At 37.9% G+C, this 288,358-nt stretch overlaps 5 protein-coding genes across 8 annotated transcripts; 3 read left to right on the forward strand and 2 right to left on the reverse strand.

Moving 5' to 3' along the window:
- The first annotated feature begins 91,188 nt into the window (after nt 1-91,188).
- On the forward strand, nt 91,189-180,304 carry VSNL1 (visinin like 1). 2 transcript variants are annotated; one of them, XM_084285289.1, is made up of 4 exons: nt 91,189-91,347; nt 129,768-129,934; nt 178,201-178,416; nt 179,362-180,304. In XM_084285289.1, the coding sequence occupies exons 2-4, from the start codon at nt 129,773-129,775 to the stop codon at nt 179,557-179,559; spliced, it is 576 nt and encodes a 191-aa protein (XP_084141415.1). In that variant the 5' UTR covers nt 91,189-91,347; nt 129,768-129,772; the 3' UTR covers nt 179,560-180,304. The 2 variants fall into 2 exon arrangements, with proteins under 2 accessions (XP_084141415.1, XP_084141416.1); XM_084285290.1 differs by lacking the exon at nt 91,189-91,347 and adding an exon at nt 91,940-92,002.
- Nucleotides 180,305-183,832: 3,528 nt separating this feature from the next.
- SMC6 (structural maintenance of chromosomes 6) lies at nt 183,833-216,347 on the reverse strand. Of its 3 annotated transcripts, none has more exons than XM_084284098.1 (28): nt 216,229-216,347; nt 213,837-213,987; nt 211,364-211,512; nt 210,101-210,218; nt 207,308-207,413; nt 206,037-206,173; nt 205,498-205,559; nt 204,558-204,638; nt 203,981-204,082; nt 203,682-203,801; nt 203,491-203,589; nt 202,295-202,441; nt 201,832-201,920; nt 201,117-201,281; nt 199,646-199,824; nt 197,789-197,990; nt 197,506-197,620; nt 196,912-197,072; nt 196,555-196,690; nt 195,513-195,593; nt 193,557-193,727; nt 192,511-192,648; nt 191,597-191,742; nt 190,796-190,921; nt 188,701-188,806; nt 187,350-187,502; nt 185,498-185,595; nt 183,833-184,266 (listed from the first exon to the last, which is right to left on the reverse strand). In XM_084284098.1, exons 3-28 carry the CDS (start codon nt 211,505-211,507, stop codon nt 184,158-184,160), a joined length of 3,291 nt encoding a protein of 1,096 aa, XP_084140224.1. In that variant the 5' UTR covers nt 211,508-211,512; nt 213,837-213,987; nt 216,229-216,347; the 3' UTR covers nt 183,833-184,157. The 3 variants fall into 3 exon arrangements, with proteins under 3 accessions (XP_084140224.1, XP_084140225.1, XP_084140223.1); XM_084284099.1 differs by having other exon boundaries at nt 216,224-216,244; XM_084284097.1 differs by lacking the exon at nt 216,229-216,347 and adding an exon at nt 215,635-215,741.
- Nucleotides 216,348-219,016: 2,669 nt separating this feature from the next.
- GEN1 (GEN1 Holliday junction 5' flap endonuclease) lies at nt 219,017-233,517 on the forward strand (the record flags this gene model as incomplete). Its single annotated transcript, XM_084284260.1, has 13 exons — nt 219,017-219,177; nt 220,900-221,086; nt 221,939-222,115; nt 223,650-223,760; nt 225,929-226,002; nt 226,503-226,588; nt 227,389-227,539; nt 227,656-227,692; nt 227,793-227,873; nt 229,663-229,793; nt 231,140-231,201; nt 231,803-231,946; nt 232,079-233,517. 13 exons carry the CDS (start codon nt 219,017-219,019, stop codon nt 233,515-233,517), a joined length of 2,841 nt encoding a protein of 946 aa, XP_084140386.1.
- Nucleotides 233,518-250,029: 16,512 nt separating this feature from the next.
- MSGN1 (mesogenin 1) lies at nt 250,030-250,539 on the forward strand (the record flags this gene model as incomplete). Its single annotated transcript, XM_084283663.1, has 1 exon — nt 250,030-250,539. One exon carries the CDS (start codon nt 250,030-250,032, stop codon nt 250,537-250,539), a length of 510 nt encoding a protein of 169 aa, XP_084139789.1.
- A 2,504-nt stretch (nt 250,540-253,043) lies between these two features.
- LOC311208054 (uncharacterized protein) lies at nt 253,044-286,622 on the reverse strand (the record flags this gene model as incomplete). The annotated part of the gene is made up of 21 exons (XM_084284472.1): nt 253,044-253,090; nt 258,208-258,304; nt 258,566-258,707; nt 259,136-259,325; nt 260,088-260,215; nt 260,288-260,361; nt 261,165-261,334; nt 262,916-263,030; nt 263,443-263,648; nt 263,816-263,933; nt 264,020-264,228; nt 264,304-264,457; nt 265,342-265,565; nt 265,660-265,756; nt 265,825-265,992; nt 266,588-266,671; nt 267,298-267,441; nt 267,927-268,054; nt 269,351-269,443; nt 269,907-269,959; nt 286,510-286,622. 21 exons carry the CDS (start codon nt 286,620-286,622, stop codon nt 253,044-253,046), a joined length of 2,754 nt encoding a protein of 917 aa, XP_084140598.1.
- Nucleotides 286,623-288,358: the final 1,736 nt, after the last annotated feature.

Genomic DNA, 288,358 nt, shown 5'->3' on the forward strand with positions numbered 1-288,358 from the left:
AGCAATAAGGTCGCCCCTGAGCCTCCTTTTCTCCAGGTTGAACTCCAGCTCCATCAGCCACTCCTCGTAGGACTTGTTCTCCAGGCCCCTCACCAGCTTTGTCGCCCTTCTCTGGACCCACTCAAGCACCTCCATGTCCTTCTTGTAGCGAGGGGCTCAAAACTGAACACAATACTCGAGGTGCGGCCTCACCAGAGCTGAGTACAGGGGGACAATCACCTCCCTAGCCCTGCTGGTCACACTGTTTCTGATACAAGCCAGGATGCCGTTGGCCTTCTTGGCCACCTGAGCACACTGCTGGCTCATATTCAGCAGACTATGTTGGCAGGGCAGTGTGAGAAACTTGAAAGTCCTTGACATAGCGTAATCACTGCTGTACAGCAACTAAAACTTCAGTGTGTTATTAGCATTATCCTCATCCTAAATCCAAAATACAGCATCATATCTACTGCTAGGAAGAAAATTAACTCTATGCCAGATGAAACCAGGACAATATCTACCCCTTATTCCATACCATCTACAACATGCTCAGGTTCCATGCTTTCCAATACATTCCAATTAATCACCTCCACCTTTCCTGTCCTTTGATATATACACACACATATGATTCTCTTAGTCTATAGGCTATCCCTCTAAAATGTCTGTTTAGTTCATTTAGTCCCCGACTTTAGGTTCCATTTGTAATAATAGTCCTTTGGGGCAGAAGAGATGGTGAATGGTGTTGAATTCTTGTATGTTAAAGCCAGTTCTGGTTCCATCACTGCTGTGCTTGTTTACTCAGTGTACTGAGATACTGGTCTGTACAGGTGGGACCTCATATATCCTCTGAATTGCTGGAACTCCTGGAACAGTTTCTCCACAGCCAAGACTTAGGCCTGTAAAGAGGAAGAAAGACTTTATTTGCATTGCCAGAGTTGGCCAGCCAATTCGTCCACCGTTTGTCCCTCTCTATCTTTCCAGACCATCACAAATCACACCTGGCATAATTAATACCTGCAGGTACTGGGTACCTCTCTCCATGGTGGTCATTATATAATTCATCTGCAATCTTCACTCATTGCATTTGTAGTGAAGATATATTTTGAAGATGTTTTGCCATTCTACTGAAATATTTTTGCCTTACTAAATGAGTATATCTTTGCACTAAATAAATTGTTTTCCTGTACTTTGTTACTTTTGATCTTGTTTGTTAATTGGTTATTTAAATCAGCCTTAATTTCTTCTGAGTTTTGGGTTCCCGAAGTTTTAGTTCTCTTTGATCATTTGTCCCCAAGCATTTCAGCTTCCATCTAGATTACATTAGTAAATCCTATTATATTCCCAAAGTTATTTCTCTCTGCTATTTCCTCCAAATTGCCTATGAAGAGAGATAACTTTTCAATTCGTCGTCTGCATGTCCTCTCTGCCCTTTAGAGCAGAAGACCAAATTCAAAAGGACAGGTGGAGAACATTCATAGTTCAGTTCAGCCTAGAAGCCTGTAGCTTCTTCACCTATGAGCTTATATAGGCCATTTTTATTTTATTTTTTTATTTATTTTTTTTTTACGTAAGATGTGATTTGACTCCTTTGAAGCTAAGGTTTAAAACCCAGCTTCCACACTTCTTGGGCTAGTGCTTTAGGCCCTGTGAAGTGCAGGAGAGAGAAGGGCTGTCAGAAACATTAATCCCTTTTTCATTCACTCTTTGCAGGCTTAAATATCTTCCTGATCTACAGTTGTGTATTCCCACCCAAGGCACCTAGCTCACTCTATTTTCCACACATGGACTTTAGGTATTTAACCTGAGTATCTGAATTCACAGTCTGGTATAGGGAAGTGCCTGGTTACTCTGAGTTTTGTCACACTTAATCCTACATCCACACAAGTTTCTTAAAAAAATATCCTGTAGCCCACATGGGGCATCTCCCAGAAGAATAAGATCAGTGTAGCACCTTAACCATGGCTACTTTTACCTCATTTTCATTCTTTTCTCTACAGACATGCTCAAATTGGAGAGCAAGGGGCCATAAGCCATGTCCCCATCTGTCATTGCAAAGGGCTGGAAATAAAAATGAAATAGGAAAAGTTGTCACAAATCTTCAGATCTAAGGCTTAGTAAGTAAAGAACATTCACTTCCCCTTCCATTTTGATCTCTGTGTGGTGGTTTTACCATGCTAGGCAGCTAAACACTACAACCACTCTCTCACTCCCCCTCCTTAGATGAGGAGGGGAAGAAGTAAAGTAAAGGACAACTCACAGGTTGAGATAAGGATAATTTAATTAAAGGAAAATAAAATAATAATTATTAAGGAAGGATTATTATTAACTAAACAATTAAACTAAAGGGAAAAAAAAAAAAAAGGAAAGGGGAAAAGGGACAGGGAAAGGGAAAAATTAATAATAAAATAAAGGCTATTTGGAAGTGCAGAGGAAAGAAATTACTCTCTACTTCCCACAAATGAGTGATGATTGACCACGTCCTTGAAGCAGGGCCTCAACACATGTAGCCGGTGTTCTGGAGGAGGACCAACGTTTTCACAATGAGAGCCCACCCCTCCCCTTTTCTTCCTGTTTCCACCTTTTATTACTGAGTGTGACATTATACGGTATGGAATATCCCTTTGATTGGTTTAAGTTAGCTGCCCTGGTAATGTTTCTTTTCTCACTTTTTTTTGCCCACCCCCTAGGAGGGTTAGAGAGAGTACTGATTCTGTGCCAGCACTGCACAGCAGCAGACACAACACTGGTGTGATACCACTGCTGTTCTAGCTACAAGTGCAGAGCACAGCACTGTATGGGCTGCTGCAGGGAAAGTTAACATCCCAGCCAGACCCAGTACAAAAACACAATGTGGCAGTCTGCCTAGAGAGAAGGTTGGGATTTGTTTGTTAAGATCACTTTTAGACTGCTAAGATTGCGACAGCCTTAGAGATTAGTTGACTATAAGATGGGTTACTAACCATCCTTCCAGTTACTAACCATCCTTCCATCCACTTGTGTTTGGAAGATCTGATCTGGTTTATTCGTAACAGCATTGACCGCAGTCACAGTTCTCCTCAGCTGGCTATGATCTTGTCTTTTTTTCTGGCTATTTCTATGGATTTTTCCCCAGGTAGTTTCCAATGCACATCTCTGGTACGTTACACTTTCCTGTAAATCAAAAGCCAATTAGACTGTTTTAAACAGCTGGTTGGTCCTTCTCTTTTCCATTCTTCCCACTTCTCTCCAGCACCATCATTCCCTGCACTGCTGCCCACAACAGCTTGAGCTGCAGGTTACCAGAGCCCATTTATTTATACTGCACCTTGTGCTCAATGCTGGTCAAAGCACAATTTCTCCCTAAAGTGTTGATACTTATATCACATATAAACATTCATCCCTCTGTGATCTGTAAGAATTTTCATGTTTAATGTTTCAAGCCTTTATTATATATATATATATTTTTACACCATCTGCCACTGTCCATAGCTCTCTGGAGGAGAGCATAAGAAAAAATATATATATCAGATGCTAGCCAAGTCCTTTAAAGCAGTACTAGGAAATGCTTAGATACTATGGGGCTAGAACACAACATAAGAACTTATACAGGATAAGCAAAGCATGGACATATATTCATTATCAGCAGCAGTGTGCATTGCATCCTCCATGCACAAGGCAAAGGAGCTGGTTTACTGTCATACCATTCATACAGCGCTCATTAGAGGTGGTAATGAGGTGATACATGAGGGTTTGTCATAAAAGACTTGTCTGGTACTGTAATTAGCTTGAAAATTATGGAGGTTAATTCTCTGGGGTAAATAGTACATATTAAAAACACTAATTGCATAATATACATTTTAAATACATTGTAATTTAAAAAATAGCTTAGTTATTAACATATCTAAATTTTGCACTTTTATAAACACTAAGTAGGTAATATGAATTTTAATTAGGGACTTTTTTTCCTATAATAAAAGTGAAAAGACTTCTAAAAGGACATAGCTTCTAACTAATTTGTTTCCTTCATTTTTATTTTTCAGCTAAATAATGAACAAAATTAGAAAAAAAAAAAAAAAAAACACTTTATATTTGCCCAAGAGACGTGAATAGTTCAATAGGAACTGCATGTTCTTTCAAAGAATAGACGAGTCAAGTTAATTAAATTCCAGGCTCAGCTAGCTCATCCAGGTCAATTCTAGCTAAATTTCTTCTTAGAAAAGAAAGTTCATTAAATCTCATCAATAGTTTCCCATAAATATTATTACTTACATAATAACATTATGCAGTTGCTTAAAAGTGCTGTGACGAATATGAGTGCTGAGAGTCCACTGACCATATCGCAAGAGCTAATGCATCAGAAAATTTAACAGTGATTATGAACAGGGTCCTTCTTCTATGAACAGGGTCCTTCTTACAGGTCCCATTGCTTGACCTCCTCCAACTCAACTCCAAGACAATTCTGAAAAGAAAAATAAAATAAAATTTAAAATAAAATAAAATAAAATAAAATAAAATAAAATAAAATAAAATAAAATAAAATAAAATAAAATAAAATAAAATAAAATAAAATAAAATAAACAACAAAAAATTGACAGTCCAATATCTCATAAGTTGTCTTCAGGTTGCAAGTGGATGGAAAGCACAGAAAATCCTCTGTTTTTCTGACAGGAAATAGGCAATGACCCAAGCTCTGATCTCACTCTGGGTGAGAGCAATAACAGCATTTAGCATGGGTGCTTCCTTTTGATTCTCTCCATAATGATTATTGGAACTGCTAACAGTCTGCTGCCAAATAATAACCTTTCAGAAGTAAGTTAAATAAGCACATGACTGCTCAAAGACTTGTGTGCCAGAATGCCAATAGCTTCGAAATGGCTATGTCTAAACTCAAGTATTTCCATTCACTCTTGTGTTAAGTCCTGTCCACCAATTCCTCTGATTCTTGTGTTTAGGTAAGTCCTGTCCATCAATTCCTGTAATTCTTCTTTCTTCCTTCCACATTGGGAAGTTGGAAAACAGTTGTTTTTCCAGTAAGGATCCAATTGGACAAGGGGATGAGCTAGACTCAAATTAATAACATAGCACAATCCCACAGCTCAAAGTAACAAATTGTTTTTATGCCAATATATAAAGCTTTTTTAGAACAAGGCTCCTTAAATTTGTTCAGAAGTATTGCTAAGGGGCAAAATCAGATAAATTTACTATTTTTTAGACAGGATGGAAGGGCAAGAAGTACAGCACTCTGAACAGGAAAACAGTAAAAAACTGTGTAGGAAAAACAAATATTTTTAGACCATATCATTGTCTTCTGATGTGTGAATCAAAAACATCATGCTTATAATCTGATAATATTTGTCTCTGCATGAAGTCTCCCTAAGTTAAGTTTTATAGATTCCATGTTCTTATTACTGTTGTATAATGTTGGTTCGATTCTTTTTTCTTTTCTCTTACCAAAAAAAAATAAAAATTAAAAAAAAATGGCCAACTCTTGCAGCCCGATAAATGTAACTTCATACATTACAGTCACATGTCATTAGGAGAACAGCATCTAAATATTCCAAGGACATATCTGTAGAGATTCCTTTAATGTTCAATATAAATTAAGTAAACCTTTTTTCTAATTGATGTGTTGTTTATTTTGTTTTGTTTTTATTTTTTTGTTTTGGTTGGTTCATTGTGTTTTGTTGGTGGTGGTTGGGTTTTTTTGAATTAATTATTGAATAATATACAAGCAGATAGGAGAAAAATTATACATATAATTATAATTATTATTATTATTATTATTATTAGCAAACGGAGTTCTGCCCTGAAACATCTAATAATATACACTGTTCTTAGAGGGTAATCAGTTATTGATATTCAAGGCCAGTAATTTGACAAAACAGTCAGAAGAAAGTGCATGGCCAATTAGAACATTTTTTTCCTTAGATACGCAGTCAAATCTCAGATGTAATCTGCTAGAAACTTTCAATGGTGGTACTGATTTCAATTTAATAAATAACTAGATTCATTCTTAGATAAACTTGCTATTGACATTCTCATTCACCTGTGCTGGTATACTTTCGTTTAATACATCTTCATCCTGAGCACAGTTTTATTGCTGGCTTGATCCAAGGTCTCATGGATTTCTGGCTGAGGTTCTCAAAGCAGTTCCACTGAATTCAGGAGGAATGATTGCAGAACCAGAATATCAGCAGTGGGAACTAACAGCCACAGAAAGAACAGAGTGAAATTAGCAGAACTGTGGGTAAAAGTAAATCTTTGGAAAGTTAAATTTTAGAGTTATGGTCTCAGTCTGTCATGAAAACTATTTCAACATCTTGATAGTGTGATGTTATGCTGTAGTCTGTGTGTTTACCATGTTTGTCAAAAAGCATTATTTTTATAAGATGAGGGCTCATGTACAAGGACCACCCTGAGCAGCAAGCAGTAGCTGGCAGCAGGTGAGGCTCATGCTTAGAAGAGCAATCTGTTCCCATAACCTGCATCAGCACTCACCAAGCAGCACCCTTCTGACTCTGCAGACAACAGCATGTGAGATCCAGTCCTTTCCCAGCACATCTCTCCATGAAGATGCTGTGTAAGCCCTACCACCCACTTGCATAATGATATCAGGTTGCTCTTTCAAATTCACTAGTAGTTCTTTTAGTTCTCTGAGAAATGAGGATAGACTAAAGTTGGTTTAGTTTAGGAAGAAAAACCTCATGTTAATAAAATATTAATGCAATTTCAGTGAAGTAAATCTACAGATGTTGATATGAATTTTTGACTCGGGAAGTTACTTTCATTGAGGATCCATTTCAAATAGAGCTGCATGATACAAATGAGGTTATAAGGAAGTATAAAGAACATTGGAGTCTCCTCTGATATCAGAACAATATAAAGAATCATACCTAGGTGCCTGGCCATACCTGAAAATATGTGAGTTGCTGACCTGATTTCATCTATTATTCACTAGGAACAATCATATATCTGATGATCATGAATATCTTCATTGAAACTAAATACTTAAACTCAGATATCTTAGAAAAATCCCTGTTCACCAATTATCAAGATAATTCAAAATGAAAGGAGTCCTGTATGTGACAATATTTTAAGAAAGTATTTTTAATTAAATTTGATTAGTGGGCTAATTAGCAAACAATTGCATGCTTACCCAATCTCTGAAAATCCATTAGAAAGAATTAAGAGCAGTAATTTGGAGGATGTTGTTGCATTCTATATGGACAGCAAGGATGTCAAATCCTGCTCTATAAAAAAATCAGATCAGCCTATGCTGCTATGCTGCTATGGAAAAGCAGTCAAATTCACCATCATAATATGTATGTGACAGAGATTGCATAACATTTGATCAGCTAAATAAATGTGTATAAAAATCCAATAACATTACAATCACTGGAACACAGAAAAGTTATCTATTCATATTGTCTGATCATTTTCCAGCCCTGGAGAGCTGGTGTTGTCGTTATCCGTTTTTTTTCTTTGCTTTTTTTTTTTTTTTTTTTTTCCTACAAAAAGCACAAGAAATCCACAATTATATAATATTCCTGTATCTGTGCTGTATTGCAAATGTCAAGCAGGAAATCTGAAGTTTATCAAGGACACTAGTCAAAGCCAAGGTGTAAAAAATGGATTGGGTCATTGAGGCATGAACCACAGAAAACTGTGTCAAGTAGCTTTAGGGAGAGTAGCATCTACAGCCTGGGGAAGAGATCTTAGAGTCATCAGTGACAGTTTTCAGAAATCACTGGATTTGAGGGCAGCAACAGCTGAAGTAAGATAACAGAACAGTGAGCATCATAAGGAAGGATATTGAAAGAAAACAAAAGGATACTGCATAAAATTTTGGCCCCCTATAGCTTGATTATAGTGTTTAGTTCTGTGTTTCACAGCTCAAGAAAGATGGTATGGAGTTAAAGTAATTATAGAGAAAGACACCTAAGATTATAAAGAGGATGAAGCAGCTGCTTTATGAACAGAGACTAGAAATGCTGAAAGTTCAGTTTGGCAAGGGGAGGTATGGAGAGTAATCTGGTCATGGTCATAAAATCATGAATTGCAGAATAATTTAGACTGGAAGATCAACTATATAGAAGATGACTGCAGAAGGTCATCCCTCCCACTCAAAGCAGGGCAACTTCAGAGTTAGGATTTTGTACATTATGTGAGTGTGACACTTCACAGAGAGGAAAGGAATTTCTGTTGAAACAGGTTAGGAAGGCTGATAATTTTACCATTTTCAGAAAGCTGTTAGATCCATTATTCATGGCAAATACATGGACAATGGGTGCATAAATTCCAAAAGAAATATGCAAAATATGCAAGGACAGAGACTGTAACATCCCTAATCTAATGCTGTGAGACAGCAAGAGTGATGGTTTGCAACGTGGGGATGTTCAGGATCTCCTCCCAAACAGCATCAACAAATCTTGGAAATGGGATACATGGAGTGCTGAAGTCACATTATAGGTCATTCCTTGTATTCATATGCTTTCAAAAGGCTGAACAGCTCTGCTGAAGAGCTGATGTGCAAAACAGAGTCAGAACATTTTTTTGTTGTTGTTTTTGTTTTTGTTTTTTTTTCACCCCCCATGTCCTATATATGTCTGAACCGCTATTTATCCCAGATCTTCAGAGACAGAACAGAACAGACTGTCATAGGTTTGTGTGCTTTCTTTGCATTGTTCAGGGCACCAGAAACCATGAGGCTGAGATGATGTAATACCGTTTTCTCAGTTGCAGGATGTGCAATGTCTCCCTGTCTTATATAAGATGTAAAAGGACAGTGGATTCATCCTAGCCTTGCTATTTCTGTACCACACTTAAATACCTGGAAGATTCTAATCCTAAATGAAAAGCAAATGACTCTCCTGCAAAGGCTGCCATTTCCTGTTATTTCCAAAATAATATCTTGAAAAAGAGTTTTCCAGAGGATTCAGTGAATATTTCTTAATAGTGCAAGATCTGGTCATTTCAATTTACGTATATAAAATATATCTGCTCCTCCTGGACACAGCTTAGCCCAAGCTTTAACTGCCTTGTGGATATACATTGCCCTGCATCTTGAGCGATAAGATTAAAGAGCCTGCTTCTTGCTTTCTTGCAGCAAAATATTTAAGAAGTGATGAGTGTTCTGTGTCTTAAACTAAAAATGATACCTCTCCTGCATGTGGATAAACAATTTCCTGAGCAATCACAAAAAATATTGCATACAGAGATATCACTAAAGGCTTTTAATTTCTTTAAAACTTTAATGATTTATTTCTTTTAAACAGTGAAAATGTAGTTCAACTGCATATGGGGAAAATAATTAAAGGGCAAATCTTGTAAAAATTCTTAATGCAGTGATGGAATCTTTTATCTAGTTCTTCCCTCAAATTGTGTTAGATGAGTTAAAGTCCATGGTACTTGTGGGTGGCAGGGAGTACTGTTTAATATGTTATGCATATCGTCATTACAGTTAGAATACTTATCTCACTGTTAATAAGTCTTTTTATGTTGAGAAGCTAAGTTGTTTTACTGGCTAATAAAACAGGGTTTGTATGTTTCACTAGAGGAACTTACATGTATTTATCAATCTCGATGTATATCTTCAAAGGCTTTGCTGGACAAAGAATCTTCAGAACACAATATATACTTGCCATTCCCTAATCATTAGGATCTCTCTTCTCTCTTTCCTCTCCTTTACGTTCTCTGTCTCACTGGAAGATAGAAGCCCACTCCTGTTTCTTATATTATTTTGCATTTTGGTTGTCACTGACCTACTTTCAACAGATGGAGAGAGAACAGCCCATCTTTCTCCTGGTGGTTAGTGCACACTTCTCTGAAATAATAAGCACTTTTCATTTAAATCTTGTGAGATCCTTATCTCTGGTGGGCTGATGGGCCTAAAATGGAGGTCTCACATTTTGGTAAGTGCTTTAAATAGCAGGTGGCACAACCCCCAGGTGTCTGTCACTACTTTACAGGTATCTGTGGAAGCTCAAACTGTGAATCCCGCTTTCACAGGAGTACCTGCTGCCAGGTTGTAGGTCCCCGCCCCAGCCCAACAGACAGCTGGACACCTGGCCACAGCCCATCATACCTGTTGATTTTAGTCTCAGTACCTATCTCAGCAGCATGCATTCTGCTCCCAGAACTCTTAATTCTCAAGTCTGAAGACTTCACTGCAATAATGTTCACAGCTCTTAGTGAATATAGTACATGGATTCCATTGGCTTAAGGTGCTCTGTAGAAAATCAAAGTAAGGTTAGGTTCCTATCATTTTTGTTAGCTTCTTTAAAGCTAGTGAGAAATTCAGCCATTCTGGTCCATTCTTGCACGGTGATGCACATCTTCAGGATGGCTAGAGTCTCCATCCATTCCTTTCCTGTGCAAAAGAGTGAGCCCATCAAAACAAATCCTCAGTCCAGCTAAGCAGTGAGGTATAATCAGACACTTCAGTGAAAGAACCTACTTTCTATAGGAAGGCTTGTCACAGATTAAACAAGAGAGTATGCTTTACTGGGCATTAAGCCAGCCTGCTCCAGCACATTTTTAGCAAGCCCTGAGCTGCTGAAGGTGCCCTCTGGAATTCTTTCATGATTTAAATCCTATTTCACATGCTGCTCAGTGATAGCCTTTGAGGGTAGCATAATGCTGTGGGCTTTTTTTTTTTTTTTTTCCCTATGATATCTGCGTTTTGAGTCCTCTTTTCACTCATTTGGCTCATTCCTACAAAGCTATAATGTGCACTTTTATAGCTATGCAGATGCTACTTGATCTAATCTCCTCTTCTGTCTCCTACACTGCAGTTTCTACTTTGACCAACTGTTCTTGTTCAGCAATGTGCATCCTGCAGCTCTGTGAAGCTGAGCAAAACCAAAGTATCTAGAAGTGCAGCTGTTCAGCGAGTGATGCTTCTAGGGTGGTCTTCTGACCCTCTCTACCATCTACCTAGGACTTGGGTGAGATTTTATCAATCTGTTGCTCATAACTTGTTAAAGCTGTCATCTGAGACTTAGTTTACTTCTAGTTGTTGTTATTAATGTTCTAGTTGGGGGGGGGGGGGAACAGTGGCCAATTCTGGCTGTGATTCCCTTTGATTTTTGTTCTCTTTGATCTCTGTCCCAACACAAAAGGTCAGTCACTAAATATCAGAAATCATAACTTCTGAAGCTTTTTCTTCTCTCAAGATAAGCAGAAATATATGCGCTCCAGACCACAAATGACTTTTCATCTAGAACTGCTGTTTGGGCTTCTGATACTTCAGGAGTCAGTAAAAACTTACTCTGCAAACATTTCTGTGAATTATGGTGGAAGCAAATCTGAAGTTTAGTACCTAATGCCAAGATGAGAGCGCTGTTTTTAAGGACAGCTTTTAGGGAATGTTATGAGATAGTTGCTATTTCCTGGGCTACCTGGAAGCAGCCAAGGAAGCTGTGTAACATGATTATTACCTTTAGGTTTTTAGCCAGTTCATGTAACTGATAAAATAGTAATTATAATAGTAACAACAACAACAACAATAATAATAAATAAGAAAGCAACTTCTTCTCCTCTTGCCTGTGTGCCATTTTTACTTTTCTGCAAGGAAATCCAGCTGAAGTGTCAGACCTCTGTGAAGACTTGCAGCCTTCTATGCTCAGCAGAAATGTGAGCTTCAAGACTCCTGCAAAAACTTGTAATACCTGCCTCCTCCTTTCACTGCAGAGGGAGAGAAGATGACTACAGAATAAGCCCCTAAGGACTTTCATATAAGTGAAGGGAATGCATGTCTTAAAGATCAGAAAGATATTTTCAAAGAGCTCTTGTACTCAGTCGTAATTTGCAGTTCAGGGGCTACATTGATTTGCAAGTGTGTGACTGAAAAATTCCTCAGAAAAGAATTTTACTTGAACAAACTATGCTTCATAGCAAACCTAAGGAAAATATATATATATTATTTTCAAAAGAAGTTTATGAAAACATCAAAAGTTTATTGACATGTAGAAAATTGATGAAAATCAATGGCATATTTCTTACATTAGCCAGAAAAAAAATAAAAAAATAAAAAAAAATAAAATCACAAACTCTCAAAAGTTAACCAAAGAAGAAAGAATAGATAACTGTAGGAAACAAGGAAACAGAGAAAAGAGAAAGGATAGGGAAAGGATAAGGAAAGGAAAGGATAGGGAAGTCAAGGCAAGGTGTTAAACTAGACTGGTTGTTGCTTCTATATTGCTCCTTTAAGGCCAATCCATGCAAATATGATCCTGCAGAATTTTAAACTGAATAATTGTTTCTGCACCAGGGCAGGCTATGAATTCTACTTATGGAAACTTCAGCTGATTTTAAAGCCTTACTGAGTTAACGCTAGATTCTCTCTCATGATCACAGCCATATGTGGGAGTAAAGGTGTACAAAATGGCTATTCCCATTCACCATCACACTGAGCTCCTGCTGATTTGAGCTGGTGGATTTCCTCCAAGGACTTTGTTGCCCATTAGAATGGCCAACATAGCTAACATCTGCCTGAAGGCTGTGATGAGTTACTGTAAGGCTCGAAGGTAATCTAGAACCACTTAGACCTAGAAAGACACATCTATGCAGTGGAGATAGATGTGAAAGGTCCCATGCCTCTGCTAAAAATTGAAAGTCTGGTGGTAGGTTGAAGGAAAGGATGGTGTTTCCACAAGCTGGCCCTTAACTTTGCTATAAAAACAAATAAATAAATAAATAAATGACAGAAGAGAATTCAACGCTGAAAAACAACTAAATAACAAGGATCTTTGTTCAGTGGAGTGAAATTTAGGAGACAAATAAGAAAGATGACAACCGTCTTACTTGGGAGCTAAAAATTCTTTAACTAGGAAAAAGTACTCCACAACTCTCCCGCATGGGAAGCCAGGACATTCAAATCATCCAGAGCTTTGAAGGGATTTGCTGTTCTCTTCAAGTGAACACAGCAGAAATACCAGGAGAGCTTTGAATTGCTAGGTCATGATTTATGGCTTTCTACAGAAAGAAAACCAAAGTGGGACAGACTAAAAAAAAAAAATAAATAAATAAATAAATCTCTTTCTTGTCCTTGAAATTGTCCATGTTTCTACATTTCTCTAGTTATGAGTCCAGCAATATTTGGAAGCTTCTTGATCTGCAACAAATTTGACAATGTCCCTCCTACAGCCTTTGGAAAATCCCTGAGGTTTAGCTATGATCACTCCCAGCTCTTCTTACAAGTTCTCTGGTCTCTGTTAGTCCTTCCTGTCCCATGCTGTACATCAGAATTTATTCGTTCACCCTGAAAAGCACAGATCCTTTTTCAGCAAGGACAACACTGACACTGCAAAAATGGGAAATCTGTTCCTCTTTTCTCTCAGGATCTGTCTTCTCATCTCTTTTCCAGACAAATGTTCAGGTTCATTCTACCTAATCAAAATGCACAGGCAACAAAGAGAGATTTCCAGACATCAGCTCTTACTTGGTGTGAAATATCATCTTAAATTTCCTTCCCACTGTCTAAGGAGGGAGACACAGATAACTATGATACTAACCCAAGTAGTGCCCTGCTGTGCCTAACATCAGATGAGATTAATTTGGGCCATATTACTAGAATATTTCATAAAGACATCACCACATGATCATTAGTTATATGCTGTGCCACACTTACTACCTATCTTTTAATGAGCCATTTTAGTAGTTGGGGAGATCCTTCTTCTAGATGCATAAATTCTCTCAAAGGTTTAAGTACGGGCATGGCGTGATGTATCTGTTCTTTTCTGCAGCATATGGCGGTGATTTGCAAATCTTCTTTCACATATCTTTGTGAAATCCTATCAAGCTTGAATACTGAGGTGTGAGGAATGTGGTAATTCAAGGCTGCACATACCATAATAGCAAACTGTGGCAGCACCTGTCACTTCTCCTTTTGACCCATGCTATGAGAGTGAGTTTTCAAACTATGCAGAAATACCATTGAATTAAGGATGAGTACACAGATTACATTATAACATCATCAGAAATATCAATACTGACTTTGGTCTGATTGGTACCGCTAGTGTTAGAAATTACATCTAGCTAGTTTATATATACCTCACCAAGTAAATTCATTGCCCTCAGGAACAAAGTGTATTTTAAACTAGAGTCTGATGTTATCAAAATATTTTCCAGTAGGGCCAGCTTTGTAGAACAACCAGTATTAATCCCAAAAGTTTGAGAAGTACCTATGTCTACACTACAGAATCACAGAATCACAGAATTTCTAGGTTGGAAGAGACCTCAAGATCATCGAGTCCAACCTCCGACCTAACGCTAACAGTCCCCACTAAACCATTTCCCTAAGCTCTACATCTAAACGTCTTTTGAAGACTTCCAGGGATGGTGACTCCACCACTTCCCTGGGCAGCCAGTTCCAGTGCCTCACAACCCTTTCAGTGAGGAAGTTCTTCCTAACATCTAACCTAAAACTCCCCTGGCTCAACTTAAGCCCATTCCCCCTCGTCCTGTCACCAGGCACGTGGGAGAACAGGCCAACCCCCACCTCGCTACAGCCTCCCTTGAGGTACCTAAAAAGAGCGATAAGGTCGCCCCTGAGCCTCCTCTTCTCCAGGCTGAACAAGCCCAGCTCCCTCAGCCGCTCCTCGTAGGACTTGTTCTCCAGGCCCCTCACCAGCTTCGTCACCCTTCTCTGCACCCGCTCAAGCACCTCCATGTCCTTCTTGTAGCGAGGGGCCCAAAACTGAACACAGTACTCGAGGTGCGGCCTCACCAGAGCTGAGTACAGGGGGACGATCACCTCCCTAGCCCTGCTGGTCACACTGTTCCTGATACAAGCCAGGATGCTGTTGGCCTTCTTGGCCACCTGAGCACACTGCTGGCTCATATTCAGCCGACTATCCACCATCACTCCCAGGTCCTTCTCTGCCTGGCAGATCTCCAACCATTCCTCTCCCAGCCTGTAGCTCTGCTTGGGGTTATTGCGCCCCAGGTGCAGGACCCGGCACTTGGCCTTGTTGAACTTCATGCAGTTGACCTCAGCCCAGCGGTGCAGCCTATCCAGATCCTCCTGCAGAGCTTTCCTACCCTCAAGCAGATCGACACACGCACCTAACTTGGTGTCATCTGCGAACTTACTGAGGGTGCACTCGATGCCCTCGTCCAGATCATCGATGAAGATATTAAAGAGGACCGGCCCCAGCACCAAGCCCTGGGGGACGCCACTAGTGACTGGCCTCCAACTGGACTTGGCTCCATTCACCACGACTCTTTGGGCCCGGCTATCCAGCCAGTTTCTAACCCAACGAAGCGTGCGCCAGTCGAAGCCAAGAGCAGCCAGTTTCTTGAGGAGAATGCTGTGGGAGACGGTGTCAAAAGCCTTGCTGAAGTCAAGGTAGACCACATCCACAGCCTTTCCCTCGTCCACCCAGCGCGTCACTTTGTCATAGAAGGAGATCAGGTTCGTCAGGCATGACCTGCCTTTCATAAAGCCATGCTGACTGGGCCTGATCGCCTGCTTGCCCTGCAAGTGCTGCATGATGACTCTCAGGAGGATCTGCTCCATGAGCTTTCCTGGCACTGAGGTCAAACTGACAGGCCTGTAGTTTCCCGGGTCTGCCCTCCGGCCCTTCTTGTAGATGGGCGTCACATTTGCTAGCCGCCAGTCAATTGGGACCTCCCCCGATAGCCAGGACTGCTGATAAATGATGGATAGTGGCTTGGCCAGCTCCTCTGCCAGTTCCCTCAGTACCCTTGGGTGGATCCCATCCGGCCCCATCGACTTGTGCACATCTAAGTGCCGTAGCAGGTCACCAACCAGTTCTTCATGGATAATGAGGGCCACATCCTGCTCCCCATCCCCTTCCACCAGCTCAGGGTACTGAGTATCCAGAGAACATCCGGTATTGCCGCTAAAGACTGAGGCAAAGAAGGCATTGAGCACCTCCGCCTTTTCCTCGTCTCTTGTAACTAAGTTTCCCCCCGCATCCAGTAAAGGATGGAGATTCTCCTTAGTCCTCCTTTTTGTGTTGATGTATTTATAGAAACGTTTTTTGTTATCTTTAACGGCAGTAGCCAGATTGAGCTCCAGATGAGCTTTGGCCTTCCTAATTTTGTCCCTGCACAGCCTCGCTACTTCTTTAAAGTCCTCCTTAGTGGCCTGCCCACTTTTCCAAAGCTTATAAACCCTCTTTTTCCTCCTAAGATCAAGCCACAATTCTCTGTTGAGCCAGGCCGGTCTTCTTCCCTGCCAGCTCGTCTTTGGGCACGTGGGGACAGACCGTTCCTGCGCCATTAAGACTTCCCTCTTGAAGAGCGCCCAGCCTTCCTGGACTCCTCTGCCCTTCAGAACCGCCTCCCAAGGGACTCCACCAACCAGTGTCCTGAGCAGCTCAAAGTCAGCCCTCCGAAAGTCCAATACAGCGGTTTTACTGGTCCCCTTCCTGGCCTCGCCAAGAATAGTGAACTCCACCATTGCGTGGTCACTCTGCCCAAGACAGCTCCCGACAATCACGTCCTCCACCAGTCCTTCTCTGTTTGTGAAGAGAAGGTCTAGCGGGGCACCACCCCTGGTAGGTTCACTAACCAGCTGCTCAAAAAAAACTCAAAAGTTTGAGAAGTACCTATGTCTACACTACAGATATAAAAATCATGAATCCTTATTCTAGATTCTCCCTTCCGTATTTTCCTGTGAAGCCAGGTTTTAACTACTCTTTGGATTAATTTTTTTGCAAAAGATTTTGATGATTGACCTTCCAGGACCACATCTGTGTCCATCCAGTTGCCTGGCAGGCAGGATTTTCTCCCCTGCTGGTTTCAAAGGAGAGACTTAGCCATGCATGCCAGGACAGGTTTCTAATTCTCCAAATTGTTTTTCTGAGAAAATCACCCTGAATCTTTAATTTTGACTTTCACTTCATTCCTTTAATTACTGACAGAGAGAAAGATTAACTTTCCAGGATCTTGGCCTGGAAGCATTATGAGGATGGAGGCAAAGAATTATATTCAAATCCCTGTTCCAAGGATTAAGTAATTACTCAAGGCAGATCAATCTCCATAGAGTTATTGAGAGTGGTGCATCCCTGAACACCTGCACTTTCATCTCTTCTTTACATATATGAGGGAGACTGGTTCACACTCTTTTCTGCTACTCAGAAAGTCTGGTCAAATCATGCAGAAGTCTCTTAACTCCCCCACAAACTCTCTAACCACAAGACATACAGAGATTCTGTTTAGAAGCAGGGGGGATGGTTGGTTTGTCTGTTTCTATTTTTTTCAGCTTTGGATATTAAACTCTAGAAGAATTGTAGAAGAAGCACTAAACAGTTCTGGAAATTTTTCACATATTTTGCTGCTTTTCTTTTGCTTATGCATTCCTCTGTAGATAGCAGATATTGGGTGCTATACATCCAGGTTTTCACAGAGCAGCAGAACATCCAAGAGTTAAATATTTCAGCATTGAGCTTTGTAGCACTGAAGTTCCTTTGTAGATTTATCTTCAGGTGTACTGTGAACTTGAGCCCCTTATAGCCTTTTATAAAAAGCAGTTTGTGAGATTCTGATAAAGAAGGAAAGCTGTGTACTAAAACCTGAGCCATGCTGAAATGTGAGCCTCTGGAAATAACATTAAAAATAAATCTAAGGGAAAAAATAGATATAAAAATAAAATAAAAACAAAAATAAATAAAAGCAGTTCTATAATATTTAGACATGCATTCTCTTAACACAAATAAAACTTATTTTTCAAAATTCTGAAAGCATTATTCTTTTGGTCATGGTCTGCTCTAAGTAGCATCCAAGAAAGCAGTACAAAGTGGTGGTCTCTAATGAGCTAGAAATGTATGGATATTGGTGATTCATTCTAGACAGTGGTACCTTTAAATATACCTTCTTTAACAATTCTTTAGCAATAACAGCAAACAAAGCTAATTTCCAGCAATCTTTGTGAGGAGATATAACAGATGGGACTGCCTAACGATTTTAGCTGATGCTACACAAAAGCACCACTCCCTGCCTCTTCAGAGCATGGAGCCCATGCTGCCGTGCAGCTTTTCTGATTTGGCTTCCAGGTGGAAGTGAGGAAATGTTCCTTCCTGGGAAGAAGTCCCAGCCACTTGCATTTCAAAACAAAACTGTCATTAGTAAGCAGGCTCTAGAAACCTCTCTGCACTGATTTATGGCAACTTTCTGACAGACATTCCCAAAACTTTAAGCATTTTGTTTGTTTGTTTGCCTACTCTGAAGAAAGCAGCAATATATTTTTCTTTCAGACGGCTCTGGGCAGACAAATGATCTACAAGCCAACGTACAAGACAAGATGGCTTTTCAAAGTGTCTGTGTTGCTACCGCTTGATGCAGATGTCCTTCTGACCCCACTCAATTGTTACGGGCACGGCAGCTGACGGCGAACAAGCTGTTTTCAGATACAGCTGGAAAGAAGAAAGAAGGGTCAGGATCTGGAGACTCACCCCTACCCTGTCTGTGGACTCATTCATCCCCATACCGAACTCTATTCTGTCAATAAGTTTTCCTATTAAAGAGATGACTCAAACTAAAATCTTTCCAGCTTGTATCCCTCCCTTCAGCTTCTCAGATCCCAGATTTTTGCTTCTTTTGGAATCAGGAATGATCTTTCATTTGAGCTATACCTCAGTTTTTAACACATTAAGTATCCTAAGATGTTCTTTAGGACTTGGAAGGAAATATTTTGAATTAAAATGGAGGCTTCAAAGTGGTGATTCAAGTGCTTGGTGCTTGCTTCTCCTCCCATATCCTTTGATGTGATCCAGGAATATCTCAATAGGAATGGAGTTACACTGTATGAAAGTTATCATTAAAAAGTCTAAGTCAGAAAGTCTAAAACAAATATATTTGTGCTTAATGTAGCTAGCAAAAAAATGTTCAGTGGATTCAGGTTATTATAGCAAAAAGGCTTATAATGGCTCTAGATTGTTTGTAATAGAGAAGCTATCAGAAGTTTGTGTCGTATGCTTTTAAAGTGTCAGTCTTTTTGTAAACTCTATTTCTGTGCCAGCTGCTTCTCTGGTCACCCAAGTGTCCTTCTGATCACAGCACACTTTGTAGTTAAATAGACACAATTATGCACTACAAACTCTGGGGCCAAACTCTCTGCTGCAGGTGGAAAGTGCTGGTAATACTATCTGATGTGAGAAAACACAGCACAGCACAGCCTCAACACCAAAGGAACGCAGCAGGCTCCAGACTCTTTGGAACAAAACAAATTGTATTATTCCCATGAGCCTAATGTATATACAACAACTCTTAATGTAAGAATTACTTTTCTGTATCTCCAGTCTGTAAATTGTCAGCGTACTTTAAGAAAGGTCTGTTTCTTCAGATTTACTCTGTTATACTTGCATAAGATCAAAGGCAGAGGCTGACCTTTAGATATTGACTAAGGTGACAGTGCAGAAATGTGCTGTGAAGAGACATTTATGAGGATCTCCATTATATCTTCTGCTATACTGTATAGGGAGGGCATGCAGGAATCATTCTGCAAAATGTTTATTACTGATGACATGGAGCAAGCTCATATATATTTTCAAGGTAACTCTCATATCCCAGATGAATCTTTTATTAACAGTTGCTATAAAAACCTGGGGGGGGGGAGAGAGAGGGGGAGAGAGGGAAGTAGTTTGCTGTTTGTTTGTTTGTTTGTTTTGCTTTCCTTTGCTGGTTAACTATGCTTAGGAGGGTCTAAACATGAACTCTGTAGTCCCAGTTACCTAAGACTGCATTCTTAGTTACAAGGAGGTCTTTTCACATTGCCATTAAAAGCTGCGGTATCATGCTTGCCCTAAGGTCCCTTTATACAGTCAGAGGCACTAAAAGCACAACAAACTGAACATGAATCCATCCTTCACTTTTAATCAGTGTATTCCTTCCTGCATAACAGACATATTTAAGATAATTGACATACTTTGCTATGCCTGCCTCTTCAAGTGCTCTCTTTCTCCCATTCACCTGTAAGTTGTCTAAAGGCACTATAAATATCTGCTGTCTGAAGCTTTTTCTTTCTATTTTCATCCCAGTATCTCCCTCATTCATCCTATTTCTGTAACATTCAAATCATATCACTGTTGTCAATAGAAGTTGCCTAAATATCTGTTTCTGAGGGAAGAAATGAAGTAGGTGTATAAATTTCCATTATAGACAATGGAAATTGAATTAGTACAGTCAGTGGAGCCTAGAGACAAATCCAGCTGATAAGAACCTTAATTTAACTGCCTAAAATGTAGGTACCGAGTGCTGTTTTAGATGTTCTAACATATCTGAGACACTTTACCATTAGGCTATCAGATATGACAAAGACTCTACAATACACTTCACTTACCCTTGAGCAGAAGATGGAGATACTATAGTCTCAGATAACCCTAGATGGCAACATTGAGGCAGCCATATCCTACTTTGACCATCTATTTTACAATGAAATAGGATCTTAAGCCGTATTTATAATCATGTTGATGATGCCCAGTTATTCACTGTGTTTTAAGACAACTGTCAAAATATCTACTCCAGTTCTGCTGAACTTAAAAATTGATAATTATGTAAAATTAGCTTATTAATAAATTAGAAGTCACAACACAGAAAACCATAACACGACAAGTGGCACAAAGTCTAGAGAAGGACACCATCTTGTAAGCCTTCTACTAGTACACTGACATCCATTAGGACAGGCTTGAAAGGAAAATAGTACAGCTAGCCAAAGTGAAAGAGATTTTTATTAATAAGACATCATCCCTAAAGTTGATGATGTATCTTAATAGAATCATAGAATCATTAAGGTTGGAAAAGACCTCCAAGATCATCTGTTTCAACCATCACCCTACTACCAATGTCACCATTAAGCCATGTCCCTAAGCACCATATCCAACCTTTTCTTAAACACCCCCAAGGATGGTGACTCCACCTCCTCCCTGGACAACCCATTCCACTGCCTAACCACTCTATCTGAGAATAAATTTCTCCCAATTTCCAACTTGAAATAAAACAATGTAAATTATTAAAAACTCCAGCAGATTAAATATAAAAACACCATCGGGCAGGTTGAAAAAGAGTTTGAGGGGCAACTCAGTCAAGAAATCTAAGCTTAGACTAAATCTTTGTTCTGGCATACTAAGAGCAAAAATGTTGCCAGTGAGTCTGCAGAACCAACTAACTTCCAACGCATAAAAGGAACACACAAAGATGACAAAATCACAGTAAAGAACCTTTTTTTTTTTCTATCAGTTTTTACTGTAGAAGACATTGGGTGTATTCTAGTACCTGAACCCTTGCAGATAAATGGACTGAGCAGTGAATTTCTCTGAAATTGAAGGAACAGATGGAGTGTCTTACAAATACAGCAAATGAACTCCAGTAAATCACCAAAACCAGACAGAATTCATCAAAGTATTACAAAGGATCTGAAGAATGGAACAGCTGAACAAGTAACAGCAGCATGTAACCTCTCACCTAAAACTTCCTTTATACGTGAACAATGGAGGCAAGCAGCTGCAATGCTAAAAATTTAAAAGAAATCTCTTGAAAGTCAGGGAGAACTACATGCATATAAGAAGCTGTAATAGAATACAGGTGTAAAAAAATCTTAAAAAAAATGGAAAAGCAAGTGAGCTATGTCAAGACAAATATGCCTGTGTAAAAAGTGACTCTCCAGAAAATGTATTTACTATAGATAAATAAGTAAAATATTAATATTAGGAGTAATTAATAAAAAGAAATAAAAAATAAAAAATAAGAGAACAAATACTCTTACGCCACTATACAAATCTGTCATTTATTCATGCTAGGAACACTGTGGGCATCTGTGGTTTGTTTGTCTAAGGAAGGGCATATTCAAGCTAGAAAAAGATTTAGAAAAATGAAGAAAAGGATGATCAGTGGTGTGGAAGAGTTTCTATATGTGGTATGGTTTCAGTTTCAAGACTGAAAAAGAGATGGCTTGGAAAGTAAGAAAGAGATGTACAAACCATAGAGACAATGGATATGAATTGGCTGTTCACTGTATTTTTCAGTAAAATGGCTTAAGAAGATACCTTAAGTAGCTTGAATTTTGACAGAAAATCTAGGATGCTGACTCCTGCTCCCTGGACGAGGAAATTTGAAGTCCCTTAATTTTTTTCTTTACATTCCCTTTCCAGTTTTATAGCAGAGTACAGGCATTTCTGTTATCACTCTTTTTCAGATTCTATTACTAGTCTTTGGTTTCTCTTCTGTATGTTTTTAATCCCCAAAGGAACTCAGTCTTTGAGGCTGCAAGATTATAAGGTTTAGATCAGACTAAGGAGCTAATCAGTGTAAAAAAGTACTGCCTAACATTTTTGATTTATATTGTCTTTTTAGTTCTTGATTTTGCAGTGCATAGAAGATGTCCATTTTATTGCTGAGGAGAGCTAAAATGGATATATATTTCTTTGCATATTTCTTCTATATAAAGGCTGATATTTGGGCAATAGAAATCATAAAATGTGCTACATTAAGCTGATACTATGCAACATCCTTTTGCATAATGGAGCCACACTGAATTATGCAGAAAACCGGAGTGATGAAGCATTATTACTTATAGATTATTATATCATTCTTCAATTTTCCATATTCGTGAAAAAATTCTAAAAGCAGAAATAAACTATGAAGTAATGCTATATGAGAGAGGAAAATACTGAAAAAAAATAAACATGAGAATTATTAAGAGGAAATAATTTTTTGCGTGCACACGTTTTTGTGAATAGCTATAGTTACTTTACAGATGTTCTACTGCTCTATCTGTGATGCTCTGGGGTAAAAACAAATCTCATAGACAGAGCTTATAGTTTATATTAGACCAACAGATGCACTCATGAAATTAAAACAAACAAACAAACATAAAAGCTTAAAGCTTTCGCATATGAAAGAAGTAGACAGAAGTCTGCTTCCAATGCTCTTATAAGGCACCAACTTCCTACTGACTCTGACTGCTAAAACCTAGGCTCAAGCCAGAGTTGGTGGAGCTCAGCAGATGTACACAAAATTTCTAGGGGACAGATGATCACTGTGGCAACCTCCAAAACAAGTAGAAATTATGGAGGTAAACGAAGGATGGTTTAAGGGAATGGAAGGAGAATCAGATAAAAAAGGCTTTCTGAAGTCTTACCATCCTAAAATCATCCTTCCTGTGCTCATTCTTCTAGCAGAAGGCAAGTTGCACTTTCTCATTAACCTCTCAGCTGTTGTCCTGAAGAGTAAGGACACTCATGCTCTGTTCTTTCAGAAATGACTGCTGGAGAGGACACAAGAAACATGAACAGTTTCTTGTTCTGGTTCTAGGGAGAGGAAAGAGGGACATGACACAATAAAGCAGACAGGGAAAGAAGGCAAAATAAATAAAATTTGTGCTCAATAGGAGTTATACAGCAGCTGGGGATTTCTTAGAAAACAGTTGTGGTTAAGGAATTGTGACTCACAAGCAAATATGTGTGAAATCTTTTTCAGAAAGAACCATCTCTTGGTCATTTTTATGTGCATATAACTTAATTCTGCCACAGAATTAGCTTTTTAATACCCAGAATAGTGACAATATTCACATTTATAAAGCTAGTCTTTTGATTTGGCATCAAACTTATGAATACAAATTGCATGCAAACATTGAAACCTATGTGAAAAATGTTCCAGTCAAATCCATATGAAACAAACAAGGTCATCATTTTAATACAGATTTTCAGCACAATTCTTTTTCACAGGATTTCCAGGCGGGATGGTGGAAAAGCACCTGAGGAACACGCTGTAGGCACCGTGTTTTTTACTGCAGATAAGTAGTTACACTTTTCAGATTTATATGAATTTCAGATGTTTAAATTAACCTTTGAGGTCTTTTTCCACATAATCGTCTATAAGTTGTTTAAGTTGCTACAGCTCAGTGCAACAATGAAATACAGAATTGTACACAACAAATTTACCATCAACATTTCCATTCCATCTAAATCTCCAAGTTTTTGCTACCTTACACCCACATGAGTGACAAGAGCTTCATCCTTTCATCATTTTGTGTAGTAAAAAACATGCAATAAATATATGTATATATATAATATATGTATATGTATATATATATATATATACATATAGATACATATACATATACATATATATATGTATACATATAGATATATATATATACATATACATATATATATATGTATATGTATATATATATGTATATATAATATATGTATAAATATATGTATATATATAGCTGTATTTCTTGCTTTTGATTATTTTTTTGCTTTATTTGGAAGTGTAAAATTTTTTCATAATTCCAGATCAAGAAATTCTGGTACCAAAAAAAATAAATAAATAAACAACAACAACAACAACAAAAACCCCACTGAGCAATCTCATCACTCTTTATATTTTGTGTGTGTTTTTCTTGACTCTTATAGATGGAGATGGAACTTTTCCATAAGAGTAGGCCTCCCTCTCCCTATACTTCCCTCTTAAATGATGTCCCCCCCTTAAAAAAAAGATTTGTCTCAGAAAATGGGCATATGGGCAAATTCACTTCCCCCATCTCCCAAGTTGGACTGGATCTCTACTATGACAGTTTAGTGGAAGACATTCCTGTGTCTCCAGCTACATTTCCCATACAAGATGAAATTTCCTAGCTTTAGAAATTTCTTCATTAAAAATATATGGGACTTTTTCTTATATTTCCCTTATGTTTTCAATACAGGACACACAATATAAGGCTAAAATACAGAAAATGCCCTTGCTACTCATTCACTTCCCAGCTGTACTCCTCACAAGCCCATATAGTACAAAAATGTCTCTCAGGCATTGACAGTGCTGGGCAAGACAAACAGATGCTCCACCAGCTTTCCCTTCTCCAAGATGAGCCATCACTTGTTTCTGGTTTCACTACTTTTAGTAGACACAACCACAGGCCAGAGGCTGGTCAAAGTCTGTCATGGTCTGTTAATTGGCTTTACAGTTTCCTTTTGCTCAGGTGGAATGCTGCAGGGATTCTGGAGGCATTTATGCTAGATGCTACCCTAACACAGAGTTCAATAGGACACTAATACTGTAAAGGAAGACAGACTTCAAATGGGTTAGTTGCCATGGAAAAGTAAACATGCACACACCATTTTTTATTAAAATCAACCTCAACAGCTTCCTCCTACTTAAAGTAACTTGACTGAGGTCAGAATGAGCTGAATTGTAAAATAAGGATAGTGAAATGTCAGCGCAAATTAGGGGTTGTCATTAAAATAATAGCACTGCAGATAAAAATTCATATTCAAAGAGTTCAGTGATAAATGTTAACTAGGGGAAACAAATTTGGCTACTATCATGTTTTGATGATGCTATTTAGAGATGAGTCATAACTAAGCTCACATTTCTGTGTTTCACACATTATGTTCTCTTATGATAGAGTTAATTTTTTTCTTGCTTTCCAGGACATTCATAAGCCTTGAAGAACCGTTGCTTTCAGAATAATTTTCTTGACAGTTAAGTTCCTTTTATATAAGTATCACTAATGCTGCAGCAAAAGATAACAGAGAAGATAAAGGCACTTCATGCTATGATGAATTCACAGGCTGAAATCCATTTCTAAGACTCCCTTTTTCAATCCTGAAAAAAAAAAATGCATAAATATAGTTAGTGAGTGGAGGCACTGTGTTAGAGTTGTTAAAAATAATTTTATTTTCCCTTGTGTTTCAGAGCACTCTAAACAATTAAATTAACAAAATGATATCAAAAAACTCATGTGGCATTTTGTGTTTTCTATAAATGCATGCTTTTATATTTTATTTTATGTTAGGGTTATTTGAGAGAAGGGTCATTGCTACAATAATTAAATTACATGCTCTTGAATTCTATGTCAGATTCTTTTTTCTGGTTTTATAATTGCAGATTTGTATATATAGCTCAGGAATAATTTTGTGAAAAATGGAACCTAATATATCTGTTTTGGTGCCCTGGAATAGCTACTAACAAACTGCTTCCTCAAGTGTCACATCTTTCTCAAAGCTTCTTCTGCACTGACAGATTCTTTCATTCATTTGTTCATTCACAAGATCAATGTTAATCTTCTTTCTAAAGGAGATGAGTAAAGAGGTGAACATGGCTTTTGACAGCCTTTTAGGTGCTGCCACTCTTGCTTATTTCTACACAAATACAGGTAAAACCTTCTTCACTAACATCAACAGAACATACACATCAGCCCATAAGCTTCCATCATTAAGATATTTTTCTTTGTTTGTATTAACAGATAAGAGAGGTGGCATCTAGAAAGAGTTTTTGCTGATGAATTACATTGATCTGTGGTGTTGGATCCAAGTCAGATTAGAGCTACATTAAGAATCAGACTGAAATTTCATGAGAGATTCACATGAGTTTTCAACCTGATATGAAAAACATTCATCCATCTGGTATTCAGAAATGTTCATGTTACAGACTCTCTCTTTTCCCTTTAAATTAAATTAAAATAAAAGCATTGAAAGAAAACATAGATGTTTTGTTGATTGATTTTATTTCTTTATTTCTCTCAGTTTGAAAAGAGTAAATATGTTCTTAGCTTTAGCCATCTTTTTTTTTTTTTTTTTCCTTTTATGTTTACTTATTGAGGGACATTTATGCTTATCAGTGAAAAGGAATGTGTTCATGTTTCATATTGATCCAAAAATTGTCCCTGCATCAATGGCAATTGCCTCCTCTAAGAAGCCTAATCTTAGTTAGATTTTAAAATAAGCAGTATTGAAGGGGGAAGAAAGAGCAAGAGAATAAGAACTGATATGACCAGAAATGTCTGGAGGGATGTTGTATCTCTTGTGTAAATCTCAGGCCCAGGTAGACACACTTTTCCAATTAGCTATAACAGTAACAATAATAATAATAACAATAATAATTATAATAATAAAGTTATAATCCAGGTATCCTTAGCCTCACACTTTGAAATACAGATTAAAACTGTGAGTGTAATTGGGTGTGAAAAGGCGGTCACATCTAACTGCACCGTGGGTCACATCAGGATGTCATGCTCTAGCACAGAGCTGCAGCATTGGATTAGTGAACACTGACAGTTGTTACTTAACAACTGTTTTATAATCTAGAAAATATACCATGTGTTGGTGTTAGATTATGTAAAGGGAAGTCTTTAACCTCTAGTATCCACAATATCCTCCTATTTCGTTTTACGCCATATCTTTAGCTTTTGCTAGAATACAGAAGTGATTCAGTCCATCTTAATGAAATGATGAATGTCCCACTGTGCTACACTCATGTGTTTCACCATGTTCAGTCTCATCAGACAACACTGCCCTGACAATATACGAAGTTAGTTTGCCTTGTTGCATAGCACAGGCTCTTACAGAACCACAGGCCAATCTCCACCAATAAATGAGAAAGGTCAGGGTCATTGGCATGGCAATCATCTGTACTGTTAAATTGTTAGGCTGCTCCTTGACCTTTTTGGCCCAGGTTGCTTATTCCTCCTGAACAGTTCCCGGGCACTGCTCAGAAGATAATAGTGGCCAGGTAGCATTTCCAGGCACCCTTATTCCAGGCACACATATGAGATATTCCGTGAAGCAGAGTGGCCCCACACTTAATTTCCCAGTACAGATGTAGCCACACAACACCTGCCTCTGTCTTCCTCCTCCACCACTAACTAGCTAGTTATTTCTCTTTCTTTTATAAACTTTCCTTTTAAAGCCTCTTCTTAAAGTCGTCAGAATGTACCTTACCTGTTTAAAACATCCTTGAGAGCTGGACTTATGACACTGCAGTGACATTTTTTTTAAAACAAGATAACGAATTTGAACCCGAATATAAAGAAATTTGAGTTCAACTTCTATCTTCACTACTGATATTACTTGAAACATTGAGAAAATTATTTAGATTCTGGGTAAACCTTGTGTTGAAAAAAGTAAATCTGAAAGTAGATTATATTATTCATACATATCTATTTAATAAAATAAATCATATTGTCATGCATTGTCAGCATTAATAATATAGATGGGCTTCTGTATTCTGGTATTAAGCATTCCCTATTTTTATTTTTATTTTTATTTTTATTTTTATTTTTATTTTTATTTTTATTTTTTTTATGATTTTGTGTGTGTGTGTGTGAGTAATTGTTTACTGGGCATTAGGAAATATAGCATATGGTTTAAAACAAACAAACAAACAAACAAACAAAAAAAAAAAACACTTTCTTCCACTTTTGTAACAGTTTAAATTAGAGTATGAGAATCTCATAAAACAAATAGGGTAAAGATTACCACATAAGAGAAGCAACAGGATCTAAGCTTTATTAGGCTTTTAAATCCTTCAAAAAAATATATATATAAATATATTGGCAGTGAGAGAAGATCTAAGACATAGCAAATGGTCCTAGTTGTGATTTACAGATAACCTCTACTCCTCTATTAAAAAAATGCATATATTATTCCAAGTCTGAATTTCTCCAACTTAAACTTCAGTGATGAAGGAGGGTATTTTTGTTTGGTTGTTTGTTTTTTTTTTTTCTTGTTTGCTTGGTTGTTTTTTTTTTAATCCTAATTTTTTGTATATTCCACACAATACATTTACAATATTTAAGTAACTAAATCAAAACATAGTTGTACAGTTTCTGAGATGTATATTCAGACTAAATAGATATCCAGCTGTGTGGATTTTGATACTAACAAGGCCATTGACACAAACAAGACCTACACCTTCAACCCAGAGTTGAGATAAAGTTTTGTGACAAAATAAAACAATTTGTTTTTATTTTTAAAACACTGCTTACACCCTTAGGGGCAGACTATATACTATATAGACTATATATATCACTCAGTTGTCCATTTTATTTCTGATTTCTCATACAAGAGTTTTGTTCACACATACAAACAGAAGTACAAGACAAGCAGGTTTTGTGTTATCCTTGTATTTTCAGAGTGATGCAAAACTGTAGAATGGTGGTTAATCCACTCCAAAATGTATTATTTTGTCAATGTGCTGCAAAGATACCCTGCAATATTGACTCAGACTACCTTCACATTAATCAAGCAAGTTTGAGCCAGACTAGTAATATAATAATAATAAATACAATAAAAAGGCATATTTGGACTCAGCTCAGGCACATAGCAGGAACATGACAGTAATTACTCACCAGCACTTTCACCTGCAACTATATGCACAAGAATTTGTGTTTTTATTAGGTGGAGCAGGCCTTCCAGGAAAGAGGTGAAGTACTTTGACAGCCAGTGCACTGGGGGTCAGAGATGTCCTGGGCAAGCACTGCACATCCAATGGATGAACCAAAGACTTCATTTTCTGCTGTCTGTCAATCTCAAGACTTCCACAAACACAGACGTTGCTTTTAAGGAGAAAACACTGAATTATTTAAATGGGAGAAAATGTCTGCCACCTATGGACATTAGTTGCATATCAATAACAGTTTAATTTTAATATGTTTACAGTGGATGACTGGCAGTTACCTTACCATCAGTTCTACTGTCTATTAATTCTCTGTGAGGCTTCTTCTGCAATTACAGATTTGCTGGGTGAACTGATCAGAAACTGAAAGCTCAACAGTTATGGTGAGATTCATGAGGAATTCTCATGTGTTAATAATATCAGGAAATAATCCAGAAGAACAAGTTCTTACAGTAAATGTGACTTTGTGTGTGTGTGTGCATGTACTAATTTACTAGAAATAAAAATTTGAGTGTATTAATGTTGGAAGTTGATTAGGACCTAGGTAGAGATAAAAATCTCAGTATTGGTTGAATCTCTGAAAAGCAAAATGATAGACAGAAAATAAATTTTGGTAACCAGATAGAAGTTTTCTGCAGTTTCTTTCTCTGAAATTTGAAAATCTTTGAAATACTAAGTAAAGAGCTTCTTATTATGATCTACTGCAATAACGTTTTGCAAAAATTCATGGATAAATAATGACTGTTTCAAATATATATATATATATATAAGGAATGCACTATTATCTCTTGCATTTCTAATTCTAATAAGTGAAATAAAATAAAATAAAATAAAATAAAATAAAATAAAATAAAATAAAACAAAACAAAACAAAACAAAACAAAACAAAACAAAACAAAACAAAACAAAATAAAAGCCAGAACGAGCTGAGAACTTTATATTCTGCTAGTATAGAGAGGCCAAACCATTTTCCAAGAAATAATCAGAACTATAGATAATGCTGGCGGGTCACCCTGATACAGCCTTTTCAATGTATTATAGTACAGTGAAAATGAGAAGGGAGGGTAAGAGTAGAGGAAAGGAAATAGAAAACGGGGTCTGCAAAAAAGCAGATAAAAGGAATTTGTAGATGTGGAGTACCTGGATTTCAGAAAATCTGGGATGCAAACTAAATACTGCAGCTGTTATAGGCTTCCCAAACACTAATAAAGGAAATTAAAAATAAAATAAAATAAAATAAAATAAAATAAAATAAAATAAAATAAAATAAAATAAAATAAAATAAAATAAAATAAAATAAAATAAAATAAAATAAAATAAAATAAAATAGACAATGTTTTTATCTTCTTATCATAGACTCCAGAACGTTTTAAGATTGGAAGGCTCTTTAAAGGTCATCTAGTTCCACTCCTCCTGCCATGGGCACGGACACCCCTTTCAGTTTAAAGCCACTGGCCCCTTGCCCTATCACTACACCTACTGAAAAAGTCCCTCCCCAGCTTTCTTATTTTCTTATTTTTTTCCTATTGGCACTGGAAAGCCACTGGAAGGTCTTGTAGAGCTTTTTCTTCCCCAAGGTGACAACAGCAACTTCCTCAACCTTTCTTCATAGGAGAGGTGCTCCAGCACCCTGCTCACCTTTGTGGCCCACCTCTAGACTCACTTCAACAGATCCATGTCCTCTTCTTTTACAGGCCTCAGAGCTGAACCCGGGGCTTCAGGTGAGATCTCATAAGAGCAGAGGGGGAGAATCACCTCCCTCGACCTGCTGGCCATACTTGATGCAGCCCAGGACATCATTGGCTTTTTGGGCTGCAAGCATACATTGCTGGCTTATGTTGTGCTTCTTATCAACCAACACCCCCAGGTCCTTCTCCTTAAAGCTGCTCTCAATCCATGCTCTTCCCAGTCTGTATTTGTGCTTGGGATTATCCTCACCCACGTGCAGGACCCTGCACTCAGCCTCATTGAACTTCATGAGGATTGCACAGGCCCATTCTGCATGGGTCCACCTTTGTCAAGCTTCCCCTATATAGCATTGACCACACCACTCATCTTGGTGTCATCAGCAAACTCGCTGAGGGTGCGCTCAGTCATACTGTCCATGAGGAAAATGATGTTAAATAGAACCGGTCCCAACACCAACCCCTGAGGAACACCACTCCTCACTGATCTCCACTCGGACATAGAGCCATTGACCACAATACTCTCAGTGTGACCATCCAGACAGCACCACTGAGTGGTCCATCCATTCACATCTCCCCAGTTTAGAGGCAAAGATGTTGTGCAGAGCAGTGCCAAATGCTTTGTACAAGTCCAAGTGTCCTTCAGTAAATAAAGAAAATTCATCAGTTGATGACTTTTAACATTCTTAGTGCTTTCCCTGCCTTTAAACTGAAGGACTTCTTGCAAATGTGTATTTGATGAGGCACAAACAGCATGTCCTTTTTTGGCTTTACATCGTAGTTGAGGAATAATTTTTTTTAATTCTAAATTTATTTTTTAATGTTAAATGATCAATACATCATCTCTGGGTGAAGTTTAATGTAAATGCATAAATGTAAATGTACAGCGAATGAGGACTGAGGTACTAGGGCATGAAACCACTGCTTACTGCAAAACTCTGAGCTTCCTCTATTGGAGTGAAGTACTCCAAAAGTGTCACTGTGGAGTAACGCCACAGAAGTTAACAATGCATATAAAACAACATTTTTAAAGTCTGACTGATTTGACATCTTTTCATGTTAATTTAGGAGGAGAGAGTTCAAGAATTGTAAGCAGTAGTGGAACTTAAGATAGAAATCCCTCATGAAGAAAACATTACTTGTAATTAAAATACATCTTTTCAAATTTTATCTCAATTTACTTTTTCTCTGATTAAAAAATAATAGGAAAAAAAAAGGGGGGGGGGACTTTTAAGAATTAGTAAATACTTTAAATACTTTATATTTTAACAAAACCAAGTTCTTAGTGTTGGTTCCCTGTACATAGCTTGTCTGAATGCATCAGCACCATTTATTTATCTAAATCAATCTTTCTCCACTCACTCTTACCAGACAGCAAACTCCCAAGAACAGGGATCATGGTTTCAGATCCTCAGTCGCTTTTGCAAAAACAGAATAATAATGTCTGCCCATGTAGTTCTATTACTGTTTCCTCTTTGTAGAGGTTCACCAAGGTTTTCTTTCCCACTGTCACTGCTCATACACTAGCAATAGTTTCTTGATGTCTAGAAGGTGATTTCTGGGTTTAAGTGGAGTAACAGAAAAGTCAGACTCATTAAATCCTATAAACTTTAAGTGAGTCATTTCTTACACACCAAGACAGTTCCTTCCAGTGTTATAAGATAAATTCTAAATGCCATGTGTAACAGTTTATTTTTGTGTGAACTATTATATTTCAGGAGATGGAAAGGATCAAATTAAAGTCTGCTCTAATTTAAATGATTTCACCAAAAGCTCAGCAAAGTTCATTTGGCTTTTGATCTTCAAACACTGAAGGAGATTGGTGTGATTACATGGACCCACATCATGGAAAAAATGCATCTCAAAGTGCATAAGTAAAATATGTGGTTATTCTTGCATTTTAAATTTAAAACTGAATTGCAAAGCAATTTTTAAAAGCTTTCTTTTTTTTATTTTTTTTTCAGAAAATAGTGCTTTATTGAAACTGAAGCTTTCTAGTAGTGTGTAGTCTTTTTTCCAATCCTCTCATTAGGACAATTTTCACAAAGAAAAATTGTAATTACAGCTCACAACATAAAAATTGATCCATCATTGATATTTTTATGTTTAGAATACTTTTTGGAGATGTAAGAAAATTCACCTGAAGTTCTACTGATATTACAACTATAAAAAATAAAAATAAATATTTTTTTTTAAAAAAAAAGCTTTTTCTCTCTCTCTCTTTTTCAGAGTTGGAACCATGATGGAATCACAGTTCAGAACGGGACTTAGGACTTTTATTTTTATTTTTCAAATTCCAAGTTTACAAGACTATTTTCCACTGAGAACAAAAAAATATGATAATGTTTATGGCACTTTGAAAACACGCATATCAATATGGCAAATATATATATTACAGGAAGATAAATTTCACGTTTCTTTCATCCATGCAGTAAGTGTTTATATAGACGATAGTAAGCTAACTGGGAACATATTACTCTTGTTGACTCCACAGGTACTTTCCCTTTGTAATGAAGGCTTAAAATGTACGATGGTGACAAAACTTTTAGTCTTGGAGCTCATATTCTACTTATATTCAGAGTAAAAAGGAGAACGTTGTTTATTTTCTGCATTAGACAGACACATGCTGAAAAGATATTTTCTTTAGCTTTGTGGAAGAGATTTCTAAAAGTCCAACAAGGATATTGGACTAGGACTGTAGTTTCAGAATTTCAGTAACTATCAGATTGTTATAAATGCTTGCAAAATCTCTTCACACGACTATTATTATTTTATTTTTATGTTTTGGAAAATAAATTGATTATCTAGATAAACAACTGAATAACTATTTGACCAACTTTTTATGCAATTGTGCTGTTGCACAATACAAGACATGTATAGATATCAGCTGACATGATTTTATTTTGGCTTAAGTTTTCATCCTAACAACATAAGTATATATGTTTTCTGTGAATTTTATTTTGGCCACCGAGGTATCGCAATGGACGTACATTTGTCTTGTATGTATTACTAGACCATACAAAAAATAGATTCCCCAGTACTAATGCCTCCATCCAGAGCATTGTTAGATTTTGTTTTTATAGATGTTACTTCTGGGTCCAAATTGTTCTTAAGATCTCTGTTGCTGGTGAAAATAAAATCTCAGTGTATGACTGATACATGCCCATTTGTTCTCTGTGACAGTTACTATCAGTTGTCTTTGCAGCATTTCTCCTACAAAACACTGGTCTTGGAGCAGAAACCAGGAGAGAAAACAGACAAATAACTTCTGATACCTAAACGCATATTAACCTTCTTGCCACTTTTGCCTGACTTTCTGACATGAGACATGTCTTTTTTTTATATTCTAGAATAGAAGGATCCTTTCTGAGAAGGATCAAAAAATTCTTGGAAACAGATGTTTAACAGAAGTACTGTGTTTTGTTTTTTTTTGTGTGTGTGTGTCTGTCCTTTAAGGAGCTCATTAAATGCCCCCCTCATCATATTACACTGCATGTTAGTGTGTTGTGTCCTTTCTTTCAGATAAATTGATATTTTTACCATTTATACTTAATTACATAGAAACAAGTTGTTCTTGCTTCTCAGAGAAGAGATGGGCATAAACTAGAACACAGGATACTTCATCTAAACATCAGGAAGCACTTTTCAGCTGTACCACTGGCACAGATTGCTCAGAGAGGCTGTGAATTCTCCCTCTTTGGAGATCTTCAAAAGCCACATGGATGTGGTTCTGGGTAACTTGCTCTAGGTAACTTGAACAGTGGGTTTGGACCAGATGACCTCCAGAAGTCCCTTCCAATCTCAACCATTCTGTGATTCTGTGATTCAAAATTTAAAATAAAAAGTAAAATAAATAAATCTACCTACCTAGATTATTTACTGCTTTGCACCATCTTCACAAATTATCTGATCAAAAGAACAGGATATGATAGATGTGTCTTTCACCTTTTTGACAAAGTAATATTCATTTATTCCTTTGCAATTTTCCTCCTGTCCCAAGAGTACAGTACAAAAAAAATGAAGGATAGAAACATGAATCACAGATAACGTAATCTGAAAAAGACAGCCGTGCATACTTAGGAATTTTCCTTTTGTTTCAAGCCTTTGAACTTTATTCACAAGTACAAGAAGATGGAATTACCTCTTCCCTTCATTTCCAAGGACAAAGGCAAGGACTTCCTTTAGAAAGAGGTTTATAGTGATAATCCCCACCTAGTATGTATGCTTTTTAATGAAATTAAATTTTGAATCCTGTCCAGCCAGAAAATTCTGTGCTGTGCATTCCCTAACTGGACATTTTTTCTTTTTTTTTTTTTCCCCTCCTCCGTTTTTGTTTTTGTTTTTTTCCTGCTGAGGTACCAGAGCTTGTCTAGGAAGACAGGACTGCCATATCACCATTTCTTTGGTGATTATTTGGATGTTTTTCCATCTCAGTTTTAATTTACTATTCCAGAACATTACTTTAGAAACAAAAGCAAGCTTTTGTGCTTGAAACCACAGCATTCAAAAGTAAAAAGGTGTTCAGTTCTCAAAGGGAAAAATAATTAATTATCTAGACAAGAGTGATCTTTTGAAGTAATTCATTTAATATCCATGATATCTTGTTTAGTACCAATTTCAAGATACGTATAGATTTTAAATGTATCATACAAAATCAGAGGGCTCAATTTTTTATAACTTATTGAAGGATCATAAGGTGAAGAGACAAATTTTACAATTAGAAAGTGACTCACTTTCCATTTCAGCATTCAGACATTTACCACCCTTAAAAATAATCCTTTGACCTATTTGCTATAATCCTCCTCTCTAACATCTTCAACTTCATTTAGCATCCTATTGCATCCCCTGCCTTTCTGTACAGAACTTCTCTTGATCTTTTCTCTCTGACTCTCCAGCTAATGCCAGTAGCCCTGCAGCTTTTATTTTCTTCTTACCTCTTTTGCCCCTGACTTCTTCCATGCTCTGCTCTGTTCCTGGAATAATGTTCAGTAGCAGCAACACAAGCTCTCCAGCCATTATAACAAGGTTTCTTCTATGACAAATCTTGCCAAAGCCTAGTTTGTAAACATCACCTTATTGCTCACAAAGTTTACAATAAAACCCTGCAAATCTCCTCCCTTAGAGCTCGTCTAGTATCTGATATAGGCCATGAATCTATGTGTGTCCCATTGTGTTATATAGTGCCCTGCCATTGACTAAGAAATTCAGCTAACTATAACACGTATCAGTATTCATTTCAGTTGGCTGTAGGTACTTGAAGTGTTTCAGTTAGGAGTTAGAGTCCTCAAGTCAACAGGAATGGTGGACATCTCTGGAAGCAACCAATCCAACTACTGTTTAAATTATTTTCTAGAAATACACTTCTGATTTAATGTCTAAGTAGAATGGATCTGGATTTATGAGACTGCTTGATATCCTAACTGGCAAGTTTTTGCTGAAATAATTCAAAGATTAGAGTTCATATATTTTGGTTCTAGAACTGCCTTACTGTTTCTGAATGGGATGAGTAAGCCCTCTGAGTCAGTTCTAGTGTCCCAATAGAAACTGACTAGCCAAGTAGCACAATTATGAAAAAATAAATAAATAAATAAGTAAAAATTAACAGCTAATTGTTATAACAAATAACCTGTAAGAACATAACAATCATTGAATTTTTATATAAACAATAGAGCTATATGATTTCTCTGTTTTCCTTAATGGCATTACAAGGCAAACTTGAAGGACTGCTAGTTCCAGAGACAGAAGTAGTTTTTATGCCTACATTAATCAATGGTGGAATAATATACATGTATCTCTATTTTGCATTTAAAAATATACATACTTGTTTAAAATACCGTATCAAACTTCATCAGCTGCAGCCTATCCCAAACACAGAAAATAACAATAAAAACATACAAAACATCTCCCTTTTTATTACTTATAGTTCCTCTTCTGCAGATATCCTCTGTAACAGTACTCTAAGTACTGTTTATCATTATGATGTTGCTTAGAGCATATCTTACACATACAACACTTACAGTCTCATAAAATATGTGTTTGGTTAGCTAAGAAAACAAAATCCAGAGAAAAACTTAGTTTGTCTTTTCTATAATATCATTGCACCCGGAGCACACAGGCAAGGTATAGGAGGTTTAGGCTCAGTTGCCATATCATTTTGAAGGAATTCAAAGTCCTACCTCCTGGAAATATAACATTCTCATACAGCTCAGGCTGTACTCATTTCTAAACTCAAGAATATGAGACCACAAAGCTCAGACCAAAAAGAGCTTGCATAAGCAGCAAGATCTCAGCACTCATAAAACAAAGTAGGGTTTGGTTCTGAGCCCAAATTAGGATACATTTCTCAAGTGAGCTCCTATTTTCCCAGCTGAAGCTAGGTTGTGTGGGTTTTTGTTGTTGTTGTTTTTGTTTGTTTGTTTGTTTTGTTTTTCCTGCTCTGTTAAAGTGCAATTAGTTTAATTTAAAACCACAGTGGTTTCAGCAGAGAAGCCACAACAATAGTTGCCCTTCCCACCAGAGTTATTGCTGCAAATATGACTTTGTTCTAGTGGCGGAAAGACAAACAGGCTTCAGCTGCAGAAAAGAGAAAATGAGAAGCACAGCTACAGGGAGGTCTCTCCCAAGAGGCAAGAGGACTCATCTCTGTTGCCACTGCCCAGATGATACAGGTATCTGGCAGCATGCTTTTCCTCCTCTGCTCAAGCTCAAGTTAAAAAAAATAAAAATAAAATATATATTAAAAAATAGTATAAACCAGCTATTTGGCACCATAATAAAAACAGAAACACAGCACTGATTCCAACTGGAACTCATTATGATTTCAACACCCTACCTATAAAGGGACACCATTTAACAAGCTTAGGATGCTATCTGACAAGTCATGTCACAGCGCTTGAACCCAGGGAAATGTACAGCATGATTGTCCCTTGGGACCACAGGTAGCAGCAAGAAGGTTATGTTGTATGCTCAGAAAGCATATATATAGTTTATACACATGTCAATAGAAAGATAAATTGTCCCGAGGCAACAAAACTCTGTGTTGGTTCTGTCCCAGGTGTTATCTATTGTAAAGACACTTACAAATTCCAGCAGAGGATGATGACAAGATTGAATTCAGACCAGAGAGTTTAATGGATAAAATTGCAGTTTGAAATCACAGCTTCCCTAATGTGGAAGAACTGAGCACACTTGAGAGCAATTAATCCTTCAAAGCCTACTTTAATTTAATGTCACAATGAATGCATACCTTGATATTTACAATGCCAAGATTTAAACAGATCCCAGGTGGCAAGATAGCATTTCTAGTCATCATAAAATGAAGTTTAATGATTCTAAATACTTTCAAGAAGTTGGCTAGGTCAGCTAACAAATTGAATCTACCTGTGATACATATCACTGTAAGATCTTACTGTATTTTTATGAGCCTTCTATAAAGAAGACAATTAAAAAAAAAAAAAAAAAAAAAAAAAGTTTTCCCCTTGCTATTAAGGAGGAGAGTTACTGACAGCTTTTTCTCCTTTTTCACAAGTCCATTAATCTTCTGATGTAACTTCCTGTATGAAAAAAAAATCTATGTTTTTGTTTGTTTGTTTTGCTTGGGTGGGTGGGGGGAAACTACTACCTTAATCATGTGCTTGTGTATATAAAGTATTATGGTCCAGCTCACAGAGCAGAGCCAACTGAAATAACACTGATGATATAAGTTAAAGACACCCTGTAGAGTGAAAATACTGAAGAAAATCAATACTCATGTACAGCAGATTCCCTGACTTACTGTTTTCCCTGTGTCTTAGAGAAACTGCCTCAAAACTAGCACCCATTGAAATATTTTTTGAAACTTGACCTTTGCATAGGGACAAAGTCCCTAGGTGTTGCGGTGGCTTTGGGTCCATTTGCTATATATTTGGGAAGGCAGAGTCTCTTTTTTCTTCTGTCCAATTTATGCCTCTACTAAATTCCTGCCTCTAACTACTAAAATCTTTCTCTGGTGACTTCCACCTGGTTGGAATTTGACATGTGCTAACAGCTTCCTTTTTAACCAGACAATGAGATGTGCAGCTTTCTGGAGAACTGAACAAAAACATCCTGTACATGCAGCCTGGCAAGAGAGATGCTCTAACTCCTTTCTGGATCAAGCAGCCTGCCTACAGAGAGGTGCACCTATCCCACCCTGAGCATTTCTTTCAGATTCACCTAGAGAAATACTTCAAACAAAAGCAAAGGAGCTGCAGCCACTGTTTATACAAAAGCTCAGTGGATTTAGTAGTGATCCTAGTTAACCTAAAGGTGACCTGCAAGATAGGTATAGAGGGACGCTTTGTTAGGGAGTGTACTAGACAAGAGGTAATGGTGTTAAACTAAAGGGTAAATTTAGTTTAGATATAAGGAATAAATTCTCCGCTGTGAGAGTGGAGCAACCTGTCACTGGAACAGGTTGCTCAGAGAAGCTGAGGCTGCCCCATCCCTGGAAATGTTTAAGGCCAGGTTGGATTGGGCTTTGAGCAACCTGGTCTGGTGGGAGGTGTCCTCATCCATGGCAGGGGGGTTGGAGCTGGTCCTTAAGGGACCCTTCCAACTCAAGTCATTCTATGATTCTATGATTTACAATGGGCTTACAATATATTTTTTAAAGGGCCTTATGGATCACTGATTAAACATAGACAAACTGGAGATTATTGCCTGTGGTATTTGCAGTAGTCTTGAAATCTAATGCCAAGCATCTCCAGTCTAACAGTTAAATAACAATATGTGTACCTCTAAATTTATAGAGGATGCCAAATCACTTGTGATCTTCAGCATTAGCACAGTATTATTTGCTACTAATAAAGTAGCACTTTCCATACATGGAGCTGAAAGCAACATCTCCAAAATGCCCACCTCAGTCAGATTATTAATTACAAAATCAATCTGAAGTTTTACAGGTTAGGTATACAGGATCTATGAATTTGCAGAAACAACCACTTATCAAAATGGGAGTAGTTACCTTTTCAATGTTCAATTTTCAGTTCACATGTGGGCAGAAAAATTTTTGTATGCTTGTCATCAGATAGAGGCAATCAGAATTGCCTTACATTTCCATAAAGGTATTTGCATTTGTTCTTGGCTTAGATTTGAAGTCAGAATCAAACTTCATATAAATGTCCTAGCTCCTGGAAAGACTGGAAATATTCAGTTAAACAGTCTGCACTAAACTTAATTTTGCTACTGCACGTTTGTCTCTCTCATTACTTTGGGACATAATGAAAATCTGTAAGAATGGAAATCATTTTAGGGGAGGAAAGCAGTCTAACTCACGTGTGATCTTACAACTTAAAGTATGAGAGATCCTAGGAAATCTGCAGTGAAATAACAAGTAACAAGGAGGCTTAGATGTTTTGATAGATATGAAGATATTATTTGTCTGGCCTGAAGAGTGAACTTTCTGACTAATTTAGAGGTAACTAACAAAATTTAAATTCCTTAATCTTCAGAATTAAGATTACATATCTGAAGAATCATTCTGAATGTTGGTAGTTCCTAGCTTCATCTAGAGCCTTCCAGCTTACTAATAATCACTGAAAGCCTCAAAAACATGTAAGGGTACAAAGATTTTGCTTGGAAGAGAGTAAGAGTTATCACTTGTAGCTCACATGTCAGGAATGGTAGATCAAGGCATTGCTCTGAATTTTAATTTATTCTCCTTTCAGATTTGTTTTTTATCCAAATTATGTTGTATAAGATCATTTTTTCTGATTTCTATCACATATAGGCAACCCAGACACTCCAATGCAACCTACATCTAATTTTCTTTGCCATAGTATTACCTGGAACCTTCTTGGACGCTGGTTCCGTCTCTGTATGTCAGTTTCTGGGAATTTAATACCTGTGCTAAACACAACACACTTAATAGTGGCACTGTTAGGTGCTAGGTCTATATCAGAAGTGCATTAATTCAGCCTCTTTTTTGATGCCAGGAATAATGTAATTATAAGTCTGCAAATCCCATAAAAAAATAAAACTCTTACATTTCATACATCATAAATTTAATTAATGTTTTCCAAATGCATTTAGGATGATTTAAATACTAACCACTTTACCATCTCAAAGTATGTAAAGGTTGCTCTTGGAGCTCTCAGATCAATTAAAATTAACTATGTTTGGTGCTGCTTTGGCCCAGAAGCTTTGAGACATTATGTTCATTAAAAAAAGGAAGTCTTTGTTTTACTGAAATTGTTGTATCTTACTAATTTAATTTGCCTATCGGCTTTTCACCAAGCTTTTAACTTTCCAGAGCAAACAAATACATCAGTGAGATTAACTCTGTTTTGGCAACTTAAAATGGACAGGTTAAAAACCAGGCTCATATGGAAATAATTTGAAACGCTAATTCTAGAGAATGTATCACTACAGTGTCCTCTAGGCAAAAGATTTTGTGTTATGTCAGTATGGACGTCACTAAATCTTTGGATTTCAGTTCACAGAAGGTACTCCTTCTCACTGCAGTTATAAGCCCTGAGACAATTGTGAGTTTACTATATGTTTCATTTTTAAATTTCCCCAGCAGCAACAATGTGGCATGGATAAAATATTTTTATTGATTTTTTTTATTTTTTTTTATTCCTGCCTCATATTCATGTAAAATTGACCTCAAGGACATCACTTGGGCCTCTGTAAACACTCATCTGATGGACTCCTCAGAGCTGAGATAAATAGCTTTGAAGAATTTTGTTAGGATTGTCTTCTTTAAGATTTAGGAGAAATAAAAAAATCCTCTGTCTTAGAGCAGAAGCTCATTCTTCTGGTACCTTTGCATAAAATAATTCTTGAACTTTCCAGAAATCTGTGAGAAAGAGAACCAAATTGCTGCAAATTCTCCATAAGATAATGCACGGAAACAAAAAACTGTTGGATATGCTGCATATTTCTGTGCTCTGGAGAAAAATGTTCCCCATTAATGAGTCTTTCAGTGTGATTGGTAGAGTGGGATCTTCGTTTTGAATGACCATTTGTGGCAAGGGTTTGGTAGCAGGGGGGTACTCTGTGAGCAGAGCCCAGCATCTGCCCTGTGTCACATCAGAGCCTGCTCCAGCTGGCTCCAACAAGACCGGCTGCTGGCCAGAGCCGCCAGGAAGCAACACTGGTTGGACCTTTGGGACAGCAGATTGAAGAAAATGGAAAAACAACAACAACAAAATTGCCATGTAACTGCAGCTGAGAGAGAGGAGTGAGAAAATGTGAGAGAAGCAGCCCTGCAGACCTCCAGATCGGTGAAGCAGGAGGTGTCCCAGGCATGCAGCAGCAGTTCCCCTGGTGGAGCAGGCTGTCCCCCTGCAGCCCATGAGTCCCACATGGAGCAGATCTCCATGCTGCAGCCCGTGGAGGAGACTCGGTGGAGCAGGTGGATGTGGCCTGGAGGAGGCTGCAGCCCATGGAGAGGCCCCGCAGGAGCAGGCCCTGGGCCAGAGCTGCAGCCCATGGAGAGGAGCCCATGCAGGAGCAGGGAGTCTAGGGGGAGCTGCTGCCTGTGGGGGACCTGTGCTGGAGCAGTTTGCTCCTGGGGGGTGGACCCTGTGGTATGGAGCCATGTGGGAGCAGTTCTTGAAGAGCTGCTGCCTGTGGGCAGCCCTCACAGGATCAGTTCAGTATGGACAGCATCCCATGGGAGCGACCCCACATGGAGCAGGGGCAGAGAGTGACTCTGAAGGAGTGGTGGAAATGAAGTGTTAGGGACTGACTGAAGACCCCATTCCCTGTTCCCCTATGCTGCTAGGGGGGTGGGTGGGCATAAAGTGTTTTTAGTTTGCTTTTAGTTTTCACTGCTCTAGACTGTTAGCAATAGGCAATAGTTTACATCAACCTCCCTTATGCTGAGTCTGTTTCACCCATGACAGTAATTGGTGAATGATCTCCCTGTCTGTATCACAGCCCTTGAGCCCTTTTCCATTGTATTTTCTCTCCCATTTCTTTTCAGGAGGGGGAGTAAGAGAGCAATTGTGGTAGAGTTTAGCTGTCCATCAAGGTGTAACCACCACACCCCTTAATGCATTAACTGCAAAAGAAACAAGATAACTTGATGACTTCATGCAGAAGTACTTGTTACTGTCCAGAGGGTGTCTAATAGCAGCTTATTCTTCTGTCACTGTTGTTCCCATAAGGACACTCGGGTCACTGATATCTGCTGCAAGTTAAAAAAGCATTTTAGGACAGCTTTAGTCTGTGTGAGATTTTGTGTTTTGTTTGCTTTTGATATTTTGTTTTTGTTTTTAAATCTGCATTTAGGCATCTGTATATAATGTTCTTTACAGGCAGATTGTTCACATTCCTCTGTTTTTCTGACTGTCTTTAAATGCCTATCCCTGTATCCTCTGCATTGCAGACAGTTGCTGTGGATTGTATTGATTTTAACTGATGCTGGTGGATTTGCTGTCCTTTTCTTCCAGTATAAATTACAGAAATGTCATCCATGCTCTGTCAAATATTTGGCATAACATTTCTACATATATAGATACAGGAAGAACAGGTTTTGTAAGAGCAGTAGTATCAGAAAATGTATTTTTATTCTTCTTCATTGTATTTATTATAGTTGCCTCAATTTTCAGCTTCCTTCTCTAGTTTAAAGTGAAACAGATTCTTAATATGATAAGCCATATCTACTGATGATAGAGTCTGCATTTTAATAGGTTTGTTGTTTAAAACTGTAACACCTTCAGCCTTCTGGAACAATTGGCCTAGTTCTAGTAATTTTCTTGGTGTATTCTGAATCTGGTCGTATTTTCTATAATGGAAACTATTAGTAGCAGTAATAGCAAAGTATCTTTTAAAAAGAACAGTGAAATTCCTTTTTAAGGTAAAGGTATTATATATGACTTTACTGGACACTTGTTTTACCTTGAATTAATGTTGAAAAGAACAGTTTCATTTATTCACAATGCTCATTTTAGATACTGTTTATCCTTGAAGAAATGAGTAACATGGGAAAGGTGATATGTCTCAATATGTGAGACCAAATCAGACCTATCAGCCTAATTTTATAATTCTTTCCTTGAGAGCAGACACATACATTTTAATTTTCTGTTCCAGTAGACCATGATGAATGCATTATTTTTCTTCAGATACATGTAACTCTTTAGACTGCAAAATCTCTGCCACATTCAATGTGAGTCATACCTGGCTCATGTCAGACATGTGGGGCAGAATGTAGGTTTCAAAATCTACTTTAAGCAGCTAGCTAAACTTAATCGCCCTATCTGTTTGTTTTTTTTTTTTTTCTTTTTTTTTAAATCCTGAAGTGATGAAAAAGTACTTCTGTCTATGTAAAACCTCCATGCTGTGAGTAGGGGGATATCAGCTGGGGCCCTATGTGCCAGGTGCCAGAATGTACAGACTTCTCACTGAGGTGCCTGTGGGATTTGGTCTACAGTTTCTCAGACCATATCTGATGTTGACAGGAGCAGACACCCTGCAGGACACGTTTGTGACAGCAGTATCCACCTTTCACCCTGTTATTTCTGTGCAAAGTGGTATGAATTCTCTTTTCAGCCTTACGAGGTGACATGTCCGTCTCCTAACCACAGTAGATAGCTATTCTGGAAGGCAGAATGAGGATGGAGGAACGACATCCTCTTCCTCACCACTGAAACTGTCTCACCACAATAAACTAGTTCAAATCTCTTAAGAGCACAACATGCAGTATCAACAGCATTCAGTGAAATGGTGATTAGGGGATTCACTTGGGAGCAGCAAGCTGTGTCCAGGCCCACTTCCAGAATACTGTTTGTACATTTTCTAATTAAATATAAAAACAATATTAGGATTAAGAGCTAGACCCAGAACCACCGGTCTCTTTTAGCTAAGTGTCTACTCGTCAAATTACTAAAATAAGATCTATATAAACCTTTCCATTACGGCTTGATAAGCTGTGTGAGGGACCTGTCTTCTCACTTGTAAAATTGGCCTCCTCAGGAACTGAAAATCCATCACTTTGTATTTTCAAAGTGATGTGAGAAAGGTTGATTTAAATCTTAAACAAAGCAACAAATTGAAATATTCTAATTACCTGAGTTCTGTGTTTATGGAGGGGTATATGTGCAAATGTATGTATATGTATGTATCTGTGGCAGAATTGCTCCCAATGCTGCCTTTCTCTCTCTGTGCTCCAGAGTTTTTTCCCTTCTATGAATGCCCATTTCCTCCTCAAGAAGGAGCAATCTCACCTCTGCCTTGGGGGCTCCTTCCAGGGGAAATAGCCAGAAACATACGTTGGAGCCTTCCCTGCTGACCTGGAGCCCCTGTTTGATGCCAGACTGGATCATAAACCACCATTAGAATAAAAGGCCAAAAAAGTGAAATACATTCTCTTGGGTTGAAAACATGGTGATACACCAGCTTAAGTTAGAAGCATAAATTCAATCTGCAGTTGTCACCTAAGGTTAAGTTTGAAGTTTCAAGGTATTTACAATAATTATACAGTGCTGACATGCCCTTTATGTTCAGAGTTTATTTTATGTTTTGGCTGAAATGCTAAGCCAGCACACTTTTATTCCTTAATGTTTTTCGATTCCTTAACATTCATTCATTAAGTCCTTAATGCTCAAGTACTACTGCTTTAAAAGTAAGGGTTTTGCTGCAGTGTCCTGGCCAAACACCAATTTGGCACTTGGACAATTTTGCTTAACTAAACCAGAGTTTCTCCTTGATACGATGCAATTATTTGCTGTCTTAAACTGCTGTGTGGTGCTCTTCATTGCACTTCAAAACTAGCTGTTTTTCAGTGTTGCTGGTAATTAGTTCTTCAAATTAGTGTAAATTCACAGCACTTTACAGAATGTGTATGTGTGAGCGTGTGTGTCTCTGGTAGACACAAAATCTAAAGTTGTCTTGGAATAAGAGAGAGCTGATAGAGAAAGCCCATAAGTCCTTTTTTAAAATTAGTTTTTCCAAAGAAGAAGAAAAAAACACTTGTTTTTAAATGTACTGAAAGTTGAAAGGGATGGTATCCAGTCCTTCTCACACAGTTATCTTTCAGCCGACGTTTGCTAGATTTCAGTGAATGAATATTAACGATTCTCCAGAACAAAACTAATGTAATAAGAAAAACTTAACACAGTATTTTGGCCAGTAGAAAGCTACTTCCTGCTTGCCTAATAAACCTATTTGCTAAATTTTAGAGTAAAAACATAAATGTAAATTTAATGTTAACCTACTATAACGTGATTTTTGTTACAGATCACGCTAAATTAGGAGCTTCAAGTTGAGACTTGCCTATTTTAGGAGAGATTCAAATTATTTCACTCAAACAACAATTAGATTTCTTTTCTCTCTATAACAGTTGTTACCTGTAATCATCATAGTTTTTAATTAGTTTCATTTTCTCACAAAATAAAAATCATGGTGCATTTTACCCTCACATCTTTATTAGATAGTTCAACATTAGTGTTATTTAAGTAGGAAATACCATTAATACTCTTGTCATGTTTTCAGTATTTTGTCTTTATATTTATATTTCTAAATAAATTTATATTTATATTTGTCTTTAATTTAAAGAGCTAACATTTTACAGTTTATTCCTGGCTAATGCTTGTTTCTCCTTGTTACAAAATTAGTGGCAGTGAAGAGCAGCCAACAAGAAAACGTCAGTTATTCTGATTACAAGTCAGTCCTGATCCGAAGTACACAAACTAAATTATTGATGCTCTCTTGTCTTCAAAAGGCTTGGAATCAGACCCTTTGAAAAGTCAATCAATAGCATCAATCACAACTGGGAATGAATAGCCAAATCAGTCGGTTAATCAATAAATAGAATTTAAAATTTGTTTTGATGGTCACAGAAAATTGAAAAATGTCAAGGAATACTGTAAATTAACATTTTGATGAGTTACATTCTTGTACTGAAAAATCCATTCTGATTGTTTTATTTTGTTAATTTTAGGGAAAAGAAAGAATGAAATGAAAGTTAGCTTGCCTATGGCATGTAGAGGAAGTGTGGGATTTAGAAGTGTTTGTACATGAAATGTGTTGAAATTGCTGTGCATTTAAAAGCAACAGAAACGTTGGAGTCACTGGATGGGTGAGAAAATAAAAATCAACATTGACTGTAATGTCATCTTTTTTAACATCTTTTTAATTTTTATTTTTTTTTTTTTGTATCCTCATCTCCTCTTGCAACAATTTTGAGGTTCTCAATTTTCATAGTTTTTTATAGCACCAAAACCAAATGTATTTATAGCAAATAAATTGGTATTAGAGTATTGTAATTGGAAAGAAAACCAGTCTTTTAATCTTCTGTAAGATAACATAAAGGTATATGAAATTTAAAAAAGATACTTTAATTGCACTTTAAATTCAAGAACAATTCATTACAGCTGACAGGTGCTACATCTGAGGTGAAACAACTTAGAGAAGATAAACTGCTGGTTGATACCAGTTACCTTCATCTGCTGAACATTGCTGTTATAAACATTTAGGTTCATGTGGTTGAATTTTGTGGATTTATGAACATATTATGAATATTGATGAGATTTATGAACAGATGAACAATAACAGAATATTTCTCTGTTTTACTGGCTCTCAATGTAATGCAAAAAAAGGTTCCAAGCAGAGTAAGCAATATTACATCAGCCCCACACTCATGAAGCATAGTCTTCTGGGTTGAAAGCATGAACAAAATGCATCACAGCTCTCTTTGTCCAAATAATAACTTTTTTAAAAGTACATATTTTGCAGAACTTTGTGCACATCTTTTGAGTTTTATACTTGAGGGAAGATTAATATGAGGCAGTCTTCTGAAATTTTATTTCACTGATAATTATTTTGACCCTTTTACTTTTTTTCAGATTATGTATTTCCTAGATCTACATCATATAAACTTATTATCTCATTGCTCATAATTTTTGCACATTATTATTCACAGCAACAATCCTGTAGCTGATGTGAGCTACAGCTAAGAGCACAGGGAATTCAGCAGCTTACATAAACACATTTTAGAGTTAATTTTCTGAAAGTTCACTTTGGTGTAGGTTCATGAGATAACGTTAAATAAAGGTTATCAATGAAAAGTAAGGTTTCAAATCATATTTGCTTATGCTTTTCTTTAAGGAAGAATGATAATCATCCAGAATGAGGCCTCAGAGTGCTGCCAATGGACGTGGAGGAGCATTCTCTGTCTCAATTGGCTTCAGTGAGAGAGATTGAGAACACCATTGTAGATATCTGTTGCCAGTAACTTGGTCTTTCATAGACAAAAAAGTTTTTTGAATTGTCTTAGATTTTACCCAGAGAAATGATCAGGAAAAGTATTGATGTTATATGCTTTGCATGACAAATGCATGAGAAAATAAATAAGGCAGTGCATCTCCTTCACTTTCTAAGTTCCAATAGAGTCCAGACTCTGAAAGTGCTGATATAGGCACAGAAGAGTGGCTAGGAGAAACTGCAGCTGTTGCTTTCACTGTGATTGAAATCTGGCAGTTATCCTAGAACTGGCTTACTAAATTGAGAACATGATAGAGAAGGTTACTAATGGTTGATAAAATTGACAGTGGGGAACTTGACAATCAAATCCATTTAATCACAACCTCCATAATAAAGAGAATGGTCTGAAGTATGATGTTCTGTCTGATAAGAAGCAAGTTAGAATACCTTTGACATTTTCCACAAGACCAGTACAAATTCACCACAACATTCAACAAAGAAACTGTGGATACAAAAGCACTGAATACAGATGCAGGAATAAAAATAAATAAATAAATAAATAAATAGAAAACCTTGCAATAAAAGCAAATTGAGAAATAACATCCTTGTGGACAAATATGATAATGTGAAGCAGGAAATACAAGGACAAGAGAAAAGAAGTTGAAGCTATTTCTCTAAATCAATTATATATGAATGCAGTGTAGGGAGAGAGCTTCTAACAGACTCAATTCTTATGGTTTCATAGAGAGACACAATATGAAATGCTGCAATTTTTCACCTGATTAAATATGTTGATACAAAGGACCTTATCTAGAAAGGACCTCTTCTAGATTCATGAGAGGTCCAGCAAAAAGGAGAGTTGCACTTTTGCTTCAAAACTCTCATTTACTAGAGGACTTGCATTTCAGCTCTGAGTTTTTCTTGTCTCTGTGAGACAAGAAAATGCTTCAGAATGGGATTTATTCAACAGTCATTTTATTCACTCTGAACAGATTAGATGGCCAGATGGTGCTGGAAGAAATCTGTGCTATGAGCAGTGAACTATTGTTGGCCTTGCCAATGGGTCAGGCCCAGATGTATCCTACAGCCAGGGTTGACAAGAGTAACAATATGTACATATGACTGCAAAGCAGCAAGATCTTAGCATCATGACAACTAGCAGAGATATCCCCAGAAGACCATTTCCAGATCAGTTATACCTAAACTTAACAGCTTCTATTCCTTGTTGTACTATCAGACTGAAACAGGTAGACATTTATGGAGAATCTCTGCTGGATGAGGATCTATTGCCAGCTTTTCCAAATGCAACGTACCATTCTTTCACCAGAATGAACTCTTTGCTAAACACAAGTACTTGGATTAGATTTCTCAATGGAGTGGATTTCAATGGAACTGAGGCTGAGAAGTTTCTAAGTTTAGTTTGATATATTTAAACATTTACACTGGTCTAGGAACTGAAGTGATGAAACAGTCAATAAGAATTAAATTTCTGCAAGAATCACAACTCATTACTAATGTCATCATCACAGAAACTATTCCTCCTTCAAAGAGCTGACACTAACCTGAGACTGAGACAGAGAACAAACTGCCTTGCTACATGCATAGCTCCTGCTCCAAGAATCACTGACCCCTCCACAGAGTTCAGAGCTCTCACTGACATGTCAATATGAAATCTTGTTTATACACAAATAAAAACATTTGCAGTTATGTTCAGTGATGCCACACAAAGATAACAATTACTATGGTGTTCATTTAGTAACTGGGAGCTCAGAACACTATGACCACTGCAGTGATGGTCCTATGTTCTAGCATTAGTTGTTCTCATTTCTTCTTCTGAAGTTCTTCAATGTTTTATAAATACTTAAATATTCATGAGAGAGATCAGAGTGATATAACAGGTTAAACACTCACGTACTTCTTCAGAAGGTAGGACAAGCAGCTGTCAGTTCTTGTTAACAACAATTATACAAAGTAAGCTGTCTACAGTTGAATGTCTGAGTACACTCATACAGTAAGACACCTAAAACATTTACCAAGCAGGCAGAAGTGAAGAAGTGATGTTTCTCAGGGCAGGACTTGAACAAAAGCCTCCCACATCAACATTGTCTAAGTGTCCTGACTCCTCACCAAGGGCAATGCTCCTGGCTGGTGGTGTAACTGGTGCCTGAAGTTTACTGCGGTATTTCTGTTGTTTACTTTTGTTAGAAATATCTACACTAAAAACAAAATATTATGTTTAAGATTGAAGTAAATGTTTTCTTGATCCAGAATAAATATTTTTCAGCCTTTCATTCCTATGAGGAAAAAAAAATCTACTCCAATACAGGCATTACTTTTTCATGTTTGTCTCAATCACCAAACAGAAAACCATCTATTGCACAGCCTTAAGAGATCACCCTACTCATAAAGAAACAACATGACATAAATTGTCAGTAATTCACAGAAGCACAGTAAGAACTGCCAAAGTACAGTGTGGGACAAGGATGGCAACAAGAGCCCCAGCATCCTGCCACAGATATGTAGTCACAATAGACAGCCTAGCAATGTCAACAGTTTGTGGCAGGGTCGACCTGAAAAGCCATTGGCAGACAAGCCAATGATAGATGAATGAGCAAAAGCAAAAGCAAAAAAAAAAAAAAAAAAAAAAAAAAAAGTTTTCTGAACTTAAAAGACAAATAGAACAGAACAGCCAGGAGACAGAGTTGCATGGCAAAATGGGATATTTGTAAGTTCATCACTCCCTGAAATTTCAAGTGTCCCAGTGCCAACAAAACAGTGTCAATTGTTACCAAATTGGGAAGCTCAATATCCCCTCCTTGAAACATAAGAATGTCAAAAACTGATTGAATTTGCTAGCCAAGAATTACTGATGAAAGAAATCTCTGATTATAACAAGCAATCATCTTCAAACTGTCCCAAAGGAGGTAATATTTCTGGCTGGCTTCTACCACAGAGTTGCCCAACATTGTTCATTAGCTGTTCTAGGGACTGTCCTGAACTTGTTGATTAAAAAAAAAAAAAAAAAAAAAAAAAAAAGCCTGTCAAGAGCAAAGCCGTAAATGACTGAATGTATAGGTATTAGGTGCAAAGACTGACAAACTCTGATTATTCCAGTTTTTGATTGCCCAGGAGTGTTTCATACCTCACTATCTTGCAGACTAGTATCTCAAGAAGTCCTTAAGAACTGTACCTAGAAATCAGGCTGATTTTGATTTTGAATATCTTCCAATATTTTCTTCGTAGGGAAAAAAAAAAAAAAAAAAAAAAAAAAACACTAAGTTTATTAAAAAAATACTACTAGTGATGGCCATAAGAAAATCTGGCAATAGTCAAGCAACTTTTTTAGCAATAAAAAAGGACATAGAAAGAGGAGTTATTTTTCTGTCTTTTTTTTTTTTTTCTCTCTCTCTCTTACCTTGGAAACTTCAGAAAAAAAAAATAGAAATATCAGCCTTAATAGAATATGTGAGACTGCATGAAATATCACTGTACCTTTGATTATTTTGTGCCATTAATGACATGGTTCATACAGGTAAAGATTCATTTTAGAAATAAAAGCAATTACAAATACAATTCTATGTTCAATACTATTAGTTCAGCATTTTAGAAAACATTAAGATTCCCATAATGAGTCCTAACATTGAACCATTTTTATTTCTTATAAAATCTAATTTCATTAACTTATTTGGGAAATGCAAGAAATCTATTATTCCTTTGTGAATGTGAAAAAACATTCAATAGTGTGCAGCTGAAAACTTGTCTGTACATATTCCTGAGGCAAAATGAAATGTAGGTGGAGAACGAGTATAATGAAAGACTTGATACACGCTTGGACTGTTGATTTTTTTAGTGGAAATTTTTTTAATAGAAGAGCACAAACATGTATTTTTAAAAGCTGGATGAACAAATAAGAATAGCTCTGGGCAGATCTAATCTGCACAGCTAGCACTTACAGTATGCATTAAAGAATTCAAGCTGACATTGACCTTGGCAGCACTTACAAAGGAAGAATTTTCACAAGGATGAACACATCCTACACTATGTCTTTGGTTTTTTGAGCAGTCTTGTATATTTTTCCAGTATTAACTATACTTATTTTTCATACCTCCATTCTTTGTACCCTATAATTATTTTCAAGCAGTAACATACTAAGTACATGGGATAAAAAGAACAGTAATATGCAATCATAATTCAAGCCTCCCTCATCTTTTTTAAATGATCCTCTTCTGAAAATAGCAAAACATTTTTTTCTACAGTTTTCTCCCATCCTAAAAGCTATTTTACAGATCTATTGCTAATGACAGTGGGGTTTTTTGTTTTGTTTTGTTTTGTTTTAAACAAGTAATAAAATATACATGTAAAATAGAAAGATATATCAAAAATGAGCATGGGACTATGCACAAAACTTATTTCCTAGGGAGCAAAAGAAGTTATGGCACATTCTTATTACAAAGCCATACAACTTAGAGCAACCAGTGTTAACACAGGTATACATGAAAGTGGTCAAAGAGGCATACTGCGACAATTCAACATTACCAACGGACCTCTTGCAGTGTGAATATAGAAGACCAGACCAAGGGGAAAGTTATAATATACTTCTGAAACATGAGCATATAACAGATGAACTTTGGCATGCCTGAGCAGGTAAGCCTTGCTATAATTAGGCTAAGAAAGGTCAGCTCTATTTGCTTCCTACCATGCCAGAACCTCAGCAAGTTCAGGCATGAAAGCAACTCTAGAGCTGGAAGAAAGTGAGGCAAAAAGAAGAATGTAATGGTACCTGGGATAAGGGGCACAAGTTGCTGGCTTCATTGACACAGAATACATTACAGTTTTTCTCAAGTAAAAGTCTTCTCCAGAAAGGTTGGAGGTGTTAGGAACAGATGAGAACAAAACCAAAGATCTGTTTTCAGATATTTATGAGACTTTACCTTTCCCATGGTCAGCTCCTACCTGGTGCATACATATAGCACCTCCCTCCATTTACGTATCTCTGGACATGCTCCTCCAGTACACTAAATAATTTTAAATTTGAGAATATCTCTTTGTCTACAGTGTAGATGTGGACTATCCCCAAGTATTTCTTTTCCTAAGGAAGGAAAGAGGTTTGCTTTCTATGAACAGGTCCTTGCTTTGTAATTTTGCCTGTAATAAATATCTTAGCAATAAGGAATAAATAAAATAAGGGTACACAGGGAAACTAATAACATAAACTATAAGATCTTTGGGACACAAACCATACCTTTATTCAAGATTTACAAGCAGTGAGTTTGTGACCAGATATCCTGGATAGTGTAGGAATATAAACCTTTGAATGCTAGAATTTCTGTGCCAGAAACCATTTTAAGCAGCTATTTTATCGTTAGCTACAAATAAGAAACAATAAAAAATTTCCTACTCGTGCCATCAGCTGGCATATGATTCCCCTAACTTTTCTCATTAGTTAATGGAGACATGCATATGAAAAGGCAGTTCAAGACCCATTAGAGCCTTGTAATGACTGGGATTTCCCAAGTCAAATCAATCTGTTTCCCACCTATCCACAAATAGCCATAAACTGTATTCAAAGTCATGAAATATATCATTGCCAATATATTGTATTAGAGGCTCCAAAATTCCATTTTTAATAGGAATACATTCTGATTATACTTTAAAACAAGGTAGGTTTAAATAGATAGATAGATAGATAGATAGATAGATAGATAGATAGATAGATAGATATCAGTGTTGGAGCATTTATTTTACAAGTTTCTTTGGCAAGCTTTGTGCATTTTTGCACATTTAAGATTTGACAGAAAGTATTTTAACAAAGAATAGGTCTAGGCATCTTAGTGCATATACTGAATAATCATTTGTATTGAATTTTCATTATGACTCCTGGCTAAAAATACATTTTTTAATTCAAAGGGTCTTGTGGAGGAAAGATGTTAAATTGCAAAATGGACCAGACACTTCTTTTAAGTTATCAACAAAGTCTCTTCTATCACAGCATTGACTCAGATCAAATATAAAATGGTAGCATATATTTTATAAAATGTCTGACTGTTTACTTTGGTTATTTTATAAAATCACGTTGAACTCATTTTGCTGAAGAAATTAATCATTACTTGTAAATGTTAATTTGCTGCATTTCATATAAACAGCTGTCACGCTTCCATTTATCACCTGGACCAACAACAGACAAATGTTGAAAACAGTATGGAAACCTGTCCTTATTCAGACTTAACAGAAATAATATTGAACAAAATAACTTTTAGTTTGCCCAGGTAGTTTTAAATTGTATTTTGAGTTTATCTAACACAGTCCAGAAATGGTTTGGCAAGGAACATAGTAGGTAAAGAATGTGGCCACATATGTTCTCTAATGGTATGTGGAAATGACGTGTTGTGATGTCCATGTTGGGAGCAGAGTGTTAAGATCAAAACTGGATGTGAATTTTAAGAGCAGGAGTTGAGCTTATTCTTAACCACATGAAGCTTCTAAGTAATGAATATTCACAATGTAAACCATGTTGCTTGGTGGAGAACCTTTTAGTAAATGTAGTCACTCCAGCCCTTTCTCCAATTCTGTCAGAAGTCTGTTATATATTCTTTTTCAGAAACTGTCTTGCCAACAATGGGAGAAGGAGCAGGGCTTCATCATGGGTCTCAATTCAATTTCCTGAAAGAGACAGTAGTTATACTTCTAATATACAGCTGTTGTTACAAAGCTGGATTTTAAGTATTGCATTTGTTCACCTACTAATCACCCGCATTTGTCCAAAACAGCTTGAGAAAAGCAATGTGAGCTTTTCATCCACTCATTCAGCGGTAGACAAAAAAAGAGACATTCAATTACTATTTATTTAAAAATCACATTATTGGTATATATAACAGAATTAAAATTCATTAGGCTTTAATTGAATCCTTTTTGTATTAAATAAGCCATAGATACATTAATTGTTATAGCAGCTGATAAAAAAAAAAAAAATCAAAAATTATATTTAGGCTTTTGTGCATTATTATTAAAATATAAAGGCACTTCAACACCTGCATTTCTGTCAGAGTCAGCATTATTAACTCAGCTTAATTAATTCAAAGAATATCACCAGACACTGTTTCTGCAATGAAAAAAAAAAAAATCAAAATCTATACACATTGCGTTAATAAAATATGCAAAGACATATGGCAGGATCTTCACTTGGCATTTATCTGCACAGCTTCAGTGAAGTCAATGGAACAAGGCCAATTCATATAGCTGATTTACACAGCTGAACACTTGCATCCTTCTATCCACAAGGTACCTGAGCTTTTTCCAGTTGATGGTGAATAGGGAAGCTAAAGCTGGCAGAAGGCCAGTCTGGCATTCCCAGTGCCAACCCTTCCTCTGTTATTTAAGATGAGGGCATGCTCCTAGCAGCTATCTCCAGCTGAACGATCAGTGAAGCATAAAGATTACATAATGTCTCAGCTGGACTAGTCTTTTCAATTGTCTGCATGGTCCAATTTTTGTCCTTTTCCTTGGTTGATTAGTGGTTTTGTTGGTTGGTTGGTTGGTCTTTAAGTTTGAGAATGCATTTTTGTATTTCCAGTACATTTTCCAGTATACTTTGGAACATTGGCACTAAAACTTTACACTGTTAAATGCAACAAAGTTTGCTACTGAGCATAAATTCAGTGAATTAGGATTTTGTCTCTTGCTCTGAAATAAGTATCTCTCTTCTACACACAAGAGAATTCTGGTATTTTCATATGAAAACATTGAGTAAAGAGATAGCTTACAAAAAACAATGCAAGATTCATTGATTTAAAAGTATGCATGTTTCTGACTTCTAAATATTGTGTATAATAAAGATAGAAGTATACAATTATTATTGGTATTATATTTATATTATTGGTATAATAATTATATTGTATATAATACTACCTAACATTTGGATATTTTAATATTTTAAGGTATTTATAACTTGTATCAGGCTTTTTCTATCTTTTTACAAGATAATAGAGTTCTTTAGTGCAAGCGTGAGGTGTAGGGTGGGTAACAACAAAGACAGAAGCTTTTCCAAAAAGGTCAGAGAATAGACATGTAAATACATGACATGTAAATACAAAAATATCACTCACAAATTGCAAGAAATCCTCCTGTTGTCAACATCAACCTTTATGAATCCAGGGTAGAAGCCATTGGTAAAAAGTCGTTCCTCAAAGCTAATTCATGTTGGAAAACACTCAAGGGACTGCTTGCCCGACTGTGAGGACAAAACTCCATTCAGATACCTATGGACCCACTATCAAGCCAGATATATAGTAAAAAAAAAAAAAAAAAAAGTTAGCTACAGAATTTTCTTCTGTCACTACTTTCTTGTATCCAGTGAAACTTAAGCTGGTACTTCTTAGCTGATTAATTACAGGCTTATTTGCACATTCCTCAAGGGAGCTGATTAACCTCCCTGCCTTAGAAGCTGCTTGGAGTAGATGTGGAGCCCACCATGGCAAGAGCAAGGTATCAGTGGTTTTCCCACCCAAGATCTTGATAGAGTTGATAGGTGAGCTCCTGCTGTTTGTTCAGCATTCCCTGAGGAATGCTGGATCTTGGCTGACACAGGGAGCTTCCTACTGTGTGGTGTCCTCATGGAGGAGCTCCTGCAGACAGATGTCTTTCAACCTGTGTAAAATTAGCACAGGATTTTCAACAGCATTATGAAAATCCTGTGTGTTCTCTGTGGCTTGATCCAACAGCAACAAGAAAAACCAACAATAACCTAAATTCTTCACTTCAACTGAATTTTGTAGAATAAGTAAAAGACAAAATCATGCATTTACAAAGGTGGATCTCAGGTCATCATTGGCTATGATACGTTTGACTGAGCATGAGTTTTGGCTGTATGGTTCAATACCTACAAGCAGTCAATAAATGCAGAGTCACGTCATATGAGTACGGCTATTTCTAAGCTTTTCTGACACTTTAGGGTGCAAAAATTAAGCTTTGGTCCATGGTTGGTTGCTATGATTACTTCTTAATATATTACCTTCACAGCCCATAAATTTGGGTTTGTCAGTATTATATTTAATTTGTTTTTTAATTGCTGTTTTGCTTAGCTCTTTAAACTTTTGCACAGTTTAAGACTACTGCTAAAAGAAGAACTTTTTTTTCTTTTTTTCTTTACACTTGTGAACTCCAGAAATATGCTTTGCATTAGTATGGAAAGCCTTAGACCTCCATCATCAAATTTTTAATATTTATTAAATTTAACTGGCTTAAGACCCAGTTACAGCCAGCTTGAAAAGGAGCTCCCAGTGGAGCTGGTGGATGTGGCCTGGCCCTGGAGCCCATGGAGAGCCCCTGCAGGAGCAGGCCCTGGGCTGGAGCTGCAGCCCATGGAGAGGAGCTCACACAGGAGCAGGAGGTCTGTGGGGAACTGCCGCCTGTGGGGGACCTGTGCTAGAGCAGTTTGCTCCTGTGGGATGGACCCCGTGGTATGGAGACATGTGGGAGCAGTTTTTGAAGAGCTGCTGCCTGTGGGTAGCCCCCACAGGGTCAGTTCAGGAAGGATGGCATCCCGTGGGAGGGACCACACTTGGAGCAAGGGTAGAGAGGGACTGTGAAAGAGCAGTGGAGACGAAGTGTTAGGGACTGACCCCAACCCCTCATCCCTGTTTTCCTGAGCTACTTGGGGAAAGGAGATAGAAGAGGGTGGATGGAGGGAAGCTGGTTTTAGTTTGCTTTTAGTTCTCACTACTCTAGTCTGATATTGGTAGGCAATAGATTACATTAATCTCCCTTATGCTGAGTCTGTTTTGCTCTTGATGGTACTTGTTGAGTGATCTCCTTGTCCTTATCTCAGTCCATGAGTCTTTTTTCACCATATTTTCTCCCCCTGTTCCTTTGAGGACGGGGAGTATGAGAGCAGCATGATGGAGCAGCATGATTTCACAGGTAGCCACAGGTGTGAAATCACTACAGTAAATTTTACTGTATAAAATTATTTTTTAGAGCAGGTAAATGGCACTTACTATGTCTTTTGGACAACTTGTGGTCCACAGATAGCAATTTAGAATCCCTTGTTTTAGATACATCTCTTCCCAGAAACAAATGTTTATCTGATATTTTTACTATTTCATAGGAGAATAACAGAAATATAAACTGAATTATAAAATTTTCTTAAAAGTTATTACCTCATTAATTTCTCTCAACATTGTGTACTAAATTTCTTTTTCTTATTTAGGTCCCTATGAGATCAGCATCCTGATATATTTACTGTAAGACATATTCTGAGGTTTCGTCTAATTAGATTCAACCATGTAGTGATTTATTCTTTGCAATATTGTTGTAAATTCCATAGACCCAATAGAATTCTACAGATTCTATAGGATAATTGATAGGATTTATGGATGTGTTTCCCTATCAATTCAGCTTGCTCAGCTTTCTTCATGTCAGATGCTACAAAGCATTAATATGTGCTGGGGTTTATCATCATTGCAATCACTGCAGTTGAAGTTTTCTTTGTCTAATGGGACAAGTGCATGGTCCTGAAAATAAGTCAGAGGAAACAAAGCCTAAAACATAACCTTCCTGCTTAGTAATCTAAATGTATCTTCCTGGAATTTTCCCCTACACCTCTGTAAATATTTGTAACATTTCCCTTTAAAAATACTCATTGAGTTTTAAAACTATATAATCATACCTATATAAACATTCCAATAGATGATGAATACGTCACTTTTTATTAATATCACATAAACTTTAAAACGTTCCCGTCTTTCCATTAACATTTCTACTAGTAAACATTAATCATAAATCCCTTTGCTATTAAATACTCACAGAAGAATTCCTAAATAAATCATGAACAAGTACTTGATATTAATACCTTAAAAAAACATAAGGCACAAAGATCAAACTATCAACATGGCAACTTAGCATAAAAACATTTCATCAGCTTTCAGGCAGAGTGTTTCCATGTGAAGACTGGTAAGAGAACCCAGTAAGTCATTTCAGATAAGGATGAAGCTTCTGGGGTCTAGCTTTTCTTGACAGACCAATCCTGATGGGGCCCTTGCATGTTTTAAGAGGCTGTACTCTTGCAACTTCATGTGACAGAAAGTATCCTATAAAAAAAAAAAAAAAAAAAAAAGAGAGAGAGAGAGAGAAATAAAACCAGAATTCCATATGATATTCACCAGAAATGCATACGGACAAGACATGTAAATTACATGAATTACATAAATGAACATCTCATTCCTTTCAAATCTCCATTTTATTCAACTGTAGTGTCTAACATATTCTTTTTGCTTGAAGTTGAAATCCTAATAGCTGGGTCATGCTCACATTCTTTTTAATTAGAAGTATCCTCAATCTAACATTGAAAAGAAACTTTCCTAATATACTAGCAGGTCACATAGCAATTAGCATTGTGGGAGAGGGGTGATATACCAAGAGGACAATGCTTGAATACTTACTACAAGTCTGAGGGGTTTAGATATGCAATTCCAAATTACCATGGGAGTTATTACTCCACTGGTGATAATAATCATAATGACTCTTCTTGTGTCACTTTTTTTTTTTTTTTTTCCACCAAGTAGGATAGAAGGATGTTGATTTTCTGTTTCACAGTTTATTAGGTAAGGTATACACCATGTGGTAACCTGGAGCATGATTTAGTCATGCTTTAGAAGATATTCTGGTTTGCATACAACAGTACATTCCGTGCAGGAGAATGAAAGACCATGACCTTGTAAATTAAAGATTAGGACAATAAGGCATCTAGAAGAAGTAACAATCATGCAAGAAGGAAGGTGTCAAATTTCAGGACTTTTTCCAGTTTTATTTCCATGCTTCTATGAACAGAGGAAGCAGTGAGCAGTTAGCTAGTATATCAAATAGTGAGTCCATCAGAGCCTTAGGCAAGCACCAAAATTTTAAATGATGGGATGAGGAAAAAATAAAAAAGTCAATGATGAGATAGTACTGCCAATGTATCTTTTATAAGACTCGTAAGAGTCAGGTGGAAGAGGAACTGCATGCACTAAAAGTCAATCAAGTACTATGGGCTTATATGCAGCCAATAAAGCATGGTAGTTCTGAAACCATGAAGAATTGTAAAACTGCTGATGTGTAAATCTTCTTGTCCCACTCAGGTATCTCCTTTCTCAAATAGTCACAGTTTTGAAGGCAATGGTCACTTCATGTGACCAAGCAGTGGGGTGTAAAACAAAGAACTTACTGCTGCCAGAAAGCATCAAACCTGTACTTCCTAACTTCTTTCTTCTAAGTACAGGAACAATATGCTGGGTTATACCACAGAGCTTTGCCAACTGAACTTTATAAATTAAGAGGCTTAATAGCATAGCAGAAAAAAAAAGAGTTCTCACACCCAAAATACATAAACAATTCAAATCATGTAGGAAGATACTCAAACATTCCATACTGTCTATTGACTGAGAATGATGAAGACGTGAACATGAAATTTTTTTCAGCTCCTTCCACTGGAAGTTTATTAGGTTTCTGTTGATTCTGACAGGTACTGGAAATAAGGTATAGTGGTTTAGAAATGTGCTACTGTCCTAGAAATCCAGCCAATTACTGTTAAGGTTTGTTTCCAAACCTTTCTAGAGATGGGAACTTAAAAAAGACTAGGAAGTGATGTAGAGGAAGTAATTGCTAGTAATAGCAAGACAGAAATTGTATGTTTTTCTCTTCCTCTGGCCTTTTGACCCAAAGTAACAGGGGAAGAAGAGAAGACAATCCAGTTGTAGTCATCTTCTGATCTTTTGCAGAAGTAAGCAAGCTTCAACACCATCTGAAAAAAGCTTTTAAGAAGATTAAAAAAAATACAGCCATATTCTTTGTAACATTTTGAATTCAGCATATGAAATAATATCACGTGATACCTTCAGTTAAAAAAAAAAAAAAAAGTGGGAACAAAAAAAAAAAAAAAACACAAAACATCAGAGCTGATCTGTAAACATTCAAGATTATTGGTCTCATTATTTCACAGAATGGCCTGAAAGAAGGAAACAACTTTCTGAATTCTGAGAACAGCAAAGTGTGCATCAGTTTAAGAGTTTAAGATATGAAATAAAGGTGAAAATATCTGTACATAATTTGCCTTAGTGAAATAAGTGCTATCTATAGCATTGTCCTACAAAGTTTTGACATTTAATTTCAAAATAAACTAATAGTCTTGTTTTACTGAATGTTTCCAAGCATTAGAAAAACTGTAAAAACAGGCTTTTTGAAATTCTAATAGAAACATTGCCTATATCTTTTCGGATTTTCTTTCATGAGCTGTCCAACACCACATCTCTTCCAAGAAAAGTATAGCAAATCATATTCTTATTTGTTTTAGCTGTATCAAAACAACTGAAGCTTGAAGATGTTTGTTCCAAATAGTTAAAAAAAAAAAAAAAAAGGCAAAGGAAACCCCATATTTTTTGATTTTTTCTCTTTACCCATAGCATAAAATGGCTTATCTGCATGACTTGCTCTGTGACCAAAGCCAAAGATAAGACAGCTTTCTAGTAGCCTGTAAGTTAAAGGGAGAGTGAAAGAGAGAGAAAGAGAAGAGAAAGCTAAATAGGGAAGAAACAAATAGTATTTCAGAAATGAGTTTATTAGCACTGCTATTTGTGGTATAAATAACTGAAAAAATATTCTTACCTCCCTCTTTCTGTAAATTATAATTTTGTTCCCTCGAAAGCACGCAGGACAAAAAAGCAGGGTCCCATGTGTACGGCATTTTATAAGCTGAATCAAAGTAGCATTAAAGTAGAAGCATGAATACAACATTGAAGATTTTTAACTAAATTTAAAAACAAAAAATTGATTTTGTTTCAACTATTTGTTAATGTGTGGTTCTTGAGGATGTAAGTAAAAAAAATATGTACATGTCATGGGAAATATTAATAAAGCTGCAAAGTCTCACTCTCAGAGGCCTGTCAAAAGCTATCTGTACACCTCATTAACTCTTTGTATAGATACAATGATGCAGTCTTTAATCCTGTGATTATACGTGTTCTCCACTTGGATGCTCTTAATCCAGACTCAGACAGAGGAGTGATCACCTTGTGAACAATTAATCTGGTATCTCTTTAGGTTTTCATTCTCTGGGACAAGGCATGCAGCTGTAACTTGCAGCACATTATACTGTTGAAACCCCACTGAACAGAATTTCCTCCCGGGGTTTTCAGTGACACTCTTCTATTGTTTCGTTCTAATTACCTTCACAAAACCCCTGCGATCTTTGCTTTATAAATTTAGAGCTGAGTCCCTGGGAAATTGATTTCAGATGCTAAATCTGAAATGGCCATGTTTTTATCTGTGAATTTACCAAATTATGTCCAAAGTTTAGCTGTCATTGATTTAATTTGCAGCTGTGAGAACTCATCAATTCTTCATCCTGAATTTCAAAACCAAAATCTTATAAGCATGTTGTTTGAAAACTGAATAATTTACCTATCATATGGGAGCTATTTGGAGCTATAAGGTACTGTATTCAACTGACTTTCTTCTTGGTTTCCAGAATCAAAAGTGAGGTGCATATGCTTCCTTCATTCTGGATGGGAAAAGGTCTTTCAAAATAGTTTGCTGTACAAGGAATGAAGTAGGCAAGGAAGTGCTTATGGAAATGCCTTTAGAAAGATTAAATGCAGAATATGTTTAGAAAACATCTTCAGTGCTTCAAAATGCCTCCACCAACACAGCCCAGAATTAACTGTTCAGGACAAATAGCTTAGAGAAATGTGTTATGAGAAGTAAGCAAGGATCACCCATGACAAGTAGTGCCTATGGCTCATGAGCATACTCAAATATATCTTTATTGATTTTACCTCAGTTAAACTGCCTATCTTCCCAAAGTATTTTGTTGTTCAGTAAATTGAACCTATTCAATTGAACATCAATGACAGATGCCACACATGTAAATGTTGCAAGACTAGCTTTTATGTATTTCTCAGTCTAAAACAAAACCGAGAGATTTAACAAGTGACTGCCACCACTGATCACCTAACTCCAAACAATATTTTCCTGAATATTCCTCTCCTTTATTTTGTGAGCATTCTACTCTTCCATGTTCTCAGAGAAAACAGACTTCTGAATATTATGTAAAATTCATTTTGAAAAGGTGAAGTTGATTTCCATAACAGTAAAAAACATTTCAGTAGAACACATTGGTTGTAAGGGAACAGTCATCTCCTTTATGCATATTGTTTTTATCTATCATGTACTAATTGAGCCTGTTCTCTCTATAAATGTGCATCTTACGGAGTCCATGACATTTTCGGGGATTTTAAGGATTATTATGATGAAGTTTAAGACAAAAGAGATAATCTATAATAGAATATGCATTAAGGCAAGTTTGAGATTGGCTGGCTGAATTCCAAACTACAACTGCTACTACACAGTGTGCAGCAGCAGTACCAGTGTGGTTGTTTTGCATTTGACTGGTTATTCATAGGGGACCTTTGGTCCCACAAACATTGTACAATTCAATGAAAACTCAGCTGTTGTTACAGATTTTTTTTTTCAGCTAGGAAATGTAGTGTTAGAGAAATACAAATATCTGCCTAAAAATGTATATTTGTTTATTGACAGCTAGTAATTCCATGTGCTTACCTTCTGCAATAGGTGAATGTAGCAATTCTTCACTTAGCAGTCTTGAAATGCAGTACTCCTTAGGTGCATCTTGGTCTTCATTTTCATGTGATATTTTTTCATTAAATGAACTTTCATCACTGTCAGTTATGTTTTGCCCTTCTATAGTACCACAGACCGGAGAAGAAACACAGGTTTTCTTTTGATTTTTTTCATTTTTTTCTTTTATTTTCATTTCATTTTCATTTTCATCTATCCCCTCAGAATTACTTAATGCACGATAATTGTTATGTGCGTTTGTTTCCACACTAGATAAATTGTTTTCGTTTCCCTTGCTAATTTCATGAAACATATGTAGCTCTTCTAGCACTAAATCAAATTTCCTCTTCAGTTCAAATTCATATGTGATTTTATTTTCTGAAGGTAAATACTCATCTTTTACGTCTTCAAGACACCCATTGTTCATTACAGATAAATGCATTTTTAATTTCTCTTCTGCAGCAATGAATGTTTTAGATTCATCTTCTGAATATGACATAATCAAGTCATTCATTACACTCTCACATTGACTTTCATTAGTTACATACATTTGTTCATCACTTATCTCTTCCTGTTCTTTTACATATTCAAGATGTTTCAAAGTTGTTGCCTCTAAACTGACAGCATTATTTGTCTGAATATGTCCTTGTAAAGAAAAATACACTGTTTCTTTAGCCTGTAATTGGAAGTATATATCTGTTACAGTAGGACTTCCTGTGGATAGATCGTGCATAGCGGCATGATTTTTTTCATATTGGTTTTGTTTGTCTGCGCTTAAGGAACTCCTGAAATGTCCATTGTCACTTACTACTCCATCTTTACTGATAAAAGTGATGCTATGCACTGGTGAAGTGATAGACTGGTAACCACTTAAGGGACTAACAAATATATTTCCAGAACTTAAATAAGCATTTGGAAAGTATACAATTTTTTTTTCATTGGCTAAATGTAAGCTGTATGCATCTATTTCTTTGCAATACTCAGGTTTGTTTGTTTGACTGTCTTGTAACACGAGAGAGCTATATTTTTCCATGGTTCTATTTGACTGTTCACGTAAAGCTAAAACATCTTTTGATTTATCAGACAAATTATCAATGTTTTCTGACCTACTGATAGTGTTTTCTTCAGTAGTCATTCTTTTGACAGAATTATATTGATTTACAAGCAGGAGCTGGTCAAAGTCTTCAAAATCACTATTAAGAGGAATTTTTTTGTATGTGTCAAAAATTGGAAGAGTTTTTTTAGAAAGAAAATTATGTGAACTTATTTGCAACTTTGGGGATTTAAAATATTTCTGGCTATCAGCCTTTACGTAATTAAAAGTACCCAAGTATTTATTCATCTTATATATAACTCCATTTGTAGACTTTATGCAATTTCTAAATCCAGTTGTTTCATGTTTTTTATTGTCATTTAAAACAAAAGGCAAAGCTGTAAGTCTTTCTCTATGAAAACAGCTGTAGAACATTTTCTTCAATATGTTCTTTGCTTGTTTTATTGTAGTTACTAATATTTGCTGATTTGAACATTTATTATTTACCTTTTCATATTTAAGTTGTGAATAGGCAGGAAGGTAACTCAAAAATCTAAGATTTGCTCTTATCAGATACTGTGTTTTTGTGATTTTGCAGCAAAATATCTTCTCCGGTGAAGAACAATCACAATTGCCCTGCAGCAAAATAAGGGACTTAGAAACTAAAATTTGCTTTTTCATATCCTTTTTGTGACCAACAGACACTAAATAGATGCTAAGAAATCTTTCATTCACTCTGGACAAGAGGTGGTCCTTTCTAAGACATCTTCCCCTAAGTAATCCCCTTTTTTGGTCATGAAAGAGTATCCCTCTGTTTAGGAAAGTGGATGTTTCATCATCTGAAGTTCTAGAAAAATGTCTTCTCTGGTATTCATTATGCAATTCAAAACTAATGGTATTCTCAAATTTAGATTTTACAATGCCTGGGTAAGTTTCATATTTTTTATAAAAGTCTGTGTTTTGCCTCAGATTACTATCTGTGCATGAATTTAGCTGAACTTGCTTTCTGCCACATGAAGGATGTTTCTCCACTCTCATGAACTTCCCTTCAGTTGGTAATAAAGCCTTTTTCTTATTGAAAAAGGAAGCAAGAATTGTCTTTCGTAGTTTCAGCTTCAGATGCTTTGAAACAATTGCCAGCAAACAAATGCATGTTTTATTGTTGTGGCTCCTACTGATATTGCTCTTTACTAGCTCTTGAGTATAACACTGGTCGTTTAATGTTTCACAGAAATGAAAGCAATGTAGAATACCATCAGCCTGACACTTGGGCATATCTTTATGTAAAGATTCAGTCCATGTCCTGAATGCTCCAAATAACAAGTTTTGAAATGAAAACCTTAATTTAAACCATTTCTTTCCCCTCACTATATTAAAACTCACTTTTTTATCTGGAAAATTCTGCACAATAATGGGAGTAAAATTACTTTCAAATATGATGTTTTTAGTTAAATATCTTTTGAAATCAAGTATTTCTTTTGTAGATAGTTTTGATGCTGCTTCATGCAATCTAATAGCAGCATTGGAATTATGTGGACCGTAGTGAATGTCTAACTTATTTTTCTCTAATGCTTCTGTTGCTGTGAGAATGCTTTTTTCTATATTAAATGTTATCCTGTTATGACTGTTCTTCTTCCCCAATCCCTTCAAAATATCCATACTGCTGCTAACTTTCTTGTTCTGAACTTTTTTAGCACTGATGTAAATGTGGATCCTTGACTCCTGGTCATCTTCACTATCTGATTTCTCCAGCATCTTATCTTTAAAATCACTTTCAGCAAATATTTGATTACATTCAATATCTGTGCTGATACCTCTGAAATAATTTGCAGATGCTTTGTCTTCTTCTGCCCAAGCACTGTACTCTTGTTCGCTAACCAACTGGTAATTCTTTTCTTTACATTCAGAACCAACAGACAATGCTTTTCCAATGCTTTCATCGTTTTCCCGATTTTGGTTTCCTATCTCAGATATTTTTTGCACACCATTTATCTGTTTAGATGGCATCAAAGATGGTTGGTCATTAGGAGTCTTCCCATCCATCTCCTCCTGTCTAGTTGATGGCATTTTATTATTTATTTTATTTGAAATACTAGGAAAATGAAATTTGTTTTCTTTCATTAAAAAATTGGGAATTTCCAGTGGCTGTATACTTTTAAAAGGTTTTGATGTTGGAATTACATATGAATTGTATTTTTCTTTATTATCTCTTTCTGTAGTAGTTTGATGACCATTACTGTAATAATCTTTGTTTTCTGTACTGCATACTTTTTCCAGAAAAATATTTTTCTCACGTTCTATCTGTGAAAGCGCAGAACTGGTACCACATAAAAATGGAACTTGCAGAAGTTGATATTGTCTCCACCTTTTATCAGAGACAGACCTATGACTTAACATTTCCATCTGAAATAAATCCCTGCTTAAAGGTGTAACTGAACAGTTTTGTTTAAGCTCATTATCATCTTTTATTTTATTTTGTTCTATATTGTTGTCCTGAAGCACTTGGGTGGGATTTAGTGCCTGTAAATTTTTGCATGTGTTAGTAGCACTCCACACACTGCAAAACTCTGTTTCAAGAGGCTGTTCATACACATTCAAAGAAATGCTATCTTGTACAATATCTTCATCTTCATATTCAGGACTCTGTCTTTTGGTGGACAGTTTATTTTCTAATACTCTACATCTTTTACTATTACAAGTTTGAAAATGGGAAAATTCTCTCACACAATTTTTTCTTGCTCTATCACAACTTTCCTTTTCTAATGCCCAGCTGTTTTGTCTTTCTGATAAATATACAGGATCATTTGGTGGTGTCTGATACCTGTTAACACAGCAGATGCTTTGTTCTAACTTTTGCTGCTCCTCTTCCTCTATGTTTTTTTGATTACTTTCTGTTTTATCACACTTTGGATGTAAGTAGTATTCAGTTTCATTTTGTGATACAGATAAAAATGTTTGAGTACATGTGTTTTCCATGCTCAGAAAAATTAGCTGTATACTTGTGGAGACAGTCCTGAAAATTAAAGAAATATTGGAGCGTTAGGCATGCATGATCTTTTAATGATTTCCAAAATGTACAGAATATAAATTAGTAATTCTATTATACATACATGTTACCATGCTGATATTTGTTCTGTATGCATGACAGAAATAAAGACAGGATCACTGGAAATAATTTAAAAACAAGACCTAAAATTTAATAGAGATTATTTAACAAAGCTGCAGATGCATACAAAATTAAAATGGGTGGTGATGATTTCACTGTGTCAACAAGTTAAAGAACATTTTTCATGTATTTGTCACACTGCAATTTGAGTAAAATTGCAAAATGAGTACTGAGAACAAATTTAAAGAAAATAATGCTCACTGATGAACTCTTCAGAATCTGGGGAGGGGGTCCTTTAAAGTTGTTAAAAGCTGACATGAATAGCTAGCTTTGTCTTCATTGTTGGATAATTTGTAATGTGGAGCTGTAACTATGTTTTTCAAAAATACTCAGGTATGTCAAAACACTGTATGTGTCTTCATGTACAAAGAAACAGTGTTGTAGAAGGTACCTATCCAGATCATTACATATACTAGCATACATGATGTTTAGCTCCATGCCCCTTCAAAATAAACGTACACAGACGATATATTTACAAACTGGTATTCTAGGTACTGTGTGGAACATAATTTGAACAAAGTGACATTTCATGTATTGATAGAGGGAATTTATTATTTCTTGAAATGCAAATAACTATTAATAAACTATAGGTTTAAAAACATGTAAGATAAATGCATATGCTTCTATATTATATACAAAATAATATATTAAACATATTATATATTTTAATATATTAACTACAATTAAGTTCTCCAAATGTCAGGAACTTTTTTAGGGTGGTTATCTAGGTAAGCAGCAAACACAATTAACAGACTGATTCTGTTACCTCTGAGCAACCCAGTCACCGTGCAGACCTGACCTCCGAGAGCCAACGCGAAGGAGCTCATAATGTTTCATTAAGTATATAATTGAGAAAACTTTATTTATTTTTCTTAACCCAGAGTGCATGATTGAAAAGATCAAGCAGCATTCCTAATCAGTCAGGTTTACGTATTTAATGGCACACGTAGAGTAAAAAAATAGATAAATAAATAAATAAAGTGAGGATACTCCTGTGAAATGCAGAGGAACCAAACGCCCAGGCAACTTGTGGCTTTCCATCCGAGGCTCTCCCCCTCCCTGAGGAGGGTTCCCCTTGCTGCAGGCGACGGGTTCCCTCGTCCTGCCCCCTCCGTCCCTGCCTCTCCCCCCTGCTTTCGTTTATCCTCTGACAAACCTTTTTATATATTTATTTTTAAGTCTTTCACGGAGACCGCCTCCAGGAGCGGTCTCGCTCCTGTCCCGCAGCCCCGGTCCCTCGACGCTCCCGCCCCGCGCACCCCTCAGCGCCCACAGGAACCCACAGGAACCCACCGCGGCGGCACCCCTCGGCCGCCCTCTTCCTCCCCGGGCTCTGAGCGCCCCGCACCGGGGCTGCCCTCGGGGTAGGGGGCACTTCGAGCTGGGAACCTGGCCAAGCGACCCCGGGACAACGACAACGACCCGCTCGGTCCGTGGCGGCCCCACCGCCCGCCCCGTCGCCTCAGGGCGGCCAAAGCTTCTGAAGGCGGGAAGAATCCCTCCGCCCGACAGAATCGTTTCACACCCGTTCTCCTCAGAATCCGAGTCTCCCTCCGCCCGGAGGAAAAAGTCCGGTGGCAGCCTCAGGTTCCCAGCCGCTGTGAGGAGGGATGGCCACAAGTACAAGTTTTGGTGCCTGAGCAAGGCGATGGTGCTGATCGAACAGCACCCAGGCAGTTATTTCTACAAGCTTTCTTCTAACTTGCGTAATTCCAAAAGCAAGAGGCTCTGTGTATGCGAACCCTCACATCCAAAGCTTTTCTTCACAATTCTTCTCTTGATATATGGAGAGCAGAAAAGACACTGTTTCCTTTATCTCTTTTCCCACAGTAGCAAGCATTGATTAAGGCAACAACCTTATTCCAAAAATACCAGATATTCATACAGCTTTCTACTTCTGAATTAGGCATCTTCTATTCTCCTGCTGAAATTCCTTTAAGAATGGTTATTTTTTTTTTTTAAGTGCACTCTAAACCAGCTGGTTGCTTTGACACCATTAAGGACTGACAGTAAAAATATTAATATCTTCAGGGCCTTTTGCCAAAAATATATTTTTGTTAAAGTTTATTTCCATGCCACAGTGACCAGGCCCTCTGAAGCCCACCAGATCCAGTGCACCTGGCAGTAGACATTGCACTTAGGAACTGTACGAAACTGAGCCTTAAAATAGCTTTCTTTTCAGTATTCCTCCTTTTGTAAATAAATCTGGCTTATATCTGCTTTCTAATATTCAAGAAATAATATTAATTGAATCAATCTTTAGTTAATAAGATATGGTTACTGTCTGTGTTTAAGTAACAAATAATCTCACTGAAATCAATTAAATTACACTCATATTTTAAAGTACTTACAACACCATATGGAATGAAGTTCATGATATGAACTAGAAATAAGATTTTAAGGCATGCAAGAGAACAGCAGGATCACCACAGCACTTGTGTGTGCTATTCCCTTGCATTAGAGAAGCATCAAGGTGGCATTCCTGGAAGACAAATTATTGTATTTTTCTGAAGCAGAAAAGTTATCGTGTTCACAGTGCTTTCTCACATCTTCTGAGTGGAATAGCTCCTCGCTTGCCTGCTGATGTGAATTCCCTCAGCATGCTTGGTGGGTTGCAGGTAGATAGGAGTTGGTTTAAAATTGTTCATCGTCTCTGAACAGTGAAAACAACAAGGATTACATGAAAAATGGAGAAGACTGCTTTTCCGTGCAACTACACCACGATAAATCAAGATTGATTATTAAAGTCTTTTCATTTGTTTCACACCTGTGGCTTATTTTGTTGTATACAACTTAGATAGCTATCATAAACTGACAGACTTCCATTGAAGCGTATTTTGCACTCTTCAATTTTCAAATTATGACAAAAAATATCCATACTACTTGATTACTGATATTACAAACTGGATACAGCGTATTTCTACAGATGGAGCAGGAAAAAGACATAATGATTTTCCTCACTACCAACTTCAGTAATATGTTAATATTATATATTTATATGTATATTTATATGTAAACACCACTTCACAATTTAGTTCTAGAATCTTTATAATTTCAAAAATTTTACTTTCTGTTGAATGGTTATATCTCCATATGTCTCTCATATAACCTTTATTGTACTATGTTTGGAAGTTGACTAATTGGGTTCAACAAAGAAGTTTCTGATGCAGTGACCAACTTCAGAGATACTCCTCTACTTCAAACTAGTGTTTAAAACATTGGCTTTGTAGCACACTCACCCTCTCTCAAAACAGAAAAGCAAACTATTATAAAATTATAAAAGCAAACATGGCAAATTATTATAAAATAAAGGTCAGGAACAAATAAAAGTCAGGAATAAATACTATGAGATTAAGTCAAATATAAACAGACAGTAACAAAATATAATGATACTAGTCTATGTGATCTGTAAGACACTAAAATTTGACAATTGAATTGCCAAGTGAAACAGCATAATGTTGCTTAACTCCTTTTTCTCAGTTTGGCTGTGCTAGCTTAATGACCGCCCTTGTAATTAAACTGCATTTTAAGAATGAACTTCAAGTCTGTTGTAATCTTTTGTATTTCTGTCATGAATTGTAATGCAAAAAAATCCACTGAAACTAGTTCACCTTGTAACACTGGTTCATTAGGGTTAATAATTAAGATTCCAAAAGTAATATTATTCTTCAGTAGCAAATTATTTTATTATCATATTCCACCTTTTTCATCATTAAAAAGTTGCATTTGACACTCATGAACATGAAAATTAGCATTCTTAGAATATGTATTTTACAAATTAACTTTTTTCAATATTTTACTGTCACACATGTAACACAAGCACCTCATCATTAAAAGTATCCATGAAAAGAGTTGCTGTGTGAAAATACTTCATATGCTTTCTATTTCAACTGCTGTTGTGCACCTCTAACTCACTTATTTCCTATATATCCATGTCATTTTGTAATTGTTTAAATAAAGACTTCCATTGTTCCCCATGTTCCTGATTAATCCATATTCTCTCCAATAGTTAATGCTTAACTGTTAAGCTTTTTCTCCTAAATGTTCCTTGGTAGAATACAGATAGAACTTCAACTACCCCCAGTGTACTTGCAATCATACGGAATACCACGTTTCATCATATACCTTAAATCCATATTCTCAGCAGTGCTCATATTCACAAATAAACAAAAAAAACACATCATATAGGATCATATAAACAAAAACCATCATACTACACTAAGTTTCTATCAGCTTCCACATGTATGCAACAGTTCTTTGAGAAGAGAGTAATTCAGCATCTGTTTGTCCCTCAGAGCTGGACCTGGAATAAAAGTGTCTCCAAAATCACAAATTTCATGAACTTATTTAGTGAATATTTACTAAATGCTTGGTAGCATTTCTTGAGACATTATTATTTTTATATTCCAGTAATACTCAAATTTTGATTTTCCTCTTTTTTCTACCATTCTAAATGGTGACAACTATTTTGCAAACAACACTATCTAGCCCTCTTTAAAAAATGAAGCTGCTCCAAAAGGAAATTGTTTTCCCTTTCAGCCTCATAAAGAGATAAATTAAAATAAAAATACTGTTGTAAAGCAAGGGGGTTACAAAAGACCCACTCTTCAACCCTTTGAAAAGAGTTACACACATTGTCTTCCCCCTGCCCTGGTCTAGCAAAGCTCCACAGTGATGACTTGAATTCTTTGAAGATGGTTTGGTGCTCTGCTTTCCACTGATAATAGACTCATCTGTTGTTTTCAAATGGAGCTTTGGGGAATATGAGAAGGACATGCTTAAGATACATTTAAGAGCTTAAGCCATCCCTATGTAACTGTAGGGTGAATCATCCCCTGTGTGACCCGTTTCTTTTGTCCACTGCAATGAAGTCACTGCTTGACTGCCTCATATCGTATACATTTGACAGCTGTCACTTTGAATAAAAACTGTTGTTCATTGGACTTGATATATTGGACACATTCTCTTCCTATCACCTGATGCACTGTTTGATCATACCGCTCTGTGGCTGTGATCATATCATTCTCTATTATATTAACTCCCTCTACATTCCCAAAGACATTCTCATTTTCCAGCTGAAGTAACTTGTTTGCAGCTTGATTCCAAAACAGAAGCAGCAAAAATATATTTTGTACACAGAGCACTAGGCACAGAGATACAAAGGATCTTCATCCAATTTTACCTGCCACTATCCATCTTATCCACAAAGGAAAACAAAGAAAATAGTTATGCCTGCCAGACAGTTCAAAACTCTTTCTTATAAGTCTACAGTGTTGCTGAATTCAGGTCATACATATCCAAAGGCACTCAGAATGCAGAACCCTTCCTTTCATGCTAGCAAGACAATTAACTCAGTCCATATGATCCCTAAGCCTAACTTATTTTTGTTCAAGATACTGTACACAACATATGTTCGTCTTCACAGAACCGTAGAAAAAATTAGGTTGGAAGGGGCTTCTGGAAATCGTCTGGACCAATCTGCTCAGAGTGGAGCCAAGCTTCAAGTTGCATCTAACTTCAATCTTTGATCAAGCTGCTCAGGGCTTTTCCAGTCAAGCTCTGAAAACCTCTAAGGATGGAGATTCCCCAATGCCTCTCAGCTGCTTGATTCAAAAAGCTAGTCATACCACTTTTTTAAAAATTTTATTTTATTTTTAAACAAACCATCTTCATTTTTTCATTGTTGCTATCTTATTTCAGTCTTTATGCTTATCATGCACAGACTAACTAAATTACGTGCGATACATGAGTAACACACAGTGATTCATTTAGTCTTATAGTAGTATCTATTTCTGATAAAAAGGTAGCTAAGAATAACATTACATACAAACAAACAACTCTTCAACAAAGCACATGGTGAAGATACACAATATCTACACTTCTGTTTTCCTCTTGAACTCTGTTTACAGTTAAGAAGTTATGTTTCAGAGCTACACTGTAAAGCCACGAGTTAGTCACAGCTACTTATCAGTAGATTTCTATGTCCTTGAAAGTGAGCCTGGTTAACCACAAACACAGCAACCCTTCTGCCATTACCAAAGGAGTATACTGTACAAGTTGCAGGGAGTAACTGCTCAGACAGTATCTAAGACAAGTGGAGCCACTTTGGAGGTCATAAAGTATCACAGAAATTCACAGAAAGTGCAGCTTATGTTGGAAAGATGACAGTGTACTATCTGAGTGTGAGCTGTACACCCATAACATTCTGCAAAAGCACATAATCAGCATGCAAAATATCCTTGGGACAACTGAAAAGTTTTGTAGGATAGTTTTCCCTATATTGTTTGCACCTCAATTCCCACATAGGCAAAAGAAAAAGACAACTAAAATAAGTACTGTAGTATCTTAAGGCAATAAAAGCAGTGCAGCCTACTCAGTTTGGTTCCTGAATTCTCACATAAAGGTACTTGTCCAAATGCTTGATGTATCATGGCTTGATAATTTGGGGGTGTTCAGGAGGCAGAAAAATAACGAACTTCTCTCATCAGGGAAATCAGGAAATTTCTGAAGTCTGCTCAGCCACTTCCCATCTACCTTCTTAAGATTTTTGAGATTTTGTTGCTTTTTTCATCAGCAAGAACAGATGACAATTAAGTGTGCAAGATGAAAGTACCTTTTGAAGTGAAAAATCAAAAACTGAAATGCACCTTTGAGTATTGTGTGTTTAGTCTCTACCTAAGGCCATCAAACCTCATATGAAACCAAACTGACGGGCTTGACAGGGCCTTTATTTGTTTTCTCTTTATTTCTGAACAACCTGTGCTGGGAACTATGATGTTCAACATATTCATGAATTATCTGAAAAAGTATGTAAAGCAGATCACAGTTATTAGAGGTAGTCAGTTAGAGCTGATTGTGAAGAATGACAGCACATCCTAAGTGACTACATGATAAAACTCTAGATATTATTACTGATAAATGAGAACTAATATGTAGAAGAAGAAAAAGTAAATTAGCTATATATATTTAGGATACATTTACTAGCTGTTAATACTCAGGAAAAAAAAAAAAAAAGATCTGGGGGAACTGGAAGACAATCTCTGAAAACAATAATTCAACATTATCCATCAGTCAGAAAAAGGAAAAAAAATAAAAAGGAAAAAGAAATTATTGGGAAAACATTGCCATACGTTTTTATAACATATGTATAAATCTAAAGATAGTAGTCATCCTATCTGAAAACTAAACTAAATTAAACTAAACTAAAATGGTACAATAAGAGTGCTGAATGTAGAAAAAGCAATAGTGATGACCAACAATGCTAAACAACATTCAGATAAGAAAAATAAATAAATATAATAGGACTTCTAACTGAAGAAGGAAAATGATTAAGGAAAACAAGATAGAAGTCTATAAAGTCATTAGTTTTAAAAAGTATCAAGCAGGTAAAAAGAAATGTTTCACTGAAATTTAGAAGTGTTATACTGAGCTATACTCAGGTCAGTCCAGCCTAGCACCCTATCTGATAACAACAAAGAGCTCAGACACTCTGTGAAGACAATAAGAATGGGCTAAAACATGTGCATCTGCTAAGAACAGTCTGCAAACATTTCTAGTTTGGTCCCTGTCTAAGTATTCAGGATTTCCATGGATTTCTTCTCTATATTCAATAGATTTCTCTCCAATCTCCCTTTAAATCCACATACACTTTTAGCACCCATGAAAATCAGGAACAAGGAATTTCACAACTTAAACTTAATGATTTTTAGAGCAATCCCTTTTGTTTATTTGGAAACCTCCCTTTCTCATGTCAAAAGACAGCAAATATTCAGTCCTCACGCCCCCCCCTCCCCTTGCCATGCTATTCAATCACGTTTTTTTAAGAACTCTATCATATCCAGCTCAGGGATCTATTTTCCAGATTGAAGAAGGGTCTTATTTGGTTGATCTTAGTACAGAAGCAATTTAAGTACCTTTGATCATCCTTGGTCCCTTCTCCGAGCCTTTTTCAGTTCTACTATATCCATGTATATAAGATGTGGATCACCAGTGTATCACCAGGTGATACCAGGTCAGTGATCACCAGGTCAAGTTAGAGGTGCTTCACATATTTATGCAGTGGCATACTTGTATTCTCTTATTTTCTGGTTTGGTTTTCAGTCCTTTCCTAACAATTTTCAACATTCAGCTTGGTGTGATTTTTGTTATGCTTTGTTTTATTCTGTTTTTGTGGCTTTTTTTTTTTTTTTTTTTTTTTCTTTTGGCTGCTGCTGAACACTGACATTTTCATTGAACCATCTATTATAAATTGAAGAGCTGGCTTCTGTGCAATAATGGTCATTTCAAAGCCCATAATTTTAAATGTGAAGCTAGGACTATTTTTCCCCCTCTTCAGCAGTTTACATTTCTCCAAATTGAATTTTAAGTGCCAGGTTATTGCTCAATCTCACAAGGCCCTTCTATAGTTCTTCACATGTGGTTCTCATTTTTACTGCCCTAAACAAGTCAATATCATCAGTGAACTTTATCACCTTGTTATGCATTCCTCTTTCCAGACTTTTTTTGTTTTGTTGTTTTTTGTTTTGTTTTTCAAATAAACTATGAGAAATTCCTTGCAGGACGACAACTGAGATATATCACTAAAATTAGTATTTTAGAAGCATGGCACAAACAAAACATAACACTTTTCTTATGTAATTAAAATGTGGAACTCCTGGTAACATGTAGTGTTGAGGCTCAAAAGCATAAGTGTTTCCAACACTAATAATTGAGGAAAGATATATCCATCCAGAATGCCTTGGCTGCAAACTAAGATTCATAAAATAACAAAATGTTGATTGTCAGAAGCTAGAGGTTACTATGTGAAGGTTAATTTTGTATTTGTATTACTTCTTATACACTTTCCCTAAGCATCAGGTACTGGACACTGTTGGAGACAAGACACTGTGCCATCTTACACAGACCAGATATATAAGTATATCTGCCAGTATAGACATTTTTACTTTTTTTTTTTTTTTTTTTAAGATTTGTATTACAAATTGTTATTTAAAAATATGCTGTATGCTCACAAAATTTACAAGAAGAATACATTTACATTTACTTTGAAATGTGCCACTAATGAGAAGTTGTCAAACCCAATACTCATGAAATCATAACTGACTGGCCTTCCAAACTCAGTGCCCAATAAATATGCAGGTTGAATACACATCCCTCTTTAAATCTATTAAGATTTTTGAATGAGTTGTCCCTCTTTTTCTAGATTATTCCTGTCTGAATTACTTCCAAAAAGTAATTCAGTGATAAAAAAGAAGGTATGTTGATCCTTCAGTAAACAAAATAGCGTATGAGTATATTTTGTTCTAATAACAGAAGATTTCGACTATGAGAGAATTACTCAACAATGTTTCAGAGGGTGCTTTCATTACACATTCATATTTCATAAGTTCTTCATAATTAAAACATCAGATTTGGACATCAGAAACATTTGCTCTAAAGGAATCACAACTGAAGACTTAACTTATTTCTTAGCCAAAGACTTACTCACAGTTTTTCACTTCAGCAGTCTATGACTCTGAAGGTTTCCTCCAGACACATGCTCCTTCTTATATACCAGCTGTGATAAATATTTTCTGAATTCTTTAATTTAGTGTGATTAAGATATATCTGCCAATCATGAATCAAGATTTAAACATCAAGAAATAAGGTGCATTTTTTTACATTGTAAGTGAATAAGCTCGATGTAACCTATATATACATTATTTTTGTGTGTTTTTATTACTGTTCCCCATGTGATCCTACTCTAATAAAAAGTATTATCTGTGAGAAGTAAATGTGCGCATAAAACACGTTTTTTGTTTAGGTGTCAAAATGTGGTTCTCAAGGGTAGGCACACAAAACTAATGAGAGGTAGCTTAAGTGTCACAGAGCACATGGACAACTTACGTGTTCCTTGTTAGTTCTTTAAAGTCTCCAGATGTTGTGGCAGTAAATACGCATATTGTGGTTTACAAAAAATTGGAAAAGATTAAGCTTCTGAACTACAGGAAAAAAAAAAAAAAAAAAAGAAACAAAAAAGAAACTGTTCTTGTAAGTTTCAAATGTCATTCCAAAATATAATTCCTATCATATACAAAAGTGAAAACACAAATGATGCCCTTTTTTTTTGTTGAAAAACATCTAACAGGCACAGGTAGGTCATCCAGTGCATCAACACATCTGGAAATGTGCTGATTTAATGGACAGAAGCCACAATTTTTACAATGCAGTTTGTATAACTGGGCATTTTTAAAACTGTTTTTCATGCATTTAACATGGAATCATTAGGAGTTGATTATGACTTACTGTGAATAAATCAACTACAGGTTGACAAGGCTGAAACTCAACAGAATTACAAAAGCAAGAATACTTGCTAGTATTTGAGGAAACTGTAGCTTATAATGACTCTACATTGCTGATAATCAAAGTGTAAATATTTTTCCCTGTGGAAACACAACTCACAATTACCTGCTGAATTTGGAGTAATCAGTAACAACAGTTAGACATCCTATGTAGTATTTGTAAGGTGAAACCAAGTGAACCTAAAATGTTTTATCCAAGTTATTGTAAAGAGAATGGATGGCAATTTCCTCTTCATAACTTTTAAAGTTATCTTAGTTTAAATGAGACTAAATATAAAAGAAAGGTTAAGTATAAGGTACTGTAAATACTGATGCATCCTTTAATTTGTTAGTATGTAAAACTGCAAAGAACAGGAAAAAGGAAAAATATCTTTAAACATGGAAATCATGATGAAAAAATATTATGCCCACATTAATATGAGCATGCTTCTTCCTGTTAAATAAGCAAATAATTAAAAATAGAGAAAATCTATTTCTGTTATTTTTTATTTTAAGGAAGGGAATGGAGTAGAATGCCACTGCTAGGTAACAATTCTATGACATGAAAAGCAATAAAAAAGCAATAAAGTCAATAAAGTTTTCTTTTTCTTTTTTTTAAAGCTTCAACAATCAGACAATAGATTATAGTAACAAACACTGGCTTTTTCTCTCTTGAAAAAAATAACATTCTTTTGTTCATAAAGTTGGATGCATAAGATGGTTTCTGACATAAACTACATAAACACTGTAGCATAGCTACAGTGTTAACTTATATGTATACTTATATGTATTTGCAAAAACCTTCCTCTCCACAGACACAGAAAAATCCCTAAAGAAATGAAAAATAAAAAGTAGACAAGCACAGAGATAAAACTTCCATTCATCAGCACTCAGTTCTGCCCATCCTGTTTGTTGAGCTGGATGGGAGCATATATTCCTGTGATCCCAAGCTTTCCTGACACTGCTGCAAATTGCAAGAGCATTGTATGTGTCTTCAGCAAGCCCCAGGAATCAGACATAGCGTACAGGTAGGTAGGCTCTTCCTCTCCACTATTGCACAGCATGTAGTGATTTCATATAGCTGAAGGTCAACACTATAAATGAGACATCCTAGCAACTGGTAAATGGTTTCTGTACTGACTGCTTCCTAAAACAACTGCAAGACTATGTTGATTTAATAAGCATTTTGCTTTTAAATTCAGTTATTATTCTTTATAATCTATTTTCATATACTCAGGTGTTGCTAGTTTGACAGAAAAATGGAATTTTAGTAATACTCCTGGTATGAATAAAGATCAGTTAATCATCTTGATCAAAATCTCCCTTTTAATTGTTTTTCATAGTCAGGAAAAAAAATGGAAATTGTGGGGGAGGAAAAAGAAACTGAACAAGGACTAGTGCGTTCATAAATCCAGGAAGAATTTAATGTTCTTTTTTCAAGAATATGCATCAGACATTTGTGTTCAACAAAAGCCTTAGGGGAAAAAATCTTTAAGAACATGGAGATTTTTCTTGAGTTTCATGCTGCACAGCAGTAAAGTTAGATGGCTTCCATCTCCTGCTTGGTCAAAATTAAACCTGGCAAACTATCAACCTGGGAGAGATCACAAGCCTTTCTTTTTTACAAAGCATCATGTAAACTGATCAACATCATTCTCACATAAAAGATATACCAGTTATATACATATAAAGATACAGATATATACATAGGTATAGATACATTATTGTAGATCATAATTATGTACTGGAATACAATTTTATATAAAATACATTATTATGTGTACAAAAACACATATAAAGAAAAAATAGGATGTAGATCTTCACAAGCCCCCTATTTATTTATTTATTTTGTGTGCCTGTGTATGTATTTTAAATTGTGTATAGGGAATTAAAATATACTCAAGATGAGGAAAGAAAACTGATAAATTGTCCACAAATCAAGTGTCCTGTTAAATATCAGATAACTTGTTGAACATAAACAAATTGTTAAAAGGGACCATCCTATAGAGAGGCTTAAAAAAGTCATACCCAGCACCCTGATAAGCAACTAAACGTCCAGTAAGTAATAGACTACAAAATTTATAAACCAAATTTTTCAAAGACAATAAATCATTTAGAAAAATCCGTAAACAGGAGGAGTAATACATGAGATTGGGCAGTAAATACTGTAGATTTAATGTTGTGTATATTTGTCTGTGCGTGTGGAGTTGTCTACACCCACAAATTTTGCATATACTCACACACATCTAAACAACTCTGATAGACCATAAGATACATCTCTTTATTATTCAAAATTAAATTAAATTAGGTGGGACAAAACACTTATTAGAGTATCACAGGGTTTGAAATGACATCAGAGAAAAGGATCAGGAATTACTATCTGTTTTGCAAAGATGAGGAATCTAGAACACAATAGGACTTTAAACTTAAACCCCAGCTCTCTTAGCATATGATGCCTAAAAGGGATCTTCCTGGTAATAAATAAATGAGCTCTGAACTGTTGGCCTTTTCAGTATGTAGCTAATTATCACCTACAACTATCATTTAAAAGTTAAACGTCCAGGGTGAGAGACTCTCAGCCAGATGGTTACTCACCTAAGTCTCTAAGAGAAACAAGATGTGTTGCCATGTGGTGGTATCACAGCCAGCTGCAGAGAGTGCAAAATGGCTTACACTAATGATTTCTTTATTATAAATTTATTCAGGTACAATTATTTCCACTACACTGCTGAAAAATCAACATGTTTTAGGTCCAAGACATAAATCTACAATTGACCTATTACCCATTTTTACCAAACTTATCTAAAAGATAAGATTGAAAACAGAGTACTGATTAACTGATTATTAGACTCAAATGACGGTTCATGGACTGGATCCTCTGTTTTAGAAAATACATTATGTCTGCAGAAGAGGAAATATAATCTAAATCAATGCAAATTCAGCAGGGAAGCAGCTGGGCCAGTGGTGTAGATCCCACAGATTTGAGCACCAGGACTGCCATTTATACAATTAGAGATATTTCTTATCAGTCTGAAAACTACAGGGTGCTTTCCATGTAACTTAATTTAGGACATCTGCATTTGAGCTGACCACTCAAAGTTCCTTTTACAGACAATGGAAAAAATAGGCACTTCTGGGCTGACGTTAAATCTCAAGTATTTTAGATGTTTAGGAGGAGATAAACCTTTAAAGTGCCTATTTCTTCCAACTGACTATACTGGCAGCACAGTGTGGCTAACTCAAATCATAGAATTATAGAATTATAGAATTATAGAATTATAGAATCATAGAATGGCTTGAGTTGGAAGGGATCTTAAAGATCATCTAATTCCAGCCCCCCTGCCATAGGCAGGGATGCCACCCACTAGATCAGATTTGCCAAAGTCCCATCCAGCCTGGCCTTGAACACCTCCAGGGATGGGGTATCCACAGCTTCTCTTGGCAACTTGTTCCAGTGCCTCACTACCCCAGTGAAGAATTTCCTCCTAATGTCTACTCTAAATCTATCCTCTTTTAGTTTAAGACCATTCCCTCTTGTCCTATCATTATCTACCCGAGTAAAAAGCCCCTTTCCTTCCTTTTTATAAGACATCCTTAAATATTCAAAAGCTACAATGTGGTATCCCCAGTACCTTCTCTTCTCCAGGCTGAACATCCCCAGATCTCTCAGCCTTTCTTCATAGCAGAGGTGCTCCAGCCCTCTGATCATCCTCATGGCCCTTCTCTTGACTTACTCTAACAGCTCCATATCTTTCTTGTGCTGGGGGCCCCAGACTTGGACACAGTGCTCCAAGTGGGGCCTCACAGGGGCAGAGTAGAGGGGGACAATCACCTCCCTCCACCTGCTGGCCAGTCCTCTGTTGATGCAGCCCAGGATGCAGTTGGCCTTCTGGGCTGCAAGCACACTGCTGGCTTGTGTCAAGCTTTTTGTCCACCAGAATCCCAAAGTCCTCTGCAGGGCTGCTCTCAATGAGTTCTTCTCTCAGTGCGTCCTCATGTCCAGGATTGCCCCAAGCCCAGGTGCAACACCTTGCACTTGGACTCGTTCAACCTCATGTGGTTCACATGGGCCAGCTTTTCCAGCCTGTCCAGGTTCCTTCAAATGGCACCATCTGTTCCTTCTTTGGTATCAACTGCACCACTCAGCTTAGTGTCATCTGCAAACTTGCTGAGGGTGCGCTCAGTCCCATTGTCTATGTCATTGATGAAGATATTGAAAAGCACTGGTCCCAAGACAGACCCCCGAGGGACACCACTTACTATTCCAATGTCTAAATTTGGTCAAGGGAATGTTAGCCTACATTTGCACTGAGATGTCAGTGATTTGAGAAGGTAATACAATATGGCTTCAGAAAAGGATGGAGAAAAATTAAAGTGAGAAAAGACTGTGCAATGAACTGCACTGCAGAATACAGTGCCATGAACTCTAAACAATTTTTGCATACAGAAAGCCGTTGCAAAAGGGGGTAAATAAATCTATCCTCTGGAAAGCATTAGCATGACTGGAATATTGCTGGAATCTAAGTGAACTCATTCAGATATCTCTATCTGGCAAAGCATTATGAAGCACAGACACATTTTATAATCAACACTATTATTTTATCTTTAACCTTTGTTAAGCTGTCACTTTCCACTGGGCAAACTCAGCAGGATTAGAGGAGGGAAATATCTTCACTGAGACTAGTGTTTGCAAGAAACCTTTAGGCTGAGGCATCCGGACTGCCCTTCAGTTGCTAGATTGAACACGACGGTAGAGTTGCACTATTCAGAAAAGAGAGAGTGGAACATACATTGCTTTTAGTCCCTGGGCAGATTTTCAGAAGAAAAGGAATGAGGAGCTGTCTCCCTCCTCAGGCTTGTCGCTTAGAAGGCAATTGGCTAAGAGGACAGGAATCATATGCTGCAGTCAGCTTCTGGAAAGTTCATAGTTAAGGCATTGAAGAAATATGAAGAGTGGATCTATCTTACTGCTTCATCCTAGTGTATGAGCACAGGGTGTAATGAATCTTTGTCTAATGATGAATGCCAAAGTACAGTGCAATACAGGGAACAGGTCTGAATAGGTTTGCCATTTTCATAGACCTGCACAGTTCCAGTTTAGTTATTAGAAAATTATTTAAACGCATAATTTTTAAACTGGGAATATATCTGCTCTTTTGGCTTACAACACTCTTCAGAGCAAACCACTTTGCCTGTAAACTGCTTTCAAAAATTTTTATCTAAGTCAATGGAGAGGTGTATTACAGAGACATTTTTAGCAACTTGTCTAAAACTTCTGATCCAGAGAGACAAATTCCTGATCAAAACCTCAGGACTGTTGGGTCACATAACATTACATGGAGTTAAATAAAATTGAAATTTCCTTAGACCTTGTTAAATCTGATGAAAAAGTATTATAAGTAATGGATAGTTAAAATATCTAGTCTAATGGCTCTATTAGTTTTTGGGTTTATTAAACCTCATCCAAGTCAGTACTGCTATCATTTCTTTGGTGTTATATTTCAGTACACCATCCAGTTAGCAGCAGCCTGCAGGGCTACAATAATGAGCTAGAGGCATGGTTGCTTTTTTTGTTTGTTTTGTTTTTCACAGTGAGTTGGTTTTAAATTAATTTCAACTTAGTCCATGATTTTTGGTTCACCTCCCAGATTATAGAAACCGACAGCCACATTATTGAAAAAAATAGCAGCTGGGAATGACTTGAAGTATGCCATCCAGTAGTTTAGATATCATATATACATATTATGTATATATGGTTGCAAGAATCATGATCAGTAAAGAATTTGAAAATTGGAGGAAGATGAATTGTACAGTGTACACTACTGTATAACATGAAATGCTTTATCAAATTGTTAAGAATTAAAAATCTGTGTTAACAATGAAATAAGATTCTGTTCACATAACAAACATTCATTATTGCTATATTAAACCCAATTTTGATAAGCACAAAAATGCATGTAATAATGAATAAACATTTTCTGTTAATCTCCAGATACATAGATACTCAGGCAACCACAGTGTAATAAACATATCCAGAAATGCTGATAATGCTTCTAACAACAATTTTGCAAAGTTATCTGCTGCATTCATTTCAGGTGTTCCTGTTTCAAGTCTATACTGCTACATTGTCATTTGTTTTTGACAGCCATGTTACACTCTTCCCCCTTTTGCTTGGTTTATTTTTCTATCAGTACTAAGCAAATCACAGGAGTAAGTACAAATACTTAAATTCTCTTATATAATAAGCCACATTTGAATTTTAAAATATAATACATACACAGTAATTGTCCATTTTTATATATAGAATAATCCTCCTTTACACATATGTATGTGTGTGTCTATATAAATATTACGCTATGTATTATATATATTAATTTTTGGTACAAACCTCCTTTGAGAGCAAACAGTCAATACCATGCTTGTGTAACTGGTTACTCAATGGAGCAGAGGACACGGCAGACTCCAGAAATGAGGTGGTAAACAGATGAGGGATCTCTGGGGATCTGGCAAATAGGAAGAAAATGGATGGAAATGTAACTATATTGGCTATCTATGAGGCTTCTAAAGCGAGTGGAAGTTATTCAGGAAGGCAGAAACACTTGATAGTATCATCTGATGCAGGGCTAAACCATCTGTGATGGTTCTCACAGGTGAAGAGTTTTTGAGTTCTTAGGAGTCTTAGAAAGCAGGCTCCAAGAAAATCACCCTTCTTTGTTCCTCCCTCTTCATCCTCCCTCATCAAATATAATAATCTATCAGCACATGCTCAGGTGTTCCCTAAGGTCAGCAGCAAGTGTGTGTGGTGATGTGTTATGTTACAGAACACTTGTTTACAAGCTTAAAAAGTGTTTTACACGTTTACAGAAAAGCAGGACAGTTAGCTCAGTAGTAGTCATTTTAAATTTCATGCATATCTTTATATTATGCATTTTAATAAACATTCACAAATTTGTATTTTAATAGTTACTTTTGTTTTATATGCTGATATAGCACAATTTGTCTTCAGTGTGGCACTACATTTTCCAGCTGAGCGTGCTGGATGTTATATTTTTGAAAAAGAGGCAACAGCATGATTTTGACAAATACAAATGTTGGCAATTAGAAAGGCAATTATTTAATGGGTTAACACATACAGAAAAAGATTACCTAGTATTACAGATGGAAAGATTTAATTGCAAATGAAATGGTGAAATATTTTTTCATTGTGTTGGTTAACTTCTTCTGGCTCTGATGAGCTCCTCTGTCTATTGGTTTTGCACACAGTATTTCCTGTAGCCTACCTTCTGGGATGCATCTCCACTCGTAGCAGTACATCCTGCTTTTCCAATTTTTGTTCAAAACCAAATTATATTAAAATGTATTAGATCTGAAATAAATTGTACTATGAGAAGTTACTGTGTTTTGCAATGCAGTTTAATTACAAAAAGACAACTTACTTTTATTTTTTAATTACAGAAAGTCCATGAAGTTCCAAGTATATTTTCTCCTTAAGCCAGTAAACAGTCCTGATGTTCTCTCCATCTACCCTCCCCTCAGTTTTAAGTAGAAAGTACATTCATGTTACAGGCTACAAGTGTATTAGTAATGCATAACTGTATGACAAACAGTAATAATAAAAATGACGACAAAAATGCAACTAAAGTGGTTCCATCCCCACTACCTTTCCCAAAAGGCTAGGTAGCAACTTGTTTTTTTTTGGTATGCATTGGAAAAAATAGATATTTTATTATTAAGAAATTTGATAACCTCTCTAACATTTCTGCCTTTTCCTTTATTATTTACAGTAATTTCACAGCTGTGCTTCAGTTTTATTTCCTATATTTATTTTTATTTATTTATTTATTTATTTATTTACACATGCCACAATTATATTATTTTAGCTAAGGACAATCACTTATGAATTAAATAAACATGCAATACCGTCTTCGAACATCTCAAGACTGCATGACCATTTTGACTTCATAGGAATTGTTTTGTATATGTAAGAGTTCTGCCTTGAGCTAAATGGCAGGGGAAAGCATGATGCTATGTTTAGGACATTTGTAGAAAATGAAATGCTTGTAAGTTTTGCCATTCCTTAGCTTCTAAACAACCATTTTTTACTGGAAGCTTACACTTCTCAGGTCCAGAATGTCAACTTTTTATTTCCACTTGAGCAAATGCTCACTTAAGAAGAGCAACAGGAACAGCTTCTGTAGGGAACACAGCTTACTGGTGTTAAGTCTGGGCTCATGCCATTTAGCTTTAGACAGTTTACTAAGTGCCTAAATTTAAATGTATTTTTTCTTGATTCTCAGTTGCCAGGTTTCTGGTCTGAATCACTCTTTCAATGCTTCTTTTTATTTCCGTTGACACCAGAGGCAATGAAAGAAAAGAGAAAATTAACTTAGCTATCAGATTTAGGTATCTAAAGTTAGGCATTGCATGCACTTCTGAGTTGTGAGTGTATTATGTAACACCAGAGATGATGTTACATAAATAGTATTTTTTTTGCATTTCATTTCATGAGCCTGAGAAAATGAGGACTAACAAATAATCTCATTAATAAAAACAATGAGTTTTAAATTATTTGGTTTGGCACATAAAAAAGTGACCTGAACACATAAACTCTTTACATTTCATTAAAAAAAAAAAAAAAAAAGAAGTAATATTAGTAAAATATATCTTGATTTATCTATATTCTTAGGGGCATCACTTAAAAAAAATGAGTAAGACAGATGAATGTGAAAGAGGCACATAAAATGTAATTTTCATATAATTATATATGGCACATTAAAGAAGTAAGACAATCTACAGTCATTTTGAAACAGATAATCTCAGTCACACATGTTGTTTTCTGTTGAGTATCAAGGATCTCACCCTTTTCCAACTGCAGTGTGTTGCAGCAGCTCCATTTAATCATAAAGCCTTGAAGCAGCTCCCTTCTGCCAATCCTTGCAGCCGCATTGCTGCTTTCAGCTCCCTATGTAACAGACAAGTAAATTCCAGCATGCAGAAACTGCATGAAGGGGGCACAGAAGGGAAAAAGAAAATACCTCCTTCAAATGGCCTGGCAGAACATGAAGTATATAGTTACAGATCTAGATATACGCTCAAATTATTTCTCGTTACATTTATTCTGCTGTTGATTCTTGTACAAAGCATGCGCATAGATGTCATTAATCACAGAATTGTAGAATGTACAGAATCATTAGCAAGTATATAATCATCAGCAAGTATTCTGCATAAAGGGAGAGAAAATACACCCACTGAAATGGTATTGTGCAATTAAAGTGGTGTCTGTAAATTAGGAAGTAATGAAAAAAAAGAAAAAAGAAAAAAGAGAGAGAGAGACAGAAAGAAAGAAAGACAGAAAGAGAAAAAGAGAGAAAGAAAAAAAAAAGAAAGAAAAAAAAATATCTCATTACCAATAAGCCACCTGCTGATATAGTGACTCCTCTCAGAGACTACTGTGTCTTTTAATAGTGAAATCTCTACTCTGAAGCAAAGAAGGGAGAGAAAAAATGAGAGAAAGATCCTCGATTTCATTAGATTTTGAATTTCCCTCTGGAGATGCTTATCTCCCTTGGTCTATCTCTCTTCTCCCTAAGCAGAAGCTTAGGGCATCCTTTGGTTTCTTTCAAAGCCATAAGCAGAATGTTTAGGATTCAGTGTCCAAAGCTTAAAGGAAACCTGTGTAAGTCATCAGAGACTGTAAAAGGAACATATACCTAGACTTATGTGCTATTAATTTGCATGCTAAGAATTCTTATGCTTAGACTGTTCATTCTTATGCTAAAATAAACTCTGATACAAATTAAATAGAAAATTTTGGGTCAGATCCTGACTTTGTTTAAATTCCTGTGGCTCCATTATAAGCAATCTGTTATTTAGCTTCAAAAAACATTTAAAGTTGCTAACTGGCAACAATTAGCTCCATTTGCAATATCCAAAGAACCGAACAGCAAGAAAATGAAAAATCCTACAATTATCTATATGATAAACAAGCATGGAGAATCTATTTCTCCAGAGACTAAAATACAATATCATCATTTACATAGATTAAAAATGAATGTGAAGTGGCTGAAAATGCCAATGGTCTGAACTGGTAAAATTCCACACCCAGCTAACAAAAGCCTTCAGTAGTTGCATAAGGTATAAGACAGAACAATCTAAACTGTGGCATAATAGCACAATTGATGACAATATAACGATTTCCTTTTTAGTGATAACCCTGTGCATCATTTATTAGGCAACATTTATTAAACTTGTTGACTTATGGCAAAATGAAGCTTTTTCATGGACATTTTTAGTCTGAGCAGTAACACAGAGAGTTTTCACTTTTACTTACTTTTCAAATAGGCTTTTGTACAGCATTGTTACTGTAATGCAATGCATAAAAAATAAGCCAAAGTTTTCTAGAATGATTAATAGCTTACAGTTTCTCTATTTATTTATTTTTTAATGAGCATCATGTTTTCAAATGCAGTTGAAGCTATGATATAGGTAACCTGTTTTTATACAGAATTATTGAAATGTAAACAAGGGAAGTCATACATGAAAACACATTATGGAATATCTTCTGCTTAAACGACATTTTTGTATTGTAGATGGGAACTCTGCCACTGGACTTAATGAAAAAAAACGCCACAAGAAAAGTCCTATTTAAATATGCATTACTCCAAATGCTTTAAAATTCAACCTATACTTCTATTTATTTCTTTATTTATTTTCAGCAAGCAAATGCTCAGCACCTTCTTGAAAAGCATGCCCCTCCAGGATATTGACAGGTGTGTCATCTGCAAATGACAGTCACTTAGCAGACAACCCTAAGCTAGCTTTCAACTAGCTGATGGAAATCAACTCAGTAGCTATGAAAGCATGAAACAGCAGCAAAACACCCAAGACACCAAGGTATTACCCAGACTGGTTGCCAACACAGAGCTCTGCACTCAGGTAGCTACACTGCTGCCTCTAAAAGAGTTACCACGATGAGGTGAAATCATGCAGTAACTGCAATATGGACACAATCAAAATAGGTCACACAACTACTACTGCACTGTGATGCTAAGAAACAAACTTATAAAAAAACAGAATAAGAGACTGAAAATAGGAAGGAACAAATTGGTTAAAGCTTGTCAAGCAGATGCCACAGCACTCTATCTTTCATTATGCTAAAGATTATTATTAATGATCTGGCAGGCAGAGCAAGCAATGAGGTAGTAAATATGAAGATGACACAAAACAATTTAAATTAATCAAGACTAAATAAAACAGGAATTTCAGAGATACTCGGTGAAGTGAATCACCTCCCAACTGTGCTAAGTCTGGAAGCAATCTAAATTTTTTGCATTTTCAGGCTGCATTTTTTATTTTTTTTGCACATGCAGAAAATCAAAACATGAATTGAGGAACAGGAATGTTCTGGGAAATTAAAATACATATGTATATAAAATCTTAAAATTATCATCTTCTTGCACAAAAAAGTAAATCTTGGTGTAAAATTAGAGATTTTTGCATATCACACGAGGATAACTTTTGAATTCAATTGTCTGTTAAGTGAAAATACTCTATCTTCCTATGTATTTGTACAGTACCTAACACATCAGTTTGTGTTATAATTTGATTTTTTAAGCGTTTCACCAGTACACTAAACATTTTTAACATCTATCATGTGTCCTGCATATTCATGATGGTGTATTTTTTTTCTGAAATAAATAGCAGAATAAAAATGGGCATGACTTGCTCTAGCTACTCTATTTTGTATTTGCCTTTATTTTGTCCTCCTTTCATCTCCTTGCTGTATATGTCTGCTTTCCTTAGGGTTACTCTTAGGACATGCTAAATTTACTTAATTTATGCATGGTAAACAGTCAGTAACAGAACTCACCATGCATAAAAGTAAACGTTTATGTGCATCTTAGCCACAGAAGGGGTCTACCAATTAGCTGCATACCATACACGGTCATCAGGTGCCCTGGTCTTTACTATTACAAGAGCACCCACTGCCACTGCAGCAGCGACAAGAACAAGTGAAAGGCAACAGCAGTTGGGTTTTACATTGAAGGGCAATATCCTTTGGGTTTTATATTGGAGGATGAGTTGCTTTTTAAATTGAAGGGTAAGATCATTTGGGTTTTATATCAAAGGGATGAATGTTAAGCCAGTTAAAACATCTAACGCTAACTTCAACTCTATTTTAAAGTGTTTGTTGGAAAGAGCTCTTGCTGAAAGTGTAGTTCATAGTGTGAGGTGCTGCCCCCACACACCTGGCAGTTACAGGGGGCTCCAACCCATGGATGGTGGTGTGGCCCATGCCACAAGGCCACCTCCCTGCACAAACAATGGTTACGGACGATGCAGAGGGCTCGGGGAGAAGCCTGCATTTGGCCCCAGCTCACAGGGAACGCCGGGAAACAGCTGTGGCCATCATGAATCATAGAATCATTAAGGTTAGAAAAGACCTCCAAGACCATCTGATCCAATCATCCCCCTACTACCAATTTTGCCAACTAAACCATGTCCCTAAGCACCACGTCCAACCTCTCCTTGAACTCCCCCAGGGACGGTGACTCCACCACCTCCCTGGGCAACCCGTTCCAAGGCCTGACTGCTCTTTCTGAGAAGAAATGTCTCCTCATTTCCAACCTGAGCCTCCCCTGGTGCAATGTGAGGCCATTCTCTCTACTCCTATCAACAGCTACCTGTGAGAAGAGGTTGAGCCCCAGCTCCCCACACCTTCCTTTTAGGTAGGTGCAGAGAGCAATAAGGTCTCCCCTGCGCCTCCTCTCCCCCAGCCTAAACCCCAGTTCCCTCATAGGACACATATTCCAGGAGAACACAAATGAAGACCAGGGACTCCCTGGACACCGCCCGGCCTCGCCTGAGAGAAGCCTCACAATGTGCCCGAAACACGCAGACTCCCCTAAGCCCAACCTCAGCCCCCCTCTGCCCACAGAGGTTTTCCGATTCCTCCATCTTCCCGCCCCCCCCAACACGACGCCTTAGCCCCGGGTGCGCTCCTCACCCCCCTCCTTCCCTTCCCCTCCCTCACGCCCTCGGCGGGCGGCGGCCGCGCGCATGCTCGCGGCGGGCGGGCGGCGCGTGCGCGGGGCTGGCGACGGGGGCGCGCGCGCGCGGCGCTCTGCAGTGCGGGGCGGGCGGCGGCGCGGGGGCGCGCACTGAGCTGCGGCGCTGAGCGGCGGGCGCGCAGCTTGAGCCGCCGTCCCTCCGGCCCCAGCGCCTTGCTTTTCCTTCATCCTCCTCCTCTTCCTCCTCACCGCACGCTCTGTAAGTGCCCCCTCCCGGGAGGGGAGGGGGGAAGCGGGAAGCGCGTTCGCGGCTCCGCGCTCGTCCCCGCCGGGAAAGTTGCTCCGCGGCGGCGCGCATTGGCGAGGCGGAGGGGAGCGGCGGGCGGGTGACGGGGGAGCGCGCTCCGTGGCTCGTTCGCGCTTGCAAGCGGCTCGGGGACAGTGGAAGTGTAGGGGCGGGTTTTTTTGGGGGGTGAAAAAGAACGAAAAGGTCGCTGGGGTTTGGGGTTTCCAGTAGGAAACAAACCCAAAAACCCGCGCGGGGCGAGAGCAGCCCTCGCAAGGTCATCCCAAAGCGGCGGGCAGGCAGGAGCGCGCCCCATCCTTACGGTGCCCGTAAGAACCTTTCATTTTTTATTTTTATTTTTACATTTTTTTTTATTATTATTTTTTTTTAAGCTGAATTCTTCTCTGGCAGGACGGGCGCGTCCCCGAGCGGGGGCTGCCCCGCTGCCGGCCGGGGCAGGAGGGGGAAGCTGGAGGTGGGAGGAGGCGGCGAGAGGCGCTGCGCGGCCCCGCTCCGCTCCCCCCCGCAGGCGTGAGAAGGAGGCGGAGGGACGGGGAGACGCGAGGCGAGAGCGCTTCGCCTCCGGAGAGCAAAACAAAGGAGCGGCAGGAGCAGGTTGAGGCACAGCGTGAGCAGCACGGGAAGGGGAGGGAAGGGATGGGGGGAAGGAGGCGATTGCGGCGCTGCCCCCGCTGCTCGGGATGCGCGGGGGGCTTCTTGGTGTGTGTGTTTGGGGGGGAGGGGGGCGCAACTTTGCGCGCCCCCGAGGAGCGGGGTTGGGGACTTTTTTTTTTTTTTTTAATTTCCCTCTAAAGCCGGGACGTGGGTGCTGTGCTGGGTGCGGTGCGGTGCCCCGCTGTCCCGGCTCCGGTGAGGGGGGAGCTGCTGGAAGCCCCCTCCCCTATATCCCTCCCTATCCCCCCCCCTTCCATGCATGCCGCCACCTGCAGGGTGTCCCCCCCTTCCTCATCCCCAACCCCATCAGCCTTTCCTTTATCGGGCTGTCCCCCCTTTCCCCTGTTTCCTCCCCCTCCCTTCTTTTGCTCAAGCCTGAGGTTCCCTCCTACACCCCCCCCCCCAATGTGGGGAGAAACCACAAGGATTTATTATTGTTGTTACTATTTGGGAGGGGGGGTGGGGGGGGCATATGGATGAGATCTTATGTAACTGCAGACCCCCCCCCTTCCTCCCCACCCTCAGAAGAGCCTGCTCGGGGGCTTTACAGAGCTGGGATGGGGCTCTCTGCTTTTTTTGGGTGAGAAAGAGGGAGCCCGAGCCTGGCCCCGCAGTGGTCGCGGAGCCCTGGGGGTGCCCGCAGCTGCGGCACCGCCCGGGGACCTGCACATCTCGGGGGGCGTCTACCTGCACCACCTGGCTTCACGGCCAGGGAAATTGGAGAGAAAGCACCCAAAGGCCAGGGGAATTAGAAAACCTGCCCTTTTCATCGCGACTGAAATTTGGTTACTCGCATGCCAGAGCCCCGGGCGGTTAGCGAAAGGGGCGAATGTAGGGATAAACACCGTGTTCTGGCGCTGAAGGTGTTAACAGAGCAGATGTGTTTAAGAGATACAGCTACTTTTCCCAACGATTCCGCTGGCAAAATATTTTTAGCGATATTTTATAGCGAGCGTTTCTGTCGATAGGCGTTTTCCTCCTTCGTATATCGGAAAGTTGAGCGCTTGGAGATCTCGCCGCCTCTTTCTGAAGAAGAGAGAGATGCACGTATCTGTTAACCGGGATTTGCTGAGGAATGGAATCCTCACATTCAGAGCAAAATGAGTGTGTGAGGAAGCTCAGTCTTTGTAAAATGCATATTCACTGCCTCTTTTCAGAGTACATGCTTACTAGTAGTTCATTTCTATGACACACTTTCAAATTCATTAGATCTCACTGCGACTCTTTTTTCTAACAAAATGCTTTTTTTTTTTTTTTTTTTTTTTTAAAGAACACAGCTAATTTAACAACATCCATTTACTTGAAAAGTTTTCCAGTGCAATGTTAAACACCACTATCCATTTCAGTTTTGCGGACTGCGATCAATTTTAATTAAAACTTTAATTACGTTTTGCCTCTCCACTCAAACAAAGCATGTATAGTGGTCCGGGCTAATGCTGCTGTCAAGGAAAAATAAGGAAACACATTCTTAATCTTCATTGTGTATTATTCCTGCCTTTGAATTAAATCCTTATCCTGCTGGACTTGAAAGGAACTGAATCACAAACTTTTGTGGCACAGAGCCGCAGTACCCAGTCAGGTTTCTGGGCTGCTCCATCTTCTGGCCCCATACAAACACATGGTACATAAAATTACACTAGTAAATTTTCCCTGATTTTTAGAATTGCCTCACATTGTGGAACATTGAACTATTGACACCACATCAGCTGTGTTGTTGAGCAACACCTGTCTCAGACGGTCATGGCTTTACGTAACCACCCAACTGCAGGATGCCAGAGCCGTCCCCGATGCTTCCCATTGCATTTCACAGTTCCCCGTGTACATTCCCAGTAACGCACCAGAAGAACCTGCATTGATACGACATTGTGGCACCAACATGAACTGAAATCTGGATAGAAGGGTAAAGCAAAGCTCCATTGTGAGCTGGGATAGGGTATGGCAGGGCAGAAGGATGCTGCTTCTGCTTGTGGACATCCCACTGGCCGTGTAGGGTGGTGATGGTGCAGCAAAGCTGGCTTTGGTGCTGCTCAGAGAAGCATCCTGCTGCCTGCAGTGCTCTGGGCTGTGCCGGGTCTCCTCACCAGCCCTCCAGCACCTCTCTGGTACCTGCCGAACCGTGTTCTCCTGTCGCCTTTCCTTCTCCTCTTGTCGGTCTGTTGGGGTGGTATACCTTTCTGGACTTTTCTGTCTCCACTCTACATTCAGCTGCAAGCAGGATCTGAATCTCAGAATGTAGATTCCTCTCAGCAGGCACATGAATGTAACGAACTTTGTTATGGAGCTTCCAAAATTGTTTACTTGTCAAGCTGTTCTGGTTTTGTTTTTCGGTTTTGGAATTCTAATTTTGTCTGGCTGCACTGTGCATTCCTATGTTTTTGGATTATTTTTTTTTTTTTTAATTGCATCTGTGCCTCGCACTCATTTTAGGGATTCAGTTCTGCAAATTCTGCAGATTCCCCTGGATTTCCAGAAGTTTGTGTCTCTGTGGCAAATAATGCTGGCTCATCCTCTGAGTATGAATTAAACATCAATGTACACTAGTTGGAATTAGTCAGAGGGTTTAAAATATGATAGGTAAATTTGTTTTTAAAGTACTTAGAAAGACATTGCACTTACCATGAGAAGCTGCGCTCCTAATCTGTGATGTAACATTTTCTGTGATGGTCTTCGTCCCTTCCTTTTTTAATGCATGTTGTTTTTTCCAGCGTGGCTTGGGGCTAAATGCCCTTTGTTTTTAAGAGTTGTCTAAGGGAAGCTTGTTTCAGAGTGGTTTTGACTGCCTTTCTTTCTGCCCTTTCTTTTAATTTTGTGTTACACTCATAAAGAAGAGCAAATGTGGTCTTCCTGCATTATTTCTCTTGCCTAGTTTTGTCTCAGACTTCATCATAATGAGGCAGATCTGTCCCCATTTTCTTGTGGGTCCACATTACCCACATCTGCATGCCTCCTGCCATCTCATAAATCCTTTGCCTTTTTCGTTTTTCCTTTGGAGTATAATTTTGTGTCTTCTCTGACCTTTGTGTGCCTTCATTGCGTCTTTGGATCCCTTTTCCCTGCCAATTATGTTCTTCACTGCTTATTTCCCTTAATCCACGGGAAAGATCGTGACTTACTCCATCGCTTCTCTACGTGGCATCGCTAAGAGCACTGCCTGGTACAAGAGCACAGCACGAGCAGGGAAGGCTGTGAGCACGTGTAGTGCTGTAGGATGTCAGGATCCGGATGGGCTCCCAGCGCAGCAAGGTGCTTTCTCACCTCCAGCTCCCATCTTTATTCATCAGAAGTATCTTATCCTTTGAATTTTATACTGTTGCTTTGAGAGGAATAGCCTTAATCCTTTTCAAAGATAATGAAACAGATGATAAAAAGGGTACTTGCTAGTGGAATTCGAAATCTCCAGGTAGGGCTTCAAATCCACGTTGCTTTTTAAGTTGTGACTTAAGTTGCTAAGGATACATATGTACTTTTTCAATTTGTGTTTTAAACTTCTGTGGACATTATCTACGGGGTCTCTTCTTTCAGGAGCTTCTCTACATTTAAATATGAATATGACCCAGAGGACAATAATATGCATGTAGGAAATTAAGTCAGATTACTAGAGATGGTATCACAGCTGAAAGCTGTAAAAGCTAAGTAGTTTCAAGGAGACAGTTGAAGGAGAAGGAAGAGGTGTCAAGCTGTTTTTGTTCATGATTATTCCCCCAAGGAGAGTAAAGAACAGAATATATTTTCTAAAATACCTCATAAAACCACAATTAATTGAAATAAACAATGTTTATTGAGAGTGAGTTGATAAAGGTATTGTTTGTTGACCTGAAAATGACGTATTCTGAAACTCCAATACCAAGGACAAAGGAGGATGAAATGGATCTTACTGAAGATTTTCTGCCTGGAATGAACACCATTTAAATCACATTTTCAATCCCAGACTGTACAAATTTAACAGACCATATTACAGTTTCCACAGTTTTAGTGTTTTGAAAGAGAAAGAGGTTGCTATGTTCCTGATCTTGTCAACAGTCTGTGATTTCTGAAGTCACAAGAGTTGATAACTTGAGATAATCAAGTGGATGTTTTAAAATAATTAAAATATTTTCCCATGAGAAAAATAAGGAATTAAAAAACAAACAAAAAACCCACCACTTTATAATCACAGAGCACAGAGCCGTTTAGCAATATCTACACAATCAGTCCAAAATGAGGGGAAAAAAGAACCTACAAGCTGTAATGGTGATTTTTACAGCTTGTAGACTAAAATATATGAGATAATAAACTTTTTAAGTTTTTAATAATTATTATTTTTTTAAGTTTTAAATGAGAGTGACTTTTACTCACTTGACTTATAACTGATTTAATTTTAAATAGTTGATGGTTTCAGAACAAAATTGTTGGTTTTGTGCAACTCCACTGTGTAGTTTACGAAATACCAGAAAGAATTTATTGTCTGCTTACAGACCTTCTCAAAGTTCATTGATGTAAACACCTACAAACTGAGGGAGATTTATGATGGTAACACTTCCAAGCTCCTTTTCCGGTCCTACCAAAGTATTTCCATAGGCTTAATAGTGGAATTTTGTTTAACTGCTGATGAATTGAATCAACCAGTATAATATCAATCTATGGGGTTACCTTGCTCGTTCAGACTTTGATGAAGAACATACTGTCAGCACTGTACAACTTAAAATGTATACTCAGGAAGAAAACAAGCTGTGATGGTAATTTAAAGAGCTTTTAGACTAATAAATATAAAACTCTAAACCGTTTGATGAAAATTGCTTTAATTAATTTTTAACTGGTAGATAAATGTGAAGTTCAGAGAGATGAATGGCTTCAGATTCATGAGTGTTTAACTCTACCAGGAGTATTGAAACTTTTAACCAACTGTCCACAACAGTCCATGAAACACATTCTTATTTTTTTTGGGAAAAAAAAAAAAAAGTCTTGATTGAAAGACCACAGATAATGGAAAATTATCACAGATCTCCCTAAGATTTTCTAGTAGTTAATTATTCTTGGTGTTAAAAACATACACCTCACATCTTGCTTCTGGACTTGGTTATCAGTTCTTGAGTCAATCAGTTCGGATAAGCACCTGAAGCAGTTGAAATACCAATCTTAAATAGGTCAGCTGTTGATCCAGGTGTATGTAAGCTATCCACGGCTTGATTTTAGTATCTAAAAATAATTCCACAAAGGCAGTATGTTACTGAAAATGTATGTGTTGATTTTTTTTTGTGTGTGTGTGTTTTTTGTTGGTGATTTTTTTTTTTATAAAAGATTAGTGTTCCACTTAGTAGAAAGCATTTTTATTCAAAAGTAGATATTAAATCATTCGCTATGAAATGGAATTAAATGGCAGTGAGGAGAGCTGAATAATGTCCTTTTGGCGGACTACATTTCAGAATATCTGTGTATTTAATTAGACTTTATTCAGAATGGAGTCATCTAAAATTAGAACATCTTGTTTATAAAAGCTGGTAGAATACAGCATATTTCTGCGTACTCTTATCAGCTATATTTAGAAATATAAAGTAACTGAAGACTCTTGAAGAATGAAATTGGGAATATTAGCAGTTTGAATTAAAAATGCTTTTGCTTTTTAAAAGAATTTGGCATATAGAGAATTCTTTTTTTTAAATAATAAAAAAGACCAATTTTACAAGGCATTGGCACTGAAAATAAAATCTGCTTATGTAATGGATAACGCTGCAAAAAATCATTTGTGTCACTGCCGCTAATACCCAGCATATATCCCATTAATATCACCATAGCTGGTGTTCTTTCATTGCAGCAGAACATATACAGTGCTTTTTCAAAGTGGTCATTTTTCATTTTATATGTACATTTTTTTCAAACAGTACAAATGAGTACAGATATTCAGGAGTGATCTTGGAATACCTATATTGAAATGAATAAAAGGCTTTCAATTTGAAAGTACGATAGCCTGAAAAGTAGTTTTTGTTTGATAAGTAAAACATCATACTGCTGATTTCTGCAGACCTGGCTGATTTATACAAAAGGACTGTATCTTCAAATACATTTTAACTAATTTTGACCTGCATTTTTCACCTCCTTTTTTTTTTTTTTTTTGGCATATCTCTGAGTTAGATGTGTTAGTAGTCTTGGATCTGATCACATTGATCACATTGTAAGGGCAAAGGATGCTTGGCACTGTGCTCCAGCTGGCATGAGAACATGAAGAAGGTTAGTGTATTTTTGGCTTTGAAATCAGAAGGTGACATGTTTTACGCTGTTAAAACTTCTATATTATGCCTCCTTAAAGGAAGAGGGTCAAAGAGTCATAAACTGTTCTTCCTGAATAAGTATATAAAATATACTTATTTTATAATAAAATAAGCATAAAATATGCCTGCCTTCTCCTGTCACAACATACAGACACAGCTGTATGATTGAAATGACAGAGAGTTTTAGAGAAGTAGCTTCCAAGGCTCCATTTCCCTTCCTCAGGTATAGTAAGTAGATCAAAAAATAGCCTTTATCATTCTTCATTAAGAAGTTTAATTTGCAAGATGGTACATGTTAGGCAAGTGCTTAACTATTTAGTTCAGTGTCAATTTTTTATTTATTTTAATTCTCACCTGGGGAAATTGGAGGATTGGAAAGGGTTATGATTCTTTGTATTTTTCTCAGGTGCCTACCACAAATAGGTGCTACTGCAACACAGTTCAATAAGAAATATTAGTTCCTACATGGTTAATAGGTGAACAAAACTCATTGGGGCTTCCCTCTCTGTTATGTGAGAGTGTAATCCTGAAGTGTCAGCAGGAGCTCACTGCCTCCTGTCTTATCTCGTCCTTCAGCTTTTCCCTGATCCCTTTTTTCCTCTCTTGCTGGCCTTGCTTCCTCGCCTCTGTAATTCTGTTCCAACAGCCCCCTGCTTCCTGAGAGGCTCCCTGTGTTTGGGGACACCTGGCAGTGTGTGCTGCACCATGGTGCGCGTCTCCTCCACCTTTACGCATCTTAACTGAGTTTTTATTTTTTTATTATTTTTATTTTTATTTTTATTTTTATTTTTATTTTTATTTTTATTTTTATTTTTTAACTGTGAGCTTTATAAAACAAGGATCTGGCCTTTGTGTACATTCTCAGAAGTGCAGCTGTGTGTATATTTACAAAGCTCTAACATTAAATATTTATATTAAAATTATAACAACATATAGGAGATGTATTAACTGCAACCCGTGCAGAAAGATAAGATGCATATTCAGGGGTTTCATGGAGTGATTCTGAACCAGTCCACGTCTGATAGCAGCATCTGAGTCCATGTCCTGCAAGGCTAATTGAGGCACATTTATTCTGCAGTCGCTAGATTGTGAATGAAATATGCTGACATACTCAAAGCAGCCCTAAACCGAGCATTAGATGTACCTGCAGCAAGCTGGACACAGCAGTACAGCGCTTAGCATGGCTTATGTGCTCGGGTCTTCGTCCTGCCCTTGAATAGGTTTTGCAGCCTACACTGCCTTGTGCTTTGGCCTCAGTGCCAAGCCGGCAGGTTCAAAGCTGCTCCAGCTGCAGGGGCTGCAATGCAGACATACCCTAGAGCACTTCCCTTGCAGCTGGGGTTGCATCCAGATAGCTCTAGACTGGTATTTTCATAAAGAAGTCTGTACGAAGGTATAGTACAGAGTGAGCAGATGTTCAATGCAGCTGCATTCCTCCTGTCTGCCTTGTCTGGTGAATCAATCGCCAGTGCCATAACTCTGTATTTTAGTGCAGGGTCCCATGTGTTGCTCCTGGTAAATCTGTGTCGTGGAATCAGAGCCTATGTATTATTTTTTATCGTTTTGTTTTGTTTTCTGTCTTGTGTAATGACAGGGTAGGAAGATGTGATGTAGGAGACTGAAAATGTTGTAATAATTTAGCATAATACACTTTTTCATTTTATTTCTATGTCTTGTTATCAATGGTCAGTATGTATGTTATCAGTTAATGCTGTATCATCTATGTTTGCTAATTGGCTTAACAAAATCCGTTAATGCAAGTTCTTCAGTTGCACAGCACTTTGTTTGCTTTAGACAAGACTGAGAAAGAGAACGGTTTGCTAGTTAATTGCTATTACATATGTGATGCATTGCTTTAGTACCTCCTTCAAATATTTTTCACTTAATGTAGGTTTTTTTCATGATATTCAACTACGATTGAGAAACAACAAGTTTCTGAATCACTGAATGAGAAATCTGCAGTAAACATAAAAGAATAATTTGTATTTCATTGTCTATAGGCAGTCCTATCATTGTTTTCTATTATTGTTGTTTTAATGTTGGTGAAAAAGTCAATGTAAAACTAATTAAAAATCCTGTGACTTCACCTGCTTCAAATAAGTGAAAAATAAATATGTTTAGCTATAGTTTGAGTTTTAGTAAGTGTCTTATATTTCTTATTGGGCTTAATAAAAGAGAGTAAGATATTTTGAAAATTCCACTTCCCTCTATATTGCAAGGTGTTCGGGGTCATAATATACATGTGACCCATTTCAGCAGTATGCAGCTCCCTGTTGCCAACAGAAATGTGTTAGTGATGATCAATTGCAATATATCAATGTCAACTAATCTCTAGATATGAGAAATAATTAATGGAAAATGTGAGTTTATTTGGGATTATACATCACTGCAATATCTGGAAATTGTGATTCTCTGTGCTGCCCAGTAAACTGAACAGTTCATTGTTGTAGGCATTGATATACTCAGAATGGCTTCAACGCCTGAAGCTATGCAAGATAACTAACATATTCAGTGTTTCTGCAACTCTGCATTTATTTTTCCTTTTACTCAGAATAGTAATTTATGAGATTCCTGATTCTAGGAAGATGTACGCAGCATCTAGTGTCTGTTTCAGTCCTGTACTTTTGTTTTCCATTGAAAATATTTTTAGAAGGCTTGCAGAAATGAGCAGTTTTTTCCATGTTCTGGATAATCAAAGTGAGTGGTAACACTCTGGACACTGGAATGGTGAAGTATTGTTTTATAAGTACTGATTCTAGCAGAATAAAACAAGAAATAAAGGATCAAATTCACACAAGTTACAGGGACAAAATCACCATGTGTGAACACCGCTATGGTAACTGGCCGTGGTATGAAAATTCAGACTAGAATAGAAGCAACTATGAGGAGATAATGTGGCATTGGTGGGCAGTGGCTTTTAGCAACTGGCATCAGGTGACAAGTAGAGGCATCAGGAAATACTTAGGAGAAATGGAAGGATGGCTTGATGCTTCTTCATTATTAAACATTCCCAGAGAGTTGAAAGTGATTGAAAATTTCATTTATGAATCGATCCCTTCTTGAATGAGCTGGACCAAAGTCCAACACCATACAAATGTATGGAGTCATTCTTTGACCTGCTCTATGAGATCCGTACTGGGAAAAAAAATGGATCAAGTAATAGATGTGAATAGTGCAAAGTATAGCCTGAACCATCAAAACACTACTGCAGGAGACTAGATCACAATTCATGGGAAAATCTGTTGGTTTAAACTCCGAGTTGACTAGAAATGTAGGTGTAAGTGTTCAGCAAGCTGGTAGCCTAAAGGAGATGAAACTTGGGGAAAAAGAGGTGTGATCGTGAATCATGTCAGAGATGTAGGCAGGATTGGATCTGTGAGGATTTCACCGCTAGGGAGATGAAGTTTTACATGAATCAATAAGGAGGGGGAAAGTGAGCACAGATATTTAGGAAAGGGAATTGGGTAGCATTTGAAGATAACAGAGTGTAGAGGTGTCAGTGTCTAGGAAGGACTGAAAGACTGAGGAGTAAAGAGCCTTTCACAAAAGAGGTGATTAATTTGAAATAGAAAGTTACAACAGTTCGAGTACTTTTCATAACTTTTTAGGCGCTACAAGAAAACTTTATTGGAAAAATTTGAATTTGAATCACTTTTCTTTGAACTGCTTCTTCATATGTAATGATAGCCAAGCTATATCAGAGCTGTACTAGAGCAAAAGCATTCACTGAGCTGGGTGCTTAGAGGATGCCTTACTGAGATGCCAGTAGCTCGCCTGCTGCACTGAGATAACTTTGTTTATATGTATGAGATGGGTGCTAGATGTTGCCGTTGGGAAAGAAGGGGAATTGAGATGGTTTTAAGTCACATACAAGACCTAAAAATGACCAGAGAAGATCCCCCAATGCAGGCTCCCTCTGGCAATGAGTTGTGTGTGGGTGTAGGGGAACTGGCTCATCTAGAGGCATTTGGGACATGAAACTAAGCAGGGAGATGGATTGAAAAATAAAATGTGAAGCGTTTGCATAAGACTTTACAAGTTCTCTCATCATATGATTCATTGGTCTCATGACTGAACTGCTGCTTTTCAAAATCCTGCTTTTCCACAGTAAAAAGCTGTTAGTTTGGGGCTCTGATTTTGAAGAATTTAAATGACAAGTTGCTCATTGTTTTGCATTTGTTTTTATGTGCCATGTAGTTTTTCATCACTTATGTCAGTTTTGAATGGGAGAAGACACCTACAGTATTGGCAGATTTATGGAATTTGCCATGATTTCATTCACATCATATATGATGAAGCAGGAGGCAGAAATGTGACTTGTCCCAGAGCTTTTAGCAAAATAATGGCAGAGCAGAGGATGGTATCCAAGACCCTGAAAATCATAGCAAATAGCAGGCTGTGTTTTACCTATCTGCTTGATTATGGTGCTATAATGCAGTTCCTCTTGTGGGAGGAACTCAGTTTGTGCTGCTAATTTGAAAGTGGTAGGGAAAGAAAAAAAACACTCAAAACCCCTATTTCTAGTTGTTACATGTCACAGTGAAAAATGTTTGGCATTTGTATAAATCATCTGCTGAATCTACAAGTTTTTCCTGGACATAATAAAGGCCAATCCCTTCCTCAGAAGGGTTGCCCTTGCAATTCAGGTGTAACTCCCATACTACTGACTGTCTTCTGTATCTGGCAGCGAGACAAGTCATACAAGAGCTGCTGGTGGCAGGTTTGGCATTTAAAAAGAATGAGAATGTGGACATGGAAATTTGAATGACAGCAGGGTCCCATTGCACTTTTGTTGTTGCACTGGCCTGTCCCACCATGCAAATCCTTGGTATACTTAAGACGTTGGGCAAGGAGCTGTTTCCAAAAATGGCAGAGATTTTCTTTGGAGGATATAACCCTTTTTGGCAGCAGAAGTGGGTTATGTCAGATTAAAATCCCTATGTAATTATCTTCCCATGAAGTAATGGGACAAATACAGAGCTGTTGTCTGCCTGTAACCTGCTTCTGAGACTTGTCCTTCCTCTTGGCTCTCTGATGTTCTCATCGTGAAGCTAGACAGGATGGTTCAGAAATATTGGCTACCCTTGTAAATTCTTACAGAAGCAAGTAGTTTCTGAAGTGCCTGAGTGTAGTTCATGAAATGATGAAAGCAATAACAAACTAAAGTTAATAATGAACTAGAAGTGTTAATTTGAACTTAAGGTATAAAATAATTACTAGGCTATCACTAGTCTAATTTTGAAATATGTATAAAGTGGAAATCAGCAGGTATTCACATTTTTTCCTAGGTTCCTGTGCTTTTGCTGCTGAGATCTGTCGAGTGGTGGCGTGATAATAATGATCCACTTGGGCTGGAGCTGTGGAGGACATGGATTAGAGAGCAAAGATTGGGCTCTTGAAGTAGATAGTGAGGAGATGCATGTCTCTCTTATCTCTGAGTTTTAATTACATTGAATTAATTACATCACTTTATTACATTTACATACAATTATTGTATCAGTTTTAATTATCAGTTTAGCCGTAGTCCTTGACACATTTTTTCTTCTTCATTTTTTGGATAATAAAATGCAGTTATCAGCACTCCATTACATATGTGAGTTTCTCATGCACACATGCTTGTTAAACTACTGTGGAAAAAATGATGTCCCAGATCAGTTTCTCATACGGATTTGAACATTCAGTTTTATAAAGAAGCCAGCAACTGACCTTTTCTCAGTTGTGTGCTTTATGGAAGACTATAAAATGGTAGACCTCTTCTGTAACTTAAAGTTGAATTCCCCTTTAGACAGGCTTTGTGGCTTTTCTCCTTCAGTATGTGAAGCATTACCTAGAGATCAGTTCAGTGAATAAACTGGAACACGAAAATTTCTCAGAAGAGTGCAATAAACCTGCATAACCAGTTACATCCTGCTAATCTGTGGGTTGTGCCTGAGATTTGTCACTACAATAAGAGTTGGCAGAAAAAGCTATTATCTGTGCTTGCTTGTTTCTGAGGGGAATGGGTATGACACTGTCAAGACTGAGACCAAGACTGAGGTAAAAATAGATTTTTTTAAATATTAGAGCAGAAGAAAAGGGAAGGTACATGTTTTCATGTGGAAGGGCCCAGACATTGTGTGTTCCTTGTTATTCCTTTGAAAAATCTATATTTCTTTGGCCCACCACGCTAGTGATCATCACTGCCCATCTATTATTATTATGGCAAAATGTTGGAAAGTGAAGTCATTTGAGCACCAATTGCACTGGCTATAGGCCAATTCAACTCCATCAGACTCCATTAAGTTGTTATTAAGTGCTGTCAGCCAGCTCCACATTATGGAAGAAGAGAGATGAAAATCCGTTGTGTGTAAGAGTTGGTTATCTCATTTTTTGGGCTTAACAAGAATCTGGAGCTTGTACAACAAACTTTTCAGCTTAGTTGTGTGTTCTGAAAGTGGAACTCCACAGTCTGGTTGTTCTTCAGCAAAAGAGCTTGCCAGTTTTATTCTGTAGCTCCAGGCCATTCAATAGGACTTTTTAGAGCTCTGAATAACGTTTTTAAAGGCATGTTTTAGCTGTGGTGGATCTTTGCTTTTGCAGGAACATCCCATGGCTAGCTGAAGGGGCTCGGTCACTTGATTCTTTGCTTATTTTTCTGCCTGAGGCACTTCAACAACATGTGCACTAATGTGTACCTGCAGTCAAGCTTGTTCCCAGGGGACAGATGAACGAGCAGGGCAGAAACGGTGTCTATCCTGCCTCTCCTGCGGGCAGCAAGCATCAACAACCAGCAAGGAAGCTCCCTGCACTGTGCCATTCCTGCAAGGTTTTCCCCGAATCTCCCTTCTACTTGTCCAAAATAAAATCAAGCCTCAAGTAGAGGAAAAGTAGAATATGCCTGGTGGAAAGCAGCAAGCAGCCCTTTCATCTGCAGCAAGCAGATGAAATAGTGGTTCAGAAAGAAGATTATGTTTGAAATATATTCACTAGCATGGAGCTTACTCGACCTGTCTAAATTTTTCTCAGAGTGTATAATCTCCTGAGTGTCTGTACTGCATATTTATTAGCTCGTGCAAAATGCTGTGGTGGGAAGCAAGTCCTTCCTTGGTTGGCATGTACTGCAGGCTGGAGTTTGCTATGAGGGTCCTATACCTGCAGGCAGTGTGGGCATGGCATGCTGCAGAGCTCACATCAGTGCCCATGGCATAGAGGCACCTGGGGCCTACCCCGCTGACACTCAGTGAACCAAGACCTGGAGACACCACGGACTGCTGACATGACAACCCAGTTTTTCCTAAGAAATGCATGTCCCTCATCAGCTGTGCCCAGGTCACAAGTTTAACCTCCTGTTTCCCAAAGGTCTGTATGAAGCTTTGTGGAAAAGTTTCTTATTCGGCTGTTTCACACAGTGACACAGGATACCATTCCATTTCCTCCGCCCTGTCAGCTGGCTGCAGAAGAGCCTGACTTTTTCACTTTTCTCTATGTCATTCATGAAAAAATTTGCAAAGCTACGCTCTACTTACTCCCTCTGTCCACAAACTATACAGTATAATACTATATAAAGGCTATATAAAGTTAGAAAGTCTTCAACACCAGAGTGCATAGCTTGTATGGGGATCTGTGGAGAATATTTTTAAACAGGTTTAATTTAATTAAATTTAATTTAAATATTTTTAAAAAGATTCTACAGCACACTGAAGAATCTTCAGACTTTTTGAGTATTTTTATGCTGTTTTTCTCCTTCCAATACACTCCTGATAAAACCTCTCAGTAGAATTAATTCTGCTCTTGATTATCTATTAAAATCAGTAACAAATAAAATGTAATTTCTGCAAATACATAGATTCATGGATGTTATGCCTCCTATGTAAAATAAGAGGTCATGTTTCTGTAGCAAAGTAAATAACAAAGAGGAACTCTCCTGCTTCTGATGTTCTTTGGGTAAAGCTATTCAGGAGTAATTCCATGTATACTTAGTCCAGAAAATTGTTGTTCTCTAGAAAAATGTCTATGTTAACAAGATGCTTTTCTGAAGAACAGGAAAGGGTTATGAGTGTTATTACCTTGAATTTCTCTAGAATAGCTTTTGTAGTTCACATCCACTACCTATTTTAGTCTGAACTAATATTCAGGTGTAGGCATGCCCATAGTGATTGAATCATTAGAAGAATTTGGAAGAATTACAGGAACTTGAAAGACTGCAGTTATCAAAGCAGTGAGAGCTTAGGAGAGCTCTCTGTATGGAAGAATAGGGAGCTAAGCGTGAGAGTGAAACCATGGCTTCGTAAATGGACTTCTTGCACACGGCGTTCCTACCCACAAAATCCAGGAGGTAATTACCTGGCTTAATCAGTCACAAATGAAAGGCTGTCCCAGGAAGAAATTACCTCATCCTGAGGCTGGAACTAGGACAAACCTTCCTGGGCCTGAGAAAGGTGTATTTACCTTTCTCAGGGTTTTCATGTTGTAACAGCCTGTTCCTGAGGTGGTTGGTGGTTAATACCTCCTTTTTGTCTCAGTGACGCAACCAGCCTGAAATCTTTTTCCAAAAGCTGAACGTTGTGTGAAATGCCACCATGTGACCCGTGGAGCTCACTGCTTGGGTACGTGGAGCTTGAAGGACAGCCTACGCAGTTTCCAGGGTGTAGGAAACATTAGGAAATACTGACAGAATCAGTGTGATGAAATAAATAGTGTTCTCAGGCTGCTCTTTGTCTGACTTTGAAAACATTACTTTTTATGGCCACAGATTTTCCAGTGGGAAAAGCTGAATGCAGTTCAGGACTAGCTTTGTCTAGACTTCCACCGGTCCTAACTCCAAAAAAAAAAAAAAAGCCTATTTGGCTTCTTGCTCACTGAATAAAGCTAGAATTAAATTCACTTTTTTCTGACAGAAAGTCACTGCTTGATTCAGTGCCCAAGGCCATTATTGCAGTGCTATTGATGCACTGGGGACCCACAGTGGTGTTTTTTGATGGATAAATAACTGTTGCTTTACCTACATCTGTATGTAATATCCTAACTCGGGTATAACACTTGTTGGGCATGTAATCTCAGGTATTTATCTGAAACGTGCTCCATGCTGCCTTTGTCTAGGTGGTGGAGGTGGTCTTGCTCTTTATATATTGGTGTTCTACAAATATTAATAACACTGCGCTTCAGAGAGAACGATAACCATAAACTTGTGAAATGACTCCCAACAGTTCAGCTTGATAGTCTGTTGAAATTGGGTTGCTCTGGCTGTACCCTCTTGAGGCTCACTGCCAATCTCATATTTTACCCTGAAATTCCAGGAGGAGACACTCAAAATAAACACTACGCTAACAACACTTTGAGTTATCTTTAAGGCAGTAGCTAGCATCAGTTTCTCTTGAGCCTCTGTGTGACTTTCTTCATTTGAAAATCCATGAAGTTTGACCTTTTGGATACATTTGCTCTTATTTATTCTCTCTGTTGGGTACAGTGGGAATTGAATTGATGTAGCTGAGGAAAGAATGGGTATAATGTAGATGCTAACCTGTTACGACTAAATTGTTCCTGTTGGTCCCATGTTGCCCAGTGCCAGCTGCTTTCTGTCTTCTCACTAGCTTGCTTTCAGGATAGAAAAACACAACTTTTAGATTTGTGTTTGATTTTTCTTAGGAGGAGGAAAAAAAAAGCAAACTGGAAATGACAGGACTATTCCAGGCACCATTGCAGAGTTGTTCAGCTTTTTGTTATGCAAATGCTTCTTCTTTGTCTCTGCTTTTGAAAATAAGCTGATCTTCTCATTTAGTATTAAAGCCTAAAGGTGAACGTGATCAAAATAACCCATCGCCAAGGTCGGTATAGCCATTGAATCAGAGAGGTTTGCTAATTTTAAACTTCAGTAATGTATTTCACAAGAACAGAAGAGAGAATGTAGGATCCGGACAATACGCATCGCTGTGCACACACATTGCTGCCAATGAAAGCAAAGCTTACAGGTCTAATTTTAGGCATTTCAGCCTTGGTATTGTTCCTTACAGCACAGTTATTTTCCATACAATACAAAGCAGGCCTTTTTTTCAAGTTTTATAAACTGCTTTACAGAGCAAAGCAAGGACAAAGTGAGCATATGTCATAGTTGAAAGCAAATGAAAGAACCTTAACTAAGGCTGAGGTTAGCAGTGATTGCATGTTGTTTCTATTTTCAGAAGACAATTCTTTAAGAAAAGCAAAAATCTAGAGAAATATATCAAAGATACTTGAAGTAAAGAGAGATATGGTGGCTGAACTAGGACCCTTGGGTATGACTGGATTTGCTTCGGTACATTTAGCTTAGGTAATTAAAATACACTGTGTTTAGATGTCTAGTAACTCATCCTCTTAAAATGTCAAAATTTCCTGTAGTGTTTGGAGAGGCAGGACTTCATGGGATGTCTGCTTATTTCTATCAGCTTAAAACTAAGTATTGTAGTTGCAGTGGAAATGTTACAAATAATTCTTTATGTAACACCATATAGATGCTATTTTCTAAAATTACCATTTATCAATACATTCATAAATAAAGAGTTTGTAGAATTCTAGAAATATAATATTATATAAATGCTTGTGTTTTTTCATACACATGAAGTACCATGGATGAGAGAGAGGCAGTGGGTACTAAGCTGTGTTCCCCATGGAACTATCAGAAAGTCAGTGATACTAATCTGTCAAAACTACTCAAAATAGCTTTAAAATTACTTGAAAAAAAGCTAAATTAAGCTTTAAAAAGTAATTGAATTAATATAGTCCCCACTTTCGATCTGAGGGAAGCTTATCAACTAAATAAATGTATGATAATGGCTTCTAGATCGAGATTGTAGAGGACATAAAGCAGATCTTGCTTTGGTGTGATTTTTGTTAGTAAATCTGAGCCCCAAAATGAGCTGTTTGAGACAGGTGGGTAATTGGCGGTATTGTCAGAAGGACAATATCTTGGGCAGAACCTATACAGAGGCTGCTCTAACATTGAGCTGGTATTTTATCCCCATGGTTTCAGCAGAGATCCAATGCCTCTTCACTGGGTTTCACTAGCCAGTGCCTAGACTTAGGTCATGAAGACCAGAGCAAAATTCGCTTATAGGCTCTGCAGTTGGCCCCAGACTGGGAGAGCCAGCGCAGTCTGAGTTCCAGGGGTAGACTTTGTTTCATGCCAATTTAGTTGTCTAAAAGTTAGATGTATAGTGTAAACTAATCACATGGTCATTCCTGCTAGTCAAATGAGAATAAGCATCCCCAGAAAGCAATTAATCCCACTTATCTTGTATATATACTTCTAGCATGCAATAAATTACCTCTTGGTGAATTGGGTGCCTGTTTCTCTCCATTGCACACTGGAGCCTTGATGACTAGTTTAGATTAGATATCCAACTTCTAATGGCTACCACCCAGGTAGAAACAACGGGGATTAATCAAGTTCCCTGCCACATTCACTATTCTGTGCATGGTTTGTGGATAGTTTGCGAGAGAAAAGGTTTCCTTGGTTTTTGTTGCAATCATTTCAAATTATTTGGCATTAATAGAATGATTGCTCGGTTTTCTGTTGTCTCTTGTTACATAAAAGTTTTGAAAATTGTAACCAATTTTTTGCTATTAACTGTCGTCATTAATAATAGAAACTATTTTCATTTGGTTTCTTGAGGGAGCAGACTATGGTACAGACAGGCAGCTTGATGTCCTTCTGGATTCTGGCCAGATTCTGGGAGTCATAAATCAACCAAGCTCTTTTCAAGTTAAGAGAAAAAAATGTTTCTAAACAAGTTTGGAGCAGCGATACTGGAACAGGGTGGAAGTACGACATCAGCGAAGAATGAGCAGAGTGTCGAGTGGCTTTCCTTGGTGGCAAGAACTAATTTGATGGAAACTTCAAAACAGCAATTGCTTGGTTGTTTGGAGGATTGCAGCTCCTCAGGGCTTTCCCATGCCTGTTGGAGTCAAGAGTTTTTTCCTTTTTTTTTTTTTTTTTTTGGCAACCAATCTATATGGCAAGCAGAGCAGACAAAAAATTGGTTGTTCTTCTTAACCTTAAAAAGCCTTTTTCTAGATTTTCTGCCTTTTTTTTTTTTTTTTTTAATGGAAGTGACATCTCTGACCCCACCACCTTTTCCATTTCTGTTTTATCCTGTTGTAAGGGCAAACTGGCAGCTTTGACAATCAGCTTTGTTTCTGCTTTTGTTGGGGGGAGAACAGTTCAAACCTCTGCTTGAACTGAGAAACCTAGGTGAGGAGAGAAACATAGGTGAGAGGAAGGGTAGGCAGGGGTCTCTGCTTCTCCACTTACAAGTGACAAACAAGTCAGTTTACTCGACACTGCTTTGTTAGGGGTAAGTGTGGGATTATTCTGGGTTGTGCCTGCGTGCACAAAAGGAGGGGTCTGGGGTGCCTGCGAGCACAGTGGGAGGGGTCCTGGGTTCCTGGGTGGGACGTTTTTTATCGGCAGCTCCATAGGAGCTTGCTTATTCTCACTGTCCCCATCGGACAAAAGCATACGGTGCACAGTAGCCCACAGGCATGCCTCGTTGGCTACCTTTTCCAAAACCGCTCGCACCGACCCATAGGTTGGTAATAAAGTCAGCGCCTCTTTGTTCCCGATGCAGGCACTATCAAATAAATCCCATCCCACTGTTTCTAAAACGGTCTGTCTCAGGCAATGGACAGGAGACTTTGCCAGATTCCGGCGTGTCACCCAGAGCAAGAGGGACTGTACGTCCTTCTTTCGTAGTGTTATCCCTACTTCCTTGGCCAAGGATTTAACAGTACTCACCACCTCATCAACTCCAGGCCCCATGGCCACCCGCGTACCTAGCACGTACGCACCGCGCCTAACTCGCGCCGCGCCTAACTCGCGCCAACCGGTTGCACGTCGGGGTTCGTATCACGTCGGGGTCACCATATGTAGGATAACCCGACCGAAAGCCCCGGGACAAACGGACACAACGACCAGCGTTCTGTGCCGTAAGCCAATTTATTGCTGAGTGACAGTATCTTATATAGTGTTAAAACGTCCCACCCAGGAACCCAGGACCCCTCCCACTGTGCTCGCAGGCACCCCAGACCCCTCCTTTTGTGCACGCAGGCACAACCCAGAATAATCCCACAGTAAGGAGAGAAGGAGGAATATGGAATAAGGAAATAGAAAATAAATAGAATAGAAAATAAAATTTAAACCTTTCTCTCTGCTACTTTTAATCCTTGTTTTCTACTGTAGGACATCATAATTGTTTCTTACTGCAGGTATATGGACTTCTCCTGTGGTTTTTCCTCCTGTCCCACTTTATAGGTGATCACGTTCACCCAGCCTTTTAGCACCCAAAGGCATTGTGCTGTGTCTCACTTGCCAGCTCTGTCAATGAACGCAGCTGCTTCTGCTCCTCCAGTCCACCAGTCATCCTCCCTGGGAGCATTTTCTCCTCTGACCAGCCCATGGTGGTTCGGGTGGCCAGAGGAGTACACATGGGTGCACAAACTCCACACGTTTGCCCGCATGTGAGGAGGCATGCAGCAGTCTTGCCTTCCTCCCTGCAACTGCACCTCATGCCTGCAAACCACAGCGTTTCTCGGCTGGCTGCCTTGGGTTGTTTAAGCTTTACCCAACATAATTATAAGCTGCATAATTCACTTAGCTTTACAGCCTGATTTTTTAACAGAAATGCTCTCAAATGCTGTATAGCGTGCAGCATTAGTTAAGCACGCTGAGGCCTGCCCCATCCCTCCCGTGGGGCTGCTGCCTCTGCGAGATGCTGACGGAGCCCTTCTGGCAGCCCGGGCATCCATCCCTCCCTCTCAGCTCACCGGGGTGCCTGCGTTATCTTTGTGCCTGAAGACGCCAAGACAGTTTAAATGTCAATAAGACGTTGGCCAGATGATTTTCCTACAGCGTAAGCAAGCCTACTTTTTTTTTTTTTCTTTTTTCTAATGCATACACCTTGCATGCTATGAACATAGCTGCTCTTGCTGCTTTTGCTGATGAAAAGCCAGCAAAGGAAAAGAAAAAGTGCAGATGAAACAGCAGGGGCGATGAGAATTGGCACCGAGTAGGGAATGAGAGCCAGGTAGGAGGGAGGGAGGGAAAGAAGCTGGGAGAAGGAGTCGGGATGAGCTGGTGCAGACTTACTGGGACTGGCTTGGCAAGAGTGCTGGCAGGACAGGAGGAAGCCAAGAGCACAGGAAAAAGACCGGGCGAAGAGGCAGAAGAGGGACAACCTGGGGCTGAGATTCACAGCTTGCTGTTACCTAACCTGCCTGACAACAGAGCCAGGGTAATGCTGCACGGACACTTAGTGTTAAGCATGTCTGCATAATAAAACCAGCTTAGCCTATATTTCTTGCATCTATATAGATATACATCTGTGTAAGTGTAGGTGTTACTCAGCAACATTACAGCCAGGACTTGGGCTGAGCCGTGCAGGCACGTTCCTCATCCCAGTCTGTCAATGTGCGCTCCCAGCTTGGCCCGCTCAGCTCCCCAGGACATCGTTAATGTGACATATGATTATTCATGTGCCCGGCTATTTTTAGGAAGCATTAAATGCCAATCCCAATGTTTCACAGTGACGAGTGTGGAAGAAATTGGGACTTTCAAATTACTGAGAACTGGTACCACATGAAGCAAGGAATGGGTGTAAAGTTTATCACGGTGAAATTCAGTGCCTGTCCTGCTCTGTATGCTGGTGTCATTTTCTTAGAAAGTAGAGGTGATAGAGTTTAAGTTGCATTTTGAGCAGGAGATGCAGCAACTAAATACTTCAGATCAGATTTGCATAGCTATTTAGGTACTTGGTGAGATTTCATAAGAGCACTCAAGCTGCTGGAGAGCTGGTAGGTACATTTATCCTGAACCTCACCTTGACTTGCTTGAATATAAAGGAACCAAGGCAATTAGATAACAGTCTCTGCATTAGCAAGTAGTCCAGGCCCATGGAAGCGCTTACATGTCTCTGGAAGTCTGGCTTCCTATAACACTTGCCTTGAAGTCTATGTTTTCCATTCCAAGATACACACATTTTCCCACAGAATATAATGCAGAGTTTGGTGTAAGTAAAAAAAGACATACTGGATCCTTTTCCCTGAAACTATGTCTTGACATACACTTGCTTCCCTCCCCCTTTGCTTGGCCTAAGTAACAGGCCTGCTCTGGTCAGGAAAGTTGAAGGGATTTTTTCCACCATGAAAAAAGCAGGCAGATTTCCTGAATATCTTTTTTTTTTTTTTTTTTTTTTTCTTGGAGATTGAAAAATATTACTACCAAAAGCCCATCATATGGAGTCTTCTCAGTTCCAGAGGGGATTCTGTAATAGGTTCTCTTTATACTGAGTTTTTTTGGAGTTATTTACAAAAAAGAAAAAAGAAAAAAAAAAAAGTGCTACAACTATAACCAGCTCAGACAACTCTTTGCCTTCTGGCAGCCAACAGTATTTTATATTGCACCCTCTGATTTGATTTACTAGCTTCTGCTTTTTAATTCTTTTTTTTTTTTTTTTTTTAATTCCAATGTTTACCTTATTTCTAAGCTGTGTTCTTCATTTCCTTTAACTTTTCTCCTGTATTGTCATGCTTGAGAGAGTTAACAGCTCTACCCATACAGCATTTAGCATAAGCAGGGCATGATACAACTACAGATATGATAGATTATCTGTCGTTTTAAAGCTTTCAGTCAAAACCAGGTGCCTATCTAAAAACTGTACTCCAATGACAAAGATTGGAGATGAGCTGTGAATTTATATGTGAAACTCTACTATTTCCTTCCTAAGTAATTACAATACTCCTTCCCAAGTTGTTAAAATGCATGAATCTATGAAAACGCTTTTAGACTTTAATGACAGGAACATGTTAAAGCCATTTTATATCTAGTTGTAAAGTTTTAAAGTCACTTTTAATATTCGTGTACTCATAATAAGTTAAAAGGTAGTAGGCAAAAGAATAGTTATCACACATTTTTACAAATTATGGAAAGATGGAAAAAAAATGAAGTGTTCATAAATGGTTTGTGGAGTTGACTAGTAAAGTGGAAAAGTTTACTTACGATTTGAAATTACCCATGACAGTCAAATTTAAATGCAACTATTAAGTGCCACAGCATGAGTATGTGCTACTGAATATTGGGAAGATAAAACAGTAGGAGAATTTGTTGGCGATAAGAGGAAGGTAATGTATGTGGGATAAAATATATTAATAGACTGGAGATAAGTTAATAGAAATCTGGAGAGAAGCTGGGTATTCCTGAGGATAGGTTTCTGAAAATGCCAGTTCAATAAAAATAGCAATTAAAATGGCTAGGAAATACTAAGACTGAAGTGGAAAAAGTATGTCACTGCTTGAGCATGTGGAGCATCCTTTATGTAATTATAGCCACTTGTACGAGTTGGTAAAATCGTAAAACGTATGGAAAAAGGAGTCAAATTTTCTTAGCTAGGCAGAGTCTGGCTGTGTCATGACCGATGAGAAGCAGGCGATTAAGAAATAGTCACTGTTTCTCACAGTACAAGAAATAGGGTCACCAATGAAATTATTGTATAACATTTAATTAAGTTATGAAACTGATTTCCACAGGATGTTGTGGAGACCAGGATATAAATGTGGTCAAAAAGGGATCAGACAAATTCAGGAAAGCTAATTTAATCAGTGATTATTAGACATGATAGTCTGGAGAGTCAACAGAGAGAGAACAGCACCTCCAAAGTATGACTCATCCCATCCTAGGAGAAATGTCTTAGATCAACTTGCTGAATCGCTATCTGGAGATGACTGTGTCTCTGTTGGCCTGAGTGACGATTGTTGTGTAGACACTAAAATCAGAGGATGTTAAAGCTAGGTGCGTTGGATCCCAGTGTAGGTGTTACATTCATATTGTAAAGTTGTATAGGACACTTTGGAAGTTAAAAAAGCTGTGGGTAAAATGAAATGGTGAAGATGGCATTGACTATAAAGAAAGGATATTTTTGTATTTGTCATCCAAGATATTTTTGTTCTTTCTTACCAGCAGTTTGTGCACCCTACTGCAGAAGCATAATAAATATAAAATAGATTATGTCATCATCAAAATCACTCCCAGCCTCTGGAGTCATTAGAGAGAGCAACAGTCATATTTTATCATAAACCTTTTTGCTTCCACATTCTCTAGCGATGAGTGAAGTAATCATGAGGTAATGCCAAGGAGGGCAGTGTTTGATATTTCTAGCTTCCCAAATTGTACAGACCGAAATAGTCCAAGGTAGCTGTCAGTGTGGTTTCAGCTGCTTAGTGTCACAGCTGGGAGTAAAGGATTTCAGCCGCTGCTGGTTCCTGTCACCTGGGAGCAGTTACTGTGAGAGGCAGAGCCATGTGAATGCTACCTTAACTCTTCCTCCTTGCCTGTTGCCTCCAACAATTCCCCTTTGGCTTGGGGAAAGACTCCCTTGTTGGCTTCAGCAAGACCCTCAAAGTTGTCTCAGCAAGTGCAACTCTCTTTAAAACAGAATTGTCTATGTTATGTTATGTTATTTTATTTTTTTTTTCTTTTCTGGCCATCACCTTTTTTCTGTGGGCCTCAACTATTCCCATGGACAATCTAATGACAGCCTATTAGGAGCAAACATCCTGCCCCTTGAGAATTAGAGCTATATGTCATGCCTTCCAGGGCTCATAGCCAATATTATTGTCTTTTTCTTGCTGGGTCTTCTAAAGTAGTTTTCCCAGGTGGCCTTTATCTGTTGAGGTAGGTGGTGAATCAGAACAAAATTTTATTTTCCTAGGCCATTTAATGGAACTGCAGGCTGGTGTTTTAGATTTAGTATATTTAGATTTCGAGGCCATTGAAGGGATTTCTGAATCAGCTTGTCAGTATGTAGCAGTCTATCAGTTTCTCTTGTCCTGGCAGATAATAAATGCAAGGAGTTCAGACAGTATTATTTGTGAATTTCATAATGCCATAATTTAAATATTTATATAGCTTTCGCTTGTTTTCATTCATATTTTTATCTGCACCACCATTGCTTCTTTTTCTTTTGTTCAATATATTGCTACTACCTGTTGTCAGAGTGCTTTGCTGAAGGAGTTCTGCATACATGGATGTCTAGATCAAAAATGTTGTTGCTGGTGCTTTTTTCCTCATCTTTTTCTCTCATCTCCAGAAAGGTAATTCCTGAACTGTGTCCTAGAAAAACAGCACTTACAATGTAATATGAAAAGCAAGCGGGTTTCAAGTAAAAAAAATAAAAAAAAAAAAATAAAAAATCTCTACCTTGTGTGTTGTCTTTTGGAGGATGAGGCACAGAAGTTCTTCTGGATGTGGCAGGGCTACAAATACGTCATGTGTTATAGAGGTCTCTTTCATTTCCTCCTTCTTCCTCAGCAAAATATTATATTTGGCCATGATGAATACTAGTGAAATTTAGATTTTGTCTCTCACTTATTTTTGTCTTTCTCTAATTTCTCACCAAAAAAAGCATGTGTGCGCACACATGGATTCAGCTGGGCAAGTATATCAGTGTTTTATTAGCACAGCTGCAAAAAACAGTTATAAAAATTTATTCCAGTAGAGCTCTCATTTAAAACAGTTGGAAGAAATTGTTCCAATTATTTTTAATGTATGAAATTACAAAATTACGCAGTCCTTTAGCACGAGAGGCTTTTTCTCTTTCCCTACCACCCTCTGGCTTATCTTTTAACAGAAAGACCATATGCTGTGATTCATACTTAGGACTTCTGAAAAGTTACAGTTTTTTTACGTTGCTGTCTTTTGTAACTATTGTACTATATAAAAGAAGCCCAAACTAGAAGAAATAGCTAACAACTTTCAATTGTTGCATATCCCAGATCTGTTTTGTATTTGTAATGAATTTTATGTTATGAAGGGCATACACGAGGCTTAGAGCCTTGCCATTAAGGTCATGAAATAATAATGAGGTTCCTGTATCAGGGACACAGAGTTTCCTCAGAGAGAGACAGCTTTACTTTTGCTTTGTCCTTCTTGCTCATTTCGCAGTTTCTATCAATATTAATGTCAGAATGCATTCTTTTCTTTCCTTTTTTTTTCCCCCTAAATATATAACCTTGCTAAGACCTTTGTCATCTGTAAAAATACTTGTATTTTTACAGGAGGAAGGGCTTGTGAGACTCATCTATATTATCTGTCAGTCTGATTTCAAATAGCATGCGCTGATTAATGAGGAAATACTAGGGGATGGTAATGATTATGTGCATTATTACTTTTTGATTCTGGATTTGCCCACGTAGCATAGATTCTCCATGCCAAAGAACTTATTTTCTTAATCTTCATTATAGCCATTTTTACATTTTGAATCAATTGTGTGCTTTATAACACAAATTGGATTGACAGCTCTGGCAAGTGAAACTCATAAAGGAAGAATCACACAGAATGAACACTTTTAAATTCAATCCTAGAGGTCCTAGTTCAGCTTCATGCTTTCCCAGCCTTGACCTTTTTGCTCCCATGTCCATCAAAGATACTAGCCAAAGCTAAAAAATGACTTGGAGATCTCAAGTATGATTTGAACCCCTTGTACGTTATGCTATAAACTAGCAAGGACAGGCACAAACAACAGGGGTCCCTGTGCTTAGCAGCTCGCCCTCTGGCACAGCTGACATGACGGCTGTCCACGCACTCTCAGCTGCTTGCACACATGCTAGTGGGAGTGAATGGAACGGCTGACAGCTTCTTGGTTAACATGGCATAGCAGGCAAATGTCAGCTCATTCAGCTAGACCAGGAACACCTTATTTTCCATCTCACCTTCAGGTGCATATAACAAAGCCGTCCTACTAGCATAAGCACAGATTCAGGGGAGGCAGGCATTGTTGAAGGTCTCCAGAGGGTGAGCCTGTTGATAAATCTTGTTTAACAAATTTAGGTGTTTTTTCTGTGAAGATTTTTCTCTTGACAAAACAGAGCAGGGCACTTGTAGATGTCTAAAGTAAGTGGGCAAGATCTCATTCAACTGATTCAGCTGCTAAGCATAGGGGTCTGGTGCCATCTAAAATGTGTCTTGAGACGTCACAAGGAGCTAGCAGATACCAACAGTCATACTACTCTGTCTGGGCAGCTGAATCCAGCTCAGTGTGGTTTAGGTCATTCCGATCAATACTCTCTAAAGTATGACTTCATCCTCTTTTTGTTATGAGATGGTTACCAACCTGCCTTCTTAGTATTACAGTGAAAAATGTCTCAAATAAGCTGTCAAACACCTATAAATTACACTATTATGTTCCAAACTGTAAAAATCAAATGCAAGGAAAAAAAAAACTTTACGTTTCACACTAGAGCAATGAAGAACTTCTTGTATGAAAATTATTTCTGAAGAAAACATTTTCAGGTTTTCTTCCGTGATTCTTTTATAGTCAGTGTTACTGAGGGTCAGGTTTGAAGTATATTTTTTCCTGTTCAAGTTGTTTATGTGATTCATTTGCTCACTTGTTTCTATGAGTAGCATTTCTGACTGCCCCTCAGTGTCCAACTCAAAAGTGTAAAGCCATTGATTTCATTCTGCAGAATTATGATTCATCATCTCAGTAATGTATTTCCTCTGCATTTAATCATGCTCCATCTGAAGCAGTCACAAGGGATAATTCTGACGATTGGTTTATAATGTATTTGGGGTGAGCGTTGCACCAATGGATCACTAGCCACAATGTTATAAACACTTTGTTTTGACTCTGAAAGGTTTTTAGGAAAATAAAAAGCTGTATCTGCTTTCCTGCTAACCACTTCTGTTAATATCTATCATAATAGAGTCATGTGGTTTTTAGTAATGTAGCTGTTTAGCACACAAGTCAAAATCATCAGTTGAAGTCAGCTTATTCACAGTGGTCAGAGATGTGTGTGCAAAAGCAAGCTAACTCCAGAGTCTTAGATGTTTCCTTCTCATGGAGGAATACAATGGAAGTAAGAGACTTAAAACTTATATGTATGTATCAGCTTCCATTTATTTCAGTCATTTCAAACCTATTCGTAGACGCTATGCTGTTGTCCCTTTGTCGGTCGTAGTTGTCACCACAGGGCACGGGAGTGAGAAAAAGGTGAAAAAGAGAGTTTGAGAGAGTTCCTGTGAGTTGGGAACGGAGAGGAACTAACCCAGGCACTAATCTTGCTGCAGTTATTCCTTGCAACGACCATACAGTGCTCACCACACCTGCTTCTCCCTGTGCATCCAGCACTATGAGACAGTTTTTGCACTGTTGGGCAGAGCTGCAGTTGATAATGAGAGAGCTCGGTATTAGAAAGGGGTTGGAGAAGGCCAAATTTTTATATAGCTTTATGATGCTCAGTTTTTTATCAAATGAAATTATATTTAATAATAAATATTCTTCTTACTCTTTGAGGACAGGACTTTAATTGACAATAAGAACTATACTGAGGAAAAAGCACAAAGTGACAAGAGGGTAAAGAGACCATCTTGAACAGCATGTTCTCTGCAGTTCAGCCATTTTGTTTTGGGGGAACCTGGAAAGGGTGGAAAAGAATTAATTTTTCCACTGTTTTGATAGGAGGAAATAACAATACAAAAGAGAGGGCTTGTATTTGGTAAACCATCATATGGTGTTTGTAATGGCATTAGTTACACCTGATTAAAGGTTGTAATGCAGAGGAATAGCAATCAACTTCAGTAATGTATGCACCTCCTGGTGAGATCAGGAATAACATTTTGGTTCTAGGTTCTCCACTGTTGATGAGAGGGATGGGATCTTTCTTGCTTCACTTGAAGCATTTAGAAATCCAGTTTCAGATCTAAGCAGGTTTACAAGGCTGCCTCTACAATCGTTAGAAAGAAAGAGACGCTTGTAGAGGGTGATTCATCCTCTCTTAAAATAGGCATACATATATTCATCCTGACTCTTTCAGACATCTATCTCTGCATGGGGTGAATCACCGTGAAGATGTCTTGCCATCTCCATTGACTGCAGAGGAACCAAAGACAACTAATGTTTTAAACAACTAATGTTCAATGTGATTAATCCACCTTGGCAGGAAAGTGAGGTGGTATTGTTTAAAAGCTGCGATAAGGAATGTGGGTATAAATCAAGGATGAAGCTTGTATCATAAGCAGAGCCCAGTGACTCAGAAATGTGGTCCTAAAAGACATGTGATGGGTTAAAACCCAAATTGCAATGAGTCTGAAAGGTGAGCAGTAAGAGTACCTATTACTAAATATTCCAGTTTAGAGAATTTGGCTAGTTTGTGGAGCAGGTATGGAGAAAGTACTTACATGTAAATATGAGTAATGGCTGAAGTCTTAAAAACTCTTATCCCCAAGCCCAAAGGAAAAATAACATTTGAATAAACTCTGGTCTACAAATTTACATGAAGGCTATTTTTCAGGTAGAGGAACTGCTGGTCAAGTTTGGCATAACAAAATTAGAAGTGTAATTACATTCTGCATAAACGTGATTCCACGGTTCCAGAAGAAGGCTGGAATTCACTCAGGGAAACTATAATGTTCAAGCATGCCTTGTTAATTTTGCCCCTCCCCCCCCAAAAAAAAAAAAAGGAAGTTTGAAACAACTGTCCCAGAAGAGGTGGAATACTAATTGTCAGTAAGTCTCTGAAATACCTAGAAATCACATAAGCAGTTCTTTTGAAATGCAAGAGTTGGAAAGTAATGATCAGTGCTGAAACACAATTTGTTCCAGTGGCCACTCCTAATGATGTCTAGGAAGTTATGATTTTCAGGGCATCTCACATGGGAAAGCCTTTTGGAAGTGATAGATTCTAGAATAAAATCTCCGTGAGATCAGCAAAAAACAGTTCTATTTGGCATAGGACATAAAACAAACTTGTCAGAGCAGTGAAAGCTCTTCTGGTTTAATATTCTGGATAATCAGTCTAACCGTTACTCAAGTTTATTGGAAAGGTGTTTAGCATATGAATTACTACAAAAAGATACAGTAAATGTTCTGTGTGCATTTTAATATTGTTATTTACGAAGACAAAAATGGAGAGAATAGACCTGCTAAGAAAAAAATGCAAGTGCTGATAAATGATACTTCTTCCTCAATTCACGCCTCCTTGTAATGTACTAGTGACCACAGCTGATAGAGGCTGGGCCAAAAGCAAAATAAAATGATGGCAACTGATGCATTTAAGTGTTTGACACTCAGCGTTAACAAGCATATTGTTCTCTTCAGAAAATATTCACTAAATTGTCTAGGAGATCTCAAATAGGTCACCAAATTCTGTCTCAATATTGGAGAATTAAAAGTGGGCATGACCAAAAGAATTACCATATAAGTTATAGCATGCAACAAAACCAAACAAAAGGGTGAAGAAGGAAGTGCTCAGTAAAAAAAAATTTCTTCAGAAATTTTTTTAAGATTGTCCAGAACCAAAACTTTCTGTAGAAATATGGATACCCTCCTCCTTGTGGTTTGAGACAGAGAAAGAACAAGCAAAAGGGAGATTTTGCCCCTGTCTCTCCAAGGCTAGAGCTAAATGCTAGAGCCTGGAAGCTCTCCTGAGCTCTTGGGTCTGGTTGAACAACACAGATAAGTCTCAGCTTTATGTATTTATGTATTTCTTCCTATGTCCACCAGTAAAGGAGGAAAGAAGGCTATGGCATGCTGTAAGCAGTTTCCTAATCCAAATTAGGAGAAGGGACAGAATTAGGACCCTGAGATGTACTTCAGATCACGTGCCTACGGGTTAGTTTATACACAACCTGATGTGTTCAGAGTTGGGCTTTGAATATAGCCCTAATGTGCCCCACAGGGGTGGATCAACAGTGGAGCTACTGGTGATTCTAGTATTGGCCTCGATTTGAAAATGCAGAGAATTCCCATTTGGTTTTATTTCAGACTTAACAAAAGACAATATTTTCACACTTTTAATGAAATAAATCCAAATCCTGTTTCCTAGACACTTGAAGAAAAAAAGCCCTACATACCGTTACTTTAAAGCATCCTCCTGTGTGGCTTTTACCTTTCAAATGTTTATTATTATTGTTATTATTATTATTGCTTGAATCTAATTGAATATCCATCTCATTTCAAATAACATTTAAAAATATATCTCTTTTATTTTGCTTAAACCTCTTCTCTCCATTTATTATTCAATTCAGTTGGATAATTGCATCCCTTAATGACATTACTCTCTATTTTCCCCCATTTCTTTTACGCAGAGAGATTGCAGACCTGAATCTGATCTTTGGTAAAACCAGTAGAGTAATATGAAATCATTGGATTTATTCCAGATTTTACTGTAGTGTAATACCATCAGAACCTAGCCTGTTTGCTTCACCCTTATTTCATCATTTCTTATCAGCAGCAAATTACGACTGTTCCTAATTTCAGTATGGGGTTGTACACAAAAATTCTGATTTTTTTTTCCTCTACTGATGGACTTTCTGTTTTTCTGGTGCAAAGAACAGTATAAATGTGGTGAAAATTCCAGAATATAGGGTTAAGTACTGTATAAAGGGGAGAGCTCTGCACAGCCTGTCCCTGTTGGGCTTCTGCTGTGTCTGGGCCCTCTGCCACTGCCTGGAGTGTTGCTCCTTGTCTGCCTTTTTTGCCCCAACAGTAACATTGAGAAGTGGATTGCATTCATCTTCCACTCCTGCTGGCTGTATCAGCTCTTTCTCCCTGCTGGCAAAGTGCAGGTGTGGAGCTGCAGTGCGTTAGGATCCATGAGTTCATGGTTCAGAGGAGTAGGAGGAGGGCGCTGAGCAGTGGGGAGCTGGGGGTCAGCATCTTCTCATGGGTAATTAGTGATAGGACTAGAGGGAATGGCCTCAAGTTGCACCAGGGGAGGTTCAGGTTGGAATTTAGGAGACATTTCTTCTCAGAAAGAGCAGTCAGGCATTGGAACAGGTTGCCCAGGGAGGTGGTAGGGTCACTGTCCCTGGGGGTGTTTAAGGAAAGGGTGGACGTGGTGCTTAGGGACATAGTTTAGTGGGTGACATTGGTCATAGCGGGATGATTGGACCAGATGATCTTGGAGGTCTTAATGATTCTATTACTCTGTGATTTTGTGATTTCTTCTTCTGTGGAACAAGTGTATTTGAGGGAGTGAAGCACCTGTAGTTTGATAGCCTGCTTCTCTCTATCCTTCATGCTGACATTAGCAGAGGAAAGGCTGTAAGTATTAGAAATAGCCCGAGGAGAAAGGAACAATGCTGGGAGTTGTCAGGAGTTATAGTTATTATCAGCACACAGCTGGAAATTTGATAAACAGCCTGATCAAAAATAACAAGAAAATTATTCTGTTATTGTCGATTATGTGCATAGTTCTGTGCTTTCCCCAGCATTTAATTGTTTTGGGTTTTGTTCCCCCTATATATCTCTGTATGTTGGAGGCTATACGGTGCTTAATGTACCGTTTATAGATTTGTATTATGTCAAAGATTGCAAAGACACCCACTACACTTGCCTGCTCAATGCCTGGATTTCACATGTAGTCCCCAGGAGTCAGCACGTTCCTGTGGGAGCTTGTGGGCTGGGAGTGGGCAGAGGGGTGGGGATGAAGCACAGCTTTCCTTCCAACCTAATGACTGCCTGCCAGCACAGCTGAGCTGGCAAAGTGAATGTTGTCATTTGCTTCTGGCATAGTCCACACAACTCGTTCCCGTTTCCCAGAGCCAGGGAAGAGCAAAAAAAACATGTGCCTTGCAAGGGGACTCATTTAAAGCACACGCCCCATGTGGCTGCAGAGATGTTGATTGACTACAGCTTTCAGCTCAAGCAGGATTACTGGGAAAGCAGGAGCAGGAACACTAGCATGTGCAAAAGCAGCCAAAATACACTGAGATAAGTTGGGGCAGTCCCAGTGCTTAGCATCACTTAACACCAGGTGCCTGTGCCCAGGGACGTGGGTGAATCTGCCTGCACTCCTTCTGGAGTCAGTGAGGGGAGGGAGGTGACCCCAGTCATTCTCTAAATGATCCTTTGGATGAACCCTTTTACTTTCAATGGAGGGTACCTACTGTGGGTATGAAAAGTTAGGCGGTATGACTGCTCCATTTCCCTCTCATTGTTTCCCCAGATGCTGTGGGGCATCTGTGGTTCTTCCCTCTTCTCAAACAGGGTCAGCAAAAGCAGGTTGCTTAGGGCTGTCTGCATCTGGGCATTGAATATCTCTTGGGGTGGGGACTCCACAGCCTCTCTGGGCAACCAGTGTTTGATCAGTGGCAGAGTAAAAAAGTGTTTTCATGCATCCAGACAGATTTTCCTGAATTGCAGTTTGTGCCCATTGCTTCTTGTCTCGCTGGGCACCCCTGAGAAGAGCCCGTCTCTGTCTTCTTTACTTTAAATTCCCACTTGGAATTTATACACACTGATACGATCCCCCCCCAAACCTTCTGTACTCCAGGCTGAACATCCCCAGCACTCTCAGCCTCTCCATGTACGACACATGCTCCACTCTCCTAATCTAATCACCTCCACAGCCCTTCACTGGTCTCTCTCTGGTATGTTCAGGTCTCCCTTGTCCTGGAAGCCCAGCACTGGACCCAGCACTCCAGGTGCCTATCACTGGTGCTTAGCAGAGAAGGATCACTCTTCTCAAACTGCTGGCAACACTCTTCCTAATGCAACTTAGACAGAAAATAGCTTTATACAACTCGATTTAAGCAAAGGGAGCAAAAAGGAACAGAACAGGATTTTTGGAGACATGACTGGACATTGCTGATGCTGTCTATTCAAAGGAGTTTGGGTCCTTTTCAGCACAAATGTCATGTCTTTATCAGCACTCAGTTTACTCTTCCACAGAAATGGACAGTTATTTTTGTTTGCACTTGGTCCCTTTGAAAATTGAAAACTTGCCGAGGAGGCCAAAGGGAGAGGAGGGGAAAGAGAGGAAGCAGGTGGGACTGGAACTGTTAGCAACAGTTTGGGGATGTTTTGAAATAACTAAACAGCAAAGGAGCTTCCGTAAGTCATGTTTTGCTATTCATGTTTATTTTTTTTTTCTGCTTAGGTCTTTAATAAAATTCTAAATTCTATTTGTAAGACTGACCCCACACTGCTAGTTTAGTACTGGCAAGCCAAGAGATACAGACCCGATAAACCTGTGTAGGAACAGCTGTAAAATATTCCAGGGCAAAATGTCCATGTGGAGAGCAGAGAGCTTTTGAAACACCTGAACCTCGTGTGGGACACACGGTAGCATTGCAGGAAACCTATAAAGCAAAAGATTTATCAGGAAAAAACTGGAAGACCAGGTATGGTTTTAAAACTGGAGGAACCGTCATCCTCTTGCTGCACATGACTTAATCCCTGTTGTCTTCAAAGCCCCTAGTAAATCGTATAAAAGCAGTTTGCTAAGCCATGCTTCTGAGTCCTTTGAGAGGAGCTTCCAGCTGCTGCAGCCCCTTGCTCGAGCTGGCTGGCAGTGCCCATCCTGAGCTGCAGTGGTGCAAAGCACAGCCGTGTACGTCCTCGTGTTGTTCCTGCCAGCTGCTGACAGAGCCCGCAAGGCTTCTGTTTTGGAATCTGTTTAATAAAACTCCAGCTTTTAAAACTGACCCTCCTACTGTAGAAACAGCAGCTAAGGTGTTGCTGTATGAGAGCTGAAGTACCAAACATTGCTGGGAAGCTTGTTCCTCTGCATGGCTGATGTTTGCTTGCAGCATTTTAGCTAAGAGGATGTGTTTTTTAAGCTCAGCTTTTATTGCTGTTGCTGCTTGTGACACAACTCTGCAGTTTCAGTATTTTTCTTGATCTCTAATCTGCATTGTGTTGCCCTTGCTAATATTAAAATGTTCTCCTGCTAGAGTAATCTCATCGGGAATAGACTTGACACCTTTACTTGTGCTAAATGCCTCCCTCTTTGCTGGTTCCTTGTTTATTGTGAATCTGTCTCCAGCATCTGTTTGGAGTTGAAACATGTTGCCTTTTTTTTTTTTCCTTTCTTGTTTTTTACCAATCAGAAAATGCAACAGAAGATGAAGAACGCTGCTTGAATCGTCACATTGCATGGTTGGAAGCTTGGAAGTTGGAAGCAAATTTAGAGTTTAAAAGAATAAAATTTTCTAAACAAAGAAATGCTTGCAGAGTGACCTTTCCTCTTCTTGAAGAATTAGTGATTGTGCAGCTGTTCTCTCCTGTATTTTCCTAATGCATATTCATAGATTTTCACAAGGAAAAAAACATGTTTGGGAAACCATGATTCTAAGTTAATTAAAAATAGTTTTTCATTTTAGAAAATTAAATGTGTTGGCAGTGGCTTACTCATTGCTAATGGGTAATTGTACTTTTTCAATAATAATAAGAGATTCAATGAAACTCTAGAAGATGTTAGAATGTGATTAACTAGATAATCTGTATATTTGAGTTTTTATTCCCAAATAAGATGGATCTCCCAGAGCCAGAAGTGTGAGTTTATATTTGATAATTATATGAGACTCTTGAGCTTTCTTGCAGATTATAATTCAATTCTGAAGGGGAAAAAAAAAAAAGAGAGAGAGAAGGAAGAATGGGTGCCTCTAATTACAGGAAGACATTGTGACTGGCTTGGTCAGCTTGTTCAGTCCCTCATTTCAAACGGAACAAGGCAGAGTATGGGCCATGCTATGCTGGAGCTGCAAATACAAATACAGAACCCATCAGTCCCAAATTATACCTTCCTAAAGTACTGGTTGTTTCTGTGGAACAGTTTCTGAAAGTGTTTATTAAGATCTTAGCCATGGTTTTCATTGATTTAGTAGAGGATATTAAATGTTGAGGAGCATTAGAGATGGCTGGAAGGTGTTTAGGATTTATTGAACAACTTGTGGCTGAGCAAGCAGCTTACCAAAACAAGGGACCTGCATCACAGAGGCAGAAAAGCTGGGTCTCATTTCTTTGAATCTGATGATAGGAAAGGTTTTATGTATGGATTTTTGTTCAGCTCTATATTCAGGTATTCTTACATATGTGCAGACCCACTCTTTTTCTATGGTGTTTTATGACCACATTACCAGTAATAATAAAGTTAACTTCAGAAGATGGTGCTGATTCACAGGTCTGTCTGTTTAGTACCGGGTCCAAGGGCTGTAAAGCTAGCAAAATAAATGCAGAAAAGTTACTTTTACGTTAACAGTAACAGAAAATTTGCTAGTGAAAAACACCTGATCTTAAAACACCTGATCTTTGCCCATCGAAAATGCTTTTTTTTTTTTTTTTCTTCATATGTAAGTGCTGTTGAGAAAATATTAATGGAGGTAAGGGTCCAGGTGAAAAGAGTCAAGTAAAAGCACACTTGGCTAAATTAAGAGAACTAGAAGATGCCTTGTGAATCTGCCTAAGGTAGTTACTGTAATTGCTGAGAATCTTTAATGGTCCTCTGGATCCTAAGCAAAGCACCTTAAGACTGCAAGGGGTCACATAGTTTAAAGGAGAAAAAGAAAAAAAAAAAGGGGGGGGGAACAAACAGGCCCCTTAAAGATTAAAACAAATGAAACAATCTGTTGTTTCACTTAAAAGTCATCTGAACTGGAATTACTGTACTTTAGTCTCTGTGGGATTAAAATTCAGATTATGTCAAATTAGGTCAATCTCATACACAAGAGGATGGGGACTTCAAAGCTAAGGCTGGGACAATTGTTCTAAATACTATAAATTACATACCCACCCTTTAACAAGACAGCTAATTTCTAGGCATCTGCACATACAGGTAGGCCTGTGGTAATTAACTGAAAGGTCAAACTCTCCAATATGGCTGAGTTTACCAAAATGTGTGGATGGGAGATTGGCAAATATCCAAAGTGAGTTTGGCACAAGCAGTGTGCTGCCCTTAAGTAGCAGCTCTGTGAGTCCATGTAGTAGGGTTCCTGTAGTTCAGAGAAGATGCAAGGCCAGGAGCAAGAAAGTGCTGAAGCATCTTGCAGGGCTGGAAGAGGAAGGAGGTGCAAAGTATGGGGAAAAAACATCTGCTTGCAGGAAGCACGCCAAAAGATTGTGGACCAGGTCTACCTTCAGTTGCTCATCTAGTAGCCAAGGTCCCAAAGATACCTCTAACTGGAGTTTCTACCTTGATGGGTTGTAGCACTTTTCACTGTCCAAAGACTGAATTTCTCAATTTTGTACCAGCTGAATGCTTTGTAGAAAGCCACCCCCCTTCTCAGTGTTACGGGTGTTTGTGCAACTGAACGGCCTTGGCAGGGATGTCCCGGCAACCCTGACCATCCTGTGGGAGGGGATGCTGTGGAGGGGATGAGGACAGACCAGGCAGGGATGTCACCAAAGACTCCCCTTTGGTGGCCATGTGGTGTTTCGGGATGAGACCTGGTGACACTGGTAGCATGGCACTGGTGGTTATGTTGGTTATGCATAAACCAAGAGGAATGGGAAACTTTGCGCCTGCTCAAAGATGGTTCCTGTAAAGGGAGTTTTATAAATATATTGATTCTCTGGAACAGAACAAAATATCTCCTTCTGAGGAGAAAGAAGCTAAATTTAGTAATAGGGGAAGATGCCAAAAGCAATAGATTAATATCAGGAATGGGTGGTGATATGGATTAGAAATCAATGCATTCAATGTGGTTCTGTCATTAGAGGCAGATGCTATACTGGAAGATAAGAATGGAAATGCCAAGCTTGGCTCAGGAAAGAAATTATTCATCTCTTTGCAGTGCTGTACAGGACAAGTTAAGTACTGTGTGTCATCTGATTAAAAAATAACTGAAAGACATCTCCTGTCATGAACAAACTGTAGTACAGTAGTACTGGAACAGGTTAAAGGAAAGGATTTCTTAAAAGATACCTCAATTGAAAGGCCAGTGTCAATAGCACTGAAAGTTCTGTATGTACATACACACAAATGAGTATTTTGTGTCTGTATGTTTTATGTGTAATATTTACTAGTATGTCTGTAAGATATATGTAAGATATATGTCATGGATATCTCTGGAGTTAACAGTGGTGATAAACCAGTGTGTGGAGCATCCAGTGGTTTATGTTATAAACCTCTCTGTCCATAACCCTGCACCTGTGAGGAACAGCTGCTAACATGAGTGTCATACCAGAGAGATTTTCAAGAGAAAAATAAAGAGGAATTCTGCGGGCATCCCTGAATGTGTGAAAAATTTTTGTTAAATTAAAAAGAAAAAAGAAGTGAAGTCATCTTTTTTCATCCCTAGTGTGAAGAAAAGCCAGAAATTACAGAAATCACTAAAAATGAGAGGCAGCTTTTCAACGTGATACTAGCACTATGGTGAAATGGAGTAGTACTTTCCAACGGAAGGAAAATACCCTACCATCAAAGTCAAAAGAAAATAAATCTTTCACTTAGATGGTACTATTATTAAAGACAGAAGAGATTTATTTTCAACATTAATTTAAAGGCAAATGAGCAGTCTTTCTCCAGGCCTTGAGATATGTGGGTGAAAGATGTATTTTTCACCATTTCAGCCTCTAACGTTCAGGCATAGCTTAAGTTCCTGTTCACTAGGGAATCTGTAAAGTTATGTTTTGACTAAAAGCAGCAGTGAGTGCAAAACAAGTGATGCGTTCGAGCTTTGCCGCTAATCAAGTTTAAAATGATCACAGCAACTTGGCTAATTGTATTAATTTATTTCTTCTTAAGGCAGAATGGGTAAACAAAATAGCAAGCTGGCTCCTGAAGTTATGGAAGATCTGGTGAAGAGCACGGAGTTCAATGAACACGAGCTAAAACAGTGGTACAAAGGCTTTCTAAAGGACTGTCCAAGTGGAAGACTGAACCTTGAGGAGTTTCAGCAGCTCTACGTGAAAGTAAGTTATTATTAAGTTTCTTCTGTTTGGCCTTCAAAAAGTTTACAAAGTAATACAAAGCAAACACATGGTCAAGAGCTGTCCTTCATTTAAACTAAGGAATCCTTCATTAGGAGAGGCAATGCTGGATACAGGGAGGTAAATGGGAAGTGCTGCCCTCATTGAACTAGCGCTTCTGATAGCTACAGTGACCAGTACCAAAAGTTTAAGGAAAAAATACGTGGTTTACTCAAAGAAATACAGTCTCTTCACTCTGTAATTTATGAGCCTTTTTCACCTTCAGTAAGAGGTTGCAGCCCTATTCAATAAGCCATACTTTACGTATTTAATACCACTGGAATACAAACCCTGGACCTACTCATATAAAAGACTATATTTCTTTTGGTTTCAAACAAAAGTAGCGAGCTTCTTGGCGGTATGTCCTCTGCAGATAAATTATGTACTGTGTACAAAGGATTTCCTTCTCTAGATTTTGAGTACTGCCTTTCTTTTTTCTCTACTGTTTCTTTGCCCTTGATAGATATGAAAGGAAAGGCATGCTGCTGTTCAGTTTATTTTCTTTTTATTCTTCATTATTTTATCATGTCCAATGTAGTCTTTTCCTTACATTTAGTATGTATTTATTCTGTAAAAAGAAGTGCATGGGGGCAGCATGAGAAGTGTATTCATGTTATAAAGATAATTATATTTTAATTCAGAATCGAGTGTCTGCCTAAAGGTCAGAGACTTCAAAGTAATTTTAATTAGGGGGAATACTGGATGGTGATGATGAACATTAGGATCAGAAACAGTTCATAAATACGTGAGGCCCAATAAAAATTTAAAAAGCCTTTCAAATGTGTTAATACTGAGCACACTGACAATTTCTGCAGACAAGTGGGACTATCTGTCTTTTCCCTTAAATGCATACTACAGTCCTATCCTCAATTTCTTCAGTGTAGAACCAGATCACTCTGTGAATCATCACCTAGCCCCTTGTAATTTCTAATGAGTGGTCACAAAAACTGCTAACTACAGTTTATATAAGTAAGCCTCTGTCTTTTTGTTTTAATATTTATGACTAGAGATGTTACCCGACAATCTTTTTCTTAAAAAAGACTGCCTTTGTAATAACTGTTATTTTCAGATGAAATAATTTTTACTGCCTCAGGTATTGTGCTTGTTATTGACTGATAATTTATAGCTTCTATTTTAAATTGTACTCAGTGTACAGCCACAGAATTAGACACCTAATCGTTTCTCTGACGTGTTTCTGAGGAAAGTTAATAGTCTTTACAAAATATTCCAAATAAAGTATGTCAAGTGTTTAACTCCTTGAAATCATTATTTTCTTTTTGGCAAATTACAGAATCACAGAGAATCACAGATTCTTTTGTAATAAATTGTAATAAAGTGATTTTTTTTCAATGACTTTATGTGTTGTGGGGGAAGCTATCATCTGAAAATAGCTCGAAGCTGTTAGGACTTCCTCCCTTCAAAAGGCTGTTTGAAGTGTTTGCAGATAATTCACGAGATACTTTACTCATGGAGGAAATATCAGAGAGTAAATTCAGGATTAAGTTTACAAAATGGTACTGCAAAATGTAAAACAAAGAGTATAGAAGTACTGAAATCTGGAGACATCTCTGTAGTCTTACTGAACCGCAGTATCTGGCTTTTAGTTTTATGGCCTCGTAAATTTTTGGAAATGCACACCAAATAAGATTGTCTCCTGTGCTTTTGTGGTTATGTTTTTTGAGATCTGCTCTGTAATGTTGCTGTTGTATATTTGGTCCAGTTTATAGTTGTTCTATATATAATGTCTATATACAGGGCAAAATACTAATTTTGCAGAAGAGAAATACGATTAGCTGTAGTAAATCCAGAGCCTTACTTCTCCTTCTGTCACTGAAATGCTTCTAAAATAATGGCCCTCGGCTGTCTGAGAAATTAATGGTCTGAGTGTTGTCAGTGGCGGCGACTTCTTGTCCACAGGATGTTCTGCTTGCCCTGGCTGCAGACAAAACCCCGGATTTGACATTTGATCTTTCCAGGAGAAGCCACCAGAAGGAGACCCAAATCACGATTATTACATTTACAGCATTTCAGTTCGTTTAATGCATATGTGGGGTAAAAATGTATGAAGCTAGTATTTATTAATAATTTCTCTGCATGAACTTACGGTTGGGAGAGATGACATTTTAGTTCTTGGTCTGAACTGAATTTTATCAGAGAAGATTTCTGTAAACAAATATACTTGGAAAAGAAAGAACTACGTTTTTCAGTTCAGATTTACATTGTCTTTAAATGATAATGTTTATTTGTTCAAGTGAGTTGTGTGGTACACTTTCATGTGGGTTGAAGGGTGTTGGTCATCTTAGTAAGATACAAAGAATGCTTTTCTTTTACTCAGACATAATAGAAAATATCCTCAACTTAAAGAATAAACACATTTTAGGTTTCTCAAGAGCATTGTTTTTTGGTTAATTTCTTGAATGTTTCTAGTTACTACTCTACTGGCATAATTACAGAGTGGGGTGCACAAACTTGGGGTGCACAAACTACATTGTTGTGGAGGAAACTTATCTGGAAGATGTGTCCTGGAATCACACCTAATGTATTACTGTTTCTAATGCCAGCTAATAAGCAGTTACTCCATGGGTCCAAACTAGACCTGGTCTGAATTAAAACGTCCAGAACATGTGTGATGTGGATGGTCCTCAACACTAACTCTTCCACCCTACGCATTTGCGTCAATTGTACTGTGCTGTTTACTGATGTAGATGAAGACTATATTGACTAACAGGGAGAATTACTCTAGCTTGGCTTGGAAGCGTTTGCTATTGAAATTTCCATTAGGAATACAAATCATGCAATGCTTAAAATAAATAGCAGTTGTACAATATGGACTCTACAGTAAAATTATTTGCAGCACTTTTAGTGGAAGTGCATATAAGAATATTTAATCAAGAACACTCTTTTAAATAAACAGTAAATAGGAGGAAATATACTTTATACTGCTGCATATTGCTTGCAGTCTCAGAGGTTTGGTAAAACTTAATCGTACATTTTTGGATGCACAGATTCTTTTTGGGATGTGGAATCTGTGATGAGCTATTATGCCTCGTGTGAATCCATGGTGCTGAATGACTGGAGGGCTTGTACAGTTTTTAAATTCATTTACTAAAGACTTGTTTGTATATTAGAGTCCCAGAGCCACAAAGAGACCTACATGTTGAAACACCATATCAGCTGCCCCGACTGTCTACACAGAACATGGGAGTGGGGAGAATTTGTGGATACTATTAAAAAAAAAAAAAAAAAAAAAGTAAAAATCAAAGCAGCATGTTGTAAAGAAATGTGCCAGTGCAAAGCCACAAGGTAATGATCAAGACAGGAATTTGTATTGAATTCCACATTTCTCCAGGGTATACGCATCTGTTTCCATATGGGAGTGGTATTCTTGAAACCTCTCCTGCAGAGAAATATCTAGGACATTAGGAGTCAAAGCAAAATCAGGTGACTGGAGTCCTTTTACTTTCTCTCTTTAGTAAGGAAGATAATGTGAATACCTTGTCGTTACCACAGTGCTTTAAGTACTCATCAAGCTGTAGGAAACCCAGAATCAATTATCGTGTCCCTGTAAGGAGCTTGAATCTGTACTACTCACCCTCTGTAACTGCTCTGCTGATGAGATAGGTCCTTCTGGTCTGCTGGCAATGCCCCAATCAACCTCTTTTGCTGCAGGAAATAGTGGTAAGTAGCTCAGTGGGTCCGTGGGACAGTCTGGATCCTGCAGTTTCCATCTCCACAGTGAATAAGCATTAAGCTAAATCCTTGTTTGTTCTGTTCAATTGCTTTTTTTCCTATCCTAAAAATTCTTTAATTCTTTTACCTTACGTAAAACATCATTAGCATTGTGGGCAGAGAGCTGAAGGAATTAATATACAAAATTCTCATTAAAATAAAATATACCAATAAAGCATGCTGGAATATTCCCATCATTCTTTAGGGTTTCTTGCAGTCTAGAGGGCCAAATACATTTTGCTTCAGATCTTTTGAATTCACTGGATTTAGATGAATATGCCCTAGAGTGTGCAAGGGTGCATAATCAGTACTAATGTTCACAGGAATTATGCGTGTTTATTAAGTGGAAAATAGGCTTCTATATTGTGATACTTGTTGGAACTGGGTCACTGAACATGAGAAGCATATTTTCTGGATTAATTACAGAAACAAGCACCAATAGTGCTTTAACTGGAAGGGTAGGGTTGAGAATTGTAGTATAATGCTGGCATTAAATAAAGTGAGTTGCTTTGTGACTTTATTGCACGTCTATTATTTAGCTATGTTTTGGGGTTTTATAGATAACATTTAACTGAATAAATATAGTAAAGCCATTTGATTAATTACAGTCAAATGGTCTGTCATATTTTTGGCTTCTGTCTCACATTTCCTGCCTTGAAGGGAATTGATTCCTAGTCACTCATTTTAATATCTCTAGGAAGAAAAAAGAATCTCAAAAAATCCATTGATATGTAAGCGCATATGTTTGCATCCTCTTCTTCTCTATCCAGATTTTCAAGACGGGTTGGTCTATTCTCATGTGCCTGGTGACAGGACAAGGGAGAACGGGCTAAAGTTGCGCCAGGGATATTTTAGGTTGGATATTAGGAAGAACTTCTTTACTGAGAGGGCTGTTAGGCATTGGAATGGGCTGCCCAGGGAAGTGGTGGAGTCACCATCCCTGGAGGTCTTTAAAAGACGTTTAGATGTTGAACTTAGCGATATGGTTCAGTGGCGGACTTGTTAGTGTTAGGTCAGAGGTTGGACTTGATGATCTTGAGGTCTCTTCCAACCTAGACAATTCTGTGATTCTGTGATTCTGTGATCCTTCTAAACATGGCACACTGCTCCTCAAAATGTTAGGTTAGAGCTGCATTTTAGGCTTTCAGTGCATTTGAAGAAGTGGGATTCCAGAACAACACGGCTGTGTTTGCAGATGCCCCAAACGTAGATGGAGTTCCTCTGGTAAAAGCTGATTTTCCTGGGATCATGTCTTTTAACTGGAAGAGGTGTGCTGGCTTTATGAATACTGTTTGGCCACTGAAGTTCTTCCTGTAATAGGAGTAATTTTTAGGTATATTATACTAATAATCCTGTGTTGCTAAAGAACTACAGCATGATTTGAAATCAGGCAGATTCTAAATATGTGTCTACTCATACAACAATTTTAGTCCATGCTGTTGCTACTTTACAGAAGTCTGCATCTGTAGTGCTTACAGTCCTGGGCAATATGGTAGTATCCTGGACAGTAGGGCAGATGCACCACCTGATTTTACCTGCAACTCAGAAAACATTGTATGTATTTCTTTCTTGTAAACATGACTCTAAAAATCCTTAAACAAGTTACTAGTACCACTGTATTATTGGATTTTTTTAATTGCTATGGGATAGTAAAACCATTATTGTTACATTAGAACCAATTAGAGATAGCAGTAGATGCAAACAGGTAAAGAATAGCTCTGGTTCAGGAGCATTACAAACTCTTTTAAGTAAGGAAGAGGCTAGAAAGAAGTACAAGGAGCTGTATTTGCATCAGTGAAAGTTTTGCTTTGTGGGAGGGTTGTAGAATGGTCTGCTAAGTGAAGATTCTTAATGCATTTCTCAAACACTTAAAATCCACACTTTTAAGACAATTATAGTAAAATTGTTAGAAATAAATGCTCCTAAAGAGGAAAAAAAACAAACAAAAACAAGAGGAAAAAACAAACAAAAAAAACCTCTTTCACTAGAAGTGCAGTGAAAGGAAAATTAATATAGCAGAAGCCAAAAGAGGGAGTGTAAAGTATGCTGAAAAGCACAAAGCACATGTATTTGCAGTCCAACATTATCACAGGGGAGAACTTTTTAGGCTGAACTATGTGTTTAGTGCTCCAAAGCTGTATTGAGTTCTGATGACCTTAAAAACAAAAGAGATCACAACTGCTTTTCATACAGAACTTTTTGTTTGTTTGTTATTGTGTTCTTGTTGTTTTTGTTGTTTTTTTTTTTTTTTTAAAGGCATGGTCTTGCTGCCTGGATGTCTTCCATGCAAACTGCTTTTGCCATTGTTCCTCCTCCTCCTTCTCCATATAAAAATGAATAGTCAGGTGCTGTGCCAAAATGTAGGCCTACTAGAAAACCACATAAGAGGCTTATTATATGTTTCAAACAGAAGCTGAGATTGTGCTGTATGAATTTTAAAACAAAGGCTAAGGATGCTCCTTACACATAAAAACAAAATCAAACAAACCCTGAAGGCAGTGTTAACTTTGAAGCTGACTTTGAATGATTCGGGGAAGGGGAGGATGCTGGTAACATGCCCTTCTGCATTTCTTTCTCTGCACGTATCCCAGGAAAAATAATGGCTGGAAGTCATTTTACTGAACATCTTTTTAAATCTCTCTTTAGTATGCAGAGCTTTAAAGATCAACAAGCATATTGAAGAATAAAATATAGTAAATAAACATGAATTCTCATTTAAGCTGCAAAATAGAATGGAAAACAGTAATTTTCAGAAGAGGACTGGCACATAGCATAGTGAACTTTTCTGAAAATATGGCCATAAATCAGACCACTGGATACTAAGAGCCTTTATAAAAGTAGAATGGAGTCACTTCAGATTGAAATTCTAATCTCATTGAAGCTAATGGGAGTTTTCATTCCTGATCCTTATTTAAGAGCTTAGAGCTGCACTGAGCTCTTGAAGTTGTTTATTATCCTGAGTGCTGGGAAGTCTGGTGTGAGCTCCATTAAAATCCAGTCCTGCAAGCTGGATCTGGTGTCTGGAGAGCTCCTCTCATGAAGTGTAAAGAACATACACAATACTAGCTGTCGTTTAAAGGCAGCAGTTACTTATAAACTAAATCTGCACGGATAAGCATTGAGAATAAGTAAGGGTCCTGAACTTAGAAAAACTTAGAAAAACAGATCCGGGGGCGAAGAAAGACAAATCCCTTTCTTTTTGCACCATTCTGGGTAGTGGGTAATTTTAAAGGCTAAAATATATTTTTTTTTGCTTCTGTTGCAGATCACATAATGGCCCATATCCTCCAGATGATCTCTGGAGAATCTAAATCTAGAAAATGAGGAAGTCGGGCAATTCTGAGAGATGAAATCTAAATAACTAAATCTTAATTGCTCCAAATAGCAGCTTGTGGAGTGTCTAGGCTTCTGGGATGAATTTTCCTGATAACAATTTGGTCGCATATGCTGACACCCCCTCAATGAGAGGAAGGAGTAATGGTCACAGTAGTCCATAAAGCAGTCCAACTGTCCAAAGGCATCTCCAAGGCTTAGAGTCAGCAGATGTGTGTGCGTGTGAAGGTTTAGACAAAACCTCTAGTTGTTGCTAAGTATTTGCTAAGTATTGAATAGTTCTGTAGTGCAGTGGTTGTATATGGTTCCTGAAGGTACTCTAAAGTAACTGGAAGTCCAAAACATTGACAAGAGTATGTCCAGCCAGAGCAAGAAAATCCAACCTGGAATGCTTTAAAATCTCCACATGTACATTCATGCCCTAGTTTCCAACTTGTCCTGGTAAAAGAAGCCAGGCTGGGTAAATTCTCCAACAATATCATGTAAATTACTTTTACTGCTTTTTAAAAAGTTATTATTATTTTTTGAATGAAGCTTGCTGATTCCAAAAAACACCATGCATTTTTATAAGGAACCTTGTTCCATTACAGCTTACATTTGCTCTGTGTTGGATTCCTTCAGATAAATCAAAACAATGAATTTTGGATGCTGCAATTATTTCTGTAGCAAAACACTGAATTAATGAATACCGTTATGATTTCCCTGAAGGGCAATACAGAAAATGTGGTGAAGGTATGATGGAGGGAGCCGCTGTTAACACATAATATGAAAGACCTCAAAAAAGTCCAAACACAACAAATCCACTGTCAGAGCCAAGTCCCATATCTGTTAAGGCATTCAGATTTACTATTTCTTGTAACGGTATTTATTTTAACAGTATTACAGTAATCCATAGAGCAGTTTTCAGGACTGATCAGTGGTTCACTACCTTTATCCAACCTGTTACAAAAGTCAAGTATTTTGTCCTTCTTTATCCCGTCTCCTAGCCCTTCCATACCATCTCAGTGCTTTACTTCTCATTCCGAGGAAGTCTGTTCACAAAACTAGTGTGAACCCATAAGGACTGTGGAGTGGAGTGAGGGATTAGTGATGTCGAATGTACTTTTTAAAGACATACTTCATTCTCTTGAGATCTAAACAAAATGAATAGAGCGTTTAAACTCTCTATATTGATAGATACAATCAAAATACAAATGGTTCACGTACTTGCTTGAGACCCTTTGTGTCTCTGGTAATTTTTTATTGGTCAAAATATAAATAATGCCCTTCGTTTCTTCATTTTACTTATTTGAAGTAAGTTTATGGTTTTTTGTTTTGTTTTGTTTTGTTTTGTTTTTCCCCTACCTACAGAATGGTTTGGGAAGAGGGTTCTTTGACTTCTAAGTATCATACAATGCACATTATAGTATGGTATACATGGCTAGGCTTTCATCATGTATGTACTTTAGATCTACACTGTAGGTCTGTAGTCTACAGTTAAGCTTTGACTGGCCATATTTTAGGCCTTCAATAGCTCTGATTTAGAAAACTGGGTCATCCTAAAACTTGTTCTGAAGACTGGTAAGAATGTGTCTTTTTGTTTTCTGAGACAAAGTGACCTAAGGTCTTTCAGGGACTTTAGTTTGTCAATTTCTTGGTCTAGAAGCATTTGTTTGTTTAAAGTAAATAAATGAATAAAAAGCTGTTTGATATTATAGGCTTCCTGCTTCCTGAAGGAACCTTTGAAACCAGGGCATTTCATTTCAGCACTGGAGTAAACTAACATGAAGTCATAGAAGTAATGTAAAGTATTTTGTTTTAAAACATGGAAGTGTTTTTCTCTAATATCAAAGTCTGCTTCCAATATCTCCCTTGCACACAAGACCTGGGGCTGAAAACAGCTTTTGTGTTTTGTAAGGCATAAATGGGAACTTAGAGTTCTGAATGAGTCCCTTGACCCCGATATGACGTCTGTGGCTCCATGCCTTAGCATCACACCCATTCTGCTCCCTCCACCCCAGTGAACTCACCAGATCTTCAGAAAATTACCTGAATGATATGTACTTCCAAAGCTTCCCAGATGGGCTCTTGTGAGTCACTGTAAATGGGTATGAATGCTCCAAAAATTAAAGGATCCCAATTAGTCTGGAACATAGCTTTCCCAGCCATGTATTGCACGTCATTGTGCTCCATGTGCTTCTGGTATTTGACATGGCAAATCACAATTACCACTGTAACGCATTCTGCTGTGAGTAGCTGTAGTTATGCAGGCAGTGAAATCTGAGGTGTTTTAACATGGTTCTGAGCTGTGGAGAACCCTCAGAGCTCAGTTAGTTACAAAATTAAATACAGTTTTTATCATCATGTAGACACTAGTTGAGATTCCAGTCAGGTTTCCACTAATCATAGTCTGAATGTTTCCAGTACCTTGGGATATCAACTCTATTTCTCTTCAATGAGAGTAAATTTCCATCTTCTCATGTTTAATTAAAGCTCATAGGAATGGTTTCTTTTCACCGACAAACCTATTGATTGCTGAATTGAGATGACTTACCGCTACTTGGCATGAGAATTAGCTAGCTATCTTAATTGTATATTCAAGCACAAACAAAACAAAATGAGAAAAACATGTGGTCTGGAAGATAAAGTAATCAACACAAGGAAATTCAGACTAGATAATACGGTTGCCATTTTGCAGAAATATGTATGAAATATTTTCAGGGGAGTTTGGTGTGAAATACACCTGTATGAGAAGTTGTGAAGTTCAGCTGTCTGGTTGCACTGATAGCCCAGAACTGAGTACTCAGTTTTAAATAGAATTTCCCTGTAGACCAGAGAAACAGCAGTATAGGCATAAGTGTAAATCATCACTACAGTTCACCACAAAGTGAGTATAAAAAAAAAATAAAATAAAAATTTGTGACTCATTAACTGGAATTTTATATGGACCTTGTCAACATTTTTCAATAGAAGCATACTGAATTACGAAGTTATTTCTAGATGTTTGTATCCCCTTTAGGTTGGAAGGATATATCCTAGAATTACTGTTATTCCTTGCTTAGGAATTACACACCTGTATGCAAACTCATGACTCTTCACAGCTTTCTTTGAAGGGAATTCACTGTTTTGCTCCTTCCTGTCAAACTGATCATACCAGGGGACAGCTAAAATCCGATTGCAAGATACATGAGTTCTGGCTACGTGATTCCTGTTCTTGTTGCCAATACCAAATACCTAAGAACTGATTAAAAGTAAGGAACAATTGCTGAATTTGCTTTCATGCTTTTTTTCCCCATTTGTTTTCAGGCTCCAGTTATCAGTATTTTGTGTGTCCGTGTTGACTACATCTCTGCCTCTCTTCTTAGACCTTTTTTTGGACTGGAAGCACTTTTAGTTGCATTGGTATTTATTAATGTAGCAATTACAATGGCTAATTTTATAGTACGTGTCAATGAAGATAATTATGTAATCAATTAAAACTAGATATTGTGCAGTGATAGCCTTGCAAGGCACTACAGATAAAGCCCACAGATGATTTTGGAAGACAACCTCCCTCCTAGCATAGTTTTGCTTTCACTAGAATAAACTCCAGCCAGCTGCTTCTCAGCCAGGTGTTAAATACGGGTAGCTGGAAGGTGATGCTCTTTGGATGTGGTCCCAGTGAAATGCTAATATCCTCAGGTCCCTTCAGTCTCCCTACCCACACACACGTGTTAGTCCTGGCAAGAAAGGATGCAGTTCTTCATCCCACTAAATCACTGCTTCCTGCTTTCCCTCTCATGGATGCTGGTGTCACTTGGGCAGGGCAGGTGCTGTCCCCTCTGCTCGATTAGCACTCCTAACTTCATTTAGAAGTAAACCACATCTCCTTTCCTCAGGGTTCAATTTCTACATTTTAGTATCCAGCATCTTCAACCCGATGAGTCTTACATTACGTGTGGGTTGGTAAGCTTCGTGCAAACATTATTTGCGTACATTGAACTTTTCCCAGTTTCTTAATTAGAACAAGTCACTTAGGTGGTGATTCACTGCCCTGAGCTCACAATTGCATAGTGGTGACCAAATCCCAAAGCTGTATTTGAAAAATACAATCCTACTGTTTTGTGCACATCTAAAGCTGCAGAAAGGTACAGCTGAGCGTCAGCTTCACAGTAATAGTACTGCACACAATTTTCTTCTCATCTCTTCTGTTGCTCATTTGTGCAGAACAAGGGACTCTTTAACATTACATTTATTGCTTTAGAAACTTAGAGTTCCCAATATTTGACTTCTTTAAATAATATTGCATTTTTTTAAGAAATGTAATACTTCAATAATACTTGACCTGAGAAGGATTTTTTGTGTTCTAATATAAAGTGGTTCTTAAAAAGTCAGAAAGAAAACTGCAGTTAAAATCTAGACCAGCTCTTTAAAGATTATCTAATGTCTTTTTTTTTTTTTTTTTTTTTTTTTTGAGCTGGAAGAAATGCTGGTATGTGAAATATGATTCTGAAAATGGGCCTTTATAATGGAAATAGTTATGTTATTTAATTGTAAGGATGCTGTATTAATATTGGCTTACTGAAGCAATTATTTATCTATCAATTAGTTTTTTTGCTACAGATAAATACATTATGTAACTCAGGGAGCTCAACAAATTGCTGGCATTGTGTTAGAACTGCAAACTCCATACCGCAAATTAGCCCCTATGGTGTCTTAGTGTATCTGCTCATTTATTTTTAAGATTCTTTTCCCCTGGAGTTTTTCTGTATGGCAGGAAAATGGTGTTTAATGGACCTGATTTTATTTTCACAGAGCCATAAATTCTGGAGTTATTCTAATGTACGGCCAAGAACAGGGAGAATAAGCATGCTCTCTACTTCTTGTGTCTTCTACCCTGGGGTGTCCTTGGAACATGAACGATCATGAAAGAGAGCACATACTCTAAAAGAACATGTACGGAAGCCCTATCTTCATTCTCTGAAGATTAGGTTGATCATGTAGAAAATCACCAGCAGGTCCTGGGCAATAAAACTGAATAATAGTAATTAAAAAAAAAAATGGTGGAAATAAAAAGTCTTCGTATGAAACAGTTTCTTTTAAAGTGATGTACCTCTTTGTTACCTCTTTATGTAAGAAAAATTACATTTCTACAAAGTAAGCAAATCTGTTTACAAAGGCAGAATTTAACATATTCAGTATGAAAGTTACATTAACATGTAGCCAAATTTATTAAAGGCTTTAGAAAAGGATTAATTTGGCACACAAATTTCTAATAGGCATCCTGTAGAAGGGAGCTGTCAGTGGGAAATTAGCTCTTTAGCTCTATCCAGCAGGCAGTTGACAGTGTGAGGTGAAAGAACCTCATTCTGACTCCATCCAAGAGTGGAATTTTTCTTGCACAGGCACAATAAATACATTTCTGCTAGAAATAAAGAGGCTGCCAAATCAACCTATCTGAATAAAAAGTATGTTGTGCTTTACACATGGGAAAAGTGCTTGAGAACAGTTAATCCCTATGAAAACATTACCCCTGCATTATCGCCAGTAGTACATGCCTTTGGGCTGCTTTCAGTTATTTGTTTCCACTTTCTATACATGCACCCAGTGTTCTTTATTTCCATGTGATTGTTCATCTCAATCATTTTCTTTGCTCTCGTCTATTTTGGGCTCGTGCGCATGCTTTTTACGTATTGCCAGAATACTGTGGGCTATTTTTAAGTTTCCAGATTCATAGAAATACTGTTCTATATACAGTGTTACAAAAGCAAGTGCACAGTCCTAAGAGGACCACTGATTTCCATGGGATAGCTACTGTCACTGATAAGTACACCAGTGAGCAAAAACACTTCTTCCTCTTCTTCTTCCCTTTTCTGTACAGGAAAAACCTGGAATGGCGTAAAAATCCCATGGGTGGTATGAGTTAACATAGCTCACTGGTTGAAGCATTTTGATGCAAAAGACAAGAGAATTCATTTTCTTCCAGTTTTCACTGCCAGGACATTGGTGTAATAGCTAGGTCAAGGGACAGCTGAAGGTTTGTTACTGTGCAGACAAGAATGCATGTCTTGGAGCCAAAAGAACAAGGGGGAAAAAATTACAAGGAAACTTTTTTTGTTTTGTTAACTAATATTTTGTTAGCTAATTCTTGCTAACAAAATTCTGGCTAAACACACTAAATGGAATATGATGAGAAAATATGTTTTCTACCCCAAGAAGCAAAAAACCTTCCCTCTTGCTGGAGTGGGTCAGCTGATGCAACCTTGACATCTCCAAGGTCCTGCACAATCCTGGCTGTCAGACATACCAACTCCTGAAATCTACCCCTATTTATTTATTTATTTAACCATAATGTGCTTTGCTTTTTTTCTTTTAGAAAGAAATATATAACCATATATAAGAAATATATAACCATAATGTGCTTTGCTTTTCTTTTAGAAGAAAAGCAAAGTGAGAAGCTTTTCTTCTCAGCTCCTCTCTTTCTTTCCTAGGGCACTGGCTAGATGAGTGGCATGGCCTGATGTGATGTGTGTATCTTTGTCTTTTTCTTCGCCAGCTTTTGAATTTATGCAACTTTGTCTTCCTGGGCAAGGGATGCTGTGGCTTCAGCAAAACGAGAAGCTTGCTGTTGGTTGTGCTCATTCAGCCAGTGGGCTTCATCATTTTAATTTAGTTCTCTCCTTACCTGATAAAAAGGGCATTCCAACATCAGAAAGCAAGCCCAGTCCTTTATGCAAAGGGTGACTTTAATTTATAGCTGAAAATATATGTAAAATATGAATCTATGAGCAAGTTTCTGCATAAAAAAGCCAAGTGAGTTGGCACAGTTGAACATTTCGTATTCACTGTTAATGGAGCTTTTTGAGAAATGATCTAAGAAATGGATGTGGAATCTTTTAATTGAATTTAAATGAAAGTTCTACAGAAAGATTTTTCTTAAAAGGAAGAAATTTCTTCCTTTTAGCGTTTTGAAAATATGTATTTCTAATCTGGTATTTCAATTTCACTTTTTTTATTCTTTTATTTTATTTTTATTTTTTGGCAAAGTGATTGGGGTGTCAAACAGTACAGGTTTAGGTAGTGAAAGAAAATTAAAAAGAGAAGAAATAGAGACCAGATATTACCAGATAGTAATCTTACTATAGGCACTGGAAGATTTAAAATGCCATATGTTGTTATAAACCTACGTGTTTTAAACCTTAAGACAGATGATGAAGGGAATGTTGTTGGGGGACATTATCTAGAGAATCCATTCCATGTTTGATGTTGCACATCTGTGATAAGATACATAGTTCTGATAAGAACCGTACTGCCCTTTTTACACAAGTATTCCTTAGGTTACAAACGAACAGATTGAATATCCCCTGGTCCCATTGAAATCCATGGGAGATTTGACACCTTCTGTGGAATCAAGACTTGATTGCATTTTGCCAGTTTCTTGTTTTATAACATATGATATACTCCGGAAAGGAATGACAGATGGCCTTACAATTCATTTTTTTTTTTGTTATGAGAATATGTTCACCTCTTTTTGTCATTTGTTTTGAAATTCCTTCTCTCTTGCTAACTTCCACAGGCAAGTAATCCGTTGCCAAGCTCATCCTCAAATGACAAACATAGTATCTGGACATGCACAAAAGAAGAAGCTGGACCAGGCGCTCCTGGGAACTCCCATTCAAGCCATTGTGTTCCGTTATTCTTTTTTTATTATTTTTCCAGTTCATTTTTTCAGGCTAAGCAAATTATATTAGCACATCTGTTTAGCCAGATGGTCTTTCAAGTGTCATGAGGCAAGTACAGTCAAAATACTGTCTACAACTAGCACAAGAACTGTGGAGTTTGATGATGACTTGATCTTCTAGGAGGTGAATGAACTATGATCATGATGTTTGGCTGTGGCTGGGGTACGCAAATAGTGTGTGGGGGGGGGCAGCCTAGGAGACTGAGTAGTGATCTGGCTGGTCTCTGGATTGCCAGTTAGGAACACTAATCTTCCAAGGTAAGGCCCAATAGGTTTAATGTTATCACATTTTTTTACTTTGTTTATTTTTCCAGCAGCTGTCACCAAAACAGTGTTAAAAGTATCTTGAGTTCATTAGAGTAGTTCTCTTTCTTCTGTTGCATCCATCGTATGTGCATTAGTACTGTTGTATTAGTATTGTCTATACTACATAATTAGAAAAGAAAAAAAACATCCGAATTGTTGTCCTTCCAGCTAAAAGAAATTAGATGAGAGCCCTTTCCAAATTATCATGCAGTTGATTACAGCCCTAGAAGGAAGCTTTTCCAGAGGCTAATCCAGCCTTGGTTAACTCCAAAGAATTTGCAGTGAGTGGCTGTAACGATAAAGCCAGTTGAAAGTTTTAAATGTTGCGTGACGCTTTTGCATAGTTATTAAATTGGCCCCATAGACCTCAAAAATTCCAGTACTGCAGCAGAAGATTATGGGAACATGTTATTACAGGAGATCAAAGGCGTATCCAATGGACAAATCATCTCATTACAAGATAGATTTTGAGAGGTGGCAGAAACCATTCTCCCCTAAAGGGTGCCGGTGAATTGTTAGATGGCTAGAACTGGGAAGAGGTGTCCAGACACTGGTTAGAAGTATTACAGAGAAAAAAAACACATAATACATTAAAAATTAATCCTAATTACAAGGTATCTTAGAGATTTTATGTCATTTTGAACATATAAGCATGTTTCATATCAAGATCTCATGTTTTCTTAGCGAACTGTAAAAATCACATAAAGTTTCTTCACATACTCTTCTTTGTGTTGTTAAAATCAAAGACCCTGTCTTTGATTTGACCAGCTGCTGTGGTCATTGGCAAGATTTTCTTTCCCTTTGGTGGAAGCAAAATCAAGTCCTTGGTGGACTCAGATAATGGGAAGTAGAAACTGAAATACTTAAAGGGAAAGTGTGCTTGTAGGAATTTGTAAAATCTTTCTTTGCTTAGCTTAGTGCAGTTTCATAGCACAAAAAATATGATTGTTTCTGATTTTTATTAGTTTTATGATAATTATAATAATTACTTTAAAAGTCACAAGCCAGGAAATTCTAAATGAGACAGTATAATTATAATATATAACCATAATAATGCTTCCTTCCATTCCTCACTTGGGTATTGTGAGGCTTAATTAGTTAATGTTTGTGCAGCAGTAAAATGAAAAACACTATACAAGTATTAAGCATTTTTTTCCTGGTTCGATTCTTCAGTATATCTGATTATCTTTAACAAACGTCTTAAAGGGGGACAATTTAAAAACTTCTACATAAACCAAACTGTATTTTATATCTCTCTTGCCAGTAGTTGAGTGGCAAATCACTGTTAACTGCATCAGTATTTCTTATGGACACACTGACACTGTGACAATGGATTTGACCTAGAAATATTTGCTGATTATCATATTTGTGGGCCTTGGAACAAAATTGAAGTGTTCTCGTGGGAGCCAGAGACACAATTAATGGAAGTGAATGGAGAATGAGTGACACGAGCTGACAAACCATCATATTTAGAAAAGATAAAAAAATCACAAATAAATGGTGTTCGATTGGAATAAATAAAACCTTTTGTAAAAGGTTAGAATAGGAGACTCTGAAATACAATTTCTTCCTTTCTGCTGAACAACAACAATAAAGTTAAAAAACAAAACCAAAAACCTTGTACAACATGTACATCTGCAATGTGTAAGTACCAAAGGGAGTTAGAGCTCTGGGGATGTGGCACTGTGGCCTGGAATATGATGTTTTAAATTATCTCTGGGTTGATGGGGTGCAAAAAAAGATCTGGGTATCAAAATAACTTCTTTACAGACTGTAAGAACCAGTCTTGGTTAGGGATGGTTAAGTTAGTTTTCAGGAGATTATTAGCACCTTTGGAGATAGCACTCTGATCTTGTGCGTTAAAATTTAGGACTTTGCTTTTTTAGTCACATTCATCCCTGTCATTGAGCTCCACCACAGATGTAAGGATTAATTTTGGTATCTGAAGACTAGTTTGTTACTGAGGCCCCATTAGGGTCAATGGAAAGAGAGAGGCATTTCCACAGGATTATTCATTTTATCTGCTTTATATAAAACCACCTTAGTTTCTTTAATAGCCAGTGGATTGAAGGAGAGTACTCAAAAGAATTCATCTGATCTTAGACATATTTGGAAGAAATGAATGATACTATGGAAATACTATTCACTGTAAAGGGATTCTCAGGTTTCATAACTGTCTTTCAGATGATTAACTGTTAGATGCCTAAGCTAGATTGTATTCTAAGTGCAAAGAATTAGGCCTTATACCTGTAGTGATGAACATGGGCACAACTCTCCAGGATGCTACACGCCAGGGAAGATATTTAAGTGCGTGTAGGAAGTGACAGCCATCATCTTTGACCTGACCATGCTCAAGTCTATTTGTTTCAGTCTGGGGACCATTTTTGGTTCCTTCTTGCTGATGGTACCATAGAATCAGGAAGCATCAGCTCTAATCCATATGTTTCTGTGAGCATATGGACCTGTCAAATACAGATTAAATACATATCTTTTTTTAAGCAGAGATGAAATGCTAAGCTTTGGTTTCACATGGACATGTGTCATTGCTTTTAAAAATAGGTTTTAATGAAAAAAACAGAGATTTGAAATCCCAGTTCTACAAAGGCAGTGAAAACTTTGTAGTTGACTTTCATGAATCCATTATTTCACCCACTAAATGAAATGGAATGTAATCTGTTTTACTGGTAATCATATGATGGTTAAAATGCTGGAGAGATCAATATATAAAAACAATCATAATTAAATATTGACTCCTTTTTTTTAACCTCAGTCTATTATCTAGGTTGTGTCAGGCTGGTTGGCTTTTTATTCAAGACTATATTTTGTTTGGAAAGAATTTTTCTAATCTAATATTGCCACTTACTCTGCTTCCAGCCGATTTATAAACATCCGATTTTAGCAGGCAGGAGCTTTCCACTTTTGTAACCGCGAGAATTTCCATTATTGCATTTACATGTGTCTCAGCTGCTGCTAAGCAACAGGTCTGAGTTACCTGCCAAAGCTGGGATTTAAATCCCAGGTCTGTAAAAAAGATGGATAGAAATATAGATGTGTAATATACTTAAAATAACAAGTGAAGAATGTGGTTTTGGAAATATGTGGAAATGTGGAGGTATAAAACCAATAGAGTTCCAGTCTAGAAACATGTAAATGAAAGTAGTATATTAGAGAAAATTTAGAGAGTGAATCAGTTTGTTCTATTTAGGTGATTTGTTCTTGAAAATAAACAATTAGGTTGTTTTTGCTTTGCCACATCTTACCATGAAGGTCTACATGCAGTGTTACATAGCTGTGAGCAAGGAGTAGGGTGAACATCAAGAAGGAAACTTGGTTAAATATATATATTATTCACAGATAGACGATGCTTGATTCAGTGTTTTGTAGTGTTTTCTTTTTTTTTTGTTTGTTTGTTTTGTTTTGTTTTTAAAGGCAGAAGTATTTATATTTGGATATGAAATGAGTCAGTCTCACGTGTTTTTCAAAGATTCGATTGACTTTTTTTTTCTATTGGTGTTTTTCTTTCTGGTCTCATGTTTGGCGTGACACACTTCAGTGGTGGGACTGTTTCTAAGAAATGGTTTGGATGTTAGAAATGCTGTTGCTGTTAATAGCAACAGCATTTAAGGCTAAGGGTTCATTCGTTATAAGTGGTGTTGTACCAACACATGGCATACAGATGGTCCTTACCCTGCAGACCTTACGGTTTTGTATTTAAGGAGGAAGTGCTGGATATGGGAAATGGACCACAAGAATAAAAGTGAGTAGTGAAATAACACTAGTAGCTCCAGAATTCACAATCCAAAAGCCAGCCTTTGGTAGCCACAGACAGAGTTCAAGAGGGCATTTTGAAGAGGAAGAAGTACCCTGTAGTAGGTGTGTAGTGGAAGGATGAATAGTGCTGTTTGCTCCAAAACAGCATAGTTACGGGTGGCATTGCTGCTTGAAGAAAGGAGCTAGTCTATATTTGTCTCTCTGGTGAGATGGTGGGCAGGACAGGATGGAATGATTTTAGAGACAATTAATTTTTGCTTGGTTTCACAAAGGCAGCAAGTTTTTTCACTGCTTTTGAAGCCATTTTATGATTCTTTAAGACTTTCCCTCCTTTGAATAAAGTGCTGTCTTTAACAGAGCATTTAAGAGATGTTTTCTGCAAAATGGTTGCTCTTTTCTGCACTTCAAGACACACAGTCTGATGAGAATATAGCATCACAAAATGTCATTTTAGACAGGTAGTTTATTCAATAAATTCCTAATACTTTCTTTAGTTCTCTGGGTTTGTTTGGAAATGTGTATACATGTAATCCCTTAACACTGGAGCTATAAGAAAGAAAGCAGTTTCACACGTATTGCTTGTACTTCGACACACTGTTTTACTAACAAAACTGTTGAAATGAGGCAACAAAACTGTTGTGACATTTGGGACAAAACATTTAGGTGCTGAAAAACAATGAAAAAAATGCAAAAAAAATACTAACATATTTAAGGCTGTGGAAAACAAAAACAGAACAACTAAATTTGCAACAATTCAGAAAATTCAGGACCAATTTATCTTTCTGTAATAAAACTACACTGTATTTTTAGAAAGAAATTTGGCAAGAGCCATGGAAAAATGACATATAAGAAATCAGATTAAATCAATGGTTCTGTCTGACTGAACTCAGATTTTTTCTTCAGCACCCGGATAGCTATATCCCCTTTAGCTGTATTTTAGCAACATCACTAGTATGAAGTCTGCAGTTCATCCACTGAGATCTATGTATTTACAGCCTCCTGGGAAAGGGTCAACACTGTGCATTCTTTCCACACCTCTTGGAGTTCTCTGAGGGGCTAGGTCGGCCTGTGTATGAAGGTAGTCTGGTTGATACCATTTACTTGACTTTCCAAAGACTTTTGACAAAGTCCTTCATGAAATGAGAAATGAGTGTCACCTATATTTTTTTTTTACAATGCAAAAAGAGATCAGCTTCTCCCCAGGGTCACCCAGCACAAGGACCAGTTCTCTGATCTGACCCTGTGTGAAATGTTTCACACTCTGTTAACTACAGAGGACCCTAAGGAAACACATCTCTCTTGGACAACCCCAGCCTTTAGAGCTGCTCCCTTTATATCCATGCTGGGCCTTTAAGTGGGCTTTCTGGGTTCCTGTGTCTCACTGTGCTTTATTATTTTTGTTGAATATAATATGTTAATAGTGTTTTAAAGGGCAATGTATTCTCAGCCTAAACTGTCTTTTCTTCTGGGGATATATCTAAAGCTGTAATGAGAAGCAATGGTTATCTCATTTAAAAATCTTGCTGCTATTCTCAGGGAAGTAATTGATATCTCAAGGAGTACGGCTACCTTTTCCTTTTCTCATATGTATTATGATTCATAAGAGTGGATCTAATTACTTCTTGAATAGCAGTACCTGAAGTGCTTGGAATAGAGATTCTGTCATTGGCACCAGTGGAGGAAAGCCACGGGAACAAAAATAAACCATCAAATAATTTGATTACTTCTCATGCCAGGACTTCCATTAAAGTGGGCTCTCACCTGGGCTCACGTGTTTTAGCTTCACTGAAACAATTTGAGCAAATTTACCCAGGGAGAACTTGAAAAGCAAGATAAGACTAAGACTAAATAACATTTTAGGTCACAAGTAAAAGGCTTATAAGTAAAGTAAATGAACAACATCAATAGAAAAAAAAATCAGCCAAGGAGAAAAAAAAAAAACACACACAAAAAAAAAACACCAACAAATCCTGGATTACATCAGTCAAGGCAGCCATTTAACATTCTTTTCAGTAGCGTGTTAAAGAAAAGCATAGAGGAACCCTGTTCCCCAAGTTAACTAGCTGAGAGAATGATTCTCTAGTAGCACAGATTTTGGATCAGAGGGGAGTTGTGTTTGCCCATGGTTGTGCTGGAAGCTGTGCTTGCAGGACCCCAGCTGGGACTCCCTGGGGGTCAGAATTATGTTATTGTTCCTGAACCAGCAGCTCTTGAAGCTGTGACCACAGGGCAAATCAGGAAAAAGCAGTTAGTCTTTGTTCTTGCTCTCTTCAAAGTGCCACCTCAAAGCATCCTTGCAAATTGCTGTTCTGCATTGAGCAAGTAAGAAACAGTGCTGTGAAACTGGCAACGCTGTTTCATTTATGTATAAACCAGGAGCAGTCTACTCAGAACAGAGGGAAAATTCACAGTCAGATGGACAATTCTGGTAATGGACAGACAGCAGGAAAATAGACTGCAAAAGCTGTGGCAGTTTCAGTCAGTTGTTAAAACAATTTTTAGTTCTTTTGGACAAGCACTCATCACTAAACTAAGAAGAAATAAATCACTGAGTGGTCTTGTGAGGCAATGTTTTAACTCATTACGGATATGTCTTCTCGTTGGCTTGCCTTGATCTTTAAAAGACATCTTCCTTTTGGTATAAAAACACTTTTCCAGTAAGAAGGCTTACAAATATCAGTGAGCGTTACAGTGTACAACCAAGAACGTGTGGTTGTCATTTTGCTTTCTGTTGCTAGTGGAGGGCTCCACGTGTGCTGTGTGTAATCACTAAATTGTATGTGAGCAGTGGCTGTTCTGTATGGCAAACCATGTGTTTTACAAGCCAGGGACCCATTTATTACAGTGTATTTGCTAGAGTTTGTTTTCTTTTTCGCTGTGGCAACTTGTGAGAAAATCATTGTTTATCTGTCTTGGCCAAGAAGGAGGATCTGGATTGGATGATTCAGTGCCAAGATCTCTGTCTCAAACATCCCCATGTTACACTCCAGCTTCAGAAGGGAAACCCAGGTGCTAACAATCTACCTGAAGTACTTGAAGCACTTCCCAAGGAAGAGCTGCCAATTATTTGTGAGTGGACTGATTTGGAAGAAGCAACAAAAACCATCTGCATAGAAGGAAAGCAACTTTGGAGAGAGTTTGTACAAATAACGTGCACAAATTGTCCTGCTTGTACTGGTATAATAAAAATGTTAAAGAAATAAAAAATGGATTGGTAGGATTGACCTATGCAGACAGATTCAGCAGGAAGTCATTTTTCTTTTCTTTTTTTTTTTTTCATTCACAAAATTGCCTGCTCAGTGGGTGGGGAGAGCTGAGACAATTGAGACCTTGTTCCCAGGGGAGAGTTGCGATGCTGTGATGAGAAATAACAAAGAGGAGGGAGTTGTAGATTAAGGCCTCCTTACCAGCAAACATGCATCCCGAGACCTGGGCTAAAGACGGTTGTGGCCCTCCATTCTTGGTTCCTGGAGCAAGGCACCAAGGCCAATTCCAGCCTTGCCACAGAAGAAATGTTTCTGCCTCCTTCATAGCTCACAGTGTAGTACCTAAAGCATACCTATTAATAGCACACCATTAATAACACACCTTTTAATACTTTCATGTAGGAAAGACACCATTGTGCTCTGAAACCTTCATATATATCAGATAATTCACTCAGGCACTCTACTGTGAGCTGCTTAAGGCAATAGAGCTTCTCCAAGTCTTCTGCTCAGTAATTATCTGTCCTCTGTTTAACAAGTTTGATGGCTCATTCAATATTGTCCTTAATAACTTTTGAAGCCTATAGAAGCAATCAAGTTCTTGTTTCTCTCCCATTCTATTAATGATATTTCTAAATGTGTTAAAAATGTATCAAATTATTTTAATCTTATCATTCTGATTTTAAATGAATTGCTTAAAATCTAGTAGCTTATAATCAAGCCTTATATACAGATCTTGATAAATGTCTCTGTCTATTGTAAATTTGTTAGTCAAGACCTCAGGTATGTGCTGCATACTATTTTCATGGCTTTTTAGTTTTGATATATCCCTTAACACTCCAGTGATGTGATACAGTGGTTGTGTATGTGGAAGAGGACTGCATTAATACAGGTAATAGCTCTCTTTAAAAACTACATCTGCTCAAATGTCCCCATATTTTAGAAGCATTTTAGATTTACACTTATCTGTAATGTCTGATTTTTGAGGAATGACCAATTTAGTGCTGCAGACAGTATCATATAATACATCACATTTCTTTCAATCCCAAATCAACAGACGAAATGTAGCAGTTTCACTCCCAGTTGTTCCCCATCCATATCTTGAGAAGCATCCAGTTCACTACCTGATGAACTGTACAGCTTGTATCAGAAAATAACTTCTTATGAAAACAATATAACTAGAGCATAATTAGAGGTAATATTAGCAGGCAATATCATGTAATCATTAGAAACCATGACATTGCTAAGTGATTTTTGTTTGCATTATGGCTGAGTTTAATAAGTGTTTTGCTACAACATACCAGTATTCTAGAAGGGAATAATCTCGATTCCTTGTACTGACAGACATCACGTTGTTTAGTCCCCATGCAAATTCAAGTGGTTGAAAGATGTGCTGAAGGAGATGGGGGTGTGCATCTCTTGTCCAGTATCATGTCTTAAATGTATTTCTCTCTTTGTAAAACTACCCAGTGATCTTTTCTCAGGTTAGATCATTAAAACAATCTTCTTTCTTTCTAATCTGGGATGATCAGCTTTAAATGAGGTTTGGGGGTAGGGCTTTCCAGTTGCCTGCTGTTATCAGCTAGTGGTGATTGTATTGAAATTAAAAGTCTTGAGAGCTGAGCTATTAATGCCATAAATGATTGATTTATTATCACTGGAAATGAACTTTGTCATGGAAGGGAACTCTAGAATGAAATCTCTCTATTACAGATGTAAGGGGACAGGTTCTCAATGAAAAACCATGAACAAATTTTAGAGGCTAGGTGTGGATGTTGCAGCTGGTAGACTTGTTGATCTGTTAATGTTAAGGAGCATTCAGAAAGGCTCTGTGCCTACCTTTGCAGCCCAACCCACTCACAGGCAGCAGAAGGGCAGAGCAAGTTGGTAACTGTGGGTGTGCTTCTCACTGGATGATGTCCCAGCTGTTCTGATGTCCCAGCAGAGCAGATGCCAGCGAGGATGATGCAATAAAGGGCCCCTCCTTACGTCCTTTTTCTTAGAGGCAGTGTAAACATAAGGGAGGTATAATGCCAGATCTTCCTTGGCGTAGTGGGGAGAGCTGCTCTCGGTGGGAGATGATCTTGGCTGGTCCAAGTGGTCATGCAGGAACTGAGGTCCCAGTTGTTCCCAGTAGAAAGATGTTCCTCCCTCCCTGTTCCCTGTAATTCTCTGTGCAGGACTTACCACAGTATTCCTGTTCCCATCTAAAATGCCATGTTGTTGTTTCAGATCAGGCTGGGGGAGGATTTTTGCGGATGATACATTGATTTTCAACAAAAAGCCTTCAACATTGAAGAGCACTTGACTACACAGCCTCCCGCTGCTCAGGGGCTGGATATTCTGGGGGATATGGTTTGCAGGATGAGCTGTATAATCTGGCCCACATCAGCAGCACAACTCAGAACTGGGCTACCAATTGTAGCACCTTTCGAAGTGAAGAGCTTTTAAAATGCAAATTGAAAGAAGTTGACATATAACAGACTCCAGATTACAGTACGCCTGAAGAAGTAGTTTCACTTAAAGCTGAAAAAGCCTTTGGGATACAATCCCATTTCATCCAACCTGTTTGCAAATTAATTATGCTAAGCAGGTTCTTTTAATTACATTGCTTGAAGGAAGAGCAGCAGAACATGTAAATTCCATACAAGAGAAAGCAAAGATTTCCACAGCCAATTATGGAGCTAGATTCAACAGAGGCAGCTGAATCATGGTGTGATAGAATGAGATTATTTTAAATGAAGTCTAGAGAAACTCCTGAATTCCCCATTCTTATTTTTCTATGTATACTGCAGAGCTCAACTGTTTCACACTGGGCATGACATTATTCCAAACTATTAAGGCTTTCTATTATGAAACTTGTGACGCAACAGTCTGTAGCACGTTAAAGCACTTGGCTCTTGCATGGGAAAGATCAAGAGCGTTGTTGGACTTACACCACAGTGGAGGTCTGTGTGTCAAATGTTTCTTCTTCATTGTTTCTGAGAAAAGCAAACAGAAAGAGTCCAGATACTCAGTGTGTGGTGTACACCACCACCATCTAGTGGTTAACCTTATAGCTCGATGGGTAGTTGGATGGAAAGTACAAAGCAGGATTAACCAGGAAAATGGGAAAATTCTCACCTGGAGCTGTTATACATCAGTATATTTCAGTATCCTTTATTTGTATACTTAGCAAAGATATTCAAAGAGTAAAAAAAAATAATACTGTTGATAAGTCTACCCCTGTTTATCAGCTGAGTGGCTATTTGAATGAGTATGGAACTTGAACAATTATGCAATAGGAAAGTGTGCTACTTTTATAAGGTAATGCTGAGTACAAAATACTTGGAAATGTGTCTCTTGGAATGTCACTTGCACAATTCCAAAAATAAGTGGAGAAATTTTAAAAATTACTTTAAAAGAATGTTGTGGTTTTACTCTGTTAGGTAGCTGATCTCCACCACAAATGCTCTCTCACTTCCCATCCCCTAAGGAAAACGGGAGAAAACACAATGAAAAGGGCTCAAGGCCTGAGGTAAGGACAGGGTGATCACTACCATTACAGGCAAAACAGACTCAACATAGGGAGATTAATATAATTTATTGCCTATGACTAGCAGTCTAGAACAGTGAGAAACTAAAAGAAAACTAAAAACATCTTCCCCCCATCCACCCTATTCTATCCCCCTCAAGCAATGCAGGGGAATGAGGAACGGGGGCTGCAGTCAGTCCCTGACACTTCGTCTACACTGCTCCCACAAAGTCACTCTCTGCCCCTGCTGCATGTGGGGTCCCTCCCACGGGATGCCGTCCTTCCCGAACTGGGCCTGCTGGGGCTGCCCACAGGCTCTTCAAGCACTGCTCCCACATGGCTCCGTACCATGGGGTACATCCCCCAGGAGCAAACTACTCCAGCATGGAAGTTTGCTGCCACACGGGCGGCAGCTCCCCCCAGACCCCCTGCTACTGTGTGGGCTCCATGGGTCTCAGCCTCCTCCAGGCCACATCCACCTGCTCCACCAGGGGCTTCTCCACTGGGGGACTGTAGTGTGGAGGTCTGCTCCATGTGGGACCCCTGGGCTGCAGGGGGACAGCCTGCTCCACCAGGGTCCTCTCCACAGGCCGCAGGGGAACTGCTGCATGCCTGGAGCACCTCCTGCCCTCCTGCTGCACTGACCTGGGGGGCTCCAGTGCTGGCTCTCACACGTACTCACTCCTCTCTCCCAGCTGCAGTTGCACATCAGTTTTGTGTTTTGTTTTTTGTTTTGTTTTGTTCTGTTTTTTGTCCCTTTGTTTAATCTGCTCTCCCAGAGGCCCAACCAGCGTCGCTCACTGGCTCAGCTCTGGCCAGCATCAGGTCCCTTTTGGAGCTGGCTGGAGCTGGCTCTGATCTGATATGGGGCAGCTGCTGGACTCTGTTCAGAGAAGCCACCCCTGCAGCCTCCCTGCTACCAAAAGTTTGCCACATAAACCCAATATAAAGAAAAAAAGCATGACTCTTTTGGCATGTTTCTTATGCTGAACAGATAAAACAGTGCTGTTTATTGTGAGGAAGAAAGACTTTAAACCATCATTTTTAACTATAAGCTTCTGTTTAGGCATATAATTGGTTTGTTTTTGCAAATAAATATCTTTAGGTAACTTGGCTATTACGTGTAAAAAATTTGTGCTTTGTATAACAGGATTGCATTATATATAATCAGGAATGCATTGTTCACCCAAAGTATTGAGGCAGAATGTTCATGAAATGCTTGAAGAGCCACTCTGTTTGCAAAAGGTGGTGTTCAACTCCTGCAATTTTTGCTGTGTTGGAGTGTAAGTAAGTTAGATAGACAGTGGACACCTCCACCAGCCACCCACTGAGGGAAGAGTTCATCTTACCCATTCCAAACAGCCTTCTATTTTAAGGGCAAATCTGATGGAGACGATTGCTTCTCTCTGGTCACTGTCGATGGAACCTTGATAACTCACTGAGACGGGATATGTGGTTTTGGAGCAGATAAAGTGAGATAAATCTCTTCCAAAACAACAAAGGCACAAATATTAAAGTAAAAACATTTTATTTTTTTTTATTTAAAAGTAGAAAATAGAGTTCTCTGTTCTAGTCTGCAACTGGGAGGGTCTGTCTGGAACCGTAGAATAATCAGGCCTGTCCCATATTCTAAGAAGAAGGCATTGAGAAAGCAGCAGTAAAGACTTCTGCTTCTTTTTCATCATTTCTGGGTTGGCCCTTGATTTTGACTGTATGAATTAGGAATTCATCCTCTCTCCATACCTCACTTATCATTTGGCATAGTGCTCTGACTCTTAAGAGGGATCCTGGGCTGGGGTGCAGTACAAGTTAGTGAGATGTGTCCATGCAAGCCGTTCTCACTATCCGTGGTGTCTGCTGTGATCCACCTCAGAGGCAGTAGTGGGACCCACAGCGTACATAGTAAGTGCTTCTCTAGACCAGGTTGTGACAACCAGAAATTTCTGTGTGGGGAAAGACCCATGCTAAGGTCATACCCTGTGCCATCATCCTCTGAGCTTATTCAGAGTGCACTACTACTGCTTCCCTCTCAGCCTCTTTTTCCCTGCTTCAGTCTGCTCTCTGCCTTCCTTCCCCAACTCCATGGCTCCATGTATCTCTGGATCAGGCCTCTGTTTGAAAATATCAGTGAGAGGTGCTGGGCAATGTAAACTGGTGTAGTTCTGTCACTTTGGTGGGAGCACCAGCCAGGGATTTAGCTCTTGATTTGGGTTCAAGGCAGGAGGGTTTCCACAGCTATCTTTGAACTTTTTTTTTTTTTTCCTTTCTTGCTTTATCCTCTGTTCCCTTAAAAAAAAGATTTATTACTCTTGAGATATCTCAAGTTGACACTAGCAGGCAATGAAGCTTTTTGGTAAGGATGTAGAGGTCCTCTCTCAATGCCCAGTCAGTCCTTGACCTTCCTGCCTAAACTTTTAACAGCATTAACAGCTCTGTTGATATGTTTTATTTTGCAGATACCACTAGCAATTAAACCAGGACCACCATCTCATTCTTTGTCACTGCCAGACAGTTGTCAGATATTAATGACCAGAGTTTGTTATGACCAGAGCTGGATTAAAACTGGTGACCTACATGTGAAAGACTTTGTATCTCATTACTTCAAGCTATTTACCGCTTGCTTTCTTTGAAATGTAATGCTGTTTTCTGGCTTGCTCTTATTAATCATCTTTGCTGATGTCTGCCTGCTCTGTTCAGTGAGGTGTCTGGGGATCAATACTCTGTGGTCTTCTCTCTGTTATTGCATGCATTTTTCACCCATCCTCAGTTTTGTTCACTCTGATTGACCTTAAGAGAACTAGAAACTGGATAATAACCCAGGAGTAAGAAGATCAAAGCTTTTTGCATCTAGGTCACTACTAATAATCCAGTGGTGGTCATTAGAGCATATGTTTAGCAGCTGATGGAAATTGTTTCAATTGCCTTCTTTATAGTCACAAAATAAGATGTGGCTTTTTTTTTTTCTTTTTTTTTTTGACACTTGTGTTGACTTCCGTGGGTGTTCAATTAAAAATGAAGCTTCATGTATTCAGGATTCGACTCTGGTTTAGTAAGCTGTTTGGTGACTGCACTCATTTCTGTAAAACGGGAAGCAAATAAAGATCAGGTGTTGGAAAATTAAGATGCTCCAAGCTATCAAGAGTGCTTAGACCCTGCCTTGCCATGTGCTTCCATTTTGGGGGAAGATTGTTGATGCGGGGGTCCTACAGAAAGCCTGTATCTGCTCTGTCTTTCCAGAGAACACAGAATATGAAGAAATAAAGGTTCTAGGCAGGGTTCCAAATCAGGGATGTTGCCAGAGTTCAGTCTGCATTTTAATCTTCTAGCACACAAATTTTCCAGACAGACTGGTTCGGCAATTCAGATGGTCCCACCCTGACTCCTGGACAAAGCAAGTGAGATGCATGACATATACACGTGTAAGAAGGAGAAATCATTGTTCTGCATAGCTACTGCCAGATATAAAATACCATTATGGAACAGAGAAATGCTTTGAATTCTGTCATGCATGCTTTTGGAAGTAGAGTGATGTTATTAGCAGTGAGATTCTCTCCTGAAATGGAAATACATAATTCAGTTTGTGGTTGAGTTAGTTCTATTAAAACTTTGTCTTTATTTCTGCTGTCAAAATACATTTAGAACAAAACCGTCAAGTAGAAGGCAGGAAAGATTAAATTGCTCTTATCTTTTCAAGTTAAACTGAAAAGAGATGTTAGTGGAAGGGGAATCTGGAGGTAGATGGAACAGTCTGTGCCAGAGCCTCTTCGTACCTACTGCCCAGGCAGAGGGAGGACAAGCCTACAGCATCTCCGTGCAAGCTGAGAAATGTGGGGGAATCTTCTATTCCAGTGCAAGTGGTCACTCTTCTCAGGACTCCAGAGCTCCGCCAGCTCCCTGAAGCTCATTTGGATCCTGCCTGAGTTTTAGCAGACTGCAGATATTAAGCTGTGATAGACACAGGGACAGCAGGAAACCAGCCCCTCACTACGGAGGCCCTTAGTAGGTCCTTTATGCTTTGTATTCCCCCTTGGTTTTGGTCAATCTTTAAGCTGAAAGCCTGACTGCAGTGTAAAGCTATGAGTGATGTGGTATTCAAAAGTGGATGACTAACTTTAAGGAAATAGTTGGGACTTGTTCCGAAACATAACGCAGACAGAAAAGCCTCATCTTACCTCATTGGTTGGACTTGGCATCTATTTCTAGTGCCTGAAAACAAAAAACAACCTTTCCATGGAGAATTTGGAAGAAGATCTGGTTTGTGATCCAAGGTATTTAGAAACCAAGATATCACCTGCTTTACATGGAAACTGTAATTCCTGGTCTTTTCAGAGCAGCCAGAAATGTGCTTGCCCTCTCAGTGCTGCACTGTTTGCTGGCTTCAGAGCTGCAGATGATTCAGCCATGCTAATTCTTGCCAATACCAAAAATGCAAAAAAAAAAAAAAAAAAAAGCTGGTTCTCATCATTGTGTCTGGACTTGGGAGTCTTCCTGGGGAGAGTTATGTGACCCCACACCTTTCAGTATAAATAACAGTTAAATTGCCACATCCCAATGCCTGCATGTTGTATAATTTGCGCCAGAGCAATGAGCTTTGCACCTTTTGTTGTCAGCACTGGGCATGTTGTACATGTGCAGGTTGATTCTGCAGTGCATGGGCTTTGGCTCTCTTGTGCCCAGTACATCCCAGACTCGCTGTGCTTCAGCAAGTGTTAGGTGGCCTTTTCCCTGGGAATCTGAGTTTTCCCGAAGACTGCAAAGACTGCTTAGAGCAATTATTCTATGCTGATCTCCACCCAAGAGTCCCAAGCATATGGACCGAAAATGTAATCAGGTGATGGGTATAAAAGTGGCAGAATTGGTAGGTGGCTTGCATGTGTATGATCTTGCAAGCTTTTTTATTGCCTTGCTTTGCTGGTACTCTGGTGTCCACCTGTGTGGGTCACAAAGCAAAGAAGTTTGGGATCACTCAGATCTCTGTAGGTGTGAAAACAGCTCTTCTTAAAATTGAAAACCTGTTATTAACCACACATCTTGTGAATCCATATAGCTACCTAAATCTACAGATTATTACATCTCCTGAAGCGATGGGAGCTTTGATATCTGTCAAAGGAAAAGCACAAAATAATTTGCTGTGACTAGAAAATGTACATTGCCCTCTTGTGAAAACACAGTTAGCTCCACTGCAGCAGTAGAAATAACCAAAGATACATTTCAGTTCAAAAGTCAATGTGTAATGCCACTCTATAAGTACAGCACAGGTCAGTTGTTCCTTCAGACTGACATCTCAGAGAGAGTGTGCTCGTAGGACAACAGCACCGAATCTTTTGTATTTATGTGCTCAGGGTAAGAAAAAAAACACAGCTTATTTTCCTTGGCGCTACAATCATTCTGGATTTTAGGCTTTTCATCAGCATGCTAAATGATACATGTCACTGTACTGCTGTGACATCTTAAGTTATATTTCAGTGCCATGACAGATCTCAAACACATGGTATTGTGACCTCAAATTTGCATTGCGTTCAAGCTTCAGTGCTACACCATCGCTGTCTCTTCCTGTCATTTCTTATCAGAGGTTAGAATGTTTTTTTACAGATTGCAGATATTTATGAGTTTTACTGGAAATTCAACAGGACTGTCTAGTTCATTAGTAAATGTAGAAAGGTTATAGGTATGTCATCAGTTAAAGACTGCAGCAGGAACTAACACTTCGTATTTCAGCTGAGCATTAAAATCTTGTTCTTTACCGAGCTATTCTTGTAGTCAGGATAGTGTCATGCAATCCTTCATAGCACAAGAAGTCACAGGGTACTCACCCGAAATGGGATTCATGTCATGGCTGCTGTTACATACCTGTTTCGGGATGCATCACCCCAGCAAGATGCATCATTTCTTTCCATGGATAAAGAAGATTGAAGCAAGGAATTCTAAGTTGGTGTTTGTCAGGCTGCCTGTTAAACTACACATTACAGACTATTTAAATACATTCACTAACAAAAATATCTTTTTTTCAGCAAACACTGCTGCCAGGATAGAGGTAGTGTATTCACAGGAACTGCTGTTCCAATTAAATATCAGGACTGTCCACAGCTGAGTGTCAGTCAGAAATCTAGTGAATAAGAGAAGCCAGATAACCATTTTTCAGGATGAGGGTGAGGGTGGAAGAAGTATTGATGCATAGTTCCCTCGAGAGCAGGTGGAAATGATTAGGTATGAGACCTTCTTTTTCTACCAGCAGGGCTTTATTTAGGTTGAATTTACTTGGTTTTCTTCATGAATAACCTGGACAGCTGTGAAAATCTACCTTTTTCTGTGCTTCCTTTGAGTATACTATCACTGTTTCCAAAATAAAGAGAGCCAAAAGCTTGACACAGGCAATCTCCAACTGGTAGACCTCTGTAAAAGTACTATTGAGCTCTGTTAGCTTCCTAAGAGTTGGTGGTCCACTTAAACTCTAGCGAGTGAGACTGAGCTATTTCAAAGGTAAAGACCCTTTCTGATACTTGTGTAAGAAAGGAGGGACAGAGCTATTGCAGAAAGTAGTTTCTGGTTGACCTGAAGAGATTTTGGCGCTTTCAAAATTCTCTTGTCATCATATTCAGACAACCCAAAATACTGCCACTAACTGCTAGTGATATTTGGTTGTGTGAGTGCTTAAAATACTCCGTTTGGGAGCTCTAGTGCTGTGATTTAGAATTTTACTTTCTTTTTTATGATCTGTGTCTGCCCAGAGCCATGTCAGATACTGCTGCCAAATCTGCCCAGGCAGTGAGACCATATCCTAGTCTTGCTATAGGATATAGTGGGCTTCTATATCCTGTGGGCTTCATCCCAGGTGTGGGTTGAAATGCAAGTGTTGTATTTTCTAGTTGGACTCTAGGCCACAGCCTGCAAGACAGTTTTCTCCATATTTTGACAGCAGTAAAAAGCAGTAGAGCCCATTAGCTATGTTAGGCTTTTTTTTTTTTTTTTAATTATTTTCTTCAGACATGTCCTACCTAAGGCATATTTCAAATTTCTTCCCTTCTGTTGTTTAACAGGGACTATATATACACAGTTGTCCTATGTTTCTTGTTCAGTAAGAACTCATTACATCCTCAGAGACTGAATTCCCTGGCTGTTTTGCTGAAGGTCTTTGCCTGGCTAGTATTACCACCCTTAGGTATTTAGCTGTCACTGAGGAAAGACGCAAAGAATTTTGAGTCTCCTTTACAAGGAAATCTGGTTGCAACATTAGTTATGAAGATGCTGCCACTTCTCCATAAAAATCTCATGCTATGGGGAGGGGGATTATGCCCTATTTTTATGAGAGCATGTACAGATGAAATGCCAACTCTGTCATATATTTTAAATAAGATGGTATGCAGAGTTACATTCTAGAGACAGCTGTCTTAACAGAGTGGTTGTTCATCGAATGCCTCTGGCAGATGATTTATAGTGTTTAGAGGCTTGAAAATCCTTTGGCCATCAAAAAGACCCTTCAAGCCAGGAGTGTGTTGAGAAAGGAATTCAATAGGAGGACAAGTCCAGAAAAGCACCCATGCTGGATAAGGTGTCTACCTATTAATTCTGTGGTAATAGCAGCTAATCAATGTGATGTGATGCTTTTTTGTTTAATTCTCACCTTCTTGTAACTTTGGTTTTGATTTTTTTTTGTTTGAGAATTTAACACTTTACCAGAGTTAGCTAATCATTTTTCAACTTAATTACACTTAATACACAAAGTGAGTCTATCAAATATGTATGAAATCTATTGCATTACTGTTTCTCTATAAATTAATCCCTAGAGACCATTACATGCAGTCAACTCATAGAGAAGGTATAAAGGAACTTGGAAATGTCAGGAAATGTCAGGGTGTATCTCCCAGCTGTAAGCTTCAAAAGGACATTTTGGCAGTTGGCATCACCAAGAACAGTCAGTGTTCCTTGGAGGATCCCTCTTAGCAAATGTAAACCAGAATCCTTCTGGAAAGCAGCTGGTAGTGTAAGAGTTTGGTTATGATTACAGAGTTTTTTGTTCTACTATTAATGTCTGTAGGGCTTTTTATTCATCTTTATTGACTCTAGGATACAAGACTATTAAAGATGATGAGATCTGCTGCTCTCATAAGATAAGAGAGCTAACTTATCCAAAGGCATGTATGACTAATCCTCCTTTGAGTTCTCACCGCTATACTGAACTCCTTTTGCTATTATTATTGTTATTGTATTGCCTGTTTGCTAAGGATTGAGTAGCTGTTATTGTTTATTCATGAAAGCCTACAACCTGATTTATTTAACATGTTTACCAGAATACTTGGGGGAAAAAGTCAAATCTATTACTCATATTCATTACTCAGTGTGAAAAAGCAACAGTTGTTCCCCAGTGTGAGCTAGTTACCATAATTATAATTTTGGGCTGTTAGATTGCATCAGTCTACATTTTTGAGTGTATTTTTGAGGTTATGTTTATTAATGGGAAACATTGGTTCTGATACATCCCTCCAGTTATACCTTGCTGCATCTATAAATAGACCTTGTATAATACACTTCTTGCAAGTGTATTTAGTTGGGCTTTCGGGTTTTTAGAGGATTTTTATGTCTGAGGGGAAGAATTCAGATGGATTTGATTTTGAAACAAAATTGCAGTCACCAGTACAGTGAAGGCATAAGCTCTACACTTGTCATTCTCAGAATTTTATGCATGATGCCAGTGGTATGAATATCTTCAGTTGGTCTGGTGCACAGAGAGTAATCTGATCCGAAGAACGTGTAACTACTCGAAGGTTGTGTGATAAATAAAGCCGTAAGGACTCAACATTAGAGAAGTGTATTGCTGATGTGCCTTTATTGTCTCCTTTTCAACTGGCCTGTAATTATGTTATTGAAACTGTAGTCATTATGGTGATGTCAAATAGTACATGCAATGAGATATCTTGGTAATGATAAATGGGCATGGATAGCAGCTTTAAAGATGCATATTGATGTATCTTATTTTTTAGTAGGATTCTCTTCACCTTTTTAGATAAAGATCGTTTTAATTTAAAGGTCACATTCTCTACAGTTTTTAGAATTTATTTTATGCTGTCCTTTTGTATGGCTGTTCTTGGCAGGTCTTACTGCGTGCTAGTGTTAAGCCATTTATAGACAGAGTATATGAATAATTGTAAGATCTTAACGGAAACAAGTGTTGGGAAAAATCTTAGCTGACTGATTTATCGGTAACAAAAGAGGCTGCTCTACCCATTATAGCTTTTTGCTTCAGAGCAGCACGTGTGATGGCTTTCTGATGGCAAAAAAGGAGCTTCAGCTCCTTTTCAAAGGTTCTATGTACTGACGGATTAAAGTTATTCAAGAGTTCATTACTTCATTACTTCAGCAGGTCGATGCAGGAGAGATGCCTGCTTCTCACTTCCAGTGCTTTAAATCAACAAACAGCATGCACCAGTTTGTAGGTTTACGTTTTTCTCTAAAGTGGGCCCATGCCAAGGAGCCCAGGAGTTTATTGGAGTAGGAGGGATGGAACTGGGGGGAAGCTCTACTCTGCTAGATGATAGTCTCTGCCTTAGCTGGCCAACAGCATAAAATGGAGAAACATCTGGGAAACATTTATTACTGAATATCACTACTATCAATACCCATGTTTTATCTGCATTGGCTTGTGAGCAGAATTATTTAGTAATAGCACAGCAACAGCATATCTAGGGCGATGGCATCCCTGCATAAAGGCAGGGATCCATATGGCTCACAGGGAGGTGGTTCTACATCTCTTCCTACAGATGATAAAAGAACAAAAATGATGGAAAAAATAATTCATATACAGTGAGGATTTTCCCTTCTTTCTGAACACCATTAGGTTCACATCTCAAGCTTGTCCAGGACTCTCTGGATGGCATCCCCTCCGTCTCTTGTATCAACTGCACCACTCAGCTTGGTGTCATCTGCAAACTTGCTGAGGGTGCACTCGATCCTGTCAATGGCACCGACAAAGATATTAAGCAGCACCAGTACCCAGGACAGACCCCTAAGGGACACCACTTGTCACCAACCTCCACCTGGACGTAGAGCCATTGACCATCACTCCCAACCACAAGGTGTCTTTTATTGGTCCAGTCCTTAAGTTTTACCAACAAGCTCTCAACCTGTTTCTGACTGTTTCTCAGAGGCAGCTCTTTGCAATCAATCCCTTCCCTAACACAAAGGGCAACACCCACACCCTCCTTCCCTGCCTTTCACTTCTGAAAAGGTTGTAGCCCTCTATTCCAGTATTCCATATACTTATGCATGGTCCTTAGTAGCAGAATTATGATATTTCATGGTTTTTAGACACTATTGGGCTTGTCAGTCATGGCATCGACCTTTTAAAGCGTTTGTGCTTTAAGAGAAAGCTTAGATATGGAAGAAAATATGTTGTCTTTCAAAGCTGGAATCCTAAAACCACACTGTATTGAAAGAGTCCTTTTTTATTATTATTGTCTGTGACAACAGAATTGGAAGGTTTACAGATGGATGAATCTCTTAAGTAGGTCTGTACAAATTTTTCAGAAAGAGACCCGAAAACCTATCGCTCAGAGCTTTGTTGCACATGAAAAGCTTTGGAATAGGCCTTGAAGCACTTAGAAATGTGGGCCTATTTCCAATTTCAGATAATTAGAAACTTCATTTTAGGACAATTCGTCTGTGACTTGTTGGGTTGCTTTCAAACTCACTACTAAAAAAGAAAGTCAATAAGATACGCCTAGGGAAAGCAAGGGAAAAAAAAAAAAAAAAAGAAGATACCAAGTCACTGCCCACCTACCCCTTATCTATTACGTGAACTATTGCCACCATCCTTCCTGCCTCTCATGTCAAACACTGGGGTTGTTTCCATTCCCTCAGCTTTTATCCCTTTTGTACTGCATTGAAACGTTATTCTGTAATACATCATTTTCACGGCTCTGATCAGGTATTTGTTTATGTTCCAAAAGCTTAGGGACAGATATATGGTCTCCAAGCAAATAGCTGTCAGGATTCACTCATGTTGGTTTCCAAGCACTCTATCATTAATTAATGCCCTTAGGCATTGTTAAAGGTTTTCACTTTGGGGTACAAAACAAAAAATAACCACTCCCAATCCATTCCCCATGATTGGTTGGGAGCAGAGGGATGAAGATGGTGGTTATTTACATAGAACTCCACAATGACTGATTTAGAGACAGTAGCTGTAATCCAGACATTTAGCCTGTTACATATGTTCCTGTTGGGACCGCGCTGCCCACTAGGCATATCTGTAGGTGCAGGCTGGAGTTCCCTCTTCTGGCCTATGCTGGCAACAAGCAGCAGGGCACGCTGATTTTGTGGGTAGTCAGCCCTTCCCATTTTCTGTCTTTGAATATTTATACTATTCTCAGCAGGGCAAGTTCTTGCAAAGTGCTTGTGGTATCATACAGCTTTCATCTTTCTCCACTCCTTTGGTCTTTCTGGACTGTGAGGGTGGTGAGGCACTGGAATAGGTTGCCCAGAGAAGCTGTGGATGCCCCATCCCTGGAGGTGTTCAAGGCCAGGTTGGATGGGGTTTGAGCAACCTGGTCTACTGGGAAGTGTCTCTGCCCAGGGCAGGGGTGTTGGAACTGAGTGGTCTTCAAGGTCACAAATCATTCAGTGTTTCTGTGATTTCAGTTTTTAGTTGTCTTCTTTGGATTAAAAGGTTTATGGACTGCCCTACTGTCAAAGGTTGGATTAGCTGGAAAAGATATCTGAATCCACCGGTTTCCAGCTCACTGGAGTGATCTGTATGTGTAAGGGAATTGGTAGGGCTCCCCAGAAGTTAAGGCTTTTTGTTGGTAACTTCTGAAATGGCAGGTTTTGCACTTAGTATTAAGAAAAGGAATTCTGTAGTTTAGCACTCACTGAGTTCTTGAGGTTTGAATCCTCAGATCTCTGATACTCCCAGCTACAGCCATTTTCCTTCTCTTTCTGCAGTTCTCTTTCTGCAGTACTGAGTTATAACAACTCCATCGTGTTTAAGAATTTTAGGAGGGCATGTTACATAAAGTGTATGAGACATTTCAGGCACGAGGCTCTTTTCTGTGGTTGCATCTGCATCCATTCATAAGAAGAATATCTCAGACTTTAGTGACTCGTGTTTCAAATCCCTTTTTGGCTGGAAATAGCACTTACCAATGCTTCTATAGCCCTGTTCTTCTCAGAAATTTGCACTAAGGGCTTCACAACACAGCAGGCACAGCATTCAAGTTAATACTCTGAACCTTTGGAGCCAAAACTCACAGGGAAATTAAACCTCTTTTTTTTTTTTTTTTTTTTTTTTTCCCAGAAATCTAAAGAGGTTGGATGATATTTAAGAGGGGAAAAAAAAAAAAAAAAAAAAAGAAATGTCCCAGTGTATTCTCCATCTGGTATGTTACCAGATTCCTAAAGAGATAACATAGTGTCAAGAAAAAGGATGTTGCAATTAGTCTGGGGCATAGCTACAGCGGCATAGCTACAGCACAGCAGGATCCTGACATTGTCATAGCCCTGTGCTATCACTGACCTTGGGGCAGTGGAAGACTGTGCCAAACTTAAAATAAATAAAGTGTTCCAGTGCTGTTTTTCAGTTAAGGGAGATCAAAGAGAAATAACATTTAATCAGCCCTGGTCCTCGAGTTATGCGTTAGCAATACTAATTGTTTTGACGACAATTCTCTCTGAAGATTTTTTTTTTGTTAGCAGTGACTAATAACTGATCTGCTAGCGTATTGACCTATAGCACTACCACAGCTCAATTAAGTTTCTCATTGTCCAAATCTAATCAGAGAAAAGCTGAGATTGAAAATCAATTCATTTCCTGCTAGTTAATGACTAATTCCCCACAAATGTGAATATAGAGATTAACTTTTCAGGTTGAAAGTTTTTTAGAGGAAGACCCTGCCATATGGGTGTTTCAGAAGAGGAAGTGCTGTCTCTTTTTTCCCATCCATCTTCCTCCAGCCCCTTGGCATATGCTGGCTGTAGCTTGTGCTGTTTTACTGTGGGACTCGCTTTGTAATTGGCAAAGGTTTGTGCTTGTTCTCTGGTCTCCTAGCTTGACCTGTATCTCACATAATAGCAAGGAACCAGTATTGATGATCCAAAGTCTGTGCCTGAATTCTCAAATATTTCTACTCTGCATGCTCCAAATGGACATTTCCTCAGTGGCTCCAAACACGTTTAAGACAGGATGACCTAGGCCTCAGTATTAATGTAAAGATACAGACTTTTCTCTGATCCTACTTCAGCCTGTATAAGTCTTGAATTTTCCCACTGAAGGGGAGAAATTTCATGGCTCTTCCAAGTATTTCTTCTTTATGTGAAGAACTAACAGCTACTTATAAGCCTCCGAATGTGTCTATGCATGCACACATGTTCACAGCGTTAAAGCTACTGAGCAGAGACACAAACAGTAAACACCCATGAGATCTGGCAGCTCTCCCCTGTTCTTGCTGGCTCTATGACTCCCACTGCAGCTGTATCTGAAATAGTTGCAATCTTTTGTTGTGTTGATCGCCACACGCCTCTGAGGTAGGGATGCATCACGAACTTACATGTGGAGAACTGAGACCTGAATCTAAAAAGGCATTTGGATTCTGATATTTGGTAGTCCTCAAGATTATCCTTCATAGAGGCTCAGCCCTACAGCTCAGCTACTGATCATTTATTTATTCATTTAATTTTGCCTGTCCTAAATCCTTATCTCAAGTCTTTTTAACAGTATTTCATTCTTACATTCTTTGATGAGACACATTTCTAATGTTCCTGTATCCTTCTTGCTCTGGAACTGATGTTTTATCCCTGATGCTTTTATTTTTATTTTTTATTTTTTTAATTGATGCAGAAAATACCTTGCTGGTTTCTGCTTTGCAGCAGTAGCAATGAATTGTGTCAGTGTTGAAAGGCTCAGGTCCATACCTTTCAGCTGAAGCTCAGATGCATGTGTATTGATCCACTGCAATCCTATGGGGGTATTCTCTGCCCTGATACTCAGCAGAACATAATCAGACTCATATTTTTGGACAACTTGAGAGAAAAACTTGATTATAGGCCTCAGAAGGAATCTGGCTGATAAAACCCATGCGGACCTGTAGTACCAGGTTGTGGTATTACATGCACAGATCCTGTGTTTTCCCACTGTGACAGCCCTGCACCTTTTGTATATATAAAACACAATAAAAAGGCTAGAGCTGAGGCATAAAATGCCTTTCTCCCAGTTACCTAGCAGGGATACACATGCCTTGGGTGAGAAGTGTTTTGGTATGTGTACAACAAACCAGGAGGAGTTAATAACCCTTGAAACACTGAGTGGGAGAAGAGGGTAGAAAGAGGAAATCAGGTCATACTATGCTTTCAGTAAAGGCAGCAGCAGGAGGAACACAAACATGAATCTGACTTCTGAAGCGGTGCAGCTACATTAACACACGAGAAAAATACATCGATGCAGTTGCTTCATTGCCTATTCCATCAACAGAAGCTGCAGTCTTACATATGAACGAGGTAAATGTCATCATCTTGCAGTTTCTTGGGTTATGTTAGCATCTGAAAGTAATACATGGAGCTTGAATTTGAAAAGGTACAAACTCTGATGCAGTAGCACCATTTTTATCCATTTATTTGCATTTTGGAAGGCAGAGGGAACACAATTCATGAATCATGAACAGAGTTTATTAGAGGGCTATGCTTGCTTCTTCCAGCTTCATCTGCAAAGTAAAAATAGCTAGGAAAAGATAATTGAAATGTTCTCCAAAAAAACCCTGCTGCTATTCCCCGCAGTTTTCACATGCATCATTAACCCAAAGAGCCCAATCAACCAACCAATTTTCCCCTGGCTTTACCTGTGAGGGAGCAGAGACCTAGGATCCCCCATGAGACCAACTAGTGCAGCACTTGCTTCAGCTCATGTGGAGGGGCACAGCATTGCTTCTGCCCCACTGAGATCAGTGCTGTAGCTGGGGGTGGCTGTTGAGAGAGCATTGGGAGCTCTCCTAGAATTTTTCTGCCTAATGCAGTGATAAAGCAAGGTGAGGAGGAACAGAGGATAGGGAGAAAGTCAGAAGAGTCTGAATGCCATGTCTGGAAGTGTTCCCGGTGTTCCCACATGTTACAGCATCACATCTCTAGCACAGCATGGAGACGCCCAATTCCACCCCTCACAGTTTCAGTAATGGAGTTGAATCCTAATAGCCTTCACTTGATTTCCAGCGTATATGAACAAAACAGCTCGGCCCATTTAAAGGCATGCAATGCAGTGGTGTTTGTATGCCTTTCTGTGCTGATGTCTGCTGCTCTGTGGCTGAGAGCTGAGAACTGGAAAGAAACATCCACATCTCTGGGATCCAGATCACTTAATATTTGATCAGATTGTTAATGGAAGCCTGCATAGCTTCCAAAGTTACTTCTGCTTTCATGGAGCCAAATTCATGGATTCTCGTTCACTGCCTGATAAATTTGTGCAGTAAATTTCTGCCTTGGAAAGCTCTGAGACTCAAATGCTCAGTGGTTATCTACATTTGTCTAAATGCTTTTCATTTAAAGGGCAGTTGGGGATAGTATCCACAGAAGGATTTAGGTGTAGTATGGTGTGAGTAACTGCCTCTGGGAACAGGATCTCAAAAGTCTACTGAAAAGAGTTGTGTGAGGAAAACCCTTGGAAATCCTAAGGCAAAACATTTGGACACCTTAGAGTGGTGGAAGTCCAGGCTATGTATGTGATTGCTCAGCACCCCTCATTGCCTGTGTCCATTTGTGGGTTTTGCCTTGGATGCCTAAATGCCCTAGGGAGTTTGGACTTAAACATTTAGTTATGTTTCAGTTCATTAAATATCACTTCTAATAATAGAATCATAGAAAGGCTTGTGTTGGAAAGGACCTTAAAGATCACTTAGTTCCAACCCCTCTGCCATGGGCAGGGACACCTCCCATCAGACCAGGTTGCCCAAAGCCCTATCCAGCCTGGCCTTGAACACCTCCAGGGATGGGGCATCCACAGCTTCTCTGGGAAACCTGTTCCAGAGCCTCTGAGTGAAGAATCTCCTCCTAACATCTAATCTCAATCTCTCCTCTTTTAGTTTAAAACCATCCCCCCTTGTCCTGTCATTATCTGCTTGAGTAAAAAGTTGTTCTCCGTCTGTTTTATAAGCGCTCTTTAAGTATTGAAAAGCCACAATGATCTCCAGGTCTCCCTGAAGATCCCTGAAGCCTTCTCTTCAGGCTGAACATCCTCAGCCTTTCTTCAAAAGAGGGGTGCTCCAGCTCTCTGATCATCTTCGTGACCCTCCCCTGGACCTTCTCTAACAGCTCCATATCTTTCTTGTGTTGGGGGCCCCAGAGCTGGGCGCAGTGCTCCAAGTGGGGCCTCACCAGGGCAGAGCAGAGGGGGACAGTCACCTCCCTCCACCTGCTGGCCACTGCTCTGCTGATGCAGCCCAGGATGCAGTTGGCCTTCTGGGCTGGAAGCACGCACTGCTGGCGCATGCTGAGCCTTTCATCTACCAGAACTCTCAAGTCTTTCTCTGCAGGGCAGCTCTAAATGAGTTCTTCTCTCAGTCTGTACTCCTGTCTGGGATTGCCCTGACCCAGGTGCAGCACCTTGTAGTTGGACTTGTTGAACCTCATTAGGTTCCTATGGACCCACATCTCAAGCTTGTCCAGGACCCTCTGGATGGCATCCGTTCCTTCTGTTGTATCAACTGCACCACTCAGCTTGGTGTCATCTTCAAACTTGCTGAAGGAGCACTCAATCGCACTGCCTATGTCATTGATAAAGCACCAGTCCCAGGACAGGCCCCTGAGGGACACCACTCATCACCAGCCTCCACCTGGACATAGAGCCATTGACCACCACTCTCTGGGTGTGACTTTCAAGCCAATTCCTTATCCACTGCGTGGGCCACCCATCAAGTCCACATCTCTCTCTAATTTGTAGACCAGGATGTCATGTGGGACCGTGTCAAAGGCCTTGCAGAAGCCCAGGTAGATGACATCAGTCAATGGATGCAGTCACTCCATCACAGAAGGCCAGCAGATTGGTCAGGCACAATTTGCCCTTGGTGAAGCCATGATGGACGTCCTTGTCCTGCATGTGCCTTGACGTTGCTGCCAGAAGAACCCGTTCCATGATCTTTCCAGGCACAGAGTCTTTCCAGGCTCACTGGTCCATAGTTCCTCAGGTCCTCCTTTCTACCCTTGTTCAAAATGGGAGTCATAAAAAAAGGGGAGTAAAAAATGGATTAAAAAATGGGAGTAACAAATAGTAACATATAAATATGTTAATATGTAATATGTTATATAAATGTTACTATTTGTTTTGTATATGTTACAACATACCTTTGACAGAACTAGAAGTAAAGAAATGGTTTCAAATTTAGCATTATCATTCATAGGCACAGTTCAAACCCCACTGAAGTAATTAGATTATTTGCATCGGCCCATACTGCTCTAGTGTCAGGCCCACACTGTATTTAGCATCATAACATTTAAGAGGCAGATGAGCTTAAAAGAGAACTGTGAAAATTACCTAAGATAAAGCAGAGTTTAAAATATACTTACTGGGGGAAATGCTAGAATCCAAATCTTCTTTCTCCTAAAGGAATTCCTCAAGCACTGATTTGAGAAAAAAACACATTTGTCTCTTTCTGATTCCTCTAATATTAGTTTGGCAATCTGTTCCCAGTTTGGAAACTCACAGTTCCCTGATCCCCAGTGAGCTATATCTGGCACTTTCACCTGAACTCCAATTCAGTTTGTCTCAGGCAAGGAAGGAAGCATATGTGGGGTTTCCACATCCAGGCCAAGACCTTTCAGCAGGGGAAGGATGTTACATCATCCCACTGCTGGGATTTTGGAAAGCCTGGTATGTAGGCAAGCACTGAAAACACTTGCTCAGCCAAAAATATATGGAAGATAGCTAGGAAAAGGCCTAGTCTGAGGATTATAAGAAGCCTCCCCACTAAGGGCTGTGAAAACTTCTCAGTTAAAAATAGTTTAAGCTCAATGATCCCTCTGCTTCCCCTGCCAGTCAAGGGAGATGTTTCTTTGACCACTTCAGGCTGCTCTTTGGAGGAGCATCTCTCCACTAACCAAAGAGTGATGCATGACACATCCCCAGGCAATGCTGAAGCTCTCACACCCACAAATATAGGCTCAAAAACAAGGTCCTGCTTGGCCTTGCCCCGTCCTGCTGCTCCCCTCCCTCCTGGTCCATGCCACCCGTGCAGGGATGCTCTTTGCCACTTTCCACTACAGCGTGGGCATGGTTGCAGCTCCCAACCTTTCACGTTCAATTCACTGTCGTTACTCTGGAGAATGAGACTTAACAAAAATAATAGTGGTACATTGTGCCTTACCTACCCTTATTTTGTGCATCCTCAGGAACTCTTTGAAACATGGGTTTTATCTATTTTAAAGATGTATCAGTCCTGACCTGCCCTTGAGCACTGTATTCCCAAGGTAGTCAAATCTCATCCAGAAGGACAAAAGTACTGGGTCATACAGGCTATAAAAGGGCATGTTCTGCCTTCTGCTGTGTCCTTTTGTGCTGTTCTGCTTATGCTCCTGTTACATCTGTTACATTAGGTTTCAGTTTTGTACAAAAAGATGCTGGCAGCCCTGCACTTCACCCCTGTGCTGGAGCAGGCACGACTTTCCCGAAGGGTCCCAGCCATCTCTGCCTGTAAATCTTCTCCTGTTCTCATGCCTTAACACATGAAATGTAAGAGTACAGTAGGTTATATTACTTTTTTTTTCTTTTTTTCCTAAAGGACAGAATTAAAAAGGAACCCATCTTCTTATCTCACCAGCTCTTGTGTTTTATGTCAGATTTCTGGCAGGAACCCAGAGCTTTGTCCTCTTGAAAAGCTACTGAGCAGCATCCTGCATTATTATAGACATTTCCCTCAGTGACCAAAATACTGCCACAGCTTTAGCTCATGATGGAAATATCCATCGTGCTCATGCGCTGTGGTTTCAAACAGATTTAATGCTGTGGCTCTGCGGAGTGGAAAACTGTATCTGAGCCAGCTTAAAATGATAACACTGACATATATGGCTGGAGATAAGACCTCGTCTGAAATTGGTCCCTCTATAGAAAATATAGTGGGTAACAGTTGTTACAACTGTTAGGAAAATACACTTCAAAGGGCTTCTTTCTTCTGAGGATCTGTAAGATGGGGCTTGACCAGCAGCTGTAGGTGTCTGAGTTCAAATTTAAGAAGGTGGCTACAAAACCCATCAGTCTGAGCTTCCAAAAGAAGCCAAACTTTCCAGTTTTTAGAGTGCTCATTTTCTCTTTCAAAGGTGAACTGTGTGGCTAGCAAACTTATTAAAGGGATGAAAGAAAACCTAAAAGAGTAAATAGGATAAACAACTACTTCCTAAAATGCATTTGTAGCAGGGATTGTCTAAGGCTTTTCCCATAGGAGCCGGCTGCATCACCTGCCAGTTGCAATCCCTTGCAGTAGTCTTTTACTGACCCTTGAAGGTTTCAGACTTGCAAGATCCCATTTACCCTCATCTCAGCTGATTCCAGCTCTGTCACCTTCAAGACATTTTTCTTTTCCTCCAAAATTTAGTGGTAAAATGAGGGACTTGTATTTTTTTCTTCCTTTTTACTCTCCTAATTAGTAGCTGTCTGTAGAGAACAGTTCCTTCACACACCAGCATATTGAGCTAACCAGTCTGGAAAAAAAGTGCAGGCCAGGAAAGAGATTGGAATAGACAAGCAGAAATAAAGAAATGACCAATGTTTGGTCACCCATAGAACTGAGTGCTGTAAAAAACCCAGGCAGGTAGAGCTGGCTGTGGTTTTCGGATGTAAAGGGTAAAGCAGGATACATGACTGGTGTTTAAAATGAGAGTGCACTTTTCAGTAGTATCACTGCAGCAGAAGGGAACTGCTGCCTTTAACGTGTAAATTCATCACCTGGGCAAGGGTTTCCTGAGGAGGCTGAGGATCCTATGGATCTGCCCAGATGCTGTAGGTCCCTTGAGAATTCCTGTTGTGTTTCTGTGCTTGTTTTTGAAGCATTCAGTGAGCCCATGCCAGCATGCCATATGAGGCGAACTAAACCACCCGCATATTCCTTCCTGCCAAAACTGGTGTTTGTCTTCCAGTGAGCTTTGTCTCCCATTTCCACTTGGCTAAGACTAATTTAACATACTTAACAGCCTGTTTTAATAAGAAAAATAAAAATAAAAAATAAAAAAAAAATGAAAAAAAGACTTTACACCTTACTAAGGCTTCACTGTATTTTAATGGATAAATATTTTACCAGAGCTGGCTTCTTTTGCTCTGCAATTGTTTTGGTTTTCTTTTACTTCATTTTTTATTAATGAATCATTTCATAATGGGCCAATGGACAATGGAAGTCTTCAAGTAGGTTTTTAAACAGGTTTTGACATTGCTTTTGAGTTGTTCTGGGCTAAAAATAATACAAGCCAGCAGGTACAGAGTGGAGAAGAGCGTCCTCAATCCCTTAAGGACCTTTTACTGCATTTGTTCCCCAGAGGGAACCAAACAGAGAAAGTAAAAAAGGCTTCAATTCCAAGCATTCCCTTTGCTAAGCTGTAAATGCCACCAACTTTCACAGCTCAGAAGAGAAAAATTGTTAACCTGTTTATGATGAGAAAACTGGGAGGATGCTTTTTTCCCTGTTACATGAGGTCGATGTAAGATAAGAGATAGGCACAGCTTGCTTACGCTCATCTAATGAGGGACTGAATTATGTGCTTTTATTTCCCCATGAATAATTTAGAAATGGTCTTCGGCATCTCCAGCCACCAACCCCTGCTAATCCCCGGCTTCATCCTGAGGCTCTTGAGTGTTTCTGAGTGGCTGTCACTTAGCCATTTTCATAGGTGACCTTCTTCACTGAAATTCAGTGCTTTAGTTCTTCAGCTATGGGAGAAGGAGCCAAGAGCCAGCAACTGGATGCTGACCCATCCAGATTCAAATGAGAAAACAGGAGCTCTAACAGCAATGTTAAACTGAACAAAATACCTCTGGAAAAGGGGTACAGTGTGTCCCTCTCTCTCTGTGCTCACAGCCTGTGTTCCTGAAAAGACATGTGGGAAGTGTGATGAGCATGTCTGACACCATTTCTGTGATAATACAAAATCCTTCATTCCTTTAGGGTAATCCACAACAGGGCAATATTCTGAATGGATGTGGACAGAATTTAGCCCTATGTCTTTTGAGAGCAAGAAGCAATGTTTGCAATGACTGTAATGCCACTGAGCCAGAGAAGAGACCACGTTGCAATCATACCTGTACAGCACTGCAAAGGTTATCCAGAACTGTGTCTGAAAAGTTGATATCAGAGAAAATAAGTCTGAAGGGAACTTTCAGGTTAGGACCCCTTGGGCACTGTGCTGAGAATACAAAAACAAACATTATTTGCATATAGTCTCTTCACTGCAATGGGACTCCAGCATTATCTAAACTCCCTTTCTTATGAGATATATTTTCTTGAGTCTGGGTTACAGGAATAAATAGAAACTACTGCTTCAAATGTCTTAAATTATACTTCTTTTTTTTCAGAGGAAAAATATCAGCCAAAAACCTACATCTGATGGTCATTTTAAATACTTTGTTAAGTGACTGTCAGTGTTCATCAACAGCAGATATTAAGTGTGAACAGCATTGCCCTGTATTGTTTAACTGAATCTCAGTTTTCATGATATGTATTTATAATGTGTTTGTTGGCAAAAGAGAACATATGTTCCTGATTTTTCAAGCTATATGTGGATTTTTTTAAATAAATAATTTTTTATAACAACAAGCCCACACATCTACTTGCTTGCAACAATCCAAGGGCTGGTTACTGCTAAGCAGAAAAAATACTGTTAAAATTCACCTTGGTTGCTGTATTTCATAGTCTGACAATAAAGGCAGCAAACAGTAACAGTTGTAAACTTAAATGCTCCTCAGAATTAGAAGCAGGCACCCAGTCTGAAATAGTTTAAAAATGTGGTGTAGAGCAGACAAGAATGAATGCCAGCCTGGCTCTGGCACTCAGAGCACCGTCTGTCTCCCTAGCACTGCACTACCCCAAGGTGTGTTTTCAGCACTGTTTGTAGCATTAAACAGGATTTGGGCACCCCACCTCGTTACGGCTTGGGACCTGCTTCCTCCAAAGAACAGAGGCCATGAGATGAAGTGCAAAATGCCACAGGTGCAGCTTGATCCAGAGACAGTTCTGCTAATTTCTCTGATGGGGTTGAATTTAAACCACTGGGTTGAACTTCCAAGGCTGAAAGATGGCAGTTTACTTCAACTAAACATGCTTCCTCTGAAAATTCCTAAAAACATGGAATGTATGGAATGTACCTACTGCTTTACATCACTGTTATTAGATACAATCTCTAATTTGTACCCAATTGCATTTTAATGGTCTCGTTAAACTAGCCTTTTTTTATTTTCCCTTACAATATCTTTTTAGCATTAAATCTGTAACACCGTTTGCAATAAGCTAACAGATCTTCATAAGAATATATTTTTTTAATAATTATTACACTTTAACTACTGCAGAAGTTTACCTTGCATCTTTTCAGTTTTACACAAAGCCCACCAGCAAATCTTCATAAATTTCTTACTTTGGTATTTTGCAGGCAGGTGCATAGCGTGCTACCTTGCATTGCCCACAGTTCTGTTTATTATTTTATTTTGCAGTTCTTTCCGTATGGAGATGCTTCAAAGTTTGCCCAGCATGCCTTCCGAACCTTTGATAAAAATGGAGATGGGACCATCGACTTCAGAGAGTTCATTTGTGCACTGTCCATCACCTCTAGAGGCAGCTTTGAGCAAAAGCTAAACTGGGCCTTCAACATGTATGACCTAGATGGTGATGGTAAAATTACAAGAGTGGAAATGCTGGAAATTATAGAGGTGAGAACAATATGGCACTCAAAAAGAACATGTCTGAACATTAGTAAAGTTTAATTACTCTTTCACATACCTTTTAGACTTTAAGCACATGAGACTTTGCACTGTATCATTAAAAAGTGCATCTTATATATATATATCCTATACTGACTCATACCTATGTGGTACAAACACACTACCATTTTAATAGATGCGTAATCTTTGAGAATTGCTGCAATTACATATGTGCATATAAGTTCTTAAATATCAAGAGGTAAATTTGTTTTCTGATGAATGGATTAAGCATAAAAACAGCAGAGAAAAGGATTTACAAAGCTCATCTCAAAACCACTTGACACCCATGAAATTACTGTTTTGTAGCTTGAGTGGCTGAAAGCTTAATGGAGATTAGCTTTAAACGATTGCAGAAATTTACAGGGATAACACCACAGTATTTTAAGTGAGCTTTCACAGGGGGGCTTTAAGATTTAAGAAGACCATCATATGTAAGGGGAAGTGTAGCTTACCTCCCTAGTCATCTGCCAGCTACTAGCCACCGTGGTTACTGCCTGACTTTGCTCACATGTATGCATGGAAAGCTTTTGAAAGGAGATAACTTCTAAAACTGTTTATTCATAGTTTATATGGGATATCTCAAGGGAATGACGAAAATGAAACAAATAGTTCATCCAGGGAATAGGTTACAAAAGCTTTGCACTGTAAAACAGAAAACCAAAGAAATTTACTCCAATATACAAAATGCAACCATTTAAAGAAACATTTAAAGAAGAAAGTAAAATCCATTCTTCCTCGTTTTAAGTGAAAGAACATCGGATTCTAAGAAAAAGAAAAATCCTCAGGGAAACTGGCTATCAGTTTATTGTTAGAATATCATTCCAGAATTTGATCAGGAAAAAAAAAAACCTAGTTAATCATAGAAAACTCAACATATGTGGTTTCTTCCCAAAGGCCATCTACAAAATGGTGGGCACTGTGATAATGATGAAAATGAATGAGGATGGTCTGACGCCTGAGCAGCGGGTAGACAAGATCTTCAGTAAGATGGATAAGAACAAAGACGACCAGATCACACTGGATGAATTCAAAGAAGCTGCAAAGAGTGATCCTTCCATTGTATTACTCCTGCAGTGTGACATTCAAAAATGAGCTTGTGTACAATGCATCATAGACTGCACAGAAGTTTAATGTTCCATTCAGTTTGCAGCTATTTCCACACACACAAAAAAATGCTTGGACTACCTATAAATGGACTTGCTTCTTGTGTTTGAAACACTTGTGTGCATGAGAATGTCATTTGCTAAAGAATTTTAAAAGTATATATTATAAAAATAAACTGCCACAACGTGATGTGTGCACTGTCATTTCATAACAGCCCTATTCCTCTGAAGCCTGTGCAGCAGTCCTGTGCTGCAGTGAATTATATTATTTATTGTTCATGTTTTACTGATGCTAGCTCTGTGTCTCCTAGACTGAGTAATGTTAGTGACACTGAATTCCCATGGTAATGTTAACTGTTTATTATAAACCATGTCACCATTCTGCTGTAAAGTAGTATTGGACAGACAGAGGGAAGACTTCCTCAGTTCTTGAGTCTGATCCACACGTGCTTGTATTGTCAGTGGATATAAATGTACTTCATTTGCATGCCTTTTAGGTTTGCCTTAATTCTTACCTCATTTGCATCCCTTCAATCTGGAAAGAGCTATGTCAGAGGAATGCAGTATAAAAAAGCAAATCCTGCTAAAATGATCCCTTTAAAAGTATATATAAATATATATATATAATGTTTAAAATATTGTTTTATTGGAAGTTTAAAGGTTTTATTGGAAGTGTATTGATCTTTGCCTGAATTTTCAAAAGCTTCCACAGAGGTTGCAATATATATGTCCCAAAATAAATTTATAACATTTGACCTTTTCCCCTAATTCTTATTTCACGTCTTCAGCATGGTAACAGGAAAAAAAAAAAAAGTTCTATCTTTAACTATCTGTCACTGTACTACTGGGAAATATATATATTTCATTATGAAAGCATGAAGAAAACTTCTTTTCACTCACTCGGTAGAAGTCATATTATACAAAACCAACAGTTGTAGTGCTTGTGTTATCAACAGAACAGCTGTTTATCCTCTAAGATGTTAATGCTAAGATTTAACAGTATACCTACAAGACCTGTGCTTACATAACTTTTTCAGCCAGCTGGAAGTCAAATACAGTTTATTTGCTTGGCCTAAACCTGGTCTTTTAATGGTTTCCCCAGAAAGTAAGAGTCTTTCCTCTTACAATATGATATGAAACTAATACAGGCATAAAATAAAGCGATATTATCAAAAAATTGTTATTGATAAATTAACCTTGCAGCATGATTATCGAGAAGAGGTAGTCGAAAGAACCCCCTTTTGTCCTCAGTTCTACGTGCAATCAAGTTTGTCTATACCGTGGCAAGTATGAGTTTTGCATAGCCCTGGGAAAGCATGGAGAACTATCAGACTGCAGATAATCTTTCCTATACACAAGGTTTTCCAGTTGCTCCATTGCTTTAAATAAAGGCCGTTGCTCGTAGGTAAAAAAAAAAAAAAAAAAAAAAAAAAGTTGTCTGAAAAGCTCACTACTGCATGTTTGATATTTCTTCTTTGCCTTATGAAATAAGACAGTACTCCCAGTAGCTAAAAATCAGACAATAAAACATGACAAAACGAATCATACTCTCCACTTCCAAATATTAAAACTGAAGCTCATCTTAAAATTGAGGGAAAAACACCACGCTGCTTAACACATTTTGCTAACAAACATATGGGGGAGGGAAGGGAATCAATCATGACCACAACCACAGCCATCCTCTCCTAGTTAATTTTCCTCATATTCCAAACAACAAAGTGTAGAAGTTTCAATTACATTATTTTTTAAAAAACAGAATTTTACTTCGCCTACACAGGTAGTATTCTTGCCAAATTAAATAGCAGTATACTTTGTATGTTTGGCTGTAACTTAAAAATTCTGAAAAATCTAACATACTTCTGAGTACGGCATGCCCATTGTTTCTACATAGACTTCAATTACTAATGGTAGAGAGGATGTTGAATAATCCTGGGATTTTATGCATCTTTTGCTTCCACATACTTATTAGGGCATCAGTACATCATTCTGTATTTCCCTGCGCCTCAAATTTATGTAGCTTGACAGGCTCCATTTACTTTAATGCATCCTTTAAGGACTGCATTGCCATCCAAAATGGCCAACAGCTCAAACAGTCTCAAATGTAACATCATCATCTCCAGGTAGTTGGTATAGTAAACTCAAAGAACCAAGAATAAGATAGTTTTGAGAGCTTGGTAGAATCGCTGAAAAAATAAGTGTATCCAAGCAACTGTTTCAGTAATTGTTTATTTAAAGCTAATCCTCTATCATGAAACCAGTTACTTATAATTATTATACAGCCAAGCACGTATTTTCATCAAGTACAATGGCAGATTAGAATAAATACAGGATATGATTTGAATCAAAGACCAGAGTCATTGCCAATTCCTCCAATTTTTCAAGTAAATCTGTAGAAAACTTGAGAGAAATCTCAAGTGTTAGCTCAGTAGGAACAGGGTAATTTTCCTTATCCTCTTTTCTCCCCGCAAGCCATTATAAAAATAATAATGGAGATAAACATTTTTCTCCCTCCTGCCTCTGCACTCTTGCTTATTTTTTTTGATAGCTAAAAAAAAAAAAAAAAAAAGAAATCAGGAAGAAATAAAGCTTTACAGTTGTATCAGTTCTCACTGTAAAAGGGTCTGAAATATACTCCAGTTCCAGCATAAAGTCAAGTCAAACTGAACAGGTGGCTCAAGACCATGTAAGAGTATTGCAGACTCACCCCAAAACACAAGCTGGGTTCACATTCCAGAAAAGCTTTGCCAAGTATGCAATCTGCATGTGTCTTCCCATGCTGTTTTCACATGATTCTAAACAAGTTGTAAGTATCTTCCATTTCATTCTATTCACAGGATTGTTGGATCCTCGAGTTTGGTAGGAACCTAGTGCAATCCCTTGCTTGAAGGAGGTGCAGCAGTATTCAGAACCTGAAAGCCTCCATGGATAGAGGTTCTACAGCCCGTCAGGACAATATGTTTAAATGCCTCATCCTTATCGTGAACAACCCCTCACATGATTATGTAGCCAGAACATCCACATTTCAATGTTGGGCCACTGTCTCTTGTGCCCCTGCCCTACACTTCAATGAAAAGCCTGGCTTTGTTTTGTCAGTAACCTCCTCTTAGACATGGCAAGCGTGCTGCAAGTCTGGTGTTGGCCATTACCCTAGGTTTTCAGAAGTAAACATTCAAAGTCTTTAAAAGATCACTAGATGTAATTCCTGAAGTTAGAATGCACCAAGAAAACCAACTGCAGTTCTAGCCTATTTCCTTCAGTTCTCAGCTAGTTTTCATATTTTAGAGATACCCACAAATTTAACAAATACTTGCGTAAAAACTGAACAGCTTTAATAAACACAAAATACCATCCAGTGACTAAAACTAAATTTGGTTTTTAAATTTTGGCTACATTCACTTTAAACTTAAACTGTACAGATATTTTATTGAGGAGTTGCTATTCAGTAAATAATTCTGGAAACTATAGAGCTGTTCTTTGAATAATCTTAATGGCTCCTGTATCATCCAAAAGCAAACAAACAGAAAGAGTTATGCCTAGTGGCTGAACTCTAAATTGATTGTTTCTGAAGAGCTCCCAATAACTGCAAATTCCTGGAGAGAGGAGAACAGGACAGAAGTAAAGTTAATTTGTGGCAGTTTGAAAAACCTGGTTATTCTTTCTCCTTCTATCCTCCCAATAAATATAATTTTTTAAAAGACTCAATTTTATTTTAACAACTCAAGTATAGTCGAGGGGTGGGGCAGTGGGTTGGGTTGGGAAGCCCACAATCTAGAAAAGTTACTCTAAGTTACTGTATTATTTCTTAAAACTACGCCACTTTGCTCCTCTATATTGAAGGACTCCCATCATTTTGTTAACATAATGAATACCTGCGAACTTAGTCTGTGCAAGAATTGGAATTAAGAATATAAAATTATGAAGACATGATTTGCTAGTTTTTATAAGCACATGTCCTAAGACACACAAGCTAGTCTCTATAAAATTTAGGAATCAATACTTTTTCCTGCTCAGAAAATAAACTGAAAAAAGTTCTTCATTTTCAAAATTATGAAATTTTGGAATTATGAAAAAAAGCAGTAATTTTACACGTTCAGCTGCTTTGGTTCCGCTGTAAATAAACAAACAACGTTTTACTGCATGTATTAGCACACATTCAAGAAATAAAGCAGAGATAAGCAGAAAACGAGATTTTAAACTCAAGGCCAGTTTGAAGAGTGCAGAGACACTAAATCATTGTCACAAGTATTAGTTCCCATAGTTTATTAAAATAGTACTCCACAGTTATACAAAATACATGTCATATCCCCCTTTCTCTCCTTCCCCCAAGGAAAGAAAAACTAGTAGTTGTTCGTTAAAATAAAACCCTGAATGCTCAGTTGATATCATGAAAATTGTTCTTATCCTTGGGCTATAAGAACGCATAAAAGTAGTTCTGAGATTAAAAAAATAAAAACCAGGAACTACTTATTTTCCTGAGGGTATTTAACAAGAGAGCCTCTTATCCAGCAACAGGCAGTAGCAACTGGAATTTACAAGCATCAATGTACATTTATCCTCAATATTGTGCCATATTCATACAATTTATACTCAATCATCTTCTTCTTCTTCATTCCTATTATGGAAATTCAACTGTGTTTGGCCTCTTTCAGGGTCTTGCATTCGGAGGATTCGAATATGAGAACTCGTAGGCAGAGAACTAAAAATAAAAGTATGCATCATTTAAATAGTGCACCTTCTCCACAAATTTATTGTTTCCATTTGATTCTTTCCATTATTGGCCTTAAAATTACTGCATCTATTTTCTTGGACCCTTTTAAAACAGTAGCATGGGGTGAAGATCTGGCTTCACTGAACTGATACTGGAGCAAGACTTGAATAAAAGCTTCAGGTGACAGATCCTCAATGATACATCTCAATCCTTCAATTTTTTAACAATTAGACTATGTTAGTTACATAAAAGGTACTTTTTAAGAGAAACTCCAATGTAAGTAACAATTAAATATGGTTCTTATTTGCCTTACAGATCCTGAAGGGGCACACACTTTATATACGTATCTCTCATCATACTAAGAATGAAGTTACTAAACACATATTCTGGCTTCTCCAGTGATAGCTCCTACTATTTTATTGAATAGTTTGAGAAATTCCCTCAAAGCATTTCCACTAAGTAACATGTTGAACACCCCGTCTCCCGCCCCCGCCCTCCAGGTATTAGGAAGGCAAGATAATTACAATAAATTAACCTCATTTTGAAGATTGCTTAGGATCTTTGTATATTTTGTAGGAGAAAAGAAAAGAGAAGAGAGGAGAGAAGAGAAAATGTGATAAGAATTATCAGGCTTCACTGATTACTTCTGGCTTGTAGAGAAGAATTGGATGAATAAGGTTAGACAGTGACTGTCCCCTTAACTGGGCATAGCTTTACCACAGAATTATATGGAGGACTGTTGTTTGTTTGTTTGTTTTAAAAAGATCTGGGTGCTACAAAAAAACACAAACAAACAAACAAAAAAAAACACAACAGCAAGCTATCAGCTTGTAGATTTAAAAAAGTCAACTCAAGTAACATAAGCCTGTTAAAAGTATGGTAATACTAATAGGAAAATTAGACAAACACAAAATATTCTATCAGTTTTCTGATGGAAGACCAGGAGCCCACCTGGCTCCATGCAAGGAAACATTTCAAAAAGCTCCTCTACTTCAGATAAAATGATTCAAGTTTCACTGAATTACCACATTACATATGGGAAAGTGAAAAATATTCTCCTAAGTTCTTAAAAACATCAGCAATGAACTGCTTAACTGTTAATGTTCTACCACTGAAAATCACAAAAATTCTCCTCAGATTTCCTTCTTTCAAGTGATACTCATTGCAATACAACTTTCATGTCCTACTTCTACTAGGAAATACAACACAACATTATTACCTCATGCTTTGTGGGGTGAGCAAAATGAACTGCCGATGACGCTGAGAGTCAGCCACCTTCAGAATCATATCCATTGCAATTCTTCTGTTAACCATGTCCTAAAGACAAAATCTTTATCAGTGAATACTGCCTGTATACTTCACTGACTTCTTATTGCACAGATTAGGACAACTACCTAGTAATAAATAAATTAGAAAGTATCTTAATAGTAAGACCTACCTAAAGTAGTACATAGATGGTAAAGCTTAGCTAAACAGAAACAACACTGGAGAAATACTAGGGTTAAATTCTAAAAGCTATGAAATAAAGTTTGGGAAATCTTAAAACTTTACTTTTTAATATACACACAAAATATCTATCTATCAGAACAATCTATCAGCTTCTATCAGAACAATCACACTCCTACTCACATTATTTTTCTACCAGCTTTTATATACACGTGTAATACTTCTTTATTGGTATGCTAAGATGAACTTTATTTTAGTTGAATAACATTTCTTATAATTTTCTGCCTCAAAATTATCTGAAAGGATGTAAGGGCTACATGAAACCTAAGTTACTTTGTAGCCAGATTATTTATTTATTTATTTCTAAAAACATCCTTGCGTAGGCTTATTGAAAAATATGTATAATGTGAGGATATGATGAGCAGGGGTTAAATAACGCTCTGCTTCCACACTGTCACACATGAATCTAGCTATCTCCCTTACAAAAAGGCTGATGGGGTCCTCTTGTGGTGAGTCTCCAGGATTACAGCAGAAGTAACTACAGATGTAACGTGGAAACAGTATGGTGTGCTTAATGGCACAGCAGTAGAAAAACAAGTGTTGAGGAATTACTTACAGAATAAAAGACATCTAAGTTCTCTGCAGGGCTACAGTTTTGACTATCCATCTTTTTCTGGACATATGAATAAACTTCAGTACAACTAATTTGTAAGATAAGACAAATTGAATAAGATGATAAGATGAGAGCTTTTCAAGTTTGTTTGTGGAATCAATGATTATGTCACTGATTCTACAACAGGGAAACCTCAGACATTTAACATGCTGAAATATGTCTGCTTGACCACCTTAGATGCAGATGTTCCTTCCTGATATTCTTTATGTATAAAGTACACCGCCTGTTTTTTTTCTTTCTTCTAGGTCTTTGATTTCAGTAAATAAATCATTGATTTAATGGGTGAGGGACACTGAAGCCAAAGAAGAAAAAAAAAAATAAATATTAACTACTGTCTTTGTCTCATGGAACTAGTTCTCCAGGGAAGTGATACACAAAGATGATGTTTATCAGTTTTAGCTGCCATTAGTATTTCCTATTCGTTAATCTGAATTTCAGCATCTTGGAAAGTAGGTACAAAACAATTACCTGAGTACCAAATCATCTGCTATATCTGCACTGAAAAACTGTATATTTAACATATATATATATATATATATATATATATATATATATATATATATATATATATATCATAAAGATGTACATATATATCATAGAAGCCAAGGCATGTGCTAAGCCAAGGACTGTCACAGCATCATACAGAGGCAACCTCTGACAAAAACAGTAACTGCCCAGGGAAGTAAAAACCTTTATTTTATGATTTTTCTGCTGAACTGAGATTTGAACTTGCAGAGTAACATGATATTCCTAGTTCTTAGTGCCAATTATAAAACATTAAGCTTCAAAAGAAGTCACTAAGCTTAGTAAACAAGACCCCTAATGAGCACTTCTGTTTAATATCACTTACTGTTACCTATAGTATTTTAAATTTCTAACCAACCACAGGTCACAAATCAACTATTTTGCTAATTTATACAAATCAGAATAGCAAATGTAGTTTAAACTATACCATGTAGACATCAAATTCATCCAAACATCTGAAAGGAGATTCAGTAATGGACCACAGAGAAAGAATGAAACAAACTGTTGAGAAGGAACGTTCACCTCCTGATAACGATCTCACATCGTTAAGAGCAGATTTGTCTTCCTCTCCAGGCTGAACCTTGAAATAAAGATAATAAAATACTTTTTAAACTTGGAAACTTCCTTAAAAAAAAAAAAAAAAAAAAAAAAAGTTATTGGAACTGCAAACATGTTACATATGAACAGAGAGATCACTTGAGGAACAGCTTATGTACTTCACTGCCACTCTGGAAAGAATTCAGAATGAAATGGCTCCTAGCCATTTCTGGGATCACTGCAACTTTATCCACCATAGTAAGATACACTGAACAGATTAAACAGATGACTCTGCCAATGTTTTCTTATTAAATTCTCTATTTTAATACCTATTAAACAGATTAAATAACTGTCAACAAATGTAATTATATCACAGTAAAATCCAATAGCTACCAGCTGTAATAGAAAAGCAGGTAATTGATTCACAATAGTAGCTTAAAGGAGGAAGTTTCTTTACCAGAACAAGTGAATCGTTGTAAACAGTCACTCCCTTCCACTAATTATGATGACACCTTGTGGCACTCTCCATTCAGGATTAAGCTTCAATATTTTCTTATCTTGCTAATTATATTACTTTTAATGAACTAAGCAGGAAAATAAAGATTTTTTTTATTTTTTTCTTTTTTTTTTTATTTAAATCTTCCTTGACTATATTTAAATTTTATGCATGATAAACATGAAATATGAGTCACAAAAAACGTAAAAAGATAAAGACAGGCAATAAACTGAATCCATAAAATATGAAGTTGAGTTTTTTGGGTATCTATCCTTCACCTGTTTAATGAAGAGCGTGTCAACAAGTATTTGTGTCATCACTACACATTTTCCTCCTCAAATCCTAAAAGCAAATTCTCCCACAGAATAAATAAATAAATGCTCTGTGACTAAGACTTTCTGGGAAGCATGTTAAAAGATACAAACTTACAGAATACACAGAGAAAACATAATATTGAAGCCATCAACCACTTAAAGGCAGTAAGATGTTACACAATCATAAAAAGTAAATCTTCCTGTTATTCCATGTTATCTAGCAACATCCCTATTAAAGACAATGATACAGTTTGGCTTTATTCTTGTTTGTTTTCAACAGTGTGCTACGATTTGGCATATCACTTTTTGGAGAGGGGAGAACAATTCTATTCTTTGCAATACATGCTCTAGCAGCTGACACTAAAAGCAAACAAAAAAACAGACTATTTTAACACACATTATCATACTTCAAATAGTATCAAATAACTTACTGTTATTGAAAGTGTCTCATTCTTGTGGTCGAAAAGTATTTTTCCACAGCAAGCTCGAATGCGTAATAAGTAGTCGAAGTACAGTTTGCATCGTAAAGAAAGGAGCCTTAAATCAGTTAAATCATGCAAACAAACATTAGCTCACCAAGTTTAAAGATATTTGAAGAAGTGACAGCAAATTTTTTAATCAATGGTTTCACATCATCATCTCTTTTTCCCCAAATCTCAAACAGTTAACATTGGAGAGAAATTAAAGACGCAACATAACAAGTGTAGAAATCCAGAAGTACAGAGTTTATATTTTCTGTAAATTTAATCCCTGCTTCAATCGACTAGAAGCTTTTGACATGCTTCTTTCACAACTTCACCATGAAATAACCAGACTCCACTGCTATTTCCCTATCCACTGTTAGTGCTGCATCATTAATATAGTGAAAAATTTACAAGGACTCTGCTAGACTCCAAGAATTAAACATTGCTGATTCCCTCTGCACTCCCTTCCTTCCTCAATTCTAGTACATTATTCTCCAGCAGACAATACAACACTGTTCCTCCAAGAATTTACTATGGTTCTTTAGTACACATTAGAGTGGGACCATTCTATGATTCCATGATTCGTATTCAAATTCAAGCACTAGGAACAAGATTCAGTTTGACCCTTATAGGCCCCAAAAGGCAAGTACCAGATTCTGCTGGTACAAATTTATCAACTGGCATTTCTATACTTCCAGCACAAAAGATAGGATTCTTTTGATCATTACTATCTCTCATGATTGTATTGGCAATCCCATCCAAATCCCAGACTGAAAAGTACAAGAAGCAGAACCAATACATATATCCCTCAATTTCTGCTGAAAAAAAAATATGTATATATGTATATATATATATACATACATACACACATGTATGTATATATATATATATACATATATACAGGACAGTAAGGGACTGCAGCAAGAAAAGTAGTGCACTCCCAGTACAGACACTTGTCAGACTGACAGCTGTCAAATCACAGGACCTGAATAAAAATCCTGAATGGTTTTTCAGCATAGGGCAGAGAAAGAGCGGCTGGCCCACAATGAAGTTATGGGAGCATACCACTGATAACTAGACTTAATGAAAATGAATGATAGGCTGGATTATTTCAATGTTAGCATGTTGCTGATATTTTACTGTCCAAAACCAGTACTGAAACAGAACTGTCTTGGATTGAGCGCGCATTGCTGAGGCCTTTGGTGTGAAGAAAAATATTTGCAGCCTCAACTGACTTATGTTGTGTTTCTAGCTGTCAGTCCAGGCAGACTCTAAATTGTCAGACATAATAATATTGGTACTGGGAGCAAGATGAAGTTAAAAAAACTATGCAAGGCAAAAGTAAGGCAAAGGACTAGTAGCCGTGCTGACACAATCACTAGAACTTGGTGAGAGTCATCAGCTGTGCACTGCCTCACCTCAGAAGTATTATGGGACCTGAAATAAAAAAGGTATCATTTTTGTCTCTGTTCTGTCCAATATCAGGTAATCTGTATGATCTGTCAAGTGTGTCAGAGCACTCACTCACAGCTTCCTCAAACTGTCTCATACCTGCTGGCTTATTTAAAGCAAATATCTCTACTTTCAAGAATGTTAAAGAAAATCAAAAAAAGTACTGTCACAATGAATCTCATGTATACCTTACCATGTGTAACATATCAGTGTGTAAAATATTTGAAAATTTCCAATGATAAGGATCTGTAACTTAAGCATTAACATTTAGGCTCTGAAACAGGTTTAACTCTAAGACCATCACGAATACCATCTTTACAATACCTAATTCTCAAGGGTTTGCTCTGTAATTTACTCTGGAGTACAGGCAAAATTTACATATCACCAGTTTATTTTGTTAGCCACAGAATGCAATCTCAGACAGCACTGAACCACACACCTCTGCCAGCAAGTCAAAAGAAAATACTTTGTAGCTGTTCAGCTCTTCGTTCAAATTATAATAAATATAATCTTATGTGTGGAATAGTTGTTTGTTTATTTTCTAAAGACATTATTGAAGAAATACATACCTACATACTAATCATCTGAAATTACAGCATAATTAACTTACCTTAGGAACTGTCGATATATTCTGAATCTTTGTGTCATTATTTCTTCCAGCAGCATAATAAATCTCTTTAAGTTCTTTACTTTAATGTTTGCATCTTCGTATCTTTCCTTTGCATCAAGAAATTGCCTGTTTTAATTAACAGAAAGTCTAGCATTAGCATGCATTACATTAAAGCCAAGCAATTGCTGAAAAAAAAAAAAAATAAAACATTCACACACAAAACAAGTTTCATGAGGCTCTAAGTTAAAGCTAAAAGCATTTCAGCATGTTAGGTAAGCTATCTTTCATGAATGAAAACAAGTCAAATTACTATATTTTACCTCAGTTTGTTTTCCTTTTAAATGGAAGCTCTCGCACTAAGGAGAAATAACGATTGGACTCCCCATATCTATGAGGAATGATTTCTTGAAATTGTTTTCTTGAAATGCAGTCAAAACCTCAAGTAACTGCCTAAATTCTACATTAGCTACTCAAACTAGAAGCATGCTTAATGCTCAGTGCATCCCAGAGCAAGTGAGCTTTGTTCACACCACCATAGCTGGGGTACCTCTAAATACTAAAAGAGCAAGTGTCTGATTATTAGTAACCTGAGAGTATCAACCCTGTGTAAGATCACTACAGGGGCAGTTCAACTCTCCTAAGACCATTCAGTACTGATTGGCTGTACAATCATCACAGCACGTTTCTACGTCTTCATACATCACTTAAGTATTAAAACACATAAATTCAGTATAAGAAAACTGTTGTTTCCCCAGTCTCTTCCATCTTACCTGAACGAGACAGACATTAAAGATGACTTACTGTATTATTTCTTCTCTGTTCCCATGGTGATTTTTTTTTGAATTTATCCGCTCTCTTAAGCAATTCATTTCTGCATCCAGACTCTTAACAGTTCTGCTGACTTCTATGCGCTCTGCATAGATTTGCCTAGCCTGGGCAGTTTTTTCCTACGGTAATGTTTGAAATTCAATTGTTACTTGTTGCAAAGACTAACAGACTTTTTAAACCAAGTATTTTGTCCTATGGAAAAAAACAAGGCCTCTAAAAAAAAGCAGTTTTCATATTGTTCTTTGTGTACAGTCATTACAGCAAATTTACTGTTATTGTCAACAATTTTACTCTAAATGTTCATTCATATGTAGGTAGTTACTTCAGTGCTAAGAACTGTAACCACGTGAGAATTTTTCATATGTTCACAGTTCTTGATCTAATGCAAATAAATAAGGAACTAAATGCACTCTATTTCAACAGGGCCTAATCTTCCAGAAGTCTTCAGGAATGTGACCATAGAGTTTGTCAGTAAAGCCAGATTAGTGAAGTATGCAAAAGATCAGGCATGTGATCTGTACGAGAAAAAATGCTAGCATCCAAAAAGCAAAACAATATTATTCAATTTAACTTAAAATATGTATTTTAGGATTAAAGCATTCTAATCTTTGCATTGCATAAATGTAGCAAAATGAGTCCCAGGTAGATAACCATTAACTTATCTATCAAGACTGAGATGGTGCTCTGCCAGACAGAGAGATCTTGATTCATTTATACAAAGTGAATTTTACTTGATTTAGACATGAACAGCCTAGAATACAGCTAAGAAAATACACAGTTTAACTGGGCATTAACATGGTTTGTATGTTGTACAAGAAGAATGATTTATTACTAAGTTTTCAAAGGATCTTGACCGTAAAACTTCCATTAAAAATAAACAAACTTACCTCTAATTCTTTTTCTTTGGCAGCTAGTAATTCTTTATGTTTTTTTATGCAAGCCAAATGTTCTTTCTTCCTGTCTTCATAGTGCTGCCAACGACGTTTTCTGTTTTCCACCTCCGAGTCCGCTTTGCTTAATTCATCCTATTTTTGAATACCTCAAGATTTGAGAAGTGTACTGTATAGGGTAGATTCCTAAGCATCTCTCAAATATGTACACACCTTTCACAGGTTATCAGGTTATCATGCTGTTTTGTTTATTTAACTATTGTGACAAAAAATAAAATATAACTAATATATTTTTCAGTTGCCATCCTTAACTATTTCCTTCCCGTTTGCTCTTGCTTCCTTAATTCTAGCTGACTAAATATCAATACACAATTTATGTGAGGTATACAAGAGATTCCTACAGTGATAATTCTGACTTTTTCCTCATTACATACAAGTTTCCTCATTCTACAACTTTAGAATACCATTTATATGCTGGACTCTGTTATTTTCATTTTCAAACCATTAATTCTTGAAAGCATAAGATTATCAGGATTCTATTTGCCAATACCAAAATTTTGCATTTACCTTCAATTTGCTACTTATCTCAAGCCTTGTTAATTCTCTGCGATTTCCAGGTCTCTTTCATACAAAGCTACAAAATCTATTTTGAAAACTGACCAAGTGTGCATATTCTTAGCCATGCCTTAGCAGAAACAAACAAAAAAAAAAAGCCAAAACAACAGATATGATGTACTTAAAGGAGAAATTCAATTAAACCATTTTTCCTGCTTTTTCAATTCCTGACTAAAACCACTTGAAAACAAAATAACCTCTCTTTAAACCTGAAATATTACAGCAACTAAACTTAACAATCAACATTATCTTCAAAATACTGCCAAGCTTATTTCTTGACATAATTTAGAGGGAACGCCCTACTTCTATGTTCAAGGGCAGCTCTTAACTGTATTAGGAACAAACATTCTTTTCTCCTGCCTCCATTTAACCTCATTCCTGTTGCCACACAAAGGGAACAAAAAAATACAATATGGAGTTATCAGTACCTTAATCGGACCAGCAATTTCTTCTACTTGATGAATTTTTTCTTTTATTTCTTCAAATCTTTTTTCGGCCTCCTGGAGAATATTGTTCAGTTCTTCCATTCTTCTGCTTTGCTCCTGCATTTCTTTTTTTGCAGATTCCATCTTTTTTTTATTTTCTTCAGACACATCTTCCTGTCAAAATATTTTAAAACGAAGAGCGAAAGGAGTCCATATATTTGCACATTACGTGATTTTTATTTTATTATCATTACCAGGGTATAGGCAATACTCTAAGCTCTCTAACGAGAATAAAAACAGCTCAATGTAATTGCCATGAAGGCTCAAAAGAACAGATGGATAAATTATCTTGAAAGCCACTAAATCATATAGCAAAAGAAAATGTGGAACTTCTTTATCTGAGTGAAAATTAAGCTGACTTAATTTGGGAGTTGATGGCTAGGATTTTGTGAAGAATTAGCCATGCTAATGATTTACTACAGTAATTTACTAAACAAAGAACATTATGGCTTCCTTCTGGATCTGTGACGGAGGACGTACATTCCATATACAGAGGAATATAGGAAGAGGAAGTGGATTTTCACTGTTCCCTAGAAAATTATACCATTCCTAATTGATTACTACTATAGATACTTTCTGCTCTGAAAAGACAAATGCTCCAAAACTTAAGAAAAAATATGTAAGCGAAACCTTGTATTGTGCTAATATTCTTTTTCACAATCAGACAACTGGGAAATCAATGTAGGAATGAAAGAAATAAGTGAAAGAACAGCAAATACTACATAGAAGTGATCAGAAAGTGCAGAAAAAAATACCAACGAAAATCAAAGAAAAGACTAAGGAGAAGTAAATATGTAAAACTACCAGCTGCATAAGACTATTGTCAGAAGGCAACAGTAAAAATTCTGTTGTTGAATAATTGTCAATTTTTTTTTCAATCACAAGAAATAAAAAGATACTCCCCTACAAAGAAATATGATCTTTTCAATTCCATTTAAAGGACAAACAATGTACATTTTCCTAAACCAACAAAACAAGATTTGAAACAAAACCTAAGAGTTCACAGAATCTCTATCTCCCAATTCTTTACTTTTTGAGTATGTTGTGAAGGGTTTACTCACATGAATATGTTCACTTGCTGAAAGACAACTTACTGTAAAGCTATAAGGTTATGGAAGTTACCATCTCACTGATCCCATGGCATGGAATTTAACCAAAACAATTGTAGTCAGCATTAACAGCATTTGTCAGACTGACTCTATGAATTAAGATCTTGATTGTTTGTAGACACTAGCTTATTACAGAGGAATAGCTAAAATTCCATGGCCACCAACAAAAATTATAATAGATTACCAAACATTTTTACTCTATTCTTAAATTGCTAACTATATATTCTAAGAACATGGATAAGCACTTCGTAGGAATCACAATAGTGCAATCCTTTCTTAGGCTTTTAACTTTAAAACTGCATGATGAGTTTACTATAAACCAAGAAACTGTGGATACAGGACAGAGAAACAGTGCTGTGACATAATTTACGCTAAAGAGTGATCTTCATCTATGCTTCTAAGATGCTAATTCTGTCCTCCAAACCTACATCACTGCTCCCCCCCCCCGCCCAGAGTTTTATGGCACTGCGTATCTGGAATGATGAAAGAAAATGCACAGAACATCTCTTTATAACACCACCTTGCCTTCCATAACCCTGCAGTACCATTGGTTTGAAGAAGGTGATAAATAGAGGAAAATCCAAACAAACAAATGAACACTCACCAAAAATACTGCCATTACAATAATTGCACACTTTCTCTCAAATATAACATTTTTCACTATTTTATCCAACTTGTGCCCTGGATGGTAATCTACAGTATTTAGTTGTTTCTTATTTAAAATAGTTATCAACATTCAAAGACATTATTTCACATCCCTATTAGACGTAATTCAATATTTTTTTCTTACCAATATTCGGATGTCCACTGACTGGTTTTCTTCTGTATTCTCAAGATCTGCTATTTCTGCTTTTGTTGTTCTTATTTTTATCTGGAAAAAAATATATTAAGTTTACCTTACAAGAAAAGATCGTATAAATTCATTGAAGTCAATACAGAAAGTAATATATTCTTTTAGCTTCACTACTGCCTACGGAAGAACATTCTTCCCACTTACCTATGGAATCCATTTTAATAAGGCAGAACTTGCCCTGAAAGTAACATGCACTTTAAAATCATTATTACTACATTTCCTTTCAACATGAATAAAATATATTTCATGTCCTTCAAATACTTGTCTTCATCAAATTAATAAGAGTTCACGTGCCGCTTCTCTGCTGGTTATTTGCAATTTACTTAATAAAGTATACATTAGCATTTTAGTTATATAGTATTTACCATCTTACGCTGCCTAACAGTAGTATCATCAGCCACCACATATATATCCTACCTACCAGAACTGGAAATCACGTAGAAAACAAAGATTAATGGTTGTAAATGGTTTATACAGAAAATCAGATTAAGCCAAAGTCTAAAAGCATGAAACACTCAATTTATTAAAACATGTAAAGAACGTAAATGAAGAGCACAAAGAGAAACAAGATTCTAGGAATTAACAGGCAAGACTCGATAGAAATAAAGGAGAAAGCAGGAAAAATAAACTTGTATCAAATTTTGCAGCAACTTCCTTCCAACTCCTTTCTTGCACCACAAAAAACAAGTAGAAATTTCATTTGTGAGATTTAGTACAACTGAAAAAAAAAGATACTATACAGAATAACAGCAACATATGCCAGGACTGATATGACTTGAATCACTTTGTCCTAAACAATGAAAACATCCTCTAGATAATAGCAAGCAGACCCTTGTGTTTTTGCACAAGCACCAAATGAACAAAGGTAAGCATAAATATTGAAAAACTATCACCCGCTCAAATTATAGTATAGAAGTCAAAGTGAAACAGGAAAAAAAAATGATTAACGCCTAAAGATTAACACAACACCTATTTTTACCTGTAGTTCTTTTTGGTGTTGTCGATGACGATGAAGATGATCTTCATTCCGCCTAATCTCATTTTCAATGGAATACAAATGTCGCTGACATGCTGTCAACCGTGCCTTCCTGTTTGCAACTTCACTCTCTAAATGACTTGGAAAAAAAAAAATTGATACTGAGATATTATATACATACAAAAACACAGACATACACGTATAAGTTATTGAGTGACCAAAAAAAGTACATGGAGAAACAGGAGAGTAGTGGAGGGTGGAAGTTTCTCATGCACATACATCTAAATAGAAAAATATGCAATTCTACTATTCATGTCAACAAATGCACATTTTAGAGAAACAATGTAAAAAGATGCTTACTTTATTTCTGCTTCAACATTTTTGCTGAGATACTTGGGTCTGCGGTAGTCAGAAGAATAGTATCGCCTGTCAAATACTTGATCCCCTTCAACAGTGAAAGCTTCTCTACAATTTCTTGGAGGATTATTAGACTGCATTACTTCACGAGCTTTACGGCTACTCTGAAAAATACAATTGCCTTATCATACCTATAGAAAATCCACCATAATTAAAGATATTACTTTAAAACTAACGGAGAAGTTCTCTCACTCAGAAATCATTTACATTTCTAATGAAAAATAAGAAACACAGTAATGAAAGAATAATTTTAGAGTATGTAGCATTAAGAATCTGAAAAGGCATTGGTGTACGGACTGCATTGTTACACAGATAACTGTTGCAGTTATTGTCTTTACGGACCTCACCTCAGTGTCTGTAAGTTATGCTTCTGGGGATGGAAAAATAAAAAAAAAAAAAACAACAAAAAACAAAACCAGAAAGTCACCACACCTCTACCTGCCTGTCACAGACAAAAACCAGAGGAGGAACTGGATATAGACTATATAAAGAGACAATGCCTTTCTTTAGAGGCCAGTAGGGAGGGGAGAGTCTTACTTTAATCAGCAGGATTTTTTCTATACCCCTCATATCAATCAAACAGTTGGCAACCACTGGATCATCTATTTCCAATGCTGTAAGAACTGATGGGAATTCTGGATGGTGAACTCCTCTAAAAAAAAAAAAAAAAAAAAAAAAAAAAAAAAAAAAAAAAAAAAAAAAAAAAAAAAAACATAAATTTGACATTAAATTCTTTGAATCAAAATTATACATAGTTCTTTCAAATTGATAACAATTGATAACACTGTAACTATGTAACAAAATTCAAAATGTAACTTACCTGTGTCTAACATCATAAACTTTATCCTGAAATTTATTTACAATTATTGAAGGTCTAAGCCCACGTGGATAATGATTTGCCATCAGCTGCTGAAGAACTCTTTCATCACTATGATTATCACAGCAAAATGCCTGAACTAAGCTCTTTAAACAAGATTCAATAGCCAAGGACAGTTCAGCCTCTTTCGGATGAATGAAAGCACCTATACAAACAAACAAGACAAGGCTTTAGGAGCTTTGTTCCATAACATATACTTACATAATGCATTTTTACCGCTGTGTTCTTGTTTTCATTTTTTTCTTTCCTTTTTAAAGGCTCTGAAATAAACCTTTATTACAAGAAGGAAAAAAAAGAGTTCACTAAAAAAGAAATTGCTCTACAACAGACAAGCTACCCTGACAACATACATAATTTGTCTTCCTAGAGGCCTGCGCTTCTTTTGTTTTTGTTGTTTTAAGTTCTTTGAGAGGCCACTAACTCCATTAAGATACTAATTTGATGGCAGCAGAGCAAGAGTGTGTCATGGCAAAGACTACTTATTAACTGCTCCAAGGGTGAAGGCAGAGGAAAACTATGCTATAAGTCAACATGAGGATTTCATTGTATCACCTGTCATCAGTAGCAGTGTTCACACATCCCCATCCTGCAGTAAACACCTAGTTTTCCAAGTACCTACAGTAGATAAGATACACTGACAGCCACACATAGAACTGACTCTTTCAACTGTACTACTTCAATAATTAAACTGAACTGTTTTTGTGTGTTTTTCTATTGCTGTTTTTGTTTAGTACACCAGGCAGGATTTTTTTCCTCCATTTCCCTAACTTTTATCAGACCTATGAACTAGAAAAACTGCTTTTCTAATAACTATTTATTTACTCTATGTTTTAAAAGTTCACTGCATTGCAACACATCACTGAAACACCCAATCCCCATCATTATCTTAAACTATTCCTCCATTGGTGAGTAGGAAGATTTTGAGGGATGAGACCTTCCTGCAACACACCTCACCAAGCAAGCAGCATCAAGACCTTACAGCCAGACTTAACTCTCCCCTGGAATTCCTGTTAGCATGGTCGATCTAATCTAAGAGCAAAGTCCTCAGCTAAGCATCTCCCTACCTTATGATACTTGGCAAGCCCCTTCAAATGTCATAATTCCACTCAAAACTCTCCTGCTCTGCAACACCATTCTGAAATGTATTTTACAATGTCTTCACAAAATAAACAATTGGAGAGTTGGCATGACAGCCAAAGAATTTTTTGATTTAAGATGTCTTCAGAAGAAAATTACCCAGACTCAAAGGGGAACAGCTCTAAGATAACAGCATAATCTCCCAAAGTCTCCAAACTTCTTCCCAGAAGTCCTAGAAATACTGCTAGTATCACACAGTTTAGCCAGATGCCCTTTCCTGAGTATAAGTGAGCCTTTCATGCCATCCAAATTTAAAAGCAGGAAACCTTTTAAACCCCCAAACTCATTTTTTTCCACAAATAGCCTGAAAGGATGAATTAAAACAAGATCAGTAACAAGCCATGAAACCAAGCCAAAGTTATGAGGTTGTGTAGGAATTGAAGGGATAGCAAGTTTCACATTGTAACTGCATAAAATACCATAATAAAAACAGCTGCAAAATTAGGAAAGACAGATTTTACCTAAATAATATGATAAAAAGGACAGAAGCAAAAGATAGTCTACCAAAACAAAAATTTTAGTCCAGGAATTACAGAAGATATATTTTGAACTCCCTCAATAACAAATAGCTTTTCTAAAAGTTCATTGTTGCCAGCAGCAGCCATTCAAGTAAACCTGTACAGAAATATTCCAAAAACTGTATTTTTCAGCTGTTATTCTTACCTAAAGGTCCAACAGGTTTGCGTTTAAAGTGTCCTTGCCTGTAGGCTGTTTCAACTGCTTCAAGAAATGATGGTACATGTTGTCCAAATCTTTTAAAGATATTTGTTTTACTATCTCTCAGCTCTCTCAGCTGTTTCTGCTTAGCATCCAATTCTTGTTTCATATCACCCTCTTCTCTCCTAAAAGAAGAGATTTTTTTTCAGTAGCAGCAGCTTATGAAGTCTTAATTTTAGAGAAATAATTGTGGTCTTATTTTTTTTTAAGTATTAATATAATAGGATAGCATGAGAAGACCTCCATACATCAAAGTAGAACTAGTTACAAACCCACAATTATTTTAGAGCTTTAAGAAACATGAGACAAAAAAAATAAAAAAAAAAAAAACACAAGATGCCACTTTGCAACATAGCTTTATGTGACTTTACCATGGTGAAAGGTACGAAGAGAAGAGCACAACACAGATAAAAATGCTAAAGCAGATGTAAAAACACCAAAATTATATCAAGCAGTACAGAATGCTAGAGATACATATTGATAAACAATTTTACTTGGTGAAAAAAAACAACCGAAGCAAAAAGCACAACAGCAAGACAATATTCTAAGATGAATTTTGTCTTACAGAAAGACACCTAACAAACTGTAAATTTGTATTGTGCATTATTTACACAGTAATACATGTTATAAACAAAAAATGACAACAAAGTAAAAGATCAATACTACTTTCTATTTTCATATTTCAATTTCACCCTCTTCTACAAAGGTCTTCAACAGAAGAAAGAAAATACTGTCTTTGATATTTGGTAAAAGATGTTTTGTTAATAACATATCATGTATAATGGGCAACAATTCTCAAATGTCTTTAAACAATAAATGGCAACATAACCATAACCCCCTCCGGTAACCACTGCTCAAGTTCAGGTTTCCAAATCACAGCATATAAATGCTTTGTTTTTCTAGTTCATTTATGAGTTAAATAGACATTTGAAGCAAGTGGTTTAAAGTCTCCATAAATTTACATGTAATTATAGATACAATAATTATCTTTAAGTGTATATAATTTGTTACATCACGTTGTAGATCTGACGATGTCATACCGGGATTTACTAGCATATAAAACATGAAAATAATGCAAATCATAGTCCCATAAGGTGATGATACGAGAATAAGTGACAGACAATGGGAAGAAAGGAGGACATCAAATTGCAGCATAGATTTAAACCAGGCTTTAAATTAGTATTACCTTTCATCTTTAATAACATAACGGTTTTGTTAATTCTCCAAAAGTTTCTGAATTTAGCCATACTCTGCGGAGAAAAGTTTAGCAATTCCTAAGATCAACTAGGAAGGAGAGGGAAACAACAAACAAAAGCAAATATAGAAACTGAAGCCTCATACTCGAATGCAAGGAAATGAAGGTATATAAGAGATGATCTCTCATAATTTGAAGTAAAAAATAACATCTCTAACTTACCTAAGTTTAGCATCTTCTTCCTTATGTTTATAAATAGCCTGCTGAAACTGATCCATCTGTTGGCCAATCATCACTTCTTCATCATGAAACGCCTGTAACTTTTCCTTTAACTGTGCAATTTTCCTTTGTTTTTCCATCTTTTCAGGAACTGAAATCCTATTAGCACTAGAAGAGATCACACTTCAATATTTTAAAAACTGCACTATAATTTGCAGGGTTTACTTAATTTTAGTTAAAATGATAAAAGTTTTAACAAAATACTACTTCTGATATGTACTTACAAACTTTTAGTACATCACATATAGATAGATCTATGAATCAAAAAAATGTATTTAAGATTCAGAGCATTCACAAGATCTACAAATCAGAGTGATCTTTTTCATTTTAAATTTGCAATCACACAATTCTCACATTACATTCCTATAATAACTGTTTTAAAGAGTATTTGTTTTGCAACACTGTATAAGCTAGAAAAATGTATACTGTCACCAAGGAAAAAGAAAAGCTTTTTTCTGCCCAATTGCCTCATGACCTTCCAGTCAAAATCTTGGCATACAAAGAAGCATGGACAGAGACATTTAAATGTTTAATCTTCAGAAGGGTCTAGTTAAACAACTGTTTTCTGTTACTACAGATTTTCTCATTAATCAGAAGAACTCACTCTGTATATATCTATACAGTAAATATACACCATAATCACTGTATCTGTATTTACCTGTTTTTCATTTCTTCAATTCGATTACGCAGCTGTTCATCATCTTTTCCCAGACGTTTCAACTCAGTTTTGACACGGTTATAAAGTACCTGTGAAGGAAACAGGACATTATCTTAGCAGAAACAAGAATAATTTCAAGACAGAAATACAGTTTTGAGAAAGTAAACAAGGAACTGCATCTGAACAAACAATTACTAATACTTCCAATAATAAAAAAAAAAATCAAATTAACTGTTATACCTTCCTTTTTACACTCTCTAATCATATGCTGACTGAAGCTGTCCATTGCTTAACACCTGCGTAGAGATATAAATTCTATGACCCTGAAGAAAAGCTACTTGCCAATCAATCACCTTTTTGAATTACACATTCAGGAAGCTTAGACATAGAAGCATATACGGGTAGACAAGGAAGAGAATTAAGGCTTTAAATCAGTATCAACATTGAAAGTTGCTTTGCCTACCTCAGCTTCATTAACTGCTTTTCTTCTTGCCTGCACATCAGCTTTTAATAAAATACACTGAGGTTGCAGGGTTTCTGCTTCTTCATTTATTGTTACTAATTTCTCTTGTATTGTTTTGTACTTCTCCTCTGCTTCATTTACTTTAACCTTTAGGACAAAAAGAAAATAATATGCAAGTAGTAATGAAACAAAATTTTCTGCAAAACCTCTTCATGCTACAGAGGAAGTATGACCTAAAAGAATCCATCTGCTGACACATCTCACAAGTCATTCACAATATGCAAAGAGGAAAATTAATATAGGAACACACTCAGGAAACCAAAGACTATCAAATCTTTTTTTTTTTTTTTTTCTTACTTATGCTTTACTCAAAACACAGGACTCTAACTACAATAAGGCCAAATGGAGAGAGGTGAGACCAGTATCCAGACAATGTTTCTTCAATATTACACATACATGTTTGGCCATACAATAAAAAAATACTTAAATTTTAAAACAAATATGTACTTTTAGGTGTTTTTTTTTTTTTTTCCAATATTTAAAAAAGTGCCAATTCAGAGAATTTGGAGAAGTTTCAAAAGACTGAAAAGTTTAAAATAACAGTGCCTAGTATTTCCCTGCAAATGATACATGTCATTGCAATTCTGAATGTTTTGCAATATTATTCTTTTCTGCTACCTCCAGAAGTTTTAAGTACCATCCAAAAAGTCTGTTTAATTTCCAGATGTCTCCTGGAATCAGACATTCATCTTCAGTGCACTGAAAACTAAGGAAACCTAACATGACACATCTCTGAAAGATACTCTGCTGTTAAAAGGCACAGGCACTGAAGGAGTACTCTCAACAATGAAACAATTTCAGTTCACATTCATTGGGATAAGCAATGGTAGCCATCCAAAATTCACAGCAAAAGTAGTGTAATTATACCTAGATCTAAAGCATCAGCATGAAAACCACTCATATAAACCCCTATTAAAAAGCAGAAAACTAGTCCTAGTATTTTTCTCCAATTGGATGTGGAATGCAAACATTTGCAGATGGTAAACACCAGTATCTATAAGACTACAGAGCCTTGAAAAAAGCCTAGAAAGTCAGTTTACAAGCTAAAGGAGAAGCATAATTTTCAATATTATTTCTATTCTTAAGCGAAGAAAGCAAAACCAAAAATTGAAACATAGTTTAAACTTTATATGTACCTGGCATTCCTCTAGCTTCTGATCAAACTTTTCTGTATTTCCTTCTTCAGCTCTGATGCCTTCTCTGATTGGCTGTATTTCTCTTTCCATCTCACCCACCTAAATATTAGCACATATCAGAATGCCTTCAGCAGTTTAGGAATAATTTAAAGTTGGTTTTATACGTGGAAACATTAGAACAAGGAACTTACCACAGCCCATGCCATTTTATGTTTCAACTCTTCAAGATGATTTCGCATTTCATTAACATACCCAATGCTTTTGTAACGTTCCTTTTTTTCATTATAAAGCTGCTTAAGCTCTTGAAGACGCTTTAAAAAAAAAAATTCAATTGTAGAAGCATAATGCTACAATGCAATATGAAATGTTGGAAAGAATTTTTTTTTGAAAGTTTAACTTTGACTAAGAACAAGCCAAAACTACATACTTTTAACTATTAGCTATTTCAGTGCTCAAACCTGTGTTAATAATTACTGCAACTTTAACATACCTCTTCTCCTTGTTCTATCTGAAGACTTGTATTTTCTTTAGTTTTCATAATATATGAATAATCTTCTTTCATTTGCTCCAGCTGAGTCGCCTTCATAAAAAACTATAAAAGAATAAAAAGATGCAGATGTCAAATATATTAGTTTACCTAAGTGAACTTTACATAATTACCATGGGAAGACCACTCATCCCAACTGCTATGTACAGTAACTGATACATTAAGCAAAATAACTGGTGAGGTATTTTTGAATAATGAAGCAACTCAGCAGCATCCTAGAAAATTTAATAATTTGGTCAATACTTTTAGAAAAAAGAAACTTCAAATAACTGTTTCTGCAAGTGGATGACTGCTACAATCAGGTAATTAAAATCAAGAATTCTGAAAGTTTTTTTTTTTTTTTTTTCCCCCCCCCCCCCCTCCAAATGACAGCTCTAAAATTTTCAAACCTGTATTTTTTGTTTCAAATATTTCTCTTTATTTTCCTGGAGTGCATTGTGTCTTTTTTTTAATTACCTGAACCAAACTGACTAAAGTTACCTTTTAACATTTAATCAATGTATTAAAAGATTTTTCTTACCTTATACTTGTCACCTTCATTTTTAGACTGTAAGAAGTGCTTACTCATCTCTTGAGTTAAAACAGACATGGGATTATCTACCTGTAATGTTAGATGCACTACTTTATTTTTATTTTAGAAAAAAGAGATACCATGTAACTGCGATTAGGGTTGGGATGGGAACCATATGCGCGTACACACACACACACAGACACACACACAAAAAAAGAAACAACCCACACTCCTAACACAAATTTGAATCAAAAAAATGACTTTTGAGGAACTGTTTTCAGGGAAGAAAAACGTCTTCTGGAAAGTGCTTGTTTTATCTATTTATTTAACAAGATTAACATTGGGAATTTCATCCAATGCCATTTAATTTGTCTTCATTTAATTGCCCAAAGTACATCATTCAATTCAATCAACTGTCCAATATATTCTTCCAGAAGTTCCCACAACATAAAATCAATACATAGTAAATGAAATTTATATTATTTGACAAGCTGAATATTTTGAATGTTTTATACTTGATGTACACTACCTAATCTTTCCTTAATCACATAGGCAGCAAAAAAATAAGAAATACATGTAAAAAAAGTCTACCACATTTCTGCAATAGAAAAAGTTGAAAAAAATCATCAGGGGAAAAATAAATAAATAATAGGGTCCAGGTATGTAAGAAACCTACATAGGCTAAGACTTTCATTAATATGATACATAACCCAAAGTTTGCAGATTACACCAAAAGTTTACTTGTCTGATACAGAGTCTTATTCTGCACGATATGAGGTTCATAAAATTTTAATTTTCTTTTGCCTTCGGGAGTGATCATGAAAGAACATGCAAAAGGTGAACTTCTCTTATTACACAAAATGAAGCATTGCATTTAAAGAATTATAAAATATATGTATTAATATAGTACATCTTAAATTACACAGAATGTAAACACTGCATCAATTACCTGTATGTTAAAGTGATCCAGTATTCCTAAGAGTTCCTCTTTCTTGGAAGAAACTACGGTCCCTGAGAGAGAGAATAACAATTGGTCCAAAGAAAAGAGACATGCAACCTTCCAATCTTTTGTTCAATCTAGTGCTTCTTACTGAAGATAAATGAGATTAGTATTTTTGTAGCATTGCTTTATTCCTAAACAATATATATATATATATATATGTTTAATTTTTCCAATATGATATTTGCATTTGCACAGAAATTTGTACTTCTATTTAAAGCCACTTCTTACTTCAATTCCTCTGTGACAGAATTTAGGTAAATCAGACAATTCAACAGCAACAAAAAAAAAACTACATAAAACATAATGTTGTATGACCTCACATCATGCAGAACCTGACACAACTGCTTTTTACTTTCTAACATATGAAGGTCTAAGATGTTAAGGTAAATGCAAAACTGCTGACCTTATAAGAAACAATCTGTCATTAACAACAAGGCATTTAAGGCAATGAGAATATTTGAAGAGCTTTAAAGACTAACACCAACCAGATTTGCTTTTCAGTCTGTAACTTCTGCTTCCTTCCAGAGTAATGTGCTGATTCACTATAATAGAGTCACCATACACTTCTGGTTTAAATGCATCTCTACCTTGGTTTCGCAATGTTATTGAGATATCTGCAGAACTTTAAACAAAAAAACACACTCAAACCACCACAGGCAAACTGAAATTAGTTCCAAATAAAAAAAAAAATAAAAAAACACAGAACATTCTAATTTTCCACAAAAATTGTCATGTCTTGTGTAGGTAGCAACTTAAAGTCAGTCATAGTACAAGTAAGAACAAAGCATACTGGTGCTGTTTGAGCCAAAACAGACATGTAGCCAGAAACATTGCTACACACTGTCCTTTTGCCCCTTCAGATAAGTTAGGAGTCAAGAGCAAATAGTTGTGAGAGCAGATTCCCCCACCTGTCCTTCCATCTGACTGCCTTTGTGTTTAGGTTGCAGAATCAAGTTCCTTTTCGGTTCTTCTACTGTCCCCAGACTGGTTTCTGGGGTAAAAAGCCGTTTGGCTTCTGTAAGCCATGCCTAACAAAAGTAACCTATAATTCACTGCTGAAAGCATTCTTCTAGGAAAGAAATTATGTGGTTTCAATTCTGAATTCAGATTTTCTGGTTCTTAGGTGAACGATGCAAGTGTCATTATGTATAAGGCACATACTGCAAAAATTTGTAGTACCAGGCACCTCTAAAAGGAAAAGCCTAGGACTCTGGGTTACAGCACTATGTAAATGTAAGCTTTTAAACCTCCTCCCATCTATTTTTGGTTCCCCTAAACATACTAACTCCACTCCTGCTGCAGACACAAATTCACTTCCTTTGCATTAAATAATCCACCTGCATGTCAAGGTCCTTGCACTCAAATCACAGGACTTATCACTTCTGACTTATCACTATTCTGTGAGTAGTGAGGTTAACTCATTTCCTATGTTTTTTTTGTTTGTTTGTTTTTAAATTAAATCAAATCCTTCTGTAGGATATTCAAGTATGCCATGAAAGCAATATACAAGAACTAAGCAATAAGCAGCTCATTTTGCTATGTCTTAGCTAGTTCAGAGCTAGTGGCATTCTACTGGTAAATTTCTATTTATTTATTTTTAATATGGCAGTGTTATGCTTTGCTTTTTTTTTTCCCTTATGAGTTAGACCCAGTTGGAAAACAGAGAGAATGAAGTTAACAAAAGGCTGATCAGCTAACCATAATCAAAAATCACTGAACTACATACCCCATCTTAAAACAAATAAGTTTTACTTACGTTGCTCCGGTTTTTACAAACATTTTTAGTGAGGAACCTCTGTTAGTAGCAGTGGCTTTCCCACCAAGTCCAACAATAAGAGCAGTTAACACAGAACTTTTTCCACCTGTAATAAAAGCATTGAAGTTTTTATTTTATTTTAAAGTTCTTGTGCTTTTTATCCAATTCACTTACCTTATAGATTTTCACAGAATCACAGAATTGTCTAGGTTGGAAGAGACCTCAAGATCATCAAGTCCAACCTCTGACCTAACACTAACAAGTCCTCCACTAAACCATACATGTATCACTAAGTTCAACATCTAAACGTCTTTTAAAGACTTCCAGGGATGGTGACTCCACCACTTCCCTGGGCAGCCTGTTCCAATGCCTAACAACCCTTTCAGTAAAGAAGTTCTTCCTAACATCCAACCTAAAACACCCCTGGCGCAACTTCAGCCTCTTCCGCCTCGTCCTGTCACCAGGCACGTGGGAGAACAGACCAACTCCCACCTCGCTACAGCCTCCTTTAAGGTATCTGTAAAGAGCAATAAGGTCGCCCCTGAGCCTCCTCTTCTCCAGGCTGAACAAGCCCAGCTCCCTCAGCCACTCCTCATAAGACTTGTTCTCCAGACCCCTCACCAGCCTCGTCGCCCTTCTCTGGACTCACTCAAGCACCTCGATGTCCTTCTTGTAGCGAGGGGCCCAAAACTGAACACAGTACTCGAGGTGCGGCCTCACCAGAACTGAGTACAGGGGGACAATCACTTCCCTAGCCCTGATGGCCACACTGCTTCTTACACAAGCCAGGATGCCGTTGGCCTTCTTGGCCATCTGAGCACACTGCTGGCTCATATTCAGGCAGCTATCAACCATCGCTCCCAGGTCCTTCTCTGCCTGGCAGCTTTCCAACCACTCATCTCCCAGCCTGTAGCTCTGCTTGGGGTTCTTGTGCCCCAGGTGCAGGACCCGGCACTTGGCCTTGTTGAACTTCATGCAGTTGACCTCAGCCCATCGGTGCAGCCTATCCAGATCCTCCTGCAGAGCCTTTCTGCCCTCGAGCAGATCAACACACGCACCTAGCTTGGTGTCATCTGCAAGCTTACTGAGGGTGCGCTCGATCCCCTCATCCAGATCATCGATAAAGATAAAAAGAGGACCAGCCCCAGCACCAAGCCCTGGGGAACGCCACTAGTGACTGGCCTCCAACTGGATTTGACTCCATTCACCACAACTCTTTGGGCCCGGCTATCCAGCAAGTGTTTATCTCAATGAAGTGTACGCCAGTCCAAGCCACAAGCAGACAGTTTCTTGAGGAGAATGCTGTGGGAGACGGTGTCAAAAGCCTTGCTGAAGTCAAGGTAGACCACATCCACAGCCTTTCCTTCATCCACTAATCGTGTCACTTTGTCATAGAAGGAGATTTGGTTCATCAAGCAGGACCTGCCTTTCATAAACCCATGCTGACAGGGCAGCCAGGTGGTCAGGCCCAGTAAGTGCCACATGATGACACTCAAGATAATCTGCTCCATGAGCTTCTCTGGCACTGAGGTCAAACTGACAGGCCTATAATTCCCCAGGTCTACCCTCCGGCCCTTCTTGTAGATGGGCATCACGTTTGCTAGCCACCAGTCGACTGGGACCTCCCCCGATAGCCAGGACTGTTGATAAATGATGGAAAGCGGCTTGGCCAGCTCCTCCACCAGTTCTCTCAGTACCCTCGGGTGGATCCCATCTGGCCCCATCGACTTGCATACATCCAAGTGCCGTAGCTGGTCGCCAACCATTTCTTCGTGGATAGTGAGGGCCACATTCTGCTCCCCATCCCCTTCCACCAGTTCAGGGTACTGGGTATCCAGAGAGCAACTGGTTTTGCCGCTAAAGACTGAGGCAAAGAAGGCATTAAGTACCTCTGCCTTTTCCTCATCTCTTGTAACTAAGTTCCCCCCCGCATCCAGTAAAGGATGGAGATTCTCCTTAGTCCTCTGTTTTGCATTGATGTATTTGTAAAAACATTTTTTGTTGTCTTTAACGGCAGTAGCCAGATTGAGCTCCAGATGAGCTTTGGCCTGTTTGCTTGACTGCTTATGTATTCAAGCACTTAAATTCCAATTTCTATCAGATACATAAAATAGTCATAGCTGTAGAAATAAACAATTACCAAACAACAAACAAACAAACAAAAAAACCATTCATTCTTTAAAGTACCCCCCCCCAAATTAATTCTGAGCCAAACTTCTGTTGCTATTCTTTAGCAATACGCATTCAACAAGATGTCCTACCTCAGGAGGAAAAGAAACTCCCTTCCTCACAAGCATGCAGAAAACATTTATACAAGAGAAAAAATCAAATACATATTATCATTCAGTTAACTAAAAGGTTTTAAGCTCTATTTAAACACTTATATTCAATTTTTGAAATGTTCCCTCCAGAAGAAGTGAACTTGCGAAAAGAATCACATCCTTCTAAAACAGCTTCTACTTCACATAAACTTGGACAATTACTATGTATTTTAAAATGAACATATGAGTACATGAAACTTATATTTGAATTATACATAAATTTGTATAATAATATGTTTTGCACATTATCTTTTGCAAACCTCTGAATTTAAAACTTCACTTTTTCATCAGCTCTGGACTACCGGCATAGACCCATGGGCTTCCTGAGTCTAAAACTGAACCAATCTACATTCTTAGAATTGTTAGCTCACCTATGTATCTTTCTTTTTTTTTTTTCCAAATCAAAATTAGATGTTTTAAATTATTACCAAAATCAGTCTTTTGGCATAGCAATGTTGCAATTAATACTTACTTCCATTGTTTCCAACAACAAAATTGAGATTTGATCCAAACTGAAAAGGTCCCAACATGGAATGGCACATAAAGTTCTTCAGCTGGATACTTTCAATTATCCCAACTTCCCCTACAGTCTAAATAGATATTATGTTATGTGTGCATTTTAATTAAATACATTTCATCTATTTTAAATTTAATGAGAATTCAAATGACTATGTTAAAAACCATCAATGTTAACAAACCACAGGGACATCGGAAGGGTTTAATGGTATTGTGAAAAGTTGCTTATTACATAAATTAAGATCAAAACAGTTACCCAAACTTAACTCTTAACAATGGCAAGTTTCAGTTCCTGCCATAACTAACTTACAATTAATATAAAAGATCAAGATCATAATACATACATTAGAGCAGTAAGTAAAGAGCACCATAGAGAGATTTCGTTATTTAAACACCACTAAGATGTCTTAGCACAATTTTGAAAAAGGGAAATAGAATTAAGTTAGCAAGGAGGAAATGAAACTAGAAATGAAAGGGACACCCCGATGTTCAACTCATACTATTTTGACAGGTAACTTTATCTGCAATGCTTCAGAAAAGCAATGCTTTCTAAGCAAACAAAGTTTTTTGGAAAAATAAGAAAATCCAATGACACAGAATAGGTACTGTTCAAGAAAATGAAGTGAGGAGTTACACCTCTGTGGATCATAAATCAACCTCAGTGTCGTATAACATGTAACACTGTACTCATGTGCTCAAAAATTACTTTTTTAAGAGTCCAACATCAAACTAAATTATTACGGAAAAAATGAAGAAAGGTATTCCTATTGTCAAGTTTCACTTCTAAAACAAGCATTTCAAACATTTTTAATTGCCATTTCAAAGTGTCAGCTATACAAAAGAAAGCATCTAGTGCTTCTTTTAGTAAACCATTTGTTTTTCTAAATATTTTTTCTTCTTTTCCTACAGCCCTAAACCAAATATGCCATACTTCTATTAAACAAAATCTTTCAACTTTACTTGGTTGTCAACTTCAATAGCATTCATTCCATAAAACCAGAATACTGTTATTTTATGATCAACTGTCAAAACTACATGATCCACAAAAATATGGTAAGAATGAACTCTTTCAGAAGTTCTCATTACAGCCATTCTCTCTATTTTCTTTTAGATTGGTTCAGTTGAAGCCTACATACAAGACTTATTTCAACATCAACCAAAGATAGAGAATTTTATACATCAATTTTCTTAGTTTTGGAATTTTTTTAAAACAACTTACCGACACAGAAGATAAATTACTATCAAATGAAAACAATAAGTTTTCTTCATCATTCAACCCATCACTGTGCTCATGTGTGAATTCTTGCCTCTGTCTTTTGTGGGATCTAGGCTTTGAAACACTTTCTTCCTTTCTCTTACCCATGAGTACTGAAAAAATAAAGTAATTATAGTGAGGATGTATCAAACTGTAGCCCAATATGTAGTACTGAATTTACTACTGAAACTCACAATCTGTATGTTACAAATATGCAGTACTGAAATGAGATTGAAACTTACAACCTGTTATATGAAAACATACCTACAGATAATACAGACTGCACTTATTTAATTTGATACAAGAAATTCAGTCGTTGCAGTACGTTCAACACATTTTTCAATAAAATGATTTGCACAGCCAAAAAGAAAGTGTATTAATTATACGTGGTTGAGAAATGTCTAGACAATATGTGGAATACATAAAGTCAAATAAAGGAAAATTTAGATTCATACTGCTGCTCCCTTCCTGCTTCTGCGCACAGCCAACCTGCTTTTGTTAGACAATGTTACGTGATCACAGTAAACAAAACGCTGTCATTTTACTAATGAAGGACAACAGTTCTCTATATAGAAAACTTACCTATACATACATGCATATACATATAAATGCTTCCTCTACAAAGAGATAAATAACCCACCTCACTACTATGACTAATAAGAAATAAATCTTGCAATTTAACAAAGTAACAAAGTCTACTAAAGTTGCATAGAAACAAAAGAACAGGGGTCTAGGATAGTCAAAATTTCACATTTTCTGCAACAGTATCGTTAGGGTGTGGTTCTTATTCCCCCTAAAGTGCATATTAGACTCTTTATACCTAGAGTCCCAAAGTACCACACAAAACATAGACCACATTACTTTTATCCACAGTAGAAACAAGGTCCTGTTCATACAAAGACAAAGGCAAAGACATTTGCCAGCAGTTAGGTCAGCTATTGATAAGTGTCCAGACCATGCTCAAACAGATATCCATTACATAACTTCTGAGTATCAAAATGTTTCCACAATTGAGCATGTTCTCCTGCTCATGCTCTGTTGCTTCCTTCCAGAAAAAAAAAAAAAAAAAAAAAAAGGCAGCCAAATTACACAAATCTCACCGGGCAGAATTCAGAGGCACTAAATGCAATTAATGTCCCCGACTACAGAAAAATCACTGAATGGCCTAAGAGTAGGGTGAATTCATTAATAATGAAAAAAAACAAAAATAGAAACAAAAACATGTGGGGTACCAAATCACTTCTTGTCACAGATATATTTGAAGTTAATGAGTGACAGTTTCCCTGTCCTAAATGACAGATGATATGACACAGGAAAGAAGCCTGGTGGGTCAGCCCAGCAGTTCTTAACATGACCTCCCGGATCCTTCAGGGAAGATAACAATGATCAACAGAAAGTTAGGTGGGCAGGCACAGTGGTTCCAGACATGCAATGTATGGTCCCAGGGGACCCCTACTCAGTGAAAGCCCTCAGGCATGCCCAGATCTTCTCCATGGTTCTCTCTCAAGGCTTGCCTGGGCTCTTGCTCCTGCAGTCTTCTATTCCAGGACTCTCCCCAGGATCCTCCAGACCCTATCAGTTACAGGACAGGGTAAAAGACCAGCTTGAATTCCTGGAGCACCTGATGACTGGCTGTCACCATCACCGGCATTCAGCCAGTAGCAGGATAGCAATTTTCAGTAGCAGGATGGCAATTTTCAGGTTACTTAGGGGAATGTCATCTGTGAATAAACTAAGTCCAGCCAGCCCTCTCATCTGCCTCCTCTGTTTCTGTCTCATCTCCCTAAGTTCAAGCAACTCTTTATGAAGCAGAATAATAAACTGACTGAAGGCACTGAAAATTGATGCAGAAAAAATACATATATTTTTTTTTTAAATTCCCAACCATTTCACCATACAAATTTGTATGTTTGGGTCAATGTGGAGATAGAGTGCTTCTTTTACTTGTGCCAGCTTAACGTTCCGGTCAAACTCTAGCCTCATTTCAACAACAAAAAAAAAAGTTTGAAAAGCTCATACCAAAAAGCAACAGAGACAATAAATATCATTTATTATATCAAACACCACAGACATTAAAATTTGTTACATCACTAAAGACCACTGAATTTCTATTCTGGGTATTCTTTGGGTTTTATAAAACAGTACTTGTTTATCTCCTCATTAATTGTCTTAGACAAAGCACACTAATAATAAGAAATAGTATACATCCCTTTCCCTCAAGTGCAAAAGATTAACTTCAAAGCAAAGGCAGACATGCAATAAGCTTCCCATCTTACCTTCTTGCAGTAATATCAGGGATGTCAGGTTAAGCTCTGGACTATTATAATGTTAATGAAATATTTACAGGGAATCTGCCGTTTCTATTTTATGTTATGTAGTTTAAGACCATACACATAAAAACAAGCAAGCAAATACGCTTCATCATTCAGTTACATACCTTTTACTGTGCTACTTTCAGTTTCCTATAAAACCATGTAATTATATTACTTGAATCAGGAAGGAGTTGCTTGTATGCTCTTGGAATTTACCCATCACCCAAATATGAAGGTAGGCATTTGTTCAATTTGCTGTTCCGCTGAAGTCTCACTCTACAAAGAAGAGAAAACACAAGACTTAAATGCTACAATGAATATTAACTAAAGAACAGGGCTATGAATTCCATTGCTATATCATTTGCACATCTAAGGAAAAGAGACTACGAGAACGAAGACAAAATAGCCTAGAAGAAAACTCACTCATGTAATCTAAGCATAAGGAAGTCAAAAAGAGAACAGTTTTCACTCCAGAACTCTCAAAGAATTAGTACTGAAGATAAAACTTAACAGAAACTTAAACTATTGAAACAGCCTCTGAAATTGTTATCACAAGTACCAGAAGATGTAAGATCAACAGTGCGTATAAAAAAGCAGAAAGGCAGAAGAAATTGACCTCATCAACAAGGAGTTCACTAATCAGAATTCACAAGAAACTAAGCTTGAAAAGTTAAATACAAAAAGTTAGAATAATTAGACACACACACACGAAACCCCCCACACGCAAGCAAGCAAACGAGAACACTGAAAATGACATATACTACACTCAAGCTTTACTTTTAGACCATCTTGGTGTTTCTGACAAAAAGAAGTTCCTTTTTTTACATTAACCACTTGTACCATGACACACTGATTTTCTTCATTAACTTTTAAATTGAAAAACATAGTCACTTGCAGTGACACTGGCACTGCTTATCATGATTTTAGCAGCAGCTTGGGAATACGTCAAGGCAAAGGAAAAGCTGCAGATGTGACCATTAAAATGTGCAAGTATCATACTGGAAACTATTAAACTGGCAAAAATAAAGATTAGTATAAGTATTTTAATGTATGCAATAGACCAATGGGAAGTTAACAATGAATACTATTGACAAACATTAACAGAAGTTTGTTTAAAGGACTAGACATCGTATTTTTAAAATGAAGTCTAAATGTACAGTTATGTTGTAATATGAAATAGGACTATGTTAATGGAAACTTGCAATGACAAAGTCAGGAACATCAATAATGTGAGAACTAGACTGTCATTCAGAAAGACAATACAAAAGTGCTCATTTAATAAAAAATGATCTTTACTAGCATGGAACGTAAGAGCACAATTAGGAGTAAAACCCACAGCTATTAACTGTGAGTGAATAAGGGCAAGAAATATCCAATTACAAAAACATCACAAGATCACTACAAATCATAACAAACAATTTTCATGCACATAATGAGAAAGTGAAAGGAAACCACTATTCCAAGATGTGCCACATGATACTGTCTAAAAGTATTTTAGGACTATTACATGCTATAATAGAAAACTATTTACACCACTAACATCAAAGTATAGGAAGACAGGCTGCATGCACCGGAGGCAATATGCATTGCCCAGGGCATTGCCAGGGCAAACCCAGGGCATCCTATTTCCAGTTTCCATTGCAATGCAGTTCTAAATTTTTCTTCCTTTCTCCCTGCCTAGCTGGTCACAGCTGGTATTGATAAATGAACTACATATTAATTCTGGTAGATACTAACAATAAAGGAAAGAAACATACCCAGCCAAAAAAGCCTTTTTTTTTTTTGTACTAAAAGATCTCTCAACACAGCCCTCTGGTGAGCCAGCTGCTCATGTTATCAGGCACACAAAGCCTGTACCACCCCACACAGACACTTAGCAAGCACCTGCCGGAGAAGCAGCAAGCAATGGCAGCTCTACCTCACCTATGGGGAGGAACAAAATCCCTCTGCTCTCAGCTCCCACACCACAGTTACTCCTTGTTTGTCCCAAAAGTTGCCCTGGACGACCTGAAAGGATGCAATCACCTCCCTGTTGCAAAGCTTATGTCGGTAGATGCACCGGACGAGAGAAACCTCACATTAGTTTCGTTTCTGCCATAGCTGGGAAGAGAAGGAGGAGAAGCAAAAAGACGAGGGGAAGGATGAGGAAGAGTAGAAAAAGGAGGAGGAAGGTGCTCCCTGGTCAGTATCTCCCTTTCCCCCTGCCTTTATAATGCCGGATGCCTCGGGGCAAACCCCATGCACTGAGCATGCAGGCAAACCCCTGCACTGAGCATGCAGGCAAACCCCTGAGCAGCAGGCAGGCACCAGGGGAAAATTTCACCCAGCTCGACCGCCACAGGGACAAGTCAGAAACCAAAAAACCCACCCTTGGGCACATGAATAAAAACAACACCCCTGGGCACTCACCCCGAGCAGGCTCAGCAAGGGCCCGGCCTTACTCTGCTGACAGCACAGCACTGCCGCCACCGGGACCCCTCACCCAGCCCCATAAAGACGACCCGTTCCTCACCCTACCTCTCCTCGATCCCACCGCCGAGCGGTGGGGTCGTTACAACCGGCTGAAAGCCGCACCCCCGCGGAGATTCCGAGCCCGTCACGGCGGGAGGCGGCCAGCTGGCTGCGACGGAAGAGCCGCCACGGGCGCGGCGCCTGCGCACTCTCCCGACCGCCTCCCTGAGGGGGCCGTTTCCCAGCGCCCGCCATTTTCTCGAGGGCGGAGCTGCCCTCGGGGCGGGGGCGGCTGTTAGGGCTGAGGAGCAGCGTGAGGGAGAGCGGGTGGTGCTTGGGGGGCCCTGGAGGTCTGAGCTGGGGAGGTAAATTTGTTTTAATTCCTCATTAGAGTTTGGTTGCGCTTTGCTCTGCCGCGTGGCAGGCGGCTGAGGAAAAGCCTGAGCCTCTGTGGGGGCTCGGGTGGGAAGGGGCGTTGGGTCCCCTGCGGCCAGTGTGGGGCTAGGGCTTTAGGTTTGTAGGCGTGCAGTCATTTTGTGCATCTTGTTATCGGGCAGGGAGGCTTCTGGAGAGGTCTTCTCGTTGTAAGCAGGCAGTCAGGGAATTCCCCTCTTCTTTCAGGCGCTACTTCAGGATCCCGAGTTCGTACCAAGGCGGGAATTTTATGTTTGAACAGAAGGCGCATGTGCGTCTCGGTGCTCTGCTTTCATGCGACTTCTTGGGGGAAAAGCCTTAGGAAGTTTATCTCCAGTGATTTAGAAGTATATCGGGAAAGAAGGAGGCTTGACCTCCCTCCTTCAGAAGTTTCTCTTTTCTAGGAAGACTAGAAACCTGCGATGAATGAACTTCAAAATCTGAATAGGCAGATCACTCCTATTAGGAGTAGTAGGTCTGTCTTTATGCAGGATCCAGACGTAAATATTTTACAGAATACCCTCAGAAAGTAGAAACTGGATGTATGGTAGGTCTTACAGATTTTCATAACTCAAACCGAAATATATTTTGAATGTAGGTAAGGAAATGTTACTGAGGACAGGACAGGATTTTGTTGGGAAACAAAATGGGAAAAAAGTTATTTGGTTGTTTTCTTTGTTTTGGTTTTAGTTTCAGATTTTTAAAACTACGTTTTTTTGTTTGTTTATATAACTGTTAATCTCATGAAACATTAAGTATTTATAGTATGCTTGTCTTCCCTGTTAATTAGGTACCATGCAACATACCCTAAATTATGCCACGTATTTACATGCTTTATTTATAATTTTAACACATTTCATGTGCTTGAGCCATAACAACAACAAAATCCCTCTACGTTACTACATAGTGTTCTGAGAGCATAAAACTAAAACCAGGTTGTGTGACTGAAGAAGTGGATTACAGAAACATGATATCTGTTGAAAGCAGATCTTTCCTTGATAATGTGATTTAAAAACAACCTGGAATACCTGCAGCAGAAACAGTACATTATTGAATAGCAACCTTGCTTTAAAACAGTTCTAAAGTACAAAAAAAGCACCGTACAAAGACAGACTTGCTGTTCAGACTCTGAAGGTGTTGAATGTGAAAGATGCATAAACTTAATGTGGCCGTGTTCACAAGAAGCCACACGATGGCATAACTACTCGTGTCCTAAGCGGATCTCAGAGTTCACCTAGTCATGACTTCAAAGGAAGGCGGTGTGTGTTATTTGAGCGTGTAGTAGTTTCAAAATCAGGATACAAGAAGTACAAAACATTCCAGATTTTATTTTTTATCTTCTAATATTGGAGGAAATGACAGAAAAGGAAATAAGCATGAGGCAAACTTTGTATGGTAAGGCAATGTAGGTATAGACGGGTGTTGTGAGGGAAACACAACGTATATGTTAAGAGTTGTTTATATAAAAGTGGCAAGGTATGAAAACCAGAACAATAAAAGGACTGTGAAGTAAAGGAAATCCAGGTATAGGTAGTGTGAGAACAGAGCTGCTTAAGTAAAGAAGAGATAAAGAAATATTCTTCCTAATGGGTGTATGTTATTAGCTAGCATTCATTGTAAGTATCTTAGTGCCAGTCACACAATACTGCAATTAAAAATAGTAAGAATAGGCACATTCACACATTTCTGGAATCATGCTTTTAGAATTACTGAAATATTTGTTGAAAGGGAATTCTGGAGGTCATTTTCGCTTGCAGAGAGGGAAGTTCAACCAATATTAGATTAAGCCACTAAGACTGTGTGCTGTCCAAATGTTGGAAATGGAGAAGGAAGATTCTGCAGCCTCTGTGGGCAACCAGTGCTGAAGTACCCACTGTTGTTGTTTCCTGATGTTTAACTTCCTAAGCCACAACCTTGGCCGTTACCCCTTGTAATATGATCTTGGACTAGCAAGGAGAGTTTGATTTTTGTCATTGTAAATATTCCTCAATCTACTGTTATATGTAAGTTACTATAATATGATCTTTTTAAAGTGAATCCTACAGCCTCAAATTGGAAAATAATGGTCTTATGGGGTGCGGATTTTTTTTCTTTTTAAATAAGTCTTGGTTTCTAGCTGTGTAAGGGACATATGAGACTTGGAAGCATGTTATGTTTTTTCAGCTGATTTTTATTTATTTTCAGCCTATTAGCAATTAAAATGTACAATCCAAAGAAGGTATTTAGTGATAAGCCACCTGTGAAATGGAGTCACTGCATATTTGGAATACATGATCGCAAATGCTCTTGACTTATAAAAGCAAAACCGATAATGCCTGGTTATTTATTTTCTGAACTTAATGTTCATAATATGTCATTTCATATTATGTTCTAAAAATATTTTATTTTGTTTAGTCTTTACAGCTAAAACGTTCACACTGACAACAAAGAAGGTGGAACAATGGGAGTGACTAATCTGTGGCAAATCCTTGAGCCTGTGAGACAACCTGTCAGCTTGAGCAGTCTTAAAGGAAAAACACTTGCTGTTGATTTAAGTTTGTGGGTTTGTGAAGCACAGACTGTTAAAAAGATGATTGGAGTAGTTACCAAGCCACATTTGAGGTATGGTATCCATAGAAATTATTGTAGCCCAAAGGTTTGGAGCTATATAATTTAGTTTTGGTACTTCTAAACTTAAGACAACTTACCTCCAAAACTTATATGACTGTGTTTGTTTTCTGTTATCACTTGTGCTATGTTCATAAAGGGTTTGAAATGAAAGCATGGTCATACTGGTTGAACTCAACTTAGTGCTTGGGTGCAAACAGAAGAATTTCTTAGGCTCAGCATATCTTTTATTGAGGCCTTAACAGTAGGTAAGATTGAGATGGGTATAAGCAGAACTGTGCTGTGGTATAGCACTGTGCGATATGAAGATTATCAAGTGGCAAGCACAAATCAACATGCTAATTCCCATATATTTCTGAGTATGTGTGTTAGAAGGTACTGTGGACTTTTAAGCCTGTTTATGACAGCAGTTTGGAGGCTGGTAGATTCAGAACATAACGGGAGTCAGGCATGCTTTAGCCTGATGTGGCGTATGAATTGAAATTTTAGTTAAACATATTTATTTAAGTAGGAGGTCCGAATCGATCTTCAGGCTTATGAGCAGCATTCAGGAATGTGTGTATGTTTAAAGTAGCACATATAAGTAGCTATAACTTCAAAGCTTTCTGCAAATGATGGTGATAAAAATGAAATCATATATATAGTTTTTAAATGACCAGTTAGCTGGTTAGCTCAAAATTATTGAGTTACTAGTTGTTAGATGTTTCTGTGGCTTCTGTTGAACTCTGTTAATGTGAAATATTAGCATCTTCTGAAAATCTTTTCTTAAAATATTATACTTAGGACCCCAGATTGATAACTGGGTAAAAGTTGAAGCTTAACATGAATTTTTCTCTATGAGAAAGTGAAATGGAATCATCAGTCCAGATCTCTTGTGTAGTCTTTCCAAAGTAAGACAAAGGAATGGACAGATTTCTACCAGGGGAAAAAAAGATTTCATGCAGTTGGAGATCAAATTATTTTGCTAAGTATTCTACAGAAACTTTTATTGTAATCAATTGATTTCTTTTTCCTTTAACTTCTGAAAATAGAAATAGCCTCAAGAGATCAACTTACACTCTTTTACCAATAACAAATATACAAAATTAAATCTAGAAGAGTGGTCTTTCCTTGTAAATCGAAGAGAGATAAATGTTTGGTCACTTTCTTTGGAAGATTCATCCAGGAATTACTGGAAGAAGCATATGCTGTCTGAGTACTCTGATTATTACTGTTTAGACCAAGTGGTTAGTATTGCTTTTAAAACTAAAATTCTTCCCATCAATGGTGCAGATTTGCACATTAAATAAATTGGCATGGTAATGGTATCTATGTATCTAATATTAAAGTATTCATTTACTTCAGATATGCCTGCGTATCTGAAGTAAATTTTCAGGCTTAAAACAAAACAATCAATACGGATGTGTTTGAAAGCAGACTTTGGACTTTGAATATATTTTATTTAGCCTTCTAAACTTGTTTGTTTTTGTTCCTTAAAAAAAAATCTTTCTTGTCCTTAGGTGATATTTTTTCAGATGTTTTGTAATGCTGTTACAAGTTGCTAGTAAAACGACATCAAGGAAATAGATAAAATCTGTTAGCTTTGGGGTAAGGGAGTCATAGAAGATGGAGAGGAAGCTAAGGTTGTTCCTGGGGCAGACTAAGGGACATAACAAAAACATCTGAAGTAATCAGGCTTCCCTAATTCTACTTACGGAACACATTACTTTATTGCAGAAACCTATTTTTTCGGTTCTCTTTCTTAACATCAATGGGAATTAAACTAGTGTTTGTCATGGAAGGAGAGGCCCCCAAGTTGAAAGCAAACACCATGAGTAAGAGGAATGAGATGCGCTATGGATCTTCCAAGAAGTGTGGGGCTGCAAGAACAGGGAGATCTCATTTTAAATCCATATTACAAGAGGTGAGTAATCAAGGGGTATGTTTCAGTATTTTTTTAATTTGATAGAAAGAAACCTTAAATAATTCAAAGACAAGAACTCAATAGTTTTCTATGCAACAAATGTCAGCAATATTACGAGTTAGAGCGAACAAACCCTTTTGTAATTGGGCGTTACAGCATCTGTTAATTTATTATAGTAGGGGGGGAATGTCAGAATAATTTTCTTTTTTGATATGTTCTTTGTGTTATGCTACAGTGAGCTGCTGTCATAATAAAGTGCTTATTACAGAAATTCCAGCTGTGTTCTCATGGCTTTGGTAGATTGAATGTATCAATTCATGTTTTATTCTTAAATTCTAAAACAATTTTTTTGTTCTAAAATTTGTAGGAAGTATATATTAGTATATTTAAGTATGTCTTAAACTGTTATAGTCTTAGGCCAACAATACTGTACTGTCATGCTTTATGTTTTTGAGGAGTCTGACAGTTTGAAAGATGGCTGTGCTAGCCCAGTATTACTACTGAGTACTAAGCAAACCATGTCGCTTTGTGACGATAAACTCTTATTTTGCTCTTAGGATGAAAACATCCTAAAAATACATTTAAAGCATACAGATTTCTGTGAAGGTGTTCATTCTGTATTTAATGCATTGTTCTTAGTTTTTTTAGTTACTTTAGTTACTTAGTTACTTTTTTGACTGCTTTATAGGAAGAGTAGCTTACTGTTACAGTTTTTGTATTGATATAGTGTTTTATGGTCATTGCAACAGTAGCAGTTTTCAGAGTGGACATACATGCTTCCCTGAGAAAATTCATGCTAATAACTGGATTTAATTTAGCATTCAATCTCTTTTTTCTTTTGGATTCTTTCAGTGTCTGGAACTGTTGGAGTGTTTAGGTGTCCCTTGGGTTCAAGCAGCAGGGGAAGCAGAGGCAATGTGTGCTTACCTAAATGCAAAAGGCCACGTTGATGGGTGCATTACCAACGATGGAGATGTCTTCTTATACGGAGCTCAAACAGTTTATAGGAACTTTGCCATGAATGCTAAGGTAATGTACCTCATTAAGGCCAGAAGGAGATTTTGCTTGCTTTTTAGAGTTTTTCTCAAAGTAGAAATTAACAGGAGGGCCTTGAAACAATTACTTGGACACCACGCTTGTCATCTGGTAGTTGAGGTTATTTAATATAGTCCTTTAAGACAGGAATGCTTTGTTGTATTCACTGCCTGTCTACCAGGATTTGAGAGCAAAACAATTGGATTGAAGAACACTTGCAGTACTGTCATCTGTGTTAATGCTGTCCTGTGATGTCTAATAAAGCTAAGTAGCAATATTATATTTCCTTCCTCAACAGTAAAGAATTTATTTGAAATAGCTGATTCCAGTAAACTTGCAATTAGGGCACGTGGGAATGGTTAGCCTTTTGGTTGGTTCACACATTTACATCTTACATGTTTATTTTATTCATTACAAATATATTTACATTTAATACTGCTAGTCTCAAATATGAATAGGACAGGGATTATTTATCTGTGTAACAATCAGTTGTTGTGACCTTTCCATCAAAAAAAAAAAAAGAGAAAAAAAATCTATTAATCAGTTTATGATCCTGGTCTTGTTCAGAGTGCAGTTTTCTGTAACCGAAAAATAAAAAGGAAAAATGATGTTGGGGTTGGAATTTTAAATCTTTATCTTAAAGACTTGTCAATAAGGTACTTAAATAATAGGAAAAAAAAAATAGAACCAAAAAAAGCACTAGGAATGACTAGTGAATGACTAGGGAAGAAAAAGTTGATGGAAAATGATTTGCTTTGATGGCACTGTATTTGGGGTCAAGACGGTCTAAATCTTCTTTCATTCAACTTCCTTATTCATTACCAAAAATGAAGGTGGACTTGATCTTTCAAGGGTATTTTATTACATATCTTAAGGTACTACATATCTGCCTATTGATATAAAAAGTAACTCTGTGTGGGGGTGTCCATTTGGGGCATCTGTTTCAGATAACAGGGTTCTGTTTGTTTTGTAGGGGCTTCCTATCTTTTTCTTCATGTTAATCATTATTTAATATTGTTGTGTTTGAGTCCTGTCCTTAAGGCTTCATGTGTTCCTTTAGCTCACAGGTATAATGTTAGGTTACAGTTTGACTTCCTTTGTTCTTTTTTTTTTTTTTTTTTTTTTAAATTCAAGTAGCGCGTTATAAGGTTTATATGGACTTAAAAACTGCAGTTCCTAAGATATACAGCCATTAGTACTCAATAAAGTTAGTTTTACTACTTCTACAGATAGCGAGCAATAGAGAAAACAACTCTTATTTCAGTTTCTTTGAACAGTTGATGCCCACACTTACAACCTGAAACTCCAGAACTATAGTTATTAATCTGGTGCCCATGCATGATATTGTAATTTTAATTGCGGCTTTATATTTATTTTTTTTTGCTGTTGGACTCTTCTGTGTGTTATAGGAAAGGCCTGTTGCCTGAAGACATGGGTGAATAGTGGTGGCTAAACAAAGTGAATGTGATTAAGGCTGTTCCTTCCTTGATGTTGTAGAAATAAAACATAAAATAAATTCTTCTTGCAGGAACCGTATCTTGACTGTTACACGATGTCCTCTATCAAGGAGAAGCTTGGTTGTGACAGAGAGTCTTTGATTGGGCTAGCTGTTCTTCTGGGTTGTGATTACCTTCCAAAGGTAAGCAATATAATTATTTTTTATTAGGTACTTACAGTTTATTGTTTTTCAAGACAGTATATCAAGGGAGACTTGTGCATGCTGACAAAACTTTGTGCAATGCATGATTACTGAGATTCAGTTGAAGATGCTTAGTAACTATACATGTACATATGTTTTTTTTGATGGCTTAAAGATAATCAAATTATTTAATAAACGTTAATCTTTCTAAATCTATTTTATGTATTATTTCAGACTGTAGTCTTCACCTCCATTATATGAAAGTATCAACAATGTTGAAACTTAGCAAACATGAAAAGTGAGTGATTGCCAGGATACTTTGTACCCATTAGGATGTAAAGTACATCCTCAGTAGAGTAGCTGAGGAAAATGAAGAAAAAACATTTCTGTTTATTCTGTTTGGAATAGTTAGTAGTGATGGTTTTGAATTGTAGTTATTAGTAGCACCAGTTCTGGATGGAGCTTGGACGTATTTGATAGAACTTTAGTTAAGGGAACTTTACATGATTTTCAAATAGTTGACAGCTACTTTGTCAATTTGAGGTAATGAATGAAGTGAGAGTGATCTCGCTAGTTACTTTTTTCTTGAAAGCTTTTGAATTTTATTTTTGTTGAGACTTTCACCAGAAGGTGTTGGAATGGCTATTTGAAATGGAAATTAAGTGGTATGAAACTTGATTTCTATATAGTTCATCGTTCTGTGACCACAGGCAATGGTTGCTCCCATTCAGAATTGCAGTGGATGTCTAGTTACTCTTAAATCATAGTATATCAATTTGATAAAACTGTCCTTTTAAACAACAGACAGTATGCTGAATGACAGAGCACATCGATCTAACCTTTTTTTTTCTTTTATTAAAGACAAGTCTGAGAGGGAGGCAGAAAGTAGTGGCTAATCGGTACTTACTGTAGTGCAGGTAGGAGCTCCTGGAATGCCAGGTTCTTGCATATGTCTTCTGGAGTCACACAATCAGCAATATGTGATAGGTCTTTTGAGTTGCTGAAACCTGGCAAAGCAAAGAAAGATAGAAACTTCCAGGGAAAGCTGAACTACAGGAGTGCATTGTGGGTGTGATGACTGGCAGAAAAGATAAATGGGAAGACCACTCTACAATTGCACTTGCTTTGTTGATTGCATATATGTGATGCTTTCCTTGCAGAAGGCGAATACCTGTCTGCCTGAGTGGCTGCACAACCAATGACAACTTCTAATTGGTTTTGAAAAGATGTTTATTTCATACAGTTGTATATATTCAGTTGTTATATTTGAATAAAAACAAGCTACTAGTTTATTTGTAGTAGTGCTGTAGAAAGGACACACATACTGTTTATATTAAGTGGTACTGATTCTTGATTTAAATCATTCAGGTTATTTTGAATCCATTGTCTGTCACTCTTCAGTATATCTAGGGTTTACAGTAAAGTCCTAGATTTCAGCCCATGAGCTAGCTTCTAAAAATATTTGCTGTTCCCATGTATTACTTATAGGGCTAGTCTTGTAAAGGACATGCATACTACAGATACAATAACAGCAAAATCAATGCAAGATGTAATAGCAAAATCGAGCAAGTGATTGTTGAAGAGGAAAGGAGGGCTTCTTTCAGGTTTGGGTTTTTAATTTTTTTTTCAGAAAAATGCTCTTGCAATATTTTTTAAGTCATCTCTTGGAACATAAGTATTTAAGGTTAAAGCAGTTTCTTTGTCATAAAGCCACTCTCCTGTAAGTGAAAACTTTTTGGTAGACATTTTTCATCTGAGATTCCAGTCTTTTGAGTTTAAAATCCAAGACAGATTCATTCTTTGGTTTGTCTTTCCAAAAGTTCTGAAAAGTTTAATCTCTCTGGCAGTTAGCTGTCAAGAATGTTTCAAGTATTTCATATTGTAGTTCTGTTGCAGATGGTGTACAAAAAAAAAAGAAAACCAAAAACAATGTATAGAAAGTAAGTAGTGGAAAATGGATGATTTTATCTTTGCTACTGGGTGTCTGGTAGTACAGGTATAATCTGTCACCTCTGACTACATAACTATGTCAAAAATTATTTTTGTCAGTGTAGCTCAATGTCTGTTAATGTTTTATCATTTCTGTTAATAAGATTGTGAAGGCAATTTATAAAAATCTGTATCCTTTGTATGTCATTAAATGATGTTTAATATTTCTGTCTCTATAGGGCGTTCCAGGAGTTGGAAAAGAACAAGCTTTAAAGTTAATTGAGACTTTGAGAGGTCAAAACTTACTGCAAAGGTAAATTGAAAACTTACCTTGATTTTATTCTAATACTTGTTGGTATGGGCTTCATCTCCAAGATGATGATAATAATATTTCCCTCTTTTTTTTTGAGGGACAGGTTACTACATTCCTTACTTCATATTTGCTAAGCAAGCTTCTTCATTTTTTTAAAACACAAGCTGACTCCTAGCTTTTGAGTTAGCAGGTGTATGTTGATGTTTTAGGAATGCAAGTCACAAGGACTGATGACAGACTTGCTAATTTTTTCTATTCTTTTTTAATTGGGTTGTGGATCAGGACAGGGGATACTAAATGCTTTCTTGGTTTTAATGTATATGTCAACACTAGAAATCCAATAACTATGTGCTCACAAAAAAAAAAGTCTATTTCATAAGTTAGAAAACTGCTTTTTAAGCAAATGCCTGAGAAGTATAAAGATTGTTCTTTTTAGTGTTTTGTTTGAAGTATGAAAGCCTTTACAGTATTTTGTAATGATTTCAATATCATCCTTCTAGATTTGAGCAATGGAAAGAATTTCAGTATGATGATCCAACTGTGGTTGTTAAAAGGGTAATTCACTGTTCTGAGTGTCATCATCCAGGTCAGTGTAAAAAGCATTGAATTTTATTTTTAGCTTAATCATTTGTTGTTTTTTATTCTGGGCATGGGGGGTTGTTTGTTGGTTGGATTTTTGTCAAAAAAAGAAAAGATTAAAAACTACTTTTCTTGTCATTCAGCTTCTGGGCTGTATTCAGATTTTCAACTGTGTGTATCTGTGTAAGTGCTTTTTTGAGGCTGGGGTTACCTTTTCCAAATGTGAAACCAGTTGATAGCAGATGGAATATTAACAGGATGTCCTTGTGTGATCCCAGGTACTTGCCTTTTTAACAATGTCAGTGAAGAAAATGTGCTACATGACAAGCAGCTTTTTTTTTTTCCCTGTCTGAGTTGGTCTTGCGTAAGGAGGGCTGAATCCATTAGTATTGCTGAGTTTTTAGCCCTTTCTTAAGAAGTTAGTCTTAGGGAACCTCATTTTGGTAGCACATTTGATTGGTGTACTCATTCAAAGCTATCACTTGGAGAAGAAAAAGCTTGTTTCAAATATCCATTGCTTAGTATGTTTGTGAAGGTGTCACAGACTACTTAGGTTTTTTTAGGTATTAAATTCTTCAGCATAAGGTGCAAAACTGCTTGTTAATTAATCTTGATTAAAAAAAAAGAAAAAATGTATTTGTCAGTTCTTACTGTAAGTATATAGTTAATGCACTCGGATCTGCTATTATAACTGAATATAGCTCCTATTCCTCTCAAATTCGTATGTATTCCAAATTCTATATTTTTACTACTAATTTTGTATAATTGGAAGCCTTGTCATTGTGATTTGTATATCTGCTTCTATAGGGTCTTACAAGGAACATGAGCGCAGTGGATGTAAACTCTGCGAAAGCACAAGATACTGCAAACCCAATGACTCCAAGTACTGCTGCCCTTGTGAATGGCATCAGTTAGAACAAGTGAAACAAGCAAATGCAGTGGAGGACAATATCAGAAAGTAGGAGTGCATTGAAAATAAACTACTTTTCCCTGTTTTCATGTGCAGGGTGAGGTTTTAAGCTGTGCATTTTTCCTCTTTGTGCCCAGTTCCTAACACATTTGTTTTACCCACAGAAAAGCTAATAGTTGTGAAGGCTTTCCATTCTCTGAGGTAACAAGCCTATTTAAAGAAATTTTTCTTTTACTCAATTAATTGAAATTTCAGTTTTCTTCCCTCTCTTAAACTGCCTTTTTTCTGTTTTTATCTCAAGGTTATCCAAGAATTTCTCGTAAACAAGAATAAATTAATCAAGATAATGGATTGCAAAAGACCAAATTTATTGTCCTTTCAGGTACATAACACTACTGGTTGTTTAGCTCTATGTGGCTTTTATTGTTTATGCATCTGTGATAACTTTGATCTTGATCGGTGATTTTACTGGAAATAAGAATTACAGAATCACAGAATTTCTAGGTTGGAAGAGACCTCAAGATCATCGAGTCCAACCTCTACCTAACGCTAACAATCCCCACTAAACCATATCCCTAAGCTCTACATCTAAACGTCTTTTAAAGACTTCCAGGCATGGTGACTCCACCACTTCCCTGGGCAGCCTGTTCCAATGCCTAACAACCCTTTCAGTAAAGAAGTTCTTCCTAACATCTAACCTAAAATTCCACTGGCTCAACTTAAGCCCATTCCCCCTCGTCCCATCACCAGGCACGTGGGAGAATAGACCAACCCCCACCTCACTACAGCCTCCTTTAAGGTATCTGTAAAGAGCAATAAGGTCGCCCCTGAGCCTCCTATTCTCCAGGCTGAACAAGCCCAGCTCCCTCAGCCGCTCCTCGTAGGACTTGTTCTCCAGGCCCCTCACCAGCTTTGTCGCCCTTCTCTGGACTCACTCAAGCACCTCCATGTCCTTCTTGTAGCGAGGGGCCCAAAACTGAACATAGTACTTGAGGTGCGGCCTCACCAGAGCCGAGTACAGGGGGACGATCACCTCCCTAATCTTACTGCAACTTTTTAATATACTACATATTTTGAAAGTCTAAAATGACAACTTCAAAAAATTAATTGATTTTAAGTATGTATGTAGAAAAGCAGAAGTAAGAGAACCTGAGGGAGGGTCACTTGCCATTCTATTTTTTCACTGTCCAGTGTTATTAAATTGAGTTGCTGAATGTTGCGTCGTCTGTAGTGTATAAAGTACTATGTGGCTATATGGCATAATGTTTCAGGGATGTTAACCTTTTTTTCCTCTCACCTTTCATTAAGGTATTAACAGATACAGCTCTTGTTTTTACTCATACCTGTTTCATCTTCATACTGACACAGTGTGTATGCGACTTGTAGCAAGTCATAATTGCAGACTTTTTTCTTTAACTTTCTTTTTAGTGTTTTCTTGGCATTATCAAGATTAGCAGCTTCTGTATGTAACAGACAGAAGAGGCTTTCATTTTTAATGGTGCATGTTTTCCCAAAATCAGATAGCAGGCCGATATTTAGCGCAATACTGCCAATTTCCAAGTTTAGAGGCCCTTTAATTCAAAGTGCACAAAGCTCAAAAGGCTTACAGGATATTCTTTTGTCTAGAGAGTGAGGAATAAGGCTTCTGGGGTGAAGGTAGGAAGAGGTGTTTGTATATACTTGCTGTTGGAGTTGTTTTCTAAGAATGATTTTTATTATGTATTTTTACTGCTGAAGGCAGATCTTTTATAATGTTTCATTTTCCTGAATTGGTATGTTAAGTTATATAAAACTTGATAGACTACTGTTGAGCATCATGGTTTTAATGAAGATCTGTATTCAACTTCCTCTCACATGTAGAATCAGTAATTTTCACAGCTCCTTGCATAGCTGTCCTCTGTCTGATAAGGTGTTTAGTAACTGTCTTATTCCCGCTGTTGCAGCCACACAGCTGTTCCCTGGACCTGTTACTGACAGCAGAAGAATCTACCCAGATAAGGATAACTGTTCCCTCACTTGACAGTGAAATATTACTCAGCATTACCCGGACGTATAAAATGTTCAAAATACTTTAAATGTTCAGTCCTGTGTCCCTACTACACAGCTGTCAAAATTTGATATCTAACAGAGTAAAAATGTTTTTAAAGTGTGTTTTTGTTTTACACTGACAGATATTTGCTTCTGAGAAGATGGAATGGGCAAAGAATTATGCTTGTAAGAAACTGTTAGCACTGTTGACACTTTATGATATGAACCAGAGAAAATCTGGCTACATCAGTTCAAAACAACTGCAGGCAATACGGTAACTGGAGTTCTTGAACCTAATGTTTACCTCCTGTTGCTTAAGGAAAATTCTCTTGTTTTTCTTCATTTTTATAAACATATAATGGTATTCTTCCATCTGTTTTTCAAGCTATGTGCTTATTTTGATTAAAATTTTTGATTAAAAAAATTTAGATCCATATGCCAATATCTGTGCTGTTGCTGCTGCGCAAAGTAACACATACAGCAGTTTCCCTCAGTTCTAATACGGTCTGCCATGGTTAGTTTCTATTCACTTCAGTGATTCAAGATACGAGCATGAACATCAAAATGAGCATCTGCAGATTCGGTTATGTGTCTAATGAATTCGCTGACTTACGGTTCATTTCTGCTACCTGTTTTTCTCTAAACATTTTCTTTGAGGACAGCTGCCTTTATGATTATGGAAATGGTCAGGTATCCTGTCACTAAAAATGGGTACACAGGAAAAACAAGATAAACAAGTAACTACATCCCTCTGAATATTTTCCCAACATCCAGGTTTCTGTTACTCAGGAGTTTTCTGAGCCAGGTTTAGAGAGCCATCAGCCCTCAAAGCATTTTCTTTTAAATGATCTAATCTTTTCTTAAGCCCTTTTCTTAAGTTTTCTTAAACTTTCTGAATCTACAGTGTCTGTTGGCAAAAGGTTCCTGAACTTAACTTCCTAGTCTTAAAGAAATTATTTGACGTAACATCAAACGACAGGCTTTTTTGGTATTCATTTTTTTCCCCAAATTCTTACATTGCAGGAAGGGTTAGTAGTTGTTCCCTGTTTCTCAATGCCTTTCAAGACTTCATAGACCTTAATTTTAAGGAGAACAGTCAGTGTCAATATGGTAGTATCTTTTCTGGATTAATGAGTCACAGTCTGTCAGTACCAGCCTCTTCCTACAAAACTGGGATGTAGATATTTTTAGAAAAAATCTCATGAAGTTTCTGTTCAGTTCACGTCTTAGATTCCTTCATGCTCTTTTGCAAAAAATATGTGTGATACTGTCTGTTCACTGAGAAATTTACTGTCTATGGCACCAGCCTTCTCCATGGCATAGCTGAAGATACCAACCTGGTGTTTGTAGAAATTTATATTATGGTTGTATTTTACAAAATGGCATTTTTGATTTTTAGTTCTGCTTCTCTAAGCAATATCAACTAAAAAAAAAAGTCAGTATTCAAAATCTAGACAGAGAACTTATATACAAAAGTAACTTTTTTTAAAAAAGCTAAGTTTACTATTACAAAGATAATTTTTGCTCAGAAACATTTTAAATTAGAATACTCGAATATTTTAAAATAGCTTAAATTTTACATTTCCTGTTGAAACATAATCATGTTCTCTGTTCTTACAGGATAGTCAAGACACGTGTTAAAAATGGGATTCCTTGTTTTGAAATTGAGTGGCAAAAACCAGGTTGGTGTGGTTCCCATGTACGTTATTGAACAATTCACAGGAAAAGAACAAAAGCATTCTTGAAAGGGGAAAATAGTTTGACATTTATGAGGAAACAATGTGTGGGTAAGATTGGAAATTGTGAGAGATGTAGAAAATGTGCATCACATTTCAGATACCCTGAAACCAAAAGCAGTACTTAAAAAAATAAAAGCAATCAAACAAAACAACTACCAGGTCAAAACTAAACACAAACTCAAACAAAAAACATCCTACCTACCTACCAAGAAAGCAAGAGGGTTCGTTTTCAAGGACTTTTTGTGGTACATGTTAATAAGACCTGTACTCTGTGTTTCATGTCTTGTTTCATTATATATCTGAAGCTGTGACAGCTTACTAGCTAGAAACTTCCCTCTTGACAGACTTCTATTTTTAATGTGCCTGCTTGACCCGGGCACCTGGCAGAAAGAAAGCAGTTACAGTGTAGCTAAATCTCAAACCTTGTGCTGTTTGCCTTTTTACATATCTTCCTTATACTGAATTCTTTTGTTCTTTCTCTTTCTTATCCAATCCTTTGAAATACTCATGTATATATATGTCCAATATAAATTCATTGTTCTAGAACATTACATTGATGCAGAAGATGAGCCTGTGGAGTTGTTTGTAATCACAGTAGAAGAGGCATCTTTGTTTCAGGCTGCTTATCCAGATGTTGTTGCTGTTTACCAAATGGAAAAGTCAGAAGCTCTGGCAAAGAAACAGAGAAGTAAGTCCAAAAGTTTATATCTTATGAACTTACGGTTCTTGCCAGAATACCAGAATCAAAGGCAGCAAATATTTCTCCCACTCTTGAGCAATATCATGTTTGATCTGCACCTCTTTTTTTTTTTTTTTTCAGACAGGAAAAACAAACCGAAAGAAAAAGATTTATCAAATGTCTGTGATGAAGTTACTGATCTTCTGTCTCAAATGAATTTTAAATCTACAAGTGAAATTCTTACTGTGCAAGACCACACACCAGATACAAAAACTGCACCTGAATTTGAGATACACCAGAGTAACACTGAATCAAAAGAGCCAGCAATAGCGGCAGCTTCCTGTGTAACATGCCTTCAGATGCCAGTATCAGCAGTTGGGCTTTCTCTGACTGCATCACCTTGCTCGCACTCACAGGGTACACTGGCTGACTCATCTGTATTACCAGCACAATTTACTAAAAGTTCAGAGAGATCATCTTCTTCCTCTGTAACAGCTGATCTACAATTGAGCAGTATTGATTGGGAAGGAACTTCCTTCAGTGCTTCACCAGCCCAGGGGTGCGATAGCTGTGATCCAGCATCTGACTTGACTGCATGCATAAAGCGCTCACACCCGCTACCTCATGAAACAGGGAAAAACAGCTCAGAATATTCTGGGGCTTTGCAGTCTGATACAGACCATTCTGACAGTGCAGATGATTTAGTTTCAGATGGTGGTACGGCAGAACTTCAGAAGTTGTCTTTAAGTGAGCGTATATTTAGGAAGACTTCTATTCAGTCAAAGCCTTTGCTGTTAGAAGATGTAATGCAGCGAGAGCCTCTCAAAGGATTTAAGCACACAAAGGCAGCATTGAATCCTGATAAAGATTCTCTCTCTTCCTCATGCCCATTAAACAAACCAGTGCAAGAAACTAAAACTATGCTATCAGAAACCTGTTCAAGGGAATATGGTGTACATATTTGTCAAGATCAATGCAAAGAAGCTGACAGCCTGTATGAAATGATGCAAAAAGACCACAATATAACATCTCTAGCCCCCTGTGGGCAAACAACAGAGCCATTATATACTGTGTGTGAAATGCTTCCCCCATCTCAAAAGCCAGAAGATACGGTAACTGGCCATCACTTTACAAAAACTTGTACTCAGACTGCTTGGAAAACTTCTTTTAAAAAGAGCGTGTGTCAGAACAGATGTTCCTCTAGTGAGGACAGTGATGATGGCAACACTAATAAAAATCTAGTTTATAAGAAACAAAAAAGGCAGCTGAACACCGGCCAGTTTAAAAAACCTTTTGCAGAGAAAAGGGGTAACACTGTTAGTAGCAAAAGAACAAGCAGCGACTCAGCACTTAAACAGAGGAAGAAAAAGACCGACTTTAAGAAATCTGGTAATAATTTGTCATTGCAAATATGTCCAGAACCTTCCTGTGTAGTGGAAATTGATTGTTCCAAAAGTCCAGAACAACCGACCACTTCCAGTCCTGTGCAGCAAGCTGAAAGTGATGTTCAGATTTATCCATGGGCAGACAGTCCCCTTCCCCTGTCTGAAAGACTAAAAGGAAGAATCAAAATCAATTAGGTCCTTCATGAAATAGATTATGATAACAATTAACTCTGAACCTTCAGCTCTTACAGAAGTCTTTCTCAAAATTTCTGCAGTGTGCTCTGTCAGTTCAAAGTGGACAATTTCATAATGAATGTGTACTGAAATACATCATATTGGTGCTAAAGTTTGAAACTAAAATGTTAGCAAAAGTATTAAATCACAATTTACAGGCAAATACCCATTATTCTGGACTTGATCATGTTCTGAACTTTGTATGTAAGCAGCATTCTGTAGTATACAAGGGAGCAAAAGATGTTATTTTTGAAATATGAAGTCTGTTTTTTCCCAGCTAAGTTGTGCTTCATGTACAGCTATTAGTCCTTCTGATTACAAAAATAGAGCTATTAAAACAGCACCTATGCTGCTGTTTGATATGCTCGATAAGACAAAGCAATAGAGCTTTTTACAACTGAAATTTTCCATTCTGCCCAACTAACTTAATTTTGCTAGTTTTAAAATAGACACTGGTTGTGTTGGTTATCTCTAAAGGACCAGATAGAGACACGCAGCAGATGTACCTTGCAGCGTAGCTAAATTTATATCTGCCGTGCCCTATAATAAACTGCTCTTTGAGTGTGTGCACCTTCCAAAGAATAGAAAAAGCCATCTAAGGATATTCTGTTTTTGTAGTTGTGACTTCTGCTATTTAAGTGAACGTCATGGCTATTATAACCATGTGCTTATAGACTGGGACATTTTTTACTTACAAAAGATGTGAAATCCTATCTAACATTCACTTCTAAGTATATTGGGATGAAGATTAAATTACAGAAAATCAGAATCTAATAATGGTATTGCAGACTCTTAAAAATATCATGTACTGTAAATGTTTGTTCTTGAACTTGAATACACTGCATATTTGAAGGTGTTCTTCCTCCCTCTTTAATACACAAGCAATCTGGTTATAGGCAAAAATAAAAAAAAATAGTCTTCAGCAGCTTATTAGAAATGCTTCCTTGCCTATATTTAAGCATTCGTAACTACTTTTTCTATGCACCAACCAGAAGGATGATCACTCTTACTGACAAATAATGTTAATAATAGAAATCAACTTAGAATATCTATGCCTTAATGAAAATGTCAGTTCTTTCCTTATAAAGGTCAAAGCTTTAGAAGTTAGGAATCTAAACTCCCAACTGTGTTCAAGGAGGAAATAGAAAATTTAATTAGCAAAAATGGTAGCTTCTCACATTGCCTAGAGGTAGATAAAGTTGGTTTGGAGCAGGTTTTTCAAGTTAGACATGCATTATGTAAATAAGAAAAAAAAATCCAAAAATATTGGAAATGTTTACAGTTTTGAAAATGGTCTCTTGCGGAGACTCACTGTGCAGCTGACGTGAGAGGACAGGTGAGAGAACAGAAATGCTATGAAATGGCATAGCAGTCACCTGGGGCTCCCCTATCTAGTGATCAGTAGTGGACAGGTCAAACTTTTTTTTTTTTTTTTTTTTTTTTTGGGGGGGGCGGGAAGAGGGAAAAAAATGTTGTTTATGTTTGATTCTCTTACTGCCCTGCTGCTGATTTTGAATACTGAAAGTTGGAATTGGTACCTTTATATTTTCATGAATAAAAATACCATCATCATACAGCTGTGCTTGCTTTTGTTCCCTCTCTATGTGTCCCAATCCCTTATTCTACTGGAGACATCAAAAATTTTTCACTTTAGTGTGTGTATATGTGTGTTTGCTTTCCAAACCTGGCTATGATGACTGCCTTAATAGATTATTTGCCAAATATACTGGGCCACAATTACGATGTGATGGAAATCAGAAATGAGATGGTTGTAAGGCACTGATAACTAGGGGGGGGGAACGACACTATGTTTTTATATGAATATAAATTAATATGGTTTTCTAAGTACAGTTCAAGCACAAAAAGCATGAAGACTTCAACTTTTTCATTTGCAGTGTCTCATTTTTGCTTAAGTTTTCCACCCCTACTTCAGAAGCAGTGATAGATTTGAAAACAGCTGTATGGGATGCCCTGTCTCATTTAGACTCTAGCTCCTCATTGCCACAAATTGCCGTAACATTTATCCTTGAGGGTGACTTGTCAGACTTCTGGTTCACAATTAAATTTGCCATTTGCTACAAAGGGGAAAATACTGTTTAAAAGTATTGTGACCCCTCACTTTGCTGTAACTTACTCAAGGTGAGGATTAGGGTCCATTTCTTTGGAACTGTGTTTACTGTGCAAGCTGACTGCTTTGCAACCCCTGTATTTAAATAAATTGAATGTGTGTAACATAACCTCCTTCTCCAGGAAATATTCCTGCAATATCATATGAAAATGGTTATAAGTATAAATGAATATGATGCATCATTTATACTATTTTCATTTACCTGTCATGGTCAGCCCAAACAAGCTGTATCAGAATGCTCTAGATAAAGCAATAAAACTATATCTGCTGTGGAGATGGGGCAAGTAGATGTGTTATTCTTCGCAAAAGTTTTCCTATGGAAGCATTGTAGCAGCCCCTGTACTTTGGCTAACAGATCACTTCTGATACCAGCATCCCTTTGGCCTGGAGAGATACAGCCCAGAAGTGTAGGTTGTCTTAGCAGTGCAATGGCAGTTATTGCAAGTGCAATTATTTCCACTTAAAAGCAATATTAAACATCTAATTAGTTCTTCAATGTAGCAAACTATAGTGAAGGGATACTTTATTTGGCGTTACTCATGGTGATTGTAACTCTCCCTATTTCAGGTCCATAGGGAATCAACTAGAAAGCAACTGTTTACATAGAATATATAAATAAATAGATACAGAAATATAACAGACAAAACAAAACAAAAACTAATTCCTGGATATCCCCCTATCACCTGCTTTTATTTTTTTTTTTCACTGGAAAATATTACTGGCATACTTAAGCATGTTCACACCTTGATAGAGTGATACTCATTTTCATTACATTTACCAATTTTTACTTAACTAATAGAATTAATGAACACAGTAATTTTGTGACAGTTGACAAAGAAATTTCCTACCTGGTTATTTAGCTGAACTTTGAGGATTTGCCCAGGCTTGGCTCTATGCTATCATATCAAGAATGAAACTTGGAAAATGTGGTGGTGAAAGAGGCTGAGGGCAGCTGCTACTCGAGACAAGCTTGAGTCTTTTCATGTCTAAAAAGGTGGCAAACCCTGCCCTATATTATCAGCAGATAAAAGGAAACCACAGTTAGAATATTATTAGCAGCTGCTGCGACCCTAAGTGCTACTGGTGCAACAGTAAACTCGGTGCTAGATTTGGCGCTTTTTTCCTCCAGGAAACAAAACACTTCAACTGTTTCAAGAAAACAAAATTACCGTGGGTGACAGAACCACTCTAGCACAGCTCTCTTGCTCTCCTATCATGCACCGTAGCTACCGTCAGTACTGAAGTTCACTTAGCTTAAGATTAATCACTAAATTAAAATAATAGAACTTTAAAAGTTCTTTAAAAGTCCCATCTCCACCCTCTACCCCAATCTCCCTTGAAGGGTTGGGGGAGATATTGTCACTTCAAAGACTGAGAACAGCTGGAAAAAGGGCTCTCCTTTGAAATTTTTGCTCCATAGAAACTGCTAACCACTGATTTACTGATGGGTATTCACAATGGCTTAGATGTCTGACTGAAGTACAATGAGGGGGAAAGCTAACTTCAGCATATTTTTAATGCTTAGTGTATTTTTGTAGAATTATCTGTGCATTAGCATTATGTTTTTATTTTAAAGCAATTTGCTCTGCAAGAGTGATTCCCCAGCCAAGCTTGCAGCCAGATTAGTTGTCCTACCACGAACGCTCCCGGCAAAGGCTAGCTCCTTGGTAAGCTACTGCTATTCTCTGGGATATAGCAGGAGGAATGGTAAGTGTGGTCTGCTTTGAATAAATTTGTAGGAAAGCTTACTAGAGGAATCCTTACCCAGTATCTTCTCCCTTCACCCCAGCATGCCAGTGCTGCTCTGGCAGTAGTAACACATAATGAATAACAGGCTCAAGTTTTATCTGCTGCAAAAACAGATGAAATTCGTGACCTCATATCAGACCGAATTCAGGCTGCCTTCCAGGATGACGTGACTGCCAGAACAGCTTCAGCCCTTAGGCCCCTCTGTAGCTCAGCCCACTGTGGTGTGTTATAGATACTGCCTTTAAATCCTTCATGCTGGTGAGCTGGATTCACTGGGTGGAAAAGAGCCCTGCGCTCTGATTCCTCAAAGCCTGAAGTTTAATGGAGCAAAGGGCTCCAGGAGGTAAAGCCATGTGCACACCTGTTGTAAAGGGGCTTTATAAGTCTTTTCATCAAGACTAACATGTTGTTAGTTTTTGTAGTTATTGCATGGCCTCTACTAAATAAGACCCTCCAGGTAGGAATATGGGATATATGGGATATGCTCTATTTTCTTAAAATTATTTACAGGGCCAATGTCTCACTGTGACCTGGGATGATACTGCTGACGTAGTATCTTTTATGTTAAATGCTGCTGAAGGAGTGGGCAATTTGTAGTTCACAGAAGACAACATGGCACTGGGCCAGTGTTATTAATTGCATCTTTCTGTACCCAAGATGCTTTTGTGGTTTAACTGTGGCAATGATTCTTTCTTCTCCCCACAGAGCTTGCTTAGCCATGCAGACTGCAAGTCGCTTATGTCCAGTTGATCTTATAGAAATCTGAAAGCTTCCTGAGAGTGAGCAATCAGAACTATTGCTTAATAGAATTAATTTGTCTTCTCTTATCCTGTTGGATAGATCAGGAGAACATGGGGTGTCTTTTTGCCCTAGAAGTTCTTAGTAATGAAAGAAATTCAGCTGGAAAAGGGAAAATCGTGTTCAATGCCCTTCTTGACCCTGGGTGGCTTCAAATCATCTGTCTGGGGGAAAGTAGCCTTATCACCCAGTGAAGCCTAAGGGAAAGATGGCTTGTTTGTGCTGTGTGACTTCCCTTCCCCATTCATTGATATTTACCACAAGCCCACAACTTGGAAATGCTTTGTGGCACAGCGAGTGACAGCAAAGCTAACAGGGAAAGACTTCAAAGCAGTAAGGTCCTCCTGGTGTGATGTGCATGTAGGTGTCTGTATCACCTTGCATAGCCTTCTTGTACATTACTTCTAGAGAAAAGACTGTTCTTGCACACTGTGTTTAATCAATCATGTAATTTAGAGTCTAACCCAAGTGGTTGACTGTAGGGATAGGAGCATGCCAATGGGGGAATATATCAAAATGTTGAAGAGCCAGTGAAGAACAAGCAAGTGCAGAAATTACCAGCATGGATGTTCTGGGCAGCCCCACCGGGCTGGTGCTTGCTGAGGGGTCTCCAGCCAGCTCCCCTCACACAACCCCTTCCCTATCCTGACCAAGAGCTTTCAGGTCAAGGTGTACCCTATTACAGCGATCTCAATAAAGCTGTCATAGGAAAACCTCACTGCAGTTTTTTGTTTAACAAAGCAGTGTGCTAGAATTTTACCTTATAGGTCAGCATTAAGAGTTGTTGAATATACATATATATATATATAAATTCTCGCTCTTTTGTTCAGTTAAATCAATCAAATACTTACACAGTGTCCCTTGCATAACTCTACTACATAACATATCTATTTTAAGAAGTAGGAAAGAAAAAAAAAGTTGTATTTATTCTCCATTAAGAAATTATTTATATTTTCAGAATAATGACAGGCTGAACTAAGGATGGATATAGTGTCTTGTCTATCTGGAGAATATAGAGCTTAGGAAATGAACTTTAACAAATTCCCCTAGATTTAATTCAATGTCATAGCCAGGAAGCCAACTGATAATTTCTAGTGCATAAATCACAGTAGCTCATAGTTTGACCACTAAAAAAAATAGCTTATTGTGAGGACTCTTTTGACCCTGTAATAACCCATTGTCAGAGTTCTTGGTTTAACTTTAATACCAACATTATATGATCACAGATTTTATTTATGGATCATTTGAATAATTTATTATGCAGATATTCTGATTAGTGGGCTATTGGACCATTAGCCAAATAAATCTAAAGGTAATAAAACTCACAGGAAGATAAATGGCTTTCTTTTTCTTGTTCTTTTCAGCCAATTCAGGCTAATTTAAGCCTTTCACAGAATGGTGATAATGAAGGAATTGTTCTCAGCAGCGTTATGGCAGGTGATTTGCATTTGAAAGTTTGACACATTTATAGTCCTTTGATCTTTTCCCTCCAGGGCTGTGCCCCTGGCCAGACACCTACATGCACGTACTGCCAGGTGGAGCATCCAGGAGCTATAACAGCTCTGAGAGTTACTCTGAAGATGTAAAATAGAAAAAATAATTATATAATTTGTTGCCAAAAATTCTATCACCGAATTTGAGTGTCCCTAATACTGCAGAGGGAAAAAAAAAAAAAAAAAAAGAGAGTTTGAATTTATTTTATAAGATTTTCTTTAAGGTAGAGAAAGTCCTCATGGAGGAATTTAGGGAAATAGAGTGTGATATAATGTTTGCTAAACCAAAAAGATTGGCTTCTTTTGTCAGTTTGAATTTACTATTAAAAGGGCACATCTCCCTGTAGGAAAGCAAGAATTTTGGCACCTAGCAAACTTGAGAAAAGACAGCCATGGAACAATTTCTTAAATACATATTTTTGTTTATATTGTGGAAAAATAAACAAATAAATAATAATAAAAAAGTAAAAGTAATTCTCTGAGCATGAAAGCAATCTTTGGGCTGGAAGAGGAAACCCTGAAAAAAAAATAATCAGGGCTTTACAGGTATCATGAACATATCTGAACAAAATCAGGCATATAAACTAGGATATATATAAAGGATGTTCTTAGTGTTTCTGTTTGTTTGTTTGTTTGTTTTCTACATATAATAGTTTCTTACTCTTTTACCCCAAATAAAGTAGGAACCCATAGGATTCACGGGGAACTTCTCTATTGTGTAAAATTAGATATAATCAGTGGTTTTCTCTGCTCTGTTGTAATGGTTAATTCCAGGCCCATGTGTGCTAGGGATACATTTTATTCTTTTCTCAGAACTGATTCCTAAGGGAGGCTGGGTTCACTAATTAAAAATTGCCTACATGAAATTCTTTCCTGTGCAACGACAACGACATTTCTCCAAGCTGCTTTTCTCCTGAAAGAAGATAGGGCTTGGGAGCTTTCTTGTAGGAGGAAAGCCTGTCTGAGCTCAGGGAGGCCCCAAGGACATTAGAGCTGGCTTCAAGCTCTATGTTGTATTTGGGAGGATGGGGCTCCCCCCAGGAATACTTAGGCTTTTTAAAGCTGTGTAATGAGTATTGATTAGTCAGTGTCTGAATTACACTATAAGTAGCAGAGACTATGTAAATGTTAGCTTACTTCAGATGCATATTAATAGGGAATCCCTATCATCTCTGTTGAATTTTTTTATTTTTATTTTTTTTCCCTCCCACTCTTTTAAAAGATGCTCCTACAATCTAAGAGTTAACTTCATGTTGAAAGCACTTGGAAAATCAGTTACTGGTACATTTTGTTCTTCAAAAGAGAGCACTATCCATCTGTGTTACTTTGCTTTCAACTCATCACAGAATGTCAGCTATCTGATAAAAGCAGGAGACTGATGAGTGTGCATCCAAGCCTGACAGGTCAGGTCAATGTCAGGGAAAATTAAGATTCCCACCCTGCCTCTTTTTTTTTTTTTTTTGAATGCAACCCATTTGCTAGTACTTTAAAATTTCACGATTTCACGGGGAGATGGGGGTGGGGGGTCTCAACTGGTTTAAAGCAATATTGCCTGGAGAATTTAGATTTGTTATTTGATAGTGTCTCCATTTTATGCAAAACTTTGCAATAGGACAATGCCAGAAGCTTTCAGTTGACCTCTGTGGTGGGCATCATGGAGGAAATCTCTGCAGAGAGGGAACCCTTCTCTGGCACAGTCACTGTCTAAGGCAAGGAGAAATTTGGGGGAGCAGGAGATGAAGATGGGGTCTCTGTGACCATGCAGGTCAGCAGCAGGTCTGAAAGCAGACCATCTGACTTCCCATCTGTGTGCTTGAGCTGCCTCTCTGAGCAGTGATTTCATGTTTTCCCTGCTTTGCAGCAAACTGGGCCCCAAAATAGCAGAATTTTAGCCAGGTCCAGCTGCCCTCAAGATCTGCATACCTGCTGGTGATATACCTGATAAGATATACCTGCTTATTCATGCATGCACGCACCGATTTTACACAACCCAATTATCATTAACTAAGCAGAAACTTAGTGAGGGTGCAAACCAGATGTCTGTGTCTCGTCAGTGACAGGGTAGCCAGCAAGCCAGCAGCATGCAGTGAAACAGGCTCTCAGAGTGAAGCAAGCTAAGAGTTAAGCTGTTATCCCTTTTTCTCAATAGTTCTAGTTTCACATTCTTTTCTTTTTACCTTCACTTTTTTTTTTTTTTTTTTTTTTTTTACCTGACAGATAGGTATAACCTTAATTTACTAGCCCATAGATAATTTTTCCTAGTTAGAGGTATTTGTTCATTTGTTTGTATGTTTGTTTTTGTCTCGTGTTTAAAAAAAAAGAAATTAAAATAATAAAAGAGTTTGCTAAACAACAGTGGCCTCAAGTAAATAAATACTTGCACCTGAGCCTCTATCTAAACTATGTACTGTAACTGTAACTACTGTAGATATTTATTCTATAATCTGTGCTTTGGACTTCCTGAAATGCCTGTTACAAGTGGATAATTAAATGTTTCCTGCTTCTAACATTACCTTTATCCATGCAGCTGTGCAGATAAACAAAGATGTATGATTTATATGGGCAGGGAATGTTAAAAAAGGCATCCTGTTCTACCTGCAGTATCAAGAAAAATAAAAAGAGAATGAGAAAGAGGCTGAAAATCAAATAATCAATTAGATCAAACTTTAATAAACTTTAAGAAAAAAGGAGGAAGGAATAGAGGAAGGAAGGGAGGAAGGAAAGGAGGAAAGAAGGGAGGAAAGAAGGAATGAAGGAAGGAAGGAAAAAATAGAGAAAAAAGGAGAAGAAATAATATCTAGTCACAGAGAGGAAGGTTGAAGTGGAAAAAAAGTAGAAGAGATGGAAACTAAAAGTTGATCATGAGACAGAGAAAGGGAACAAGATCTTCAAGTGGTGGAGAATACACTCTTGAGTGCTTATATTCTTATCACTCAAGAACAAACTTCTAAAATTCTAATAAAAAAAAAAAAATACAAGTATTGGTGTCCTGTATCACCAGAATTACAGTGAGAAACCTGTAAAAAGCCACTGAGAGGCTGAAAGCTCTTAAGACTCAGCACCTGGCATACTCATTGTCTCTTTTTCCACTGTGAATCTCTGTAAAGAAAGAGCTTGGCTGCTCTTTTCTCTCTCCCATCAGGGAGCTGCTGGCTAGGATCCAGGTCTCCCTGGATCCTTCTCAGCTCCAGACCCAGCTCTTTGGGCCTCTCCCTACACTCTATGTACTCCAACATGTGGGCCTTTTGCTGGACCTGCTCCAGATTGTCAACCCACCCTCTTCCCCAAGTCTTCTTCTGCAAAGCTGCTTCCTGACCAATCACCCTGGCCTGTTTTGTTGCATGGGGTTATCCTGGCTGCTGCAGAAGTTTGCATTTGCTCTCCATGCACCTTCTGAGGATGCTCACAGATCATTTTCTTCAGCCTGTCCAAGTCCCTCTGAATGTCATCTCTGCTCTCCAGTATATTAACTACTTCCCCTGATTTGATATAATTTGAAATCCTATTGTGTGTGCAATTTATCTGTTAAAAATAAGAGTAATTTTACTAAAATGTATTCAAGTTTAACTCATTGTAAACTCAAGTTTAATTCATTGTATGAATTTTATCTCAGAAGTTAATGTTATCTTCTGAGAATGTTATCTTCTGAGATAACATTCAAGGCAAATGCAGAAAAAAAAAAAAGTACTTAATGCTGTTCCTATTAATCAGTGGATTGAAGGACAGATTTTTTTTTTTTTTTTGAAAATGACTGTGATTAAAATTAAGATTTAACAACTTGCCAAGAAATGTATAACTGATGTTTAAAATCAATGATCCTCACCTACGGGTTAACCACAAGCTTGGGAAAGGTAGCTTGCAACACACATACAGCACTTTATTTCAGAAGGGGAAATATGTAAGAGCTAAATAATATTTCTAATCTAACACTTGTACGTTTTCTCTTACTGTAGACTATTGATCTGTTTTATAATTGTTAAACTGAACTGCAGGCTGTGCTCAGAGCATAACTTCATTTAGCACCGAGATGAAATGCGGTTTCTAATAGCAGCAAGCAGCAATTCTACACATCAGTGCTCAGACACAGGAGAAGGAGAAATGAGCAATCCCTTTGAGGTATGCTGGGTGAAAAGTAACAGCCTGACAAGAAATGTAATCACAGCATTTGAAAAATAGCCTGCTTCACAAACACTCAGTTTCAGCTGTGCAGCTCAACTGGAAATAATCACGACTGAGATTTTAATGCTAATTACCTGGCTATTGGAATTTCTCATAAGAATTAGGGAGTTTTTGAAAATTCATCATGATGCAAAATGAACCATTTAGAGGATGGGGCACAAAGAATCAATGTAGTAGTAGGAAATCAATAGTACCAATCTTGAACTTTTTCTGGGACCCTTACATGTTGTCTCAATTTTAAAAATAGCCCTGTGAAACCACTGTCAGACATGGCAAAAGCAATTATGAGGGTGTTCACAAAGATAGCATAAGAAACATTTGGAAAAAATATATATATTTTACTTTATCATTCATGCAACTTGAACTTATGCTTTTGGGCAGAAAGGAGGTATTGCTTATGATCTTAGTAGTTACAACAGGTATCCCTCCACCATTAAAAACTTTGAAATACATCAACTCAATTTCAGTAGACTTTTTTTTTTAAAAAACTAATGTGAAAGTTGATAAAACAACTCTGCACTAAGAGATAATGGAGCTCTCCTACCTAAACAGCTTCTTTTATTTTGATAATACCTATTACTTTTCATTTTCTGAGCAAAATAAATCTCATTAGACTCCCATTCCTCCCCCAGTTTTTTGCTTTCCTTCTGGCTGAAGTAACCAGTAGACATTAAAGACCAACCACATAGCCTAACCTCCTTTCAACTTCTGTTAACAGGGGTATTAAAAAGACATGCCTGAAAATCAGCTGAAAACCAATAGGTAATAAACTCCACTTAAAAGGTGGATAGGTGTAAATTCCACACGTAGGCCTTTTCATCTAGGAAGCCAGTTGCTTGGAGATCAGATGTTTTAAATGAATTGTGGGGCTGATGTCACTTTTTGGTCAATAGAGACTGCCACTATTTGGAGGATCAAATACTTACATGTGAGGATGTAAAGCTAATAGATAGGTCCTGATCCTACCAGGCAACTGTGGAGAGATCCTTGTCCCTGTGCAAAGCCCTGGTGAAATCAATGATACTTGCATGTTTCTCCTCCATCACCAGCCTCTTAGTTTGGTATTTTTGAGTTGAGAGCACTAAAAGGTTTACAAGTTTAAGGCAAGATTTTAAACAGCGCTAGTTTTCTGCTCTTACTACAAATGAATAACACTGGGTTTGTTTGGCCAAAGGTGGTGATAACAATCAGGGATCCAATTTGCACATGGTTTTCATGGATTGCAGTAATGGTTGTAGGCTTCCTCTTATGGGTGTGGACTCAGGATCACTCCTGGTTCTCTCACTGCCTTCCTTCCCTCTGGGAATTGCAGCTAGTTGTTCTTCCACAGTCTTGCACGGTCATCTGCAGTCTTGCACATGAGGGCATATTGTCCTCAAAATAAATAAATATATAAATAAAACTGTATTTGCTGACACAGTCTGGCTTGCTTATCTTCAAGTCTTATAAGTCTTATTTATTTAATTTGAGATTGGATGCTCTTCCACAACTACAAATAAGCTACAAACTCTACTCATTAAAAAAAAAAAAAAAAGAAGAAAAAGAAAAGTTTCTATCCAGATTAAGGAAAAGCCTTAAAAAAGAGAGAACCATTACCTGGTGGCTAATGTGACTCCTGATAACAAATGTGGTGATCCTTCTCTTCCTTTATTGCAAGCTTGGGCATAAATCGAGGTGTCCAATGTTACTTTTCAGAAGTGTTGAACACCTGCTGTGTCTGCTGAAGTCAGTGCGACCTGCAGCTGCTCCTGCCATGTTTTATATATGGGCAGCCAAATCTGTGCAAAGCAGGTCTGTAACAGCCACTTCCACAATGAGTGGGAGACACAGCACCTAATTCTTGGGAAACCTCTGGTTAAATAGGAGATGAAGCAACTTTAAAAGCTTTGCAGATATAGATTTTTATTTTCCCTATGGTACAAATTGCAAGCTGAAATAATATCATCTAAGTGCTCCACAAGGCTATTTGTATGATCTGCAATACAAGGGACTTCTGTTCTATCTCTCAAGGAGGTTGACCGCTAAGGTATTAGTGTTACCAAAATATATTTATTCATGCTTACTCAGTTTTAGCTTGCATTCTACCCATTCAATATGATTTTTATTTATCATTTATCATTATCGTTTCCTCTACCAATCTCACAACTTGGTGAAAATCTACTCTAGATTTTTATAGAGAAAAATATAGATCTGTCCTTAAATAACTACATTAAAAATTCGTTACCTATCATAATTGTGCATGGCAGTGATTATTTGGACAACTTCTTTTAAATTAAAAGGTAAGGTAGACATGTAGAGAAGCACTAAAAAATCTTCTAATCTATACATTTTTTTAATAGAAAAAGGTTTGGTCCATACATGTTTCTCCTTCCTTCTGCAATGAATGCAGAAATCTGAGCAGGGGAACTTTCATTTTAAAGGAGATGAAGATTGAGATGTTAGCCTTTACATTGCAGAATAAATTACTGAAATGGAAATAAAAATTGTCAGTCAAACTGAAAATCTCTTACCATTTTTTTCAAGTGTCAGTGAGTATTTCATTGGTGTTGACCTCATATCTCACTACCCTTCAGTGTTTTGGCATTACTGACAAAAAGGGACTTCCCCAAGCCTGTGAGACAGACATAAAATAAAATAAAGACTGCAAACATATTTTTTGCATGTATTTAAATTCTAGGAATTTGCCACCTGAAATATTAGACTTTCTTAGACTTTTTTTAACAGGAAAGTATCAAATAGTCACAGGGTACAGAAGAATAAACCTGGTATTCAGCCCATAGCCATGTATTCCTCTGTATCATACTTTTTAAAGGCCTGTATAAAAGAACACTGGAACAGCTCTACCAATGCCAGTTTTTTTCCATTACATTTTTTTTTTTTTTTACTGTTATCATCGTCTCATTACTTTGTGATATAATTATTTAATTTCCCAACTGATGATTCTCATGTTGAGGATAGAGGTATCCAAAATTAACTAATCCAAGAACAGCTAAATACCACAACACTCTGTTGACTTATTTAGGTTGTGGATCATTCAGGAATCATGAATAGAGACCTTACATAGCTTCTCAATTTGGCCAAAACCTAGGCACACTTCATGTGAGTACATTTCAGAAACCTGGGGGCTGTGGGTAGAAATGGGAGGTTGTTTCTCAAAATCAGACCTCTGGCTGCATCTATGCCAGTAGAGCAAACAGTGTTGCAACCTATTTTCTGGCTCTGATAAGAAGCTTGCCAGACCGAGTACATTCATACAGGTAAACTCTCTTTGTTCACCCCTATATCCTTGGTGGCATCCCTTGAGCCAGAGTCAGGCAATGTCTAACACATGACTAGTTGGTTTCAAGCTGAAATGGTGCCTGGGAGCATTCTGGTAAGGATACAGGGAGCACAACTGCAAGGCAGTGTGAGCATTACTCCTGTTTATTCATTAATATAGAAAAGCCTGTAAATGTTCTTTTTCCATGTAGCAGTTCATAAGTTTAGAAGCTGAGCTGCAAGAACAGCATAAGCTTAGAAGATACAGAGATTTTTCATGCAATCAGATCAGATGTCTACATACTCTAATATCCTGCCTTAGTAGCTCTAAACAGTTATCCAGAAGATATAATAAAAAAAGCAAAAAATAGATAACAGTATAATTTATATTACTTTCCCCTGGCTAATCTCATCCCAAATCCCTACATATAAAAATATAGAGATGAAATCTGACTGTGTGCAGTCACTTATAGCAATGGTATCTTGGACAAGCACAGTTTTTTAATTCTCTTTTTGGTATCTAAACAATATTTTCCATCATTTACTCACAGATTGAAAGTACAAATTAACTGTCAGCATGAACTGGTTAAAGACAGCAAACAAGTGTTTTGTTGAAATTTCTGCTTCTAAATTTGACCGTGTTTAAGAGCTTAATATTTGATTCCAAAATAAAAACCATGAAGAAGAATGGTTCACATACATTTATATGCAGTTATACACAGACTATGAAGGCACTACGAAATACAAGTAATGAGAAGGTAAGAGAAAAATAAGTGGGCGAAAGATTTTAACTAGGACAAGAACGAGTCTCCTACATAGGCTAAATTAGATTTTGTTTCTAACTTGTGACTTGGTGACCATCAAAATGATGCTCAGTGAAGCTCATTCAGTTCACTGATGTTACAGAAAGTATCTGTCGCTCATCTTGTCTTAATTTTAATTTGTAACAGGAATTTGTGATTCTAAGGACTGTTTCAACTCATTTTCCTTAAAGAGAGAATAAATAAGAGATCAGAACACCACTGGCTAACAATAAAACCTAAAGCAATCCTGACTGTGGTAAGCTGTGCCCTAAGTTTCCGCATGGAGTACATTTCATCAGAGTCAAACCATCTCACACCAGGCTGAAATGCTGAAACCTTTCACTTTGTGGTTCCTTCTTACTCACCTCTGCATAAAATCAGTAAGTATCCTGCAAGCTGCTTCCCAGTGTTTTGATCCCAAACTCAACAAAAATACGTAAAAGCCTTCCAAGTTATTTCAGCGAGTATTGAATTGGCCCATAATTTAAATGAACTTTTTTTTTTTTTTTTTTTCTCAGTGATTGCAGTGAGGATTTCACAATCACAAGGAAATGGTGTATTCCAGTTTTCTTTGGCTACGGGCCATTTGGAGGCATTTCTCCCCATTTTTCAGAGTGGATTATGGAGCACAGAGATCATTACACAGAAGCTCTAAAATAAATTCTACTCTACTTTTCTGTTTCCCTTAGGTTGGCACTCTCTCTCCCCTTCTTTTATATTTTAAAATATATATAATATTTTGCTTCCATTATGAGCCAATACAAAGACATGGCTGGCAGCTGAACTGCTCAGTGACTGCAAAGCCCAATAGTTTTGGATAGTTTTCCCAGCTCTCCTAATGATTTGTTGTGTGTTTTTGGGCAGGATCCTCCTTGACTATACTTATCCATTTCCCCAGAATAACAGAGATCATTAATCATCACTGTAAACTCTTCTGAGGCCTACAGATGAAAAGTGCTCATTATTAATGCTATTAATTTAGAGGGTAGTTTTTCATTTCATGTTGAAATTCTTAACATAGAACCTCACTGTTGCATTCAGTAAGGACTGGATATATTTTTTTAAGTATTATTATTTTATTATTATTATTATTATTTATTTTTTTTGGCAGAAGTCCTAGAGGTAGGACAGGACTTATTTAAAAAATAGCTTCTAGTCTTCTCCTTCATGTCAAATCTGTATACTAGTTTGTATTAAATTTATATATAAAGCCTTGTCTGGGACCAAAGTTTGCATTTATTTTATTTCCTAGACATTTTTTTTTTTTTTCCAAAGAAATTTTTTCATCCTCATACAACTTTTTTTAAATAGGACTTTGACTTTGTTTACAATTATAAATTTCCTCTTTGCCTCTCAACCCACGATTTAAAATGACAAATAAATTTGCAAACTACAGGGAATGCCTTGCTTTTCTCCTTTAATCTTCTGAAAACCACATGATCCAGAGAGAAATGGCAATCTAATGAGAAGAGAAATCCACAGAGCCATAACATACCAAAATACAATACAACCATCTCTGACTTCCATGATTAAGACACTTATAATGAGAGACTACCTCAGCCGCAGTCTGCATGGATCAAATCATCACTGTTGTAGTGCCATTGCTTTCAGTTAGACAGAATACAGGGCTCGATGGTTGAAATTCAGGGGCTGTGTTAATGCTCACTATCTTTAAATTCTCTATCTGCTAACTGTTTTGCAAAATTGTTCATTTTCTTTTTCCTTTCCCAACACTTATTCCCCCAGTGCAACGTTAAATGTTGATGCGCAGCCTTAATTGGTTTAGTCGCAAGAAGATAATCTTTTTTTCCTCCTTTCTCACTGTTGCCTGTTAGCTTAAAGGCTTTTTAGCTGAAGGTTGATAATTATCACTGAGAAGAAACTAGCACATCAGGAGTTCATTTTCCATCTTAGCACTTGTGGTGCTCCTTTGAACTCCCCTCGCCAAACCCACGCTCCCACTTTGTCACTTTCCTCCCTCCATCATAAAAAGGTCTCGGCAGCCGGCGGCTCCAGCTTTTGCTGGCGGGCAGCGGGAATTGCTTCTCCTGCGCGCTCCTCCAGGATGGACAAATTGCATGAGACGCTGATAAATATGGAAGATGCTTTGGGTTCAGAGCACTCTGTCTGCTTATCTTCCTGGGACTGGAAAAATGCCACCGGGGCTTTCGAGCTGCACCCTGTCTCCTCTCCACACAGCTTGTCCCCGACGCCGTCCTTTGAGTCCTACTCCTCATCCCCTTGCCCGGCGGCAGCAGAGACCCCCTATGGTGGTGGCAGCCTGGTGGGATATGGCCTGGTGGACTTCCCCCCTGCCTACCTACCCAGCCCCGGGCAGGCCCGGCTGCCCAAGGGCACCAAAGTGCGGATGTCAGCCCAGCGCCGAAGGAAGGCCAGCGAGAGGGAGAAGCTGCGGATGAGAACCCTGGCCGATGCGCTACACACTCTGCGTAACTACTTGCCCCCCGCCTACAGCCAGCGGGGCCAGCCCCTCACCAAAATACAGACCCTGAAGTACACCATCAAGTACATCAGCGAACTGACGGAGCTTCTCAACAGCGTCAAGCGGGCGTAGACCCCACCTGGAACACCTGCCCTTCTGCCCCCTGACTCTGCTGTAAAGAGCCTTTACAAAAAAAACAAACAAACCCAGCAAAATTTCTTCCTCACCGGAGCATTGTGACACTGGGTGCCAGAGGAGCAAGAGGGAGGGGGAGTGAGGGTCACTGGTATACATAGGACATGATGCTGGAAGGTGATGTAAGATTGCCTTAAAGCTGAGTTACAAGTCGCTGAGATGGAAGTCTTGCTTTTTTCTTTTATCATTTTTTATTTTTTAATAATAAGCTTCTGAGAAATTTTAAGCTTAGTTGGATATTAAAGTTGAAACAAAAAGCTATCTGAGTTTCCTAGGATTTACATATCACTGTTCTGACTGATCTTCTGTTTAATGAGGACAATAGTAAATCCATAGGATTTAAAGTGATTTTTAAAAAAGTAAATTAAAAAAAATATAAGGATAATAACTGTATTGGTTTGTAGGCACTTTAATGTTAGGACAAGGAAGAACATGTATAGCTAGTTCAAGTGTTGTCTATTTATCCACATTTCTGCTGTACCTAAAAATCGAGAAACAGAGTAATAGTAAGAAAATCTTTGCTCATAAACAAATAAATATCAATGTCATAGTCTGTATCTTGTGTTATATATCTGATAGATAGGTAAAATCTAGCCATGACTACTAAATACTGGAACTGAAATATAAGCTGTCATTTTGTATAGATAAATTACTGTCAAATTCTATCTTCTGTATTAATATATACAGAAACGTGTATTATTTCTGTATTTAATCTATAAAACTCTTCACTTCTATGTCTAATAAATTGCAGAAGACATTTTTACATCAACTTTCTAGAACAAATAGGGCTGAGTTCTTTTCCTCTTCTTCCTCCTCTCTGGCATGAGATAAATTGATTCGGATATCAGAAAGATGCAAAGTTTTATCCTCAAGGTATACTGAAATGTAGGACTCTGACAACCATAACATTTCCTTAATAAAAGCTGTCATGTCAGATATTTCCTACAACCAGTAACAGTCCTGTAAAACACACCCATTAAACTTTCAAAAAAAAAATAAAAATATGACGACATAGTCCAAATCTTTAATTTCTTTGCCTTTTGTATGATGGAGATCACACAAGTCTCACCAGCAAAAACAAAGAGAAAAAGTTTGTTTTGTATATCTCATTGCAGATTGTTTATAAAGACTTGGCTACACTAAGACCAGCAATGCACAGAGAGGAGCAAAACCTGGGGGCAGACGATGCATTGCAGGGCTGAACAGTGCAGAGCTAATTAAGACAAATTAACCTTTTCTCCATGGGGAGATGTAAGACACTGAGAAAGCAGCAGGCAGGAGGTAACAGGTTTGTCTCACCAGGATGAATCAATCAACACATCTGTGTGGGGCAGATGGTCTAAGTTTGAGGATGCATCCTGTAGCAGAGCTCTGCAAAGCTAAAACTTTATTGCACCTTTCTCTTTTTTCTTTCTTCTTTCTGGTTGTTTGGAGTGAAATAAAATTGGTTTTGTACACTTTTTCTCCCTGGTTCAACCTAAGCTGACTCAGTGTTCTTCTCACATGATATTTGCATGTTGGAGCAAACAGTGTGAAATCCATCACTGTCTGAAAAAAGCAGCTAAGTTCAAATTTATGCAGGTAGCTGTGTCACTTAAAACATATTCACATTTAAGCATATCCCCTATGCTTCTTTTTTGTTTTAACCCACATTATATTTCTCACAATCTTTCAGGCTTCAGCATAGGCAAGATCAATGTGGATTTTTATTTATTTATTTATTGACTCGGTCCTCCTACTGTTTAAGGAAGTGAATTTGTATATTGGCCACAGGATCTTTCACAGAGGCAGAACTGAGAGCTTGATGCTGAGTCCTTTCACAAAGACTCTCACTGTAGGTGACAGCAGTAAAGGGGGTACCTGCTCACTGGTGCTGGCAAGCCACAAGCAGATACACAGAGGATAGTCCTATCATTGTCATCTTGGTCATAGACCATCATCATTCAGAAGTATATTGGTTTGATAGACCAGTGTACTATACCAGATAAATTGTCTACATTGGGGAAGTCTTTTAATCTTGTTCCTTAAATCTTCCAAACCTGGAACTACAAGTAATAACTGTGTTTCTAGCTCTTCATAAAGTAAAGGAAACGAAGTAACAGCATCCATTCCTATGGCTATTTTATCTGTAATATTGATGGTCATACAGCATTACTGCCTCAGTTTACTCAACTATAAAGGAAGACAGTGATAGTTAATGACTTCTGAAGGCTGCTGCTCATAAACAAAACTATGTAATTCTGTATGCAAAAAGACTGTCCCAGTAGAAAGGAGACAGCCTACAGATTTGAAGAATGGTTCAGGGCTGGCATTTCCTACCCACCCTCCCCGCCCTTGGCCACAGGAGAACCAAAGGCCCTGAAGGTGCTAGGCCATATCTCTCTGGGTGTCCTGCAGAGTCCTTCTATATAGGGCATGCTATACTCATGGAGTTTGATCTGTTAATACTGACAGAGCCACCCCCCTATCATGGAAGCTCCAGTTGCACCTGTAAATAATGAGGAAAAAGTTACCAAAACATAGGAGTAAGAGGTGTAGGTGGGTTCAGTTCATGGCTACAGGAGTGTAGTTATCATGTCAAAGGAGATGATTACAGTCTAAAGTAGCACCAGGAGTGTTTTAGGTTTGATATTAGGAAGAACTTCTTTACTAAAAGGGTTGTTAGGCATTGGGATGGGCTGCCCAGGTGAAGTCACCATCCCTGGAGGTCTTTAAAAGACGTTTAGTTGCAGAGATTAGCAATATGGTTTAGTGGAGGACTTGTTAGTGTTAGGTCAGAGGTTGGACTTGATCTTGAGGTCTCTTCCAACCTAGACAATTCTGTGATTCTTCTCTGCTCTGAGACCCAAGCTGGAGTCTTTGGTCATAGGCCACCAACATATGAAGGACATGAAACCGTTAGAGACAGTCCAAAGAAGAACCATAACGATGGTCAGAGGGCTGGAGCGCCTCGCCTATGAGGACAGGCTGAGAGAACTAGGGTTGTTCAGTCTACAGCAGTAGGGTTAAAAGTAGATGGTCTTTAAGCTACCTTCCAACCCAACTCAGTCTCTGATTCTTTGACTCTAGAATTTGGATTTCCTAGCATGTGCCATGTTTGCTTTGCATAATACAGCTTCTCTCTAGCTCTCTCCTTTTGTAGTTCTTCCTCTTAGCATATAAGTTTCACTGAAGGTGAAGGGAGGGTTTGAGTTATTGTATTCAAGACAGCAACAGGACTTGGACTACATTTCTTAATTTTATTTTTAAGAATATCAGAGTTAATGTCACCAACAGGAGCTGTATGAGAATAGGCTCTTGGTTTCTTGTACCTCAGAGACCAGCATCTATTCTAGTGCACATGGAGGTAGGTTTTGTTGAGTAGGGAGCCTATCTGCAAAAAGGAGAAAATCCAGTAATTAGGGTGCCAGCCCACCTACAGTTCCATTCTCCAGCTCAAGCATTCCCTTTGAGATCAGGAGAGCGGCAACATTACCGGCCACATGAACAGTGCTGAAGATGACAAGGAGGTCAAATTGCCTCTTGGTGGAAATAGTAAGTATTTCAGAGAATATTCCTCAGTGGTTAAAAGACACAGAGCCAGAGCTAGCCTTGAGACCCTCTGTGAGCTGCAGAAGGGGGGGAGCTCAGGGCCGCCTGCCCCCACACAGCACTTTGAAATTCTAAACTGAGGAGCACCACATAGGTGCCAAGAAGTTTTATGGTTACACATTTGGGCTGCACATAGGTGTGCTGGAGGGGAAGAAAGCCTTCTGCTAAAGGGCTTCAGATGGTTCTTCAGAGGAACTTATCTCTGCAAGGCAGAAAGTCATACACATCTATATCTATATAAAATTTATACATAGTGTAGGTTTATACATACATTAATGTATGAGTACAGATACACCCCAGCTTCTGAAGAGCCAGGTTTCTGCATTTATGATAAGTTACAATAAAATTAAATCAGATAAAATTCATGGCTGTAATATATACAGAACTTAGTCATAGAGAAGTCACCCTGTTCCCAATAAAGCAGCTTGCTGCCATAAGTTAGAAAAATTGAGTCCCTCCAAAAATGCTCCTTGGTTAAGCTTCTGCATTTCTGCTTCTTTACACAACACGAACCTAGGCTTGTTCTCTTATCACTACATTAAGCGCTGTAAGGAGACTGATACAGCTTACTTATGCTTTGAAACATTTAAAGTAGGAACCTGCCTAAGATTTGTCAATGCGCTTGGTGTACTGCTTCGGTGTTTCTGGATTTGCATGCCCAAATGGAAGTAGAATGTGTTAGGAAGTGACAATCTGAAGACTGACAAAAGAAAAACTATCAGGTAGAAAAAAAACACTTGAACCAAAGACTCACATCATTAGCTTACTCTTAGAAGACTAAATGTCATAACCATATATCAACAGGAAACTATGTTCTAATGAAGACACTAAAATTTAAAATAAAAACCAAAAACAAGTGTACCAAAATGAATTAGGTAAAAGAACAAGTGTAGTTTTTCTTAATCTTTAGATATTTAATAGATAGTTGTTGCTGTTCTAAGAGACTAAAAGCAGCACACGGTTTTAAAAACACTAGCCAGGTCAAAGTTAGAGTACAGTAAAAGAACCATTTCTATCAACAGCCAGATAGAGCGTGGCTAGTTATAACACTGACTTATCACCATTTTTTCCAAGTGGAAATATCTGTCTGCAGTAGAATTCCATTATTGTTTCTATTTTCTTAGAAAAAAACAAATCACACAAGACTTCTTTTCCCCTTAGATTCTTATCATTCACCTGTTGAAATTGTAGGAGACATTAAGCATAAACAAAGAAGATTGATCTCCTTTCAACTTGTGTTAACAGGGATATAAAAATAACATCCCAAATACCAGAGGGAAAAGCATGTGGTCATAAAATATCCACTTAAAAGGCAAAGAGGTGTTGATTCAACACTTAAAGAGGATTTTTTTTTTTTTTTTTTAATATATAAAACCAGGAAGGTGCTTACTGAATTTTAGTATAAACAGTCCTCTAAGGTAGACAAAGTACTACTGTCACATTGTCTTTAAAATATTTGCTGATATTGAAATTGATTTTGTCTCACATACTGTTGTAAAATCTGAAAAGGTTACATGAATCTTAGTTCAGCCATGGAAAGAAATTTAGAAAAAATTTTCCTTGAATTATCAGTGAAGAAAATAAAGGACTGTCTTATCTATTAAGAATTCTCATTTTGCAAACTGACAATGAACAATTTTTTTTTTTTTTTTTTTTTAAGAAGACTAAAGAGTAGAGAAAAAGTTAAATAGGCATCATATAGCTTTATTTTTTTTACAGCTCTTAAATCACTGTCAATAGGGAGAATCTTGAGATGTCGACTAACCCGGGGGAGAACACATCTCTATAGATGAAAGGTTTTAAATACTGCATTTATATTAAACAATTTCACGTTTGAGTCTTGGTTTGAAGAGAAGTATCAGACTCAGGAAACCACATCAAGGACAGAGTTCATGATAGACTGCCCCTTCCTCATGCTTGGTTCTCACATCTGTTCCTGGATATTACATTTTTCCTCCCCACCCCTGTAAGAGGGGAGAAGGTGGCTCAGGCTACCCAAGGCAGCCCACACTGTGCTGGTAGATCACTGGCAGATGAAAGCTGCAGCTCCTCAGAGGAAGCACTGCAGACCAGGCTTATTTATTGGGAGACAATCAGCATGATATAAGATGTACAGGGAAGTTGCCATACCACTTAAAGTGACTATACTTGTATTCTGTTAGGTGCAAAGCCCTAGTAGCACATTACAGATGTGCCCTGTGAATTCTCAACAGCTCATGCCTACAGACTGAGGAATAGCTGGTGCCTAAGCCATTCAGTTAATATAGGGAAAAACAGTAAGCACGAAAATCACTGTCAAGTCTCATCAGGCTTACAAGTTTTGCCTTTTCCTTTCATTTCCTTGCTGACACTTTATTTGCTGACTCATTCCTCAACACCATAGCTCCATAACTTTAGTCTTCACCAACCAGAGAAGAAAGAAGACTAATTTAGCATTATAGCCTCTTCTACTGGAGGACAGTCCTGAGGCACAGCTAGGGACTTTTTGTCACTCATCATGAAGCCCTGTTTTTTTTCCCCTCCCCAGAAACATTAACTACAGATACACCTAGCAGACAACTGGAAGATGGACAAGACTTTGAAACATGATCTTGAAATTATAGAATGATCTGTTTAATGGAATCTCTGTACAGGTATAACAGCAGAGCTACAAGTATTTGTGTTTTTCTTCACAAAGTACAAATAGATTAATGGGATAGTTTCTTGCTCAAGGTACCTTTCACAGCAATCCCTTGTAGTAGAATTTCATTTAATATAAAGTTAAAAAGCAAACAGCCCTGTACACCCATTATTGTGTCTTTGGCTCTAAGCAATAATGATTCATGCTAAGCAGTCTTTCCTTAGAACAGGAAAATACAGTACTGGATCTAAACTCTTCTTATATCACTACTCAGATGCAAAGAAGTCAAGAAATCTTCTACCCATTTAAAAAAAAAAAAAAGGACAGGATTATCTGACAGGAGTGCCTACTTAGCATACCTTATAACAAGGAAAAATCCTAAACACTTTATAGATGAAGTCCATGTATTATCATTACTACTGTAAGTCTCCACTAAAAGCTTTTTTCCTTTAGGGTGACAGATTACTCTGCTAAGCAGAGTTACTGATGCTACTTGTGACTGATTTACCCCACAACCAAGGGAGGCAACTTGACATTGCAGAGCCACAACCCTCCAGTGAAATCCATCCACAGCTTACAGGTTTTCTGACAGTTGCCACTACAAAAATAATATATTTATTTCCAGTTACTTCAAAAAAAAAAAAATTACTGATATTAAGGTCCCTGCAACACTTTATTCACCTTAAAACTTTAAAAAAGCATATAATAACAAATGATTTGCAGTTGACATTACATCTGCTGCTACCTTTCCCTTTCTACACCAAAACAAATGCTTCCAATTGCAAAGTGGCTAGACAAACTTCAGACATGTTAGCTGAGAAGACTAGGTCAGATGCCAGTCACACAGAGATCAAGACTACTAGACTCTAGAGGAGTAGAAGAGAGCAACACACTACAGTTGATTAAGAGACAAAGATACAGCTATACATGGTTAGTTGACAGTTTCATCAGTAGACAGTGTATTTTGCAGTGTCCTTGAAAGTCGGGGCAGACTGAATTTGCATAGGCTATTTAACTGAAAATTCATAAAACTAAACAGTTCTGTTTAGTCTTTTAGCCTCTGTCAAAAGTCAGTGTATTCACCTACAGAAAGGAGAGAAAAAGGCTTCTGTGCATGATGTTAAATGAGCAGTACATTCAGCATATCAGTAATGTGATCTAAAAGCGATACCTACCTCTGCCAGTCATGTTTTCCTTCCTAATAAGCACTGCCCCAGATGATGCTTGCCCATGTGGTTGTGGTTCTGTACTGCGGTCTAATGAAACATTTCAGCTTTTAATATTCTGTACAGCACACACTAGGACTAGGAGTCTGCCATCTGACAAAGCTCCTGAGAGCATATGCTGTGCTGCTGAGCAAGCTTCAGGAATGACTTGAGAAATGTTTTTCTTACCAAGTCTATGTTTCCCAGGATTGCATCTCCTCTGACAAAGGAAGTTGGAAGGCTGTGCCATAGTGCTGCAGATCACCACGCTGCAGTGGAAATACAGCTACAAGGTAAAAATATTTGTAGTGTGTACAGGGAGTCTTATTTGGCAAATATTGGATACATGTACTGATTCCAAATGAGATGAAATGAATGATGAGTCACTAGTCTCTATTTATTACTCCTATAGTGTTAAGTCTTAAAGGAGGTGGCTAATAGCATCCAGCAGCACCTGGCCAGCTGAGATCTTCTACAGTATTTGCTGCATGCACTACTCCAGGCTCATGCATTGAGATCACTGCACGGCAAGCCAGAGATATCTCACCTGCTTTTGTAATGGAGTAGTGCCTTCTATAAAGGTGAACATTGTCACTTCAAATCTCTTCAGGTGCTGAGGAAATTTTACTCTGGTGCTGTAATTAACTTTGTGGAAGACTGTTCTGTGAGAGTCTTTGCTGTTTCCACACCTTTTTGGGAAAATGAAAAGTGTATTTAATCTAAAGCTTTATCACTTTGACAAGGTCCTTCTGGAAGCAAGGAGGTGAAATGAGGAAGTTTCCTTTTTTCCTCAAGCCATGGTGGTAGATGATAGAGCCTCTCCCAGTCACAGTCCCTGTCTTTTGCCATGGTATTTAGTTGTAGTAATAGTTACTTTTTATTCTCTTATAAATATTAGCTAGAAGCTAGTATTTCTGCCAACCCCTGGTGACCTTCTAACACCAGAAGGCATAGCTAACGTGCAGGCACCCTCGTGCCCTTCACAGATTAATAACAAATACAGATTCAGGACCAAAAATCCTTCCCAAGTGACTTCTGTTCTTACTCTTTCCTTCCAACTAACATTAGAGGCTTTGTGCTCAGCAGTTACCAGACACACGAGAAAAGCTCTCCTTACCCATTTATGAGGATTGGCCACTGTGGAAGACTGTCCTGACTTTTTGAGTTTGTAGCCCAGCAGTCTTCCAGGTTTAGTTCCAGTCTTGGATCTGCAGGCTGCAGCAGTTCTACTTCAAAATATAGTGTTTCCTTCAGGTATTTTACCACAGGATATTCCAAATCTTGATAGAGGTCAGAATAAGACTCATCTAGAAGAGAACATTGATGGCAAAGTTTCCTTTTTACAGAGTAGGTATTCACCAGCTTTGAGTCACTCTGCTTTCCACCCCTATTTGCTCTATCACAGTGGCACAAAAAAAAAAAAATAGAGATGTCAACAAATAGGGCTATGATGGTAGAAAAATAAGAACTAGTAAGGAAAGCAAAGACTTGAACTGTATTTTTTGGCTCTGAATATCTAGAGGAGAGAAACTTCCTTCTGTAAAATCTTTTAAGTCAGACTCATTCAAAACTGCTTTTAAAAAGGTAACAAAGCAAAAGCATCAGGTCCACTCCAATCAGGGTGATGTTTTTGTTTAGACTTCAGTTAGAACTTTTTGCCAGCAGTGTTACCATTTTACAGCAGTAATGCATGTAGCTTCCTTCTGGCAGAAGTTATGGTTATTGTGGTTTGTGGTAATTTCTCCACTCACCTCACTTCAAGCACTGCCATCACATCCACTACACAGAAGTTGATGTGCTCATACCAAGCAGAAAAACCACGAGACTTGGTTGCACTTGGAATGATCCACTGTAGATACTCAATCATTTGTGTTGCATTCTGGAGGTACAACCTCTCCCAGAGGCCTTGAAGATATTTTTCAGTACACACTGGTGATACTCAAAAGTTGCCTGGACATAGTCCTGGGCAACTTGCTCTAGGTCACCCTGTTTGTGCAGGGTAGTTGGACAAAACCTCCAGAGGTCCTTTTCAACACCATCTATTCCAAAAATTCTGATCATGAAGTTACCTTTAAAAAGCTTCAATGAGAGGTCAAGAGAGCCAAACCCTGGCTTAATACTGGATGACGGGTTCTTCTTAGTTTCATAATGGACATCAACAGTCTGCTTGATTGTGTATAAGCATACAAACTTTAATCTGAGGGAAGAGGCTTAACATTAGATTTTAGAAAACAATTTGGACAGCCTCCCTCTAGGAAATGTCACTTACTTGTATACTGGTGAATCATTTCCAGGCCTGAAGTAGATTACCTCATTCTCATATGTTATTGATGTGCTATTAAACTGAAGGATACATATTGTTACAAACAGGACAGTTACTTTAGAAATGACTTTGTTTTTTAAAAAACATCCACATCCCTTCATTTGACTGGCAGATGGCTCTGAGTAGAGTACACTTGGAAGTGGTGAGAAGTTACTGTCCTGCACCTACTGAACCAAAGCAAGCTACAGCTAACAGAGTCATTATCAAGAAGTAACTTATCAAGTAACAATATCTTGAATGACATAGCACCACAGAAAGAAGTGCACTGGACCACAAAAAAAGGAGTTCTGTTGATTATGTTAGCAGAATCATTGCCTAGCATTCAGAGAAGTAAGCTGCTTTTGGTGTGACTAGAATTTGAAAGTGATTTGATCTATTATTTTCCCCCCCCTCCTCTCTCAAGCCTCTCTATTTAAACAGTATGTGGCAGGAAGAGGAATCTCGCTCTAATGCTGGTTTAAGTATTCATTAGTAATACAGAACCAGCTTCTATAATACATCAGTATGTACTGGCAACAACAACAAAAAAATCACATTCCAGACTTACTAAACAATTCATAAAGTGTCAGACTACATGCTGGTTTCAGAAAACAAGCACATCTGGTTCTGAAAATTTCTTTCACCAACTAGGAAGGTGAAGTTTCAAAATTCAGCCCAACAGAATTTGGTATCCTCAGAAAAGGACCTTAGGTCTGCCTCATATTGAAAGTGACTACTTATGAGTTGTGATCTTTTGCAGCTTCTACTCAGCTCTGAGCTTCTGGCAGTTCTAGTACTAAACCTATCTCAATAAAGAGTAAACTTCATATCACTAAGCACTCACTTTTCTTCTTGTTCCACATGTATTCACATTGAATTTGAAAGTTGCAGTCTTCTCTGTTACTAGGCTTGGCTTGCAGTTTCTGTCGCTTAACACAAGGAGGCTGGTATCCAGGTCTGCAAGTCTTACCAGTTTCACTGCAGTAATAACCACAGTGCCATTGGGAAGACACTCTGAAAGAGGAAAAAAAACAAAAACATTTTTCAGTACAAATCAGTTCTTCAGACTCCAGTTGTTCTGTTCTGTAGCTTAGTACAATTAAGAGGTTCTGTATGGGTTTACTAACAAGACTTTTAGCAGCTCACGAGGATGAAGATCTTAAAAAGACTTCAATACTTCCTTGATTTTCTCAAAGTTAACACCAATAGAGTGTGCACTAGACAACTAACAATTTAACTCACCTTTCTCTTCCTAGAATGTCTCACTCTCTCCCAAAGATTTTTCTACATCTATTTTTCTTTTGTCTATGACAAAGTGACGTGCTTGGTGGATGAGGGAAAGGCTGTGGATGTGGTCTACCTTGACTTCAGCAAGGCTTTTGACACCATTTCCCACAACATTCTCCTCAAGAAACTGGCTGCTTGTGGCTTAGACTGGTGTACACTTTGTTGGGTTAGAAACTGGCTGGATAGCTGAGCCCAAAGAGTTGTGGTGAATGGAGTCAAATCCAGTTGGAGGCCAATCACTAGTGGCATCCCCCAGGGCTTGGTACTAGGGCCAGTCCTCTTTAATATCTTTATCGATGATCTGGATGAGGGGATCGAGCGCACCCTCAGTAAGTTTGCAGATGACACCAAGCTAGGTGCGTGTGTTGATCTGCTCAAGGGTAGGAAGGCTCTGCAGGAGGATCTGGATAGGCTGGACCGATGAGCTGAGGTCAACTGCATGAAGTTTAACAGGGCCAAGTGCTGGGTCCTGCAACTGGGGCGCAATAACCCCAAGCAGAGCTACATGCTGGGAGAGGAGTGGTTGGAGAGCTGCCAGGCAGAGAAGGACCTGGGAGTATTGGTTGATAGTCAGCTGAATATGAGCCAGAAGTGAGCAGTGTGCTCAGGTGGCCAAGAAGGCCAACAGCATCCTGGCTTGTGTAAGAAGCAGTGTGGCCATCAGGGCTAGGGAAGTGGTCGTCCCCCTGTACTCAGCTCTGGTGAGGCCACACCTTGAGTACTGTGTTCAGTTTTGGGCCCCTCGCTACAAGAAGGACATGGAGGTGCTCGAGTGAGTCCAGAGAAGGGCAACGAAGCTGATGAGGGGTCTGGAGAACAAGTCTTCGGAGGAGCAGCTGAGGGAGCTGGGTTTGTTCAGCCTGGAGAATAGGAGGCTCGGGGCAACCTTATTGCTCTCTACAGGTACCTTAAAGGAGGCTGTAGCGAGGTGGGAGTTGGTCTGTTCTCCCACGTGCCTAGGACGAGGCGGAAGGGGCTGAAGTTGCGCCAGGGGTGTTTTAGGTTGGATATTAGGAAGACCTTTACCAAAAGTGTTGTTAGGCATTGGAACAGGCTGCCCAGGGAAGTGGTGGAGTCACCATCCCTGGAGGTCTTTAAAAGATGTTTAGATGTAGAGCTTAGTGATATATCTCCTACAGACCTTAAGTTGAGTTGTCTTGTAGCATATTACCTGGCAGAAAAATTGACAGGCACATAAGGTATCACATCAGTGTAAGATCTAGAAACATTTCAGATAGTGTGGGCTTATGTGACTTACACAACCCAAAGAGCATTAAAAGCTAAACATATCAGTGGCAGTATACTTACGTATTAGCTCTGAGGGGGAAAATCTGCAGGAAACTGAGAAGTCCTTATTAGCCAAGGTGACTCCATCTTTTAAGGTTAAATGGAGTGAAGCCAATACTCCAAAGGTATGAATTTCCTAGAGAGGATTATCACAGGTTAAATGAAGATCCACTACTCTTCTAGAAAAACTAAAGAACTAGGAGGAGGTTATCACAAGCCAGAGGTAATTGTCTTTGACCAAAACTAAACCCACAAGAGATTTTTCCTCTTAACCTAGAAGCAGATGCAGAACTTCAGTAGATTCACAATACAACAAGTGTGATTGCCTGTGCAATTACCATTAATTGGTTCTTCAGCCCTTTAGTACTGCCAACATTAGCCAAGGGAAATAAGTGTTCTTCCAAGGAAAAAAAGTCCTTCTTTAAGCCTTTTAAGTCTATCCAAAGGGAAACTATTTTGAAAGCTTCATTTTATCTACAAGGGTGTAGTATATCATGTTCATCTCATAGCTAGCACATCTTTTAGTTGATACAGACTGGTATCCTTACCTCATAGTCCAGGAGGGAAGAAAGGAAAGGGACAGAGATGGCCAAGTGAGTACCATTATCACTCAGGCTGTAGTTGTACTTCTGTGCAGCCCCTGGTGTCAGGTGTCGGCCTGAGATGAAGGGCATCCAGTTCTGGTCCACATTCCCATGAATGATGTGGAGGTGGAGGCTGTTCTCATCACAAAACCCCCTTGCACTGGGCAGTACTGTAATACAGCTAAGGGTCAGCCAACATGCTAGGTGTCAGAGTTTAATAGCACTATTTAGTACTGACAGCATCACTAGCTGAACTTCACCCAGTTAGCAGCTGAGTTCACAGTCAGGTAAATTGCAGCCAGATAAATACAGTTTTGCATAGATTTCTCTAGCTTACCAGCATCTTTAATAGCAGATAGTGTAACAATGGGGACAGAGAAGGTCTCACTTGTTGGATGAATGATGAACTCCAGTGTGACATTCAGTGTGTATGTTCTTATGTCATCTCTCAAATACTGAAATAAAACATTTTTAGAAATAAAAAAAATACTGAGTGATATCATTTCTACACCATGGTATGCTGCTCTTTCTTAGTACACACCTCTTTCTTAATGCTTTGGGCATCAAATGACACATGTATTACATAGGCTTTGCTTTGATTAGCATATTTAATCTCATATGTTCGATACCCATGCTGAACAGCCTCGGGTACTGTGACAGTTGCCCCCTCAATGGTCAAGTTCACAAGCTCCACATCCAGGAGGAACATTCCCACTGTCACATTCATTATCCTTGCACTCAGATTAGAATCTGAAAAGGAACATACTAGCATCAATATCCTGTCAGTACCAAAACCTTCAGTAAACTCAGTGTTAGGATACTTACTGTTGGTTACAGTGAGTTCTACTAGTTCAAATGGTGTTTCCATCTCCTTGATGATGGTATGTTTGGTTAGTCCCCATTTGTTATCCTCCCACTGGTGTTCCAAGAACAGGTTGATGCAGTATCTTGCCCCATGCTGTCCACTGTTCACAGAAGTCTGGAATTTTATAACCAGCATCCTTTAACATAACATGACATATATAAAGTACAAACTGTATCACAGCATTACAGGGTCAGATAGAGCTACAGTTCCAAACAATTGTCCTCCTCATCTCTGTGGCTCTGCTTTTATGCTGGGAAGGAAGTCTGAAAAACCAGCACCTGTGAGGAATCATGCACTCGTGTCATACTTACTGTATCACTATAATAGGCTGTATTTTTTTTTTTTTTTTAAGAGTTTATATTATCTCAGGATACTCAGGAGACTACCTTTTGAAGGTTGTCCCCCACCTCCTAGTTTCAAAACAACAGGGAATTTTTTATCAGTGAAATAACTCCTCCTGCATTCTCCTTTTGAAGTTCAGCTATGATGTTTGCCTAGGACTGAGTTCATTCCAAGGGACTCGATTTAGAGGCATAGTCTCAAAGCATCCTGATATGTGGTCTTGAGGACAAATGGCATATGTTCTCGATCTTAAACATTTTGTGGAAAATATGACAATCTATGCATGTTTTATAGACCAGCTAGGACTGTCTTCAAGGAAGATGACATCAGGATTGAAAGGTAAACAAATCTGTGTTAATCTGAGGAAAGATAGAAATCATAGTTCTTTATAGGATTCTGTCCATCTCCACTTATCAGAAAAAAGTTTTCACAAAGTGATGTTTAAAAGAACCCTTTGGTCAGGGTTTTGGGGATGTTTGATATATGTTTTCTTTCCCTTCTCCCTCCCTTTCCCTCCTCTCCTCCTCCCCAACCTTTTCCCCTCCTTTGTAATGACCAGAATGAAAAATTATTCCTCCCCAGGAAAACAACACACACCACCACCACACAGTTACAACAGAAAATAATTTACCTGCCATCCAATATAACCAACTAACCTTGTAATAGCCACCTTCTGCACCTATTGGTACCTTCATTGTAATCACATCAAAATCATTAGATAACACGTATTTCCTGGAAGCCATTTCTTCAACAGAGAGTTTGTGTAGATTCACACCAGCTTCAACAAGAACATCCTTAAAGCTAGTTGCTCCAGTACAGAGTGCTTGAATATATTTTGGAACTGTCCAGATGATCGTTTTGTTAGCGTAATCCACACCATCTTAGGGACCAGAAAGGAAAACTGTCAGCTCATTACAGTAGTTACCAGACATTCCCTACATTTAAACATTGGGGTGAGGTACCATATTCCTTACCTACAGGACATGCCACAGCAGTATCCACCATCAGGATCATCCACTGCTGTTTGTAAAATGTACTTGATCTCACTGCAGAAAAAGTAATTCCCTGAGCCTGCAGGAACAGATCTGTTTAGACCTATATAATCTGACAACTTGTTGGGTTAGACTGAGTGTACCAACCTTTACCAGCTGAGTTTGTGCAGCATTATACGGTACTCGCAGCAGAATCCTGGTGTCTGTGGTGTTGAGTCCATAGCCAGCACTCCAGGCATCACTCACAAGCAGAGCCCTTTTCTCTTCTGGTTGATGAAACACTATTTGCCATATTGAGGCTTCTCCTGACTTAGCCTGCCCATAGAAATTCATTAACAGTTTAAACAAGCTGTTCAAAGTGACTTACTATATTGGATGATTTATGTATTGAACTACACAGAAATTTTGTTTATTTATTGCAAATACTACTGTGATACTTCTCAAGCTTTGCCCTGCTCAGCCTATCACATAGAGGAAGCTTTCCATATTGAAAGCAAACAGATATTGAACTGAAAAAAAAAGATACACCTCTTCCTGTATGGAGATAAGTTATGGGGAAAGAGATTAACTGCAATGCTACACTAAAAATATAGGGTCCAAGAAAAAAAGGCATTCTGGAGTTCATTCTTTGGCCATGGGTTCTTAGAATTTTTGTTGCGTACCCTTTTGCCTGGGGAAGGCCTGATTTTTAGGTTGTCTGAGAAATACATCCCTACTTCTTCCTTGGAGATAAGGCTTACAGGTTGCCTGTATTTCGAATATATATTAAAATCTCTATAACTTTGTAAAGAAGTTCTGCTCTTCCTACTTAAATGTAGTTTTTGAAAAGACAATTTATACTGTGTGGACATAGGATGGTTGTGTTGGAAGTAGTACTCGTTCTTATTAGGAAGAAAATCTGTAATTTTACCTCTGGAAAGGCAAGAGTCCAGTCTTCAGACTCTTCTTCAATTAAGTCCTTTACAGGCTGTGGAACATCCCTTCTGACAGAAACCTGAAGAAAAAAGTCACTCTTTTTCTTAGTGTCACCATCAACCCCCTTGTCTTGAACATCTCAAGTTTTTTTTTTTTTTTTTTAAGTACTTTCAGGACAGTAGGAGATTAAGAATAGAGACCAGCATTTCCCTAAGGGAAATCTTTCATTTCTCTCTTCAAGTCAAGAACTCATGATATTTTATTCCATAATAGTGTGTTATCCATAGTCGACTTCATTTCAGCTTTTTTTTTTTTTTAAGCATTCTCTAGTTTCAGCATTTTCACTTCCAGTTAGTGTCAGGGCTTCATTCTTACAAACATGTCTGCTTCAAAGAGGAATTGTTCTTTTTCTCTCTACAGTTCTTCCCAGAAAGTTCAGTAGGTGTGCTTTCTGAAGGAAGGTTTATTTGTTATCTCAACATTTGTTGAGATGCCATTCAACCTTAACCTTTTGAATATTATTTCACAACTTTACTGGCTATTAACACTATTCAGGTATCTATAAAAAAATAAATATATCACTAAGCTCAAGATGCTGCTGTAGCTTCACCAGTAAGTCTTTCATAGTGTGATATTCAAAGTCTGTTCCAATTCCCATTCCTAGCATTTAATCTGATTACAAAGATGAAGTCTTCCAGTGCTTACCTCCATGTAGTTAGTTTCACATAGTAACTCTCTCAGACTCCATGGGCCATAACGACAACTTGCACTTTTTAGGTGAATTGAAGCATTTTTCATATCAGGGGTATGAGATGCTTTGACTTGTATAGTTACTGTGAATGTGTCTTTCTGCATGGACATGGGAAACATTCGTTAGACACATTTTTCCTAGTAGGACATCAGCTATCCTTGTGATCTAACTTAAGAAATCCACCCATCAGACTTTGCACAGAAAAGCACCTCCATACTGTTATTGTTTTTTCCTTGGTTAACTAGCCTGTAAGAATCTATCTACATAACACAAAAATGTTTCTTATTCTTATCCAGTAGAAGGCACTTGCACTTCTAGGACACATATGTAATATGCTTCTTCATATGCTCATCTGTCCTATTCTGTAGGGCATTGAAGTGTCAATACCATGGTGTATTCTCAGATATCCGGAAACATTTGAAGAGAACTAAACATTCTGCTAGTAGATGTTCAAGATATTATGACCCCTCAGTTAATATCTGTCAATAATTTTTTTAATCTTTTGTATAAAGGTCATACACAGCATCAGTACTGTAAAAAAAAAAAAAAAAACAAAAAAACCAACTATATTAATTAGACTTACCTCCAAGTAAGAATGGCAGCTTAGTGCAGAAGCACGAAACTCAATGTTATTCCAGCTGCTGTAAGTTACTGTATAGCCACACTGTGATGCCAGGGCCTCATCTAGCTCCCAGGCTATGCCAGATTGATCTATAGGAAATTAGTTAAGATTAGTATTAATAAGTACGACTCCTGCTCTGCAAACTCCCCCAGCAGTCTTCCCTTGTCCCTAGAGTTCAGCTGGTCCAGGTTCTTTTATGGCCCAGCTGTATACCTTGAGGTCAAACTTAAGATAAAATTGCAAAGAGATAAAGCTATGTATCAAAATAAATAGAAAGATAAAGGTAAAGCTACAAACAGACTGTGACAGGAAACATAGCAACTGAAAGGCTAAGATGATAAATGACCAATATGGGAAGATGTGAAATCCTGAAGGATTGGGGAGGAAGCCCCAGTAAGTACAGACCAGACACAGATCAGTGTCAAAGCTGTCATGGGTGATTAATGATAACAACTCACAACACAGGGGCTTTAGTTCTGGGACTGGCATAAACTCACGTTTCTCTCTAATGCCTGGCTGGCCAATGGAGACCCTTTAGGAGTCTTATCAGGATGATAAGCACACTAAAGCTTAGCTTGAATTTAAACTACAAAATTATCATTGATTTTAAGCCCCAAATAATTGCTTTACATTTTCAAGCCATACATATCTCAATTGCAGAGTCTACTGATGTATGGGTGAAGGTTCTCAAACAGAAACATATATTAAGAGGGGTAAGACAAGTTTAACGTTCTAGGAAGATGGGTGCAGTACAGCAGATCATATCTAGTCAAACAACCAACATGAAGAGCTAGTTCAAAACTGAGTTTGCATTTTTATATCTTTATATCTGATTATGTTTATTGAGCAAAGTTAACTCATTTCACCCTTCAAGGGCACTCTGTGGTGTTTTTTCCACAGAAACACACCACTCATTGATTCTGTAGTCAGAGGCCCCAGATAATTTAATAATCCACTAGGCCCCTTAGTTACAAGCAAAGAAGTGGGGAATCATCTATGCAAAGCCAGTAGCGTAGCGTCAGCTTCAGCTTTTGTGCTTTCCAAATAGTATGTGTGGTTACTGGGGCATATTTTTACCAGGAGGGAAATCCACCAACATGTCTAACAACTACCATATCTTCCTACATTGTGCATTTTAGTTTGAGTGCAAAGACAGCCATGATTAGACTTGATAAAGCTAAGTTATAACTTAATAAAACTAAAGAATAGGTTAAACAGAAATAAAGACATTTTTAAAGATAATAATAACAATGAGGTGTAACATACTTCCAATAGCTCTATACATTTCATGAGATCCAGGGAATTCTAGTATAGAAAGACCTCAAAAGATTTTCAAGACATCACCTTGTGCAATTTTGTCTCCAAGATCTTCTTTATCTACTTACCAACAGCAGAAAAAGATAAGTATTTGTCCTCAAAGTATTCCACCCTCAGTGTTATACGCAAAAAGTTTTCCATGCACTCTGAACTCATGGGTCCTGTGTCAAAAAATGAGTAAGTTAAGAATTAACAGTAACATAAAGAGAAACCTGCAACTTCATATTCTGCTTCGTAAATAACAATACCATAATATTTATACTTCAGAATCTCTTGTCAAGGGATGTTAGAGAGTGCAAATACATAATATAAACATACAAAAAAATCCAGAAGCACTTCCAAGAGAAAATGTAGTAGTGTAATGACTGTAACCATGCCTGGCCAGCCACCAGCCAACATTACTACCTGTAGCAACAGAAACAGGATTGTGAAAGAGGTTCAAGAAGCCACTAAATTGGGTGGCCCAAACTGAACATCTTTATTAGAATAGAACAAAACAAGAAGAAAAAAAAAAAAAGAAAGAAATCCTCCTCTAAACTATTGAAAGGAAATGGAAAAATGATAATAACAACAATAATAACGAAGAAAAAAATTCTGTGTGAGGACAGTTCACAGCAGCTTTACCTGGTCTCCCATGGGTCCATGTTTCAGAAATAAATATTCCTGTCACTAAGAACCTGTATGAGAAAACACGGATTAACAGTAACTCCTACTGTAACAACAGCTTGCTAACTGATTTTTGCACTAGGAGTTCTAGTCCGGATGTTTCAGCTACAGATCTAGATTTGGAAACTGCAAAATGAGAATTCCTTGGTTACCACTGGAACGTTAGGCACAGTAAAGTAGAGAAGTTAACATATCTGATGCCTCTAGAAAGATAACAGCATCAATCACCATGAAATTCTCACCTCAGCACCAGACCCAGCTCCATTATGTATTTATTTGCCTGCACTGCTTTTCCCCTTAGAGCTACATAGAAATGCAAGCTTCCTTCATGAAATTTCTATAAAAAAATAAACCCTTTCTATCTTCTCAGAAATTTGGGTTATGGGGAAAGGCTGTCACCTTTATAGTGATGAAACCCATTTTCAGCTGTTTACCCTCCTAGCTACAAACTGATAATTCATGTCACCTGCTCATTTGTTTTACTGATTAAATCTGCACCTATCCACATCCCATCAGCTCCTGACCAGCAGGTGGCTGTTGTGTAAAGGGAGTAGGATAAATGGTGCTGTTCTGGTAAAGCATGTGGCAATTCATTGTTTCTGAGTTATCTTTGTTTCTCCATGTAGAGAAGTGTCTATGGTCTTCTCTGGAGAGCTGAAGTGTTTCACAGGCAGATGTGTGATCTGCAGCTTTAGAGCAAGTGGTGTAATAAGAAAGGAAGAAACCGTTGATGTTTGAGGTAATTGATTACAACTAATGTTGAAGGTGATATATACTGGAGACTGCTGGACATCTCAAACCAAGTGAAGAAGTGTCTGATTGGGTGGCCTGTGGGACTCTAGAACAGAAATGATCCTTGTTGGTCATGGCCAGCCTATTTCATAGAATCATTAGGGTTGGAAAAGACCTTCAAGATCATCTTGTCTAATAATCACCCTACTACCAGTGTCACCCACTAAACATTTCAGGAAAACTTTCTCAAAAACTGTGGAAAAGTAAGAGATCTGCCCTGGATACAAGCAGATCAGAGATAAAGACCCTGCTTTTGCTGCTTGTTGAATGTAGAGAGGTTACTCTGTGGCCCTAGGTCCAGATCAGTGATGGCTTCCCACCGTTATTAACATGGGTTAATACAATATACATTATTAACCTGGGTTATGCAACCATGTGTGATGCATGTGACCATCATACTCATGGAGCTGATGAGCTGAGATGCTCATGGCTAGACTGTAGTCAGGTCACTTAGTGAGTGAAGGTGTTGGTGTGATGTCTGTTTGCTTTTTCTGTAAATATTGAGCCGAGCATTGTTTGTATGTAGCTGTAGAAAATATAATAGCACAAAAAATAATAGATTCAATATTTTTTTTATTACTGTATATAACAAAGCGTGCAAAAATAGTATTCCTTGTCTTGATCATCATTTAGTGCAATTGTCAGTTATTCTGTGCCAATAGATCCTTAACACCAGAGACAGAGTTCCACCGTGGCAATTCTCATTTCTTCCCTTTCATGGCCAAAACATTGTTTTGGTTTCCCTGTTTCTTTGAGCAATATTTCCACATTTTCTTTCTGTGTTTTCTAACAACTTTACCAGGAATAATGAATTTTCACTTTGTGTGTATTGGTGCATGTCATCACTGAGTGGTCAGATATTCTAGTCTCTCTGTTATATATTTCATGTTTAGACTCTTTATATTGGGGATCTTTTTTGGCCTAGGCTTATGTATGTGACAATCTGGCTTTGCTCCTTCCTCTGCACACTCGAAGGCATATGAGAGTAGAGCTGAAGGAATTGTAGTTAACAACAATGTCCTGGAGAGGGAGCCTGACACCCTCCTATCGGGATGCTCTTGCCTGCTCTGCCAGCCAGCTGCACCTTTTCAACTTTTATTCAGTGTTTTTTCTTAAATCTAACAAATGTTACAACAAGGTCGTTTTAGGCAAACATATGCATTAATGCTGAAGTTATTTATTACAGCTAACCTTACTGTGTCACTCTGTCATCTTTAAAAAATTATATATATATATATATATATATAAAATTTATATATATAATATATATATTATATATATTTTATATATATATAATATATATATACACACATACAAAAAGTAAAAACAAAGTTTACTATGTTCATAGATACCTTTTTTTTTTTTTTAACCAAGAAGCAAGTTTTATCCTCAGCTAGCTTGTTTTCCCATTATTTCTTTTTGAAATACTTTTATCTGTTAAATTTTCAACTTTACATTTTGTTGTTGTTGTTTCTGAAAAGCACCGTTATTTATATAGAATCCACTATTGATTGTAATAATAAATAGAATGATGATCAGGAAGTCAGAGCTTCAGTATTGCATAACATACTGTATTTATTATTTCTGGATAGATGGCCATTAAAATTATGCCTACTTTCTCTGTGCAGTTAACATTTACATTACTACAAAAAGGTTATTACACTTTTCCAGAACTTGATTTTAAGTACCTCTAGGGAAGTACCTGAGATTTCCTCTAGACTGCATGGGCTCTACCTGACATTTAAACTAGATCTATGCTGTTGGCAAAACCATCACCTCAATTCTGTGTTAGGTGTCCAGATTGCTTATGCTTTTCTACCCTAAACAGTCTCTACTCATATTTCTCTTCAGCCTACCAATACTTACATGCATGTTGAGGTTATGGGGCAAAGCAGCATCCTGGTGGTGACTTGTTCAGTTTTTGCAGTTTGAGCAGGGTCATGGCAACTAACAACTACATGCTGAAGAGGAAGGAGAATTACAGTGGTCCTGCTAAAACTCAGCCTTATCACAGCAGTACTGAAAGCATTACCCGTTTAGTTTACCTGCATGGACACTGTCTGCATGTTTTCTTATTTTTCCACTTTTTACCAGGCAATTGTAGATTAATTCCTAGATACCTTAATTTTTCTGGCTTGTTTGTTTCTTTGTTTGAATTTCTTTTGTTATGTAGCATGTCTTGGACCATAATTATGACTCTGGGCAATAAAATAACACAAATTAATCCAAGGTTTATATAATTTATATATATTTATGTACAAGAAGGACATCGAGGTGCTTGAGTGAGTCCAGAGAAGGGTGACAAAGCTGGTGAGGGGTCTGGAGAACATGTTTTATGAAGAGCGGCTGAGGGAGCTGGGTTTGTTCAGCCTGGAGAAGAGGAGGCTCAGGGGTGACCTTACCGCTCTCTATAGGTACCTCAAGGGAGGCTGTAGCGAGGTGGGGGTTGGTCTGTTCTTCCACGTGCCTGGTGACAGGACGAGGGGGAATGGACTAAAGTTGCACCAGGGGAGTTTCAGGTTGGATATTAGGAAGACCTTCTTTACCAAAAGGGTTGTTAGGCATTGGAACAGGCTGCCCAGGGAAGTGGTGGAGTCACCATCCCTGGAGGTCTTTAAAAGATGTTTAGATGTTGAACTTAGCAATATGGTTTAGTGGAGGACTTGTTAGTGTTAGGTCAGAGGTTGGACTTGATGATCTTGAGGTCTCTTCCAACCTAGACGATTCTGTGATTCTGTGATTTATAGTCAAACCAAAGTTATCAACTGACTTAAGTAAAAAGCAAGAAGTTGTTTTTCTGTCACAGTTCTAATTTCTAAAGAATTTTGAAATCAGTAAGACTTTACTCAAACTCTATGGCCAAAAATGCCAAGGATGACAAAATTTTCCTTCTGGACTTTTTATTTGCATTAGGGTAAGAAGAGGAAGAAATGATGTAGTATTTGACACACTTTCATGGCTAACAGTTGTGTGGATGTATGTGCTCTTTAATTTACTAGGATCAGCATGTCTGCATATTTCCAGTTTTTTGTCTGGTAACTGATAGTTCTCCCACAACAAGTAGCAACTGAGTCGTAGGGTCAGATCATGTAGAGTCGTTACCATTGTATTAGGGAAAAAAAAGGAAGTCTGCACAATCTAGTACGGCTATATCTAAACATTAAAAACTATTTTGCATATTTTGAAGGCAAAACTGCATGAGAAATGAAATTCAAGTCACAGTGCTTCTCAGATTAAGTGATAGATAACTCATTGTTAATAGGAAGAATAAAACTGAGAGAGATTTTGCAGTCGCACCCTTGTAAAGTGACCCTTGTAAAATGCCCACTGGAAAATTTATTATTCATTTTCTTCGCAGGGTTGCAATACAGAATAATAGTTATTAAATGAACTATCCTATCTGTCTCACTCTATATCCTCCTTCTCCCATGAATCTGTTCCTAGACAGTATGTTTATATGCTCAACTAATTCAAATATTTTCCAAGAAAAATAAACAAATAAATAAATGGGAAGACAGAAAACACACACTTTATCTGTAAGCAATATCTACAAGAACAGACACATTAGATAGAATGAAGCCATTAACTAGAACTCAGCAACTTAGTCTGGGCTGTCTCTGCTGCAAGATATGACTCCTCTGGGGATAAGAATGATTTCCTAAATAATCACCGACTTGATTTTCAGCTAGGTACAGTCCTGCTCTCGGAGTACAGTACAGCTAAGATCCCTGGAGAGTCAGAAAACCATCTGTCTTAGAGATGGGTGGCATGGGTGGCTTCCCTGGGGCTCTCCCATATTTAGGGGCAGTAATTATTTTCATTTTAACTTGCAACTCACAGATAAAATTGGGGACCAACAGGTTTAAGAGGACAAATGTCCTGAGCTAAGGTTTTTTTTAAGTCATGCTATGACAGTTCTTTCTTCTCTGAATAGGGTACAGAAGGAGACTTGAGGCAAGCCTCCCCACAAGGAGTGTCAACCATGAGCATACTGAGTTGTGAAGTACATGGTGGTTTGCACACAAAGCACACACGAGGCCATGCTTCCACCCCATCTTCTTTCTGTTTGTGCTTTCTGTGTTATCTCCTTCAATGTGGTGTTTCAAGGGCAGTGGAAGCCCTCTTCTGAACCAGGACCATAACCTATGGAGTTAGTTATGAGATTTCCTATAATTAGGAGTACCATTTTGAAAGTTTGGCTGCATCAACTTGGCTCAATAAAACTAAGACAAACTAAGCCAAAGAGTTACACCAGGAAGTAATCTGGCCCTTAAAGTCCAGTTAGAATTTCAGAGTAGGAATTTATATGCAGTGGAGAACAATCTGTGGAAATATCTGGAACCAAATGCAAAGCAATTTAGATTACTGTGATAGTACAAAAGCGCTTTGTGTAGACAATTTAAGACATCTGCCCATGGTCCAGACATCTGTGTGCAATGAATACCATTTTTGAGCTAGCTCTTTATTTGTCATTCCATAATGTCCATTAATAATTGCTGCCCCTGTACAACCCTGTCTTTGTCTATATGTTGTTATATATGGATACTTGATGTCTGTAATAAACAAGGAAAGAATTACTTGTTCTTAAATTGAAAATACAATCTGTGATCTAGTTCTGTTTCAAATATATACAAGAGATTTTAGTCTTCACTCCCATTCTTTTCCTTTGTCTGTATTTGAAGTTGCTGTTGTACATTTATATCCCTCAAAGTAATGGACACACAAAGTAGATCCTGCCATGCAGATAGGTCACACAGATATAATCTTCTTGTATTTTCAGCTCATCTTTAGTTTCAGTGATGTTTCCTGTGATCCTGAAGAACCTGACCAGGACTATGGTCAGAAGCCATGCTTCTTCTCTTCCTACAGGCATACAGACCACTTTTCTTTGGCCACTTCAAACATTTCTCTGGTTTTATAGTCACTATTTTACTCATTTGTAATCCTATATGTTCTCTTATTTATGTAAAGTGTACAATATCCTACAACATCTTTTATTTATCTGAAAGTAAGTCTTCAGTGTTATAAGGAAGAGGAAATTTTCTTTGGTGCAAGTCCATGCACCAGTCCAAATTAGAATATGTAGCAACAGAAATAGCAAGTGAAAATGCCATGTAATCTCCAGCAAATAAACAGATTTTTTTCTGTCTGTTAAGTAATTCCATATTCCAATAGTCTTATTAGCAGTCCAAATGAAGTGATATAGAACCAAGAGAAGAATGATCTTTGCAGGCATCCTTATAACTAATTTGTAAATCTAATTGTAATTTATTTAAATACGGTTCTATACTTGTTTATTGACATCTCAACATTTTTTGTGTTGTAGTCTTGAATGGATAACTTTTTCGTATTTGATTTCAGTGACCTATGGAGAAGGTTCTCCAAACTTGGAAGAAGAAGTTCTCTGTGTTCCCAGCACATTGTAAACATTGAAGCTTATTTTTTTATTGTTATTGATTGGTTTATTTAGAAATTTGGAAATGTATTCAATTGCACCAGTGTTTATCTATTTTGCTCTGCAGGTAGAACTTCTTATTGCCTCTGGGGAAGAAGATAGGTTCAAATTCAGATGACACATCTCTATCCAGAACTGGCAGGCATCCAATGTTAAGTTAAAGGTCTCACAGCACTTTTCATAATGGCTTGGGGACAGCCCTGTTTTTTTGCCAGAAATAATGTCTTTTGCGGAAACAGATTCTAACCATAAAGAGTCCAGTGATCTTTACTTAGGACCATGAAAGATATGCAGATGGTCACTTGGTATATCCCCATTTTGTGTGATGAATTGTGTGAATAAATACCAATCAGTCTCTCATAGATTAGGAATGTCTACTTCAAATTTTCAAATGTTTTTGGAAGTCTCGTAAAACATGCATCTGTGTCTTCCATTCATAAAACAGGGTTAATAATGCTTCATAGAAGTGTTAGGCAAGATACAAAAAAAATAATTGTAAATTGCTCATACACTACAGAAGATGGAAGATCATGGAAGATTACTTGTGCTTTACCGTAGCTGCATTATTTTAAATATAATCAGTCTGTATTTATATAGCCTTTGGTAACTGCAGGGAGAATTGGCCCTAGATTAAGTATTTTACAAAGAAGACAAACTTATGGCATAAGTAGATACTGCTAACATCTTTTTGGTGTTTCAGGACAAGATTAGTATCACATGTCCAATTATCTTTGTATATGTTCTACCTGTAATTTCATTCATTAGATTGCAGAATGTATGCAAAATCAGAGGTTCTTGTGGAGTTCAGGGGTTCTTTTAGTGTAGCTTAGTTAGAAAAGTTATTTAACAGCTTTCAGATTAGGCTATGGTTTGACTATGCGTTGCTCACAGGGGCAACATTGCCTCTATGTCTTCCCAGTTCTGGGTGAACTTTAGTGTCCTCATGCTGCAAGGTGCTGCCTCCACAGGAGCATCATTTCAACTATTTATGGGATAATGTCATGGAATGAATAACTGCACCACCATTAGAAAGAAACATATATGTTTACAGTTCTTAATTAGTGCTGGCACAACCATACACAAGGAGAGGAGGTGGGCTGTTTTGACATGGGGGAGGGATCATGTATGGAGAAGACATATTGCTACTTTCAACAGATTGTCAGACAATGCATTTCAGCACAATAGATGTTTTGACCAGTTACTTCAGTTACTTCCAGTTACTGCAGAGAGGCAGGCTCTGGCAGCCTTGAAGAGTACAGAGTGTGGTTTACACCTTTCTCAAACTTAGGCAACATGGGTGCAGTCAGAATGCTTACATGAGATACTTATAAATTGTGATTTGAGCATGGCATGCAACTGTGAGAGGGGCCTGAAAATTATGGTTTAGATTTTTCATATCGTTGCATGTTCATAAAATAGCTATGTTACTGTGCCGAAATTGCAGGTCCATTTGCAAACCTAACTTTCTGATATTACCCAGCACAAGCAAGACTATCAAGAGAGTCCTGAGTCCTGACTCTAACAGCAGGTGAAAAGCAAGTGGAAGAGTTGTCAAATAGCGGCTTGACTTTTTTTTTTGTTTTTTTTTTTTTTTTTTTTTTGTTATGGTGCAATTGCCATACCATAAGCAACATATGCTATTCCAGAATTTAGACATATTATAGACAGGACTACTATGGCTTGAGAATAAAACTGTGGTAAACTTAGTAATAAGTTTTTATTTTACGTAAGTTGAAGGGATTGTTATTTTTATGTTCCAATGTTATTTTTAAATTAAAGAGCAGCACTCTAACATAGAAGCACTGTATAGAAGTACAGATGAAGCTCTTAAAACTATTTGTCAGCCTGATAATGCTACAGCTTAGTCCACAGGATGTCCCAGGACTGCTTTTAGAGCTCCTCCATGTAGCGAGTGAATCCTGTAAAGCAGTTTGCTTTAAAGTCCTTTGCAGTCTCTTTAAAGCACAGGACTGGAAATCAACAGTGATGTTAAGTTGATTTTCTTTTGAGAAAGCACTATGAGCTTTGAATGTCTTCGGCTCCTTAAGACAATGACTGTTGTTTTTTCCTCTTGCAAGGCAAAGAACAGTGGCTGGTGTTCAAGGAAGTATTAATAAAGTAACAGATTCTGCTGCAACTACTTTAACTCATATATCTGGAAAAATCTGAGTGTTATAAGGATCATCCAGCAAATATACCTTTAGGGGTCAAAGATATCAGGTTTTGGTACTGTGTTAGAAATTTCATAATTCTTCCAGATATGTATTTTACCAGGTCCTGTACATTTATTTCATTTGTACAAAGAGATGTTACAGTGCCATTAAACCTAAACTCGCTGTGGATTTCATATATCTTTCCATTAAGCAATCAGGTTGCTCCACAGCTGATTTATAATTGGCCCATCTGTTTTTACTTTGGTAATCCCTGCTTCATCAGATGCACTGCTTGCATCTGTGTTCATCTAGTATTTCTACATTCAAACTGGACATGTAAATAGATGTTTGTCTCTAAAGGAAGCAGGTCTTAAAGCATCAGATTCTAATCACTGTCAGAAAATAGAGATAGTATTAAAAGGGTTTATGATCAGGATAACTATTCACAGCTTCTTTTATGCAAATGTTAAATGTTACTATTTTGATTTAGTTGATTTCCACATTTGCTTGCAGCAGTGTCCTGAAAATCTCAGGTCTGGGAAGAAGTTTATGAGTCCATAAATCCATGTACTTTCTCTCCCACTATAACAGGCAATCCTCTATACGATCATTTTCATGAAGTGATTAAAACCTACTCCAAAACAATCCCATTTTTGCTCATCAGACTCCCCAGTGAGAGAATGTTCCAGATCTTTATTTCTTATATGTTTGGGGATGTTCTAATTTTTATCCAGATTGTGTTCTTGAGCAGTTTATATTGATTTGTTCTTGTACCAGTACAGCTCTTGAACCTAAATTATTCTTATTTGTTGATTTTATTCCTCATTTTTAAAGAGAGAAAGCATTCTCACTATTACTCTTCATTTTATAGAGTGAAGCAACTGAGTCTTTCTCGTGCCATCTATTAGGCTTGACTTTCCACTCCTGTGAACATTCAAATAACATCTATTCCAGTTTGACGTATTTTTATGTAATATGGGTTATCAGAGCTGAATACAGATGAGGTTTCACTGGAATATATATGGTGATGCAAGTGCTTCTCTATTTCTACTGAAAATATTGTGGTTATTTTTTTATGACCATGTTCTGCTGATGGCTCATCATCATGCTGTGACCAATTATTATGATGATCTCTCTCTATTCTTACTACTGATAACTATGAGCAGGTGGATTCAACACAAGGCTTATCTCCTTGGTGCATCTGAACTGTTGGATGTGAAATGGCTCCCAACTTTAAGCAGCATAAAACTTTATCATGTTATGCCCTGTTAATACAACTATATGAAATAGAGTTTGCTTGCATCCAAAAAACTTCAGGAAAAGGCAGAAAAGCTCCACAAAAAGGTACATTCAGCGTGAAAAGTAAGCCAGTTACGTACTTTTAACCATCACCACAGCCTATGTCCTACTTAATAATTTATCTTGGTCACTGGACCTGAGATTAGTTCTAAGATGGGTTTTCAAAGATCTTAATGTTTTGGACTCAGACAGATTTTGGGGTAGAGATTCCCAAGTATAATAATGCAACAGAGAATATTGCTCTTTGACAAATAAAATAAAATTACAGAACAAACAAAAAAGTCTATGGCAAAACTATGATTTACAGTTAACAGCAAAACAGGGTAAAATGCTCTATTTCATCCACTCTCTTAATTCAGGGTCTACATTTTTACTTAGTTTATAGATGTATTAATGAGGATGGTCATAAATTATTTCAAAAGCACAGCAAACATCCTTTTCCAACATCGATGTTTCTTTTTGGTTGCATCATCACTGGAATGGGTTAGTGTCTCACCTTCAATGGACTGTGCAATTATTTTAGTGGTGTAATTTTGGTCAGTACCTTCTCAATAACTGTTAAATCATAAAACAACAACAACAACAAAAACAACAAAATATCACGTAAATATCCCATCTTAACCACAGAGAGGTTTTCATATACTTTAATAACACATTAAAACAATTTTAGCTTTTTAGCCTGCTAGGCTGAAGTTTTTCCTGTAGTCAATCAGATGAGACAAGCCTCCCTGAAAAGCAATTCCTCTGATCAAATATGTGTTTGTGATCAAATTCTAAGCTTTTAGTGCCTTTTTTTTTTTTTTTTCCCCAAACACATTAAGTAAACACAGGATAGTAATGAAGAAGTAGTAGTTGTTTCATACAATCCAAAGATTTTATTTGGCTGACCCAGACCCACAATAATTATACAGCTGCCTTCATTATTCATTAGAAGAACATGGTGGAATGCTTTCAGATGTAAATACCCTTACATCTCAATAATCTGAGCTATATGCCTATATAGCAATATTGATTCCTGGCCTTAAGTGTTGAAGAAAATCTTTGCAATTCTATCTTTCACCCACACAGCTGGTGAATGATGGCCAGACAGAGAAATGGACATTTAAAGGACTTCAGAAGTGATCAGAAATGTAAAATAAGGACAAATCCCCAAAAGGTAAGAAAGTTGAAATAGAAGAGAAAAACTATTATAGATTTGAAAAGAAATAGAAGAAAAGGTTTAAAATATCAGATAAGGAAACGGAAACACCACTATAACTTTCATATTGTTCCATTCATTTTAGTATTACCTCAGCTTCCAAACTCTGATTTTCAGTTTCTTCTCTCTATAGACCTGTCTGTATTATCCAATCTTTAGGAATTTTTTCCTTTGTACTTGATTGTATCACATCTACCAAAATGAAGTTATGTGCCTAGACTGAGACTCCTAAGGGACTGCCTTAGTAACACTGAATAACAATACAGTTGAAAACCAAGAAAGACAGTGAAGGAGAAATAAAGAAGGAAAGAGAAAGAATATTGAAGAGAAAAGGCCCCAGTGTCCTTTTATTAATATAGAATCATAAAATAATTAAGGTTGGAAGAGATCTCCAAGATCATCTCGTCCAACTGTCCCCCTACCGCCAATATCACCCACTAAACCATGTCCCTAAGCACCACTTTCAAACGTTCCTTAAACACCCCCAGAGACGAAGCTCATCACTTCCCTGGGTAACCTGGTTTGTTTCATCTTCCTAAGGAAAAACAAAAAACAAACAAACAAAAAAAACAATCAGAAACAGCAATTAAAAAACAAAACAAAACAAAACAAAAAAACAGAAACAACAATAAAATCCCAACCCCAAAAATAGCAACAAAAACAAACAGAAAATACCACTGCCACTGCCCAAATAAAACAACAACCCCCAAACCCTCTATAAACCTGTAGGAGAAATAAAAGATTGCATATGGTCCTTCACCATTCTTAACATGTGTTTCTCTCACTGGTAGATCCCATCTTCTTTTATCTCTATAGCTATTCTTTCACACTATTCCTTTAAGAAAGGAAAAATATTGTAAAGCCCAGTGAATTTCTTGTTAAGCAAAAAATCAGTTATGACAAGCAAGCCAGATTATATATCCAGTGTGTAATTTCTGTATTAGTAGCCTGTGTAATGATAGCTTCTGCATTCAACATTTCCACGAGTTGTCATTTATATATTGTGCTGTCATGGTCCTACTTTTGACCTATTCTACTGGATGTCACATTGTAATTTCAGATTAGGTTGAGTTAGGAACAGTACCAGCAACTTCCTATCTATCTCAGTGAATTCAGTAACTTGGAGTTCATCACCTTTTATTAAACAAGCTTCTGCATTAATATGTTTTCAGAATAAATGGAAGACATACTTTCCACAAATGCAAGATGCTCCATGCACACATACCTTTGACTTGTCTACCTAAGGAATATGCCAATAACCCAGTAACCAGTGAATAACTTGCATAGATGAATTTCTGCTTGATTGAAGGTCTGGGATTCTTCATATATTCCTAGAAACAATTACAGATGCTTTTAAATTCAAATACTAGCAGTATTCTCCTCTGAGTTTACTAGCAAACTCAGCACTAAAACAAACAAACAAAAAACCAAAAACTCACAAAAAAAAAAAAAAAGTAAAAACTCTTGAGCTCCAAATTCTGCTTCTGCAGCAGATGTAACTTTTCATCCAGTCACAGTTTAACAAACCCTTTAAAATATCTTTTTGGAAATACTTCCTCATCTTGGAAATATGCAATTTAGTGGTTTGAAAGTTCTGTGTTGTACTATATGAAGATACTTTCTCTAGCTAAATAAGGAGGAACTCCACACATTTATGAAGAAAGTTTGTCTGCCTGAACTCAATAGCAAACGTAATAAATACATACCAATTTACTTAATTCAAAGGATCATAGTCCCCAGACTGAAGCCACAAACACAAGTATAGAAATGCTCTTTTCCTAATCTACCTCTCACTTGTGACAATGTAAAAACATGATCTTATAGAAGTAGTTCCTCTGATTTTTGTGGGTGGGAGGACAAAAACTATGTGGAGTGGTGCAAACCACAAGTAAAACTGAACTGAAGGAAACAATTTGCATCCAGCCAGAAACCTGAAATCCTGCACTCAAAAACGTGTAAGTCAATGGGAAAGTGAAAAGTTGTGATTCATAGGGGTTCTTCTGCAGCAAGTGACAATTTCCTGTGCTGACTGGTGTGGTGGCTGTGGCTGTGCATCAGCAAGTGCTGCAGGGTGTGGAAGAAACATCACAGTCCCTGTCCCACGTGTCCCCTTGGAGGCTGGAGCAGAGTGGGTAGGATTGTAGTGAGCAGAACAGATCAAATTCAGCTCTTGCTGACAGAGGAATTGCCATTGTAATTTATTTTTTTTCTCCCCAAGAAAGTACCTAAGGCAGAGTGACTCCTACTTTGTCCCACAGCTGTGCAGTTTAAATTATGAGCATTTGTGAAGGAAGAACATTGAGCCCATTTGCCTTTAATAGGGTCCCACTGGTGTAAGTGTTGACAGAATTTGGTTGAATGAAGGCAATTCAGGGAAGAAAACAAATAGGGGAAAAAATGGCCAGCCCCTAGGGATGGCAGAATTACATAAACACCACAAACCCCTGCACAACAGTGCTCAAGGCATTGCTGTTTCCAGTTCAGATTAGCCAGTGGCAGCCTGACTGTGAACAGGATCACTGCATGCTTTAGAGAGCCATAAAAAAGATGTAAGCCATTTTACAGGGGTCACAATTGCTTCCAGTGTGCAACCATATGTTCACTAGTGCAAACTTTTCACTCCATTCCCCCCACTGGTGAAAGTCTTCTCATCTTAATAAGGATTTAAAACAACAGTTAACTTATTACCAGTACTTATTAAGTTAACTTAATAATTAATAAGTTAACTTAAGTTAACTTATTACCAGTAGCTTTGAAGGAGTTAAAACTTGTAAAATCTAGCCTGGGCACTTTAGAATGATTTGTTTCAGAATACAAATCTTTCTGTTTGACCGTTGGCTAGATTACAAGATAATGTGGGCCAGCTTTATATATGCCACTTATCCTAGCAGTTTTCATCATACAATCCTTTTAAGCAAGAAAACAACAATTAACCCCGTTTTCCAATATTATAAACCTCTGCAGAGCAACAACGATGACAGTGTTAACAGCCTGGATTTCCCTCCGTCTCTTTTCCTCATTGCTAGCAGTTGAGTTCATGCCCACCACCACCATCAGCTGCCAATAAATTTCCCTGCATCAGGAAACTAGAAATGACCTCTCTCCTTTTCCAGATGAGCAAGACAAACAAATTCCAGGGCATGTTTTCAAATGAAGATGCAGAAACCTGCCAAAAACCTCAAATCAGCCCTCTATGTAACAGCATGATCAGAGTTTAGGGGAGTTGCCGTGGTTTAGTGGAAGCACATGAAAAAACTTCTCTGTAAGGGAAGATGCTCCTTCAGACAGATCAGTGCTCAAGCACTGTTTATGTGGAAATAAGCCATGATGCATCAAATACAAAAATAAATGTGATTCCTTAGTCTTGTGATGCTTCTTGATGCAGATGAAGAAGAGAAGATGTCTGGATCTGCAGAACACTGGGAGGAGAGAATTGACATTTCTAGATGTGCTGCCCCCAGGGGCTGGGCCTGTCATCCAGAAAAGAGCAGTGCAAGATCATGCTGATGTAAGGAGCTGCAACTTATGGCAATGCAGGTTCAGGCTTGGCAGGCTGGGTGAGATGCCAAGGCAGCACATTTCTGCCCTCTGTGGTGGGCAGACCAAAACCATGAGAGGTATCCAATGGCTACAATGGTGGCTAAGGGCAGGGATCACCAGGACTGTAGACCTGAACAATGAGCCCACCACATCCCCCTTTACTATCACAGATCTCAGCAGGTGTTAGATGCCCCTGCTGCCCAGAGAGCAGCTGGTCCCCTTCCTGGGCAGTTTCTAGCATCTTACCTGTGATGACTCAGGTTTTATAACCATCTGATGGGCTGCTGTGCTGCAGTATCATTTCAAAAGTCAGTGACAGTATTTCTGCACAATCTTTCAAATTTTATGCTGAGATCTCTAAATGATCCACTGAGATGACCTCATTTGCCTTCAAGAAGAATTCCATTCATATTCTTGTATTTGGATAGTTCTGAGAAAGTCACTAAGCACTCAGCCCCTTAATTTCTTGCAAACTTTCTGTAACTAAATGTAATTCTGTGCAGGTCATTGCTTTTGATCTTAATATACTGCTGGTGAATTAGGTTTTTCAAAAAACAAAACAAAACAAAAAAAACAACCAAACAAACAAAAAAAAACAACATATAGCAGAAATGCAGATTGCTGTGCATAGCACTGACGGGTTCATATAATTTCTGGGCAAGCCATATTCTGCGGTGATTAAAGCTTCTCTGATTAATGGAACAGGAAGATGATAAACAAGTTTTTATTAATGCAAATATATACCATGACATGGAAGAAAAAGAACCCTTTCTGCACAGCAATAGCAACTTAAGAGAACACCAGAAAACACAACCAGAGAAAAATACATTGTCTTAGGATCCCCACTCTCCTCAGTCTTCACAGCTCAGGGCACTTGTAAGACTTCAAAATTATCACCAGGAACACAATAACATGGTGAGTATTTATGTTCACTTGACAGCAAGAGGTTATTCTTGAACAACCTTGTTAAATTGAATTCTTTGGCTTAAAACATTTAAAACATGTAATGAATTCTAAAAAAAAAAAAAAAAAAAAAGGAAAAAAAATGTGTTTGCCATAATCACATTATTATTATTATTATTATTATTTAATTTTAAAGAGGGACTAATTAAAAAAAAAAAAAAAAGCAAAACAAAACAAACATATGGAGTTTTTTTTTTTTTTTTACCCCAAATCCTGAAGTAGGTTATGGTAATGTTGACGTCTTCAAGGTTCTTTTTAATGAAAAGTTAGGAAAAGTTTATGAAAAGTACAGAAAGTGAAGGCACAATCTCCTCAATCCAAGGAACACTGGTGGGGTTGCCCAAATATTCTGTTGTGTATGGTCCGAGCTGGCCTGACTTCTTGTTACGCTTTGGCTTTCACTAAGGCAGAAATGAGACCGAACACAGATTTGGGGACAGGACACCAAGAGAAACCCCTGCAAAACCTTGAGGCGAAGCCACCCATTCTCCCCTTGAGCACATCGGTGGCAGCAAATCGATAGCAGATCGATGCCGTTTGCGCTGTCGGGGTGCTGTCAGCACCATCGGTGCCCAAAAGCAGGAAGGTGGGAGCCCCGCAGCCCATACTGGAGGGATTCCAGGGGCAGCCTCGGCGTTGTCCCCTTTGCCGTACTGGCTGCCCCTCTCCCCGCTCCTGGGCTGTGGGAGCGGGGGGCACTGCTCGGTATGTGGCACGGGCAGGTCCCCACGCGTGCCTCAGGGACGGGACCCCACGGGTGCGGTGTGGCACACGGGGAAAAAGCAGGAGCTCTCTGGGTGCAAAGCAGGACCCCCCGATCTCAGTGCGGGATCTCCCAGTCTCAATGCGGGACCCCTGGGCCTCAGTGCGGGACTCCTGGGGTGCTGTGCGAGACCCCCTGGTCTCAGTGTAGACCCCCCAGCCTCAGTTCGGGACCCCCCCGGCCTCAATTTATGTCCCCCGCTCTCAGTGCTGCCCCCCCCACCCCGGGACCCCCGTAGCCGGCAGCAGCGCGGCTCCAGCTGCCCCGCCGGGAAGGTGCCGGTCCCTTTGCGGCTCCCGGACGGGAACCGGACTCCGGAGGGGGGGGCTGGGGGGTGCCTGGGGCCGGGGTGGGGACTCGCCTGATCCCGCCCGCTGCCGCCTCCCTTCCCCTCCCACCGCCCGCTGCGCGGAGCCCGGCGGAGCCCGGCGGGGCAGGCAGAGGAGCCGGGCAGCTCCAGGTAGGCAGCATGGCACGGCTCCGCACGGCTCCACACGGCACGGCACGGCATGGCATGGCACAGCATGGCATGGCATGGCATGGCATGGCATGGCATGGCACAGATCAGTGCCGGAGGTGCGACGGGTTCTCCTTGCGCTTTGCGGGGCAAACAGCCGGGGGAGGAGAAGGAGGAGGAGGATGATGAGGAGGAATGCTGCAGCTTGGTACTGGGGAGCCCCGGCTCCTCCGAAGTCACTCCCGGAGCAATCCGTGCCCCCCAAAAGAAGCAGCCCCGGAGGTGGGGACCACTCTGGAGCCGCGGAGGGGACGAGGCGATGCCGGGGCGGCCGCGTGTTTCCTCGCCGACTTCTCCGCGGGTGCTTCCTAATGGCTTGAGAGGGAGCGGATCAATAGAGATGGCTCTGCGTCCCTTTCGCATTGCAGAGCTCTGCCTTGCCTTTTAAAAACACATTTAGATAAAAAAGTAAACTCTCTTGGAGGAGCCCTAAATCACTGCGGTAGCCACTGTGGGTACAGAAAGGCGAGAGAAGTGGCTTCTCACTGCGTGGCTGGTTTAAAGCAGACTTAGTAAGTTGGAGATAGTTTCCCTGGTTTTAGATCCAAGGGAATTTTGAAGGGCCTTTCTCTTATAATAAAGACTTTTCTTACATGCTTCTGTAAGACAGTGAAAATCCTCACTGCTAATTTTCTGGCTTTTCTTGGCAGTGTGTGCTAGTCCTATGCCAATACCATCTCTTTTTTTTTTTTTTTTTTTGCCTGAACCAGACCACAACTGCTGTTTTTTTCTGGGAGCTGGGATCTGAAGCAGCACGTCTGCTGGAGAAGGTAGACCTCAAGATCTGAGCAGCGGCATTGTATTGATTCCATTAGCAGAATTTACAGATCTACTGTCAGATCCCTTTTAACACAGTCACTTTCCCAGAATTAAAGTTCTCCTCAGAGCATCTGTCGCAGGTCTAGGCCAATAGATGGCATAAGTTATTCAGACTAACATCCTAGGAGGATCGAGGAGGCAGGAGTACACTTTGTGCAGGAGCCAGAGGTTTTGGGGGGTGTGTGCGAGTCAAATCCTGGGAGTCTATGATATCTTGAGAAGGTCTCATTTTCAGAGGCATGTCCTGAGTCATGCTTTCTTACTTTCCTCAGTTAGCATTTTCCAAAATCTTTCTCTGCTCAAAGCAGTTAGGGTTAACCCCAGTTTTGGTAGGACTTGATTAGTGTTGATGTCCTAGGTTTAAATGGTAGCAGAGGTGGGCTATATACTGTGGGCTGTATTTGTTATTAGCTTAAACTTTGTGGGCTATATTTGTTATTCACTACTAGGTGAAAGTTGCCAATTGCAGTGATGTTGAGATCTGTAATCATTTGTGATGAGACTGTTTGTTGTTGTTGTTTGTTTGTTTGTTTTAAATAGACAACTTCATCCCCTTCTTGTTGCCCTCTACTTTTCTAAATTCCACTCATAAAAGTAGTACTTGGGGCAATGGGAGACAATTGGTTAACGATGAAAAAACTTTGTGGATTCTGTATCCAAACTTCTGCTGAGACAGCACTGTGGATAGGCAAAGAGGATTTTATATTCTGAAATTGGGTAAATGATTTATATATAAGTAGGTAGCTAAATGATGATAAAAAAGCTTTAACTGAAAATATTCATACCTAGCTTCTGTGTAGTGCTTGTTATCTGTCAATTTCAAAACATTTATTTTTTATAAAGAGACACTAACATTTTTTCCTTTTTTTTTTTTTTTTTTTTTTTTTTTTTTCAATTGCAGGAGTTGAAAA

Source organism: Netta rufina (assembly GCF_964035555.1).
Source record: "Netta rufina genome assembly, chromosome: 3".
NCBI lineage: Eukaryota > Metazoa > Chordata > Aves > Anseriformes > Anatidae > Netta > Netta rufina.

Coding starts and splice junctions, on each gene's coding strand:
- VSNL1 (XM_084285289.1), top strand. CDS start 129,773: ATGGGTAAACAAAATAGCAAGCTGGCTCCTGAAGTTATGGAAGATCTG. Junction 129,935..178,200: donor TTCAGCAGCTCTACGTGAAA/GTAAGTTATTAT, acceptor TTTATTTTGCAG/TTCTTTCCGTATGGAGATGC. Junction 178,417..179,361: donor AAATGCTGGAAATTATAGAG/GTGAGAACAATA, acceptor TTCTTCCCAAAG/GCCATCTACAAAATGGTGGG.
- SMC6 (XM_084284098.1), bottom strand. CDS start 211,507: ATGGGTAAGAGAAAGGAAGAAAGTGTTTCAAAGCCTAGATCCCACAAA. Junction 207,414..210,100: donor TGTTGTTGGAAACAATGGAA/GTAAGTATTAAT, acceptor CTTTTATTACAG/GTGGAAAAAGTTCTGTGTTA. Junction 197,621..197,788: donor GTTTATGATGTTAGACACAG/GTAAGTTACATT, acceptor TTTTTTTTTTAG/AGGAGTTCACCATCCAGAAT.